Source organism: Scophthalmus maximus, chromosome 4 (assembly GCF_022379125.1).
Source record: "Scophthalmus maximus strain ysfricsl-2021 chromosome 4, ASM2237912v1, whole genome shotgun sequence".
Lineage (NCBI taxonomy): Eukaryota > Metazoa > Chordata > Actinopteri > Pleuronectiformes > Scophthalmidae > Scophthalmus > Scophthalmus maximus.
The window spans coordinates 9,725,524-10,013,881 of record NC_061518.1 but is presented as its reverse complement, the minus strand read 5'-3'; the positions used below and the strand labels follow the sequence as shown (position 1 = coordinate 10,013,881).

General features: G+C 43.1%; 15 protein-coding genes and 2 long non-coding RNA genes across 35 annotated transcripts in view; 9 read left to right on the top strand and 8 right to left on the bottom strand.

The window, feature by feature from the left end:
• ankrd11 (ankyrin repeat domain 11) overlaps positions 1-2,930 on the bottom strand; it is a 92,335-nt gene extending 89,405 nt beyond the window's left edge. Inside the window, exon 1 of one of the 3 annotated variants that reach the window (XM_035628390.2) lies at positions 1,507-2,930. The gene's annotated coding sequence lies outside the window, so the exon portion shown is untranslated. Of the gene's footprint in view, positions 1-430; positions 1,486-1,506 lie in introns of those variants that run through there. The other 2 variants (XM_035628391.2, XM_035628389.2) reach the window with 2 other exon arrangements.
• Positions 2,931-3,525: 595 nt separating this feature from the next.
• Positions 3,526-11,017, top strand: spg7 (SPG7 matrix AAA peptidase subunit, paraplegin). Its single transcript, XM_035628392.2, has 17 exons — positions 3,526-4,143; positions 4,571-4,673; positions 4,771-4,860; positions 4,971-5,215; positions 5,333-5,472; positions 5,612-5,714; positions 5,796-5,921; positions 6,108-6,270; positions 7,014-7,187; positions 7,266-7,390; positions 7,613-7,715; positions 7,929-8,039; positions 8,153-8,268; positions 8,846-9,002; positions 9,255-9,418; positions 9,646-9,723; positions 9,821-11,017. The coding sequence occupies exons 1-17, from the start codon at positions 3,925-3,927 to the stop codon at positions 10,025-10,027; spliced, it is 2,424 nt and encodes an 807-aa protein (XP_035484285.1). The 5' UTR covers positions 3,526-3,924; the 3' UTR covers positions 10,028-11,017.
• A 239-nt stretch (positions 11,018-11,256) lies between these two features.
• On the bottom strand, positions 11,257-25,789 carry cdh15 (cadherin 15, type 1, M-cadherin (myotubule)). The gene is made up of 14 exons (XM_035628393.2): positions 25,309-25,789; positions 18,888-19,055; positions 17,442-17,597; positions 16,677-16,821; positions 15,790-15,971; positions 15,572-15,700; positions 15,239-15,421; positions 14,591-14,835; positions 14,360-14,496; positions 13,684-13,914; positions 13,297-13,536; positions 12,430-12,578; positions 12,094-12,285; positions 11,257-11,962 (listed from the first exon to the last, which is right to left on the bottom strand). The coding sequence occupies exons 1-14, from the start codon at positions 25,357-25,359 to the stop codon at positions 11,762-11,764; spliced, it is 2,409 nt and encodes an 802-aa protein (XP_035484286.1). The 5' UTR covers positions 25,360-25,789; the 3' UTR covers positions 11,257-11,761.
• Positions 25,702-34,462, top strand: LOC118302340. 2 transcript variants are annotated; one of them, XR_004790512.2, is made up of 3 exons: positions 25,702-25,799; positions 32,078-32,211; positions 34,002-34,462. It is a non-coding gene; the product is annotated as an uncharacterized LOC118302340 (long non-coding RNA). The 2 variants fall into 2 exon arrangements; XR_004790513.2 differs by lacking the exon at positions 34,002-34,462 and adding an exon at positions 33,065-33,975.
• Positions 29,364-70,633, bottom strand: acsf3 (acyl-CoA synthetase family member 3). Of its 3 annotated transcripts, XR_004790511.2 has the most exons (13): positions 70,547-70,633; positions 68,650-69,441; positions 67,788-67,943; positions 63,946-64,100; positions 63,018-63,163; positions 59,099-59,196; positions 58,748-58,874; positions 48,583-48,717; positions 47,620-47,731; positions 45,222-45,369; positions 43,582-43,793; positions 42,390-42,527; positions 29,364-29,444 (listed from the first exon to the last, which is right to left on the bottom strand). XR_004790511.2 is itself a non-coding variant. In XM_035628396.2 (10 exons), exons 2-10 carry the CDS (start codon positions 69,349-69,351, stop codon positions 45,255-45,257), a joined length of 1,746 nt encoding a protein of 581 aa, XP_035484289.1. In that variant the 5' UTR covers positions 69,352-69,441; positions 70,547-70,633; the 3' UTR covers positions 44,026-45,254. The 3 variants fall into 3 exon arrangements, 2 of the variants coding, with proteins under 2 accessions (XP_035484289.1, XP_035484290.1); XM_035628396.2 differs by lacking the exons at positions 29,364-29,444; positions 42,390-42,527; positions 43,582-43,793 and having other exon boundaries at positions 44,026-45,369; XM_035628397.2 differs by lacking the exons at positions 29,364-29,444; positions 42,390-42,527; positions 43,582-43,793 and having other exon boundaries at positions 44,026-45,369; positions 68,650-68,993; positions 70,547-70,608.
• A 60,339-nt stretch (positions 70,634-130,972) lies between these two features.
• Positions 130,973-133,531, bottom strand: LOC118302056. Of its 3 annotated transcripts, none has more exons than XR_007030559.1 (3): positions 132,937-133,531; positions 132,258-132,393; positions 130,973-132,177 (listed from the first exon to the last, which is right to left on the bottom strand). It is a non-coding gene; the product is annotated as an uncharacterized LOC118302056 (long non-coding RNA). The 3 variants fall into 3 exon arrangements; XR_007030558.1 differs by having other exon boundaries at positions 132,933-133,529; XR_007030557.1 differs by having other exon boundaries at positions 132,258-133,531.
• cbfa2t3 (CBFA2/RUNX1 partner transcriptional co-repressor 3) lies at positions 131,398-172,967 on the top strand. Of its 8 annotated transcripts, XM_035627861.2 has the most exons (13): positions 131,398-131,539; positions 131,919-132,194; positions 154,527-154,682; positions 156,954-157,195; positions 157,285-157,374; positions 158,147-158,328; positions 160,970-161,253; positions 161,951-162,036; positions 163,276-163,558; positions 163,990-164,058; positions 164,774-164,827; positions 166,401-166,591; positions 167,048-172,967. In XM_035627861.2, exons 2-13 carry the CDS (start codon positions 131,993-131,995, stop codon positions 167,417-167,419), a joined length of 2,211 nt encoding a protein of 736 aa, XP_035483754.1. In that variant the 5' UTR covers positions 131,398-131,539; positions 131,919-131,992; the 3' UTR covers positions 167,420-172,967. The 8 variants fall into 8 exon arrangements, with proteins under 8 accessions (XP_035483754.1, XP_035483762.1, XP_035483755.1 ...); XM_035627869.2 differs by lacking the exon at positions 131,398-131,539 and having other exon boundaries at positions 131,986-132,194; positions 161,954-162,036; positions 167,057-172,967; XM_035627862.2 differs by lacking the exon at positions 131,398-131,539 and having other exon boundaries at positions 131,986-132,194; positions 161,954-162,036.
• A 1,151-nt stretch (positions 172,968-174,118) lies between these two features.
• On the top strand, positions 174,119-177,949 carry pabpn1l (PABPN1 like, cytoplasmic). Its single transcript, XM_035628433.2, has 6 exons — positions 174,119-174,452; positions 175,595-175,715; positions 176,267-176,334; positions 176,424-176,530; positions 176,625-176,712; positions 177,276-177,949. Exons 1-6 carry the CDS (start codon positions 174,372-174,374, stop codon positions 177,618-177,620), a joined length of 810 nt encoding a protein of 269 aa, XP_035484326.1. The 5' UTR covers positions 174,119-174,371; the 3' UTR covers positions 177,621-177,949.
• A 37-nt stretch (positions 177,950-177,986) lies between these two features.
• Positions 177,987-180,349, bottom strand: trappc2l (trafficking protein particle complex subunit 2L). Its single transcript, XM_035628437.2, has 6 exons — positions 180,331-180,349; positions 179,804-179,894; positions 179,326-179,498; positions 178,886-178,973; positions 178,248-178,327; positions 177,987-178,140 (listed from the first exon to the last, which is right to left on the bottom strand). Exons 2-6 carry the CDS (start codon positions 179,834-179,836, stop codon positions 178,095-178,097), a joined length of 420 nt encoding a protein of 139 aa, XP_035484330.1. The 5' UTR covers positions 179,837-179,894; positions 180,331-180,349; the 3' UTR covers positions 177,987-178,094.
• galns (galactosamine (N-acetyl)-6-sulfatase) lies at positions 180,336-199,595 on the top strand. Its single transcript, XM_035628432.1, has 14 exons — positions 180,336-180,488; positions 180,802-180,925; positions 181,594-181,668; positions 181,773-181,875; positions 182,577-182,720; positions 183,419-183,485; positions 184,792-184,919; positions 185,045-185,184; positions 185,590-185,693; positions 188,958-189,100; positions 190,059-190,161; positions 193,618-193,739; positions 197,746-197,863; positions 199,149-199,595. The coding sequence occupies exons 1-14, from the start codon at positions 180,381-180,383 to the stop codon at positions 199,233-199,235; spliced, it is 1,566 nt and encodes a 521-aa protein (XP_035484325.1). The 5' UTR covers positions 180,336-180,380; the 3' UTR covers positions 199,236-199,595.
• Positions 199,596-199,736: 141 nt separating this feature from the next.
• On the top strand, positions 199,737-202,190 carry LOC118302366 (proteolipid protein 2). 2 transcript variants are annotated; one of them, XM_035628435.2, is made up of 4 exons: positions 199,737-200,130; positions 200,645-200,763; positions 200,902-200,997; positions 201,416-202,190. In XM_035628435.2, exons 1-4 carry the CDS (start codon positions 200,025-200,027, stop codon positions 201,554-201,556), a joined length of 462 nt encoding a protein of 153 aa, XP_035484328.1. In that variant the 5' UTR covers positions 199,737-200,024; the 3' UTR covers positions 201,557-202,190. The 2 variants fall into 2 exon arrangements, with proteins under 2 accessions (XP_035484328.1, XP_035484327.1); XM_035628434.2 differs by having other exon boundaries at positions 199,917-200,130; positions 200,608-200,763.
• A 117-nt stretch (positions 202,191-202,307) lies between these two features.
• cmtm3 (CKLF-like MARVEL transmembrane domain containing 3) lies at positions 202,308-208,589 on the top strand. The gene is made up of 5 exons (XM_035628431.2): positions 202,308-202,609; positions 205,716-205,871; positions 205,960-206,055; positions 206,149-206,266; positions 207,098-208,589. The coding sequence occupies exons 1-5, from the start codon at positions 202,496-202,498 to the stop codon at positions 207,124-207,126; spliced, it is 513 nt and encodes a 170-aa protein (XP_035484324.1). The 5' UTR covers positions 202,308-202,495; the 3' UTR covers positions 207,127-208,589.
• A 746-nt stretch (positions 208,590-209,335) lies between these two features.
• Positions 209,336-226,511, bottom strand: cmtm4 (CKLF-like MARVEL transmembrane domain containing 4). Its single transcript, XM_035628430.2, has 4 exons — positions 225,702-226,511; positions 220,043-220,219; positions 213,089-213,187; positions 209,336-212,396 (listed from the first exon to the last, which is right to left on the bottom strand). Exons 1-4 carry the CDS (start codon positions 225,885-225,887, stop codon positions 212,232-212,234), a joined length of 627 nt encoding a protein of 208 aa, XP_035484323.1. The 5' UTR covers positions 225,888-226,511; the 3' UTR covers positions 209,336-212,231.
• A 1,321-nt stretch (positions 226,512-227,832) lies between these two features.
• dync1li2 (dynein, cytoplasmic 1, light intermediate chain 2) lies at positions 227,833-243,359 on the bottom strand. Of its 3 annotated transcripts, none has more exons than XM_035628428.2 (13): positions 243,182-243,358; positions 242,352-242,425; positions 241,974-242,090; positions 241,649-241,879; positions 237,898-238,061; positions 235,288-235,381; positions 234,998-235,133; positions 234,663-234,774; positions 234,472-234,531; positions 233,801-233,845; positions 233,542-233,659; positions 232,609-232,737; positions 227,833-231,758 (listed from the first exon to the last, which is right to left on the bottom strand). In XM_035628428.2, the coding sequence occupies exons 1-13, from the start codon at positions 243,265-243,267 to the stop codon at positions 231,742-231,744; spliced, it is 1,383 nt and encodes a 460-aa protein (XP_035484321.1). In that variant the 5' UTR covers positions 243,268-243,358; the 3' UTR covers positions 227,833-231,741. The 3 variants fall into 3 exon arrangements, with proteins under 3 accessions (XP_035484321.1, XP_035484320.1, XP_035484322.1); XM_035628427.2 differs by having other exon boundaries at positions 227,833-231,763; positions 243,182-243,357; XM_035628429.2 differs by having other exon boundaries at positions 231,685-232,525; positions 243,182-243,359.
• A 4,907-nt stretch (positions 243,360-248,266) lies between these two features.
• Positions 248,267-253,299, top strand: si:dkey-56m19.5 (calphotin). Its single transcript, XM_035628767.2, has 2 exons — positions 248,267-248,447; positions 250,832-253,299. Exon 2 carries the CDS (start codon positions 250,840-250,842, stop codon positions 252,709-252,711), a length of 1,872 nt encoding a protein of 623 aa, XP_035484660.2. The 5' UTR covers positions 248,267-248,447; positions 250,832-250,839; the 3' UTR covers positions 252,712-253,299.
• A 17,674-nt stretch (positions 253,300-270,973) lies between these two features.
• On the bottom strand, positions 270,974-278,838 carry nae1 (nedd8 activating enzyme E1 subunit 1). 2 transcript variants are annotated; one of them, XR_004790627.2, is made up of 21 exons: positions 278,721-278,785; positions 278,180-278,283; positions 278,021-278,081; positions 277,906-277,936; positions 277,635-277,706; positions 277,275-277,354; positions 276,871-276,980; positions 276,482-276,591; positions 276,331-276,393; positions 276,149-276,212; positions 275,957-276,048; positions 275,768-275,827; positions 274,928-275,061; positions 274,563-274,638; positions 274,261-274,300; positions 273,564-273,650; positions 273,341-273,433; positions 273,146-273,207; positions 272,850-272,964; positions 272,699-272,748; positions 272,488-272,580 (listed from the first exon to the last, which is right to left on the bottom strand). XR_004790627.2 is itself a non-coding variant. In XM_035629162.2 (20 exons), exons 1-20 carry the CDS (start codon positions 278,768-278,770, stop codon positions 272,471-272,473), a joined length of 1,602 nt encoding a protein of 533 aa, XP_035485055.1. In that variant the 5' UTR covers positions 278,771-278,838; the 3' UTR covers positions 270,974-272,470. The 2 variants fall into 2 exon arrangements, 1 of the variants encoding a protein (XP_035485055.1); XM_035629162.2 differs by lacking the exon at positions 273,146-273,207 and having other exon boundaries at positions 270,974-272,580; positions 278,721-278,838.
• Positions 278,839-279,689: 851 nt separating this feature from the next.
• ca7 (carbonic anhydrase VII) lies at positions 279,690-288,105 on the top strand. The gene is made up of 7 exons (XM_035629256.2): positions 279,690-279,849; positions 280,623-280,820; positions 283,415-283,533; positions 283,982-284,077; positions 284,840-284,902; positions 285,019-285,174; positions 286,746-288,105. The coding sequence occupies exons 1-7, from the start codon at positions 279,813-279,815 to the stop codon at positions 286,863-286,865; spliced, it is 789 nt and encodes a 262-aa protein (XP_035485149.2). The 5' UTR covers positions 279,690-279,812; the 3' UTR covers positions 286,866-288,105.
• The last annotated feature ends 253 nt before the right edge of the window (positions 288,106-288,358 follow it).

Sequence of the window (288,358 nt, the reverse complement as noted above, 5' to 3'; positions counted from 1 at the left end):
AGGTACACAGAACTAGATTCTCACTCGAAGTGAACACCGACACGCTGTAAAGTGTCAGTCCCATCACGCACGAGCAACAGCTAAATTAAAATCGACCAAAACAACATCAGGTGGGCTTACCTCACCACAATGTGCAACACTCTTAATAGATAGAACTATATTCTCCATCTGATCCTCAGCATGTATTAGGAGGGGGGGGGCTCAGCAGAACCACTGACGGGCTGTTACATAAACAGAGCAGCGTGGCAAACTATGTGCGTATCTCCAAGGGAAAACTAAGGAAACGTAATGAAAGTAGCACGTGCTCGAACGTCGTGAGAAAATGACGATATTCAAGTTGACCTTTGTCGCGACACACAACACCCCGGGTCGCCGACCGGCGGCAATAGTCCCGTTTGTTGTTGTTGACGCTTTGCTAATTGCGACTTACCTGGGTTTCGGGATTTCCACTAATTCAGACAGTTAAACGAAATCGTGCGTTAGTCGACGCCGCGGTGCGTTCGGCCGATGCTGGACGGTCCCATTTGTCGCCGTCGGTTCAGTAGATACTGGCCCGGAGACATCCGCATACACTCGCGACGACCATCGCAGCTCCGCGGAGCCGAGGCTAGCGCTAGCTTGTTCGACCCGCACAGACCCGCGAACACACGTCCAAAGAAAAGAAGACCAAAAGATCCACGACGACTCGTTTACAGCGCAGCTATTTCATCTCCAACACAAACTAGGAACCCTCGACGGTCCATTTGCACAGCGGTACGCTTGCCTTGGGTGGACGTATACCATCAAAAATATCGTATTTTGTTTCGGTTTAATCCTCTCCGCCAGCCCATTCGAGTGCTTTTCGAGCGGCCTTTGACTTCGCTGTGTGGACGTACGGGACGGAAATGCCTTCGGGATGAAACGACCGCGCCGATTGGCGCTGGTGTTGTAGGCGGAGACCGTTTCCGCGTACTGTGAAACTGACGCCATTTTGGATCTAAAACAGAATTCCGTGGCCGCTCCAGGACAAACGCCAGCTTGGGTCCAACATGGCTGACCGCGATTCGCAGTTTCAAACGCAATAGACCACACTCCATTATATAGTTGGAGACCGAGAAAAGGAAATGGAGTACCAGCGTTGGCTGCGCTTGTTTTCTACATCCTCAGAAAACGTAAACTGTCTTTACGAACGTGTATTGCCAATATTTTTTACTTTATAATTTATATCTAGTTCGCTGTTTATACATATACATTTTTCATACGCCAATTAAACCGTGCAATTTACAGCTAAATCAAGATAAGATAAGATAAACCTTTATTCGTCCCACAATGGGGAAATTTGGGAATTACAGCAGAAAGTGGACACAAAAAAGCAATAGTATGTACAAAATAAAATAAAACAAAACATTAAATAAAAATATATACAGACCAGTATCAATAGTTGCCGTATATGTATGAATATATGCAAAGCTGCGATTTAAAAAAAATATGCAATGATGTATTAACCCATTTTAATGGGTCACTCACTTTCTCATAAATGTATGATCACCAGTCGTGGCTCTTCAGTTGAGGCCAGGGAGGCAGCGCCTGCTCAGGAATTTGAGTGGAGAAATAAAAAAGAAGTTATATGTGATGACAATAAAACGCCATTCAGTTTGAGATTCTGTATGAAAAGTGAATATAATGCAATCTTGTTCAGGTTATTGCCAGGGGGGCGACTACTGTTGTGTAACTGTGTGAGATCAATCAGCTATCAAAGGCACATGGATCTGTGTTAATCAAAGGAGTTGGAAACGGCCTTGTCTCCCTTGATGAAGAAAAACAAAACAAAAACAATCAGAATTGAGTTTATTGCTGTTTTCAGCAGAATTCTACATCTCTACCACAGTAATCTTTTTATTGTTTTAAAGGGAGTCTCGCAGAGTGAGTCTGAATTTTTTGACCAATCACATATTGGTAATATTGCACATATTGGTAATATTGTTTAATATTAAAGGTATTTAAGAGAAACGCCTACAATGGAGGGCCAGGAGGGAATATACTGCAATATGTACAATTTTCATTCCAATTTTCATTCCAACACCAGCTACAAATAAAAAATAATAATCAAAGATAAACTCTGAAACTAAACTTAATTCAGAAGACAGCAGGTGGTTCACCCATCTTCAAAATTGATACCTACTCGCGATTTGAATATTATAAGTCTCTGCAGCTAGATTGTAGTGGGATGCACATTTACAAAAACTAGAATGTGTTTGTTCTCGCGCTCAGTGAAATTACCCACCAACCGCCACTGGTCCCCAGAAAGGGTCAGACCTCACATACGTCATACGGGCAATGTGAGTGAGCGAGAAAGCGGAGCGTGCCGGTGCAAACAACAGACGAACCCATGGTGAGACGCGAATGGATGAAACGAAGGCTCCCATTGGCTCAAATAAAAACTCCTGCTCTCTCATTCGGCGGCTTAAAACGTCACTCAAACCGACCTGTACACGTCTCTGTTCCCTACGTTATTATTCCCTTCATTATCTCAAACTGTGATGGAGGTACGAGGACCAGTGAGCTGCTTTTGTTCTGCATACGAGTTGCTAAAGACCCAGTTAAAGTTCACGGATTTGTGCTCCTTTAAAGAAAAGAAGTGGGACGTCATTATTAAAATGTACCTGCTGTGTTGATGTGATTATCTGCAAATAAAACCGGAAGACTGTGAACGACACAGCTCCACGACACTCCATCTGAAAATATGTCAGAGGGTTTTTACTAGTTGGATCGAACAACTGTCAACAGAATGTGGATATGGACCATCGGACTCCATAGCTCTGTTCCCTCGACCTAACTACTAGCGCTCTCTGCTGGTGGACTGCCACAGTGTCAACAACACATATGGAATACATATTTAATACATTTATCAGAGTTCACTTCATACATTGTATATGAAAAATCTGCAGTGTGTTATGCTTTTGTGATTTTTTTGAATTTGTACTGATCTATTAATATGTATGTCTTGATTGTGCTGTTTTTATTTTTTCACAGAACTTTATTTACCTTCTTATAAATAGGTCAAACATAAACTCAGAACAGGATTGAGTTGAACACTGAAGATGATGATAAAGGGTACCTACAAATAAGGCTAAACGTATTTCTACTTAAAACACATTGCAGATATCTAAAAGAGGGGGAAAACACATGGGTACAATTGTATGCTCAGCTGTTTTCACATTGTCAGAGAAAACAAAGATTGGATATGAGGATAACAAAGATTCAAACAAACTGTAAGGCAGTTTAATCTTACTAAATGCTACTTCTATGAATATGAAACTCGGCCTTGAACGTAAGTTTATCAACAAAAAAAAAATAGGCGGAATCGAAAAATAAAACGAATCGATAAACGAGTAAATGCAATCACAGTTTCACAGTAAAGGTGATCGAAGGTGAGACTGGAGATTGCGGCGCTACATTTTTAATTGCGTAATCACTGCGCAAATGACTGCGCAGCCGGGAGTTCCTCGAAGAACCGCGGGTTCAAAGTTCGACACAAAGATGTTGCGAAGCCTACGAGGTTTGTTAAACGGCCGCCTGCGACGCAAACGCTAACACAGATTAAAGACAGTCTTTGAGGTTATTAAAATTAGGCAATGGCGACAACGTCAGATTTAGAGTAAATCCGTTTTGTTTATGACAGACTGTTTGGTTCGTGCGCCTTTTTGCGTACGTAGAAAGTCTGGGAGTGGGTAGTTGTGGTGTCGGTTTCCAGCTGACATCTTTGCTCGCTAGCACGGTTGAATAACATAGCATGCTAGCTCCGCACGGGGGTGGAGGTAAACAAACCGATTGAAACAGACACGTCGGGCTCAATGGGACATTGATAACTGTTGACATGACAACCGTCCAGTTGACATGACAACCGTCCAGTTGACACACCGCAGTTAGTGACCCCCGGCAGACATGTCAGCGATGTTGCTGCAGCGCCGCGCCGACCTCTGCAGGAGGCACGGTGCTCGTGTGTTGTGGACACTGACGAGGCGAAGCGCCCACGTTCGAGCCAACAAGCCGCTGTTCGGCGACAACGTTCCAAATGTGCTGCTCCGATGCGCCAGTGTCCGGAAGACGCTTCTCTGCAGACCCCAGAGGACAATCACGGGTCAGCCCCAGGAAGTCATCCAGGTACAAACGGACGGAACAGACCAGAGATTCACTGAACACGCGCGAGCTAACGAGTCCATTTCTGTGGGAATCTAGTAAAGTCTAGACAACCAAAAAGAAGTCGTTACCATAGGAACATGTTAGTCAATGACGTGTGATCTGATCAGCCTTTTAATCCGACTTGTTACATGAACACACACACACACAGACACACACACACACACACACACACACACACACACACACACACACACACACATCAACACGCAGACACACACACACACCAACACACACTATTAAATTCTGCTGTAGATGAATAATCCAGTCAGAGTCAAATCCATTGTTTTGTCAGAAAGTTTTAGTGCAACCCTCAGTACTGGTTTTTATTTCCCCCTTGTGATGGTGTTGTATTGTTATTGTTATTGTTATTACTCTTCCTCCCTATTAGAGTCTTCTCCACAGACCCTTGAGTCCTGGCATGCTGGGAATGAGATACGAGTTAATCCGGAGCAACCTCCTGAGGAACCCTGTTGGTTTGGTAAATCTATTAGGTAAACAGTCGGTTATATCAACCTCGGCGTGATTGTGAAATTATGCATTGATGATTGTATTTTACTTTCTCATGACGAAAAACTACTTTGACCTCAGGGGCGACCAACTTCTTCAGTACATCTCAATCTAAACAAGAGAAAAAAGAAAGTAATGAACCTAAGGGGAAAACTCCGGAGGAAGATGAAGGTCAGTGATGAATTGCTTTGGCATGCGGCAGCTCAATAACTCGACAACATCCGCCTGTGAGCTCTGACATGTGTTGTCCCTCTTCCTCCACGACCCGCCTCACCTTTCAGAGGAGAAGAAACGCCGTGAGCAAGAGGAAAAGATGTACCGGGATCGCCTGGTTACCCTCGTCATCATCTCGCTCATCTTTACCCTGCTGAACTCCATCAGCAGCAGCATTGGTGGCAACATCTCCTGGAATGACTTTGTCAACGAGATGTTGGCCAAGGGAGAGGTGTCACGTGTACAAGTTGTCCCAGAGAGTGACATCGTGGAGATCTACCTTCACCCGGGCGCGGTTATCTTCGGGAGGCCTGTATGTTGTGCAGGTTTTAATGCAAAACATGCAACTTTCATAACTTTCATAACTTTCACAGCAGATATGCACACTCGAGCTCTCATTTCCTGCCATATTTGTTTTCTTGCTTTGCAGAGGCTGGCACTCACGTACAGAATGCAGGTTGCCAACATCGACAAATTTGAGGAGAAGCTCAGAGCTGCTCAAGAGGAGCTGAATATTGACACCAAGGACAGGATACCGGTGTTGTACAGACGCACTGGATTCTTTGGGAAGTAAGAACATGCCATTTCTCAATGCATACCATTTAAGAGGGGGGGCTGTATTTTTTAACATCTTGAAATGCATACATTGAAACAAAAAAAGAATAGGGTGGAAATATACAATGTTTTTTTTCATCTTTTCTCTTTGCAGTGCAGTTTACGCTCTGGGGATGGCTGCTATCGGCGTGGCCATTCTCTGGTATGTCTTCCGACTGGCAGGCATGGCTGGCAAAGAAGGCGGCTTCAGTGCTTTTGTGAGTGACACCACGACATGAGCATATTGGCATTTACTATTGTTGTCGTGTAATAATTGCGTATCAAATCGTGCCCAACAGAATCAGCTGAAGATGGCCAAGTTCACCATTGTGGACGGCAAGTCGGGCAAAGGTGTGAGCTTCAAAGATGTAGCTGGGATGCACGAGGCTAAAACTGAAGTAAAGGAATTTGTCGACTACCTCAAGGTAAGAAACCAGACTCGACTAAAATGTCTGTCTCGTTTAATACATTACCCGTGCTTTTTATGTAAATGACTGACTATTCAATCCAAATTAAGTAATCTAAGGATGAAGTGAGCAAACTTTTAACACTTCAATTAACAATAGCAGTCCAATAATTCGCTTCACTGACGTTTTCCTCTCTGTTGTCAGAGTCCAGAGCGGTACCTCCAGCTGGGAGCCAAGGTTCCCAAGGGTGCGCTGCTGCTTGGGCCTCCGGGCTGCGGGAAGACGCTGCTGGCAAAGGCCGTGGCCACTGAGGCCCAGGTGCCTTTTCTAGCAATGGCTGGCTCTGAGTTTGTGGAGGTCATTGGAGGTGTGTAAAAAAAAAAATTTGATAAACCAATGTCATATACCTAGGCCGATAAATACTTTTTGTTGCACAATATATCCTCCCAGAAATTATTGTAATTTTGAGGCCATTTTTTGATACTGAATCATGTGTGTTTGCAGTTTAGTCCTATCGGTCGTTGCGCGTGCAAGTCGTCCACCGTTTGTGTCGCTGCTGAGAGAAATGTGTCCAAAGTTTAGACTTGTGTTTAGGCCTCAGACACAACAAGCATTCAGAAGACATGGTGCCTTTGGAAAAATACTAAGAAATCCATATTTTCTGACATTTTATAGACCAATAAGAGTAGCTGATTACGACGAGAACAGATGTTACGTCAACAAACATGTAGACACTGGATTATTATTGAGGTCCATAAAAATGTTTGAGTTATTCATGTATCGTACAATAATACAATAACGTAATTATTGTGACAGGCCTCCATATACCACAGTATTTATTTATAGCCCAACCTGTGAGACTATATGTCTGACCCTGTTTTAAAGGGCAGTGATATACTGTAATTTATTAAAAGATGTAAACGAAGAAAACCCATACTTAGCCAGCACATACACATTGCTGATGATTATTTTTCAATATTTTGTTGTGTGTAATTTTTATTTCCAAAATTCTGAAACTCCCGAGTAAATAAAGAGGATTTATTGGTCAAATCATTTAGATTAGACAATGAATGTTCCAGTTGTGATCGGACGCACTGTTTTGGTTTTCAGGCCTGGGAGCTGCCCGGGTAAGGAGTTTGTTCAAGGAGGCTCGTACCCGAGCACCTTGCATCGTCTACATCGATGAGATCGATGCCGTGGGGAAGAAGCGCTCCACCAACATGTCGGGTTTCTCTAATACCGAAGAGGAGCAGACCCTCAACCAGCTGCTGGTAGAGATGGACGGTGAGTGAAGCTCTCCGAGCAGGTTGTTGTCATCGGGGACCGAATGATGACGCCCTGATTATCTTCCTCTCGTCACAGGAATGGGCACGACGGACCACGTCATTGTCCTCGCTTCCACCAACAGGGCAGATATCTTGGACAACGCTCTCATGAGACCCGGCCGACTGGACCGGCACATCTTCATAGATCTGCCCACACTGCAGGTTTCACCTTTTTCTTTCATAGTCTGTTGAAGTTGTAAGTTATGTATCATGTGTTGCAACTACTCCTTTCCTGCAAATTAGTATCCTACTGAGTTGTTCCATTGGACATTCTCCAACAAACATAAACAAACTATACCAGGGCAAGTGAACCGTGTTGATTGTGTCGGAGATAAATGGAGAGTTTGTCAGTTAAAATCTAGTTTGTTTTTTGTTTAATTGCAGGAGAGGAAGGAGATCTATGAGCAGCATCTGAAGATCCTGAAGCTGACCCAACCTGCAGATTTCTACTCTTTGCGTCTGGCTGAGCTCACCCCGGGCTTCAGTGGTAATCACATTTATACTGTTTTGTCCTCATGTTAATCTATGAGCATCTGTGGCCATAACAAAGTAATGGCCCTGCACCCATGAATAAACATAAACTCTCGATCAGCAAATACGAAAACATCTTCTGCACGTTGTACAACACAACGCGGATTCTTCGATCACCCCATATGGTGATCGAAGAATCATCTGTCACCAACTCACTTTGTCTCTGCAGGTGCGGACATTGCTAACATTTGTAACGAAGCGGCGCTGCATGCTGCCAGAGAAGGACACAAGTCCATTGACACCTTTAACTTCGAGTATGCAGTGGAGAGAGTAATAGCAGGTACAATGATACGAACCCTGTGTCATGAGAAAAAAAATACATTTCATGTGTCTGCGTTGCTACCCTGAAAATATCTGACAAATGTGTGTGTGTGTGTGTGCGTGTGTCTGCAGGAAGCGTAAAGAAGAGTAAGATCCTGTGTAAAGAGGAGCAGAGAGTGGTCGCCTTCCATGAGTCAGGACACGCCCTTGTGGGATGGTTACTTGAGCACACAGAGGCAGTCCTGAAGGTAACATAGTGCTGTATCGCTGCTTTCAGACATGAACTGAAGTCCGTACACTTCTTTGGAGTCGGTTCCTGGAGACCTCTATAGGAACCGACTCATTTTTGCAACCAGTGAAGTCGCCTTCTGCTGGTCATTCCAGAGAATACAGGCTTCAGGCACGTTCGCATAGGCTTCACGTTCCGGACCCGGCGTCCCTTTTTATTTACAGTCTATGGTATGATTTGTATAATACAAATGTTGCTCCCCGGACATTTTCCGGAACTATTCCTGCCAGCCCCCATTAAAAAATTCCGGAGAATGTCCGAGTGAGCCCATAGGAGAATACAGCGAGGAACACAGAGAGCAAGTGGGCACAGTTGTGACAGTTGTGACAGTTGTGACCACAGTGACAAGAAGTCCTCTATACAGACAGACAGACAAGGCAAGGCAAGGTGAAAACAATACCGGCAACGCTTTCGCAGCTGGTAAGACAGTAATTTGAAAAACAGAAGCAAGGCCATATCTTTAATTCTGCTACAGTCATTTTTTTTTTTTTACCATTTGTGGTTAAATAACTGATGGATCACTTGGTGTGTTTCAGGTGTCCATTGCCCCTCGGACTAACGCAGCCCTGGGATTTGCCCAGATCCTGCCCCGTGAACAGTTCCTGTTCACCAAGGAGCAGCTGTTTGAGCGCATGTGCATGGCTCTGGGTGGAAGAGCCGCAGAAGCTATCACCTTCAACAAAGTGACGACAGGTATCGACCGCAATCACAGCCCTGCTCACATGCATCTTCGGAAAAAAACAAAACACTTCTCACTTACCCTGCCGCTTATTGCCTTTAAGTAATGTCTTCATAGCTTCCCACTTTTCAAATTCCTTGCACCTCATTATTACTCCTAAATTAAATCTGATTGTTTTACTTATTTCAAGAGTGTAAATGATGAATTGCAGAACATCCAAATATCGAGTCGACTGTGATTGAAATATCCTCACTCTGTGTCCCAAGGAGCTCAGGATGATTTGCGCAAGGTGACACGTGTGGCCTACTCCATGGTGAAGCAGTACGGCATGTGTGACAGCGTCGGACAGGTCTCATTCCCAGAGACAGAGGAGCAAGGTGCCGTCGGGCGTCGTCCTTTCAGCCATGGCCTGCAGCAACAGATGGACCTGGTGGGTTCCTCAAATTAAGCACACTGATGTTGTCATAATGAGTTTTGGTTAGCCCCTTTATATCCTTGAATTAAAGAAAAATAACGTTATCATTCAAAATGACAACAGCGTTTTTTTCTGAAGTAAGATTAGTTCCTTTATCGTGTCCCTCTTTATCTCATCTAGTTCACACTGGTGGTCGTTTCATGTTATCAGAAAGATTTAACAGCTTTTATTTCTTCTTTCAGGAGGCCAAGCTGTTGATAGCCAGCGCCTACAGGCGCACAGAGAAGCTGCTGCTGGACAACAGAAACAAGCTGATAATGGTCAGTTGGTCCTTCTTCGATCATACATTTTGGCTACATCCACACTACTTCCGTTTTTGGTTTCAAATTACATCTCTGCTGCTACTTTTTTTCCCAGTTGGCCAATGCCCTGTTGGAGCGCGAGGTGGTGAACTACGATGATATCGAAGCGTTGCTCGGCCCCCCGCCTCATGGGCCCAAGAAGATGATCCTCCCTCAAAGCTGGGTGGAGGCCGAGAGGGACAAACAAGACACGGGAGATGACGAACCTCAACCGCCTTCTCGCAAACGCGAAGAGGATGAGATGAATCCGCAGATGCTCTGATCTCAAAGTGTATGTTGTGGAAAAATGATTTTCAAACTGCTGCATTCTGAAGCTTTATTTGCCTAAACGTGAACTCATCAGAGTTTCTCAGATTCTACAACCCATGCAGACTTTTGTGAAAATGAACATCTGCACTTATTTCTGATGCGTGTAGATACTGTGTAGGAAAAAAAGAAACCTGCATAAGCGAGTGCAAAATTATTATTTTTGGGTCAATTCCATTATTTTTTTCACTTGTGAGCTGCAGAGCCATATTATTATTATTATTATAATACCCTGGAAGCAATAGCAACAAGTCTATTTAATCACAATGTCTCTAACTAGCATTACGTTACAGACAGAAAAACCTTCTAATCAGTGTTTCTGTTGTGTGTAATCAACAATTAAAAGCTTTTTCTTTGGATTCCACAACCTGAGCTAGATGTGGAATCATTTCATGCACACGTACTGTCGCACTGTACACGAAAAACAAATGTTGACTGTAAAGGTGAATTTTCTACTTTGTAAGAGATGCCTATACGCAACAAAAGAAAATCTTTGCATTCATTCAGGTGACTCGCATCTACACAAACACATTAAGGTCTGAAATATGTTGGAATATGTAGGAAAGAATTATGACACTTTGTAGAAAATTACTTTGGAAAATTATGCATAATAGAGTGAACCTTTTTGTTTTGGAACAGGCTGAAGCAGTGGTGGCAAATTAAACTGCTCTCCATCATTTAGGAACTTTTCCATATTCTACATTTCAAATACCCCTCGTGAGTTGAACTTTAAAAAGCTTCTGTCGTGTTGGCGAATAAGCAGCAGATATTAGTTCCACACAGCTTTGCCTTCTGTCATCGAGAAACGCGTTGAATTAATAGATGGAATATGAAGAGGTAGAGACGTCATTAAAGAAAAGAACATCCTTGTCTGAGGGGCCATGTGTAGGTTTGTGAATATGACGTCCCAACAGATGGTATTAAAATAAATATTTAAATAAATGAATATTGTGTGTTCTTTATGTAGCATTAAATTACTGTGTGTGCGTGCGTGTACATTGAACATTATAGACCCTCAATAAAATATTTACATTTATTCTGCAGACACCAGTAAAACCCAAATTCAATAAACATATATTTTTTTTTTAAATTAAAGTTTTAACCTCCAAACTATTTGATTACAGAATATTGTGTGATACTGTAGGTTTTAATATTTGTGCTGAGAAATACACATTAAACAGATGCTGGAATGGAGGATTTGTAATCAAAACAGAAAAACAAAATCATCTTACAAAATAATCACTTATATAAAAAAGAAATACATTTAAAATATTTTTTTGTTATTTTTCAGGCTTGATGTTCATCGCCACTGAGCAATCAAAGTCTGAGGATAAACAGAACCAGACATGGACACATTTCAACACACATTCTGTTTGCCCTGTAACATGCACAGCTCCTTTTTCTTGTGGATCATCATTGTCAACACGTGATTTTACATTCGCATTCACTTTTCCTGAACTGGCCTCAAAACATCGCAACAAGCCATTTTGACACGTGTCCAAATTATCGTCAGTAAACCCCCAAGGCATGCTGAAATAAAGCCTCATGGTTTTGCATAGCATTTATTTTCCCTTTGTGCATTTCAAAAAAACCCAACCCTCTTCAAATGTGTCCAGAAAAAACACCCGCTGCATGATTTGTGTGTCCCTTGACTGGTTGTGACACTTGTTTCTGTGGGGTTCTGTCCGCCTTAGCGCGGGTCGAACATGTTGGCCAGTTTCTGAAAGCGTGGTCCCCAGTCGTTGAGGTAGTCGTAGTCCTGGTCTCCATCAGAGCTGCCTGAAGCGATGGAGCTGAGGCTGCCGGCCAGCGAGCCCTCACCCTCGTAGTCATAGATCAGAGCCGTGTCATACGGAGGCACGTTGGGGTCGTGGTCTGCTGCCTCGAGGCCCTGGGGAAAGAAGAATTACTTATTATTTTTGACATGTGTAAAGAAAAGTTACCTGGTAATGTTAAAGATCTTTCTGTTTTTCTGTTTTGTATAACTTAGGACGATTATTTTGTATTGTAGAAGCCTCTCACGTCGTTGATGTAGTCCTCGATGTCAGTGGGATCTGCCGGAGGCCTCCGGGGGTAGGTAGGGGAGGGCAGGTTGTGCGGGGCATCCTTCCTGAGGGGCTGCTTGCCTCGAGGAACTCGAGGCCCCGGGCAGTAGGACCCCGGGGTTGAAGGTGTATCGTGGGGATTCCACAGCATGTCGATATTAAAGGCGTTCTGCAGGGTGACGGGAAGAGATTGAGACACAATTCCTGCAACCACACTGTACAAACGGCATCCATTTTGAAATGACCACGGATCGTTCAGACCCCTTGACTTTGGTAGAAAAAAAGATTCAGTACTTCAGCAGTGCAGCCTTACCTCGTCCTCCTCGCCCCCGCCTTGCTCATCGTAGTTGATGACGTTGTCTCGGATGTCGTCCTCTGATTCCCCGACGAGCAGACCTTCTCCTTTCTTCATGTGGTGACGTCTACCACAGGTGGTCACCGCCACGGCCAGGAGGAGCAGCACTGAGATCCAACACAGGCAAATCATCCAGGATTTATTCAAACTGAGTTTCTCTGCTTGTGGAGCTGCAACCAACTCCTTTTCTTTTTTATTTCTTTTTTATTGGCAATGAATCTGAATATTATGAAATGTCAGAAAATAGTAAAAAAAAAAAACAACAACAGTCAAATAACCATAAAGTTTAAATTTACTTGACATACATAAAGAAAAATTCCTTGTTTTTATTGTTATTATTTGAGTGATAATCCAAATAGCTCCATATTATTTTTCAGTCAATTAACTTATTGATTAGTCAACTAATTCATGCTTTCTTTCTTTTTTGTCGATGCACAAAATGATCAATTTGAGGTTTTTGAGTCCTGCAGTGACTTCTGGCATACATTTGTATAGGCCAATAAGCCCTGGGACATGTTAGACTGATTGTGGCATTAGAAGTGTGTGTGTGTGTGTGTGTGTGTGTGTGACACACACTGTGTTTGTGTGTGTGTGATCATCTGAATGTCTTAACTCCAAAAAGAGCACGTCTTCATGACATATTTATTTCAGGCAGTTTAAGATGACGTGACACCTGTTTTAAAGAAAGAATATCTTCTGTGATGGATCGCTCCACTCGGAATTTAAGATTTATATTTATTTGGAACAAAAAGAAAATATCTGAAACTAGGGTGATTATTGTTGTGAAAAAACCCCCACTATAGTGACTTGTTGAATATGACTTACACAGTAGGAGTGCAATACTGGCCATGATGATAATGAGCGCGATGAAGCTGATTCCCACACTGGAGCCTAGGACGGCCCCGGCCTCAGACTTACAGTCTCCGAACGAGTCGCAGAGACACACAGTGACGTTGACCTGAGCGTAAGCACTCAGAGTCGGGCTGCCGGAGTCTGACACCCGCACCGTGACCGCGTACTCCCCTGCCTCCAGCTCCACGAGGGGCTGGAGCACAGCGTGAGTATCTGAAGCGGGGAAGGAACATGGACAAGGTGAGAAAAGGAGAAAAGTTTGACATTAGGAGAGAAACATCTTTAATACAAATCCACGCCACCCCCTCCATCCATCCATCCATCCATCCATCCCTCCTCACGCTTGATGCCCCTCCTCACCGTTGACTTGAACAACAGTCCAGTTGACCGACAGATAATCAGACATTTCAAAGTGGAAGGGTGAAGCGTGCGGAGGGAGGTCCTCATCCACCGCGGTCACGACCAGGCCGGAACGCGTCCGCTCTGCTCCCCTGCACACGGAGCCGCTCAGAGGGAAGAGCTGAGGGGCGAAGTCGTTGGTCTCCTTCAGCGTGATGACAACCGTGGCCGTGGTTGACACACCACCACCGTCTACGGGGGTGAACGTAAATACACAGCAAATACCATCATAAGTCCACAACATCTCATTCATTATTAAACAAAAATACACCACGACAATCATCTGTTAATCTCCCTTAAAATGCAAACTTACTTAGTTTACAATATATTAATGTGATTTAAGTTTTAGGGCCCTCACAGCCTTTCAGTCACGTAGGTTGCAACTTGGGTTTGCCTTGATTCCTTGTATAAACATATTTTACCTATAATTTATATTTTTTAATCCTTTTTTCATATTGTTTTCTTAGTATAACAGATTTTACTGTTAATTCCTATATCTTCTATTGTCTTACAGTGTGTTACCTAAGCATCTACAGGCTTGCGCTTAAACTCGTTCAAACCGTTGAAACTCTTAAATTCTATATTGTTAAATATTGAGAATATTTTTATAAGAGTCAGATTAAGTAGATGAGCTGACCTGTAACCTTCACCACAGCAGTGTAGATGTGTTTTTTAACGTGAGGCGATCGCATGTTGAAGGTTCTCTTGGCCCTAATGTCCCCTGTATCTCTGTCGATGTCCAGCCATCTCTCAGGATCTCTGCCGATCTCATATCTACCACACAGAAGAGCAGAGGATTTTTTATTTTTTCATTGACTAACATTTCATAAAAAAGGAAAATACTCTGTGTCTTGCTGCCGTATCATACCTCAGGTCAGAATTATCAGGGTCAAAGGCAATGTTGCTCTTCAGCAGTGTCCCAGGCACCACCGACTCGGGGACCACGATCTGTATGGGGTCCTCCCGGAAATGTGGAGCCTCGTTCTCGTTCACAACGGTGACCGCCACCGTAGCAGTGCTCACCGGGAGGTTGGGAGCCTTGTGACTCAGAGCGTTGACATTTTCCACCGTTAGAGTCAGCACATACTCAAAATGCGCTTCGTAATCCAGGGGCTGCAATACAGCAAAGAACACACAGATTATGGAAGGAAATCACTCCACTGCGGTCAGATGGTAAAGCATTTATGATAAACATTTCGGTCATTTCTAAGCTTATTTATCATCCCACGTACAATGTATGAAAAGCCAAGTAAGAACATTTGTCTGAATAGCTTGTAGTACAAAACATGACCACTAGATGGTGGTGTTGAGTTGTGTCTGTGGACCTCAGTGTACATGGTTTAAAGGGCAACATCACCCATTTGGAAAATCCTTGTTATTCCCGGCTCCTTCGACAGATCATAAATGAGTCATTTGTCTTTGTCAGTGCGACTCTGGATACTGCACACTCAACACGTGATGGATACCTAACAATTATCACGAGCGCTCGCTCGCACACTCCTCCAGCCGACTGTACCTTGACCACGAACAGAACGCCCTGGTTGGTGGCAGGGTCTGTGGCGATGGCGAAGTTGCCACCAGGATCATTGGAGATCAAGTATTTGGCCTCCCAGTTTCCAGTTCCCCGGTCGTCCCTGTCTGTTACGTTCACACGGCCGATCTCGTAGTCCTTCCTGTTCTCCACCGCTGTCATACTGTACTACATGCGCACACACACAAAACACAGATCAAGGGATTCCAATCATTACGATGCAACAAATGTTTTAATATATAATCAACGGAATTAACATTTTACTTTGATTTCAAAATAGAAAAAAGCACCTTTCCTATATTAATGTGTGAGACTCACCAAGGCCGGGCTGAACAGTGGGGCGTGGTTGTTGATGTCAGATATATTTATGATTGCCAGACCTTCCCTTGTTAGTCCCATGCCGCCCATATCAGCGACCTGTAGCTTTAACCGGAAACTTTTCACCACCTGAAACAGAATTCAGTGCATTTTAATGATGTGAACCATGCGATGACGATCTGCAGAAATCAGCGACTTAACCTCGACCTGTGCGTTACCTCTCTGTCCAGGCCCACGTCTCGCGTGTAGATGGCTCCCGTCTCGTTGTTGATGCCAAACATAGTCTTGGTGACAGCGTTGGCAGGAATACTCTCCTGGCCGATGATGGAGTAGCTCAGAGCAGCGTTTTCTGTCATTGGGTCGTCTGCGTCCGTGGCTGAAACTGACATCACTGATGTGCCTATCAAAGATGATCAGAGGCTTCGGTCAGCTGCTAAGATCGGTCGGGATGAGTCACTGATATGTGGTGTGTGTGTGGAGGCCGCAGGACTTCACTGAAAAAACGTCTCAAACCATATTATTTTTTTTAAAATACAAAGACAATATTGTAATTTGCTGTTGTTATATCAGTGAGAATACTTTGGTAAGAGCAGAATCACTGAGATCAAAACTGCAATCTGATAAACGTCATCTACAATTTCAACGTTTTACTTAGACCTCCACTAATTGATTTTTTTTGGGCCACTTGGAGGCAGCAGAAACAAGCTGTAAACACAATACTGACATATGAGTTTATTTTGTGAATTTATTTGCAAATAGACACTAACTTTGCCTGTCTGCCATGTAAGTGCTGGACAGGCAGTTTACAGTCTGATTTTAGGACTTTCATGCTGCCTGCTGCTTCTGAAAATGATGCTGATAAAAAGGGTAAATCGTAAAAGTTGACTCCTTTCAAATATATAGTCAGGTTAATATTGAAAATATTGATCACAGCAGTGTTAATAAACACAAAAGGGTCAGTTGTCGGACAATATGGAAAAAGTGTTAAACATCACTTGAGGGAAAGAGATCAGGAGGGAAATACAAGATACATTTTTTTGGGGACAGAGTGTGGAAAGTGAGAAAGTTAAAAGTCACTAATGTAAAATGTAAGACATGGACGTACCTGGGACTGAGAACTCAGGGACAGCGCCAACGAACTGGCTCTGGGTGAAGGCCGGTCTGTTGTCGTTCTGATCCAGCACCCGTATCTCTATGGTGGTGGGATTCTCTAGTCTCTCTCCGCTGGGCGACAGCGCAAAAGCTTTCAGCTGCGCGCGCACACACACACACACACACACACACACACACACACACACACACACACACACACACACACACACACACACACACACACACACACACACACACACACACACACACACACACACACACACACACACACACACACACACACACACACACACACACACACACACACACACACACACACACACACACACACCAGACAAAGGTTTCTGAGTAAAAACTACACAAATATAAATGTTGTTTCTTAACTATTCATTTCAACATCTCATGCATTCCACAAAGGAAACATTCAACAGGCTATTCAAGGTGACTGTGGGTAACACATGCTGGAAACGGCAGAGAGACATGTGCAGGATGTTTGGTTCAACATCACGGGTATACATCACGAGTCATCTGGTGTGAACCATCCTGAGCTCTCTCCCTAGATGCCCATTAAGGCCCTTGGGAACTGACCTCTGGCTGTTTGCACTAGTGTCTGAGACAGATCTGTGCCTTAAGACGAAAACAAGGGCCCTCACTTTGAAACACATGGCCAGTGTTTCATTGAGATCTTTGTGGCTCGTGTTAAGTGCTTCAGTTTGACTGTGCTGTAAAAATGTCACACCAATAAATGCCCCCTTACTGTGAAACTGTTGTGTTTCTCTCTGTCCAGTGGCCGCTTGCTCCTGATGACTCCCGTTTTATCGTCGATCTCAAAGAGATTCTTGGGCTCCTGGTCCACCCCGGGCCCCTCCAACATGTAGATCACCTCACCTGTGAAGATTTTGTCCGATTTGATCTGGACAGAGGAAGGAGATATGATTGTTACAACCTCATGGGGAAGGTGGGGGGGGGGGGGGGATTGTAAAGCACATGTCGTAACGCCAGATGTGAGCATGTAGACGGGGGACCTTGAGACAGGAGTGTTTAAACTCAGAAAGGCCTTTGACTTACAGCAGGAAATAAGATTCTGAGGTAATAATAGCAGGAGTCTTTATTTTATGCATTTTGCATTCACTGTTTTTGACATTTTGCCTCCATCACTTCATAAAAGTGCCTCAATATTTCCTCTTGGATTTATATATTACCGGCCATCCGTTACGGCATTAGCCGAACATTTATATTTCACATGTCTTTTAAAAACTGGTCTGCGCTGTGCGTGATCATCCCAATTAAAATCAAAAGTGCAGGCTGTACATGGTATTGTGTCTGACTGGAATCGGTATTTAGCTTTATACAGATTGAGAGTCAGTCGTTCGCTCATTAAAGTATTTGCCTAATTTAGTATTATGCCTTTAGATGAAAAAAAAAGGTCCTTTTTTTAAGCGCAGTGTAATTTTTTATCTTCATCTAATCATTACTCTTTCTAAAACTAAAGTAAGAGAGACAAATTGTAAATATTTGGATTCATTTTATTCTATATTGTATTAAGGGGCTACAGCTGTACATTTAAAAAAAATGAATTTGGGAAAATTTGCATTTCAGAAAGCTTAGGTAACATCCCCAGAGGTAGTCTTATGTTCTCGTAATGTTATGAGTGAATGAAAATGTGAGTGATTTAAAAAAAAAGTAACTGGGCCGAGTATGCGAGCGAGGCAGCCAAACACTGTTATGCTAGAATAAAAATCACAGCCTGACTTGACATCTTTACTCCTCATACTTGACAATACTACAACTACAGCTCTAAGATTGTAATACAAGAATGATGTATTACAGGAATCGTCAACTGTTAATGTGAAGGATGTCGGCTTTTCGCCTGGTAAATGTACCCGGAGTCTTTTGGGGTGTGATGATACCAAATTGAAGAAACCTTACAGAGTTTGAACTGATAACTGAGCTATCCAGCTTGAAAGATTGAAAGTCAGTCTCGACGATCACTGGCTAGTCTGGGATACGTTGTCATGAAGATTTCAAAAATCATTTGGGTGGAAAATGAAGCTGTTGTCACTGAAAACTGTATGTGAGCCGTGTGAAGAGGCTCTGATTCTTGTTCTTTGAGAGTGTTTCCCTGGACCGATACTTTACAGTACAAATGACACCACGACTGACTCAGCAGTTATTTTCTAATGTTATATCTAAAAACCTTTACCTGGACAAGGTCTTCGGGAACCTGCTTGCTATTCTCCAGCACTCTGATTGGAGGGATGATCCAGTCCCTCTTCACCCTGACCAGCCCCGTGCCTTGACTTCTCCAGGGGCGAAGGGCCCGCGGACGAAGCTCTTCCTTGTCGTGATGACGTTCTGCAGAGCTCCACACCTGAAGGAGACAACTACGGCATGAGAATCACAAAAGAAAGTCGCAGGAATATGTTGTTAATTAGACATTAACATACGTTGCATTCAACTAATCATATATATACACATATACATATATATATATATACACACACATACACATATACATATATATATATATATATATATACACACATACACATATACATATATATATATATGTGTGTGTGTGTGTGTGTGAATAAGTCTAATGAAGTGTATTCCATTCCACTCGTTTTCCTCCCTGGAAAGAAACAATCTATGTCATTATAGATATTCGCAGCTGTTTAAATCCGTGTCCCTCAGTGCTGTAACACTCCCAGTGGCCCGATCGAATGGCTGTGTTTGAGCTGTAGCAGAGAGGGGATTGTCCAGGGCAGAAGGGACGAGGGGCCACAGCTTCAAGTTTCACTCACTAATACGTGTCTTCGACAGCTTCCTTTGATCTGGGTGCAAATTCAACTCGGGACGAGGAAACACAAACACTGAAATGCTCATTTCACAAGCCGCCCTCCTCCTCCTCCTCCTCCTCCTCCACCACATTGCTGCCTTGACCACGTTCACACACACACACACCCACACACACAACACACATGAGAAACACACTCATCCAGCAGCTGTCGACAATGGATTTAGATCCTGTGCTTTCCCACCCGCATTCCCGCTCACTCACAAATTCCCCTTTATGCCTATAGCCCTGCACCTGACTGGGAGTTTGGGCTCGCCTTACGTCTCTGCTCCGCTGTAGGAATTCCACACACACGCAGGCACGCACGCACGCACGCACACACGCACACACGCGCACACACACACACACACACACACACAGACAAACTCTGATTTACAGTACATGCACACGCATCAACAAAACACCAACCCACGCGCTCGTCCAACTTACACTTCCGTAAGTTGTTTCCTCCACTGTGGGAATTCACTGGACTCAGCGCTGCTTCCCATATGTTTAACAACTCAAAGGCACAATCCATTGAAAACAGTTTTCACCATGAATGTCAGTTTTCACTCAGATACGACATAACTAAAATATTGATGAATGATCTCTTTCAATATATTTCTATAGGTGACCTCAAAGTCAATAAGGCAAAAGAATGAATCAGTGGATAAGTTTTTATGAATATTTTGTGAATGGCCCGTGACCCTCTCCTCCCCATCTCTGGGGTGGGTGCGCTGATATTCTGATCCTCTGGCACGCTGCAGGACAGTACAGGGAGGAATGGCAACCATGGCGGGCATCCGCAGGCCGAGTCAGAGGCCGGGCTAATCTTAGACTGGTCTATATTCTTGACCCCCACCTATTTAACTTTTCAAAGCCATCATCATTGACACATCCACAGAGATGTTTACAGTCACATTCCAGCAGTGGCTGTCAGCCGCACGAATTCACGCTGATAGCTCCCCACTTCCATATTCAAGACTTCTGCATGTACGAGCTCTCAACGCACGTTGTGTATCGTCACTTAACCTCAAAATCAATAACAGCTGCATCACAGTTGTGTTTTTTTTCCGAATATAGCGCGTTCTAAGTCTGACTGGTTTGTGAACTCCTGGGTCAACACAACCACCTCTTCTGACTTTGAGAATGCACACACGGCAAAGTGCAGACCAGCTTCAATGGAAATGTTATCAAACTTAAAGACACATCACACCCACTCTTCTGTAGTACAACAGGCTTCACTGTACAAACAATGTATGGGACATGAATGTGTTAAGGTTAAAGCCGCTGATTGACTTTGAAATGAGTTAGGCAAATCAATCAATAAAGAGATCAATGAGACATACTATACAAAAAAGTATTAAACATAAATAGTGGTTGAGGATGATGGTTGACAGGTGGATGACGTAGTAAGATTATCCAATTCGATTAAAAGATTTTATGAGCATCTTAAGGTTTCACAGCGCTGCTCACTGAGAGAGTTATTTGCTCCCTGAGTGAATAGTTTTCAGGAGAATGTTGTTTTTCATGAAACCATCTGAGGTCAGACATTTTTCATCGAGCTGAAAAGGTTAAGCGAGCGTTTTATCATCTAGACTTGATAATGATATTGGACGTGAGCTCTTTATCTGTATCTGTTATCTTGAGTGAAAGTAACGTGGGAATAATCAAACATGGGTCATCAAAAGATCAAAAGATGCTCGATATACTGTACGTGCCAAAGCAGAGAAGATAGAATGTCCTTAAACACTTCTGCATTAAAACCACCAGATCCTTGAGATTTATATTAGAAAGTGAGTTAATGACTGTTTTTATTTCATGTATAATAATTGTCTGTTCTTATTCATTTTTTCTTCCTCTGACTAATAGTATTAAATAATTCCTGCCTTGATTAATGTTTATTATCACTTTCATGCTTTTAAAGTATGAATATAGTCACTTACTGTATTTGCCTTTTATTTCCTTGATCACTGACCGGCTAACCGACAGACCAACATGCCACATGCTACTTTATATTTACTATCATTTGCATTTTGCTTGTAAATTTCTACATCCACTTGGCGTAAATATTGCAGTTTATAAAGTATTTGCGTTTTAATCAAATGATGATATAGTTGTTTTGTGCATTTGGAATCATGGTGATCTATCCATTACACAACTGATCAAAGGACTTTATACAGAATAAGGAAACTTGATCAGAGGAATGCAAGAAATCTGAGAGAAAGATTTGTCTTTAGAAATAAGCTCTGCACCTTCTTTTAGTTTTTCTAGTTTGATGACGACATAGAGTAGTAATGCTGACACAATCCACCACAACAAAAGGTTTTCCAGACTTTCCAGAATATAAAACATAGAGAGTATCAGTAAAGTTTTCAACCGTCAGATAACAAACAGTGGGTCCAGCGTGTATCGGCCCCTGTCATAATGTTTTTACCAGACCAAGATGCGGAAACACGCATTGGAAGTGTCACGTTACCAATTAGACCAAGAAGTACCTTTTCTGACAGCCTGAGTGATGACACCACACACAGATCAACAGTTTTAGAGGCTTTTCCCAGGTACTATTACAGCCTGACCTTTCACCCCGAGCCCCCACAGAAGCACGGACAGCTTGTTCGGGGATGATATGCCGTCACAGCAAGAACCACTAAGCACTCTGCTGCTGAGGAGTGTTTACCGAGCCCGAGAAAGTTTGATCCTAGACCTCCTTGATGTTGTCTTTGGTGAACTAAAGTGTGATCAGAGTACACAAATGACGACACGTCCCTTTGTGCACATACTCAAAGAAGTAAAGTGTGGGGTGTGGGGATTGTTTACACCGTGCCACAAATGTGGAGAAATGGAACTGTGATGTGTTTTTCAAAATGCTGTTCGACATCTTGTAACATTTAAATGTATCGGAAAAGCACCCACATCCAGAGAGCTGTAGCTACGTAGAGGAGTACGAATCTCTGTTTGTACCAAATCTCTCTAAGTGTCTCCTCAGTGGAACAGTCATGCAAACAACTCAACAGGAAAACTATGCAAGTCAAGAGGTAGTGTCTCGCACGTCGGACAGTTCCTACAGCCGCAGGGCAAAGAGGTCGCACAGGTGTCTCCCTGGTCACTTCTGTTACTGCTCCTCAGGCACAGACATTCACCAACAGTTCTGGTCCCACACCCCTTACTCTTTGCTAAGTCATGACTGCCATGCATTGGCATGGACACCCTATTTATGGGGCCACTACTAAGTGTGTGTCCTCCTCTGAGCAGATGTCTGGTCTTTAGGAATGCTGAGTAAAGAGTCAAGGGACTAAAGGGGTAAGACTCAACAGAGCCATAAATATGTAGGTACTGGGAAAAAGATTGAAGATAATCGACAAGATGATTCATTTCTTAGAGCATAGGGAAGAATGACATAAAGGAGGAACATCGGTTCCAATCAATAGATACGATGAGCTGATGAAGTGTCCCTCCTCCACTTTCCCAGGACAAAGAAACCCAATCTGACATGCACCTCCACCGAAGCCAAACAGTTCTAAATATGTTTTTTACATTGAGGTCCATACAATATTTTCCAGAGAAGTTTACGAGGATGTTGAAAATTGCCCTGACAAATCATGAAATGTTAAGGAGAGTGATGAAAAATTCCTGGATGCGACTCTTTACACTGCATCTGCACCAACATTTGATGGGTTATTCCTTGACCTTTGCCCCGTCCCTCCAACTTTGGTGTAAATCTCTTCTGCACAAATCTCCCTGCCAAAAAAACCCAACACAAACTGGCACACCAGTAAACATTACATACTGTATTTGGTGGAGGTGACTGGGTAATTAAAGAATGTCTATTTGAACATTCATGTTGATTTCCCTGTTCAGTCTCCATCCTTCGCTCCCTCCGAAACCCCAGTCAGTGTAAAACAGCTCGCAGGTATCCACGGCCAGCAGGACGCACGATTCAGACACTAAATCCTCTGACTGATTGTTTCCGATGAGTGAGACCTCAGCGCCAGCTGGCCGCTGCTCTTGATTTGTGCCCAATTTCATGGTCCAGACGTGGCCCACTCCTCTTTCCGCAAGGGGGGATTACGGAGCGGGACAAATGGCATCACGTATGCATCTGGGAACAGCTGTGGCTGCAGCCCACCCCTCACCACAACACACACCCACCACTGCAGGCGCCCAACGCGGTTCCGTTCAAAACAAAACCAGCCCCTCTGAAAAATGAATAGCGCACAACTGACGCACAAGTGGAAGCTATCAGGTGACACTGATGGCTTCCACTTGGATTGGATTGACAGCGGCTGATGGTGAAATTAATTTGATTCAGATTATTCATTGATATGAATTCCTGACAGACTTGGCTTTGTTCTACGTATGAAACAGCCACCTGCAACCTTTGGGAAAACACGCTGATTCAGCATAATCAATGGTTTGATTACATAAATAATACCACAAATAATTCATTTTGTTTGTGTATTTTCAATATGTGAACCTTGAGCACCTAGACATTTGTCCTCTTGCAACATGGAGGAAAATATATGGACTTGGAAGTTGGAAGTTTTCAGCCACTTTAAAGTCTTGAAAAACATCTTTCCCAGTGGAGAACGGTAACAGACACCTTTCAAGCCTCCGTTGGATTAGTTTTCGGTGGAGCAAATGCTTTCTAATGAATCAGATTTGCAACACAGTATGCAGAGTGAATAAGAATAACCTTTTCTGATATTTGGTTCTAATCACTCCTTTTGGACTTCTGGCATCATTACATTTGCCACATAAAAATGTAACCAGTTCCGCATCAAGGATTATTTACTTCTGTTCATATGAATGAAATTATTTCTAGGGTCCTGAGGATTTGAGCAAAATACCTTTTGTTTTTTATGTCACAGGGCTCAAGGCCTCACCGTGAGTAATTGGTTTTCCCCGTGGCTGTGTCGGTGATCCATCACTCCCATGTTGAAGAGAGACCAAATACATTTTCACTGACTTTCTCCACAGTCAGTTAGCCAATAGAAATGAATCACAGAAGCAGCACAGGCTTCCCAATAAGACTGTAAACAGATCCTCAACCTCTGCAAACAGACTGTTCACTGGCAAAGTACATCTAAATTATTAATTTCCACAGCAATTTTTCAACATTTACAATGACTTAAAATATTTACTATGAGCACATCATTGCAAGAGCTTCCTGGAGAATCACCACCCTCCCGACCTGGGCTGCATTACAACTCCAAACAACCGAGAAAGACTGATGGTGGTTGGAAGTGCTGTTGGTAATAAGTCAGTTTACATTGCCATCCATTTTGGATCTCATAATGGCGTCTGCTGACAGGGGGGCGACTGATGATGCCCGGAGCCCTCCGTGCACATCTGGAGTCTGGTCCTTCCTCAGTACACTTCATCATCCTCTTCACGAACACCGTGAAATGTTTACATCAGCCACAAGCTCTGATTGCGGAGCCGGCGAAGTGCCTCATACATTGCTGAAAATGAGTTGGTGGTTTGGTTGAAGACATCACTCAAGTAAAAACATAAATTGTATATCGGAGGAGCAGGCCGGCTAAAGGTCGTCCTCCAGAGAAGATCACACGGTGCAGCTTGGTGCAAATGGAGGAGCAGATATAGCTTGAATTATTTGATAAAGACATTTTTACAGCAGCTACATCAGTAGCACCCCACCTCATACTAGCTCCACTGGTCAGTTCTCTCAAAGTCAACAGTGTCACTACACTGTCAAGTGAACGGAAAACAAAAGTTCAAAACTGCTAAATAAACCCGCAGAAGAGGCAAAGACTTTTTTTCTTACCTGACAAAGCAGCGCACCCAGCAGACACGCCGTCAACATCTTCGCCGCCATCCTCGGTACCTGCTCTCAGAAACTCAGCATCAACGGGCCGCTGGCGGATAAAAAGATCTGAGGCTCCTCCACTGAGAACCCGGCTCCACCGGGCAACAAGGCCAAACTCGCCAGACTCTGAACTCTGCCCCTTCTCTTTCCTTCCCTCTGTCCTCCGGCTCTGGAGTCTCTCTTTTTTCCCCCTCTCTGTGTCCGTCTCCCTCCTTCCCTCTCCCAGCGTCTGTCTCTCACAGCTCCTCCCTGTCCATAGCTGGGGTATGTCTCACACAGTCGTGGGGTAGAGGGGTTAGAATTTCAGCAGCGTCCCTCCCAAGTGCCCCAGCACATGTGCTGTCACTCACATCCCCAATGGAAGAGGGAGAGAGAGATGAAGAGAGGCAGGGGGCAGCTGTTGGTGGTGTAGACAGAAACAGCAACTTGCACCAGTCGACAGTACACGAGTGAGTAAACTTCAACACTTTTCCAAACAATTCATGTACGTTGAAGGAGAGACAAGACGGAGAGGACAGAAGACAATGTGTGAAACTTGAACGGATACAAAGCAGACAATTCTTAATTTCTATCTGGGTAAACTGCCAATAAGACGAGTGTGTTAAAATTACCTTTTAAAGAAAAGAAAATGATATTAGATATTGGATATTTGGAATAAAGCTATTCCAAACAGAGCTATGGCATTGACAGTAAAATGATGAAGTCAGATCTGTTCCACGCCTCATTTAAAACATTGTTCATGGTGTTTTGGGGCAGTGAAACTTAACTTTAACTGTACAATGGCTGAATCAAACTTAGAGGGACTGAAAAAGAAAAGCTCATATTCCAGATTGTTTCAATAAATTGTCTGCCGTTGGTGATGACGTCAGTGTCAACTAAACTGCCACAAAAACAATATAGTTTTGATAATCGTTGATCTCTTTTTAGGTCATTTAACGTCAGTTGCTACCACAATGAGAGGAAAATAGAAATAAAAACATATTTCCAGTATGTTATAGACCCCACTTGACAGCACAACGCACCCTTCTGTCAACGTCTTACAGGGTTCGGATCTAGTTTTCTTCTTAAATCCATCTTGTCCAGATCAGTCGTAAGGTCGGATGCGTGACCTCCCCGGGCAGTGCGGAGTGTGTTGTGCCCCTCACACATTCAGAACATTCAGACAGAACCCTCTGATCTCCTGCTATTTTGAGCACTCTGTCAAAGCAGAAGATGAAGATCTATGGCGCTCCATGAGCGATGTCAAAGCAGAGGCTTCCACGTCGGTGATGCTTGAAATGCGACTGCAACGCCTCCGTGGCCCGACGGGTACAAGTGAGGAATCTCTGTGTTTTAGGCGGCAGGTTTAGGGAAAAGATTGAAGGAGTTGGTTTGCCTTGGAGGTTAGATTTTTCCAACACAACCAGCAGAGAAATATGTGTTTGGCATTATGGGATGAGGAGACAGGCAGAGAACAGAGTCCAGATCTCCTCCACGCTACTTTGAACACTCATCAGCAACCTCTCGGCGAGTCTGCTCACAGGTCAACGGTCGACACGGATCTTTGGAAAGTCAACAGCGTCGGACCACGCTGGCTTCTCGTTTTGGCACAGACACTCCTCCACTTGCAGGTCAGACAGCAGTTTTCTGTTGAAAACAATAATGCGAAGACTCACTTTGACGCTAAAACGGCCGCCACGCAAACGAAACTCACACACGAGTTTTATGAATGCGAAGTGAGGGAAGAGACGGAGATACTGTTGACGTCACAGTTTGGGAGACTCTGCTGTTAGAAAGTAGAGCAGTGGGAATAACTGAGTGTCTGCATGCTTCCATGTGTGTTCACGAATGTGTGTGTATGTGTGTGTGTGTGTGTGTGTGTGTGTGTGTGTGTGTGTGAGAGAGAGAGACTTCTGGTATAAAGGGGTGATTTGACAGCACCTGTCTCTGTCATTTTAGGCAGTTGGCAGGAGCCACACTGATGTTTCTCTTCCTTTAACCCCTCCAACCAGGGCACGCACGCACACACACACACGCACGCACGCACACGCGCACACGCGCGCACACGCGCGCACACTGCTCTGGCAAGGGCTCTAATACCAGACTGCAGTCTGTTCATGTGGTCCTGGAATAATACTGCTCCACTTGGTCGTCTAGATTAATGTTTTGTGTTAAAGGCGTATGAGGTGTATTTCTCATAAATACGACCGGGTTCAGAGTTAATAATGAAGCTAAAAAGTTATTGAGTTTTTGAAAATCTTTCTCAAAACCCCCTCCCACAGTCAGAGACAGAGCTCTGCTGTCCCCTGTTGGCAGAGAGAACAGTTGAGCCATATGATGGAAATAATGAGAAATGTGGACAAGCTGCAGCGTGAACATTTTTACGTTACAGAATCTACTTAAAATACAAAAATAAGAGTGTAGCCTTAATTGAAAATATATCCAGAAATTGGGAGTTGGGGATTTATTTGCTTCCTTGTTAACGGAGTTGCTGTTTAATTTGCTATTTCGAGTAATCAAGAAAGAAGGAACAAATTAAGCTATATATATATATATATATATATCAGTTAACAGATCAAATAAATTGCAATAGCCTATAATGGATATTACAAACAACACGTTAATGAACATGAAGGTGGTTGTATACCGCAGGAGAGAAGCGGCACGTGGAAGCAGAGTTTGTGCACTCACTGCAACCGATGTCGACCTTGAGTTACTGAAAACCAAAAGGCGCGGCAGAACAGGACAGAGTGAGAATGGCCCGTTTCAAAGGCTTGTTCCTCTCAGGTCCCAGCGAGGCGATAATAGCGAAGCGGGCTTGTAGTGATCTCGAAGCTGTAGTCAGGTCACTGCACATTACTCTGAACACACAGGGGTAAAAAAAATGAAATAAGGCTCCAAACCTGGGAGCTGTCTGGCTCACCAGGCAGACGGTCACATTATTAATGATGGATACTGATGGGGGAGCAGAGGAGACCTGCACTTGGTTTTCACACAATATCTCTGTCGTTGGTGAGAGCTGGAGTGGTGAGTTCTCTGGAAATCTAGGAGTTTTTGCTTCTTTATTAAGTCTAAATTTACTGCGGTTATAAAGCATACTTTAATAAAGGTGGGTAATAATAAAACACATGAAGGATATTATCATGGTTTATTCCACGGCCCTTAATGTGGAAAATAAAATGAAACTTTTCTTGTCTTATGAGAAGAAGATTCATGTTTGATGTTTGACTTGACTTCAACAAATTTAACGCTGAAATCTCCATTTGGTCCCATATTTGGTTAACAAGGCATCTTCATAGTAATTAATCAATATATACTCATAATAATTTATCATATGCATACTTTCATTTATCTATATGCCCCATTTGCTTCACCTTGTAGCTGCTTCGGCTTGTCTCTCTTGACATTAGTTGGGGAACAGGTGAGTAATCCCATGGCCATCGTCTGAATGACTGCAAAACATTTGATACATTTTGGAAAAAGTCTTCTTTTTTTCCCCCATTTTGGTACATTGATTCTTTCGAAATACACTCATGTCATATCTAGAGCCTGACTGATAAACCGGTTTGCTGATAATATGGGCCGATATTATCCTTTCACAGACATATTGGTATCGGGCTGATATGTTTAGGGCCTGATGGATATATTGGTCCGGCTCTAAAATGTGCATCTACGTAAAATAAATGATTTTTTAAGTTTTTATATTAAAGTTCTATATATTTGGTTGTATTTGTGTTTAATTATTTATAGCTATTTATAAGAAAGTTTATGGTTAAACTAAAATTTCAAGTCTCAATTACATTTCTTTGTATCATAGGAATCATTGACAGATTAAAATATACATATATCGGCCGATAATGTTGTATGACAATCGTTTAGGAGGGAAATAACCAAACAAATCAATGAATTTTAAAAAGTAGTTGAAAATATTAACAACTAATTTGTGCATCAGTGCTTCATTGAGACTGTGATCGTTGACTTCTGTGTTTTTGTGTTTTTTCCCTCCTCCCATAGACAATTGTACTCTGACTCACCAAAAGCAGGTCTTATTGTGTTTTGAAGGCAGTAGTTTCTTCTTCCTTTTTTTCTTCAGCAAAGGCAGTGACGCTGTGCACCTGCAGGGGGCAGTGTTAATCCATTCAAACATGAAGCTGGAGACAGAATAGATAGGAAACTTGTGAGACTCGAGGGTTTGTCTAATAAGAGATCTGTCTGAAGAATAGAACAAATAATGACCCTGAAGATGGAGAGAAAAATATGGAGCAGAAAACAACAGAGAGCGAACTCATACTGCAACAGTGAAGTGCATTCTGCTAATCAAAATAACACAATCACAAAAAGCCTTGTAGAACATATGACTATAAAAACACACACACACACACAGAACAATACAATGCACTGAAATATTCGCTGCGTTCGAGTCGCTTTGCTCACACTAATGTCTCGGAACATGTACTTGCATTCAGCTCATTTACAAATCCGTCTATGTGTAGAAAAACAGCGACTCAAGAGCCTCGAGCAGCATAATGTAACATTACCAGAGGCAACAGAACCGTGAGGGGAGGTGAGTGAGGGTGTGTGTGTGTTTGTGTGTGAGTTGGCTGCGTTACTTCAGCTCTGCCTTCACCCCAGTCAGCCTCCACCAGGGTGGGTTGCCAATTAGAGTCAACACATATGACACACTTGACTCCCCCGCTTGAACCATAGCTGGAGATAATAGGCCTCTTCCTGCAGCTCAATCGATGACATACTGTCCCAGGGTGGACGTCTGCCTCACTACACACGCACGCACGCACGCACGCACGCACGCACGCACGCACGCACGCACGCACGCACGCACGCACACGCACACGCACACGCACACACACAGACACACACACACACACACACACACGTTCTCTTCCTTTCTCCCTTCTCTCTCCTCAACCTCTTCTCTGTCAGAGAGTAAAATGTCAGCTTTTTGTTTCTTGCACAGAAATACAGTATACTAGCAACACAAACACACACACACGCACACACACACACACACCTCCCCCTGTGTCAAAACAACAATGCCTTCCAACCAGAAAAAAAAAATACATCCAACGGGAGATAGGACACAAGAAGCCCCGTGCACAGTGAAGTTATGTGAACCTATATAACTAATGCATCAGTTGAGTGTGTTCATAACTCCAGCTCACCCCACAGGAGGTGCATCTGGGCTGTGTGAGGGCACCTGAGTCATGGGGCTTACAGACATTATGGTAATGGATATCTGCTGTGTACTGTAATAGGCAGACGGCTCTCAGTTACAGGTCTCGACATTGCGGTTTGCCGGCGTGCATCTTGATTCGGTTGTTAGACCTTGACTGTCAATATGGCTGGGTCATAGCCGGCTAAACAGAAAGCATAAACATTGTGTCAGAACATGTTCACAAAGCTCTGCGTGATGCAAAACCCCATCTGTGCAACATCCTCCCCTCAGTGCTGAGCCGGTAATGGACACTTTCTCTGTGCGAAAGTGCATGTTGGTGTATTTTTTTGTTATGTACACTGAAAGGAGTACGCAGGGAGGAGCGTTTTGGAAACAGCGCTGCTGGAAGGAGGAGGAGGAGCAGCTGAGGGATGGAGAAGAGGGGAGAAGAAAGGCCTTTTTTTGGGTGGGGGGTTGATTTGAGGCGAGGATTGGATGGGAATGGGTGTGGAGTCGGAGGTGGGTGACAGTTATGCGCATCCGTGAGCCTAATCTGCCTCCATCAGCTGTCAGAGTCGGGGATGTCAGGGCTACCGAGGCTCCTGGTCCTCCCTCACTCTCTCTCTGTCTGTCCCCTCCCTCTCTTCACTGGCAATGTCATGTTGTCAGCCCACATATGCTCGTCTGCAGTGGAGGGGGTGGGTAATGGGGGGGGGGGGGGGCACATGGGCAGCCTCCGTCTTTTTCCTGTCGCTGTCGACACTTGTCTTATTGCCTGTGTGCCGCTGACGTTGTTCCCTTTTAACCCCTCCAGCTCCCCTTGTTGTTTTCTCCCTGCTGCTCTCCCCCTTCTGTCTCTGTACTCGGAAAACATCAGAGGCGTCAATTGGATGAAAATTATACTCGCAGGTTTTTACTTCTGGCAGGATTTTGCCTTTTTCTGTTCACTTGACATTCATAGATTTTGTAGCCCCCTTAATTTTCGGCAGCAGGGTGATGTATTGAGTACATGCACTGTCCTTCAGAGGTTTGGTACCCAGCAGTGACGCTGGTCTGCACAGAACCTGAGCTCTGACCTCCGTGTGTGTGTGTGTGTGTGTGTGTGCACACGTGTGTTTGTGTGTATGTGTGTGTGCGTGTGTGTGTGTGTGTGTGTGCGTGTGCGTGTACGTGTGCGTGTCGGGGGGTTGGCAACATGTCTTTCCACTGTTCTTTGAAAAACCGATGAGGTTGTTGACCAACATTGTCTCTGTTCTGAAGGGAATTTCAAATATATCTTCTCACCATCTGGATGAATATATATATACATAAAATATTTTAATTCATTTTTTTCTAATACAAAAAAAGATAGCTGCTGAATTTGTAATTTGCAAATTTCTATTTTAATTTTATGAAAGTAGAATTTTTTTTTTTTCCTTTTCATGAACAGTCCAGATGGTTAGAAGAATCTTTGAGGATCCTGGAAATAACTCTAAAAAAACTGCAGAAAGGCTCATTCAAGTTTTATCCTTTTTCTTTTTTTTCTGACAAACAGCTGCTCTGTGACTTGAATACATTTTTTCTCTTTGTGCTTAGACCCTGCAAACAGATTTCCACTCACTTTTCCACAAAAATCTCGGAGAAAAACAATTTTGAAAGCCGTGACAAATGAACACAAAATGATCTGCTTGGAAAAAAAAAAAAAAAAAAAGATGTCAAACATCGTCAAGGTAAGCATTCTGTGCATGCCCAGTTTTACTGTATCCATCTCAATGTCATAGCCCTAAATAATAAAATCAGCCCGAGGAGCCTGCATGAATAACCATTAGAGATATTCCACAGATAAAAATGGTTAAAAATGAATAACTCACCCATTCATGATGTGACAACATTATGGTAAATGTTTGTTTTTGCTCAAGGCACAAAAAACAATTTATGTTAATTCAAATTGTGGTTTGGGTAAATTAGGATGTTGTGGTCATGATAATAAAGGTTAAAATAAAAACCAAACTGAGTGTCGGTATGAAACAGGAAATGAAAAGCAACTTCGCTCTATAAGACAACCTGACTTCTTCCTCTGTCCTGTCATAGTTAGTGCGGCCTTAGGACATTGTCGCTTGAATGTAAACATGCTTTCGGGCATTTGCTGAAGTGACTGTTGCCGTCTGACAGGACTAATAGATGTCACAGTAAAACATAACTACGGGTCATAATCAGCTGCTTGCACAAATGACCTACGGGCCTTTTTTTTATGGGAGGACAGTCGAGCCCTTCAACATCTGATCAGGGACAACAGATGGAAAAACTCAACTTTCTTTCAACTTTAAATGTCAATTTTCAAAGTCAACTTTCTAGAATCAACTAATAAACGAGCACCACTCACTTCTCTTTATCTGGAGAAACCATTGCACTCCGAAACGAGAGGCCTATTGCAAAGACAGCAGTCAAGCACTCAAGCGTTTCTATCTATATGGGTAACAGTGCTCTTGCCCCAGTGACCTGCCCCTGGCACCGGCCACAGGGGTCTTGGACACTACCTGTCAATCAAACTCACATTAACCCCCTCCCTTTCTTTTTTCATAGGACTCGCACTGGGACTCTTTGTCTGACTCATTACACGCCATACACCCATCTCCGACTCCCAGTTTTCGGCACAAAAAACCAATATCTCTACACATGTCCACCGCCTCCCAGTCTCAGCATGCATAAACCCCCACGTACACAAATTTTTGTTCCGTAGCTACAGTCAGCTACAGGCTGCAGATGGGATTCCTGACCGAAGCTGAGTTACCACCATGTCTGAAGATTTTTTTGGGGGTCTGCAGGATATTAATCCAGAGCAGCTTTAGGCAGGAACAGGTCAAGTCTCACATTCAAACCTCTGCAGAGGGCATGAGAAAAAGAATTAAAGTGCTGCGTTGAGCTCAGAAACTAGGAAAATGTCTGGGTCAGGCCCGATGGGGTACTTCTAATTAATGTTAATATTTTTGCCTCAGCAATAATATGTATGATTCATGAAATGTGATCAATGGCATGAAGCTTTGATGAGGAGCTCGGGTGCATTTTACATTCAATTTTCAAACACAAATGTGAACAAAACTCTCTTTGTCACACACACACACACACACACACACACACACTCCTCCTGGCTATGAGTACCCTTGCCCCGAGTGCTCCCTTGCTGCAGTCTCCATAGCAGGCAGGGAGACTGTCTGAGTGCTTTATGTTTGCTGTAACACAGAGTCATCACTGTCAGAGCCATTGATTTGTCAAACAACATTGTGATACACTATGGATGGATAATGGCCCATCTTGTGTACAGTTGTTGCATTTTTCTGGACAGCCAAGGAGCATCTGTTAGGTTTTTTTCCTTCCTCCTCCTCCTCTTAAACCTCCCCCCCCCCCCCCCCCCCCCCCCCCCACTTCTGCACACACACATCCTTGCAGTTTGAAGACAATAAAAGAAAAGCAATGTGTCTTGTTCAGCTACTAAATAGCTGTCTGGTTTGTGTCTCCTGAGGTGGTTGCACATCAGTGGCTAACCCATCTATCAGGCCAATGCACAGCCCTCAAACCTCCAGGTGTAAAGATGATAAATACCCCACCTCCTGAAAAGGGCAGGGAAGAAGATGGATGGATATGGAAAGAGAGAGACAGTCACAGATATCGAAAATGAACTGGTTGTGGGAGGAGGAGGAAAAAAGCGGTGGGATTGAAGGAGAAAAATGAGACAAGTTCAAGATGAAAGGAACTGAAGAACAAGAACAGAGGGGACAGAGGAAGAAGACCCAGGACGTCCATGTCCAAAGTGTGGTAGGCCCACGCCACCAACTGACCATCTCATGTAAGATGACAGTGAAAACGAAATGAACAAATTAAACAGCTGACGGTAAAATTATATGTGAAAATCATTTCCCAAGCTCAAAATAAGCTGGAGCAGAGTCCAGGAATCCCACACAATTTCTTCTGAAATCTACACGACGTAACACTTGATAAATAAAGGCCACTGTTTAATAACTGTGTAAAGTGGGAAGAATTTAATTTTCATTTTACAAAAAAAGCATAAAAAGCTCCAAATTTACATTTAACATTGGTTAGGTTAGCATAAATAGATATTTCTAAACCTCATAATGAAACACATATTAACTCAATATATAAGTGAAACAAAATCATTAACAAATCACTGGCAGTTTAATATAGTTAAAGCAGTTTTGACATGTTTACTTAGTTGACTGCTATTTGAAAGCTACATATTTTTTCCGAGTAACCTATTAACACTTGAGCCAAATCCCAATTTTGTAAAACACTACTTTGAGACTAGTGTCACTTAAAAAACCTATGAAAGGACTTTACACACCAACTTGGTGATGGATTATATAAAGAGATGATCGGACCCAGTCCACGCTGCCCGTGCTCGTATTCCATTCCCTCCACTATTTGATTAAACAGTACTTTCTCCTCTTATCGGGACTGTCGCTGCATGAAGGAGCAATCTGTCGTGTGATTGGCAGACGACTGCCTGCTGCCTCTGATAGCATTCCACTTTGGTTAGGTAAATAGGAACTTAACTGAACTGAGACAATTTAAACAGTCTAAATGTATGAGGAGATTAAAACTGCCCAAACAGCGGCTAAGCACAGGGATGCATCGCTGCTAGTTGTGCACTGCTGCTGCAAGAGAGAGAGAGAGAGAGAGAAACGCACATGTACTGAGAGGTGAGCACATCACCACGCACGTGTATTTCACAAAGTCAAACAGAAAGACAAGAGCATCTGAGACCCTCAGAAAAAAAAAGACGCACAGAGCGGGAGGACATGTAGAAGTAGCCTTTAGTTATTTTTGATGCCTTGGTGATCTCTGACCTACAAAATCATTGTCTGCACTCGCAAAAGCTCTCTCTCTCTCTCTCCCTTGCACACACACGAACACAAACAGATACAAATTGCATGAGGCAGGCAAAGCAGGATGGACCTGGGGACAAGTTTCCGCCTGGACGCCCTCATTTTTTGAGCCGGTCGCGCACTGCTCTGCCCACAGGCCTTTCCAAACTGGCCAGTCGAGTGAGTGACCTACCCTGACTCTAACACTGTGTGGCAGGGGGACCTAGAGACAGATGTTCCCTGCCACTGGCATGATGCCGTAGAGGAGATGGCGTCCCGCGTGCGCACACAGTATATATGTGTGTCTACGAAGACAGAGGGAGAGGGAGACAGAGAGGGAAACTCAATGCTTGAATGGCAACATTGGAAAGAAGGAGGGGGGGGGGGGCAGTGGGTGGTGGAGGTGGCATGTGTTGGGGTGGGGGGGTCGTAAAAGAAGAAATAAATCTAGTCAAAGCAATTTGTGGCAATGGCTGCTGCAGTGTCATTAGGAATCCTGTCACGCAGCGTCTTCTCTTAGCAGTCAGCAGACATAGGTTGACAGCAGGCCAAAGAGGAATTTTAATTCCCCCCCCTCCATGTCTCACATCTCCCACCTCAGATACATTCCCGAACTACTACTAGGTCAACCTGCCAGTAGAAAGCCTTCAAACTCATCCTCAACACTACTGGCCCAGTTAAAAGCAAATTTCTATATCACAATAATACATGATTGCAAAAAATGCAAACACACGATTCAAAGGACTGCATTTAAGTTTCACTCAGACACGGCAAATAAGATGGAGATGATTCACCTTGTTTGTTTGCAGCACAGCTGCTGAGCCAATATAGTTCCTCACATATTGAAAAACACAGATCATGTCATGTCATTCAACATGATGTAATTAAGAGGATTTTAAAACCAGAATAATTTAAGACAGTTTTTGAAGTTAAATTCTAGATTGATTATTTACTTAATTGACTAGTGTTTAACAACAACATATTTGCCTTTATACAGACATGTTACTGTATCGCAGTAAAACTAGTGACAAACAGGATTTCTAGAAAATGGGGTGAAAACAAGGCACAGAGATGGTGACAGTTTTTCTGCCTCCTCCAAATCTGCAGTCTCTGACGTGTTGAGTCACAATTTTCAGATGTGAAGCGTAAAAAGATAATGTGACGGTATAATTTATCCATGTCACAGAGATATGGCGGAGGAAGCAATTGAAGAAAGAAATTATTTTGCATTCAATGAATGATATTCACATTCACAGTGAGCGGAAAAGAATAAACTGTCATTTTAAACAAAAGTAATCACACAAACAAATAAAAGGAACGGCATGATATGACTGACGTGAAATATTTCAATCAATTACATCAGACACTATATTACATGATGCATTCAACTTAAGATAAAAATGTTTTCCGGTAAACATACCGGAGACAACATCACTTAGAGGAGCCGGCACACCAGATACGGTGAAAGAGATATATGACGGATCTCCAATCACAACAGATCCAGATCAGTTTGATGAGAGGACGAGCGGCACAAACACATTCAGACATGTTGTGTCTGGGCGTTGTGAGAGGGGGAGAGTGTGGTGATAATGCTGCTGCCCGAGCAGAGCAGGGCAGAGTAATGCTGCACATTTCTCCTCACAGCTGCCACTTTAATGAGCAGACAAAATGGCCACCGTTGAATAATTAATATGCGGGTCCATTAACAAGGCATTAGAATGCATTCAATGTCTTATTGATTTTCTTCCTGACTTTTTTTTTTTTCTTTTTTTTTTCTAGTTGAAAACTTTTACTCCATCCGTAGACCACTCTGCGTCCAGCGCTGGCGCGAGTGAAATATGGCTGCTGCTGTTTAAATGTCAGCTTTGTAATTACACGTGGAGCCACGAGATGGGCAATCCCGCGGCCCGAGGGCCTCTGATTTATGGTCGGGCACTGATTGTAACAGCACAGACACATACAGACAAAACGCATTCACACATAAAACATCCGTTCCACTCCACGCTTACACAAACACACACAAACGGAAACAAAGATTACACACCTTTTTATTTACTGTATAGATGTTATCCATTAGGTTTACACCTTCACGTATTAATAGTCAACAAAATAGGGATTACAGTTAATCTGGTGCCTATTTCAAAGGGACAAAATTAATAAATTATTATGTTTTTTCCCTTAAACTTTAATTCAAACATCGGGACTATATTTTACCCTATATATCTTAAATTATTAATTTACATGAATTATTGTTGTTCTTTTAAAAGTTTAGTGTTTGGTGTGTGCCAGTCACAGAGCAGTTACAGTAGCATAAGTATTACACTGTGTAATATGTATTAAAACATAACATAAAGATAGATAAAACGAACAAAACCTGGAAGGGTAAAACATATTTTTTGGGGGGAAATTCATTATTGTCTGTATAACGTTTGAAATGGGTTTAACTCAATGTTATTTTTTATTTGCAGCTAAATCATTGCATCCTAAATATCAGGTCACTAAAGAACTGTACTGAAGGAATGTTGTCACTTATTCAAATGCTGTTCACACATCTATAGTGCTGAAACCATTCAACAATTTTTGACAAATCATTAACAACAAGTTTATCATTCATCATCTATCATTCATAGATCAAGCAAATCACTTATTGAGCAATAAAATATCAAATATCAACTGGTTCTAGCTTGTCAAATGTGCGGATTTGTAACGTAAATTAAACATCCTCTCATTTTCGACTGCTGGTTGGACAAAACAAGCAATGTAAAAAAAAGTCAGCCTGGAATTTGATGAGCATCTCTCACTACTTTGCGTCATTTCATAGACTAAATAATCAATAAATCTAAAAGTAATCAAAGGCTTAATCAATAATGAAAACGATCTTAGGCCTTTGCATGGACTCAGCGTCACTCCTCTACCCAGTATCGGCTACGCTCGTTTGAAGTATCACCTTTCTTCCCCTCTCCTCCTCCCAGAGCCCTTTTTTGCTCAGCGGCCTAACACACTCTAGTGGCATGTGGGACACCCTGGTTCGATACACCCTCCCTTACATGCACTCCGCCCATCACTCAGATTCGAGGCGCAGATACCTGCTGGGAAAACCAATCCATATCTGGACGAATGGAGGAGAGGCGCGGCCAGATCAATGTACAGATATTGATACACGCAGCCATGCGAGGAGACTACACTCCCCCTGAACTCATTCTCCCTTTTACTGAAAAGATTAGGAATTGAGATGAACTGCTGAGTAAGGTGTGCGTGTGTGTGTGTGTGTGTGTGTAGATGACAAAAGAGACACTGTAACACACTGGCAGATACCACAGATAGAGCAGGGAGAGAGAGGAGATAGGAGGAGGGAGTGGAGACACGTTGTAGAGACACAGATTACCACCACAGAGCTCAGTAATGGTGTGAGGGGAGCGCGTCAATAATAAATACCTCCCATTACACCACAGTGGACTGCTGCAGCAGCCGCCCCGCACCGCACGATCACCTGCCGGCTCCCTGATCTACCCTCAAATTACATTGATGCTCTCACACTGAGCTTCTGTGGACTACAACACACACACCGCATCAAAAACAGACAGATTTACAGCGCGGCCATGCACAGACACGTGCATAAAATCACACCTGCGGCCACGGCGCTGAATCCGTTTTTTCCAGCACAGTGCACAGAGGTTGAGCGTCAGGGTTTGATCCCCTCCGACGACTTGCTGTTGGGGTCTGGATTTTCTCTCTTTTTTCTTTTCTAAGGCTCCCTCTCCTCCCTCCCTCTCCTCAAAGAGACGAGGCTTGACATCCAGGTGTTTTATAGTATTTGTGGCTCTGATCATCCATCAAGCCGATCGATCACTCTCCCAGCAGCTTTTATTAATGATCTTGTCAGCCAGCCCGCTCTTGGGTGCAGCCGCTTGTCCAGAATGATAGATCATTAGCTAGTCTGCCTGCTATTTATTCTCTCATGACCTTGTCTCTCTCCATTGTAGAGTGGGCCGAGTTATGAGAGCTAGAACATGATAATTCGGTATTGATTTTTTTTTGTTTTTTTCCTTTCAATTTTTTTCTTTCTCCAAAAAATGTATTTTAGCTGTGTTCAACTTCAAAGACACGGGTCGGTGGAAAAAGTAATCCAAACATTTATTAAATGAAAAGCCTCAATTCTATGAAACACACAGTAAAATGTTCCGATACAAGTAAAAACTAGGGATGTCCTGATCCGATATTCCATATCGGTATCGGCGTAATATTGGCCAAACTGACTGGATCGGATATCGGAATAAATAGGAAGTAAAACGTGATCCGATACATTACAGTAAACATACCAAATAAATGCCTATTTACATGTGTACTATTGTTTAATTAACAGTTTACAGTTCAATTAGTTTTTCGCTTGTTTGAACGGTGATGACATAAATCATTCTGCCAAAAGTTCTGTGAGAAATAAAACAGCAGTATTACATAACTCAGTCAGGGGAGTTGATTATTTGTTTCACAGTTGAGTATGAGGTTTTAGATGGCTTGGTAAGTGCATCCTGAACAATGCATTATTCATATTTTAATTTACGAGTGGGGAAAAGATTGTATCAGATTAGAATCGGATCGGTATTTGCAGATACTCAAGATTACAGGATCAGTATCTGATTGGATCGGACACAAAAAAGTGGTATCGTCCCATCCCTAGTAAAAACATACTATGTTATATTTCCCTCTGAAGTGTGGTGGTGTCAAGTATACCCTTCATTTAAAAAACACATGGTAACAGACAGTGAGACATAAATAATATTCAAAGAAAAAAAAGAGAGTGATAGAAAGAGTGAAAGAGGGAAAAAAGGTCAAAGGAGAAAAAAGGCAAAAGAAAAACAGAGAGCAAGTCAGCAGGAGTTTCACAGGAGCGAAGCCCGAGGCCGAGGCAGTGAGGTGTAAGTAGCTTTAGAATAAACATGAGCTCCATGTAAACAACAACCTGCCACTACAAGCGTCGGTTATGTTCCCACACGGACCTGCTGGGGTTCTGGATTCACTGATGTGCATTTGAATGTGTGTGCGCGCGCTGCGTGTGCTCAGGGTGTCCCCGGGGCTGAAAAGCCTTGCCTGTCATCTTACGATCACTCCTCCCCTCTACCCACTTACATGCATAAAGCCTGTCATGTTGATCAAGTAGCTGCAGGCCCGAAGCCTTTTGTCAAACGTGAGCACAGATGAATGTTTGACTGTATTACTGTCCGAAATGTAGCGTACGACAGAGCAGCAGCAGCGTATGAGTGCTCTGCCGTGAACCGAGATGCCACTGTGCGTCCGTGACTTATTACTTTAGTCTGACCTGTTAATTATGTAGTCAGCGGTCACGTTCACAGCAGAACGACACGTCGATGGAGACTTCTGACGAGTCAGAGGATGCTGCAAGCAGTGACTAGCTCCTTTATTCTATTCTTTAATAATATAAAGAAAAAAGGAATTAAACTGAAGCCGATTGTGTCACCTAAGATTATGACTGCCATGCAGGAACGAAAACTTCTGACTTAGGTTTTAAAGGAGAAGGAAACTTTATGGATTATAATGTACCAGTATTGTTTACTTTGCAAAGTGTAGCATCCAACCAAGCTCTATAAAGTACAGTGACGGGATGAGTTAGTGATATACCTCAGGTGCTGAGTGATACAAGTAGACACATTTTGGAATAGTTCACTATTGATTATAAGATCATCACATTCAAGTGACATAAAAAAACAAAACAAAGAAACTTAACTGGAGTTTTTGATCTTTTGCTTAAAGTAATAGCTTAATATTTTGGGAAATATGCTCATTCATAACTTTTTTAGAGTTGGATGAGAAGAGTGACACCACACTCACGTCTGTGCAGGGACTATGAAGCTCCCCCCCCATGTTCTCTTGTGTTTCCCTTTCCTCTTGTGTGTTGTCCGTTGGTCAGTCCTATCTGCGTGTGTGTGTGTGTGTGTGAGTGTGCGAGTGAGTGTGTCTTTGTGCATGCGGCTGCTCCCTCCAACTCTCCATCACACCCGAGACTCATCTGCAAGTCAGCTGCTCATCAGACGCAGCAGAATCTTTCCCTCCAGTGTTCAGTCACCACCCGTAGTACTGCTTCAAACGTTGCAGCCACAACAACAGTACAACCACGCTTTGATGTTTTGCCCGTCAGTCTGCTTGCTCCTATTTAACATCCTCCGGTTGACCACCACCCCACCTCTACCTGTCACCTGCCATGTCCAGCCTCGTCTTTGTCTGCCTGTCCAGTTCACAGTCTCAGCCAGCCTCACCACCCGCCTGTCAATTGAGTCCAGTCTTTCTAAAAACCCTTAAAACCAAGACTGGAAATGGGTGAAAGATCTCGCCTGGTTCTGTTCGAAGGTCACAAAATGACCCTCACCACCACCACCACCACCACACATTCCTTACCTGAAAACAAGTTTGGTGGCAGAGAAAATGTGCAAATAGCCCCTTTAATTTGTACATAAAAACAAAATTCAAAACGGCAAGCTCTGGCTTTAGAGGGAGATTTGGTGCTGGACTATTTCTGGGCCTTGAGCAGCAACTTTCAGACTCGCTGTTTCAACTGTTTCCAGTCTGTCTACTGAGATAACTGGCTCCTAGTTTTATATATATTGAACACGATGAAATGAGAGCGGAAAAGATCTCCTCGCCTAATTCTAGTCCGTCTCTGAATATGACAAAATATTTCTTAAGCATTCCTTCAGTTTTAATAATTGTTGTTGTGCCTCATGGCATCCTGCCTGTGTTATAAGTTTTAAGACCGACATAATTCCAGTGGGTGTGGTCAGAAGGACGATGTAGGACATGCGACCACACTGAACTATGATGTCATGGTTTACTGAAGCATCCTTAGGCTCACATCTACATCACTGTAGCAAGGCGAGAGGTAAAACCCCTGTAAAAGTCAGCTGGTGTCAAGGTGCTCTTTAATTGTTTGTATTCTGAGGAACTTTTATTTAGAAAAATTCTATATAGATAACTTGCTTCAATGCGATCACATTATGGTTTGTTTTTGTTCATACCTGCGCTTGTGTCCTTTTTCCCCCTTCCGTTTGTTAAGGCTGGACTGGCTGGTCATCGGCCTCTGTCCGACCTGCGAGTTGCAAACCGTCAAAGCATTTCTCTCTGCCTTCAGTCAGGTGCTTGCTGGGATTACATTTCTGAAAAGCGGGTAGAGGAAATGAATCAGTGATTGAATGAAATGGCATCCAATCAGTGCGCTTGATGTAAAGAAAAAAAAATACAATTTCAATTCTTTGTTAGCCTCTGATGCCACTTGAATCTTGTTCTAACTGAATGTATCATATGAACAGGAAGCTAAATTAGTAAAAAAAATAAATATCATCTTGCAATACCAACATAAAAATATCGACTTTTCCTTCAACTCTTCGTTACACATACACAACATTTCTGGTGTCCCCCATAACCCGCCCTCCAGGACCCTGGGGCCCAATAAGCAGCCATCTGCAGAAAGCTTCTTCAGCCATGCTCCAGCAAACTCTGGCAGGGAGTGTTTGAATGTGTATGTGTATGTGTGTGTGCGTTAGAGAGGGTAAGAGAAAGGGCAGGTGAAGGTAGTTCAAGGGCACGAGTGCTCCATCAAGCTTGAGTCCAGGGAATATCCACCAGTTTTCCCATTCCTCCTGAGCACAAGAGCCCATCCTGATCGACCCCCCGAAACACAGTACCGTGCAATCGTAACTGCACACCAGCTCTACACTGTTCTGTTTAGATTTGTTGACCCTCTGCTGCTGACTGCAGCCTCGGTGTGGCCGCCCTGGCCTTCCTGCCCGTGGCCATGGCCTCCTCTCAGCTCTGGCGTGGGTGGTGGGGTGGGGCGACGGGGGAATTTGGGGGCACTGAAGCTGTCCTCTGGTGCTCCTACAGCCCTGCCTGCTCATCCATCGTAGCCTGCCAGCCCGCAGATCGATAGCTCTGCTCTCTTAATCAGGTCTCTGGTGACTGTGGGCGGATGAGTGTGTGTTTGTGTCTGTGTCTGTGTGTGTGTGTGGTTGTTGTGGACAGGAGGTTGTATTGGCTGGAGGTTGCACTTGTGTTTCTTTAAATCTTCAGTTCTCTGGCTGTTCATCACATCCATTTATCTCAACCGTATTTAAGTTGTCCTCTCTTTCCCCTTCTTCATATCTTTTTGCATATCACTTATTCAAAACCCGACTTTCTTCATTTCTTTCATCCCCTCCTCTATTAACTTACTTTAGCCAGCTCTTGTTAAGGCTCCAATCTCCCTGACGGTCCTGCTTTATATTTTAACTCCTCTGTGGCTTTTCTTTCATCTTTTCATGCGCTCTCGGGCCTATTCTGGCTGCACGCCAGGGCTCATTCAGAAGGTTTCTCACAGTCAAGTTGGTCCTGTTTGCCATTGCAATCTATTTTGACTTGTGATGAAGAAAGAGGAGGTGAAGTATCTGGAGGAATGGAGATGAAAGAGGAGGAGAGGTGAGAAGAGCGAGCGGAGCGATGGGGTTTAGTCAGATGGAGTGCGGGGCATCCAGCTGCGGTGTTGTGCCTTGCTGGAGAATCTGCCTCCAGGCTCACACCTGTGTAACCACAGCTGCACACACACACACACACACACACGCACAGAGAAAACAAGTGTAACAAGTCTGGCTCGTGAAAAAAGTAGCAAACCAAAATAACTCCAAAGCACTTAATTAAATTTTTATTGAAAAACAAATCTGATAAACATTTTAAGTGCATCTGTGTGAGTACAGTGCAAAGGAACGAACATCATGTTTCCTCACTTATCATATTCCAATGTCTCCTTTTCTACCCACTCATTGTACCAACCCTTTTTCTTTTTGTTTGTTGCAGGTGTAATAATCCATGAGTCTTGATTCCGGTCACAACGCTCTTTCCAACCACATTGTCATACAATATTCTGCGATCACACCACTTCCACCAATAAAACATCTGAATAAACCAGTAAGAGCACTCACAGAGGTACCGCTGTGTTTGAGTATTTTTATTGGAACAGTTGAGCGTCCTGTTCAGGGAGAGGGGATTTATTAATCAGGAGCCAACGCGGACTACACTGGCTGTTCCCTTCTCATTAAGGCAGACGGAGCAGCGGATCCCACCATTCTGGTGGGTGCACACACCTCATAAACAAGGACTATGAAGAAAATATATCAAAACGTTTTGTCCCAGTTCTGTACAACATACTAAGTTTGTACAGTATTCACCCTATTTCGCAAATAGTAGACAAAAAAAATCCCACAAAAAGTGCAGCAGTCAAATCAAGTTCAAAAAGGGAAAAGGAAAAAGATTTTATACTTTTTATTTTATTTTCTAAGAGCTGCCTATCTACCACCCGCAATTTATGGTAATTATATATTTTTTGTGGTTGTGAGCGTGTCTTCCATTCCCATTTGCATATTACATCATTGGACAATAGTTGAGCACACTCTTATAAATCATGTGTCTTCAGTCTGTTTCACTTTGTCTGGAGTTTACTCACTTGTGTGAAAAAAGTAGCAAACTTTTGTTTCCAGTGAATCCTGCTTAAATTGCAAACCCAAAAAAGGGGGTCATGTTAGGTTGCATTCCATTTAACTGCACTTGCATATTGTATGTCTGTCACATCCATGTCACTTAGTTTGAATTTGTATTGCTATTTTTGATGCCACTTCAGATAAATGCAGTTGTACATTTGGCCCCTCATAATTTAGCTCTGTTTCTAATTGATGATTGGCATAACTGGCATTCAAAATAATAGAACTACCTTTGTGGCAATGTTTGTAAGTAACATCAGAGGACAAGTTGTCTCTTTAATGTTATCATTAATGTCATCTCAGGATGTAGAAGATCTGAGCAGCCAAAAAGTGACCAGGAACCTGTATGTTGTCATGAACATCACCATGGTCCGTTCATGGGAAGAAGCGTTGCAGGAGGTCCTTCTTGTTGACCTTGCCCATCTGATTCCGGGGCATCTCTTCCACCAACACCAGGGCTGTGGGGATGGTGTCGGGTGTCATGAGTTCCCTGCAACAAACACTGGTGTTAATGAACTGAAGCACACGGACTAAAATTAATACAAGCATGCAGGGGGACACGCATAGCACTGACTAGTGCATAACATGTGCACGCGCACACATATGCAACGACAAAAAGGGAAAAACAAAAACAGAAAACAACTGATCAAAACAAAGGCGAGCCCTGTGGCAGAGTCGTCGAGATAGGGAGAGAAATGTCCTTCGTACGCTCCGCAGCTCTCTTCCCTAATATCCCCAATTCGCCTTCCAGACACAGACAATTCCCTTTGTACAAAACAATATAATCACTGTGAGATGAAATAAGAAAAAAAGAAAAACAAATAATAAAAGGAGAAACAGAAGGTTCAGATAATTAAAAGTGTTTTATTTTTTCCGTTTTGAGTGCACGGTTGTTACGTCAAGTCTTGAGGCCTGGAGCTTTTTTATTATCTTCTAACCTAGTTTGTTTGTGCGCGAGTGTGCACGTGTGTGTGTGTGTGTGTGTGTGTGTGTGCGACTCGCGAGTGAGCATAATGACTCATTCTGCTGCCATCAAACACACTACTTTTAGCAGATGTCTCTGTCCGTCCGTCTCTCTGACTCAGTGAGTGAAGTGTGAGTAAGTGTTTGTACATATACACATCTCTGGAACGGGGCTCGCTCGTGTCACCGGTTTCTCCAGGGCAGTGTGGTCCGTGTGTGCGTGTTCGAGGCGGTGTGGGGCCGCGGTGAGCGTGATCGAGATTCAGACTGACGGCTGAAGCCAGGGCACTGAAGAGTGAGCATCCATCTACTTGTTTATGTCTCATTTTATCTCCCACTCTCTCCTCCATGCACTGGCCTCAGCACTGGGCTGTGGGCTGGCACTGCCTGTCAGCTGGCAGCACAAGTTGCTGGAAACACTGTGTGTGTGCTGGTAAGTGAGTGAGTTACACACTTACACACACACACACACACACACACACACACACACACACACACACACACACACACACACACACACACACACACACACACACACACACACACACACACACACACACACACACACACACACACACACACACACACACACACACACACACACACACACACACACACACACACACAGGTACTGGTGACTAGTAGAAAGGAAAGTATAGAGGAAAGAGAAGAAAAGAAGAGGTGAAAATAATAATGAAACCAAATTTTAAGAAAAGGGGTAAGGTCAAAATTGGGGATAAGAGAGAGGGGAGTTTGTCATTGCAAAGTGGAGGGTGTCATGTCACCAGTCACTATTCACAAATAGAAAAAATAAACTCTACTGACATGTAGAAAGAGAGGAGGGGGGGGGGGGGGGGTTGAGAGAAACTTCATAATTTGTTCGCTTCTCACACATATTCCCCTTTTTCATCTCCTGTCTTTCCTTCAGCTCCCCTCATTAGTCCATCTCTGGCCTCTCTTTCGCTCACATCCCTTCCTATTGATCTGAGGACTTCAGGGCGAGTCACTGGGGATGTGTGTGCTGAACTGCTGGGGGCAGCATTAGGAGCCTTCACTTGTTTACCACGGGACGGGGGGGGGGGGGCACGCTGTGGAAATTGTCTTCTCGAATCACTGTCATAAGACAAGAGTCAGCACTCCTTTGCAGTGACGAGAGATGGTTCTTTTTTTGGGTTCTGTTTTTGCGAATTCAGGATGATGGATTGGCTGCAAGATATTCAGGTCACAGTCTCCACTGGTGGTAATGGTCGGAGTCCACCTGCCGCCTCTAAGCACTTTTAAAGGTGTCGGGTGGTCCACTGGCTAGTGGCTTCATCCGTACTGGTCATTCAGACCAAAAACAGCATTGTCTTCAGAAAACAAAACGAAAACAAAGGGAAAGCACTGTTTTTATGTACTAGTCGCACAAAATATAAGTAGGAAGGCCAGTGACAGTTATATATATTTTAAAACCCTGAAAACTTTATCAGTCTCCATTATCAGGATAACCCTGCGTTTTGTTCTATTTTTTCTTCTTCCGATTCTTCTTAGTTTGACAGTTGAAGGGAAGCCGGTTTGTTCCACTCATCTTCCCAAATTTAGTGCATGAAAACCAGAGAATTGAACTTGTTGGCAAGGCCAATCTGTCGCTTACCCTGTAGTAACACGCCCACAAAGGTCAGACAATTATCTACTGTAGCATGACGTTTATGAAAGCAAGTAAAGGCACAATAATGCACAAATGTACTGGAGAGCAAACCAACAGGTAATGACTACAAAGGAAACATTAATACGGTACCTTGCCCAGGTCTTCAACTCTGGCAGGGTCATTCTCTGCCCCTTCTCTAGCTGCACCACTGCAGTAACCTTCTGGCCCCAAATGGCATCTGGGGCCCCGATGACCGCCACATCTGTGGAGTCAAATCAACACAAAGCAAACACTGCTGAAATGCTTTCATCTTGAAGTGCAATACTAAAGAATTAGGACACTGCCGTGTTTTGTTGCATCTGCTCTGTGCTAAAACACACTGGTTTTAAATCAGCGCAACGGCAACGGTTTGAAGTGCTAACTCTTATTTCTAATATATGTAATTAGAGGTTGTTAACATGCTGATTACATGTAGATATTAAAGTCCTTTTTGTGAGATCCTGCAGTTTAGTCATTAAAATCTCCTCAGTCATCTTTGTTTTTTGAATAAAATCATTGTATTATTGCATTGTCTTCAACTGGTGCAACAAATAATGTAAAAAACAGCAACGCAACGTGTAGTGGTTATCAGATTACCCTCAAACTCCTAGACACTATAATCTCATTGTGATTTAACTTCACATACTGTGTCCTGCAGACCAGTGCCATTCTACAAGTACCTAGAATGGCACTTGTAGATTGCATACCTCCGCCGAGACCCAACAGTCTCCTTAAAATCAGTCAAGCTGCATCAAATTGCACATTCACGGGTATCAGTCTCCTAAATGTGCCTTCCTTTTTTTTTTTCTTTCAATATCCAAGAAAAATTCCCCCTTAGAAAATGTTCTATTGCGTTATCTTAAAAAGAAAGAAAACATTCTGCCAAATTTCTTGGCCCATCCCTCCAGCGAGTTTCGTGGAATCTATGCAGGATATTTTGCGTAAGCCTGCTGACAAACAAACAAAACAACCAACGGACTGGGGTTTAAACAAAACCTCCTTGGCGGAGGTAAAAATAAGAAAAGTACATTACTGTCTAAACGCTTCCAAACTAAACCTGCGCAGCACTCTTACCTACAACGGCTGGATGAGCCAGTAGGTGCCGCTCCACCTCGAGGGCACTGATCTTGTAGCCTCCACTCTTGATGATGTCAATACTGGTGCGGCCCATGATCCAATATGCACCTTGTTTATAGACCGCTGTGTCTCCTAAAATACAAAGGGAGGGAGAGAGCAGGGTGACCAATGAAGGAAGAAGAAAAATCTGTCCTTTTTATGGCTCATTATTGCTTTATTAATTAGGATGTTGGAAAACGGATGGACTGATGGAAAAAGTTACGGGAATTAACTTGTTTTTATTCTGGAAAAATACAATTTGCAGCATAGACACTTTGTAGTTTCACAAATTATAGTTGTTAAATTATATTGATCAGTGGCTTATTAGCATGTTCTCCAGAAGTATGCGCTAACTTTCTATAACGTGAGGATTTTCTAAGCCGTGCTTGCCACAGGACAACCTGATTTACTGTAAATGGCCATAAATAGCTTCTTGAATCAAAAACCATGGCAACTTCTGGGTTTCTGGTAAAAAAAACAATCTGGGTAACAATTAATTTAAAAGAGCAAAAAAACACAGGTATACACTAAAATCATCAACAAGACTACAGACAAGGAACATACTAAGTAAACTTAGTTGAGTATAATGGGCGTGTCTCTGCATGAGCCTTCGTGTGTGCTCGAGACAGAGGAAGACAGAGAGCAGTAGGCACGCACGCACGCACGCACGCATGCACACACACAGAGAGAGAGAGAGAGGTGTCTGGGGGACAGGTGTGGGGGAGGATGAGTACAGTATATGGGATGAGGGACTCAGCTGGGCCTGGGGATGACAAGCAGAGGAAATGGGTCAGTATGGATGAGTGGAGAGAGACAGGGGGATAAAAAATGGACAGAGGAGGGACGGAGTGGAGGGAACAAGGAACAGGAAGGTGTCCTTTTGGATTATTACAGGTGGTGCGTCCACAGCTGCGGCCGAGGAGGGAATGAAAGTGCGTGCGACACAGTTGTGGTTAAGGTTGGAGCGTTGGACAAAGGTGGTGTGAGGAGAGGTCGGGAAAGGTCGACGGGTAATGGCTGCAGCTGTAGAGACATCGGCACAGTCTCTGGAAAATTTTGAGGGATAATTATCTGAGAAGGAATTTAAATTCCATTCTTACACTGAAATGTACACGGGGAGTTTCTAATTATGAATATTCTTAAATATGAGTTTTTACACTGAGTAATGAAAACACCCCCCACAAAAAACATAAAACTTAATTTTAAAAGAATGGCCACTGGACAATCAATATGACCAGTTTGGAGGGGGATCACATTTACAGAAATTATAATTTAATGGTTAAATATAACAAAAACAATAATTAAATACAAAATCATTTTTTCGGTTGGTATTCATTAAAGAAATAATTTGATGCTAATTAACTTTCTAAGTTGGGTGAGCATATTGATACCACTCTCTTATAGAGTCACCATGAGGTTTTAGCATTTCTAGTATCCTGGGAAAACATTTCCACCAAGTGATGCTGTGCATGTCTGCAGATATTACAGAAGGAAAAAAAGTCTTCATGTGAAATATGGAATCAATAAAAGGAAACAACTGGCCCTGCCTTACCTGGAATCAACATGATGAAGCACTATGGGAGAAGGATTATATTTTGATAGTGCTCTCTTTTTACCGCCATCTTCCGTCTGTCCTCTACTCCATCATTTAATCTCATTTGTTCCCTCTCAAACCCTGTATCCCTCCATCCATATTACATTTATGTCAACTTTTTTTTCTCCCTAGTTTCACCTTCTCCAATGTCACAGTGTCAGCCAGACATACACAACTGGTTTGTTTTTTTACTCCCATCCTTGCCCCCAATTTTTTTTTCTCAGTACGTCTGGAGCATCTCTCATCACAACTCCTCTCTTTCCCTCTCTCCACCTATCTTCCTGTCTCCTCCTTCCCTCCTTGCCTCTCTGCCTCTGCATCAATAGAGGGCCCATCTGTTCCCATACATCACGCACTTCATTTCAGTTTATTAGCTGGGATAAATCATAAATATTTCATTATACATCACGGGCGGCTGTCGCCTGCACACCGACAATTTATCACCGCTGCCCTCTCTGCTGGCTTGCCACGGCGGCTATAAGCTTTCCAGTCTATTAAACAAGATTGATACAGTGTGTAAATTTAGATATTGGGAATTTCTTCACAGACCACTGCTCCACACTGATAGGCTAGGGTAACAGAGGAAGAGAGGATGGGGGGGGATGGGGGGGGGGGGGGGGGGGGGAGCAAGAGCGGGGAGAAGAGGCGCTTGGTTGGTTGTTAACACCACTAACAGGGTAGTTCTCTTCCTCCTTTGGTTGAGGGGTAAAAGAAAAAAAGTGTCTCTCTATCTATCTCTCTATCTTAAGCAAAAAGATGAGGAAAGGAACAGTTTGCATGCACATCGATAAGCTGTTATTGTTTCCTGTGTGTGTGCATGAGCTGGAAAAAACCACACCATAAAATGTGTCCGTGTGGCTGAAGATGTTGGATAAAACGGGTTTGAAAGAAGCACTCATACACAACATACTTGAACTGAGTCTGAAGTATTTCTACAGGACTGTGACCTTGTCTCTTTGAGGAGAAGGAAATAACAAGGGATAGAACAGCATGTTTGGAGAGAGACACAAGTGGGAATGGTGATTGGAGAACACGGACTGATAAGAGGAAAGAAGGGCAGGAGAGAGATTGTTGGGAACTGTGTTACTAGGACACACACACACTTAAGCTTGTGCTTGTACACACACACACATATACAGAGTGCACGCACGTGCACACAAACACTACTTCAGGCATCAGAGACTCTCTGCCATTATGTGTTATGGCGTTGGAGCCAGATATGGCCGAATGGCTTTCTTAATTAAAACGATAAGAAGCCTAATTGCACTGGGCTTTCATCTCATTCTGAGGCATTAAAGAAAGTGAAGGCACAGTGTGGAGAGAAAAAAAGGAAATAAAAACAGATCAAGACTTTAACTGAGGATGGAGGGCAGAGAGAACTTCCCCAATGTCTTTTAGGAAACAATACAAATTCTATTAGTTGTGAACTGCAAAAAATCTGCACTGAATTATGTTCAAGCCATTTACAATCATTCTGATAACAGGAAAAAAAACATTGTGAGAGAATTGTAATATCAATACTTTTATTAATTCTAATTTCTAGTCTAACATAAAAAATGGAATCGTTGCCCTCTCTTGGCATGCTTAAAAATCTATTCTCTCAAATCTTTTCACAGAACAATATTACCGCTTTTAACTTGTGCTTTTTATTTTCCATTGACTCCCGTATGTTTCTGTGTCTGTTCTTTGCTATCTTATATGTGAAATTTTTTTTAGGACATTGCTGCCCATCTGGACCGGGACTCCGGGACTCGCAGAAGAAATATTATATCTCCTCTCAATTAGACCTTCATCATTAGAAATCCGCATTGATGGAATTATTGTGCAGCCATATTATATTTTACTAAACTGAAGCATAATCAGCAGCCTAAATCTGGGCATTGCTTAGCACAAAAACACATACATTCGAATGTTTTCCAATATTTACAAGTTTGGTCATGCAAATACTATTAAATATTTACCTAAGTCAGTTAAGTTCCTCCAGGTTGAATCAGACTGTTGGCTCTCAAACTAAGTGTGTACTCACTCCCTGAGAGATGACAGGGAAGCAGCACAGGGGGGCTCCGCAATTATTGTACCATTTGTGTTACCTCAGAAAATGTGAACTATTATTTGACAGATTCGAAAGACTCAAAATGTTTCAAAATTTCACAGGCACACAGATGCAGACGGAGTCTGAACATGTTGCTTTTCTGAAGTGTATGAAAGAAAAGGTCACTGTGCCATATGACAAAGGCCAACGCAACAAAAAACACTTCAGCCTGCTGCCACGAGCATCGCTGCTGGAGGTGTTGGGGAAGCAGAGAGGACACTAAAAAAAACAGTTTTTGTGGAAGGGAAAGAAGTCATCTGTTCCCTTGTCAGGGACTTCCATCCCCATAACAGATTTCTGCCGTCACTGAAATGGAAAGGAATACGTGTTATACGAGTGTTTGTTTACGAACATGATCTGAGTCTGGCCTTGGTCTAAGTACCCTGCACTTGTTTTTGCGTGTGCACGCCCCTACTCAGCCCTGGAGATGGGGCTGCCATGCATAGCTTCTCGTTAAGTGCGCACACTTTGAGTGATAAAATGCAAACAAACACAAACTTAAATTTTTTTTCTTTAAGTTTCAAGAATTTTCATCTTCAAAATTCAGAAGTGCCTTCCTTCCGAAACAATGACATTTCAGAGAAACTGACAGTCATGTTGCTTCTGCACTAGCATCAGTCAAGTGTTTAGAGTGAGCCGGATGAGGAGATACGAAGTGGAGTCGCCGACTTTCATCACATTCAGCTCAACTATCTCACCGCGGGTTAGAGCCGAGCACCCTCCATCACAGTGAAGAGGAGAGAACCTTATCTGAACAAAGATGACAGAGGTCTAAACGTAAGTCATGCCTCTTCTCAGAGCGACTGTAAACACTTAGCATATATGAATATTAATGTTCCACATTAAAGCACCAAAGCCCCGATGGAAGAGTTAATGAGGATAAATAACAGACAGCCGAGCAGTGAAATCTCAGCTCTGACATTATTTATCATCCTTAACTTTTGTCACAGCTCCTTTTTTAGTAATTAATATTGTACAATAAAGCACTTTGCACTTGGATGAGTGATCTAATTTGTTTAATATAATGCAATTAAAGGAGCGTGAATTGCTTTATGTTAATGCTACTGATTATATTTCTTGCGGGGTTGCCTCTCCGCCAGCAGATAACAAGCTCAACTCCAGGATTGATGTCTGTCTCAGATCTTTGATGTTCATCAAGCAAACTACTTAACTGTTGTTTATGTGCCTCTACTCGGCACTGATAGTCAGTCAAGACACATTGACTCCAGAGAACAGACCTCAATTATGAAGTCACAATACTATTTGTGTCTTTGCTTTTGACCAGGGGCCTAAGGAAGTTCAACATTTGCTTCACTGAACGTGACACTGGCCAACTTAGACAAGAGTCTCAGTTAACCCTCCTACCTACCTATAAAATAAAGTTCTTAATATTATGTGAGAAAAAATGCTGATACCTGCAGGTAAATTAAGATTATAACGATTATTATAAAACTAGGGTTTTTTTATTAGAGCTGCAACAGTTAATCGATTGCTCAATAAGAAATCGACTAATAAAGTAAAACGACAAAATTAATCTCCAACTATTTTGTTCGAGTTCAAGTAGGTTTTATGAAAAAAAAGTCTAAATTCTATGATTTCAGCTTCTGAAATGTGAATATTTGTGTATATGTTAATTTTTCCACCATTTGATGACATTTTATTGATCAAACAGCTAATGGATTAATCAAGAAAAATAATAGATAATGAAAATAATCATTAGTTGCGACCCCTGGTTTTGATCTGTTATTAAGAACTTATCCCACTCTGGAGCAGGTTGGAGATGCAGAGTGAGTTACCATGGTGATTTACTCTGGTAACAAGTGAATCAGCTTCGGAACACTGAAAACAGAGTTAACCCCGAAGTTACCTCGACAACCACAGATCCTGCTTCAGGGTACAGGCCCCTGAACTAATGGCCCCTGATTTCAACAGGAGAAAAGGAAGGAGAGAAAGTAATAAAAAAAGTTGCCTCTCACTGGTGTTTTAAAAAAACAGCACCGCCATGTGTTGCCACCTTAAATGTTGCAGAGATGGCTTTCTTTGAACTGAAGTGCTCGGAGGGTGGGGTGCTGGTGAACCCCGCAGGGAGCTCTGACATTGGAGTTAGGAGGACACAATGTGACCTGGGGTAAAATGTGACACTGGGAACATGGAGAGCGACAGAGGCAGGGAAGAGGAGAGCACAGCTGGGAGCGAAAGAACCATGCACAAATGAGTAGTGATGGCTCCACAGGATATGAGCAACACTGCTGCCTGTCTGCCTGTCTGTGGAGAAGTTACCCTGCAGTCCTGAAGCTCACCTTTACAGCAGGGGTCAGTCACAAACACAAACACACACACACACACACACACACACACACACACACACACACACACACACACACACACACACACACACACACACACACACACACACACACACACACACACACACACACACACACACACACACACACACACACTGAACCACATGCTCTTTAACACTCATGTTTTTTTCAAATGAGGGCCCTGTCTTGTTGTATTTCCGTGGACGTGATATCCAACAAGCGCACAAAAAGAGGGTTGCAAAGGGTGAGAGAGGGGACCGAAGTGCTCAGAGATCTTTGTGAAGACTTGTGATACGAGAGAACACGGAGGAGGAGAAAGTGACAGCTTTCCCATAGAGCTGCCAGTCATGCTACGCAGCACCCACTCGGACTAGAGAAGACACCTCTGGCCAGCTGAGAACTTATTGATCCAAACTCTCACACTCCCTTTCTGATTATTACGCTCCATTTTTCTCTGGCCATCTCTCCTTTGCCTCCTCAGTCTGTCAGTCGCCCTTGTTTAGCTTTATTTTCTTCTATTTTATGTCAGCCACAGAGTGTAAACAGAGTGTTTTTTACATATTTTTCAACTGCAATAGATTGTCAAACATTGTTTTCTTTCCAGCTCAATCCAGTTCTGCTGGCTAGTGCAGTTTTTTGTTTATGGATGCACTGTAGTGGCCTGAACCGCTTCATTTAATCTAGTTTTGGAAAACAGGGAGGAGCCTGACTTTCTGCAACAGTAAATTCATTTTCATCCACCTGCTTTTATGTACTTAAAAAAGAAGTAAATTCAAAAGAAAACGTGACTGGAAACAGGATAAGTCTAAAAAGTCAGGAGAAAATATTTGTGTGTGTAAAATAAGATCAATGGAAAAATACTCAGTAAACAAATCATGGCATATATAACGGCGGTAACTTTTTCTGAAGGTTAAGATCCACTGAAGAAACAATAGAATGAGAAGAATATAAGACCCTTCCTCAAACTAATACTTTTGTTTGTTTTATGTTTTGACTGGCACTACATCATTTTGATACAAATCTTCATCTGCAATGGTTTAATGGCACCTAACAGGTGAATCAGTGCCACTAATAATACTTACTTTGCATTTTTATTTTGAAATTCTGTTAAAACTTAACTTAAAACAAAATTTGAATGGAAACTTCAGTATTGAACAGATTTATCAAAGGTCTAAAAGGTAAAACTAAACTTGCTGAGAATACATCCAACAGACACAGTAAATGTCTGATTTTTTTCCTTCTTCCTTCGACAGTATGGACCAGGAAACAAAACTTCAAACTGTTAGCTATTTTGAGCAAAAAGTCAAAAAATAACACATGGAACCCATCACAGGATCCAAACAAGAGTTTTGATTGATTGATATATTTAAATAATGATGTTAAACAAATTCCTTAAACAATCTTTTTGATAAAATATATTTATAATTTAAACGGCAGATCTTACACTGTGTCTGAAGTTTAATGTGTAATGCTGGACACTTCTGACCTTCAGTGAACCACAAACCTGTTTTCAACCTACAGGGCCATCTTGTTTACTCATTCTCCATGTCTCAGCTGAAATGTTCGGTACTGCACTTAAGTCAGAAGCTACTTTGATAAATGGCAAATGGATTTTCTTGCCCTGATTCGAGTCTCTCAGGCTGCATACAAATCCTCCCCATTACACTACAACTGGAGACTGATTGAGGGTGTGCGGTCTGGATGTTGATGGTGCTTGGGGGGCACAGGTCAGGGCAGAGCCCTTGAACCTGTGGTTCAGTTAGTGGATGTGTGAGAGGTTGTGGATGTTTTTGAACATTTGAACATTTTTTTGAAAAGTTAACTTAAGCATCTCTAACACTACATCCACACTACTATGTTTTTATTGCACCTTGCAATGTTGCTACATTTGTTGTAGAATGGAAGGGCATGTGAAAGGTCACGTGATATGCGTTAAGTACTGATACGGGGCTAAAGCGGTCATGGACGGACACCTCTTGGTTTAGACCACTGATTTAAAACTAAATCTAATTGGTATATATGAAGCCTTAGTCAGGTCCCTGAAAAGTGCTGAACACCTTTTATTTTCCCTTCCTGACCTGGAGGTTAAATTGGGGAGGATTGTAAAAAAAACAAAAAACAAAAAAAAACCTCACACATGAAAAGCTCAGAGGGAAAGGTGACAAGAGATCAACCAGCAGCTAGAAGGTAAGCAATTGAGTGTGAGGATGAGACGTGTTAGAGAGAAAGGTGGAGTGTGAAACAAGGAGCAGGTGTGACGGGTAAAAAGGGTAAGAGTGTGAGAGTGGCGCTAGAAAGCTCAGGAGAGGGTTAAGTGCAAGAGCAACTTGTGTGGGAGTTTCATGTCCACATGAGCATGTGCTTCTGCAGAAATTAACTGTGTTAACTATTGTGAACTGGGATTAGATGCTGGTTAGTGTTTTCTTCTTCTCTGTAAATTCACATTTCAAAGGTTTCTTTTAGTGATATATTCTCAATGTTCCACAACAAAGAAACACTGGAAAATTGGCATTTGGCATTATTAGCTTACCTTAGTATAATGATTGAAAGGAAGGGGAAACAGTTAGACTGACTTATATTTGGAAAATGTGCAGATTCACAGTTTATCAGGAACACCTACGTAAAACTAATGCAGACTAAGATGAGGTTCCACAATTACTACAACCTCCACAAGGGCTCACACGTTCAGTTTCAGTTAAAACTGTGTTGAAGAAGTAAGTCTTAACTTGGTGTGTAGTAAATTGACAACTCAGTGTATGTGTGTGTGTGTGTGTGTAACTTCATCAGAGAACACAGGCAGGTAGGGCAAGGGACGTGTGATAGCTTCCTATTGAGGAGAGTGTGTGTGGGTATGTGTGAGAGCGTGTGTGTGTGTGTGTGTGTGTGTGTGTGTGTGTGTGTGTGTGTGTGTGTGTGTGTGTGTGTGTGTGTGTGTGTGCGTGTTGCTTGAGGTACCAGTCTGTGGGGAGCTGATTGCACTGGCTCTCATTATGTGGCCAGTGGCTGTAATGGAGTGTGACAGCAGCATGCTGTGCTCTGGATCTCTGTCCTTCCAGCCTGCAAAGCCAATTAAACACACTCTGCCCCGCTCTCCCAGTGCCTCGCCCTGCTTCGCTCTCCATCACTCGCTCCTTTCCTCACTGCTTTTCACCCCTCCTCTACTTCACCTCCATCACACTGCGCCCCTTCCTTGCCTCGTCGGTCCCCCAGACTCTCTGGGACCCTACGTGCCACCCTTTGCAGGTGACTCTTTCTAACCCCTCCACCACCACAGCTCCAAGCTCAATACCTGCAGCTCTTCTGCCTCTTATTTCCTGTCTTGTTCATTACAATTCAAAGCTCCAATTGCTTTTGCCCTTCGTCGTGCAACCCCCCTCACCCCCACCATGCCAACCTAACACCTGTCTATCAGTGGCTTTGCAGAACAGCAGTGCTCCTTTGGGGGGGCAGAGAGAAGAGAAGGCTGCAGGGGGAGAAAGCCTCTGATGACAGCTTCCCTCTGTGCTAACACACAAGCACGCATGCACGCGGGCACACACACATTAACACAAAAAAAAAAACAGGGAGTGGGGAAGCGCGAGAGAGCAATACTTGGTTCCTCAAGACCCAGAGCAGTCACAACCACTTAGAAGGAATAATGGCCTGCAGCATCAAAAACACACAAAGTGCATTCATAGTCCCCCGAAACACACACACACACGCACACACACACACACACACACACACACACACACACACACACACACACACACACACACACACACACACACACACACACACACACACACACACACACACACACACACACACACACACACACACACACACACACACACACACACACACACACACACACACACTTGTGCGCACACACAAACACTCACTCTGGACTCCTGGTTCAGTGTTTAAAATCAAGCTCTGAAAGTGCAGTTTGTATCAAAGACGGAAAAAATCTTTCCCTGTAAATCCTTCTGACAGCACCACTCATGTAGATGCAATTAATGGCAGAATTTTCTTCCTCCACGGAAGAAAATGTGTGAATGTGTGTGCACATTCACAGTGCTGAACTGGAGGAGGAGGAAGAGGAAGAGGAGGAGTAGAGCTCGGTACCTGTTTTGAACCAGCCGTCATCAGTGAAAGTCTCTCTGGTCTCCTGGGGTTTGTTCCAGTACTCCTTAAAGACGGACGGACCTCGAACCAGGAGCTCCCCTTCTTTCCCCTCGAGACCAGCACGTACCTGTCGAGTATCCACATAGAAAACAGAACAGACCAAGAAAGAAAAAAAAAATCGTTTCATATTTTGTGTTAGTTTCTGGAACAAATGCAGTAGCTATCTATATCATGACTTGTAGAGTTTGAAATTCAAAATCAATTATCCAACTTCTCGAAAAATATTTCAGTTTTTGGTCCTGTGTTTACAGATAATTTTTTCATGACATGACATATTCATTCACAGATTACCCAAGTCGCTCTGTGAGTGCCCTCCGCAATCGGGGTGTTCATTGTATTATTCATGACTATCCGAACTTCCACACTTGGAAGTGGTGAACCCACAGCCCCTGTCAACAAATCAAGCAGAAACACACACACAAGACACACATGAGTAAAAAGGGAAGATGGTCTACATCAAGCAACCTCAGCGCAGGATTTCTACCACAGTGAGAGTGCTCCGTTTCAAGATGGCTTTAACCTCTGTCTGCAGAGCATAACTGGTCACCAAATGGTTTTCTGAGCTAAAAACTTTAAACCAAAAGTCATTCGTCTCAGTAACCACAAAATAGCTCACATTGACAGTAATAGGGATTTCTTGGGAAAATGCCTTATACCGACATCAAGTAAACTGCAAGTAGACTCTTACAAACAGATACCAGTCTCAGATTTAGGCCAAGACATTGTGATCCATCACGTGTATTGACTTCTCAAAACTGCATTGAACTGCAGCATCCATGGTATGAAGTCTCCCTGATTTTCTTCTTCTTTCCCTTGTCCTGTGCACAAGTATGATCACCCCTGTTGCTGGGAAGGTTGTGTTGCTCCACCCAAGCCATTTTGTTTATTTCCCCGTTTTAAGAGCAAGGGCTGTGTAGGAACACCCATAAAAGTGTATAGTGTGAGAATCACTTACTATTATACAATTTCACAGACCACTGATCTGCCAATGAAGAGCAGGTCAGGTCCTAATTAAAGAGCCATTCTCTCACTTCATATTGATCTGATCCACTCCAGCCCTGATTGGCAATGTCTATCACATGCCCTCCTCCTTCACTTGCACTCAGCAGGAAAGATCAACTGACCACAGATGACTGTTACTCAGTGGACAAGTAAGATAACAAACAAGCGGGAGTCAGAAGCTAAGACAAGACGTATTTTTTAGAAAAGGCATAACCAGTGCTAGAAAACTACTCAACTACCATACTTCAGTAAAAAGTTTGGGTACTTGTATTTCCATTTTAATTCATACTTTCACAATGAAAGTGAGTGAAAGTTTTTTACACAATAAATCAAAGATTAGAGGAAACAGCTCAAAAAACTGCAACAAGAGTTGTGTTACGTAAATCGTCTCACAAGCCCCTCAGATTTATCTGGTATCCCTGTGTACAAAACTGAATATAAAATAGTGCAAACTGGATTTCGCGTCAAGCATCTTCACTAATAAAATGCCGCTCACACACTGATGCTTCAGCATTAATCATCAAATGATGTCATGTATAATAATGTATTAATCAGAGGGACCAAACCAGTACTTTTACTTTAATACTCTGATTACATTATGCTGTAAGTAGGATTTTTCATGCAGGACATTTAATTAAGTCTTTTACATTACTAGAGTAAAGGACCTGATCTTCCACCACTGGTTGTAATGATATCCTGGACAGTGTGAACAAGGTTAATTGAGACCTTAAGCACAACTTGGCTCCTGTATCTTATTTCCATTAGAGTGATAGTATGGAGGGTAGAGTGAGATCAGGAACAGCTACAGCTGGAGGATGATCAGTGTCTTGATCAAGGACACTTCAATCGGGTTAAGCTGCCAGTGTGCTTCATCAGAGCTGCTTGTCACACACTCGAATAGCTTCAGAAATCCCACACCTTTGTGACCTGGTTTGGGAGGAGGTTACAGTTACAGAAACTACCAAACACTTCTGTCAAGCTGTGATTGGCCAGCTGAGAAAGGAGTCCTTGAAATTCTCACTCTGTCTTTTTTTTCATTTGCTTCATAACTATCTAATCGTCTGTCACTTTTTATGTGTACAGTTGAATGCATCACTGAACTTCTTCCAGGAGAGACAGTCTAAAAATATGTCCGTTAAAACCATATATGAAATCATATCTCACCTCTCTCTGTGAAGGCCAGTGTTTAGCTTGCCTTTGAGTTTTGCCTTTAAAAACAACAATGAACACATTTTCTGATATGGTTGGACAACATATCAGACAAACTAGTTCAAGTGAATCATAAACTGAAAAAATTCAAAGTTTGGGGGAATGATTCTACTATCCATCTTGATATTTCTTCTGACCTTAACGTGGTGGATGGGGTTTGTGTGTGTAAGTGATCCTGGAAGCCGTGTTGTCAGGGGCATCAGCTCCTGGTAGGGTCTCCGGAGGCATGTTGGTTCAAGGGTAAAGGCCAGACGAAGAGCGATTCACAATAAACTACGTCACCTTGCCCGGATAAGGAAAAACTAGGGAACAATCCTGGAGCCCGACCTGGAATAAGAGCTTGCCGGCAAACGCCTGGTGACCGGCCCTTGATCCATGAAGCCATGGAATTATGTAGAGCGACCACCCTGTGGCCCCACGACCTTCAGGGACAGGCATCAGGTTGGGGTGGGACGTAACCTCAGAAGAAGCTAGACAACATTGCCTGGGAGGGGGACATTTGGACTACTTTGCTTGACCTGATACCATGACAAGCTGTTTAGCTAAATTGCAAGGGAAAGAGTACCTGCACACTTGAATCAAAGCTCCGTTTTACTTTTACACATCCTGATAGCTTAGAAATGATCATCCATCCATTCATTATCTATACCGCTTTATCCTTTAAGGGTCGCGTTACGGGCAGTATCAATGATTCAACAAGATTGAGTACCATTTTGAAGATTGCAGGCAGGTTTAACTGTAAATGCTAGATTCTGGAAGGGAAAAGATCTGCATGTAGTGGAGCAAGAATGACAGAGGTCAAGAAAGGTTTACTCTACAGTTATTCTTCCACAAAGTTAAGGAAAGACTACATAATTTCCAGGTTTAAATGACATAAATCCAAATCTGATGGAAGATAGCTTCAGGGCTTGGTTCTCTGTCAATAAAACGGCCTAAAAAGAGGCTGAAATGTAGGAAGAAAAATAATCAACAAGATGAAAGGAGCTAAAGAGTGAGATAATAATGAGATGGAAAGAAGTAGGGTGAACTAATCTCACATATTTATATCTCAACAAGGACTTTATGACCTAGAAAGCCACACTGCTGTTTATCTGGAACGCTCCAAAACTGTAAGCTACACGCAACAAAATCAGGCCTGTGAGATGCTGCGTTTACAGTAGAAACTTATCAATAAAATAGCTGTCAATAAGGTGCATTAAAAGCTGAGTTGTGTGCTACTTAGTTGTTGGAGGACAGAAAGAAAAAAGAAAGTGAGAGTGTGTAAGAGAAGGAGAGAGAGGGTGACTCCACTCCACTACTCACCTGAGAGTGTTTCCTACGGTATCTATTGATCCATTTTAACCTACTTAAAGACAAGACAGGAACACACTGACTCAAACAGCCACAAGCTCACGACTGCACACACCCACACCTACATAAAAAAACACAGAAGCACGCAGACGTGCACACATCTTCCGCAAGTCTCCATGCTGCGATGGAAACATCAATAGACCTCTTGAAGCCATTCTTAATAATCACCCGAGAGGAATCAAACGCAGCCTGTTCAGTTTATGCCAAACATTACCTGACAAACAAACAAAACAATGCCCCAACAAAACAGCAGACAGAGGATTACCCAATGCACTTGCAAGCTAATTAGCTCTACCTGTAAAAGGAAGAGTTGGCTGGGGAACAGGAAGGGAAGGAGAAGATGGGAAGAGAGAAGAAGGGAGGGGGGGCCAGGAAAAGACAGGAGAAGAAAGCAACCACCACTCGTCTGACCTCATTTCCAGTCCCTGTCTTTGTTTCTGCGCGTGTGAGGGAGGCGTCATTGGGATCATGGGGTTCTACCTGACATCACACCAGGGAGAACGGCGTACCATCAAAGCACAACCCAGGAAGCTAAATCTCTGAATCTAACTGGTAAGTGGGGTAGAATGTGTTTTTCCATGTTGTGTAAAAATATATATCATTGTTTGTATGTTTGCATGTGCTTATCCAGTCAGTCAAACTTGTGTACCTGGGATGCGTGGGCCCTTGAGTGGGTTGGACAGCGCCATGCCAATCTCCGTCATGCCGTAGCGTTCCAGCAGTGTGTGTCCTGTAATCGTCTTCCAGCGCAGCAGAGTGGGAAGAGGGAGAGCAGCCGAGCCCGAAACCATTAACCTGGTGGAAGAGGGTCAAACGTGAGCAAAACACTCCAGGCTCCAAATAACAAATTTCTAGATTACTATGCTATAAAAAAAACTGTGAAACATTTATATTCTGTTAGGACTGCAACCTAAGAGGGGATCGGGTAGTGATGGACTTGAGAGTGAAATACCAATGAAAATTTTGAAGAAAGAAAAAAGTTTTAGATAATTAGTAAGACGATTTTTGAACATCCAGAGTGCACATTATTTTAGTTATTTATTTCTATGAATTAAAACATTTCAATAACATCCCCGGTGTTTCCCATTAATTACCAAGTTCCCCACAGTATAGGCAGTGTGCCACACTTCCGCCAAAAATATTTTGACACTTCTCTGTGTTTCCCATACATTGATTTATTTGTGGTGGCCCGCCACAATATCAACAATGACTGCCGAATATGGATTTTCCTTTTTCATTTTATTATTTCAAATGGCTACATTTTTATTTCATCTTACAGCTTTGTTCAGGGTATTGATTTATTCAGACTCACTCATAAATACATTTATCTTGTGTGCGTGAAGAAATCAAAAGTCACCAGAAAATGTGAATGCTTTTATTCATATTTAGACTGGGATGGCGGTTTCCGTACCGACCTGACCTGAGTCGAAGAGGGTTATTATTTGTCTGACACACCCCTCCGAGGCAAACCTCGTGTTACCTAGCACCAAAAAATAGAATCGCACCCTGCATACAAGTATTACACTAAATACGTCTACCCAAGCGTAGCTGTCTGCGATTGATCCCACAACCAGTACCTGATCCTTTCCTTGCAGATCGCTTTGACAAAGTCCTTGACATGAGGCTGTGTCAAGTGCTGATCATAGTACTGGATCAGCTTAGAGTAGATAGTTGGCACGGCCATGAACACATTAACCATGGGAGGCTTGGAGCTCAACAGCAACTCCCACACCTGCAACACAGCAGAGAGAGAGAAAGAGAGAGAGAGAGAAAAGGAAGAGATAAGAATACCATGTAATTGAAGAGGGGGGAGAAGGAAGGACAGAGATAAGGAGAGGTAAAAAAGGAAAGCAGTGTATATAATGGATGGGGCCAAATAAACAACATTATTACATCCAGATTCATTCCATAAATGTATGTGATAGAAAAGTGTGACATTTTTCTTCCCCCCTTTACTTGATGTAAATGGCAGAGTATCCTCCAGACGGCAGCCTTATATTAAACCTGTCAACAAAATGCCAAAAAAAGACAAGGAAAAAAAAGTCCTGATTCGAAAAGGTCAGGGAGAGGAAAACAACAGTGGACCGCTGTGGGCCAGTTAAAGGGCCTTCTGTCCAGCTTCTTTTGACAAATGTGCTTTTTGACCATTACAGAGGCTTTAAACACACTGGCATACGTTGATGGACATAAACTCACCTCATATAAAAAAAAATAGTGTTCGAATACCACATAAACTCACTTGTTCAAGGACAATGCCATTTAACACACCCCGCCCCACCCGCTCTACTTCATCCCGCGCACAAGCATTAGTCTGCGTACGCCGCAGTAGACGACGGGAGGATGGGACAACAGCATGAATTAAGTGAAGGTGAACGACAGCTTCCCTAACTCTGGTCCCCCCCTGGGAGACAAACGCTCCTCCCCAGCTGTCTCCCTTCCCCTCCACTCTTACGTCTACTTATCCTCACTTCTTCTTCTTCTTTCATTCTACCTTCATTTCCAAAGTGCATCTTTGTCAATCTCTACTTTCATCCCTGACCGTGCATCTTCCCCTCACCTTTCTTTCTTCACTCTTCCTTCTGCACCCTATCTCACATTCATTCACTTACCTTCTTTCTCAATTTCATAATTTCCTGCTTCATTGCCCTCACTTTCTCACACACACACACACACACACACACACACACACACACACACACACACACACACACACACACACACACACACACACACACACACACACACACACACACACACACACACACACACACACACACACACACACACACAGTAGGTTGCTGTCTCTCCCATCATCCTTCTCACCTACAGGACCATCACATCCTTGTCAATGTGACAGAAATGTCTAAACTCATCCTTTCCACTTTTCCTTTGAGTCACCTCAGCTTAGATGCCCTCTTAATTTTTCAGCCATTTACTCAACTTACACTCGCCTCCTCTCCGTCTAATAAACAAACACTACTGAAATATATAGATAAATAAAACCAAGATGATTAAGACTTGTCTACAGTCTAATATAATCACAATGCCATTTCTCACAATATCATTAGGGAAGTTGATGTAAAATGCTTTGATGCTTTGACAGCTCACCTGTACAAATACAGAATAAATGTTTGTGCAGAGAGCAGGATTATTAACCGTGTGCCCTGACCATTCTGGGTGGTGTCTATCAAGTGCAGTGGAGCGCTTCCACCAAGTCCAGTCTAGAGGAGAGAGGAAGGCAATTTATGTCTGTCAAAGAGCTGGCCTCCACCTAGGGGACATGATGTGGTGAGAACCCAGAGCCATGGCCTGCATCCTAAACAACTCTATGAGCTGCTCAGCCCTGTGTTCAACATGTGAGTCCAATATGACTGCTAATTTTCTTTAAAGGGGATTAGCTGCTGCACACAAATTTTTCCACAGCGCTGGGTTTTGGGAGTCAAAAGCTGGCATTGACGCTTGGCAATATTAACATTAGCAGGTATACTACTTACCAAAGTTCACCATCTAAGTTTTGCATGCTACAATTTCAGCACAATGTATTGAGGCGGCTGGACTGTCATTGGTTTAGATGGAATTTAGGTATAAACCAAAGTACTGGACGAACTGGAAATTGAAAGTCAGGTGTGATAACAGTTACAACATTTCTGAAGGGAGCATTAATGCCTGAAACAAAATTTCATGGCAATCCTTTCAATGATTCATTGGTAATTTTTTAAAGACATTTCATTCAAAACCACAAATGTTCACAGCACATTGGTGCAAGAGGAAAAGTCTGGGCATCATCCAAGTCAATATCCTCTGGGGAACATGAATGTCTTAACTTTTCATCCAAAATTGTTTTCCAATATATCTACTAGATTTTTAACTATTTCACACGATAAATGAAAAGTGTGACCTGCTGGTGGCATCCGAGGAAAAGGAAGGAGCTCACCAGAGCCAGTGGGCTTCATGGTCTGAAGACCAAGAGTGTCTGTACAACTTTTCATTGAAATTCATCAAAGAGTTGCTGAGATATTTCAGTCTGGAAAAAGTGGTGGACGACCGACAGCCTGCTATATGGATTCGAATTGCCGTCCCTGGAGCCAAAACACTGTCAAATGCTTTGTGCCCCAAAGTCTTGTTCAACGTCAACCATTAGCGTATGAAAATAGGACTATAGAGTTTGGACTTGCAAATTATAGTGGAGGCCGATGTGAGTGTGTAAATAACACAACCATCAATCAGTCTACCTTACAAAATGCCTTTACCTGTTACAACTCAATAATTCATGCATTATCCTTCCCTTTTAATAGATGTCTGAACAATGTATGTGCCGTGAGTTTTCACTAAGTTGAATGAATAATTCCATCATGCGTAATCGAAACATTATTTGCTGTGGTGAAGTGGGAATTCAAGTACACAAAATATGACCGTGCTGCGTGAACACCAGGAGGAGTAACTGCTCATGTCAGCCTGCAACATTACAGCTGAAATAGACCTATCTGCGATTCACTGGATCAAAATTCCTGGATTGAAAATTTCAGCCACTATCTCTAGGCAAAATCAGAAAAATCAATGCCGGCCTCTGCTGCCCAGGCTCCCCTTCAGAGATCTTTGGGGAGAGAAGAGACAGACTATCGATCACTTCATCAATGCACTGTAACTTCAGGAGAAGGAGAATAAAGGCTTTTTTCTGAGCTTGAGAGAAGAGGTTTTGTGGTTTGGTAGGCAAGGTCAGGGATAACAGCTGAATACTGATAGCGATGATACTGTAGCAATGCATATCTTGACAGATAGATATGTCCTTTGAAGTCCTTCCCTTTCCATCTACCTGTGCTGCCATTGAAGCTGTAGAAATCCTGATATACAAACAAAAACACACATACTGGGGAAACACGTGCATCTAAACTTCTATACACACACTTAGCACCCCATCTCCCCCTCCCCTCTTGGGGGCCAAACAAGCACTATCATCCTTCAATGTCAGCTCATCGATTGATCTGCTGCTTAAGCCCCTGCTGTGAGTCGGCATTGGTCAGATACAAAGCCACACAGGGCAATTCATCACTGAGCCCCAAACACTTAGTTTGACAGGCGGGGGGGCAGGGGTGGGGGCGGATGGGGGGGGGGGGGGGGGTTGATAGAGGGAGATAGAGGGAGAGACAGACAGGAGATGAAGCGAGAAGAAAAGAGGGAAGAAGAGAAGTAAAAGGGGAAATATATAGTGAGAGCGACTGATGTGGAAGGTCTTTTTTTCCCCAAGCATTTTTCAACCCTGCAGCACTTTGTCTATACAGAGCTACTTCTTGGTTCTCACATTTTCCTCCTGAGCCTCAGTGATGTAAACCTACCTCTTATATTCAGGGGTGTTGATGAAAGTTACACTGAACCAGGAGAAAGGGTTGGATCAAGAAAGAGACAGAGATAGAGTCTAGACCTTCTGAGGCTGGAATTCCGGCAGCATGATGCAGGTGGCGCCCACCCAAAGTGGGCACAGCAGCTTGTTTACGATGCCATGCACGTGGTGGAGAGGCAAGCTGTGGAGGATGACATCTTCTCTGGTCCACGCCCACTCTGAAACCAGACAATGGACCTGACCGCGTGGGGGAGGGAGGACAACAGAGAATAGGAGAGTCAGCATCTCTTATCATCTTCCAAATTAATAATACCCAACCAGCTCCCGCTGTTGCTGACATGATCCTCTCCCTCATGCTCTCAGTTGGTACGCTTCAAGATTTCAGAATAGATTTTTTTGTTAAATTCTTCACCACCATACAACAACACTCTGGTAGTGTGTATCTTGTTGTTTGTAATGGGAGCAATGTATTCTCCATGTTGTTATTGATGAATGAAATACATTTACCTACGTAAAGGATGAATATTTTAGAAGAAACTCCAAGGATCATGTGTGATTTTGTGGTCTTCGCTTTCTGTATCTCATTTCCTCCCAAATTCCATCTATTGCAAGTATGACTTTTGAAAAGCCCAGTGACCCCAAAGAACAACGAATATGGTTGCAGATGGACAGATGGGTAGTTGAATAATAATAACTCAAAATCGATTAGTTATTAAATCCTACTAGACTATGGTCTACTACCACTCCTGTAGATGCAGACATGTGTTTACGTCTGTACAGAAAAATAAACCAACTAAAATTTGCTGTTTAATTTTCATGTTTTCAAAAGGAGCTGGTGATGACAGCATCATGTTTATAGTAATTAACAAGAATAAAAGAAAAATGACAAACAAATAATAAAAAAGCCTGAAATCTATTTATGCTTTGAAAAGACAACATTTACCATGGCTTGGATGCTGCTGTGCGTATGTAGAACTCCCTTGGGTTTCCCTGTAGTACCGCTGGTGTAGATGATCATAGCTGGTCGCTCAGCCCAGTCTGTGATGGCTGTCTCCTTCTCTTGTGTGTCTCCCTCTTCTGAAGTGCTCATGTTAGAAGTAGGCGGCAGTGTCAGGCACGGCAGCCCCAACTTCAGTGCCAGTGGCTCGAGGGTCTCAGCGAAGGGATGTCCCGCCACGAGCAATGAACTCTGGGAGTCAGAGATCACGTACTCCATTTCCGACTCAGGGTGTTTTCGGTAGAGTGGCACCGCTGTTCCGCCGCTCATCCAGGCGGCCCACTGTGCAACTGTATAGGACGCGTCATTAGCACAGAGGAAGGAGATTCGTTTGCCTTCCAGACCCCCTAAGTCAGCGTTGAGAGCAGTGCTGATTCTACTTGCAAGATCTAAGCTGCTGCGATACAACTGCTTGTAGCTGTGGCTGCCACTGCTGTCTATGATAGCAAGCTTGTCTCCAAATGCAGGAGCTCTGACGAACACTGGCTTGTGGTTTAGCGACAATGGGGCTGTAGTCCAACTGTGAGGCCGTCTTTGGACCACAGTTCCGAGAAGACATTGCCCTTGCTCTGATGGAAACCAAGTTCTGTGAAGAGCGGCTTTCCAGTAAGACCACTTCAGAGCAGCAGCAACAAGTCTGGACAGCATGTTTGAGACTTAGCTGTTCATACCATCCAGAGACTGAACCTCAGGACAGCTTCTTCTCAGTCTTTTGCATTTGCTCATATCAGATAATATCTGTGAGTTGACAGGGGAAAAAAAGCTCATGAGATTATTCTAATCAAACAGCACAGCAAAGATCAACATCTTCTCCCAAAGGAAAATACTCTACGAATACAACTATTCTCACTATGTAATATTTAATTTTACCAACTGGCCATCACTTTTTCATCATCATTGGATTATTTGACAGCAACTCACTACATGTGCCCCAAATGTATTGTTTCTCATGGAATTTCACGGTGAGCATACAAGTGAGAAGATGGCAATGATTAGTTGATTGACAGATATTTTGTGTCGCTCTCCCATAAAGCTGGGGGACTGAGAACAGATCCATCTGACGCAGCAGGAGAGGCGGAGATCCTGACTCTTCGGTCTCAAGTGTGTGTAAAACTCTCACAACTACTGACAAACCACACCTCCAGTTTGCAAGGCAGGCTCTTTTTTTTAAGTTTAAGACTTTGTCCCAGTCCCCCCCACCTCCCTGAGCCACAGAGCAACACAGCAACAGTTCACACAGCCAACTGTGCGACTGCAACAATTGTCTATGATGTTTTCATATTAATGTCTTAATTTAAAAAAGTGTTTCATATCATATCAGTCATATCATGTTAAACACTTGCACTTTGCTTTCTGTACATAGGATTACACCATATGTTTTTATATCTTCTTCTCAGACTGTTCTAAATGCTTGTGTTGCGGTCGACTACTTTCTTCAATCATTTTTTTTTTTTTTAAATTGTCTCTTACTTTGTGGCTGCTATGACAAACTATCTTGTCTCCACATGTCTGTTAAAACAAGGCCCATCTCTCAGTCACTTCTGTAAACATGTGATAATTGACATTTATAACGTTATTCAGTTCAGCCAGTCTCAGACTCTCAGCGACACAACATCCAGTTGGAACAAGGTTTTATAATCATGATGGTTGTCGACAGGAAGTTCAGGTAGTGACATGATATTTGACTTTGTTTATGTAACTAACAGTGAAGACAGCGACACAGACCGGACCTCACTCAAAACACGGACGATTAAAATGCCTTTTTTCTTCATGGGACTAAGATATGTTTTAAACACAGGTCGTGTTCTGCTGGTCACACATTTACATTATCTTATTTACTCACCTTATCTAAAAAAATTTAAAAAGCCGGTGCGTCTTGGGCTTGTGGTGAAGGACGGTGCACCGGCATCAATCCTCCGGCATGAAACAAATCGATGTCAATGGTTCCCGCCTCGTGAGTACACACAAATAAATACATTTAAAAAACGAGTTATTAAAATTACTTAAATGACTAAACTATTTAAGATATTTTACTAAATTGATAAATTGCACTTCCTTTTTAAATTTGAATCCTTCAATTTAACACATTGTCTTAATGAGATTGGTTTACTTGTGAACAAGAACAAACAATTTTAAACATGGACAGACAGGAAATGTATGTACACCTAACATTCCTTTCACACCGAGGAAATACTGCAACCACTGGACTACAGTCTTTAAAATTAAAAAGGCCTGAAAACTGTTCATCCAAGTTTGTGTTTGAAGATGTGGTACCTGGTACTATTCTGTGACATGGTTGTCTTTATGTGAGACCAGAGGTAATGAGGCAGTGTTTGTAGTACAGCTTTGTTGATAAATAATATACAAATGCAATTCCCCTCCGTTGGTTAAGCAGACATTTTCTACATTTTCCTTTAGGAATTAATGGTGAGTGAGGAATTCATCAGCGCAGTGCCCCGTGACGCTCAGATACAAGAGACTTTAAAACCTGAAGATCCAATAACGAGGGCATGGGGACGAGAGTATATAGCCTATGCAGCTGCCCCACACAGAGCTGTGTTTGGCTTTAGATCACATGCCAGCCCTACCACACAGTGTGCCAACTACCTTGGCTGGCTTCATAATCACAGTGCAAGTAGGCACATTCAGCCGCCAGCTGGCAGTCGCGGGCCTCAGATAAGAGAATGGTACAGACATGGCACACGTTCAAAAAGTTTTCACTTCCCTTCCCCAAACCCCCTACACTGCAAACGAGGATGGCATGTTCCTGACGAAATTGGAGCCTTTGTTTCGAGAACTCCCCTCCACTCTCACGAATAGTATCGTCAAAGACCACTCGCTCCCATTCTTGGGGAAAATGCTATTCGGGGGGAGGCTATGCTATTTCAGCAGCTATGTTATTTTCAGAGAATCCTTTATTTATAAGGCATTTCTTCAGCCTTCAGTCTTTTTTGATGCAAATGTCTGTGTGGCATATTCTTAAGATTCAACCAAAAAATGACCTAATCTCCGATGAAACGGAATAAGACACAGACGACTCATGTTTTTGGATTTATTTCCTGGAAGATGGCCATATTTGTGATCCGCGTTGTATCGGGACTGGAATTCGAGCCACTGAGATACCTACTTACAGCTACTGAAGACACCCAGTGCTGGATAAGGAGTGGACGATAATCTGGGACATCACGTATGTGTCTGTTTGTCAGGGATGAGGACTAGACATGGCTAACATAAGGAGTTATATTCATAGTTGCGGCGAAAACATGATGAGACAGAATATCTTGTAGGCAGAAGCTGGCATTCTGCTGCAATGGCCTGCTGCCAGCACACCATTCAGCAAAGACCACCTGAAAGGATCTTGCCACTGATGGGCAGGATGGCCGCAAGCAGGCGCCAACTCCCATCTTGGCAAAGGACTGCATCTGAGGAAAAGTGGGAACAGGGGACCCCCCACAGATCTGTGAGAGAGGCAGAGATGGTAACACAAACCATGGGGAGTGCCCAAGCATGTGTCAGGTTGGCATCAACGTGCGAATGTCTTGGCAAGTGCTCCGTTCTCTCCCCTCCCACCCCAGCTCACACACAAACACACTGTTGCCCTGCTTGGAACACATGGTACATCAGCAGCGGCATCTGGCTGCACTGACTCCTGGCAGCTGCGCTTCGTCTTCGCCAGTTGGGAGTCTTGGCACTGCCACTTCATCAACTACCTGTGGCTCCTCCTGGGTAGAAAGGCAAGCAATGAATTATTCCGCGGCTGCAGCTGCAAACTTGACTCTCATCCAAGAGATTCACTGTAAACATATGACTGCCTCACAGAGCACATGCCACCCACATACTAATGCTTGGTTGGCAACATGGCTTCCAGTTTGCGCAAAGGGATTTGTCCGTCCTCATGTGATGGCACGGTTCATTTGAGGGGAAAGATGAAAGACGTTCTGTGATGACTCTCATCTGACATACAGACGCAAATGCTTTTAAAGACGCCCAGGGAAAACTGGAGGCTCTTTGCTTTTTTTTTTAAAGAATTCAAATCAACAAAAGCCCATTCAGCAAAAGACCTAAAGAAGTCGCAGAAACACGATATTCAGAAAGGCAATGCATTTTGAACTCTGCTCTCTTCATCAGGCAACATCGGTCCATCCCTTTGTTGGGAAATGGTGTTGAAAGATCAAATCAAAAGGCAACCAAGGATTACACTAAAAGGAATTTCCCTCTCATTTATATATAATGAACAAATGGATGGGTGACCTTTCAACTCTACAATTATTGCCTCACATTCCATTTCTAATAGAGGTTTTGACAACCAAGGACATTTGCCTGAAGCACTCTGAATACATTTCAGCTGACACCATGGATTGGTGAGAAATAGTAGGACAGCTTTGTGTGAAGATTACCTTCCATCTCAGAGGAGACCTTCAACTGACATCTTTGTGAGCTGTGTTTTTACAAAGATTTAATTTGGACTTTGACAGTATAAAGTTATGTTGCTTTGTTTAATGCTTGATTATATCAGTGGCCTTTTAACGTTTTGTGATGGAATGTAAAATCTACTGGTCTGGATGAGTCCATTTCATCACAGTGGTGCATGTAATACTCGCTCCTCTCCAACAGCCCAGAAATATATTTGCATTCTCCTGCAGTGGATTTTTCTGGCAAGGAATCCCTCACATGGAACATTACGTGGGGAAAAACCCCAAATCTTTCAATCCGGCCCCAATTTCAGCTGTTAAGCTATTTAAGATAGAGACCAGATAATCACAGACAAAAGCATTGGATAACGAAAGTGAGTAGTGACTCAAGTTATTGATCATATTTTTTTGGCTCTGTTCATACATGAGGTAAAAGTTCAAGGGCAGCAGTGAAGGGAGGATAAAATAGCAGGAAACCAAATTTGTCTGAAATTATTGACATCCACTGTCTTTCTTTATGGCACTTGGCTCTTCAGGGACTGTTCGAACCAATTTGAATTCAAAACTTGTTGTAGTAGGTCTAGTGTTATTTCTGGCCATGTTTCCAGAGAAATGTAGCTGGCAAAATGTTAAAGTCTGTCAAAATTACATGTCTCCCTTACACACACACACACACACACGTACATATCACATCACTTTTTTCGTGTGAGTGTTAGTCATCTGACAGTGACCCAGTGGGAGTTTTTTCCTCCATCTGTGTCGGTCTGACCCATTTTAGCCCTCGGCCACGTCCAACTGTTCCATGTCCCAAACATATGTGCCGTGGCAGGGGGATAAGCGAACCGTCGCCACGCGGGACCCGCAGACACACACTGCAGATATGAAACTGGACCCTCCTCTCCTGTCTGTCTGTTTCCCACAGCATATGTCATCATCAATATTGGCCGCGAGGATTCACACCTTAGTGATTTGACAAAACACCATTTTTACAACTGCCTCTCCTCCTGCTCTGAGCCAAATGTGTCTGTCTGGTTTGTAGATTTGACAAAGTGAATTTGTACAGATTTGGGATTGTGTGTGTCGTGTCAGGACGCTAGACCTGGCTGACGGACTGGCTTCACTCTCTGTGCAGATCATAACACTAGCCAGTGAGGGCAGAATAGGCCAACCAGAAGAGCAACTGGGGTTTTTTCCAAGTGGTCCATGTTGGCAGATGAGATGATATCAGTGCACAGAGCCAGGGCCCACTGGGGACCTTGGGGTGTGAGGCACATATGGACAGGCAGGCTGCTGATGAGCTGCTTTATATGAGCCTCTCATCGTGGCCTTAGAGAGAGAGAGATGTCTCCACCAGAGGATTTGAAGTATTTGCTGTGCATTATTTGGGTTGGAACAGGATCTCAAATACAAGCTTCTTAGCGAGCAGATATGTTTGTCTACAGAGATGTTCTCCCTTTAGGTTTTGTTTAAAAGCGTCATCCAAACCCCTCAGGGACAAACGCCGTATAACTTGCTACTGTAATTTACACGTTCTCTGAATGACTGAGGCAGACGGCGTGAACAAATGGATGGAATAAAGCTGATTTAACTGTAGTCTTAAGGTAACTCACCCTAAATAAATAATAGCCAACTTCCTGACCTACTGGCTGTAATAAGCTTTAGATCGTTGTGGATTCTTTTTTTCTTTTCTGATGGCTTTCCACTAATGCCTTATTGATTCTCTTCTTTCCCTTTTAACTCCCACATCATATGGAAGTGGAAACTATTGTGTTAGACAGAAGATCATCACCCCCCCCCCAGTCTAACTCAGCTCACTAACTCTGTCCTGCATCCTCATCAATATGCTGCCTCATTGAATGTTGAAATGCTGATTGAATCTCAATCAAACAAGCAAGCAAATGGTTGCACTATATTGCAGACAGATTAAAGTGCAGTATTTAGTTCTTCCATATCTCATCACTTTTAACAAGTGTGTTCCCCGTACAGCTTGAATTAAAATAGTTTGTCTTCAAAAGCTTTTCAACTGTTTGTCATGTTTGATGTCTGTTTAGACGATGTGACCATGGAAACAAAGAGTAACTTTCACCATGTATCTCCTTTGTACATATCCTTTGAGTTATTTCTCCACATAAGCAAAAACATTTGGCAACCATCTCTCTTGCTCCATCTACTGCAAACATGCACATGCCATAGACAACCACACACCCACAGTCACCCTTAGACACACACACACACACACACACACACACACACAGGCTCACTCTGAGGCTGCCAGGCTGCTCCGGTGGTGTGTTGTTCTCTGGGAGATGGTGCCATATGCTGTCTAGCCTCCGAGGGAGGGCAGAGCCGACCGCTGCACTGATGTCCTTCCTGACGATAAGGGAACCCCACGGCATTACAAAATTCTCAAGTAACTACAACTCAATCTATTTAGGTACATTCCTGACTATTTATCTCTCACATCTATATATCTAATTATAGGTATAAAGCTGATTTGAATCAGAATGGATGTGTGGATGTTCCATGATCTATTCAAACATTATTCCCACTTGGAAAGATATGCTGAGAAAAACAAGAGCCCTCTTTTACCAGTGTGCAATGTTTTCACTTTAAAATTATTTAATATTGATGTAATTTGTTGTCAGGCCCATTGCCCCTTTGTGTGTGCTTGTGTATGTTTTCTGTTTAAGGAATACTTACATATAATGCCAAACGTGGGCACTCCCAGCATTCCTGGCTTGTTGGGTGACAGACAGTGTTACCAGTAGTGTGAACACTTTTAGCAAACTGTAAACAAGCGAAGAGCCGTTGAGATGGATTCAAGAATGGCTAACCTTGCAGTGAGAGGACCTGTCAATGCCTTGGCACATGCGCGGATAAGAACTCTTGAAAAATTCATTATAACCAAGGAGAGTGGAAATAAAACAGCTTGTATTCACCAGTGCCATGTTGGGTCTTGTAGAGCCCCTGGATTTCTGCTCTCTTCTTCCCTTTTTTAAGAGAAAAAGAGACAGAAAGGAAAAGTAGAGTGCCGAGTGATGAAACTAGTGCATGTGTTTACCTTTGGCCAGGAGTGCGAGGAGATGATTGGGTGTGTTCGTTGAAAAGGGGATGAAGGAAAGAGTGGGTGCAAGAGTGTGTATGTGCACTGACTTGAGGGGTACACCATGCGTGTTCAGAATTTATGTTATCTGTGTGTTCATTACTACTTTGCATTTCAGGCAGAGAGGTTGGGTGCTCCACTAAATCGCAGGAAGGATTGTTAGACACGCGTGTTATTAATTTTTTCAGGGTCCCTGTGGCGTCTGTATGAATCTTAATGCTGCTGACTGGGCTGCAGCTCTATCGACTTTCTTTAAAATATGAAGAAGCTTTGCTGGAAGCGCCTGGGGTCATTAGCTGAAGAGTAGGCGCAAATCCCTCACCGAGCCTGCTCCGGCTTCGCCATGTTAAATGTGCTCTTAAAATATTCATAATCATACTCTTGCCTGCACACATGCACTCACACAAATACGCAGACACACACGCACGCACGCACACATACACACACAGACACTCCCACATATGCACACAGACAATGCACCAGGGACATAAGGGGATCAATATTAAAATGTATTCCTGTTTTGGCGTGTGGTTAATTAGCTGCGGTTCTTTTAAACCATGAAGTTTGAGAACAGATTAACAGTTTCTTTTCACACACAAGATAATATTTACTTCTGCTCCATCTGTGCAGACATGGATGCAATACACATCAGAGTTTGTTGACAAATGGAGACAATGATTCTTATCTGTACCACTGCTCCGTTAATATATTACAAAAAGCATTTAAGTATCATTTTATGAAGAAAAGTCTTGTGGCTTATGTTTCACAGACACACCTTTTCTAGACTGCTAAAATTTGTATATTTCTATGTTTCTTTCATCCAGTGTGGATCTGCATTAAATATCTGCTTTTTCAGTAAGAAGTTGTGTTTATTATCCAAAGATTATTTATTAAAATAATGTTTGAAATTACCACACTCAGGTATTGTTTAATTACTACAGTGACTAAAATACAAATATCCCAATAAAGTCATGATGTGGACATCATTACAGCTTAAAACTGTATTTTTAGGTATTGAGTCTTTTATCTGTGACCATTAATCCATTCATGGAGTGACTGGTTACTCTATGAAGTGAATATAAGGGTCCTTATTGAAGCTTTGTAGGGAGGATCGTGACCCTTCGTGTCAGCGAAGGATCAATAACAGTACTACAGGTCAGAGACTGGTGTAATACAACCATGAATCAGCTGTTCTGTTCTGAATGTTTCATGTGAACATATGAGTTGTACATATTTGTTATGAGTTCTGTATGTCTAGTTACTCTTCCGGAACACTGGCTCTTTAAAGCCCCCAGCTCTAGCTTAAATTGTCCATTCATTTCCTCTCCGCCAAATATCCAATAGTGAGGTGAACCCAAATATCAATCACATTATGGTTTTTATTCACAATATTGTTACACATTATTTTCTACAGGCTTTAGTAAAAAAAGAAAACATCTGTAAAGCTTGAATCTTAATGCTGCATACATTTTCAGAGACACAGAGATATTCATATGTGAGACAGCTTCTTAAGCTGTGGTAGTTTCATCAGGAAATGCAAAAAGTGCAATGGGTACATTTGAACTGATTTGTGTTTTTGGAGGCCGTCACTGACATTTGTGCCAATATTCAGCCTCTTTAGTTAGATCTTTGCTTTGTCGACAAACACAAAACAAGATGTCAGCAGCATTATTAGCCCTGGTAGAGCAGAAAAGCGTCTGAAACAGCATTCAAACAGAATCCCCAATATCACAATATTATTTTGCAAAGACAAAACTTGAGTTGATTACAGGATTATCGACAAGCAAATGAAACCTGTAAACAAGGCTCGGTTAAAGCCGTCAAAGAACTGGGTTTACTCTAGTGCCCCAGTGGGTTTAAGGCACTCACCATGAACTCCATGTTTTCCCAGGTCTGAGTCTGGTTGTAGCGTGTCATTCCTGATCTTTCTGTCCCGTCATTTCCTGTCATCTCATTGACTCTCTGATGAAGGAATAAAAAGCCAGTAAATTAGTGAGACTCAGAGTATAAATTCTACTGAAGAGAACATTGTTACATGTCATCCACACATTCAGAGTTGAAATTAGATTGTTGTAATAAAATTGACTTGAACAAATAAAGAGGATTTTTTTTTTGTTGCTGTCTGACTATGCATATTGTCCAGTTGCTAAAATCATTGGCTTTAAAAAATATTTGAAGACTCTGAAGTGCAGACAAACACAAACCTCTCAATCACAGCAATGGGAATAAAGTAAAGGAAATTAGTTTCATGCAACCTTGCTTTAAGGTGAATTGAGATCCAAATCTGAAGTCATAATGAATATTGCTTCAACACTTCCTTAATAAATTTATGAGGTGGTGAAGTGTAAAAATTAGGGGGAGAAAGGGTCTTACGGAATCTATTTTTTAAGAAGGGGCCAAGTATATCTGAAATGTGCCCGATATATTTGCAAATATCACAGCATTCAGCACTGCCACCATCTTCCTGTACATCCACACCGTCAATTCAAGATAGTTGCACTACGACTGACCTTGCTATTTTAAAAAGCCCTTGACAGACAAACAGACTGTGTGATCATCAGGCGTAAATTAAATATGAAGAGAATTTAATATTGTTACTCTTATAAGTACAAATAATGATGATAAATTATTAAAAACACAAAAAAGTGATGAAAAATAGCTTATCATACCCACTGCCCTATGGTCTATGGTTGATTCTAAAAAATTGTATAGGAAAGAGTTCTTGACTTATCTTAATCATTAGCTGAACATGACCTGTGTGGCACATGCTATTTTTACCCCCCCAATAATTTGAACAGGGGTTAAGTTACGACCCATGAAAGGACTCCGACATGTTTCAAACAGGTGCTGCGATGGAGACCAGGCCCAAACAATCACGTTGCTACAGAAAGGGACAGCCTGCCTAATTGATGGCTGTTTGTGTGGCACGCTGCTGGACAATGGATCAGGGCTGGCAGATGTATCAGGGGGGTGAATGATACACACCGAGCCGCTGAGAACAATAGCACAGGAACAATGGGTGCAGGCTGCTGCACGTGTGTGTGTGTGTGTGTGTGTGTGTGTCCTAAAAGAGCCCAAAAAAGGAGAGTATGGAAGTGAGACAGTGAGAGGATTCATGAGTCCATAAGTTACTCATGCTTAATACGCTTCACTTTATAATTACTTGTAACAAGAAAAACAAGAAAATGGAGCTCATGCTATGTTTAATATTTTGATATCATAGATATTTTTATGAAATACATCAATCCAAACTCATCATGTTTTATTGGTTGTATAAATAAGTGAAGGTAACAGTTCTTAAAGATGTTGAATAAAAACCCTGCACTGTTGTTGGATGTCAGGAAGCCAATACGTCATTGCAGAGGGCCTTCCCAAGGATAGTAACATTAAAGCTCAGTGGTTGAAGTTTATTCGTTTTGAAATACAAAGCATTTTAGTCCAGATTTGACCGTATGTTTGACTCATTTCAACGCCGACTGATTATTGTCATTTGCATTTACCAAGTGTGAGTTTTACCAAGCGACAGAAGGCTAGTGGTCTACAATCAGTTACCTGTTTGGTTTGGCCGTGCATCATATACTGTACACGTAAAATAAAAGACTGGAAAAGTGTGAAATATTGTACTTTTAATAGATTCTTTGTATATTTATTTGGAAAAAAAGTTTAACTCTCTCAAAGGAAAGGCTTCCTCATGCTCTCACTAAAGACACCACCCACCCCCACCAACCCCCAAAACCCCCTCCCAGTGGTCCGTATTGATCTGTGTGTAGCTTAATGTTGGTCTTTATGGCTAAGCTGTGGTTAGACAAGCCAGTAGGAAAACTACTTACTCCTGCCCACTGTTACAGCTGAATCAATCCATTAGGTGAGTATTGAAACTGTGGTCACTCTCAACAATGTGTGGTGATTATATATGGCTGCAAATTTAATTATTCAATATGCAATTCAGTTATGAGCAGCATGTAAAAACCCAGATAGAGATGGATGTTTTCCATGGGCCACAATGCATTACATCTATACATAAAATTGAAAATGGGAGCCATGACACTAGGCCATGAGACGTAATTACAGGTCGCTCAAAAACAGTGGGGGATGAAAATAACATTGCATGTGTGTGCATTTGAGAGAGAGAGAGGGAGAGACCGAGAGAAAGATACAGAGAGACAGAAAAAGAGAGAGAGTGTGTGTGTGTGTGCGTGTGTGTGTGTGCGTCCCTGGGAAAATGACTGCTGTTTGGCTTGGCCCCCTGTCTCCTCTTTCAAAAGACTGTGAAATCAGAAATTAAACGCTGCACCATCGTGAAGCAATTCAGCCTGATACGTCCTCCACTCTTGTAATTGTTTGTTTATTGGACCCCGTTCAAAAGCAATATTGTGAAGGTCTCTGCAGGCTCTGGGAGCCGAGCTTGTAACCTGGACGAAGGTCACGCCATGTCAGTTACTATAAGGGAAAAGATAGAAGAGACATAAAGAAGAAAAGAAATGCAGAAGTTATAAGAAGACACAAGAAAACACAGTTTCTTGCATTGAAATACACTGAAACATATATTTATGAATGTATTGTCCATGTATTGATGATAATTTGTAAGCTTGCTTTGTGAGCCCTAATGAGGGGGCAGTTAGAGGTGACCCGACCAGCAATAACAAGCTGTTGAGGTGGTGGCAGCCCAGACCACATTGATACTAACTGACCATAGGGGTCATGACTGAAGTGACCTTTTAACCTTTTACTTCTGCGGTCCATTGTCCACTTTCAAGTGAGTCCATTTGCTCTTCCTTGCCCCTCTTTTGTTTTGAGTTTTGCACAATATTGGAAAGCGGGGAACAAGGCTAAGCTTGTATCTGATGAGATGACAGACAGAAGAAACATTAAAGGACGAAGCAAAGAGATAAAGCAATTTAACAATTCAAGGCATAAGGGAGTAAAAAACAACTAAGGACAGAAGCAGCAAGAAGCAGTGGACTGCTGTTTAGAGTAACAACAAAATAAAGATTTGGTATTTTAATACAGTAAGAAAAAGACAGTGATCCGAGATGAGGAGGCTGCATTTAATTCAAGACATCAATTATTAAAAATAAGTTGGAAGAAACATTAAAAATAGATTTTTATTTATTGATAAATATTGTTCAAAATTATCAATATAAAATATAGACATTTTATCATTGTTCATTGTGACCATAAAGAACTAAGATTTTAAAAAAATATTTTAAACTGATAACAGACACTTGTAAATCATTTTACAAAATTGTTTAGTATGTTTGTTTTTTTAAGTTTAAATATGATGTTGAATCCTGTTGCCCACATATTTCACCCTCACACATAATGATAGTTGTACTATGGTAACAATAGTTGTTTCTCCTACTAAGTTGTAGTGCCCAATTTAAAAAAATAAATATTAGTGTAAAAAGTAAAGTTCATTAAGTAAAAACATTTTTAAATGTTGTTATTGATGTATTAACATATAAGGAGCATGTTGATGTTGGTTCTGGTTAAAGTGGAGCTAATTTTAAGTATTTCATTTAGTGTTTAATTGCAATCTATAACAGTAATTGTATAAGATTTAGAAGTCTTTTTGTACGAAGAAACTACTAACAAAAGCTGTCAAATAAATTTGATGGAATTAAAAACTACAATATTTATTCGTAAATGCACTGGTGTAGATATACAAAGTAGTTGCAGCAGTAATAGTTGACAGTATTAATTCAGCTTGTTAAATCTGGCAGAGGAATAGTTTTGCTTAAGTTGGATTATTAAATTTAAAAATAAGGTTTTTTTTTCATGCCAATTATTGTTGAATCCTGCAATTTTGTTAATTATCTAAGAAGAAACATTGCACTGAATTAGCATAATTTGTAGCTGATGCAATGGCTTGGCAAATTAAAAGACAAAAGGGCAGACAGATAGATATATAGATATATAGATAGACAGACGTGAGCTTAGTGACAGCTGCAGGGTCTGCGAGCAGGTGTGACGGAGGGATAGAGGAGACTAATTTAGCCATACACTTGGTGCTAACGAGACCTCTACCACACACACACACACACACAAAACGTAGTACAAATCATCTGTTCTCAACCCCGAGCACCTCCCACCCTTCCTGGTTTAGTGTGTGCATGCATCCAGGTACACATGCCATATGGACTCAGAGGCACCTGTCTGAAAATAATGACAATGACATCCGATGAATAATTCAACTTCCGCTGCAAGTTCTCCTGAACTCTTCACACTGAGATGACTGCATCTTACGTCTTCTGTCATTCCATTCTTGGACACATAGCACATATTTGTTCTGATTTCAGACATAACTAGTTTCCTGCAGATCTGTTGTCATCGATGGTTCCCTTTTTGACAGACATCACTTTTCTATTCAAGCAGTGGATCTACAACTCCGACTACACACGAAAGTAACCTAAATGTTAATTGGGAAGTATCGCGTGATTCAAAAAAATGAGTACAAATAATTAATTCTGTAAAGGCAATTATTTCATCAACTAATTTTTAGTTGATGAAATAACACTTTGTGTTCCCAAGCATTTTGATACAGCTAAGCAGTGATTGTTAAATTAGTCTTATACAGTACAAGGTGTTCAGTCATATTCATTATATTCAGCTTCGCAAAAACAAACAATTTTAGGTTCTGTCATTTGATTATGTTTCCAAGTGATTACCTTTTGTTTGTCAGAGTGAACAAAGAATTTTAGAAATAATCCTGTTCCCAGATTAAATGGTAAAACAAGTCTAAGCCACTGTGAATGCACAGATAATAAAATAAATCCTAATATTTGACCCATAAATGTCTTACTATTCCTCTGACACATTTCTTTTTGAGGTGAGATTTCATATCTGTAATAATTATTTTCGAAATAAAGTTGAAAGGCCTTAAATCCTGCTTGTCATAGTGATTTTTTTTCTTTTCTTTGCCAGTCAGTTATGGAAAATATAAATATATAAGCAATTAAACAAACAAACTAACAAGCTACAACAAACGAAGATTATGAGCAAACGAAGATAAAATAAAACAAAAGGCCTGTGCAAAGAATCTATATTCACTCTTTGCCAACAATCCAAGGCCATACAATACATGCTAATGAGCTGTCATTGTTTGAAGCGTGAGCCATGGAAATAAGCGCACACTGAGCTGCAAGTGTGAAATCTGATAGAGGAAACAGATAGAAAATAGGAGACGGAGCCCCAGGGCCCCGAGATCTCACTACAGAATATATGTAGAACAGGGAGGAAAAGGTGTTGCTACAAACTATCCTGTGCGACTGTATGTGTGTATGTGTGTGTGTGTGTGTGTGTGTGTGTGTGTGTGTGTGTGTGTGTGTATGAGGGGTTAGCTGTGGATGGCAGATGTCAGACCTCTCAGCTCCGCCCCCACTATGGGACCACCTGTTGGACCAAGGCCATCTGGTGGGTGGGCTATATCTCCATGAACTGATACTGCAAGGGTCCGACCCAGCATGCTGACCAGTGATACATGATCACACCACATGACAGGAAACGTCCCGTGTGTCTAGAGCTTGTCCTTCTGTCTGTCTGTCTGTCTGTCTTTTTGTTCTCACCATATATGTCTTTAAGTTCTCTATCTCCGTTTCGCTCTTCCTAACTGCCTTCCTGTCAACTGTAGATCCAGTATCATAACACTGCCGATGCATAATTCTATACTGTACCAAGTGAATGGAAAGCTAAATCGGCATGGCAACAGTAGCAAACGGTTTCATTTCAGAATCAAGGTCGTGAGGACTCACTGTAACACTCTCATGGCTTACTGGAGCACCTGCATAGAACCTAGGAATTGTTAAGATTATTATCGGTTTTGTGTGTTTGGCGCAGCCCAGGCTCCATTAATCAAAAAGAAAAAAATTGTGCGGACCACACCGCACAACACTGCGAGGGCAAACATCACTCGTCGACACCTTAAGAGATGTGCTGGTGGGTGGCACTGCAACACCTCGGTTTTGGCCTAGTGGTCAATGTGTCGGATTCCTATACCGGAGGGGTTTGCGGCCTGGCAAGAGCAGTCAATTCACAACAACAACAAAGAGAGAAGCAAGCTTTCTCCAGAATCTCTTACTGCCCCTTTAAACTAAAAATAACTATTAAACCATTACAGTTTTTACCTTGATCTCTAAAGGGAGGAAGGAGACTTTCCTATTAAGCTGAATAGCACTGATATTGTCCTTTATGGTACGTTTTAACCTGCCTTTGTGGGAATCCTTTTCTGGCACTAAACCTTCATGCTCTAGACTGAAGAGATGAAATATTTACAGGTTGTGGAGATTACAGAGACATCACACAGATAGAGGCAGTAAGCCATTTTGGAAAAAGCTTGTCTCTTTTTTTGATGATTTTACTGCATTGATTGGGCCGCAAACCCGCAGCCTTATGTTTGGGAGACCAATGCGCTAACCACTAGGCCAAAACCCCTGAGTAGTAGCGCCACTCACTAGCACGTCTCTTAACGTGGGTGTCAGGGAGTGATGTTTACCAACTTCACACACCGTGTTGTGTGATGTGGGCCGCACCATTTTTTGTGGGTTTTAAATTTACAGAGCCGGGACACACAGAGAGTGAAAGAGTCAACATGGTTGATGTTTTGGGAGTGTAAGCCAAAACTAACACTGGCTTAAAAAATGTAATTGTGTAAAATCCATAGCACACAAAATCTGGTTATTTAGAAATAAATAAAATTAAACTGAAGTTAATTAAACAGATGTTATCACAGTACAGAGCTAAGGACAATTGTCTCATATTTGTTAATGTATTAAACCTATTTTATTTGTTATTTCAAATAAACAAAAATAAATACATTTTCTTTTGTAACTTATTTAAATAATTGTTCTGAGTAATAGCAGAGTTATAAATGGACTAATTCTTGAATATAAGATTGATACCACTCCCATGTCTGTACACTAAATATGACGGAAGGAGACAGTTAGCCAGGGGCTAGCTTGGAGTTGCTATAGCAACACCAAGATTTGACCTATTAACTTCTCAACAACACCAAGGATTTTGTTATGAAAACTAAATACATATATATTTATATATAGAAAACACACCTTGAAATCATTTGGATCATTTAATGTTGGTTTGGGAAAAATAATTATTTTCATTGGCTTTTAGCAGCTATAAAGTGGTAGTCTCGCGAGAGCGCGTCAGTGGTCCTTCCGTACAGAAATGGCCTTGGTTGTGAACAAGCTAGCATTTCACACAATTAGCTCTCAGTTCAGCTCGTGCACAGTGAAACACTGAGGCAACAGCTCGAAAACGGAGAAGTTTCTTCGAATATCAGCGTAAACGAGAGACTATACATGCGGACAGTAACTGCGACACCCCGGTGCTGCCCTACCTCCAAAACGCCCGGCGTGTCGGGCCACTTGGGCACATTCGGGCGCGGACCGACTCTGTGCCCTCATCAAACCACTCCTCGGTGTCTTTGTAAAACCACTCCCCGGTGTCTTTGTAAAACCGCTCCCCGGTGTCTTCTCTACCAGCCCGCCTCTTTGCTCTCCGCGGTGGCCACGGCCCGGGAGACCGCAGCCTCGTAGCCCGCTAAACAGCTCTGCAAACGGGTGCACGCACCCAGTGCCTCAGCGGGTCGCACCACAGACCGCATGCGGCCTACTTGAGCCCGGACATGGGTGGAACGTGGCCGGCGTCCCCCTTCGATGGCCCGGTCCTCCACGGTCTCCACACCTGTTTTACTCCAGGCACAACGCGGCCTCCAAACATTGGTGAGCAACAGTGAAACCAAGTAGGCTCCTTTAAAAAAAAATAAAAAATTATTCAAAAGTGAGACATGCTGCATATATCCTGTTTTTCCCCGCAAACATTGTGATATAAAGCCAGATAGCTTGGCTCTGTCCGTATTAATAGTCTTCCCCCTTGGAGTACTTCCTCATTGAAATCTATAATACTGCCCCAGACTGTTGGGAAGTCTGTTGAGTTGAAACTTCCTTGATCAACAGGGCTTTTAATGTGGCGTCCCTGTTGGGTATGTGCGAATACTACACATCATTGTCAAAAATGAAGCCAGATGTTTGGGTTCAGGAATATACCTTGTTGTGAATCATGCCCAACACTTTAGAATGAATGGTCTCCTTTTAAAGGGATAGTTCAGTGATTCTTAAATGGGGTTGTATGAGTTACTTATGCATAGTTAATATGTTACCTTATCGAGATGGTGATCAGCGATGTCATTTGACGGAGTTTGGAGGGGAAATGGAAGCAGCGTAAGTCCGAATCGCACTGTTGCAGAGGGGACCACACTACTACGCTACTTCCACTTTTCCTCCGAACTCTGTTAAATGACATTGCTGATCACCATCTCCATAAGGTAGCATATTAACTATGCATAAGTAACTCCACTTCAAAATCATTGAACTATCCCTTTAAAGTGGCAAAAGTAGACTTCAAGTGAAGTGGGGCCGATGAGTCGACTATTGCAGTAAGCATATGTAAATAAGGGATTTGTTATATGATATGCTTGCAATTATTGTAACATGCACATCTTGATGTTATGTTATGATGTTGCATGTTTGTAGTGTGCACCGTTTCCCCGAACAGTCAATCAAGCCCACACCAGAAACATGATAGTAGGATTATAATGTGTCAAGCTACAACTACAATAAATGATACTGATCAGTGGGAAATAGCTTGATGATATAGACATGAACATTGTTTTCTACTTGCTGTTTTACACAGTGCTATCATGGACTACACCTCCACTAAATTTAAGCTGGAGCGTTAATACGGTTTGCTTTAATAGCACTGCTGCGTTTTTGTCATGACCTAGAGGTTTATTGCAGTACCTGCTGTTTGCTTATGAAGCAGTCTGTGTGTCATGATATTCACTCACACATACACTTAATTGTTAGTGTACAAGCATATGTCTGTGTGTTCACTGGGCCTGCAAATGCGCTATACATATTTGATGTGTGTGAGTGTGTGTGCACGTGCATGCATGTGTGTGTGCGCCTGAGTCCAACTCTGCCTGTGTGTGTGTGTGTGTGTGTGTGTGTGTGTGTGCGCGTGTGTGTGTGTGTGTGTGTGTGTGTGTGTGTGTGTGTGTGTACATTATCACTTGTCTATTTTGGGGTCATATTTGATAAGCCCTTGAGTGATGTCGCAAGATGAAGTGACAGTTTGTCAGAAAGCGGGTCATGGGGCAGTCACTGTGTAGGCAGCCCTCTGCGCCCCTGTACCGGGTATAATTAGGCACTCATTACCATATCAGCCAATTACCAACAACCATTCTGGCTGCTTTCTCTCAGGAATCTGCCCTTCTGGACACCAGCTCTGAAGAAGGACAGAATTTTTTTTTCTGGCCACAGAAGTAATTATTTTTCCTGTCCTTCTCTCTCCTTCCCCTTATTATGATTGCTACTGGTAAAACAATGGCTTAGGTTTTGTTGTGTTGTGTGGCTGCGGGCACCATCTGTGGTGGTGAGGGGGAGGCACAACAATACCATATGGTCAGGGCATCAGCAGCGGTCTATATCTGCTCATCAAGTCCTGTCATTGTCATCAGCCACTCTGCTATACACTAGTCCATGTTCATCTGTCACACGCGCACACACACGCACACACACACACTCAGAACTGACACAGCAAGATATGGTCATATACTTCTTTATGAGGGAGAGATGAGGTTGGATGAGCAGCTGTCTCGTTGAAATGTTGCTCAGATTTTCTTACTTGATTCCAATCTTTTGGCTGATTATGAGCCATGTTGCTTTTCAATGGGACACTGTAATTTCTCAAAAATGTTTCTCTTGTTTGAAACATATACTGTGGCATGGTTTTGATATCTTGTAATCAGTTTTCATCTGTGCTAATGAAATAATTTGGCACCTCAACATCAATCTCAACCCGCAATCGTTGATTGGTGTTGGGAGCTTGGGGCTTTTTTAGACATACCCATCTGCTGTCTCGCACCTCCTAATCTGCAACGCAGTGCGCGCACACGCGCGCGCACACACACACACACACACACACACACACACAAACACACACACACACACACACACACACACACACACACACACACACACACACACACAAGAAGCCATTACTGGTGCCACCATACTGTCCTATGTGCTTTTTTGCCATAACTTTTATTCAAATCAATGATTGCAGACAGTGAAGATCTATGTAAATGTAATCTATTCTCCTTTTTATTAATTCATGTGAAGGATCTGCCTCACTGCAATAGACCCGAATAATTCTTCTAGGTAAGAGTCAGGGTGCTGGCTGTGCTGTGAAAGACAATGAGACGTAGAAGGAAGGCTAAGAGGAAGACAAGAGGAGAGGAATAAAAGTAAGGAGGTGTGAGGAGATGGTGAGATATGACTATGAGTATTAAATAAAACATACCAAAATAAGCATGTTATATTGGACGAGGACACAAGGGGGGCTTCAGGAAAAACAGATTACTTGTGAGAGATCTAAAAGTGATAGAAAGCGATAGAGAGAGTGTGAAGGAGGGTAAGGGAAGGACAAAGCGGAAGGCATGTGAAAGCTGAGATAACCGGTTATCCCCGCATCATCTCAGTCTACGTTTATCTTTGTCTGCCTCTCGCCGTATCCTTCCCATCTCTGAGTCTCACCAAATAATAGAAACCGTAAAACAAAGCCCAGCGTGACTGTGGCTTTTAATTGGTCTTCGGAATCCATAATTAACAGAGCGCCTCAACATGCACACAACACACTTCCTGACATCACTTGCCGATTGTGCGTGCTTCTTTGCATTTAACACTTTGCAGTGCAGAAAATTGTAGATGTTGCATTAGTTCCACTCTTCACTGGATCTAAGCATGAGTCATTCGGTGCCTTGTCTGATTAGATGACTAGTTTTGAAACAATTTTCCACAAAGAAAATAAACAAATCATAGTAAAAGAACTGTAAAACCAAATGCAGGAGGCATCAGGAAATTAAGGGGACTTAAAAAGATGGTAGAACGGTTTCTATGCTCAATATTAATAATGACCCTAATGAAGAGGGGCTGTATTTGGCTGGTTTGCCTTGCTGGTAAACAGAGAGGCCTGTATAAACAGACTAATACTCAGCAGATCACAGGGATTGGGATGTTTATAGGATCAGCTGGACAATAGGCAGGGGATCTCTCTATCCACTCTCTATCCCTGTTTTGCCTCAGGCACAATAGAAGATGCCCAACCCTTTTCTCTCTACCTCTATTCCTTCCATCCAAGGCTTCTCCTCATCTCGACCTCTCCCTTCCTGTTTTACACCCTCTTCTCCCGTCCTCTCGCTCTCCCTCCAACTTGCCCCTGTGTCCTCTACAGTCGGGTGCATTTTCCATGGGCTGCTTCTCCCGATTGTTGTTGTAGACCAATCATCCTCCAGTGCTGTTTGCCCCCTGGTCGCCCGGCCCCACACCACGGCCGAGGGAATTTTCGGGCTGACAGTTGCCCCTGGCAAAGAGAAAAACTGGACTGAGGGACAAAGTGGGTGATGGGATAGAAACGAAGAGGTGGGGGGTCGGGGTGAGGCGTTGCATGGCTGCCCCAGTCAGTTTCAGCCCTGGGAGACAGCTGGAGTCCCTCTCACCTCCTGGCTTGTGGAGGTCAGCCCTGTTACCACAGCCATAAGGTCCGAATCCATGGCCTGGAACACAACCCACGTCTGTGGGATTTGTCCAGGACAGAGAACTACTACCACAACCCAATTAATATAGATCAGAAAGCAACCCGGGACTACAGCTCTCGAGGTCACAAGTTTATCTACTACGATTAGCATATTGGTGTTTACAATGGCAATAATTGATTTGTAACTGCTCCAACACTAAATGAAGAAGAATTAATGAAAATGAAAAGGATGCCCCCCCCCCTCCCTCCCCCCATGTCATTATCTAGACAAAATGATAAATGTCCAGAGATATTGTTGGAGAGAGGACAAAAGACTTTCAAGGGAGGAAAGTAAAAGGGAACACAATGGGGGGAACACCGATACAACTTCTGTTTCTGATCGTATGTAACTTTCCAAGAGTGTGGCGCAAGCTTGGCAGCTGTGTTTTGGCATCTCTGATTGTCTTTCATATATTTCCTTTTTATCAAATTTCCTGAAAGGTGTAATTATGTCGGCCCCCTTGAAATATCCCCGGCGTGTTCGCTCGTGTTCGTGTGGTGCTCAGCACATATAATTTAATTTGAATTCATTACTCCCCCTCCTGTCAGTTAATATATTCATGACTTCCAATTCCCTCAGAGCTGTCCCACCACCTGGAATGTCCTCCCTCATCTGTGTCACTCCTCCCCCTTCCACCTCCCCCATGCTTCTTCCTCCTCACCCCTCCTGGTCCTGTGGGATCCCTGGGGGCCCATGAAGGGGTGTTAGGGCCAGGGTCACAGCGGCTGGGGGGCCCGCTGTCATTAGGGTGCAGTGGAATGTGTTAGCAGGGACCAGCTGGGACCAGCCAGCTCCATCCCGGCCCTTTCTCTGCTAGTGCTGCTGGTGTTGCTGCGTGTACTGTATGAGTGCGGGTCTGCTCCGTGTGTGTCAATGGTGTCAGTGGTGGCACTGGGGAGATGGTGACACCTGCAAATAACAGTGATGAAAAGGCAAAGATGGGTTTTCACACTGCTGAACTCAACGTTATTCTGCAACATCTTGTGTTTTCCAAAAGGTTCAAGTGAGAATAGCAAATTCATTAGCTGTGATAATATTTCTATTTTTGAGTCACAGCTTTGACAGATCCAGTCTCCAGATTAATATCAACTATTTATGTGTTTGATGCTTTAATTTACAAACTGAAGAAGCTCACGGCATCAAAAAGAATATATCAGTCCGGTGGACTGAGACTGTTGCTATTTGTCATATTACGTTCATCCGTACCTATATTTTGAGTGTATAAGTGCATTCACACCATCTTGGCTATGACCGTATTAAGAGGCACCACCAACATATTTTCAAGCAGGAAACTTTGTTGACTTTGATATCACCATTATTTCCTTGACACCTGACATAGGGGTCACACACAAGAAGATGAAACGTAAATGTTTACGTCAAGTGAGCAGTCAGCAGATATTTTGGCAGGTGACATCATCGTGGTCACGTGTTTTCATTGTGGCTGTGTTTTATGATTTGGGAATCCTGGCAGGATTCACACATTATGCCCTTGAGTGTAGTGTGTACACAGTGTACTACATGCGAATGTTCTTAATGTAGAAGTATCTCTGACTTAAAACACAGCATATGAGTTTTGTTTGGACGACAGGGAGAATGCTTTCACATTTCATCTGTGTGATTTCTTCCTCCTCCTCTTTGGGTAAAAAGATGCATTATTTATCATGCGCCGAAATATTACATCACTCAATGAAATGCTAACTGAGTTTTCATGTTCCCTTGCAGTTCCGTGGTAGAAATGACCAAGCCTCAGCTTCAAAATGCTCCTCTCTTGCTTTCATATTCTCTCTATCTTTCATCCTGCACCTTTGCACCAGCCTCTCGACCGACACTGACTGAATATGTCCCTTCTGTGTGGTAAATATTTCATGGTGGGGAGCAGCTCAAAGTTTGATCATCGCAGGGTGCCGGTGTAGGAGTTCAAAGGAGACTGTAGGCCCTCTGACAGCCAGCCAGAGCAGAGTAGAGGAGGAGGAGATGAGACTGGGGTAAGACAGGAGGTGGGGGAGAGAGGAGAAGGCAAGTTGGGGAGGGGGGCCTAAAGGAGAGAGGCACTGCTGTGCGCTCAGTTTAAATTCAGCACCACTAATTTCCGGGACAGCTCCCTCTGTCTTCAACAAGAAGTTCAGCTGTTTTTTTTTCTTCATATTTTTTGAATCAATGTCTTTATTGAGATAACATGCATTTCTATTCATACTGTTCTTATGAATAATTACCTAATTGCGGGATTGAGGGCAACAGACAGATTCGTCATGCCAGTCATTAGCATGTGCACATGCATGCGCGCGTTACCCGTACATGTGCATACTCATCTTGCAGTGTTTGTCTTTGCATGTGTGTTCGTGTATCTGTGTGCATGTGTATTAGAGGGGGGGGGGGGCTTCATTATTAATCAGGACCCTTCCCTTAGTGTCAGAGCTGCTCACATTCCATGGCTTAATGACTGAAAATGAGGCGTAATTATGGGCTGTCAGTCCAGCCCCTGGCACCCCCTCTGCTCCTCCATCTCATGGGTCCATGTCCTCCCGCTCTGCTGCACCACACCCAGACTGCTATCACTTACCATCATCACTTATTTTACATATATTTGAGTTCCTCACTATACCACTACGTCACCCCTTTTCCATCATCAAACCAACCTAAAATCTTGAAACTAATGCCGGGGCGAGTCGAGGAATGAATAAAGGATATCTGATAGGATTCCTTTGTTTTAATAGTGAATGATTGTCATCGCCCCATCCACACCTCACACCTGATATCATAATACCTAACAGATTGCTGACTAGCATTTGTGTTTTCACAATTCAAAGCTAAATACATGATCTGAAAATAGATAGATAAAAAGATGCGCATGACAACATAACTGAACTCTATTCTTTTTTTTTAGCATCTGAGTTTCAATGATAATAACAAATTAATTATGGTTTTATAATGGTTACCACCACTCTGTCTATAAGTGTAAATACTACTGCAATTCATCTCATGTCTCTTTCTCTCTTTCACCCACCCTGCCTCTTGCTCTGTGCACTTAAGCTCATCGTTATGCAGTATGTGGTTTATCAGAGCTAATGATGAATTTGTTTATGAGTGGAGAGAGCTGATTTCCCCCGAGTGGTCTTTCTGTCTTTCTCTTTCTCTTACTCCTTTTCTTCTGCTCCTCTTCTCTGCAACAGTCCATCCGATCAAAGAGAACATCTTTCCCCTCACTTTCCCCTCCAGCCCTTTCCAGCCCTGCAGGGTGCCTCACCAGTCTTACATCAGGATTTCATTCCCGCCAATCGTGAACTGGAGGGGTCACTAACCATTGGACTACACAAAGGCACATGCAAGAAATGACTGAGATACTGATTAAGTCATAGCAATATTTACAATGTGGCTAATTGTTTGCACAATCGTGCCAGCCGAATCCCTTTAATCATGCTCTGCAGTTGTGTTAATGTCATCTTTTCCCTCCTGCAGCAGCGGCTGTGAGGGAAAACACCAGGTTGTACAATGAATGGATTGCAGGCTACACACAGACACAAACATGGACAGACGTAGTCAAAGAAACCCACATGTAACAATGGAATCAAACTGTGCCCTGAAAGCTCTCATACATGAGTAATGTGTTGCTTGTTTAAGTCTTCAGCATCTCTTGCAAGATGGCAAGTCTAAAAATGTAGCTATGTTGATGCTACAGACAATACAAACCATCTTGTCTGACAGGTCCCCCTCCTGGGCCTTTCAGTATAGGCATGCTGTTTGAAATCTGCCTGCATACACACATGTACTGCACGCATTTACAGGGGCGCCTTCACACAGACGCACACATGCGCTTTTGTCCCTGTTGGAGGTGGTGGAAGTGCCAGCTATTATCAATTAATCTTTGCTGGTTTTTTTTCTCTTGCAGAGAGTGGTACCATATGGTTCTCTGTCAGTCACTGCTTTTAATTTACTCCTTGCGTCTGCTGTGAAAACATCCTAACGAAATTGCAGATTTAATAGAGGGAGTATAGGGAGACACAGCGAAGAGCACTGCACTGTACACACAATACACAGTATGTATGTAATGCTGTCATATATGTATGTCATATAAAGTATGAGTTTGCACAGATTAGATTCTTATACACTGCACTTCACAACTATCTGCAGATATTCATACGGTAGACACAAACTCACCTTCCACTGTTTTTGTTTGTGAATTGTATTTTTGGGTTAGGGTTAGGGTTTTTTTTATTGACATATATGGATTTTGAACTGAACTTCTTCATAAGAGTCTAGGGCTACTTTGCTGGAAAGACAAAAATGCAACAACACTATCGACAGAATCTGCATGTGAGCATTAGTAAATGAATGAACATAATTTTCATTTTTTTCTCAGATTCTACTAAACATTTGTGTCTGAAATCAATTGCGTCTTTACAAATGGACGTGATGATCTTTCTTAATAAAGGATTAAGTCTACTAAATAGTATATGGATAAGACTGTAATGCATGCTATTGGTAAATGCACCAATACAAATATCATTTCAAGGCCAACTGCTGTTCTGTAGAGCTGTTTGTGGAGATCCCCCAATACATGTTTACAGTACATACTGCTAATTCACATACATATTCTAAACTGTGTGCAGAAATAATTTGATCAACCAATATGTTTGCATGATTTTAGCTTCTATGGAAATAAACATTTCTTACGAATGTTCCTACCCAATTCAATTTGGCTTGGTGGCCTTTCTGTTAAAATTCTCTTGTCACTACTTCAGCTTGTAATAATTATGTACAGCTAGATGTGAAAAGCCCAAGGTTACATAGTTCACGCTGCACTGTAGTGCGATACACTGCTTGGATGTTTTCTGAAGAGCTGGCAAACCCATGGGGGCCGGGGAGCAGAGCTATTTTCTCTGCCCTGTTATGTGTGGGTGTAAAAGGGGTAGAGGTGAAGATGGAAAGGTCCTCTCTGTTGTGGGGGAGGGGTTAAGGACAGATGTGTGCGGGCTGTTTTTTTGGGGATCTGTATCAGGTGGAACAAGGAATATGTGGGTTGGAGTGACGGTAAGGTGAATTTCAGTGTGTGTGTGTGTGTGTGTGTGTGTGTGTGAGAGTGCGTGCGTGCGTGCGTGAGAGAGAGAGAGAGAGAGAGAGGTGTGGCATGTCTGTGTGTGATGGATGAGGTGAGCTCATGTGGTCTCTCACCACAGATATTATGGTCAAACAGACGATCCATCAGCGCATATTGGACCAGAGGATACCTCCGCTCCCACCAGTCCTCGTGTGCACAGCAAAGTAGACATGCTGTGTGCTCTTTATACACTCTCGCAGAACGATGCTTTTTTCAATAGACAAATAACATCTACATGCAAATATTCAGACCACCAACATGGCAGTGAGCCAATAGTAAGAATTACCACACTCAGCCACAATACCTCAACAAAAGGTGCAATGGATTATTGTTGTGGCTTTTTAGTAATCATTTGTTAGGGAGAGATGAAAGAGAGGTATTTCACAGAATTTTGTAAACCACCAAATTGTACAGCTAAAACTGCAATAGCAATTGTTTTTAGCTTCTTTTTAAACATATTTTGCAGGGAGCAAATATACTGAATATATCAGTAATATCTTCCCAGATAATTGTTTTCCACCAAAGTATGAAATATTCACTTAAAGTTAAAGTTAGGGAAAGATAATGGTCTGAAAAAGTTCACAATGACTTCAGAAATATTGTGTTTACAAACGGGACTTGGTAGAATATCTAGTTGTGCAATATGCTAAAAACATGGTGACATACAGCTAGCCCCTTATGCTAACCTGAAGATCCTTCGACGTATACAAGAAAGAACCAAACTGCTATTTAATAAAAAACATGAATGTTTGATTCATTTGTGTAAGAACTAGCAAATACAGAGAGATTTAAATAAACAAATTATGTAATCTCAAAGAAAGCACAGTGCCTGACACAATGATGAACTTACTTGAGATCATTTAAAAAGATATGTCCACTTTAAGATATTTTTTCATAAAGAACAGGTGTGTTTAACATGTTTTTAATATGTCTTAATTTTCTCTTAATGATATTATTAATGTTTAATATAATGTCACATTTTCTATTTGTCAGTCTTGTATCTCAGGAAACAAAAAATAAAATCTAATCCACATTGAAATCAAAATAATAGATTAAAAAATGACTGAATAAATGTTCCACATGAATATTTTTTTAAATTACCCATGATATTTTGATTTTGTTTGCTGAGATATTGAGTAAAGGCTTGAAGGTCACTCTGCAGTAACTACCCATAACATTCTTTATTACAGACCATAATTTTCATAGATGTGGAGCTCTCTGAACTATATATTTCTCTTGGTTTCAGAGCATAATAGCCTGCTCACAAAAAAAGGAGCATGGGAGCCCTGTACTGTCATGATAATGAATCTTTCTGAGAGACAGCATGGCAGGCAGCAGCAGCAGTGTTGTCAGGAGTGAGCCTGGCTGCTGAGTAGTGCTCAGGTGCTCAGTGGTGAAGGCCAATCATCACAGGGTTGGCTCTGCCTAATGAGGGGATCTCCATGATCCAGTGTCCAGGACAGGGTACCCTGACCCTCATCCACCAGTCCTCCCAACTCTGGGCACCAGCTGCAGCCATGCCATAAACGTACAGGATGAAAACTAAGGACACATGCTCAAGTTTCATCACGTCCAGCTTACCTATCAAATCATGTCTTGATAGTGATTTTGGGTGTTTTGACTTAAAGCATCTGCAATGTGGCTTTTTAGCTGTAGAAAAAGACATTTCCTCCCCATTATTATAACGCTAAAAACAACATCATCATGCATCACATTAGTTTTTTGTTTTCCTACTTTCTTCAATGTTGCCTGACACCACAAGAAAACAAAATACCAACAAAAAATAAAAACATACCAGTCTTTAAAAAAAATAAAAAAAATAAGACTGCAGGTGACAAAATTTATGAATTGCCTGCATACAGCATTTGGCACAATATGATTGTGGAACGTAGATCAAGATGCAAACTACATCATATACCTCAATGACAGCGCACAGAACAGCAGGTTCAATGTGTACAATAATGTGCTCCCTCCTTTACATCCAGCCCCCAGATATCTGTAAACTAAAGTAACAAAAGAGTGATTGAAAAAACATTCACATAGATAAACACTGATTTACAAGACCTGAAAACAAACAAACATGTTTTGTTTTTTTCTTCTTTCATTGAAAGTCACAGGAGGAAACACAAATTAATTAATTTCAGCCGGCTATCTTGTGCTACACAGCTGCTCTCAGCACAGAGGAATTCTGTGCAAGGTTTTATAACTCACCTTGCATCTACTGCATTGCAAAAAAGGGTTGGTGTTTTTTTGTTCTGAAATATGAATGTCAGATGCTTTTTAAAGCGGAAAACCTTGATGTGTTTCTGTGTTGGTGACTTCATTATATCGACCAGAGGATTCTGTTCTAATCATAAAGTTAAGATACGTTAACCACTGACTATGTTCCCCTTGAAAGGGTTCATATGAAACATTCAGAATATCCTTGTTATTAATGACACCAGTGGCTGCAGTCACCATCCTGTCGCTCATCGTGCGAGTGAGCCTCCTGTGACACAAAATACACAGGACTGAACTGGATTGAAAGGCATCATGTTGACAGATGAGGTCACCAATGCTATACGATTAATATAGTTTGACTGTACTCTCCAGTGGCACAAGGTAGATTTGGCTTTACAAGACTACAGTTTGTCAGACGTGGTGTCTGTGGTTGTGCAAGGAGCCAGCAGTTTGTTGATGTTAGTGGACTCCATTTCTAAGCTGATGTTAGCTGGTGTTGCCCACTGTTTGTGTTGTAGAGGAGCAGAGGAGAGGTATTGAGGCAAGACACTCAGGAGCAAGCATGAATGCCACAAAGGTCCTCTGGACTTTTCCCACAGTCCCACTGAAAGATGATCTCTAGTATAACTTATTTTATTGTGCGCTCACATTGAACACGAGCTTACATTAAAATATTGATGTAAGCTACTTCTGTATCTGAAGTGGAGGACATTTAAATGTCCCATCATAGCTCTGAGCCCTGTCAGGTCATAGTCAGGGTAAAAGGAAAAACACATAAAATCGTTTCATCACTGACAAGCCTGATAGCAAATGTCTCGAAAAGAAAAGTCGATGAAGAAAGTTGTGCTTTCAAAGAGAAATTAACAATATTTATTATTTTGATAAAGGCAAAGACAAGCCAGTGTGCGTGGTTCGTGGGGACACGGCTGTAGTGATGAAAAGGGCCAATCCAGAGCGTTAATACAGCTGGAAACATGCCGCTGATCTGAATGGATTGCAACGGCAAATGTGCCTGCATAAAGTCAACGGTCTATAGCAGAGTTACGGTGCCCAACAAGCTGCTTTCACTAGACTGTATCCTGACAGAGACAATGTCATGATTTTGAATAAAAACTATGAAGTACACTGCAAGAAATGTCCACCATTTCTCTCTCACCGGCAATTAAATAACAGACATACCGAATACCACCTAACCAGCCATTTTTGTGCATGTGGGGTTAGTGAGGACTTGAGCATATGCGAGAGGAATTACTGTCTTTGACACTAGCAGAACTGAGGGTTAGTTGTTTTGGCTAGAACCACCTCACATGGCATTAGAAGTGAGACACCTCACCAAAGAGAAGCAGTTTCAGTGACCCCATTAGAGAGGCTGGTGTTTTATGTGTTCAGTAATTTAATATGGTCCGTGAACATTGTTATGAAGATTTAAATGGCGCTTGAGAAAAAGGTTCCCCACCCCTGGCACTGGCGTCTCTGTGTACTGGGTTATTGCATGTTTTGTTTTGTTTTTTTTTTGGGTAGAAAGAAGACTTTGAAATCATCATCAATGTAAATCTGTGGGATAAAACCCAGCTATAAACCTATAATTACCTAGCTTTGGCTAATTTACAACTCCACTGTCACCCAGCTGGTAGCCAACCGCCTCAAACAAAGGAGTGTGTTCATTTTAATTCATGCCATTGCCCACAATTAAATACCTAAAGAACCTTTTAATGCTACGATATAAATGGCCTAAAGAGCCATACTCTAAATAAAGAGGTTCTTTAACAGGCGATGATTCTGGACTCACAAACCCTTTTGTAGAATGTTGGCATTAGACATTAGGTGTTAGTGTTGATCTTTCCGGTGAGGACAGTGTTTCTCATTAATCATCAAGCCAAAGGACCCCTCCATCAATACAGTTGCAACTACAAGGCCACAGTCATTGTGCCACTGCTCTTCTGCATTCTGCCACAGGCATTATGCTCATGACAGTCCCTCTTTGCCTTGCTTGGCTCTTTGTCATCTTCACATTTCCATCCTAACATACTACTGAATCACATACTAATACTAGGAATAATATTGTGAAGTAAGTGAAGCAACATAATCACAAATGCAATGTACTTAATCAAAGTGGTTTTGGAGTCAATGCTGCACAGAACTCAACAACTCTTTCATGATGGGCTCACAACTATACTGAGCCTTGTCAGTTTAAAATGCTTATTGATCAGCGAGCAAACAAGTGCTTCATACACCAATTCAATGCGAGATACATATTTGATAAAACACCAAACTAGATTTGAAAAAAAGAAGATGACCCTGATGATGTGGTGTAGGATTCATCTTGCCTGCTGAATTCTTTCATTCAGTTTGTTTTGTACTCGCTGTGGCTGCCGGTCCTAAAATCAAATTAGCAAAACAAATCAACCATATAATGCGCAGACTTGCTGATTGCTGCTGTTTTTCCCCTTCTTTTTATTGGCATTTCTTTTCTCTCCCTCCTTCCGTCTTTTCCTCCTGAAGTTGCAGCTTTCTCACCACGAGTGTCCCCGTGGACCGGACCAGATGTTCCAGGCAGCACACTTCCCCACTCTTTGCCTCATGGAATATTCATGGGCAACCAGGCACCGCAGCACAGCACCGCGCCGCACAGACCAGAGACCACTTATTTATTTATTTCATCACCCTACTGCCTGGCTGTCTAATGCACAACAACAGTTCAACGTTCGACATCATCTTTTCACCTTTATGTTTCTCTGTGTTGTTTTTTTTCTTGATAGTTTTTTCCCCTTTCATTCATGTATATAAACAGACCTTACTCCATATCGATGGGTTTTTCCGATGGACCCCTTCAATCTACCTTCCTTTAACCCTGCTCTTGACTTCTCTCTCTCTCCTTCTCTTGCACTCCTTCTTTCTCTCCCTCTGCTTCACTTTTATTAGGCAGATGGGTGGGGAGTGAATGGAGTGTTGAATAACTGATGTTTGCCTGCGAAGCCTAATGGTAGTGCTTAAATACAATGCCATTATTTACAACCCTGCCTAATGCATTGGGACACTTAAATTCTTTGTTTGGTGGTGATAATTGGCTAAATGCTCTACAGTAATGCATCCTGTTCGGCTGTTAGTGGCATGTTTTCCATGATAGATCGGCTTCTTGTTTGGACAGAGGTTTTGGAGGCCATTATTTGTGAGCAGATGCCCAAGTCACATTTAGGGGCTATGATTTGCCTCATTGGCCAAATATTAGCAGGAGGAACCTGGAGACACCAAACCAAAGTGAATGGCCAGGCCCCCTAAAAAGATACCTCAATCTTAGGAAGTCAGGGTCAAGAGCAGAGAATGACAGAAGGTCGGAAGGAAGGAGAGAGAGCTCCTTTTCGAAGCAGCAGAAGTCAAACCAGTTTTGTGGGTGCAAAAGTAGACAGGGAGGCAGGGAGCCAGGCGGTACCTCTGCTCCACTTGACTACGGTCCAAGATGACAGCTGACTGCTGCGGAGCAGACATCATGGATGAGAAGATGTGGCGGCAGCTTTCCAAGAGCAACAACACTTCATCCCTCCACTTTCCTCTTCTTCTTCTTCTTCTTCTTGTTGTGTTTTCTTTCAGTTCCATATATCTGTAAAAAAAAAAAAGAAGTTGTGTTTTAATATTCGTACGATGCCAAGCAGTTGTTCAGCGTCAGAGGCTGATCTTCCTGCAGTCTCCCAGCATGCACCTGTGGTAGAGGAATAATTCAGCTCCTCCCAGCTGAGACACAGCTGACTACCTCTCTGTCCCATATCCGCCACTATTTCCGCTCCAGATAATCAAATTGCATTTACATCATCTGCTAATTAGCATCTGATAGAAGTTATTATCTTTAGTTATTACATACTCTAAACATTTCATTTTTAACATTTTGTCATGCATGTCCTTCTCTGTCGTACATTTCTTACTTTAATTTTCTCGCTGCCTCTGTGTTTGTACCTTTATCTACCATCTCTTTCTAGGTAAACTTGATTCTGATCACTCAATGTTTATGGTCTCCCCTGGTCCTGGAGATAGTAATCCCCACACAGCAGCAGGGAAAGAAAAGCCGGGATCCTCAGCGGGATGAGTTTATCAGCAGTGTAGGTCAACTAGGCCAGTTAATAACGCCGTTATCTTGGAGGCAAGGAGGGGAGGAAGGAGGGAGGGAGAGGGGCAGGGAGAGTGGAGATCTGGGGTAAGAAAGAGAGGGGGGGAAAGGTGCAGAGAGAAAATAAAAGGAAAATAGAGGAGGATAGAGGAAGGTTGAGAGGGATGGATGTACAGCAGAGGGAGGACAACAAGTGCAAGAGGGAATTAGCCCATGGTTCAAAAGGAGATGTGCCCACGGAGAAAGAGCCCTGCTGGGTCTAGTCTGGCAGTCTGGGGAAGGGTGTGTGTTTGTGTATCCGTGTTTCTTTGTGTGCAGTATGCAAAAGCAAGTCTGCCATATTCAATATTCCTGTCAGTCTGGACTTAGAATACCAAAACAACCTGTCTGGGAGTATACAGATGCTCCTGCCTCTCCACACCTTCCCCCTCTGCTCTGTCTTCTCCCTCCGCTCTTGTCCCCCATATGGTCCACAGTTTTGAGTGCTATTCCTCTGACAAAACTGGTATTTGTGTCTAATGGGGGTTTAAGTTTTTTTGTTTTTTCCAAGAGACTATTGATGTGTGCTAATAGATAAATTATGCTCCTGCTTTTTGTCTAAGGCAACATAGATCTCAGCAGTTGCACAGATGCCGGCTGTTGTAACAGAGACAATTTGCACATTTGGATCTCAGGCAGTGATGGTGAGTTGAGGCAAATACTGTCTGTTGCTGAAGGCACAACTTGGCAGAGATAAGAAAGTAACAAGGTTTGCAAATCTCTAGTGTAACAACTAAAAAAATCACTCTGAGATGTTTTGTGCTTGTATCAGCTGTGGATTTGAATAGGGGGAAAAACAACATAACCATTCTGTGGATTTCTCTTCTCTGCTCCCTCTCACATTTAGACAAACCTCATAAGATATGCTTGTAGTGTTGAGAAGAAGGCATGCTCTGCAGAACAAATGGTGTTAATTTGCCGCGCCTCTATGAAGCTGCACATTAGAGAGAAGCCTTCAGGGAGGGAGGGAGGGAGGGAGGGAGGGGGGAGGAGGAGACGTGAGGTTGAGGGGGTGGCTGGGGGTGGTGGAGGTGGGGAGAGGATGGAGGGGAGGAGGAGGAGGAGGCAGCAGCTGTGCTGGAATTAATGTCTGCATGCCAAATTAGAAACACCATGCATCTCCGTCAGAGATTCACAGGGAAAAAAAAATTAGGGAAGGCATGGAGGGAGGGAGAGAGAAACAGAATGCGAGTGACAGATAGATAGATAGATGGATAGATAGATCAGAATATCCATCATGCCACAGTGTTGTCAATGTGTTGTTTAGGTATGCGTATCACTACACTGGTTGGTTGGAAAACCAGCAACTGTGTGCATGTACGTGCACGTGTATACCGATGTGTCGCTGATGGAACACCCTTCCTGCAGCGGTGCAGGGCTGGTGGGGGCCAACTGTCCCAGTGGTGGCCCCTAGGGATGGAGCATGCATAGCATTATCAGACAGGGGATCAATAATGAGAGTACAGGCTCTCTCTAATGATAGCTGCAGGCCACAGGGCCAGGGGCCTCGGGGTACGGAGCTGGCAGGACAGCCCTCATGAATACAGTATAAGATTGGATGAAAATCTGTGTGCATGTGTGTGTGTGTGTGTGTGTGCGCGCGCGTGTGTTGGGCCAGTATAGGGTGAGAAGTATGTCAGATGAAGGACACAGAGAGCAGATGGCTGGTTGGAGCTGTATGAACACCTCACCTCATCTCTCCCTGCCTCTGTGCATCATCCAGCCTTTTCAGGACTTTAACCTCATGATTCATGTGTCAGTGTATCTCCTCGCTTGCACATTTCAGCACCACACTATCCCCAAATCCGCCTGTAGACACACACCCAGAGCATATTCTATGTTAAACACAGCAGTTTTGGTATCCTGAGGTTGAATATTTAGACCTTTTAATTTGGTGTTATTGGTGATATGATATTGCCCTGCAAAATATGCAAAGATTAATTCCAGATTAAAAACTTTCTGTACTGTTTGGGTGCAGATGTATTGTTAGAGCCCTGTTAGTCGGAATTAGCGTCATTATCATCCTCTTCATGACACGAGCTGCAGCAGGTCACATAGCAGAGCGACCATATAGAGCGACAACAAGAACAACAACATGCTCATTAGCTCATTTCAGGTTTTTTTTCTTTCTCTGCTGAGCTAAATTAACCATCCCATTTCTCTTCTTTGTGTGTCCTCTGTAGAAACAAAGCCAAGCCCCCCCCCAGCACACCCCTCCTCCATATCACCCCTTCCTCCCTCCCTGCCTCGCTTCCCCTCCCTACTCCCCACCCATCCTGTCATTGTAAAGTGTGCGTCTCCTGTCTGACCATACTCCCCCCTCTCCTTACCCCCACATCACACCTCCCTGTGTATAGCCCCCCCCTCCAACCATTGCCATCCTACCTTACCCCAACCCCCTACGTCCCCAAGCACACACCCACACTCTCGCTTCCACCCTGCCTTCCAATCACCCCCCGGGAGGTGACATCTGCCGGGATGCGCTCGGCTGGTTCCAGATGCACCACCGCCTCTTCCACCACCGCCGCAGCCGCCGCCACCCGAGTGAGTGAGGCAGCGAACGACACCCCAGCACTCATTTCAATTCCATCACCCTCTTCCAATCATCTTGCCTCTCCCCAGTGTAACATTAACGAGCCTCTTTCATTTGAATACATAATTAGCCGCCCGAGCACTCTGCTTCACTAATTTTGAGACAAAAGGATGGAGGAGTAGAGGGGGGGGGGGGGGGGGGGGGGGGGGGGGGGGGGGGTGGGTGGAGGGCGAAAGGGTGGGGGTGGCATGTGGGATGAAGAGGATGAGGCAAATAATGATAACAAAAAAAAAAGAAAAAAAACATTTGCATTTTAATTTGGAAGTGGAGGGGGGAGTGTTTTTATTTCAATCTGGGGTTTTTCTTTGTCTTTGTCTCCCTTCTCTTGCCCTTGCTCTCTCCATCATATCTGTGTTTGGGATATTACAACTCACCCTTTTCTGTAAACTGTATAATTTAGAAAATATTTTAACCTGACTACTGCCCTTAAGTTGATCTTTGTGCGCGTGTGTTTCTCTAAATGACAATGCATGCATTTGTCTGCGAGTCCCTCACCAGCCCTCAGGGCACGTTGTGCTCCCAAGCCAAAATAAACCCCACTTACTCTGGCACAATAAATCATTCTTCTCAATGAGCTGAAGCCAGCTGAGACACTCTTTAGTGCGTTACAATATCATCTACATTCAATAAACATTGCCGCTCTTGCCCTCACTGTGGGAGATTTCAGTTTGCCAGCATAAAAGGCCTTGGGGCCTTTTCTGGTGGACTGACGGCACATTCAAACATAAATGAACACGCACCGGGCCTTTATCACATTCCTTACTTATGTCTCCACATAATGAACTGGAGTTGCATTACAGTAGTTCTTTTCTATGTTTGTGTGAGAATATACAGCATCTCTCGTTCACAAAAAAGGAGGGGAGGACTGAGGGACGAGGAAGAAAAGGAAGAATGGAGATCAAAAGCAACGAAGTGGTGCGAGAGAGCAAGGGCAAGGAAACATAGGAAATAGAAAAGAGGCAGGTGTTTGACTATGTGTACTAACGTAGCCTGGGAAAGTGATGTCGTCTCCCTTCCTTCTTGGTGGTGTGCCAGGCCTGGCCTCCTGTCAGCCATCGGGGGAGCCAAATGACAGCTTTGATCCTATTAGGATCCGCGCCAAATCAACACTTTGCTCATTAAGGGCTGCGCATGCCAGCTAACAATGCGCCCGCCCTCCATGCCGCTCCGTAGTCGACCCTCCGTGCCAACCAGCCATGCCCTGCGCGTGTCACACTCACCTGTCGTCACTGGGCGAGCGCGGCGGCGTGGAGGAGACACTTTGCTGAGTCATCGCTGACTCGGCGGACTGTAAGTCATGCCATCTTCACTTGTCTGTGTGGCAAATGAGATATAAGGGAAAAGACTGATGTTACTGAACATTATACTTACAGACCATTTACTAATGTATGATTATCAGTGACAATAATACTGTATCAACATTTATTTCTAACAAGTCAGCAGGAAATTATTACAAAGTGTTACAAAACATTTTCTTGGGCAAAAATGAGAAAAAAAATTATTAAACAGGAAATATGATTAAATAAAAATTAAAAAGTCACTCTTCCAGACTGTTAAAAAGAAGGCTAGCAATATCCACGAAGATTAGAGAATAATATAATTACAGATATCAGCAGAGGGGTCAGCCTACAGGACTATATTATAAGACAAAATCTTAAAGGTCTATAATGAGTGAGACAAATGCTGACATTGACTGTATTACAAAGAAAACAGGATGGAAATCACGTAAGACATCCTCCAATCCTCCTTTCTCTTGTTCCCCACATCAAATCCATTTACCACCCACTGACAAACGCCCATGCGTTGCCTCCCACCAGCTCACCCCATTGCTGCTCACCCAGACTTAAACTGCACCAACGGAACTTCACCACTGTCTTCAGACAACCAAAACCCCACCCATCCCGAATCTTCCCCTACCTCCTCTATCATTCCTCATCTGTCTGCAGCCATGCACACTTTCCTTCACACTCTCCAATAATACATATGGGAGAATGACATTCTCTTATTCTTCGTCTTATTTTTCATTTTTAAATGACAATACTGAGCATCGTAACAAGTGTCGCAGTCTTAAAACAAGTAATCGTAGAAAGACAGTTTAACATGACCCATTAATGTCTCAGCAGGCCTATGTGATTCTTGATTCTGTGTTTCCCCGTTCACACTGAGACATGAGTTGGTGCTTACAGATTTTCTCTGATTTCCAAAGGCTCAGTGGTTGAGCAGACAAAAAAAAACACAACAGTAATAAGAATAATTCATTCCACATTTAGCTGACACTACGTGGAAAATAATCTGTTGTGCGAAAAGATACTTGCAGATACTTGCACCCCACTTTGACCTGTCCAGCAATCCAGCTCGTCTAATGGAACGCTCGCATGTGACCGAGTCATTTTATTGACACGTTATTGGCAATTGACAAGCTGGGGGCTGAGGCGAGAAGGTCAGAGTGCAGGGTTCAGGTTGAGCTAACACACTCTTGGGAGATACACACACACGCACACACACACACACACTGAGGGGATGTACGCTCATTCCATCTTATTTACTCCTCGACCCCAATCTTTGTCTCTCACCTCTGACCTCTACCTTGGGAATATACTTATGGATCCTCACAGCTTCTCTGACTTATTGAGCTGTAAACACACGCATGTAAACCCCCATACACCGGCATGTGCGTAATAATACACACACACACACACACACACACACACACACAAGTCTATGACATAGATCTGTACTTTGATACAGATGTGGAGCAGCAGCTGAGGCTCGGGAAAAGCCAGTAGATTAACACTTGGAGAAATGTGATGCTGTCTGTAACATTGCTGATAATGGAATTTTATGATGTGCTTACATTTCTAGATTTTTTAATATTTATTTTTATCCAGCAATCACATAATACACAACAGATTGGAGATCTCATCTGCGTGTATTACTGTGTCAGTGTGACTAATGCAATCACAGTTACACTGTTTTCATGTGCTCTGACAAACAACACACACATTACCACTATGGTACATCGTGATGGGAGTTTCTGGTTTGGACTTTTCGTTGTCTATAATTTTAATACGAGGATTCCCCGCATTGTGACGAAAGGGTTAAGTCCATTTTCAGTGTGTTGTCTGCTCCGCATCGGTGTACATTATGTACTCCTAATTTGCATACTGCAGCGCGAGCTCAATTAAAATGAACTTTTAATTTCTTACAAGTAAATTAGTTTTGCATGCGATGCGTGCAAATGTCGGGATAATGGGTACTTTTTAATGAGCTCACAAGCTGAGTGCACCCGATCAACTCCCGGGGTAGAGGAGAGTGACGCAAGGGACACAGCACCCGACCACCTCACCTCGCAGTCACCAGCCATCTTTTAAATGTCCCCCCCAACCTTTTGTTTTTCTTTACCACCCCCCACTCTGACTCTGTTCAATCTCTTCACCATCTCTGACTTATTCTCAACTCCTTCTCTTACCAATCGCATGCACTTTCCCTCTCTCCTGTCTGCTCCTCCCAGAGCCCCAATCCCCCCCCGCTGCTCCCCTCTGGGGTGCAGAGGTGGTCTTTGTGTGCTGAGTGCTGCTGATGTCAGGGCTGCTGAACAGGTGTCCAGGCAGAAAGAGCCCCGTTGTTGTAGTCACGATGGTTGGGTAAACAAACGCACCGGAGGTCCATGCTGGACATGCACACAAAGATTCTCCAATCAGATGCACACGCACAGATCTCTAACATCTCAGTTCAGAGGAGTGGGAGTGCAGAGTGGATTTTATGATGGCGGAGGGGGACACACAAAGTGGCATAACAATGATGATGCGACACACACACACACACACGCACACACACACACACACACACACACTTGTAAGCACACGCGATATTAAAGCAGACAGTGTGTCACCACGGTGTGACCCTTGCTGTGCTGCAGGTGCTCGCTGTATGAACCGCTGCAGGCCAAGAAGCCACTGAGGGATTATTTGAGAGCTACTGCCCTCAGCGGGTGTGCGCGCGCGCACACACACCCACGTGCGCACGCACACACATAAACACATGCACACACACACACACAAACACCGTGCCCTCAGTGAGGTTTTAGTCTCCCACAACTAGTTCACTCTTTCATTCATTTTTTCCTATTTTCCACATCCTCTCCCCACCTCCCCTCCACGTCTCCTATCTGCATCTGTTTCTCTCCAATCGTCTCTTTGTCTCACTAGCATCCTGTCTCCAGGCCGCCCTCTGGCTCTCCCTCTCACCATCCTCCCCTCCATCTCTCCTCACCACCGCTTTCTTCGCACCTCCAAGCCCCTCACCGTCTTTCCATTCTGCCCTTGCTCTCTTGCCTTTTTTTTCTTCTTCCTCTCCTCCCCCCTGCCACCATGCTGCACAGCTGTGCAGAGGCAGATTAGTGTGTTAGTACCTGTGAGGCAGAGGCACGGCAAGCTGCATGCTAAAACCCAATCAGCTAATGTTGATAAAGGAGGTTGGGTACGGACATCTGTTCACACAAAACACCAAACTCATTTGAATCACAAGATGAAATGACTCACATCTGCTGAATTGGAAAATATATTTTTGCCTTCCTTGTTTTAATTTGGGTGGAGGTGGGTATACTCCAGATGCCAGGGTGATGTGCTGAGTGACAGGCCTCCAGGAAAGCAGAAGAATATCTGTGTGCATTTGTCTTTCCATGAGTGTGTTTTTTGAATATTCTCTTTTTCTATTTTCTAAATGAAAAAATTGATGTGACTACACAATTTATCGGGATGAACATGCTTACATATTGGATAGTGTGTGTGTGTGTGTGTGTGTGTGTGTGTGTGTGTGTGTGTGTGTGTGTGTGTTCGTGTGTACATGAAGTGGACTGGGACAGGATTGAAAAGGTACTCCAGTGATATTGCATTGTTACATTATCATCATGTATCTGGGTCCACAAAATGTTATTTATAAAACTTGTTTCACGTTTACAGTTGAACTACCCTCATCCTGCAGTCTATGATTGTGCCCCTTCAAGTGAAGTAAGTCAAAACCTATGTTCTCTCACCATCACTTTTTTTGACTCTTGCCATTTACCACTTGACATGATCAACACTTAAGCGAACAGTGGAAAAGGAGAAGCTCTTATCGGGAGTCTGGATGTAGCTGGAGGACGGGGTACTTGCTATATATGCATTGGCACCCAGATTTTTCTCAGAAGTCTCACTTTTTACATGACCCCTGTGTTCATTCAGTAATAATGATTATACCTCACCGAGAAGTATATTTCTAATATTTCAAGGGATGTTGTTTTACATTCTGGCATGTAATTAAACACTTTGTGTAATCTGACTACAACATACCATAGGTCTGTCAGTTATATGAAATTTGAGAGCATTTTGTGATTTTATTTTACAAACAGAAAATGTTGAACAGTTGTCACAACAGTTGCGATTAATGCTTTTTAATATAATCTAAATAGGATGATGTTGTTTGATGTGTGCAATGAGTCAGACCTGCTCAAGAAGGCAGAATCTGTGGGTTGGTGGGTGTTTGCTGTTGTAGCAGATGTTAACATAAATGTGTCTGCAGATGTTTTGAAAAAAAATTCAAAGACATTTGTTCCTAAGATGCTTTTATTTACTCTGAATAGAACTGGATATATTTTTGATGCAATTTTGTCAACTGAACACATAGTCAGAAACTTCAGCAGTTGACTTGTGTAATTAAACTTTTAGCTCTTGAGTTATTCATGAGTGCCCTTCAGTTAATGAATTAAAAAATCCACTCATACATCAAAAAATACTATTGCTGTAAATAACTGCAATAAAACAAAATAGCTATCACATTCAAATACTCCACTTTTACCATTACTAAGCAGTTTAATCAAAGCATTAGATACATCATAGTTAACAATATTTTTTGAAATTATTATTAATTTATTTTCCAACAAATGTAATTCCTTTTGCATAAAAAAACATTTTGCGAGACATGTCTATAGAATGCAGTTTAGTCCCACGTGTCATGTGAAGTTGTTTTCCTTAGGTTAAAGGGAGAGTTGGATCTGTCAACGGAGAACTGGTGCGGCCTTAAATGAAAGGAAAAGCGATAAAACACAGAAGCAAAATAATAAAACACTAAATGACCTCAGAAAATTGTTGTGTTATCCAAATGCCTTTTGATGATGCCAGCTGTAATGAGATGAAAGAGATGAGATGATGTGTCTTCATTAGAGATATTACAATCGATGAAAATGGTGTACGTCAAAACAATTAAAATGTCCTTATATCTGGCATCCAATTACATTAAAATGTGTTGGTAAAAACAAATTTACCAACTTTGATAATATAATGTTTTATATGATAAACAGTGTTAGCCAGTTTAAATACAACGGGAGTGTGAAGAAAATCTGAAATGAAAATACAAATGTCTGAATCTAATATAGTTTGTGCTGGAACTGGATCTAGTCTTTCTTTGCTTTATTGTAGAACTGAAACATGTGCTGTTCCAAAAATACTGCTGGCATTTAAAATATATGAATATTCAAGACGTTGTCCTGCATTGTAAAAATGAATGGCAAATGAAATGTGAAAATGAATATGCCAAAACCGGGGCCACATGAAACGCCTCAAGTTAAGATAATACGAAAATACCACAATGGAATTGATGTTATTTTACACTATTATTTTTAGGTTCATCAGTGCTACGGTGTGTTGTATGTAGCTGCACTTTTTTCTGCTGCTCAAGGATGTGTGTTGGCTCATGCATTTTACATTCATCTTTGTGCACGTCTGTGTCTGTCCATTTTCTGAGGGTCTGTTTATCGGAGCTACTCCCCATGCACTCGCACAAGCTCGAGGCATGCATATTTTCTTTGTACATGAATGGCGATTAGAGCAGCTCTGCCAATCACTATAATTTACATTAAATTTGAAATTAATTTCACACTTTTTTCCCCCTCTCTGTAATTATGTCAACAGCTGCTGTGAAACCAAGCTGCACGCATGAATTTTAATATCGGTTTCTTTTAAATCCCTCTGAACTTTGGGGGAGAAAAACACAACACTATGGCAATGTTTCAGATATAAGCTGACAAGGATTTAATGTTTGAAAGGGGAAAAGAAATAGATCTTTAGGTTTCCCCTGCTTCAGTCTTACAAAACCACACCTGTCCCTCTATCAGTCTGCCCATCCATCTGTCTGTCAACCACTCAACACTGAAACGTAATCTTTAGTACGTTATTGTTTTTGATGAGATTAAATCTTTAATGACAAAGACATGAATTTAGTTTAAGTCATGATATTATATGTCTTCACTTGCATTGTTGTTTTCCTAGTTGTAGCACTTTAAGATGATAGTACAGTAAATATATTTTTTCATACAGCGAACATATAACATTATTGTAAGAAATCCTTCAAATGGAACTACACAGTTTTGCCACTACAACAAAAAAAATTACCTTTTTGGATGTAACTTACTTACTGTTATTTACTACTTATGCCTCTTTAAGCAGGACAACATTCTGTGCCTTCCAAAACCATAACAAGGTGAAAAGTAAATCAACGCTACCAAATAATTCTTAATGATTGAAATTCAAAGTACACAATGCAATGTGAAGACTGATAACAATTCAGTGTGTCCTTTGAGCAGTTTTACAGGCGTCTCTTTTTTAATCAATAAAAGTCCTTGAGGAAAAAAGCTCTCTGTGCTGCAGGGGATTATTTTGTTACAGAGCTGCAGTTGGTCACTGGTACAATGTGGCATCAAGGCTGACTCACGCAAACACACACACACAAACATATATACATATATATAAACAAAAAGTTAATTGAAAAGAGCATAGAATGAAAAATGGATCAAGTTTGGCATCTAAATCTCTGAAAACAAGTATTTTTGTAAATACTTGACTTAACCCACCTCGTCATCGGCCCAAGAGAAGCTTAACTTTCACCGTTGTTGTTTCTCGGTCGTAGTATGTTCTGTAACTAAGTAACCAGCTGCTGTGGTATAGACAATCTGCTTCCTCACTATACTGGTACAAGTTTAATGACCATGAATTTGACAATGTGTGAATGTGTTTATATGGACAGTGATTAAGACTGATGTGGAGCTAAAAACGCCTATGTGACTGGAGATTGTTTCAGTTTTAAAAGCGCCTCACTCAACCCCTGTGCATGTGTGTGTGAGTGCAAAGGCAGAGGAGGAGGGATAAGCCAACGTGAGGTCAATTGATGAAACGACCAGGTCATCAACATCTTCACAGCGGCCCTGCTCCTCTTGAAGACTCAATCGCAACCAGTCAGAAAAAGGATCTATTGATCAGCGGGCTTAGAAAAGGAGGCGCTGGTGGTGGTGAGTGGCGTGCAGAGGATTGTCTTACAAGAGCAAAGCCCAGGTGAGAATGACCGCGGCCGCCTTCCCCCCGCCCTCCTTGTTTCGCTTCATCACAGTCACACTGGCCTCAAACATCTTCTCTGGGCCTCCTGCAGCTTTCTCACTCGTTCTGTCTCATTGTCTCAGACAATCACACACACATGCAAACACCCTCTGCACGTCTCTCAGAATTATTCACACTCATTCTCACAGAAATAAAGCGCCGAGAACAATTGGACCCTCCTCTTCTGTAATTGCAATGCTGCACATCACGTCATGATACCGACCAGAAAGTGAGTGATTAAAGTAAAGGTACAATTTAACAGTTACAGACCAAATGATACACAGGAGAACGACCCACAAAGTTGATTTCACGTTTCAAATGTAACACAAGTACATTCATCGACATTCAGAGATGTTAGTATTAACAATTAACTTTTACCATTGTTCTCTACATGAGACATCACCTGCACTTCCCTTCTCGTGGGAGGAGAAAGCTTTTTCTTGTATCTGTCGCTGCAGTGCAGACAAGTTTGCGTGAAATGAAAACCCACAAGAGTGTGGAACCAATGTGTTCTTCTTTGTGCTCACTCTCTATCTCTCTTTCTCTGCGGACCCCCCTCCGTCTTTTAAATTTGTATTAAAATATTTAAATCTGGATCCTCTTCAGCCTGATGAAGACATAAAAACCCATGTCATCCAAATGAATGATTTAATGAAATTCACAACATGGAAGAGGAGAATGAGAGAATTCAGTTCAGGTAGATCATTTGGTATAAAATGTCACAAGATGTGGGGGGGGAGTAAATATTACAAAATCTGCAATAATATAGGAGAAAGGCAGACCCATAGTACACGGGGAAGCCACATCATTTTTTGGGGTCTGAAAATGTTCAGGATCCCACAAGAGAAGCTAGAGAATGTCGATAGGTGTCAGGACAACTGAAAAAAATATTTTTTTAATTCATTGTCATCGCCATATGCATTAGACGCATTGTATTCAATTACCAACCTTTCTCATTGACACACAATACTGACCATACCTCCCCAAGTGTTCATGAACACACAGTCCTGGAAACAAGCCCTTTGTGCTACACTGTGTGTGCGCACGTGTGCGTGTGTGTGTGTGCGTGTTCTATTATGGTCTCCCAAATGATGCTCAGCACAACAATGGTTCCTAAAGGAGACAGCTCTTTGTTACAGACAATTAAACTCGGCTCTTTTCTGTCCCCCCTGCGCGACAAACACACACATACACACACACACACACACCCTTGCACTGATGTACACGGCCCACCTCCGCCAACACATACACACAAATAGGACGGTGAATAGACATTGTAACCACAGAAGTGAGGTTCAAATACCACTCAACCTCACAGGGGAGGCTGGTGACCTTTACCACAGCACCACAGACTGTCCCTTTGCTCCCATCACCTCGGCTCTTCCTCCTCCCTTTTTACTTTTCCCTCCATCACTCCACTATTAGACATACACCTTATCAGAAATCCTCATCCCTGCCTCCCCAGGGAGCTCTGCTCCTCCCTCTGTTCTGCCAAACCCACGCCTTCCCCTTCACATCTCCGCTTTATACCTTGAACCTGTCTGACAGCAAGGGCAAGTTTTCTTCTATCCATCCGTCATATCTGTCACCATCACTTTACACCCACCATCCCCCATGTTGAGAAAAAGGACAAGCTGAACAACAAACAACCGTTGTGCATGTTACATACTGTAATATATTCTAACCACTACCTCTGCAACAAAGACGACATGGAACAAGACTTCAGTTTGAAAACTGCACAAATGTGGCAGGATACGTCAAAGTAATTTTAACAATTTTGGCAGATGAAACAGTCATTCCGGATTTATTTCCACCCTTATTACATGGCAGATGACCTCTCACCCCCTCTCGAACACCTCCATCATCCCAAAGAGTGTGTGATATCCTGGGTTTCAGGTGCACAAGAACGCACCACAATTCAGTGTGCACCCTCTTTGGACCAGAAACAACAAACAACAAATGTCAAAGTAACTGTCTTGTCTGGTTCAAGGAGGTTTCACGTCTGTGCAAGTTGATTTTCTTACAGAAATACATGTAAATCATTGTCAAATGGGTAAGTAAACATAGCTTTAATTTATCTTAATATGCTACTGAATCTCATTGAACATGTGCATGAACAATTTTCTGATTGATGAATATCATATACAGAGTTTTATTAATACAATTTCTAGCATAAAATGAAATTTAGCAAGATATGTCATTGAAAATATTATCTAATTTATTTGGTATACATTTACTAAATCATCAACAGAAAAAGCACAATAGATAAAATAGACTTAGTCGTATGCTTTTCTTTATTCCTCAAAGATATGGCATGGAGTTATCATGTATCAGGCAGAGGTGTGACAATGTCAAAAAGCTACTATTTGAAATATTGACAGTGAACACAATGCACGAAGCAGCTGCCAAGGTGCTACTGTACTACTTACAAACACTGACGCTGAGCAATGAACTTCTCCATCTTCAACCTTCAAAGTTATCTGAAAACATATTTGCATGAGTCAGTTGGGACAATGCACACTCATGGGATGACGTGAGACAGGAGGTACGGGGGCTTCATTGTGGCAGGCATATCCCCACTTTTCTACACACTATCTTCCTGGTGTGCTTTCCTCCTCGCTTCTCAGTGTACAGACCTGTAAATCCCCCGACTCACTGTGAACTGAAGAGAGGTGAGGCCAGTGAAAGAGAGAGGGAAGAGGCAAAAAGAAACCAGACTGAGAGGATGAGGAGGACTGAGACGGAGAGAAAGAGCAAGGGACAGGGTGCACGGAGGAGGGAATGGGAGGGAGGAAGGAGGAGATAGTTTTGAGGGGTTGAGCACCACCTGGTATTCCTTTACAACCAAGGAAAATGCCTAGAGAAATGATAATAAAATAGAGTCGCAGTGCCTTCTGTTGTTGACAGGAGCTGTGTATGTGCCCTGCGAGAGACGTGTGTGTGCGTTTGTGCAAGTGTGCACGATGAATAATTCATGGCTGTTCATTAAGGAGAGAAAGTGTGAGTGAGTGAGTGATTGTGTGTGTGTGTGTGTGTGTGTGTGTGTGTGTGTGTGTAAACCCTTCGTAGCTCTGCGCCACGTCGCCTGCCTTGTGGCTGCCATCTGGCTTCACGCCATCAGAGTGCCACCCTCCAAAGCCCTTGCTCTTGCAAGCATGGCAGGAGAGGAGAGGAGAGGGGTGGTGCTGGTGGTGGTGTAGTGGGGTGGGGGTGGAGACATGGGGGTTGGAGGGGGCAGCATATAAATAGAGAGGAGGGAAGGGGACAGAGCCTCAAGTTAACTTCTCCAGTCCACTGATATCATGTGACGTCCACAGTCTGGTAAAGAGTGTTGTGCAGTTGGATGTGAGGCGCAATGACAGTCCGTCACGTATGATGCAAAGTGATGCGCCGCAATGTCAGTTAACGCAGACCTCTGTCTTTGCTGCGTTCCTCCTCTCCTTCTATTAATTTGCACCAAGGCTTTGCCCCTTTTTTAAACTGCTGAAAACTCTGAAAAACATGAATTTAGAGTCACACGTTTCTTGCGAAGCATGGCTTGTTGAGTAGCTTGTTGAGTCGCATAACCTTGACATAAGGAATGTAGACCTTGTGTTCATGCATCAGTTGGCTTGTTGTTGTCATGCTGATGAAAACACCTGTTTGCATTGTCTCACCTGTATTAATTTGCTCAATATATATATAGAGAGAGAGATTTCATTTGATTTTTGAAAACAACTATTTTCAAATGCACTTAAAAAGAAAACTAAAAAAATCAAAGAATGCATTAAATAAAAAAAAGTCATCAAAACACAGAGTGAAAGATGAGCTCAATGTCCGGAAAAAGGGCCGCCCGCAATCGGGGGTTCCGGTCCCATGAAGATAGTCCCGCAGCATCCCTTTTTCTCCACTGTCCAGTCTTTTGTTTCACCCGTTCAGAATGGTCCTGGTGTAGCGGGCCGACCTCAGGCCCAGCAGAGAGGCTACTGCCTCCGTGTTCTGGAGACCAGGACCAGCAGCCTCCACGATCCCCTCAGTTTTGTCACGGGTCTGCTGCCATATAGAGAGAGTGAGAGAGAGAGAGAGAGAGTTACAAAGCTTCTGATGTGTCATAAACTGATGAATGAAGTAAATCATTTTAGTTCAAAAGGAAATGAAACTGGTGATTGAATTCAAATTTCAGCTTCTTTTGTAGACTCACCACATTAATTGATATATTACATTTCAAAGTAGGAAAATCACTGGTGAATATAACAGTTTTTAACAATTGCTGAATTCCATTTAGTTCCTTCAGTATCAGGGTAAACTGGTGTACTGCATGCTGGCTCACTGCTGTGGCTGAAAGGGAAACATTAATAAAACGGAGCAATTCTTAATGATATTAGTAAAAAAAATGGATTTCCCTCTATGACAAGTCCAAACATCTGCTGTGAAAATGGCCGTTGCAGCATTTTCAAACAAGGGGAAGTCGTGGCAAGAGAGACGAGCAGTCAGAGGAAGCCCCCCGAGTCAGCTGAACTTGCTTGGAGGAGAAAAAGAATGCGAAGGTTAAAATAAACAACCAAAATGACAACTGTAAATATCTTAGAAAATTTGTAGATGGTCTTAGTTTAACTTTGACCAACTGTACATGTTCAATAGTTTCACTGTGACGTGAGGGGTAGACCGGCAAAATACAGAGGCAAAACACTGACCTTGTGGATTTTGTGCTCACCAGTTACCTCGATGAACACCAAATCATAACTGACTGAAATAATACCTGGAATTGTCCTTGAGGATGCAGCAACACATGCTCTTGCATGTTTACATGCTGTAACAGACACATTTATACTGTGTGTTTTTCTACCAGAAAACTTCTCCCCTATGCGCGCGCGCGCACACACACACAAACACACACACACACACACACACACACACACACACACAAACACATCTTTAATTCATCATTACCTTTACCTTGTGCAGGTCCCACCAGCATTAGTTCCTGGTGGGCCCCCTTCCCACTGCCAACACATTTCCCTCTGCTCATGCACATGGCAAGAGGCCAGGGCAAATGATTGAGTGTTTGTAAGTATGCACTGTGTGCTATGCAGTATGGGTGTAATCATCACAAGCAGCTATGGTCACAAGATAGTGTCCCAAAATGAGATGCCAGGTGCGTGCGTGCGTGTGCGTGTGTGTGTGTGTGTCCATCTGGAGGGGTCCTCGGGGTCACAGTAATCTGGCACAGCAATCTCGCACTGTAATCATCTCAGTGCTCAGCAGGTGGTCCGGCAGAAGGCTGGGGAGAGAAGTTTCTGCACATTTTCCTCAACCAGCTAACCCTGTTCTGCTTTACACAACTGGGGGAGATATACACTGACCATTACACGTGTAAGTGAGCATTGCACGGCTCCTTGTGAAACTGAACTGAACATAAACTTTGTGTGAGAGATGATACAAATCAAACTCTCAGATTAAGGATCAGAGATTAGAGAATCATGCATATCTTATGATGGATGAGCAATGTTCATGTCACGTCACTGTCTGCAGCAGGGAGACAGTCGTGTTGACAGTGGTGCACTTGACACATTCCCCACAGCGTCTCCCCGTGTGGAAAGTGCCAACAGTGGAGGAGGGACAGCTCAACCGGCTCAGGGAATTCACCGCGAGGTGCATGCGAGCAGGGACAACGGCATCATTACGACACGCGGTACAACGGTGCGTCCTCACTACATCACAAGACATATTTCCTGATAGCTGTTTACCTCTGGGATGAAAGCACCCTATTCTTCTGTAATGGAAAGTGACAGATAACCGCAGCAGAAGGGATAATGCTATATATTCTACCCTGGACTCTTTTTTTTTTACTTAACAGGAGAAGGTCTTAACTCAATAGTGTAGCTATTTCAGGCGATCCAGGCCTTATCAAGCCACCACACACAGGGATAATGAACTTGTCCCAATCCTGGCACATTATACACGTGCGTGTGCGTGTGCAGACTGTGTTGTTACGTAGTGATGAAGGGCGCTTGGTTATCTCTACGATGGCGTCCTTATCGCATCTGCACGTGAAACCTTTCTGTAACCCTCAGTCCAAACCTTTCTCTTCCTTTAGAGACTATGTGTGTCTGTGCGTGTGTGCGTGTGTGTGTGTGTGTGTGTGTGCGTGTGTGCGCGCGTGTGTGTGTGTGTGTGTGTGTGTGTGTGTGTGTGTGTGTGTGTGTGTGTGTGTGAACATATGTTTATGTGCTCATGTGAGATGGTTAGTGGGAGAGAATAAAAAAAAGTGTGTCTGAAAGAGAGAAGAGGGGAGGGAGAGTGATCGGATGACAAGTAGAGACTCTCTGAGACTTATGTATATCGAATGCATGGTGTATACTTCAGCCTTGTGAAGAAAAACATGTACATGGGAATCTCTGCACATCAGCTGGACAGAGCAATGAGTCAAAGCATTGAAAAAACTTGCAGCAGCAACAGTTTATTTAAGACCCTGACTTCAGAGGCAGGCGTTTAGTCGATGCCACGCTACAGGTACACTTGTACAATCTAATGCAGTCCAACACAACATCCCTACCATTAGTTCTTCAATTAATGGGAAAATTCAATTATATTATTGAAATGTTTTTATTTATGTTCTTACATACATGAGGGGGGCAGACCATTACAACAAAACCAATTATGACAACAATGCTAAAACACATCATTCCATGAACATCACATATATCAATATCAAAAGAGAGAGAGAGAGAGGAAGAGGAAGAGACGGCGGAAAGTAAGAGCGGGAAGTCAGAGAGCTCACAGGAGTGTGAATGGGCAGAGCGTGGAGCAGGGAGCCAGGCCTGCTGGCCAGTTTCCAGTGGGGATAGTGGGTGTCCCTGTGCCAGCTGGCGGCCTGTCTCTCCCATCTGTGGAGCCTAGGAGAGTGTGCAGTAATCTCCTGGAGACAGCGGCTCAGCTCGGGCCAGATTTAAAGGGATATGGCCAGCTGGCCAGGCATGGACGGGTCTGTACCGGCGAGAGAAAGGAGGTGCAGGCGAAGGCCACGGAGAGGGGAGGGGATGAGTGAGTGAGCTGTGATGGAGCGGGTCAGGTGTAATGGCGAGGATGATAGGGGAGCTGAGGATTGGTGGTCAGGGAGCAATAAAGAGCACTGGTAAGGATGATTATAGTCCAGCTGCCAGCAAATAATGGAACAGGCCGACTATAATGTCCCCGCCTTTAACTGTGAAAACTGGCTACGGCGATGTGACTAACACTCACCTGTGTCAAAACCTGGCTCGTGACGGGCTCACGGCTCTGTCGCCTCTTCTCACCATGATGTGTCACGAAACTAATGAAGATAACCGAAGTGAGTCCGCTGTGCTTACTCCAGCACAAGAAACAAAACAAGCTGCAGGCCAAGTAGCTCCATGCTCAGCTCTTGGTGTACGCCTCTCTGTGATTGTTGCAGATGGTGATCAGAGCCCAGCTGGTTTGTCGGATGCAGCTTAAGGCCCAACATTGCAAAATAATATCAATCTTAGCAAGTCATTTAATCCAGCATTATTTTCAGTGGGAACATTTCCAATGAGATAAGGTAATTTCACTAATCCCACCCACAAAAAAAAAAGGAGACCCGACCCCGGATAAGCGGTTGAAGTTGAGATGAGATATTTCTGCTACTCACCTGTTTGAAACAAATATAGATTCGGTGACTGAATACAGATGTGGATGACTGGTTGGAATGTGTTGCATGATGTGTGCCAGGTGAGAGAAGGGTAATGTTATGAGGGAGACAGAGAGGGATTCACGTTTACAGCTGCGGCCTGGCTCCATATGTCGACATGCAAGTGTAACAACGCTGCACGTGAACAAGATGCTTGAACGCACAGAGACAGACAAAACACACGCGTATTGCAGCGATCAAAGAAAAGAAAGCCATACAGAACGCTCATATCTGAAAAGCTATCTGGGAACAATATCACGCACACACGCGTACACGTGTTTCACACACAACTCGCACACAAACGCAGAGAGACACATGCCTGCGGCGATCGCAGAACAATACGCAAAGCCATGCAAATCCCCAGATGTGCAGGAAGACGGGGAAGACGAGGAGGAGAGGATGGGGAGGAGGAGTGGAGTGCCTAGAAGGAGGGGAGGGGGGTTGTCTGATGGAGGGAGGGGACGTAATGGGGAGGGCTGGGTGTTTACTACTCTTTAAAAGGCAGTGGGTGCTGTGTGCAGATTAATAAACAGGAGGTAATAGCAGAAGGACTCTATATTTATTTTTTATCTTAAATGTTGCTTGTTTGTCGGGCTGAATGAATATTGACTGTGAAATTGGGATCAGGGTCGACACATGCCAGTGCTCGGCCTTATCTCTGGGATGCAGGCAGGCCTGGGGCTGTTATCGCCGTGCCACAGTGGCGTGCCGGCACTCCAGCGCTCTCAAAGCCGCCACATTCCCTTTGTATCTGCCTGGAGAAGCCTGTTTACCTTTCACTGGCTTGATATTCCTATTAGAGCCGCTGACTATTTACTCACTGCCTCCTCCTCTCCCTCCACTGGGCACCGCGTTGTCTCTCATCTCTTCCTCTTTCTGTTTCTTTTTCCCTCTCTCTGTTTGGCGGTTTGTCTCTTTACAATATGACTGTTTCTGTTGCCTTCTGCGTCTGACCTTCACCGCGACATAAAGTTCTGGACATGGCTTTGCCCACCAAGAAGCAAATAGCTGTGAACTAAAAGGGTTACTTTTATACCAATATCACACACATAATGAAGCAGATTGCCTGACATCATGCACAGTAGGAGACTGCCCACACCAGAACACTGGCCATGTGTTCAGTCGCTTTAAATAGTGAAAACTGTTTAACATCAAAGTCCTTACTTCATGTCCTGTCTCATCCCAACAGGGAACACTTTTCTTTTAACCAACACAGTCATGTTATCCTAACCTGAACCAAGTAGTTTTGGTTCCCTAAACATTACCAAACCTCAACTTGGATGTGACGGACTAGAATACACTGATTATTTTTGGAAGAACCTAGTAAGACACTTTGTGATTTAGGTATTAGAGCTGATTGGAGACATTTGATAGTTGTCATCCAGCCTCTACCTGTTGGATAGGTAGAGTCAATTCAAAGTGAGAGGACATACCTGAAATGAATAGAGTTTATCTCTGCAACTAAAAAGTCTATATGAATAATCTTTGTATCTTTATAGATGTAAAAGTCTTTCAGATTTCTGATATACAAAAACGTGACCACCTGATATGGTGCAAGCTTCAAAGTGGTAGTTCCCCGAAACAAGTCTCTCTCTCTCTACAGCTATCCCAAGTTATAACTGCCAGGTATCCTTGTACAGCAGCTTCCCACTGCATCAAAACCTCCCAAGCAAATACTAGTGAAGCGGATAAAGAACTGGGTCTGGCAGCCATTGAGTCAGTTAAAGCTTTTGCTACAATTAACTGGCACGACTATGACGAGGCAATCAGCGAGACAGCCAAACGCAACAACCTCTCCTCTCCTCCTCTCCTGAGGGAAGGACACTTGGATTCCTCCAGCGGTGATGGCCTCTTCTCTCACCGCCATCTTCACGGCAGTTTTTTTGGTTTGTTTTATCTCTCTGCTCCATGCAGGGTACGCTAAGGGGCTCGGGACACACTGTGCCGCATGCCATGCCACGAGGTGGGATAAGGTGCAAACAAACACACGAGCAGCGGCCCAGAAACCCCCAATCAGAGAGTCTGCCCGGGTCCTGATAAGCTGACAGGCAGGAGAGGGCAACGAGAGGTGGAAGGAGGGGATTGCGGTTGCGGGGACGTGAGGCTGTTGACATTGCGGGGCGCCTCCCCTCTCAGGACGCTAATGGCCGTGAATATCACGAAAGCGCCCGAGAATTATTTCTCTAAAGTCCTGTTTCACAACCGGAGGAAGAAGAGCCCAGTTGCACAGTCATGTTTTCTTCCTGACATGTTGTCTCAGGGGAAAGTGATCAAACAACAGATGTTCTCACTTTATTTCAATGACACACAGTACGACCATGGGAATATTTATTTCAGTCTGTCCTATTCCCCATACATATTCTACATTAGCTGTTTGTAGCCCACAACATGCACGGGTGGTCTGTGTATGTGCAGTGCACTTGTCATCCTCCTCAAATTCGTAAGAGATAAATGGCTTCAGGATTTGCACCAGCCGCATCTCACTTCTTTTCACTCACTCTGTATGCAATCACGCCGTCATGAACAAACCTCCGCACATAATCATAGAGCCTGAGGAGGGGGAATCCCAACCCTCCATCAAACTCCTAGTGACACAGCGAGCGAGCAGTAATTAACCTCACAATAAGGTGTTGCTGGGATTTGTAACTGCTGTATTGAATTTCAAATAGATAATGCTTCTAATAAAAAAAATCTACTTACAGTCAAGTCTTATCTAACACCCGAGTTCAGTAGCTGAGTTTCACCAAATTAAAACTATCACTTACTGCTGACAATACTGAGTCTGGGCCAGTTTCAGATGTGTATTCTGAAACACAAACTTTATACTTTTTGTGCATTTTTGAGAGATAAAACTTTCTGAGCTCAGGTGACCTCATCGCTTCCCTTCATTTCCTGAATTAAATCTAAATGAAGTGCAGTACATCCCCCCTACAGCCCGAATGTGATAAATGTCATGTAGTGTATCCCCCTTGGGACTTTACAGGAAATGTAAATCGTTTTTATTATTTTTGGATCCTGCTCAACCTAAAAGTGTAATTTCATTTCATCTAACTACGTGGACATCTGGCTTGCTTTTGATGGTTGGTCAGTCCATCTGTGTGCTGATTAGTTCACATCTGTCTGTCTGTCTGCCAGCTTCTGGGGCCACCGTGTGTGGGACATGGGCAACGTTACCATCCTGTTGTAAAGCATCGGAGAGAGAAGACGGAGCATGATGAAGAGAGAGAGACAGAGACAGTAAATAAAAAGAATCCCGCACGTAAATACACACACATCTACACACACACACACACACACACACACACACACACACACAAAAAGTCATTTCACACGGCCCTGATGTTTTATTTTGCTGTTACATGAAGAATGAGGATTCAGGATGGCACCAGTTACACATTATTGGCAAATGATACGGGAGGCTGTGGCTCAGGAGGTATGAGCCGATTGTTCACCAATCGGAAGGTTGGTGGTTTGATCCCCGGCTCCTCCAGTCCACATGTTGAAGTGTCCCTGGGCAAGACGATTCACCCATGGCAACGGACGGCTTCGCTATCAGTGTGAGAATGGCCGATTGATGGAGAAGTTCTATTCATAGAAGCTCTGTGTGAATGAGTGTGTGAATGGGTGAATGTGACCTATAGTGGACAGCGCTTTGAGGGCCCATTTACTATTTCCTTTCTCTGAAACATCTTTTGTAATTATTTGAAACGTCATGCATAACACACTTTCTGGTAATATGAGTGCGTCATTGTTTCCAAAGGAACATTAGTATGTTTTCATTTTAATTCTGAAATATAATCAGTATTATATTTGCAAAGATTAAAACTAAATGTGGGCCTTCTTGTCTTGAAGCAGGCCGGTGCGAATAATTATTGTAGCCGTTAAACTCCATTCCCTCCAATTCCCTCTGGCTTGCCTGAAGGTGAACTGCAGCCAATTTACAGGAAGTGGCTTGGCTCTCCATTGACGGGCTCTGACCATCACCATCAGAGTGACTCCTGTGTTAAGTCTACTGGGTTGCAGTATTATGTGAATACCACATTCATTCACAGTGTTACCTGCAATAGTAAGAAATCCAAAGTATTTAAAATACATTCCACACTTTCAGAAATCAAAGTTTTACCTTCAAATTTATATTTAGAGACATGTATTGAGAGACTGTAGGGAACCTTAGCAACCTTTGCAAACACTGTTCGCCCAACATCACGGATGAGCTTCACAAAAGTGAATAAAAAGCACTGAGGTGTCTGAACAGTGTTTAGTCCTGCCAAGCAAACCACATGCTTCCCAAGACGGATAAACAAAGCACAGAAAGTATTTGCAAATATTATTTGACCCTGGTCTGTTTACAGATCAGTGAACTTTAATTGATGCTGTCAGCCATTGCACACTGCCACCCTATATCTTTTTCAATACAGAGACAATAACAACATTATGAAGCTCAATAGCTCATATTCCGATGTGGCATTAATATCTGAATCCTTCCTCCTCTCAGTGCAAATCGATGACGTGAGATGGCCTTTGGCTTCATTTTTTTATCTTTAATATTGATTGCTGTTCTACTTTGGAGTACACTGTCAGTCCAATTACGGAGAATTTGATTGATTTTTCTTCACAAGCTGGGGTTGGATTGGATTGGTTTATGCAAAGCAGATCAAACAGAAGTACTCCCTGGACTCCCTTCTATGTGTAAAATACAGCTCTAATGAGCAGGAGCACCCTGACACTTTCTACATCTCAACCCATTTTCCCTCTGTTTCCTTCTTTCAGCACAAAGTGACGCACACGCACATGCGCACACACACACACACACACACACACACACACACATACACGCACACTAGTTCAATATAACTGAAGCGGCAGTTGTTATTGTGAGACGCCGTTTCGATGATTTCAACAATGTTACGCAAATAATCATCTTCGGTACACTGATGTAATTGCAAAGAATTATGGCGTTCAATAGAGCGGGCGGCGCCACTTGTATTTTCTCCAGAGAGAGTTGAAAACTTTGGGGCAAAGTGTTGATAATTCATACAATTGTATGTGAGGAATAAAGCAGGTGTCTCTTCATTTGAAAATTCCACAATGACCTTTACAAGAAGCCTCGACTAATGAAATATACATGACCCTGCACACAATATGTCAGACAGCGAGACGAGGCTAATTAGCTGCAGGTAAATTCTGAAGGCCCCGCTCGCTCTCTGTCCGTCTGTCTCTCTCTCTCTCTCTCTCTCTCTCTCTCTCTCACACACACACACACACAAACACACACACACACACACGCCATGGTCAAAGCTGAACCAAGTGACACTGTCCCACATTAATATTTAAATTCAGCCATGAGGACATACTTTATTTAGCCCATAGTTTTATCTTTAATTTTAAGCTTGTTTTTTTTTTTATCATGGAAACAAACCGACTGGTGATAAAACATGATTTGGATCATTAATAGACCCTCCTGCCCATGAAACTCTCATAAAACACTTTTTGTGTGCTAATGAGTGAGCTTTAGAGGTGATGGTAGCTGGATCTTGTTACGACTGGACAGTGTCATGAGCCATTTCCAAGTTCTTCTAGTCATTATGTTACTGTAAGCTAAGCCACTTGACTACTGGCTACAGTTTCATATCTAAAAGAAAGGTGAAAGAGTGGTGTCTCATCTAACCATCATCAAGAAATTATATTTAGAAAAATAATTTATGCAGCACTGTACCCTGAAAATAATTGTAGAAAACTATATTGATAGTAAATATTACTGATATAAGTGCTGTATAGTCACAATGGGAGACTCCCATTCAGCACTGTAATCCTAACTCCATTCCCCATTTAATTATCATGTGCTGGAGGGCAGTGGCCCTAATGTTTAATGGATAACTCTTTAGGCGCGTGTTAGCCCGCCTGTCTGTTCGGTTGCCATAGAGTTGTGGAAATGTGTTGTGTTGTAGCAGTCTATCGCTTGTCTCCTCACTTGAATCTCTACTTTCACATTCCTGGAGGCTTGTATTGGAGCTAACACCCCTCCTCTTTGCACCTTTACATAGCCCGTGTGCGCGTGTTCGTGTTTGTGCGAGTGTGTGTGTGTGTGTGTGTGTGTGTGTGTGTGTGTGTGTGAATGTGTGAGAGAGGGAGTGAGAGGGAGATGGTGCTGTCTTCCATGTCTCTGGGTGCCCCCTTGCTGAGCTGTCATCACTCCCTGGCACCGGGCACACATCACAGCTGCAGGGGAACCACTCTGCAGGGAACCTTCGTTTCCATCTGTCTCCAATTCACAGTGGCACCTATTTAGAGCAGCTGAGTGGCGGTGCATGCCACAAGCCACAGGAGAAGGGAGAGGCTGAGTTTGGGGGGGGGGGGGGGGGGGGGGGGGGGGGGGGGGGGTCAGGAGAGGTTTGGGCGTCAATGGATGACATGTTCGAGTTTAGGGCAGAATTTGACAGACATATAATAAATCTGTCTTCTAAGACGTGACCATATTGATACATTAGGGTCCGGTGTTAACACATTCCTGCAGTCGAGTGACTAGTTAAAAACCCATACAGTATTATTTTTAAACATTATTTTCTATTTAAACATTATTTAAACATTCATATCATGAATGACAAAGTGTATGTATATATATATATAAAAATATATATATAAAAGACGACTAAGCCTACCAGTCTCTATTTATTATTGTGAGCACTTATCAGTTCCTGTGTGTGTCCGTGGGTGGTTATGTGTGTCCATTTATGCAGGTGTGTATACATTGTATATTGCTGAACTTGTGTGAGTGTGTGGCTATGCGAGTATGAGAACAGGCTTAATTTAGCAGGTGTGCTTTGACAGTTCTTGAACGAGTGCCAAGTCTGCTGCACAAAGGATAAGAGAGAGCATGCGCTCAACGTGCATCTGTGTGGAGCTCGACGGTGACAGATGGGGACGGTTTAACTTATAGAGTTCTGTTAGGATCTGGAGGTTTTTCACTGACGCTGTCTGTGCCAAACAGGTGTGTATCCTGAAAACACCACAGAAAGAGAAGGTGAACAAGTCTCGGCTGACTCATTTGTCTGGTGTTTCCACTGATATGGGGAATATGCCATGTGCATACTGTGTTTTGTTGTGTTCTCCTTTATGTGGGTCCAAATTTCTTGCAGTTACTCCCTTTTGAAGAGACATTACCCTTGTGTGTTCTCATTTATCCTGTGGGCAACAAATACAGACTCTAGTCGCATCAATATTCTCTGGTGAAGTCGTCCGTGAGTTGTTGTTCAAGCTTGCGAGGAAGGCAGTTAATTGAGGCTGCAGAATAAAAAGCTGTAAGAAATGTTTAGTTTCCAAAGCTGCTTTCAGACACGCACTGGAGTCCGGACGTCGTCCCGAACTTCTCCGGAGGAGCTCTGCACATTCTCCGGAACCTCTCCCGCCAGCCCCCTAGTCAAATCTCCGGAGAATATCCGAGTGAGCCCATGTGACAATACGGCAGGAGAATCTCAGTGAGCGAGTGGTCATGTTGATGACTGTAGACAAAAACACAGCAAACTCCTGAGAATGATGGGGTGCAATTCTGCGGACATTGGCTGGAGTTCCTTTTCTAAAAAACAGCCTAATTCCTCACTGAACCTGTCAGTTCTGGGCATTGCAATATCGTTTTATTTTGCACCATCCAAACATGACATTACATTTACATATTGGACGGATGCTTTTATCCAAAGCAACTTACAACCAGGGGGAAAACACCAAAGCGTCAGTACAGTAGTTACAGTATGCCTAGTTATAGGCATGTTAGGGTGTCAGAGCTCTGAGGAGAGGAGGCGTGCTCGGAAAAGATCAGTTTCAAGCTGTAAGAACGTCTAGTTTTCAAGATGCTCTTGAAGGCAGAGAGGGACGCTGCTGCTCTCATGGCATTTGGTGGCTCCTTCTACCGTCAGGGAACCACAGATGAGAACAGTCTGGACTGTGGTGGCCAAGTGTGCATGGATGGCAATGCCAGACAACGTTCCTTGGAGGAACGCGGTGGCCACGAAAAGGAGCATTAGCCTGTTTGCTTCAAGTAGATGAGTGCAAGTAGATGAGTGCAGACCCAGGAGTCCCCTCTGTAGGCAACCGTGACGTGACTTTAATTTAATTCGGACGGCCGTGGGTCGCCGGTGGAGGTCAACGAGTAGTGGAGTGACACGTGCCCTTTTAAGGTCGATCGTAGGACGAACGCGCTGCCACATTCTGGAACAAACAGAAACATGCCTGGAGACTCCCACAACAATGTCCTTTCTTCATATAGTCTTGCTGAAGGATACAAGAAAGTAATTCCAAACATTACTGGGATAACTCCTGTAATATGGAAGTGGATTTGTTTTTAAATACGTCATATAGGGAAAACCTTTGTTTTGAATGTTACAAAGAGTAAATCTCATCAGTCACAGGAGGCACGTGAAGTATATTCAACTCTTCCACAGTTATTCAACACTTCCTGTGCACGTGTGCATTCAATGAAAAACATGCAGTGGTGATCGCTTAAACTTAAATTACAAGCAGCTCCCTGAACTGTTAACCGATGTGCAGCTTTGCAGCATGTGTGTGGCTCAAAGTGCTTTGAGGACGAGGGAGTTGAATAGTTCAGCCGGTTGGCGGTGACCAGGTGTCTCGCAGGCGGACAAGACGCTTCGCCATATGGCCGCTTCTCGCCAGCAGACGATAGCCGTCCCAACCACTGACTTTCACGTACTTTATTGTTGCTATACAAGGTGAAAAGTTTCATGTGGTGTGCTTACACTAATAAAGGAGAGAAGCTTGTTACGTCCTTGAAAGGAAACTGTCCTTGTACGACCTTAAGACAATAACCTGGTGAGAAAGACAGATTTCTCTGCATTCCCTCTGGATTTCTGATGTACCAACAAAGTTGCAGATTATTTTTGCTGCTCTCCTGCGAGCTGATTGGAGTTTTAAAGGTGTAATGAAGTCCTACTCTGTCCTCCTGCTGGGCTTCGTGTTTGGCGAGGAGCTGCCTGTGTGTCGCTGATAGAGGGATCTCTGTGACACGGCTGCTCCGGCCTGCCGCATCTGGGAGCCAGTTGCCGCAGCCGCCGGGGGGAGATAAGGCGAGGCTCGCGGCTCGCCTGCAACGCACATCCCCCCCCCCCCCCCCTGCCCTGCTCTCCTCTCCTCTCCTCCCCTGCTCCTCCCACCCTCCACCCCTCCTCCCTCCCATCATCCCCATGACCTTATCTCTGGGGAGAAGGCACCACTGGGTCGCTACTGTGATAGCACCTGCCAGAACCAGAGCTGGCCTCTGGTGATTATGGGGGAATCATTATCTCTCTCTCCCCCAAAAACTCATTTTATACCTGCCAGCATCTGAGGGGAGAGGGGCAAAGGAGCAAAGGCTTCTATAACAGGTAACACAGAGAAAAATCCTGTGTGTGTTCGCATGTGCACGCAGAGAGCAGGTTGGAGTACATAGACAAAAACAGGCGCACAAAGACCTCCTGGCTTTTTGCCATGTGGGAATTGAATTTGATGTAAATGTGATAAGATCAAGTTTATATATGATGATTGCTGATCATCCGTTTTTAGCCTGTTACTGGTTTATACCTATGCATATAACCTCTCATTACATCATCATAATCATCATCATCATCAACTACATTACCATGTCAATTTACCAAGGGTTTATTAACTCTCATAAGATCGTCGGCTTCATGTCATGTGATGTGGGGTTCAAGAGAACAAATATTTTTTTAAATCTTAGCATGTGTTCAGTCTCGTCACTTTTGCAAGAACTCTTTGCTCTTTCTGTTCCTTTTTTTTAATCTTTCTTCCCACAATTATTGAATAATTTTAAAACTGCAGACAAATTCCTGTCAGTTTACACCATCCCATCATGTGAGGTTAAAACTTTCCGTCCTTCCTGCCCTCCCACCTGATATGTTCTCATGACGTTCAAAAGTTTTCAGTTTCAGTGTGCTGATTACTGTATATAGTTACAAGACTCTTCCACTGAAATCAAGAAGACTCCATGCCTATATCTGGGAATGCAAATCTTTCATGAAATAAATTCCGCTCATATTGTGTGCACTGTGTGCTTGTAGAAATATCTCTCTCTCTCTCTCTCTCTCTCTCTCTCTCTCTCTCTCTCTCTCTCTCTCCCTCCCGCGACCAAAGACAGAGAAAGCAACATGAGTTTCTCTCACTTCCCCTCTGCTGATGACCATCTGTGTGTTGGTTTCAGCCAGCCACTTGGCACATCTGTGTGCTCACATCCCCTCTCACTTCTGTCATCAGCACACCACTTGCACCAACAAAAATGTGTGTGCGCGTGCGTGCGTGCGTGTTTGTGTGGCAGTCAGGAGTGTCACACCCACACACACAGGCCCTTCCGTCTGATTTAGGGGTTAATGAGTCCTGGGGGGGTCAGAGGTCAAGGAGCTGGTGGTTACAATGTAGCTAGAGTTTCACATGAGAGCCACTCTCAGCTGTCCGGACTTTGTAAAGTTTATTTTGAATCTTTGATGCCAATGTGTGACAACAATGTTTCAGCATATGTTCCCCCCCCCCCCCCATTCATTGGCGATTGCTTCCCGTCACCAACACGGTGAGGCGAATGAACGTCTGTGCAGTGATATGCAGCTTGTGAACTCTTCTACAAAGCAGTTTTGAGTTTCTATCTTTTGATCGAGCAGCTCTCACCTCCCATCATTCCCGCCATATTAAACCCATAGGTTGTTTGGATTAAACAAGGTTTCACAAAGCTACCTGTCCAACACAAAATGGCTGAGAGCCAAGGCAGCTGGTGACGGAAGTCGGTCATTTATCAAGCTAACAAGCTGTTCGTTTACATTAAACCATGATACCCATGGCTCAGGTGAACAATCGTGCATCCCAAAAAATTGGATTGAATTCAAAGTAAAAAAACAAAATGCATGCCAATGAAGAAGATCTGATTAAAAAAAAAAGTTTAACAGTTGGAAAGACAATTGGAAAGACAAAGTATGCACACAAACCCTGATGAACAAATGAGGAGGATTGTTTTATTTTGGTATGAATCAAAGAAAAAGTGTGTTATTATGCCCACTGGGCAAGGTGCACAGAAGCAACGTATCCTGGGAAAGAGAGAAGTGGGGGTTCACTCAGGATGGAGGATGCAGGCGGGGAAGGAGTGGCTGCTGGCCGCAGACACAGCTGGTTCCTGACAGAAGAGGCCCGGGTCCCGCTGCCTGCTGCTATCACCACGGCCAACGCTGCTGCCGGGCCTCCCCAGGGGCTGCAGCCCTGCAACACGCTGAAACGCACACAAACTGTGACACACAAACACACACTTCTCTTTTGGTGCTGCGGTGGCAGGCAGGGCAGGAGGAGGGTTCAGACGAGAGCGCAGCGCCTCAGCCAGAGCCACGAGGCGAAGCTGACCTGCCACAGAGACACACTTATGCACACATGGTCGCCTCACACACACTCTACTAGAAAGGAGAGAGGAGCTGCCGAGGGAGGAAGAAAAGGACAAAAAGAAAAGGCAGCAGAGTTCACCTAAAGGAGACCTCAAAACCTACTTCTAACTGAAGACAAAGATGATCAGTTGTGGGTATTGACATATACAACTATCATGCATTTTACTAATGCACGGTTGCATGCAGACAAACAACCAGAGACAAACAACCAGAGGATTCCAGGAATAATGGAGCAATCAATGTCTTTGATGAGGACATGAAAGGAAGAAGAGGAATCAAGCGATTGGCTGTTTCTCCTCTTTCGCTACTTGGAGCGTCCTTGTCCTTGCTTGGCAGCTCAGTGGGTCATACAGTGTCTCAAAGGCTAAGTTGCTGAAAGATATTAGGAAAACATGGGAAACCTTAAACACGCTTCATGACAGAGAATATTGAGCCGAACACTTCTCTAAATATTTGAGCAGTTTCTGGCACTCACTGTCTTGTGTGTCTGTATTTTTGCCGCACCACAGTTCTTCACACGGAGTGAAGGCCAAGGAAAAAGGGAAAGTTGAGATCTTGGCAGTGGCGATTTGAAAGTTGGAACATGTCTGCGGAGATCCACTTGGAGCGTCGGAAGAATGTTGACCTGAGAGGTGAGACTCCTGCCTCAGCGTTTGCCCCGCGCGTGCCCACGGTCACACTGATCAACCACCGCGAGCTGAGGGACAAACACACTGGCCACCGACTCCAGCGTGGAAGCCTCGATCCCAAACTGGCACCCAGCAGCCGCTACAGATGTGGGGAAGGTAAGAGCTTGCTGTCCTAAAGGACCCGATCTACGAAAAAAAAATCTTCTGGCAGTGTGTTACCTTGACGAGTGATGGAGGGTCCCGCAGCTGTCGGGTCTGCTCATTAAGTTGGAGTGATTGACGGATAATCAGTTTGTGTTGACTTGCGCCGCATGCTGTAAGGGCAACGTGGGGTCCTTTCATCTCGCTAGTAGACCTGTTGTATATCCAGAATTATTACATACATGGACAGAACTTTCTTTTACATTAAACAGGCAGAATCACTACATTGGGATCAAATTGGCCACCAAGTAAAATCTTTACAGTGGCACTGTAAAGGGTATCTTCCTCTGGGCTTCCCCATTCAGCTGTGGGGCACAGAACTATAGTTTCACTGTTCTGCTCCAGTAGCCTCATGGTACACATGCAGGCCATGCGGGTGCATCACAGCGAATAACTGGGAAAACTACTTAAAAGGAAAAAAAAGACGCTTTTTGCAGATGGATGAGGGATATTTGAAAGACATCCAGGAAAACAGAAAGCAAAGGAACAAAAAAAGGTAATTGATTCTTAAAGCGCTGAAAACACTGAAGTATTGCCTTTAGGTGAAAATGAAAACCTTCACTTAAATCAGCAGCAGTGTTCGAGGAGAGAGATGCATTAAGAAGCAGACATTAAAGGCCCTAATTTTATAGACTTTAAATATGTAGAAACTGTAAGCCAGAGCGAGGACTAATACCCAACGTAGTGAATTACCTACAGCGCCCGCCGTCTCTCGGCTGTAATGAGCTTTGTGAACGTTGAAGTGATAAGGCCTCTATAATTAGGCTTAGTCATAAGCATCCTCCCTGTAATTCTCTGATAAAAACCCAGTAGAACTCTGGTGTCGGTGCTCCAGACCGTTCGTCTCACACACACACACACACACACACACACACACACACACACACACACCCACACACACACACACACACACACACACACACACAGCTGCATAAACTAAAGAAATCAAAATGTGTCATTGTGAAATGTAAACACTGCACTTTGTCTTAAGTAGTTCACCTGATGTAGATGTAGTTGTGTGTGTGTGTGTGTGTGTGTGTGTGTGAGAGAGAGAGAGAGAGAGAGAGAGAGAGAGAGAGAGAGAGAGAGAGAGAGAGGGGCATGTATAGTCCAGAAATATGTTTACACTGTATTAAGGAGCAGTAGTTGTGTGAATGTGTCTGTGCACGTGCGTGCGTGTGTTTGTGTGTGTGTGTGTGTGTGTGTGTGTGTGTGTGTGCGAGGTGTTGTGAGCTGCAGCATAGGCTTCCTGTGAGGGAGCAGATGTCGCAGAGCTCAGGCACAGCTGCGACTGGCGATAACCACGGTGGCAAGAATATGTCGGCACGCTGGCTCTTCTCCCTGGGTCTTATCAGCCGCACACAGCACACACACACACACACACACACACACACACACACACACACACACACACATAGACACACAGAGACACTCTACAATAAGGAAATAAGTAACAGCCACCCAGCGCTGGCATATCCTCACAGCAGGCCCAGATAGAGGAAGGAAGGCAATGAGAAAGATGGAGAGAGGAAAGAAAAAGGAGCAAGGACTAAATCAAGGGACTTTGATGGAAAAGGTGCAGTGAATCCCGAACAAAGCCTCGGCTCATGTCTGCTCTATCATACACTTCATAATTTTTTGCCAATCCTAATCCTCTATAGCTATGAATAGGCTATGCTTTACAGCCCTCTCCCACAAAAAGAGGCATGACACCAGCAATAACTTTAATATAACTACATGAGTCCTTTACTTTGTGGCGTTACCGATCTCGATTGTGCTTTTGACACTTTGGTAAGGTTTCGCAATCATGCAAATCTGTTGTGAATGAGAGGTTTAAGTAATTCCCATACTTACTGTAGTTTATTGCACACACAGCAGTTTCAGAGTTAGCACATGAGTTCACCTTTTTTTATCTCCTTCCTCAAAAATGATTTATCTTGCAATTTTCTGCCATGTCACCACATCTCAGCTGTTAAGATGCTGAACAATGTCATCGCCGACGTTACAAAAGTTCGACTTGTTTAGCAATTATATTTTAAAACCTTTCTGTAATTTCGAAATGGTCTCTTCTATTTATTTTTTTTAAAGATGCATTGCTTAATGATTACGTCACTGCATCTTTTGGCACAGATACAAGATGATGATGATGATAATGCAAGAAGAGAGAGAGAGAAGTACAGAGTAAATAGTAAATGGAAAAAAAAATGTGAAGGGCATGTGTGGGAGGACAGGCAAGGTGGTGATGATAGGTGTGTGTGTGTGTGTGTGTGTGTGTGTGTGTGTGTGTGTGTGTGTGTGTGTGAGAGAGAGAGAGAGAGAGAGAGAGAGGGAGAGAGAGCAGTTATCCTCTGTATTTCCTCAGCACCAGCTTTGTGGTTTCTATGAGGAACAGATGTTCACAACTTGATACAGTGCCTCATCTCCCCCTACTCACTATCTCCAATGCCAGCACCACCAACTGTCTCACAGTGCACACACAAACACACACGCACGCACACACACAAAGAGCAGTGACTTTCTCATGTGGATGCGTGGCGACGTATTCACCTGTGTACTGCGGACTTTTTACTGTCCATTTCCCTCCGTGCTCTGGCTGCATATCCTGTTCTTGTGTCAACACTTGATGTAATCAGGTGCAACTTCCTCCTCTGTTCAGCTTGCTCTTCTCTCGCTCAGCTGTGTGACTCTGTTTTCACTGCTCTTACTCACACTGGACAAAGGAGAGGAATAATCTGTAACTACATGAATGCAAACACTCGTCATTGTCTACATTCAGCGGGCACTTTATTACAAACACCCTTCTAACGCCCGGTTGTTCTTCTCTTTGCTCTTGATGTTGGAGAATGCTCCTTAAAAATTCTGCTCCACGTTGACATGATTTTTTTCCCAGCTTCAGGCTGTGAATTTCCTGTTTTTTTTTTATTGGATTCCGATCTGATGACTCGGGAGGCCACACTGACAGGTCGTTGTGTTCACTGAATCAGTTTGAGATGACTTTTGCTTTGTGCTGTGCTGCATTATCACTGTGGAAGAAGCCATTAGAAGATGGAGAACCGAGGCCACAAAGGGATGCACACGGTCAGCAATGATGCTCAGATAGGCTGTGGCATTCAAACGATGATTGATCGGTATTAAAGGGCCCAAAGTGTGTGATGAAAACATTCACCACACCATCATCACCACCATCACAGACCTAACAGTTTGGGTCCATGGACTCATGCTGTTGATACCAATTTGTTCTTGTTGTTTCTGAAGTTCAAACCCTTAAGCATATGTAAAAAAAAAAAAGTTAAATTGTGTTAAGGCATTGCAATGGCTCGTACTTTGAAAAGTGCATGGAATGAAACATAGCCAGACATACTATAGCAATGCATTGTGTAGTGCTTTTATTACAGCAGCTCGGTGGCAGTCAAGTATTTCAAGGGACGTTGTTCTTTCCAAAGAAACATGAATTGAATTTTGAATTCCCATCATGTCTGGATGATTCGAACAACTTGCACTTTGCTGCTCAATTGCAAACAAAATGTCAGCGGGTCTATGGGTGCAATTTGTAAAAAGCAGCATTCCGACGTGCGTGCTTGAGTGGGTGGGTCAATGATCCGTTACACCACGCCACATAAGAGAAAGTCTCTCTCTCTCTCTCTGTCTCTGTCTCATCCTCTTTCATAACATAATGGCCCAGCTTGAGGACTTACAGTACACACATTAAAGATGTTAACGTAAACTGGGAGAACAAAAGCCTATTGAGCACGAACACAGAACAAAACAGTGTTTAAATATCAAATCCCCGCACTCAGGGAGGATGCACTCGAAGAAAAAGGGAAATTTCTCAACATTTCGATCAGCGCTTCAATCAGCATCAACACACAACTCAGTTTCTATTTTTTTTAATGTTTTGACTGAGTGGGATGTTCTCTTTGCCCTTTCTTAACTATACTGGCGTATTTAATGGCAAGTCCGCGAGAGTGCTGTCTGTTCAATGTGCAGGAGCGGGAGGAGAGAAGAGGATAGGAGAATTGAGAAGAGCGCATGAACACAATGGGTCTAGCATTCCTTTCACTCGGCTCACGGCCTTATCTCCTTTCAACACACGAGCCTGTGACTGCCACTATAGGAAAGGATTTACATTATGTGTGTGTGTGTGTGTGTGTGTGTGTGTGTGTGTGTGTGTGTGTGTCTGTGGAGGAAATGCTGCAAACTTTCTCTCTGGCTTTGACTCTGACATGCACACACACAGAAATATTCATTTCCATACCAGCACAATGACCAAACGCAGTTCTCGTACCTCAGAGAGTGCTCAACCGTCCAGGAGATGCTGTCAACATAATAGAGTCCGGTGCAGGGTGGGGGGTGTGTGTGTTGGTGAGCTGACCATGGGAGCCGACAGAGAGATAGAGGAGTGAAAGAAAGAGGAGACAAAGCTGTTTTCGTCATTAATGCCATCAAAGGGACTTCCAGTCGCAGTATTATGGCACAGAGAGTTCATCGAGGCGCGCTCCCACCTTGTGTGTGTGCGTTTCATTGTGCAGTTTATCAGGCCGGCCACATGGAGTGTCAGCGCTAACCCAGTGACCGCTCAACAAAAGGCCAAATTAAGAGGAGTGAGAGGCTGTCGTACAGGGAGGCTGACAGGTTGACTGACGCTATTCCCGAGGAGAATAGCATCCTGTCAATCTTGGAGCTGTCACCTTGACAGGAGTCCTTTCTTTGGATGCAACCCCCTTCGCCAACCTCTCTGTCACTCAAGGCCACACACACACACACACACACACACACACACACACACACACACAGACACACAGACACACACATACTCGCACACCTCTTCCCTTTTCAGTATTCTGCAAGTGAGCAACTTACAGTAAGATCCTTAGGAGACACACACACACACACACACACACACACACACACACACACACACACCTATTCCCTTGTCAGTATTCTGCAAGTGAGCCACCTACAGTAAGATCCTAAGGAGACACACACACACACACACACATACACATGGACCCACCTAGGGCAATAACTCTGAAAGAGAGAAAAAGAAATATAGAGAGTGAATTTCATTAACACTCCATCCATCTCCTTGACAACTGTACTTCCACCATGCTACACTACACACCCTGCTTCTGATAGACCCAGTCTGTAATGGCCTGTGCAGCTGTTTATGTATGTAAAGTTGGTGTATTTCACTGTGCGTCTGTGCGCCTGTGTTTGTGTGTGTGACCATGTTTACAGCACCAGCAGCTTTATATTCAATTGACATATTGAGCTTTCAGCAAAAGCTCTGGCTCGGGACCCTAAGTTACGCGAAGTCATTCCCTCCCATGGGCCATGATGCAGGAATCTCTTACGTTCCAACGAAAGCGAACCGGGGGTTTCCCCCGTTTGATCGACTGTTCACATTATTTAATCAGTGCAGGAGCATTTAAAAAAAAAATCTTTTAAAGGTCCTCGCAGCTCCATAAGAAGGCCGCGCTTGTGTTCGAGGCTGGCGAGGCTGTGGGGACTGGAGTCGGGGCGGAGCAGCTGTCTGTGTGTACTTTACAAGCTGGTTCTGTTTGTTCTGTAGACACAGGAGGGGTCAGGACGGTGTCAGCTTTGTCTTCTGTCCCCCTCCATGGTTATGTGTGCGTGCGTGTGTGCATGTGTGTGTGTGTGTGTGTGTGTGTGTGTGTGTGTGTGTGTCCGCCAGAGGGAGAAAGAGGGCAGGTGGGTGGGGCAGGGGGACCAACAGACCAGTGTGGACAGGTGGAGCATTCTCACTATAGATGAAGCAGATGTACCTGTCTCTCTCTCTCTCTCTCTCTCTCTCTCTCTCTCTCTCTCTGTGTGTGTGTGTGTGTGTGTGTGTGTGTTTGTGTCTGTGTATTTAAATCTGCCTCTTGTATACCTTACTGTTTGGTAGTGATGGACATTAATAAACATCACTGGACTGCACCAAAGTCAGCCAAAAGTCTATATTTCCTCTGTGATGGAGCAGAAATCCCCAAATACATGAATTCACTAATTGATTGACCCAAATTTAACCTACAACAATTCTTAAAAGCAACTCATTGTTTCAAAAACAATCACTTTATTTCCCGTCTTCTGCTTTCATAACATTGTTAATTTTAACACCTTTCGCGTCTGGATGACTGCTCCCTCTCGCCTCTATCCTGGCATTTTATAGATTAAAATATTCATTAATTAGACAAAAAAATATTGACGGATTAATTGTTGAAGAAATCATTGTAAATATAATGTGCACAGAGGGAAAACACTGGGCTTCAGTATAATCAAAACATCCATAACCATCATATAAAACGTACAGGGCGATTAAAAAAATTGTAATAATTATTGTGATGACAGCACTACTAATTTACAGGACAAATGCTGTCTTTCATCTATTCATATCTATCTCCACATCGCTCCACATGAGACAAAGACAACTTCATACATTTTACAAGCTATTTACTGGTGAGCGTTCACATTGAGACATTATTTTCCATTAATTATTGCCGTTGTATTGTTTTTTCGTTGTTGTTGTTTTGTTCACGTGTTAAATAAAGTAAATAGAGCCTGCAGTCTAATGGTGCTTCCATTGTGCCCTCCCCCTGTTGTCCTCGTCGCCCTGATATGAGGAAACAGCGCCCCCCGTGGGCAGACGACGGGACTGACTGTAAGACTGTTACATTTCAGGGAGATCTTTGCTTTTTGATTCGACTGGTTTCGGTATCTGAACTTAGTGGACGGGGTAAAATTAGACACATTGCAAAAACGTACATTTGCAGAGTTTATATCATGAACATGGGACGTTTTTGAAATGCATTTCATAGGAGAATTTTTTTTTTTTTGCCAAGTGTAACCAAATATAACAAATTATTAGTTCTCAGGCAGGTATCTTTCTCTGATATAGAGAATAAGTGCGTTTAGCCTCAAATGGCTTCATAATAATAATATAGTATATGATGATAATGATATATAATAATAGTGTGTATGAATGTGGGGATTTGTGCCTTTTTGAATTGGGATCTTCATCAATTTGGTAAGGATGACTGCCAGCTCCTGCCTCTGATGGTACCCGAGAGAGAGAGAGAGAGGGGGAGGGAGAGGGAGAGAGAGAGAGAGAGGGAGATAGAGAGAGAGAGGGGGGGAGGGAGAGGGAGAGAGAGAGAGAGAGGGGGAGGGAGAGAGAGAGAGGGAGAGAGGGAGAGGGAGCTCCAGATGGTGTTTAAACGCAGACAGAAGGCTACAGCGAGGACAGAGAGAGAGGAGGAGGAGGAGAGAGCCGTGGTTACTGCGCACGGTGGGACCGCCAGCTCCACTCACTCATCAGTGAAAACAAAACTAGTCCGAAAAAACCCCCAAGAATCGTGAATCCACTTCCACTTCTCCTTCTTTTCCCCCCGTCTCAGCTGATTGTGATTTCCTTTTTTGAAAGAAAGTGAGTGGTTGTTGATTTTTCCTTTTTTTTAAAAAACACCATCTGAAGTGTGAAGACGAGGATCGGCGGAGGATCGGCGGAGGATCGGCGCGTCGTCGTCGTCGTCGGAGGAGGATAAGGACCAGAAGCGTGGTGGCAAGAGAAGACCTGTCCACAGACCTGTGGGGGTTTATTCATTGATAAAGGAGACTCATTTCGATCTCGTCGGATGTGTTCGGACTCGTCCCCGACACACGGACTGTGGCCGAGCTGTGAACTAACGGAGACGGGTGTTAAAGTTGCCACGGGCGGAATAAAGACGCACGAGCGCTCCGCGTCCTGATCCGTCTGCGCGGTGTCGTACACGGGACCTGGCAGGATTTGTGGACGAATCATAAACCGGTTAATAGTTTCGTCTGCGTTCAAAAAAAACGAACAATTTATTTTCCAGCTGACACTGCTTTTTTGTATTTTTTTTTTAAATTCTGCTTTCCTCTTATTTCGTCTGTACCCAGGATGGTTAAAATGAGCAAGAGAGCGGATTTACACGACTGGGACAAGTTGTGATTCTATTTTTTTTTTTTTATTTCACATCTCCGTCATCACAACAACAATCCAAAACACGAGACTGCAAAACCAAAGACACCAATGTTTTGAAGGAGCCCCGAGCCCGAACTGGCTTTGATTTCGCTCTTTTTTCTGCCTCTTTCGATATAACCGAGAAGAGAAATACCTCATCAGTTATTAAAACCTGGAGAGTCCAGAGCCCTTTTGAACTTCCAAAGGAAAGATAAACAATTTTCTTCTGTGTCAGCTGTGGCTTCTGCCTCTCCAGCATATCAATATATAAAAAAAGGGAATAACACTTGAATAGTTTTCCCCATAACTTAGCAAAGGCTTTATCCCCCCTTTCCCCCCAAACAATGAGGATTGAGACGATATAAAGGCTGTTCCAGAGACTGGCTGCTGTGGATTATCACCTACAGTTACCTCAGCTTGACCTCGACCTTCACAAAGTGAGTAGAACTGGACCAAAGTCATTTGATCTGTCGGTGTGAATGGTTTTTTAAATGCATTGAGGGCTTTTAACAAGGGCAATAGTCCTTCCTCGTAATATTTTTGACAATGGATTCGTTTTTTTCATATCGAAGGGGTTAAACTGCTGAAATAATCTCAAGCTGAAACTCACATTTTGACCAAACATTGTGCTTGGAGCTCTGAGGGCAGAGGGTTAATGGGAAGGTGAAGACAGACCTGGCTACTGTTGCATCTGCTCCTTCTTTCTTCTTCTTCTTCTTTTTCTGTGCATAACTTCATCCACTTTAATTTCACCCTTTAGATGATGAGTGTTCAGTTTGTGTTTCCTCTTAAGTAATAGAGCAATTTTTTTTTTTTTACTCTTTAATTGATGCTTCTAACTTAGATGTAGAAAATGGAGGCATGTGGACAAATACTGGAAACTGTGGCAGCAGCATTGTTGTCGTCGTCTTCGTTAATATTCGCACTTAATCTACTTTTTTCTGTTACTTTACTTTAATGGAGTTGAGTTGTGGTGGACTGGGGAGAGAGAGAGAGAGAGAGAGAGAGACTTGGGGGGTGTGAGTTGCCCATCGGCCTGAGCCGCACATCAAAGTGATGCTGAGACAAAGTGATGACACAAAATCTTTGGTCCCTGTGAACTTGGTGTCCACCTGGACTGGACGGAGGTTATGGGGGTGTGAGGGGGGATAAACGTAGACGTTTACCTCGAGCTGAACTCGTGGCGCCTCAGAACGGACTCCACACACTATGATACAGCAGCAGTGTGGACGCTCCAACGTCCACGTTTGTGAAACAAAGCAACGAGAAACCCTGGAGGCCGATCCCTGGTGGGTGCAGGGTGCATGTTGTATTCCTTCCGTCTGCGAAGACGCTTCTTCACAGACATACTGCGGTTGAAATGAACACAACTCAAAAGTGATGAGGAAAAAAAACATCTGATATCACAATGTTTGATTTACATCAACCACTGTGACTGTGCACGGGGGACACTCCCTCTGAGAAGAAGCGCGTCCATCCAAGGGCTTCAACCTCCACTTGAACAGCCTCAGCAGCGCACTCTTCCGCCTGTGAGTGCAACAGTAAAACACTCAGGCCATTTTCTCTGCAGGACGCGGCCCCGTATAATTGGCCCTGGTAAATATCACCTGAATAATTGAACAGCTGATAATAGTCTTGAACAATGGATGAGGGGGGTTGCAGAGGTGAAACCGCAGTGCAGACACCCAGCCTCACCGCACATTAGACCTCCATCACCACCAAGCGGGCACCAAAGGCCACCCCTTTGCTCGGCCCGGCCGGGCCCGGCTCTGTCCCCCCCACCTCATCATTAAGTAGCTCTCCTAAAAGGCAGGGCCATTCATTATGACCCCCAGGCTGCCACGTGTTTATTCTCTTCCCATCTACCGCAAGTGCATAGGTTGGGTGTCTTTTTCTGTTTGTACAGAAGAGAAGAACATACCACCCGACATCATAATAATCTAGATAAACCGTCTGAAGTATCAGAATCATCTTGCAAAGCCGCAGGGCAGCGGAGATTCAAATCTGTTTTTCTTGTTTTATTATTTCCGGAATCTTTGCTGCTAGTTAAGTCAAGGCATCAGACGCACAATGTTTTTTTTTTGTACTCTTGCATGTTCCAACATTAACCAGATACGTTATCAGTTGGTTGCATATCAGATGTGGGACATCAGGTGAACAGAGTCATTATACTGTGACTCCATGTTAAAGGATCAGCTCATGTGTTTACTGTTTGAGTGTGTGTGTGTGTGTGTGTGTGTGTGTGTGTGTGTGTGTGTGTGTGTGTGTGTGTGTGTGTGTTTGTGGTGATTATCGTGGACTCAATGTGGGCTGTGCAGGTGAAACTGGCTGCCTCTTCATTAATGAGCGGAGCAGATGGCCTCAGGTGGGCGGGAGCTGCGGGCGCACAGCGAGTCAGTCAGGTGGTCAGCACAACACAGACACCTGGGCCATCACAAACAAGACAAGCCAAGCGGTTGTCACAAGCCAAATCACATCAGGCCTGTGTGTGTGTGTGTGTGTGTGTGTGTGTGTGCCTGGCATTGCTCTAAGTCAACAGACAGATATTTGGTGTTATAAATGATATCATGTGATCCCTTGAAAAGGAGCAATAGTTACTCGCAAACATCTCATCCTGTGTTGCACATGTACTTGTTGCGAAGAAATAGACCAAATTAATTAAAAACAAGGTTCATTTGTGCGAAGGTCTGACATGTAAATATTGCATTGGGTTGTTTTACGTTCATGTAATCCAAATAATTTATTTGCGACCCAGGTTGTCACTCAAGAAGGGGGCTCTGTGCTCCTCAGATAAGCCGCGTTGCGTTCACACAGCCTTGCCTCCAGGGTGAGAACATTAGCTTCCAATTGATAAAGGCTGTTTCAAAATAAGAGGGGAAAGCCCCCCCCCCCCGTTTAATGTGTTTAGCAGGAAAGAAACAGTGGGAGAAAAACTGCAGAAGCGAGTGGAAGCCCACAATTCTTGGTAACTTTGGTGAAAGTAAATGGAGAAGAACTAAACTGTGATGGTTTTTAATGAGCAAACGGGGAAGTGTTACCGAGAGTTATGGCGGTTGTCTGACTTTCGTTAGTTCTTCGGTATTTACAGAAGGCAAAGTTTTCAGCCTGACAAATTAACAGCAGTTTGTCTTGTGCAGCATCGTCGCTGACAGCTGAGACACAGTCAGCTTATTGTTGGGTTACAGTGACTTTAATGAGATCCGTGTGTTTTTGTGAAAATATATAAAAGCAAGTGATGAAGTGACTTGAACGGCGCTGAAAAAAAATAAATTATATATATATATATATATAGTGTGAGTTTTGACTGCCTCTTGCTCTGTCCCCCATCCTGTGTGTGTGTGTGTGTGTGTGTGTGTGTTGTGCTGCTCTGCCCTGGTCTGTTCCACATGTGTTTGACATTACTGCGACAAGGCTGGCCAGCCTCTCTGGGGAGATGGAGAATGTCAGAGACTAGAGCAGAGGAGCGAACTGCTTCCCAACATCTGATGGAATGAGAAACACACTCGCTGGATGGCTGGCCCTGCTGACGCCACAGCGTGGGAGCAGAGCAGAGCAGAGCAGAGGGTGGAGGCCAACTAAAACCCCAAATGTGTGTGTGTGAAATATCACCCTATCCCTCTTTTCCTAATTCTCTTCCCTACATGTGCACATATCCACAAAGATTCCCAAGAATAACATGCGGTACACGCACGCGCACACACACACACACACACACACACACACACACACACACACATTTACCATTTTATTCAGCATGACTCACAACACTGTTTTGCGTCCACTAGGTTTATCAGCCGTCTTTTCTGCAGATTTCCATGCATGTGACACAGCTGATATCTTCCAGTTACCTTATCTGTGACAGTCAGAGATGAAAACACACCATTATGGTTGAGAATTTCCAAAAAAACCAAAAACGATTTCCCCATTTGACTCTTCACTCTCCTTAAATTGCTTCAACATACAGCGCTGACAAATTGCACCCTCAATTACACATTTCAAAAGGGAGACGCATTTACAGCGCACCCACGGGTACAATGGAATGAATACAAATGTCACAACATCAGAGAATTCACACGTGCACTATATTCTAATCTTTGACAGCTCGAACCAGGGGAAAAAAAAAAACCCTTCCTCCTCCTCCCTTCCTTGTCTTGTGCCTATTTCACCTCCTGCTCTCCTTCCCTCACCGCCCTCGCCCCCGGACCTCTGACCTCTTTTCGACCCTCTCCTCCTCCACGTCCCATTCTCCCCGTGGCACCTTCTCAACCTCTCACCCGCTCTTGTTCATGGTAGGAAGTGTGCTCACATCAGCGTCAGACACAGGAAACAGCTGGACTAATCTACAGTAGCGCTGAGCTCTGGTTTAATCAAGTCAAACGGACGGGCCAGCAGAGTTCATATTGCCGCGGCTACCTGATATAATGAATCCCTCCCTTTCCTTCTGCCCTACGCCGAGGCCCTTATCACAGGCGGGGAGTAAACACGCACAGAGGAACACAGACCGAAGTTATTAAGGCCTCCACTCCAAAAGCAGTCCTCTCTGGATGTCTGGGGAAGTTCTGCAGGAGAAGAGCATTAGGCCGAGATTTGGGAAGGAAGGCGCGTTGCTCACATTCACAACTCTGCCTCTCTCTCTCTCTCTCTCTCTCTCTCTCTCTCTCTCTCTGTCTCGCTCTCTCTGTACAGTATTTGTGAAATAAAAAAAAAACCGTTATCTCCTGGAAACAGATCCTGTGCCACACAGATGGTTCCGTCTCTTTTTCAAATGGGAGACTGAGCCAGTGAGTGCGGTCGTGTTACCAGTTAGTTGTGCAGACCTTAATCTTGGCTCCAGCCTTCCTTCCTCTGCCTCTGTGTCTCTCTCTGCTCAGACACACCCACGCACACACACACACACACACACACACACACACACACACACACACACACACACGCAGACCAACTTTACCTTAGCTTCTCGGGACAGGGTGTTTGAAATGCAGAGAGAGAGGACGGTCAGACATGTTGTGGATGAGCACAGGTCATCGAGAGGAGGGACTCGTAACCTGGTATTTAAAGTCACCAGGTTGCCTTAGCAGGGTGTGGGGGCTGCTTTTGATGTCTGTCTTTCAAGTGTGTCCTCATATATATATTTATATATATATATATATAGAGAGAGAGAGAGAGAGAGAGAGAGAGATCAATCATCACATTAGTATGTAATATGCCCTGCCCTCTTAGTTATCATTTAAGCTCTTTCCGATAGAAAAGGAGACTGATTATGTTGGGGTCCATTTATTCTTGTAAATACATTGGACAGATACAACCTTTTAATATGGATCTCAGGTTTGTGATGTATCCATTTGAATCTTCCGATCGCAGTGTGTGAGGACTGTAGTTTTGAGTGCTGCAGTCACCAGCAGAATTTATTAAAGCAATTGGAGCATTGATTGCGGTGGAGACCAAAAAAAAGAAGTGCATTTAATTTATTTCGTCCCTGCCACTACAGAATGTCAGAGCATAGCCTCACTGACACATCACACAAGTAAACTGTCGAAGACGGTCTGACCATGATTGTGTGCAATGTTATCAAAGTTATGTCCTTTCGGTCTTTGTTCATTATGAATTATAGAAATGTAGTTGAATTTTAATTTAGTGGCAACGTTCTCAAAAACTTTGTCTTTGCGCTGAAAGAAAATTCTCATTACTAAAACCATGAACATTAAGTGTAGGTTTTCTTTTTAAAGACATTAAATAAACTAACATATTCAGTGGAAATTTACTACGTTTTCCCTAACACTTCACGATAACATTATAAACAAATCACTTTATTTCATCGCTTCTTGTTGTCCTGTGACTCTGACCATGACATGCCAGCGGGTTGGCTTAATTTGCCAATTAGCTGCAAGTAATCAGCGCGTTATCGGCCCCGCGGTCACTCTCTTTCTCCTCCCGGTCGCTCTTGTTGTCGTGGCGGCGTCCCACAGTCCGCTCGCGTCCCAGAGGAGTAGCAGGTATTTATTTCGTCGGCTTCCAGCACGAGCTGGCTGAAGGCTAAATGGAGAAACTGTCAAAGCTTCACTCTGACCTGTCACATGAATCCCCCCCCCCCCCCCCCCCTTCCCTTCCCCTCTTCTCACCAGTGGTTTGTGTGCTCACATGTCAATGTGTGCGTATGTGTGAAACCTACGGGGTCCTGCAGGATAATGCTGAACACCCCTACCCATGTCTGTCTAATGTCGAGCTGTTGTTACTGTGCCTGCGGGCCAAACGAAGAGGTACGAGGAGTGCTGGCAGGCTGCGGAGCAGTTCAGGCTACAGACAGTTTTGTCAGCACTGACAGCTCCATAGTGACAGAGCAGACGTTTAACACTGAAGGAAATGAAATACATGACATCAAGTAGGAGAGTGACTAATCTGCTGTTTGTTTTCCCTATCTTTGCAGTAAGTGACAGATCAGTGTCGGGTTTTTTTTACGGCGCACAAAGTACAAAAGAAGAAAAATAGACGGCGACAATTCACACGTTCTGCTTAACACAAAGACACATGCAAAGATTTGGGTTTCATGGGGAGGAAGGACTGAGACGGTGCAGTTGCCTTGGTGTGTGTGCGTGCGTGTGTGTGTGTGTGTGTGTGTTGCCAGGGTCAAATCTAAGTCTTTTGTGCTCCATAAATCAGCAGGCAGCAGCGGTGACGTAAGAACAAACAGAGCTGCTCTCTGCTGCAGCTGGCTGGAAAGAGGAAGAAACAGGAGAGAGGGATACAGAGAGGGGAAAGAGAGAGAGAGCAGGACAGCAGCTGTCAGGCCTCCATCGCACACCTGTCACACAGGAAGTGAGCGCCGGCCACTGTTTCCTGGATACACCTCCTCAAACACTGCTCCTGGAAGAAACGAAGGGAGGACATCTGCCACGATGGGGTGAGCCAGACAGGCGGCCAGATTGATACACCGAAGGATCAATAGACGGAGACGTTCGCCAGACGCCGAATAACAATCGGGAGAGAGCGAGTTCAGAGTTCCTCGCGTCTCGCTGCCTCGCGGCCCTGTTTGCACGCGTGTGCGTCCAGACTGTGCACGGTCAAGAGGATGTTTGTGTTATCGCAGAGCTCTACGACAGACAGGTCACACTGCGGAGACTCCGGCCCAACTCTCCCACAAGCACAATGAGCCGCACACACATGCGCCAAAACCCAACAGTGGGACATTCCCACGCTTGTTCCTCTCACCAGCCCCCTCCACCCCCACCCCATCCCGACCCACCCCCCCGCCCTCCTGTGACCAATATCGGCTAATCCAGATGTAGTGTAGCTGCGCACCGATGTGCACGTGAGTCTTTCTTCTGTGTTTTTCTATGACTCTGTGACTTTCCCCCGGCCTCGCTCGCCACTCAGTCCACGGTCTCGGCCCTCGTGGCCAACTGATCACAACAGGAAGTGATATCACTTGGTGCCGATGAGGCACTTGGACGTTTTGTCTCCTGCTTAGCGTCTCCTCCCATCCTCCAGAGCCTCTCTGTTGTGGCCCTCTTTGTTTGTCAGGCAGGGGTCCTCTGGAGGGCCCCCCCCCATGCCCTATTCCCGGGCTGCCCTTCATGCTGCCTGTATGCAATTAACAGAGTAATTAAAAGCCTGATGAGCTAATTGGTGCTGGGTGAGGCTGCAGGTGTTTGGATCGGGGAGCCTGTTTATGTAAGTGCACTGTGAACATCCTGTGGCAATAAAAAATATATAACGTAGTGAAGGTCAGAAAGTAGGAACTGCATGTGACCCAGTATAATTTCTTGATGAGATTCACTCATGTCCTGCTATACCAGACCCCAAACCAGATCTTTTTGATGGGATCTGTCATGCTTTACTTATCTCACAGCAAAACTCTGAATTTCACATGTAATTCATTTTGAGATTCATCTTACTCGTTCTCTCTGTTATCTGCAGCCATGCATGCCATGTGTTGCAGGAACATACACAGTGCTCAGTTTGAAGCGGGAGGGAGACCGAGCGCATAGCCTGTGCGATGCATTACCTACCTTTAAGTTAGTAAATGAAATAAAACAAAAATTACATTTTCATGTCTCAGGTCAAGCTCGGGGCTCAAGTTTGGCAATAGGTTTGTGCAGCCATGCCAGTGTATCAGGAGGAGTGTACTGGATGTTAAGATGAATTATGTCATGACAGAGCTCATCTGAGAGAAGGTCTGACTGATGTAGGACCGAGGCGGCCCGAGGCTGAGCTCTCAGCTGGCAAAATTAGGCACACAGCTGACAGGATGAGGGGAAGACGTTGTCGATGAGTGGGAACAAAGTAGAGTTATCAAGCCGAGCAGAAGCTACATGTAAATCCTTCTCTCTGCTCGGGTCTCGTCTGCGTTTCGGTCTCGCGTTGGCCCGCTCCCAGATGTACATGCACAGTCACTTCCTCGTATGTGTGTCTCTTTCTTGTCTCCTACTTCCTCCCGCCATCTCTGCCCCCCTCCTCCACTCGGTGGCAGCTGTGCTGGTGATGGCTGTGTGCCCATGGTGCAAGCTGGCTGTGGGGTCCCAGGTGGCCCACATGACAGTTATTGATGTTCAGGTGTTCAACTCCTCTCACACAGAGACCCTGGAGCCACACACACACACACACACACAAGGATTCACGCAGAAGGACCGTACACATGCATTTACTCAATTGTGGTCCACATGCATACACATGCGCAATTGCGCATTGCAAACTATGCATATTCTATCGAATTCTGAGCAGAGATGTAAACCATACAGTTAGAAGTGCATCGGAGACTTTGTGCCCACAGCTGCTGGGCTGTCTGGTGGGCGCCAGTAAATACGAGATGAAAACAATCAAGCTTTGTGAAACTGTATGCAGTTCAGCTTGTAGGTGAGTCCTAATGGTCTAGTATGTGTGACCATTTTCTGTGTGCGTGCATGTGTGGTGGGATAGCCAGTGTTGGTACCAGTGCCCAATGCAGCCCTAACACACTCCAGATGTCTCTGGCCAGCCAGGGAGTTGTTCTTGGCACGGCCCGCCTCAGCAGAATGTCACAAATACTTTCCTTTATTTAGGAATGGCTCTGGGTTGGTAGCTGGAGCGAGAGAGGCAGCAGCGGGTGGATGGCGGAGGAGGGAGGAAGCGAAGGGATGAGATGGTAGATGAAAAGACCAGAATGAATGATTAGCAACGTGGAAGGACGGGGGGGGGGGAGACGAGGCACTAAGAGAAGAGAGGTGGCTGGGCAGAAGATGGAGAGGGAGGAGAGAAAGAGAGGGGAGTGTGAAGGAGCCAGGCAAAGTCGGCTCCAGTCTAGCATCTGGATTTTATTAGCAGCCGTTGGGAAAAGCTGAAAAGGAAGTTTTTTCTCTGTGAGCACGTCGGCAGCAGTGATATGCTGCACATAACCACTTCACTGCCGACGAGAGGAGCCAGGCCCTCCCAAAGGAGAACAGATGGTCGCTGGAACTTCAATACAATTACATCAATAACAGCTTTCACAGATATAAGCACTGTATGACAGGATCCCTGCAGCTCAGAGAGGCAGAAATACAACTCCTCTACCCTTAGCACCTCTGGCCCCGGATAAATTGTCCAATCCATCCTCACCCCCTGCTTGTCCTCAAGTTATCTTTGCTTTTCTTGCCAGGTTGACCGTTTAAAAGAAAACCTTGAATCATTTGACTTAGAAAGTGGTGATTTATGGGTAATCTGATCAAAGACATAATGCCCCCCCCCCCCCCACTCGTTTGTTTTTTGTTCGACATGTTTGTTCAGCCGGCGCTGCATGTGTACTATCACAGAGATTCTCAAGTAATGCAGGGAAAAATAAAATATGTTTGTGTCCGCAACGTATGCATTCTGCAAAGTTGCGGTCATGTGTGCATGCATCAGTGTTTCTAAATATGTGTGTGTGTGTGTGTGTGTGTGTGTGTGTGTTTGTGTGCATGCACTGCACAGGCCTGTCTCCCACCCTGTCATTAGTGAAGGCTTTAAAGCCTCTGAGCTCTAAATCAGTTTAAGATGAAGTGGAGTCTGGGATCTGTCTGCAGAAGCAGGCAGTGTGCTGACACACACATACACACATACACACACACACACACACATCCCCATCTTACCTGTGACACAGTTCAGCCCTCAAACTGATAACAAGGCATTTGTCAAAAATATAGAGCAAGTTGACAAACAGAATTTTTTTTTTTTTTTGCAGAACTAGGTCACAGGAAGGCGATATATTGGTCTAATGCTACAGATGTTATCTGTCTTTTTCTATTGAATGGGATTTGGGCTTGGTAGATTGGAGGGTGCTGTCGGTGCTGTATCCCTAAAGTCTTTGGTCCGAGGCACAGGCCTGCAATCCCCATGTTTTGTTATGAAGGCCTGGTGCGGGGCTGGGGGGAGGGGGGTGGGGGTGGTGGGGGGGGGGGCAGAGGCTGAGTCTCTGTTTGTGTGGACTCCTCAGCGGCCTGATAGGGAACAGATGTGGGAAGGCAGGAGGCTGGGCAGCCAGCCAGAGCAGCTGGGAGAAATTAAAAACAACAGCATTCCTGGAGACTGGGGGAATTACAGTGAGAGGGAGGGAGGGAGCGCGGGAGGGATGTGAGGAGCGAGAGACAGAGGGAGAGTTTTAGGGCTATGTGGTCACTGAGAAGAGTCTCTGTGGAGTACGCAAGATTGAATAGACAGGGGGGGATTTAAGGGGACTGCTCTTCGGTGGTTAGCTGAGGCTAATAAGTTGCAGCTGTATTTCCAGGGGAAGCGCAAACCACACGTTCACATGTACACACACACACACACACACATCTGCAACGCACGGACATATGTCTCTGTGTGAACTGAGACCAACACGTGCGACCAGCATCTGAAATGTCTTCCAATGGCTCGTCCATATATGAGGATATATCTTTGTGGGTGTGTATCTTTGTGTCTTTGAATAGGTTTCAAAGAAGGCATATATATATTTAAATCTATAATGTGACCCCAAGATGGTTGTGGAAAGTTAGACAAACCACGAGTGTGTGCAGGCGTACAGTACAGGGTCTATGGTTTTGTGCGTCTCACAGTGAATTGTTTTGCATGTTGTTTCATCATTGCACAAGGGGAGTGTGTAAGACGGAGAACATTTTTAGAACTCAGACGGCAGACTGTTTCTCTTGGTGAGCAATCCTTTAGCCCCGATTACGTCAAACGTGCCGACATACAGCTGTTCAGAGAGCCAGAGAAACAGGGACAGTCAGCGGCAGAGAGGTAGGTGACGATTGTATCCTATTGTTCTATTTTCAGCCAAATATTCTATAGCGAGTGTTTGGGACCGGCAGCAACATCTCTGTATCCTGAGCAGCTCCACTCTCAGCTGTATCGATCGCAAAGTGCCTCCTTTCAGACACTCAGATAAAAAACCTGTTGGGGGTGAAATAGAGCAGCTTGGTCCAGAGCCGAACCTTAACCACATAGGTCGACTTTCACCGGTGCACCAGTCTGCCTTTTTCTTTTTTTTTGATCCTTCTTTTGGCGTGTGTGTGTGTGTGTGTGTGTGTGTGTTGTCCTTCGGCACAAAACACAATCGGAGGACAGATGGCCACAGATGGGGTTGCAGACCATGTATTAAAAGTGAAAATCAGAGCGTGGTGTGTGCCCTGTCCCTGTAGCCGGTCAGATTAAACAGCTGTCTATAATCCCACAGTGGGAGCAGGCAGGCAGACAGGGCAGACAGACAGACAGACAGACAGACAGACAGACAGACTGACAGACAGGGCAGACAGACAGACAGACAGGCAGACAGACAGGGCAGACAGACAGACAGACAGGGCAGGCAGACAGACAGACAGACAGACAGGGCAGGCAGACAGACAGACAGACAGACAGACAGGGCAGACAGACAGACAGACAGGGCAGGCAGACAGACAGACAGACAGACAGACAGGGCAGGCAGACAGACAGACAGACAGACAGACAGACAGACAGGCAGGGCAGACAGACAGACAGACAGACAGACAGACAGACACAGGCAGGCAGGCAGACAGACAGACAGACAGACAGACACAGGCAGGCAGGCAGGCAGACAGACAGACAGACAGGGCGATCCCACTCATCTCCTCTCAAAGAAGTGACAAAAATAGTTAGTTATAGTGAGAGAAAGTCACGAAAGCATTTTAACTGGATGTCACCCTCCTGATCTTTTGATCACAAGTGGGTCCAGCTCTAGTTCATTTGAGTAAAGCTTGTAGCTTCAGGGGACAAACGGACTAAGCCACATTCTGGAGATGTACTCGCTTGTCAGGATTATTTGTTCAGATGTCCACGGTATGGACATCCTACAGGACACACTTTCACACAGTCAATTTCGAACCAAAGAGGAGGTCTACGTGAAACGTGTGACTGCCTCCAGTCCCCGCAGGAAGCAGCCGATCAACTCAGTCACATGTGGAGCTTGCATGTGTGTTAAAAGTTCTTCAGAAGAGAAACGGCTGCATCTATTTATACCAGCCAGCACCGTCTGCCTCTATCTTACAACCTTGTGTGTTTGTGTTCAGAGCGTCTGGCTCGGGGCAAGCGGCTGAGTGCCCCTCGTGTTCTGAGGATCACTGTGTCAATGGCCCTCGTACAGCACACTCCAGAGTGGCACTCTTTAAATACAGACACCAGCTGTTGAACGCTCCGACGCGAGCTCCAAGAAATCGGCTAAATATGCTGCGGAAGAAAACACTGGATTTATAGTCGGCTTGCGGGAGACGTGAAATGAAAAAAACGCGTCACGTGGCAGTGATTTCATGCTGTACGTTAGGTACTACAATGTGAAAACGCTGCAGCTGTAAACGAGATTTCAACCCAGGGTAAAAGCTAAAGTGGGAATTCAAGAGCGGTGTCGGTAGTTTGTCTACTTTTTAAGTATAAGAGATTATCACGCGGCTACTAAGTGGAATTTCATGTTCTGCATGTGTGAGGCGTTTGAAATTTTCTTTCCTCTCGTGATGCATTAAGAGATAACGGAAAGGAGTGAGAGGATGCTTCAAAATTATTATCAATGAATGCCACATAAATTCTACAGTGTGGTTTATATCTGCCCTGCTAGACTTTAAAAGAGGGGCCTCTGCTCTTCTCCTTTCATTATGTTTGTTCGCTACATACAGTGATAGAGGTGCGACGTGCTCGACAGAAACGGTTCTGCTCTGTTCTGACATATGAACCGGGCTGCATATTGATTTCATTGTTTTTCATTGCACAGTGCACACTCATGGCGCTCCGTGCTCTCCCTGCTACACATGTACAGATGCGTAAACGCTTTCTTCTCACAGGCTGCGAAAGTCATCACACCTCTCTCGGCTCAGGTTGACATTGCAGAGGGATATAATTCCGGCAGCTGCAACGGCAGTCGGACTCATAGACAGAGAGAGAGTCAACACTCCGCAGATACATCACCAAATAACGTACCTGCTGCTCATGTGTTGTATGTACAGTATTTAGATTGTGTCTTAAGTGAATGCGGTTTGTGCAAGACGCACCATGTGCAGAGCGCATGAGGCCCTCTGCCACAAAAAAAAAAGGTTGTAAGGCAATGGTCATTACACATGCTCGTGGCTCTGGCACATCCACCCTGTGTCGTGTTTTCTTCTCGTGTCCCTCGCTGTACCATCCGTTCCCTTCGCGACACGGAGCCCGGCCTTGCCTTGTTTGGTCCTGGCAGGGTGTCTGGCAGAGGACAGGAGGCCTCTCGTAGCAGGACGGAGCTCTGCCGAAAGCCAGTCCACAGTGACAGACAGCAGCAGATCCAGCTGCACTTGTCACTGGCTGTCAAGCCGGCTGTCTGAACTCGGGGGACGAGAGGGGACAGGCGGGGAGGAGTGTGTGTGCGTGTGTGTGAGCGTGTGAGTATGTGTGTGTGTGTGTGTGTTTGGGGGTTGGAAGTTATAGGGAAGGCTGCACTGATTGGGATGTCAGAGCTACATGGAGTGTGTGTGTGTGTGTGTGTGTGTGTGTGTGTGAAGTAGTGAGAGAGAGAGAGAGAGAGAGAGAGAGAGGCAAGAGAAGGAGGGGATTTCAGTCAGCAGCAGCTGAACGAGTGAGCAGGTGTTACTGTATGTCTCCCAGGCCCATGAATCTCCAACACAATACAAGTTTGGATTCATTTCCACTCCCTGCATTGATTTGTTTTGGTTCTTTTTTATGGGGCTGCTTTTGGTTTAGGGGGAAACAATCGATGGTTCCCAGGTGAAAATGTCAGTGCTCTGCTCCTTAACCAGCTGTTTCCACTTTGAAAGTATGATTTTTTTTTTCTTCTTTTGTTCACGCTGGAGCTCCATCTTCATGGTTTTCTCTTTCTTTTCCCTCTCTTCATATCTCAGGTAGCAGAGTGCAGAAGGTTGGAACAATGCCAGATTCACCTGCGGATGTGAAAACCCAGCCCAGGTCCACCCCACCCACCATGCCTCCACCACCCCCGGCTGTCAGCCAAGCAACCAATCGCAGCGCTTCATTCACCCCCACCACCAGTAAATCAAGTAAGGATCCTTCCTACCTTTGACTATAAACAACGGGTTTAAACAGTGAAATGTGGGTGTATTTAATATCAGTATCATCTGCGGTAAAGTCAAAGTTCTTCACCATAAACTATTATGATTTTTCAGTTATTTACCTTACGTGGTGTGAAATCTGTTTTCTTTGACCTGAAGATGATCCTTCTGTGTTGATACCTCATGTCGGCAGGTAGTCATCCTAGGTGTTAATGCGCATATGATATACTGTTTTCGCAATGTCTGCTGTTTGATTCAGAATGCAACTTTTTTGCATGCCATTCCCTGTCCCTCTGTCACTCTGACTCCAAAACTGTTAAATCTGTTCTGAATTTTGTCTGAAAGTTGAATTCTACGTCACATTTGATCTAATCCTCGTAATTCACTGCTTTTAAAACATGCTTACATATTAGAATACATCCATCCACCCATCAATCTGAAATAATTTGCAACACCTCGGAGGCCGTCTACAGTGGATTACACCGCCATTTGTCCCACTGAGGTCAACTGTCACGACGCTTTATATGAAGGGAAATTCCAAATATGTGTTTCTTCCCTGTTCTGGTGCACAAGTGTTGAAGTCACTTGTGTGTCAGGTGTGTGTCACTGCAGGCAACTGCACGCACACGCGCACGCACACACACACACACACACACACACACACACACACACACACACACTCACACACACACACACACACACACACACACGCACACACACACACATACATACACACACACACACACACACACACACACACATACACACACACGCACACACACACACACACACACACAGACATACATACACTGACACACTACATGGGCTAGTGTTGCATTTATTTGCCCTTGATCCCAAGGATGATAAAGAGTGATTTCCATCCGAATGCTTGGCCATTGCCGTCCAGCTAAACAGATTAATATCAACACTCCCATTGCGTGTGTGTGTGTGTGTGTGTGTGTGTGTGTGTCTTTCTGTGTTCAGAATGCCCTTGCTGGTGGGACAAGTGTCTTTGAGTGCATGTGTGAGTGTGTGTGTGTGTGTTGTTTACCAGCTGGTCAGGCGGCCGTACAGGGGACTAGCCGGGGTGGTGCTGCCGTGTGTAGACTACTTTCTTCCCTATATAGCAATGACAGGCCATGTTGTTTCACCTGTTGTGGCGAGCGGTCAGCAGTGTAGCTCTCTGCCTGCACCTCTCCCTCCCTCTAAAGCCAGAACACAAGCGCTGCCTGTCGGGATCACATGGGTTAGTCCATATGTGTTGAGGCCCTCGACCCACAGATTAGAGCAACAAGCATGCCTGAGAGGGACGGCAACAACTCGACTGTTGACCAACTCAACTGTATATGGTCTTGTTTTCAAGTATGAGTTCAAGTTGTAGCGTTACTGTCTTTTGTGGCTCACTGTAGAGGCCTGTGACTATATTTTGAAAACATGAAGTTGTGGCTATCCAGATATGATTGGTGCCAATGCATATTTTAAAAATCAAGACAATCCAGATTGGGAAAGAGCATTCCAGCTTCTTCTTTGACTCATAAATCATATCTTAGACTGACAATCTATTTTGCATTCATTTCTTTTTGTGGCTGGCTCGGAAATGAAAATATGAAAGCAGGGCAAAGGTCAAATGTGTGTGAGAGAGCGCTGCTGTGTATTTGTGAGTTTGCTTGTGGCCTGAATTGAGACGGATGTGTGAGTGATTATATACGTGTATGAGTGCTGTGTCTATTCTGAATCTTCGAGCTGCAAAGCTACTTTCAGCTGGTGGACAGGTGCGGGTCCAAATTTGGCTACACACCTGCTGCTGGAATAAAAGTAACGTGGGCCACAGGACTATTTTTGGCGCCTCTTTAACAAGTTCCTCTTATAGTTGTGTCCTACTGAGTGAGTGAGGGGGAAGAGGGTGAGGAGCAGGGTGGAATAGACTTCTACGGGGGGGTGGAGGTGGAGGTGTGGAAGGGGTCAAATGTACCACTGTGCCACTTGTGAGACAGCTGAAGTTACTGCGAACACACACACACACACACACACACACACACACACACACACACACACACATGCTCAGAGTGCTCAGTCAAAGTGGCGGAAATATGCACCACACTTTGTGCATCATATACTGTTGGCACAGTGTCAAACTTGAATATATGTGTACTTACCTTATATTTACTGAACCACAAACTCCTCTATCAGCAGCATATGAGTGCTTCCCCTCTGTCCCACCGTACTGACCCCACGTTCACATTGTCTGTTTATCTGCAGTGCTGAATGGAAGCAGCCACTCTCCGACGTCGCTGAATGGTGCTCCGTCCACTCCGAACGGCTTCAGTAACGGCCCGGCCATGTCCTCGACGGCCTCGCTGTCCAACCAGCAGCTCCCACCAGCGTGTGGCGCCCGGCAGCTCTGCAAGCTGAAGCGCTTCCTGACCACGCTGCAGCAGTTTGGCAACGACATTTCGCCGGAGATCGGAGAGAGGGTGCGCAGCCTTGTGCTGGGGCTGGTGGTAAGTTCGGACTGTGCTCACGAGGAATTATTTCGATGGCTCTGTGAGAAAGTGTTAATTTTTGTTCCGTGTCCTATTGTCTTGGACAGAACTCCACCCTTACTATCGAAGAGTTTCACTCCAAACTTCACGAGGCCACCAATTTCCCACTGAGGCCATTCGTCATTCCCTTCCTGAAGGTAAATGTCTGCATACAGCTTTTATGAAAGATTAGTCAAGCCTGATGCATTCAGTTGACAGGCACATAGTTTACCGCTCTGGTCCATATGGCCAGTGTTCAGGACTGTGTGGTTTATGCAGATATGTACGCCTTGGCTCTGTGAATCCTCCGACTCTGCCCCTTAAAGGTGTGTAAAAAGAGGAGGGGGAGACCTTGTCTTGATCCGAAACCTCCAGCCATACATTGTCTACCCTGTATCTGTATTATGAAAATAGGTGTATGGGCTTATGAAAGTCCATTAAAAGTGTTGTGTATATGTGTGTCAGACCTCCTGGCATGCAATGATCCCCCACATCTGGGACATTGTAGCAATGGCTGTGTAATATCAACCAGACAGGTCTGAGAGAGCTATTTGACAGCAATGTTACACACACACACACACACACACACATATAATCACACACACACACACCAGCAAACCCCGTACAGAGAGACACATGGCAGAGGAATGTGTCAGGCGACCTGTCTTATCTCATCCTGTCTCTTCATCTATCACATTCTATTTTTTTTTCTCGCCCTAATCTGGCGTTATTTCACTCTCACCCCATCTATCTATTGTTCCACCGCGAGCTTCAAGCTCATCTCTTGTCCACTCAACACTCCACTCTACATTTACATACGCTCAATAAATCCACAGTATACCCTTCCTACAACAATATCTTTTCATGCCTAATCCAGAAATGTCTGTCTTCCCTCTTTCTTTCTTTTATTTTTTTTTGTTCCCACTGTAGGCAAACCTGCCTCTGCTGCAGAGAGAGTTGCTCCACTGTGCCAGGTTAGCCAAGCAGACTCCAGCTCAGTATCTGGCTCAACACGAGCAGCTCCTCCTGGACGCCAATGCCAGCTCGCCCCTCGACTCCTCCGAGATCATGCTGGAGATGAATGAACACGGCAAGAGGAGGACCCCTGACAGGTACAACACGCCTCTCCATTAAACACCAGACAACACATCGACATGGACGTACACTGGCAGACTCTCACACAGACAGCGTTGTAAATGAATTATTTCAGGGTATTTCAGAATGCCAAGCGACTAGGGGAGGCTATAAATCCTCCGTGCGGGAGGCGGAAGTCTGGACAGCCCTGATGCCAGGCGGGCTCTGCCAGCTGTCTGGGAGGGAGGGGGAGATAAATGTACAAATGTAGGAAAATAAAGAGAGAGGTTGAGAGTCAATCGCGAGAGAGAGAGACAGAGAAGAAACAAGGGAGGGAAATACACTACATGTCCTCAGCACAACCAAAGAAAGACAGAAAGAGCAACAGGGAGCTGTGGTTTACAATTGTCCCAGATTTCTCCCCAGTGCTCTCCATTGTTCACCCAGCTAAGAAGAAGACACGTGAGAATTAACAGGCATTTCCTTCCCTTCCTTTTTCTTCGTTATTCTCTTACTGCCGTTGTCTTCCTCAACTTCCTCACCTATTTCTCTGCCTCTCGCTCTCTCCAACTGCCCGACCTGCGGGCTCCCAGCAGCTGTCCATATGTCAGGGATGTGTCCAGATGGTGATGTGCTGACCGTGACACTTTATAAGCAGGGATGGGGGAGGCTTGTGGACGTGGGTGGCGGTGGTGGCGGTGGTGGTTTGGATGGGACTATGGAGTAGAACGTGCAATCCCACTGTAATCCGCACACCTCCGCCTGCTGACCTCTGGTTTATATATATATACGGGTGGGCCTTGGGGGGGGCTACGTTGTGCCAGCTGTTCCTCCGATTTGTCGGATACTGTAGCTGACATGCACAAATATACACATGTATAGCTGTGAATGAGTGCACACGCACTCACACACACACACACACACACACACACACACACACACACACACACACACTATGTGGGCTAGTGTTGCATTTATTTGCCTTTGATCCCCAGGATGATAAAGAGTGATTCCCAACCAAATGCTTGGCTATTGCCATCCAGCTAAACAGATTAATATCAACACTCCCATTTAAACTGTCCAGATGGCTCACAAACTCCACCTCTCTCTCTCTCTCTCCCTCCCTCTCTCTCTCTCTCTCTCACACACACACACACACACACTTAAAGTACACAGACACAAATGAGTGTCACCAAACATCTGCCAAACACACAGCATCCAGCCCATATTGCCCTTTAAGCCTGAGAGCAGGGAGGGAGGGAGGGGGAGAGGGAGAAATACTTGCAATCTAAGCGCAGGCTGAGGGAAAATTCAGATTAAGACTCTGCTACCCAGCGTGTACAGTTGGTCTCGGCTTAGTTTGATACATATGGCGTACAGCTGTGTGAAGGCTTCGGAGGGGCACTGTCTTACTGTAACTGAACAACAAGCAGCTCACAGCAGGAGTACATAGACACGCGTGTTCTGTGTGTGTTTGTGTGTGTGTTTGCAAACGCCACGTGGGAGTTGCTGAACTTGGGAAAACAAGTGTGTGTTCCTAACGAGAGCCTCCTCTAACTGACACAATCCACAGCACTCGATGTTGTAATGTTTGAAAAATAAATTATTATGACAAGTTTGCGGTGAACTGCGATTTCTCATTTGGACAGATAATCTGTTCATTGTGTTCATTTTTCTCAGAACTGATAGTTACATCATAGTTGCGTCACTACATCATATCGCAGTGTTACAGAGCTCTTTTTGCAACTAGAGTTGCAGTAAAGGACTTTTTCAAATTTGCTGCTCAGTTTTCTTCATGTATCATAATTTGGCACAACTAGTTTCTTAGGAGGTTTTCCACATTTCCAGATACTGTACTAGTAATATTTGCAGTATTACTGTAGCTCATTGCAAACAGAGATAAACAAAAAATTAATTAAATTTATTATATATGTCCATTGTATGTGTTTGCCTCTGGATCTGATGTTACGGCCATTATCATCCATGCTGGGTAATGTTTTCTTGAACTATGAAGTAATAAACTAGCAATGCACATTCAGCCTGGCAAAGCCATCCAGTTTTCATATGACTCAGTGTGGTCTGGCGAAGCCATGGGTGAATTGGCGGGAGACAGATGAAGTAAGTTGTACAAAATGACAATTTTTTTTCCTTCAGACCTGTAGTGGATAAAACTGAGGTGAGAAATGAGCCAAGTAGTTGCAGACTTTTTTCGTCACGTTAACTTCAGGTCTTCAAACTGGTTTAGCATTTATCTGAAGCAACTGAATGGATTCTTAAGTGGACATTTGTGGAGTAATCGCAAATGTGGGTGTGTAACCAGAGCTTTAAGAGATGCAGTCTGGCTGTGCAAAGACGTTACATCTAGGTAAATAAACACAGGAGTGTACAGTTCAACTTCTGTTCCACATCTTTAACACAGTTCTTTGCATGGTGTTTGCTTTTTCATACTTTATATTCTTAACTGAAATGTTCTACTCTACTTTTAGTTTGAAAAATACCCTTTTGTATAATTTCTAATGCTTAGGCTCCAACAAAATAGCGCCGCGTTAACTTCTGTCATAGTAAGCAATGGCACTATTCATTTCTTCACTCTGGTCTCAGTGGAAGAATACTCAGAAGTAAGTTGAGTATTTTAAAATTCAGTCATGTTTTAATCCACTCCCCTGTCCTCCTCCACAGGACCAAAGACAGCTCAGAGAGAGATGGCTTGCACCCAGAGCACCTGGCTAAGAGGCCCTGCACCATCAGCCCGAGCCAACGCTTCAGCCCCAGCACGGGTCTTCCTGCTCACCCACCTCCCAATGGCCTCCCCACGCACCCTCCCAACGGCCTATCCCACCCACCCAACCCCCAAATGGGACCCCAGCACTATCGCTTAGAAGACATGGCCCTCGCGCACCAGTACAGAGATGCTTACAGACACAACGAACACCGTGACGCCCGGGACAGGCACCGGCAGACAGGTAGAACCGCTGCACGGCGTTCACATGGTTAGATAACTCCGCAGATCTACAGTCACATGGGTTACACTTATATTGTCAAGACTGAGTGGGCTTGTGTACATGTCAGCGGGGTGTATGTGATGAACAAAGGCCAGTTGTCAGTTCACTGTGATAATCCTTGTGGCGGTGCATCTATATAAAGCCCACAGCCGTACATGCCAATGTGCTACAACTGTGGCAACCATATATGCCTTCCTTCTGCTTTCCCGAACGAAAGACGGAGAGAGATGGATTGTTTGCCAAACGTTCTCGCTGATTAGACATGTGGCTATTGTGTATAGGAACCTGAGGGCCTGCCACCAGTTATGTTGGCAAAAATGTTTGATCTTTAAGTCTCATCATGTATAACATGAAGTCGTTTTGGTCATACTTAATTTGGATAGTGTGCGTATTACAAGGTATAACAAACGACAAGGCAATCTTATTCATATACTTTATGTAACTTCAATGTGCTTCATATTAAAATGCTTGCAGCATGTGCAGAAGAATATACAACGTACAATCCACCCGTGCCACAGACAAAGTTGTTATGTGGATACAATTATGACAAACCTCAGGTCATTAAATATCCACTGTGGACCATCAAAAAGACAGTATGATTCAAACTGTTCTGTGCATAAGTCTAACAAGAGATCTGCCCTGTGTGATTTTGTTGCAGCAGTGCATGGAGCTCGCCAAGAGGAGGTGATCGACCACCGTCTCACAGACCGAGAGTGGGCAGAGGAATGGAAGCACCTCGATAATGTACGTATCAAAATGGTAGCCGTGTTTAATGTAAACCACCTATTTGTTTCAGTCATAAACATCATAACGCAGTGGGGGGCTAGAAGTTTACGTTAGTTTAAGTATCGAAGATGGGACAGGGAATACTGACGGACAGAAAATTCCCCGTCCCATCCGAGTTAACAGTTGATGGACAGCTGACCTTATCAGGTCCATGTCAGTGTGATGAATTAACAAGAGACAGACACCTATCTAGCGTCCTGGCACCCAACTCCATGAAGACAAAATCTTATGTACTAGACACGCACACATAAAGACACACACACACACACACACACACACACACACACACGAACACACGCAGACACGCACACGCACACACACACACACACACACACACACACAGAAACAGGGCCCCAGATGGAGCTGGGACCCAGCAGAGAGCAGCTCCAGCTGGGGAGAGCAGCTGAGACAAGAGCTGCAGTCACGGAGAGAACCGGCCCGGCCTGGACCCCTGCCAAATTAGAAACACTTCACTGAAATAAATATAGCTAACTCAGAGGGGAGTGAGGGAGGGAGGGAGGGGGGTGGGAAGACAGAGGGAAAGAGGCAGAGAGGAGGAAAGACGAATCACAATAATGATATGGATTGAATGTTAACCGTGCTAAACCCATTAAGCAGATCGGGCGAGGAGGTCTGTGGAAAAAAAGAAAATTGACATTGTTTACATCTGTGGTGCAATGAGAGGAAGGACAGGAAATCTGCTGAGTTGGCAGAGAGCAGAGCAGAAGGGTGGAAGGAATTGGCTCAACTATTTCATCAGCAGTCCAGCTGTTAATTTATCGTTGCTGTAATACTCTTAAGACATTTTTAAAAATCACTGACAAACACAATTCATGGACAGATTGGCACAGACAGTGACACAGTCACACACAAACGCATGTCTGCTTGGTGGTTTGTGTTCTGGGACAGATTAAAATAGTGTGTAGATTTACACACTAGCAAAGTGGCTCCAAAATGAACTCTTTCCTTTTGAATGGGCTTTGTTCAACTGAGGGAGGTATTTATTGATTTACCAAGTTTGGTTCCTTTCAAAAAGTGTGCGACTGTGTAGATGATAGTTTTAGTTAGATTTTCAGCAACCTGGGAATGTTGGGCATGTGTCTGGGTGGTAGGGGTTTACATTTCCAACTTCTCCCTCTGTTCATGTATCACTGTGGCTAAATGCTTAACCTCATCCTCAATCTGGTCCCATTGCAGCTCCTGAACTGCATCATGGATATGGTGGAGAAGACGCGGCGCTCCCTGACGGTGCTGCGCCGCTGCCAGGAGGCCGACCGCGAGGAGATGAATCACTGGATTCGGCGCTACAGTGACGTGGAGGAGATGAAAAAAGGTGGGAGCAACGGACAGCACTGCCTTCCTCCTCCTCTTCCTCCTCCTACTCATCACCACAACTCCTCCTCCAACACAGCTAGCAGCAGCGAGTCACTGCCCATAGGAACTCCCTCGGCTGCCGAAAGGCAGACAGGCAGACAGACAGGTAGACAAACACGGCAAAGCAAAACACTCACAGTGAGGTAGGGCTTATTTGACATGCTGAATATCACTTTTTAAATATGAATTTAAACATTTTTTAAAAAGTCAGTTAAATGATTATATTTTTTTCAAAATTTTAGCTCATACTGTTAGGCAACACAAATCTAGTTGCTACATCCTGGATCTGTACACGACTGATCACACCCTAAGGTTACCAGCATGCTCATTCATAATTAAGATTTGTGTTCCTTCCCAGCCATGGTTGAAAAATTTGATGGCGGCTTATGTACTGACATTGCCAATCACAGTTTTTTATAGATTCCAAATATAAACCCCGAATACTACAGGGGCGAGTTGTGATTGTGTGTTTGTGCAGATCAGGAGTCTGTCACTGTGTTGGTGTAACTGAGTGTGTGCCCCGCATGTGTGTTTCAGAGATCCACCGGGACTTCTTACACAGGCCTCCCTCAGGATACCTGCCAGAAGAAATCTGGAGGAAAGCTGGTAAGAGCCAAACATCCCCTTTTCTTCCCATTGTCCTGATGATTGACCTCACACAGAGGCCAACAAAACACACGCACAATCACCATCATCAGTCTTGGCCCCTCGCCGTGACTGCCGAGACACGCACAGAAAAGAGCTCGCCGTAGCCGCAGGCCCGTCAGACCAGAGGATTGGAGACACCGTGTCATTAGGGCAAGATGCCCCCCATCAGTCACCACTATGAAAGGCCACTGCAGTTAAAGCTGCAGTGAAAATCACCTGGCCCAAGGCTTGCCGCAGCAGCGCATCACAGGTTGGAGCTCAACTTGTCTCCGTCGTCCTGAGAAAAGCACAGTCAATACTTAGCCACATGCAGAGTTCATTAATATAGTGCTGAAGTACATAAAATACAGACATATAGATATACAGAACCATGGTTATTATATTTGACTCAGTTTGAAGAGAAATGGAAAGCAGGTATGTGTGTGTGTGTGTGTGTGTGTGTGTGTGTGTGTGTTGCACTCCTTGGGCCTTCTTGTATACTACACGTTAGTTATAGAGCCCATCCCAGGAGTCATCTGGCCGGGCCCTTGTTCCGCCCCAGTCCCAGCACTATTATGTTGCAGTCATACTCCAATACCCTGCGGAGCGAAGATGCTGCTGCTGTTGGCAAAACACTGTGCTTCATTTTCACCAGCAGAAAAAGCTCTTTTAATTGCAGTTGTTTTTCATACAGGTACCACAAGCATCCCGCTCTCCCCGGCACTAAAGCACCTCCAAAGCAAGCAGGGTGAGTAATGCATCTCACTCCCAGCATCTCAACTCTAGAGTGTTTGTGTGTGTGTTTATGTTTATGTGTCACCTCTACTCCAGCAGCCAGGTAGTCTGCTGCCTGAGGTAGCTGCCGCACCTCTCGCTTTTAATTAAAAGCAGACGTGTATCCTCTGGTCTGGTTCAGGTTGAGAGACTGCGGTGCTTTTGAAAGAAGAAGATCTGAAGTGTGAAAAGGCAGACAGAAATAACACGTTTCAGGGACTTGCCAAATCCCAGTGGAATTAAAACGTTAATATTGCTGCCCCCGTGTTTTCCATTAAGTGCTAATTGCCCCGGCATCTGCTGCGCAGTCTCCTTGATAAGAATTAATTAGATTTGCAAACTAATCTTAGTGGTGCATGCATTAGGCCAGATAATTGAGAAGCTTGGGATAATGCAGATATTGTTTGCAAGGGAGAGTTGAAAGAGAAGGAGGAGGAGGAGGGGTAGCAGAAAAAGAGAGAGAGCAAATGAAATGAAGGATAAAGTTAGAGGCAGGGTGAGGGCAAGTATTGAGACGTGTGTCGTGTTTGAGTGTATGTTGACAGGATTGACAGAATACTAACTTTTTAGCAAATGAATCAAGCTCTGACATCCACACGTGCACAAACAGCCATGCACACGTACACAGCCAAGAACATCTGTCTATCTTTTTGCAGAGTAGTTTGAAACAACTAGAGTGAAGCAGCAAGGGTACCTGGTTGGGCTAACCATCACTCGTATGTGTTGGTGCGTGTGTGTGTCTGCTCGGCACATCTGGAGGAGGTGGAGCCGAAGGGAGACAAATCATTTAATCTTTAAAAGTGTTACTGGCATAGACGGCAAAAGGAAATTATATTGCAGGGGAATTGTGATCAAGACATACCCCATTAGCATTTGATAAATAAAGCGTGTACATTCGTCAACCTATTTCTCAGGTATATATACGAGAAATCGCCTGGTGTTGTGCACAGTGAGGCCAAGAATGAAAGATGGCAAAATGTAATCACTCCGGCCTCTGTGGGAAGTTTCTATTTTAGACTGCCATCTGGAAAGGAGTCTACCCACCTGCCTGTTGTAAAAACACAGCCTCCTCACTCATACAGTTTGTGCTTGTGCTGGATGAACAGAAGGCCCCATGATAAAATCTACGATGCAGGAAGCCCTGCAGTGGAGATATGCATATGGATATGATTCACTCATCGCTGTAAACTGTGTCTCGCGATTTCTCTTGAAAACGCTCACATGACAAGGCGACGATCATGCAAACAGGGAATCACAGGATGTTGGATGAACAGCCAAGTTGGCGACAAAACTCTGGAGACATCTGCTGTTGTCAACACTGAGAATGATGGTGGCCAGACGTGTTTGAATTAATTATTGAAGTCTGGCTGTTTCCTTTTTCTGGCAGAAAGTTTTAAATCTTGGATGATGTACATCTGTTCGCTGCGATACAACAAGATGGCAGCTTAAAGGGCCTTAATAAAGGATGACGGAGCAGGCTGGATGGGACGACGGTCATGAGCGCTAACGCCTCTCTCGCTCTCTTTCTCTCTCTTCCCTTCTCTCAGAGGAGGCTGTGAATGAGGTGAAGCGACAGGCGATGTCAGAGCTGCAGAAGGCCGTGTCGGACGCAGAGAGGAAGGCTCATGAGATGATTTCAGCCGAACGCTCCAAAATGGAGCGGGCGCTGGCCGAGGCCAAGAGGCAAGCCTCGGAGGACGCACTAACAGTCATCAACCAACAGGAGGACTCCAGTGAAGTGAGTATCACAGACGTCCTGCTCCTCTTGTTTCTAAGTCAGTCACCGGCATATGTACACCTCTCACTTTGTTCCGCCTGTCGTCAGAGCTGTCTCGCATTATGTAAACCGTGCAGCTGGCTGCTCTTGGACTGGTGCTGCAGCAGGTTGTCATCATTATGGCAGAAGCCATCCAGTTGTCTGCGCAAATAAAAGCAGACAGACCCAGATGGCCGGAGCAGGAGCGCCAGGCTGAGGCCATTGCAGAGCGGTTGACCACCACCTGCTGGCAACACAAACCAGTGGTGCTGGTGCAGCTTTAAGATAAAATCCCTCTGCGAAAGAATAACTGAATTTTGAATGACATTTTAGGATTCAACATTCACATGTGCAGTGTATGTAAGACAGAGAAATACTCTGTGCCATCCTGGGTCAAAAAAAGAGACTTATTTTTATCAACCCACTCTCTCCCCACTGTCTCAACAGAGCTGCTGGAACTGCGGGAGGAAGGCCAGTGAGACGTGCAGCGGCTGCAACACGGCTCGCTATTGCGGTTCCTTCTGCCAACACAAAGACTGGGAAAAGCACCACCACGTCTGTGGTCAGGGCCTGCAGGGGCTGCCAGGGGGCAGCAGTGTCCCTCTGGGCACCCCCTCCTCAGCGCCCCCCACCCACACGGAGAGCGCTCCTCCAGGACCCCTGTCCCTGGCAGGACAGAGCAGTATTGTGGCAGGGGCCGGCAGCGGCAGCGGAAGTGTCTCTGCGAGCCCCAAGGAGAGCAGTTCCAGCAGTGCCTCTCGCTCCACGACTCCGGCCACCCCCGCCCTCCTGGAGGCCACCTCTCGCTGACGCCCGACCCTTGTCCCTTGTCCCTTGTCCCTTCCCGGCACACTGATGCGACAGTGCCCTCACTCCAACACAAAAACCAAACTGAGGAATCTTCATTGCACATTGATCCCTTTCCTCCTCCCCTAATTTAGCCCTTATTTCCCTTATATCCTAAGCTCTTCTGAAAAAATCTTCTCACTACTGATGATACACTCGGCTTGTAACCCCCCCCCCCCCAAAAAAAAAAATCATTTTTTTTCTTTTTCACAACCACATACAAAGATTCCAGCCTGGGGTTCAGTGTAGTTTAAGGCATGAATAGTGTAGTTTCTCCTATCTCTGCAACAGAAACATATCAGATGTAATTAATGAGAACATGAACTTTGATGTAATGTAAGCATGGAAAATAACGTCCATGTAAGGACACAAGACAAGGGCTGTAGTAAGGCAACATCAACGGGGGGATGACTAAGCCGATTAGCACTTGGGTAGGATTTCCCTTTAATTAAGAACCAATGAGAGAACAGTTCCCAGCCCTGAGATGTGCACTACTAGTCCCAACAGTTCACTGATGTGGCACTTTTTTTCCCACAGTGTCCTGATGGAAACAGGCGAGGAACACAATACCTTTATTTCAAATGGGATGACGGGAAGGGAAAAACCTCTGATGCGATAAATTCCTCAGAAACACACGCTTAGTATTTATTAAATGTTTCTTTCTGGCTTTAAGGGAAAATAGAGAAAAGTCCAAATAATCCAAATAAAGAGATGCTGATGGTAACAATAATGACGATATGAAAATAAATTAATTTTAAACTGCTAACTACCTTGCTAGCGAGCCAAGAAAATCTACACCGGACTCACCTCTCTGCACCATTGTGAACCCAAATGAATTTCAAAGATGAAAAAAACAACGTGATCCAAACCTTTGTATTACACTGCCAAAGTGAGTAAGTAAGCGATAAGGAGAAGCACTCATCTTATAACCAAACGCAAAGCAACATCACCTCCTCAGCAGATAAGCCAGCCCTGAGAGGACCGGGCTGCAGAGACGCTGCAGGGCAGAGATAGTCAAGCAAACAAACAAACAAACAAACAAACAAACAAAACAAACTGTGACTTGCTTTGATCTGCAGCCGCCTCCTGCAGTCTCGACAGACAACTACAGTGATTCCTCAGCGATGGCCCAGACTAGTGAATATGGACAGCGCTGTGAACTTGACTTTATAACGAAATGGATCGAGAACCATGCCACAGTGGGATTTTTTTTGTGAAAGGTAACAGAGAGGACGGGAAACCGCCGCACGGCCTTCGAGGAGATGAAGATACGTCCATGGCAACGGAGCTGCCAAAAAACACCTCAACACAAGCTTGAAAACATTTTTCCAAGAAGGCATTGCATACTTCAGAGAGACGTACGGGAAGATAGTTTCTTAGTCGTTTTTTTTTTTTTTAAAAGCTCCACAACGAGGAGATATTTCAAAAGGAATTGCTGTTACCTTTACATTCACTCCCTCCTTTTTCCAAAGCATGATGAACAGATGAAAGAGCCTCGTGAAGGGTGGTGTAGACTCGGTTATCCTCTCTCTTTCTACCTCCCCTCACCCCACGCCTCCCTTCTATGCTCTTCCCCGACTACTTGACTCGAGTTTTTGCCCCCAACCCACAGCCTGCTCTGGACAGAGCCTCGGAGCAGTCGCATGGGGAGGGTTCAAACCTGCTTGTAGATATCGTTCCTTTTCATCTTTTCAATAATGTCTCCCGTCGCTGATGTCCACATTGTGCTGCCCTTGTGTGTACCCGGAAAGACGGACTTTGTTTTTTGTTCTGTTACCTTCTCCTTTTTTTCCTCCTTTGAGTTTGGGCTGAGCAGTGAAGTGAGAGCAAGGACACTCCTTTTGTGAGAGGACGTCCCACATTGTACTTATTGTTTGATTTCTTGTATCTATATCAATGAGATGAAACCCCCTCTTGTAGAATATTTTGTATTGCTCGCATTGTAAGACAGTGAGAGGACGGAGGTGCAATATGAAAAGAATTCAGCTACTGAATGGAACCTCAGCAACTGCCCATAGGGTGTCATATAATATAGATACATATAAATATATTTAAAGTAACATCAGTAACTTAATGTGAATGTACATAGTATTTAATGAGGTCCAAAAATGTGTTTGCCAAATAACAGAAACCTTTAAAGTTTAATGTCCAGAATATGATTTTTCTCACAGTACATTTTGTTTCTCGAATTTAGAACTTCTTTTTTTTTTCTCTCTCTCTCTCTCAAGCCACACAATTTAAATTTTTCACCCAAAACAAAACGTATCATGACCCAAACGGAGGAGACTGTCAATAGGTGAAGGGTAAAGTGGTTCCATAAAATACCACGATGCATGTAGCTGAGAATGGATGAAAACAGATGAAGGGTGGATGGACACCACAAGACAAGACTGGCTGCACATTTTTTTAATTAATTAGGCCTCATTTACAATTTTAGAGGGGGAAAAATAATCATCCAGCATTGCATTACATCAAGAGAATCTCTGACACAAATTAAATTTTGTATTAACTTGATTGGTATGGTGCTGTCGGGGCTAAATAGCGGTCGTCATGTGCGTCATCCACCACAGGTCAGTTTACATCCTGCAGGAGGGGACTCAACAGTGTGTGTTTTTAGCCTGCTGTTGATTACAAAGTTAAGAGAAAAGGCTTAAGGGTGGAGTGTTTTTCAAATGTATAGTTAATTCACACCAAATTTAGGAACTGTCAAACTTGATGTGTCATATCAAGTGTTCTCTTTCTTGCCATCATTTCAGCTCAATTCCCACTGAAGTTACCCTCTCTTTTGGTCCTCATTAACCAGTGTGTGTGTGTGTGTGTGTGTGTGTGTGTGTGTGTGTGTGTGTGTGTGTGTGTGTTTGTGGTTGGGAGTGTTTGTTTCCCCCAAGGTGCAGGACAAACCATTACTATAGGATTAAGAGATATGCCAGTGTTAAGCTTCAGTAAATTTCAAAGCTAATGTTTGAAACCCAATCATTGAATTTTTTTTTTTAAATATGCAATGTGAGCAGAGGCTTACACCTGGTCGATCTAGGTCCAGGCCAAGAGAGACGCATCAACTCCTTAAATTTGTGTTATTTTGTAGGCCCTTCCCACCTGCTCCCGCAATATGATCGCCTCTAAAAAGGCCTTGAAAAACAATCGTGTGAGCATTGGCCACAAAAATACAAATTTAATACTGATCATAGCAAATCCTCACTCGGGTTGGCCTCATACACACCTGGACCAAACTTTAAAAATTTTAATTTAAAATAGCAGTGAGTTGCATAGGAAAACGAAAAGACTGCTTTTTTTGTTTTTCAACCTGGATAAAAATTTTAATTTTTAGGACTATTTAAAACATTCAAAAAGAATAAGCTGCAAGGTACTCCTGCATCTGTGTGTAGCATGTGTGTACTGTGCGTGTGTGCGTGTGCGTGTGTCATAATAACCGTGATTTGCTGTCGACCTCAGCCTTTTTTTTGTGTCATTCCCCCCCTCTGTCAAATGTCCGACTCTTCCACTTCCACCACAGGCGACTCTTCACGACCCCTCCTCACACTAGCTACCTCCTGTGACCATACAGCTAACCACCAGGAGAGGTTGACCTGGACTTTGAAAAGCTGGGCCGAGAGCAGACAAGGAAATGCATATTCAAAAGCGATCGTGAATTTATCCGTCTGATAATGATAAAAAAACCAAAGAGTTGAAAGGAATTGTCATTACCCAAAAAATATTTATTACCACCAGACCATTTTTTGATCACATCCCGTAAACCAAACTGATACTGCTGGAATTTGGTAATACTTACACTGTCAAAACCCGCAGATTACCAAACTGACACATAGAAATCAACCATGACATGCCATTTGTTGTCCAAAACCAATAAAAGCACAGACCAAAGTACTCCTGCATTGCCATAGTAGGCTTTCGAAACAGTGTGCGTTGAAAGACCAGAAAGAATAAGGTTAGACCTCCGCTGCAGCCGTTAACCAAAGTGTTTGAAATACACGCACTCGGAGCACAAGAGTTGAAGAGCATGCTCAATGAACCGGTTGAGTTTGAAATGTTTACAACTCCTATTCAAGCAACCAAAGCGCTTGTTGTCTTCGTATTGAATAGTGCTTGAGTTAAAAAAAACAAAAACAATAGAGGTCTCTCCTTTGGAAAAAGCCTACTGGTTGCACGTTCTTAGAGTTACAAAGCCTTGCAGAGATCAAAATGAATGCATGGTGGGTGGTTGTGTTGTGTGTTGTGTGTGTGTGTGTGTTTGTATTTGAAAAAAAAAAAAACTTTTCCTGTGTCTCTGTACAAACTACTTGAAACCTTCAGAGCTTTAATGAAACATCGCAGACAGACGGTCGTGGCCGATTGATACACAATATGTAGCAACAGCTTTGTTCCGTAAAACGCCATGTTTGTTTATAATATCCACGTCAAACGACATTTTAATGACACTTCCATTCAACTCAACTAAGTACTTTGCATGTGCCTCCTTGTCTGCGAGTAAGCCCTCAGAATAAACTAAACAAAACCAAACCCAACATACCACTTCTAAATGACCAAAATACAACCAAAAGCTACAACTTTCGTCCTTTAGATTTCACTTTGGTTAAAGGTTTTTGTCTCATGTCCCAGCATTAGAGGACGTCATGCCCCGCAAATGTGTGGGAGGAAAGAGAAAAACTGTCCTTTCATTGGACAGGATACGAAGGAGCCGTCCAAAGTTCTGTTCTGTGCAGCTGGGTGTGAGATTCATTAAGTCATGAAACAAATGAGAATTGTGCCGAGGTATCATATACTTTTCTCAGTGAAGATATTTTAGATGGCAAACTCATAAGGGCTCTGCTGTTGTTAGTACCATCCAACGTTCTCCAAACACTTAACATCAACCACGTTGTCTGTTTGTTTAACTATGTACATGATATGGGCAAAAAAACGCATGTTAAGAAAAGATGAATATTAGCAGGTTGGCATCTGTCCCTCCCTACCCGAACCTCCAACTCTACCAATGAAGTTTCAAGGCTCATCTGATGTGATGCTGGCGTGTCCTTCCTGTGAAACAGGCACTGATGAACAGCTACAGTAGAAAGAGGCAAACAGTGGATTCAGCACTGGTTTTCCCAAAAGCTATGGCTCAGGATGGTCTTGTTTTTACCTTTACATGAACAGAAGAAAAAGGTTTATGGTTTTATATGTGTAGGGGAAGCATTCTATACTGTATTGTGCAATACGTTATTACAGAAAAAAAATCTGTTTCTGTAGGAAAGGTTGGCGCTTTGAAGATCTTTCTCCTTTTGTTTTGTTTTCCTCTGCAGAAAGTCCTGTTGCCGTTTTTAGATGAAGTAAACTGTGCCAGAAGAATTAAATTCTGATTTGTATTTATTTCTTGCATGCTTTCCTCCCTGTTGCTAATACCGCTCTTTAACTGTTCGCTCTGTTGGATGTGTGAAGCTGTAAAACATTCTAATTCAGGTTATTGTCTGTGTTGAACAATGTAACAGTGTAATTAAAACATGAAATTAAGTATTCATCACCATTGTTGCTCTTCTTTCTTCAATAAGGCGACTTTTGAGACGACACACCCAGAAAAGTGAGGAGTTATCTGTTATTTCTGAATAATTACTGACATAAAGTTATTATGTCATATTATTGACCTTTGACATTTCTACAAAAAGCAACATTTATACTGAAAAACGAATAACATTATAAATCCCATACACTTGAATCATATGTACCACACAAAGAAATCACATACAACTTCACGTTGAGTTGACAGATGCTTAAAAACATATACAGTATTGTGACAGGCAGTGTATCAGAAACGCACCTGCTCAACCAGTTAAAATGTTTTATTTGATTTAATTACATCTGTTGAATGTCAGGCTCTTAATCCTTGTAAAGCCCATGACCTTTCAGTGGGTCAGTTATTCAAAACTCTATGCAGAAAGACTTGTACTCAAATGGCTGTTTGGCTGTGATTGGCTGGATGTCTGTTATATCTTAACTTGACCAATAGATTTTCGTGAAGGTTTCATCAACAACCTCTTCAGTAAAGTGTGTGTATTTTTATTTCAACTTCTTGATATTACAACTCCCAATCATCAAAAATAAACAGAAATTAGCCTACAATCAAATATATGTATTTACATAAATTATAAATAAATGCGTACTTTAAAAAAATAGACAACATATTGGGACAGAATAAGTTAACCAATCAATCAAACTTTATTTGTATAGCACCTATCAGACTGTTGGTGCAGTTCAAAGTGCTTCACAATTGACTGATGAGCCAACAAAACGGACAAAAAGGGTTGATAATAAAATACAGTGGAACTGATTTTAAAAGACAATTAAAAAAACAATAAGATAAAATTGAAAGAAGATTTTTTTATGGATAAAATGAATGTTGATAGTAAAATACAAACAAACATATTTCAAAATACAGTAAAAAAAACAACAACAATAAGGTAACATTTTAAAGAAGATTTTCAAACAATAGAATAAGGCTGATAATGAAATACTGTAAAAACAGATTTAAAGACAACAATAAGACAGAATTTAAAACTAAAACATTTTTTTAAATATTAACATTACTAGACATGTATTTCCCAGCTCCATCAGGCTGGTAGGGCAGGGTGGGCTTACTAGGAACAAAAAGTGGGCAGCTCGGAACCTTTGTTCCGTGGCTGCGGCACTGGAAGAAAGACACCCTCCCTCGGCCAGCGTCGCTCACGTGCACTCCGCTGTCAATCACAGCAGCGCGTCATGACACGCGCGCACACACACAGGTGATATCTATTAGCTGCGTGTCATTAGGTGTCGCGTCGGCGGCCCGTCGAACCGTTTCCCCCTTCGCGGTTAAAGAGATTATCTGTGGCGGCGGGTTCGAGGCGAGCAGCGGTCCGGTCGGCGTCGCAGATGCCATGTTTGAGCAATGAGCATGGCGGACAATCATCTGGAGTACGGCTACCTGGAGGAGGGCGAGTCCATCGGCGAGCATTTCACCGAGGACCCTGTGAGTATCGTCTCTGAAGCTGTGCTTGTTTGTACGCGTGTCGGGGGGAAGGGGGGACAAAGCGATCGCGAGCATCATTAAAATGTGCTGTCGTCGCATCACGGACAGACAATGAGAGCGAGAGACCGCGACATCGGTGAGCCCACGTCCCGCAGAGCATGTGTGCCATTGTTCGGCCAATCAGGAGTCCGGGATGTCCGCATTTCCTGGCAGAGATATTGAAGTCGTAGTGTGAAAATCCACACTCATTTTATTGTGGTGGTGGTGAAAGTCAGGCCACTAACACGTCGAACCAAGTCACCCCTACATGATGAGAGGCATTATGACAAGTTATAAAATACGTTTTTTTTTTTTTGAATAACACTATTTGATTTTCTTTCTAAGCTTCTAGTGAGTATTTACATTAACATGTTCAATCTTGACAAAACGTGGCCAGTTATGTCCAAGCATCCATTCAAGTATTTCATTCAGATAACATGTTTATATATATATTTTTTCCAATGCAGCCAAAACTTGAAGATTACTATATTATAATAGTCAAATTGGATTCCATCTATAGGACGTCCTGATTAATCCAAGTGGCTGCCGTCCCGAGATCAACTTTTGATTTACGGTTAAGGTTTGGGGGTTAAGGTTAAGGGGTTGCTCTCTGTGATGACATCACAAGCGTTGATTGGCTGAGGCTGTAACCAGGAACCTCATACAAACAGCCCCTTGGCAAAATCAGGATGTGCAAATCTATAGTAATCATAATCACAATCATTTTACAGATGGGTGACAAATTATAGTAAAAAAAACAAAAACATGAAGTGCCTCAGAGAGATGATGTACCACCATAGATCCCCAGAACAACTTCATTGCACCCAGGCATGGATTCTTCAAGCCTCTGAGCATTGGTGGAACACCATTCTCCAAAAGACATTCCCTCATTTAGTGTTTCGGTGCTGATGGTCAAAAACCTTGCACCATAGCAAATGAATCACATAATTTCTCATACTCTGAAACCCATCCAGTGACCCCCCACTCCCTCTACGCCTCCCATTGCCAATTCCTTGTTGCGGTATGGAAGTGTGTGTTTGTGAGTGTATCACTTAAGTGTAGTACACAGTGGCTTCAAGTGCTTGTTTCCCTTTGTGTCTCAGGAGCTGGCGGCCATCAAGGCCAGGGTTCAGGAGATGGAGATGGAAGAAGAGACGGAGAGACTGAAGGAGGAGCGGTGTGACGCAGCAGAGATGCACCTACTGACCAGTAGCTCTCGGCCTGGTGAGACAGCCCGCGGGTCTTATCCAACCTCATGGCTTGTTATTGTCGTCACTCCAGGGTACAGCAAAAATACTGGTTCTAAAATAGAGGAAGCCTCTATGGAGATTTTAATTTTTTTTTTGCCAGGTGTGTAGCAACGCAACCCTCCAGGCAGGTGAGGTAACGGTGTCCGTCACCATCTGGCTAACACCTGGGGCACTTTGCTGTGGTCCAAACAGTGTTCACATGTGCCTCATCACTGCCCAATGAGACGGAGCAGGGAGCCCCAGAGAAGCAGAAGGGTCCTCCTCGCTGCCTGTGGCTATTTTCTGCCTCCGTGCATCTCCTCACCCATTTCATCCTCCCCTTCCTCGCTTTTCGGTTCCTCCTCGGAACAGAAATACAATCAGAGGGGGAGATTCTCAGATGCATTGTCAAAAAATGAAATTGATATGCAGGTGAAAGTAATCACTGCTTATTTCACCTGGAGTGACCCCAGTGTAGATGCTTCAGTTCTATATATTGCATGGGCACAAGCGTTGTATACATTTCTGTTTCTGTCTCCTCCACAGGACCTTTCTACAACATGACTCCTGAGGAGAGGATAGATGCAGACAACAGATCAGTATATGTAGGAAATGTAAGACATGTTTGTCTTTTATTTTTTGTCATACTTCGCATGTTTTCTTCGCACACCAATGATCTGACACACTGTTGAACAAATCCCAGGTTGACTATGGAGCAACTGCAGATGAGCTAGAAATCCATTTCAATGGCTGTGGTCCTGTCAACCGAGTTACCATTCTGTGTGACCGATTCTCCGGCCATCCCAAGGGGTGGGTTTATACTTTTTGCTACCTATGACCATAGAATACATCTTTTAGTGTGTTGGCATCTAAGTTTATGTGTTGACTCTTCCCTCTTTCACAGCTTTGCTTACATCGAGTTTACTGATCGAGACTCTGTGCAGAGTGCCATTGGTTTGCATGAGACATTGTTCAGAGGAAGAGTCCTTAAGGTGAGGCCCGGTACACCAGGTGATCAAACTAGTTCACTAATTTAAAACTGTCAATCAAGTCTCAGTGACCCACATCACAATGAGTACTGCTCTCTCTACACAAGTGAATACATGGAGATGGTCAGGTATGGATACGTTTGATTTGGTCAGGGGAAGCCATGTGTTAGTAACTGAAAGTTTGACTGCTAAGGGTCAAGTGTTGTCCATACACAGTCTGCTATTTAATACTTGAATCATCAGTATTACACCTGTTCAATTGAGAAATACGATTTGTTCCTGTGTACTGCAGATTACCTGCTGTATTGATAATCTGCGCGAAATAGAAATGAGGAAAGGGTCATAGAATTTTACTTCATTTTCACTTTTGTAAAGGTAATTTTAAACTCAAACTAGTCAGTTGGTTTGTAATTGCTCTTAAATGTTAATATTGCCTTATCCTAATTGCATTTATCTTTCTGTGCATGAACATGTTTTTGTTCAATCGCTGTTGAATAGAATTTCTTTTAAACATTGATAAATCCTCCTCAACAGTACATAAACACAAGTTTCCTTTTGGCTTGCAGGTCATGCCTAAGAGGACCAATATGCCAGGCATCAGCACTACAGACAGGGGAGGACACAGAGGAGGAGGAGGCGGAGGCGGGCAAACCAGAGGAAGAGCTAGAGGTTTCCGTCCCCCCAGATATCACAACAGCTCACGAGGCCGGTTCCGGTACCAGTCTACCAGGCCACAGCATCAAACGCCCCACCCTTATTATGGAGGCCCTTCAGTGGGGAAGAGACAGTGGGGACACATGGACTACCACGAACAGATGCCTAAACGTTACCCATGTCTTCTCCTCATCACACCACCGTCCGAGGAGATGGGAGAAGGGTCGAGTGGACAGCACTACCCGCAGCAGCGCTAACGCTGCACACAGCCCCAAATGTTTCCAGGCATTACTGAGTTTGAGTATTACATGACAGGTACAGAGTGGACAGCAAGGAGGACTGTCCAAGTGGCACCCCAGCATCAGTCTTCAGTAAGGTCACACATGAAAAGTGAAGATAAACAATGTTGCATTATAAGCTTAAGTTGCTGTGAATGCATGGACAATCCTCAAATCGTTACGCAGTTGCATCTCTTAATGTTTTTACAAAAATTTGTTTTGTGTCACTGCCTGCAATGTGATGTATAAAGCCTCCCTATGTGTAATGTTTTTTTTTGCTATGTAAGTGAATAAATAAAACAATTATCTGGTGCTCCACTTGTAGTAAAATGACACACAGTGATGTGCAACAAAAATTAAGTTTTATAACAGTTACACATTTCAAAATTCAAGGTGACATGTAAACAAACAATAGGGGGACTATGTACAGTGGCAGGTGAGCAGGAAGGGACATCAGCCAGATTGCACCATCATTCCTGAAACAATTCCATCAAAGGCCCTGAGGAACAATCGGTCAACAGTTAAACACTGCTCAAAAAAAAGTGATTACATTTTTTTTTTTTAAATCACCTTTCCGACAAACACATTTCACAAGACTAAACTCACTTGGACTGAATGGTGTCCCCAGGATTGTGGAACGGGTTGCACATTACATCGGTAAAGGTATTGTGTAATTTTCTGAACATCTGAAAAAGGAAAATTACAAGTTAAAAAACGGAATTACTCAAAACCAAGAAGAAACAGCCTAATTGTGTTTCATTGATGGGACATTTTCAGACGATTGCTTGACAATTCTCAATTTACTAGTGAGACGACAAAACTGTATTGTGGTCAAACATGATAACATATGCATGCTCATCAGAAAATAGTAATACTAGTAATAATTACGATATAGATATTGGGGAGTACAAAATTCGATTCATCGACGGATATATATTTTTGTCAATGATTTCTTAAATATCGTTATCAAACCTTTGACAAAGACATGTAATTGAGGCTTGATATTTTAGTTAAAACATGAACTACATCATAAATAACTGAATTGAAAATACAAATACTTAAAAGTTATCACAAACATTTTGTTTTACATAAAATGTAAACAAATAGCACATTTAAAGCACACATAATAGTAGCAGATATCATAATATCATTATAGCAGAAGAGTGGGATTATCAAACATTTTTAAAACATTTGGGGGAGGATTCTTATTTGACTTAGTTTAAACATGTTTAGATTCAACTTACACTCCTTATTTCATTGTCCCGCAATGATGTGTTTGAGGAGTCCACCACGATGACAAACTTCACCTTGGAGTTTGTGACATACCCATATCTATTGAGCCAGTCAAGGAAATCTTCTTGTTTTTTCTCTTCTATTTTTAAGTTAATTAACAATAGAATAGCCTCGCAACAGAGCTTGTGTTATTTATTTCTCTTCACCTGAAACAACAAAAACAAATACTGAATGTGTCAACTTGATACAACTGTATATGGATTTCAGCATCTTTCTCGAATAATAGAGATGTTTATAATCGTTATTGTTCCTCAATTGAATGAGAGTTATGTTAGGAAATCCTGTTAACTACCTTTGCATCCCAGTCTAACCTCACTAAAAGGAAGATGATCTAATTAGCAGATGAGCACTTGTAGCCTTTAACTAACTTTGACATAAGGACAAAGGATACACTTTGTAGTCTTCGGTGGGGTAGAGCAGACCCAGGTACAGCTCTCTCTGGTCCCCCAGGGACTTGCCCACAGCAGAGATCTTCTCCTCCACCACGTCCAGAGAGGTGTGCACCGTGTAGTGAAACTTCAGCTCATTCTGAGTGGGCACACTGCGGATGTACAGCGGGTAGTTCTGGAGACAGGACACGGGACAAAGTACAGGAACACAAACAAAATGCATTGTGAGCTCGTTAAACGCGACAGTTTATTAAAAAAACCCATCATAATAGCAGTAAAAAATGTAACAGCAGCTCCCCTCAAATAATGCTAATGTTGTTAGCTCTGGTGGTGCATCTCAACCTGCTGCAGTTTCCGGCCACTCAGTGGAAACTGACAATTTGACTTAGAAACGACTCTAAGAATACGGAGGACACCTTTAACGTTAACGAACAGAGTGTGGACAAAACCAAGGACACATAAAACATCGACAACCATCACCTCTTTAGCGATCACTGCTATGCACACCGCCATGTTGGTGTTCCTCCTCTGAGCTGTCAGGCGCTGTCACGTGAGGCGCGGTGTCCAAGAACTGTAGGGGAAGTGAGAATTGAGTTAAGTTTATGAAGTTTATGACCGATAAGAAGCGTTTTGGCGGTATCGTAGAAATATTTATGAGGTAATTTTACAACATCATTTTCCTTCGGCTTTGTTACATGGTCCATATTTTTAAAATTACCGAACAATTTTGAGTTTTTAGTTCGCGTGTACAAAAGTTACTAAACGTCCCTGAATGCACCAAATATCAAGGAATACTTTTACGGTTGTTCATAGTTTAACGATTTAATCCTGTTGTGTTACTACACCACATTAACGTGTGTACACAATGAAAACAAATCATACTAAAATTGATATAATTAAAAAAAACAACAACAAATGTATTCAAGTTGATATTTAAAAAAACATTAACAATGCGCTGTATGCGCAACCTATGCGCCGAGGACCCGCACGAAGACAAACAAACCCACTTCCTCGAAGCTGGAGCTCAGGTGACTGTAGCAGCGCAGCACTGCGGGTGATGTCTGCCCCAACTCTGACTCTGCTCAGTGCAATAATATGTTGTTCGTTGGCAGAGAAGCCGTCAAATGTTTCGTCTCCAAACATTATCATCATGCTCATGGATGACGTGAGTTATTTGCTTTCCCCCCCCGCTAGTTACTTTAGTCAATGACTTCATCAGCACAGTTCTGTGGCTCAGCAGCGACTGAAAGACAGAACTGTATATTTCTGTCATTTCCTTTTTTCCCCCTCTGCGATGTTACTTGTTTTCTCTCAATTTCTGGGGTGTGGGGATCTCTCTCTCTCTCTCTCTCTCTCTCTCTCTCTCTAACTCTCTCTCTCTCTCTCTCTCTTACTCTCTCTGCGCGTGCGCGTGTGTGTGTGCGCGTGCGTGTGTGCATGCCTAACTTGTTCATTAACTCGCCCCTGCTCTTCTCCAGATGGGATGGGGGGACCTGGGGGTGTTTGGGCAGCCCTCCAAAGAGACCCCCAACCTGGATGCCATGGCTGCTCAGGGGATGCTGCTTCCAAACTTCTACACCGCCAACCCCCTCTGTTCCCCGTGTGAGTCAGCTATTAAATTGGAGTAAAACAGCAGTTCCTCATTTACACATCTCTTCTATTCTCTACTTTGCTTTAATTGTCACATTATCAAAATGATGATGACACTTGATTAATGATTTAAATGCATAAATGCAACGCTAAGACATTAATCAACCTCGCGAAGAAATTACAGAATGAAAGAAGATGGTATTATAACATCACTGGTGTGCGAAAGGGTTTCAACTCCAGCTTTTTTTCATTATCATATTTTAGTGTCTGGTAATTCTAGCTGAGAAGCTAATTGTCTTATTTGTTGATATGTGGATGTACAGCAGTTTATATATAGTGTGTATATACTTATACTTGAATACTAATTGATAAATGATTGTTATTGGTCTTGGTAGTTATTGAAAACAAATGCTAAAAAAAGAAAAGAAAAGAGAGAGATGCATGTCAGACCAATCTTTATTTCTATGAACTTACACAACCAAGACTAAATAAATGTTGAATTTGTTTATTGCAAAACCAAATACAGTTGGAAAAGATATATCTGGAGCGTTTCTGTGCGGTTAAGGGCAAGAGCACGTTTGACCCTTTATGTTCGCCCAGTAACTGAGAGCATAGGAAACCAACACAGAAATCATAATCACTCTTTTTACAAAAACATTTTTGTTTCTTTTTAACCACAGCCAGAGCTGCACTTCTCACCGGCCGGCTGCCCGTCAGAAACGGTTTCTACACCACTAATGCCCATGCCAGAAACGGTACAGTCTCAGTGTATCTGCGCCATTTATCCAGCTGAAAATACATTTTTGGTTTTGAATTTCTCATCACTTTTAATGTGCTGTTAATTTGTGCCTTTTTATAGCCTACACCCCACAGGATATAGTGGGAGGAATCTCCAAGGATGAGATTTTGTTACCTCAGATGCTGAAGAAAAAGGGCTACGTCAGCAAGATAGTCGGCAAGTGGTGAGCTCCTCTTTGATACATGTCCATGTTAGAGGTTTCCGAAGGCTTAGAGTGGTGTAAGAACTATTGAGAAGCTCATATCCTTAAAAAGTAGCAGTGCCAGACTGTAAAAGCATTGTCCCATCTCAGTGTTATTATTGTGTTGTTGGTTCATCATTGTTGATGCGTTAAGATGCTCTTTAATGTTGTAGTTGCTGGAGGTGGAGTTCATTTTAATGTTGTCTTTATAAGGTGTTCATATTATTTTTGAGTATAACCTCGAATAATCAATGTGAAATAGTTTAGTGCCGTTGTTAACATTTGAAATGTAATTGAAATGTAGTGGATTAGGAGTATAACGTTGTACAAAATGAAAATGCTTAAGATAAGAAAAAGTTCTCCAAATCTCTAGATAAGTACAGCGCTTGAGCAAATGTACTTTCAACAACTAGTTGTAAAAATCTGACATCTGATATCACCATACTTACATTTGACATGATGATGAGGTGACCTACTAGTTTGGAACAAGATTCAAGCCTCTGTAAGTTGATTTACATAACATACTGAGGTGAATGGAAACCAAACCTGAAGGAAGTCACTGCAGCCAAAAGTCCAAATACGTATGTCGGTTTGCCGTAGCTCAAGTATACTTGATTTGTTGAATAGTCTCAATTTAAAATGTAGTTTGACTCGATTGAGTGCTCTTTATTTTGTCACTACAGGCATCTTGGCCACAGACCACAGTACCTTCCTCTGGAAAAAGGTTTTGATGAATGGTTTGGTGCACCAAACTGCCACTTTGGCCCCTACAACAGCAGCATCAGACCCAACATCCCTGTCTACAACAACTCTGAGATGCTTGGCAGGTAACGTCGCACAGGTGCACAACAGACACACGACAGCAGACACACAGAAGAAAATCTATAAAAATCGTCTTTCCCCGTGACTCAGTGGAATAGTTTGGCTGCCTGTTCCTCTGGATGAGTCGGCTGTCTCCCCTCCTCTTCCTTCCCTGTACCAGCTGTGCTTGTGTATTCCATTTTCCGCCCATTTGTTTTCCCCAAAACAGCCATATGTGTATTCAGGGTCATTGGAGCTGGCAGCCGGGCGTGTTTTTCGCTTAGCCATGGGTTTAATCAGCGCTGCATACCTGGGCCCTGGACAGACATACACACACGCATAGACATGCGTACACCCAGACACACGTACACCCTCAAGAGACGGCAGGTTGCGTTGGGCTGTGTGCGTGGACACCTGGAGGAAGTGAAGCATAAAAAAGAAGAGAGATGCCTGTCACCGCTTCTGTGTTCGCCGCGCCACGCTTCAGCAGCACCTCATAACGGCTCCCTCTGCTCAGCTCTGCTGAGACTTCCCAAATATGTCGTTCACCAACAACAACAAACACAATTCATGAGAGAGAAATTGGCTTAATGATGCCGTCTTCAGTGGTTGTGGTCGATTTCGTGGCAAACTGAGAGCCTTGACTGCATCAGGTCATTGTGAAAGAAGCATCAGAGGTTTATTTAATGAATCATGTCAGCCCACTTGTTTGTTTTTGTTTCAGATTCTATGAGGAGTTTAAGATTGACAGAGAGACTGGAGAGTCCAACCTCACACAGATCTACTTGCTGGTAAGATAATGCTCAACTGTCCTTTTCGCTTTAGTGGAGCTGAGTATATCAGGTACACCCCATTCTTTTTCACAATTCCCTCCGTAAAGCAATTCATGAAGTGGAATAATGTAAAATGGGATAAGACTTTATTTTCCACCATAGACAAAAATTAAAAAAAAACATTAATCAACAATAAATTATCAAATTATGCGAATGAACCATTATTTTGGCCTTTGATCACAACTGTGCTTTTCACGAGCAGAATTGGATCGTTCACTTTTTTGCGCACACTCGCCCTGATTATCTCTGCGGCTTTTGTCAGCCCCCCCCCCCCCCTCTGCTTAAAGAGATGAAAAGCAGCACGCTGAGACACACTGCATGCTCGAGAGGTGTAATGTGTCATCTCAAGAAGCGGATGGATCTGTGGAGTGCAGCTTTGTCAAGCTCGTTTCAGCATTTCTCATGAGACTCGGCGTGTTTCACTAGTGCAGTTATTCATGTGGCTGATTGTTTGGAAAATGACACAAAGGCAAAACTTTGGAAAAAATAGCTCATAGGTTGGATTGTTAAAAATTGCTGTGCCAGGGGCTGAATTACCTTGGACTGTTGACATCAGACATGTTTGTGTTTAAATTGCAAATGTGTCAGAGTTAAGCATAATATCATACATTATGTAATAATATTTGCTTAGCACTGATAGAATGCTATACCATTCTGTAACTGTAAGGTGTGTGTCAACTGGAAAATTATTTCCAAATATAAATTCTAAGTGGAAATTCGAAAACTTTACATGAAGTGATAAAGTGATTTTCCATTTATTAGTTAATGACCTTGTGTTGTTTTTTTCCCAGACAGACGTGAATTCAGTTGGCTCCTACGAAGGTCACCCAGCTCAGAGTGATGTCGTCTAGCAATTTATAATATTCCTCTTTTTTGTTGAAAGTGTTTTTCTGATTTTAGTCAGTGTGTGTATATATATATTGATATTAATTCATTTCCTCGCAGCGTTCCAATATAATTCAACAGCACCACAACTTGCAGCCTCTAAAATGATCATACGGTTGAATCAATACTTCACTAAAACCTTTCAAACAATAACTGAAAAGTTGTAATCTTCATGGAAGTTGTGTTTATTGCAGGGCTGTTGTGTGAGACATACTTTGGGCTTCTTTGATGAACGGTTTAGAATTATTATGAGGTGCAAGAGATCGTTTACTCTCTGCAGCAGGTTTTCAGCAGCACTATGAACAATTTGTCTGTAAGTCATTTGACATCTGTACTGAAAGTGTTGTAACAGCCTCTCTCACACCTCCCACCTCTGTAGGAAGGTCTTGACTTCATACACCGACAAACTGAGGCCCGGCGACCCTTCTTCCTCTACTGGGCCGCTGACGCCACTCACGCCCCCGTCTACGCCTCCAGACGCTTCCTCGGGAAGAGCCAGCGAGGACGGTACATCATGTCTTACCTCTCTTGACTCTTTTATTGACTCCCAGTTCAGCAAATGCATACGGTTCTAAATTAATGTATTTCTCACGGTAAATGATATGAGTTGTGATTTTTTTTGTGTGCTGTAGGTACGGAGACGCAGTGATGGAGCTGGACTACAGCGTCGGCCAGATGTTGTCATTGCTGCGGACTCTGGGCATTGACAACAATACCTTTGTCTTCTTCACTTCAGACAACGGAGCAGCTCTTATATCTGCCCCAAATGAAGGTAGGTACCAAATTCACACATGCACACACACACCCACACACACACACACACACACACACACACACACACACACACACATTCACACACATTCACACATTAAAGGCAAAAACGTTTTTTTGTGAAACTTCATTTTTGTCTTGTGTGTGTGTGTGTGTGTGTGTCTGTCCGTCCGTCCGTCCGTCCGTGTGTGTGTGTGTGTGTGTTTGTGTGTGTGTGTGTGTGTGTCTGTCCGTCCGTCCGTCCGTCCGTCCGTCCGTCCGTGTGTGTGTCTGTGTGTGTGTGTGTGTGTGTGTGTGTGTGTGTGTGTGTGTGTGTGTGTGTGCGTGTGTGTTTGTGTGTGTGTGTCCCCGTCCCTATGTGTGTGTGTGTGTCCATGTGCGTGTGTCCCTGCTGCTGATTCCTCAGGTGGCAGCAACGGGCCGTTCCTCTGCGGGAAGCAGACCACTTTCGAGGGGGGCATGAGGGAGCCCGCCATTGCCTGGTGGCCAGAACACATCAAAGAAGGAACTGTAAGAAAACCTCAGGGATTTGAAGCTAACACAGCTTAAAAAAAAAAAAGTCTGAGATGATCACTCACTAAATCTATAGTATCTTCTCTAGAGACCCTGGATCCAGAGCCAGTTTGATTTTTTACTCTCAGTATTGTTGTTTACCTAATGTTTAACCCATCAACAGGTACCAGGAGTTGAAATATTCTCTGTAGGGCGACATCATGTACAATACTGTGAAAGGAGTAATTATTTTACTAATCCTCCCTTTTGAATGATTGTTGCTTTTTATTTGATTTGTGTATCACTTCCCACTTTTCACGTGCACATTGTGTAGCTGCTGCAGTGACCAGTTCACTTGATTCAGTTTCTATCAAGTGAACTCTAGAAACAGTGAAGATTGGCTTTGTGATTTCGGCCTCAAAGCGTGCGGGCACTATTTTTCCCCACTGTTTCCTCAAATATTTTTTGCCTTGGATTAATGCCCCAACTCTCTCTCTCTCCCTTTTTTTTTTCTCCCCCTCCCAAATTTTAACCCCCCACCCACACCATGATCCCCTAAGCCTGTGCGTTCTGCAAATGACTTTTAATTGTATTAGGGGCAGCTGTGACACGGGGCTGTGACGCAGAGGGATTTGGTGGAGGAGCGAGCGGAGGCTGCAGTCTGCAGTAAGCCTTGCCCCTGGCTCATCTCACAGGGGTGTGCTGGGGCCTGATAGCACAGCAGAATAGCGCGGGAGAGGGGGATTGGGAGCGTCTTAAGCGGCTAATCTGTTTGTGTGTTTGCTTAGGTTGGATTGAGCTGTAATGAGGACTTCAGTATCTGAATATGCCAGGCGCTCAGGATAAAGGAACGGGAGGAGTGGAGAGGAGGAAGGGGGGTGCAGGGAAGGAAGCAAGGAAGAAGTAAAAGGGGCAGCTGGTGTAGAAAAGAGAAAAAAAAAAGGAGGGGGAGTGCTACAGATGCTGGCACTGCCACACTGCCAGGGACATTGTTGCGTTTGCATGGTTTTGCTGCACCTGTACCACATTGTGTGACTAGCCAGTGTGTCGACGTATTCATGTGCTGAAAGTGTCATTTTTAAAAATGCCTACATGCCTGCATATATATATGCTTTTGATTGTATTTGTGGGGGTCACTTGTATGTGTAACAGATAACTTCCTACACCGGTGGAAGAGACGACACATAATGCCAATTCAGGACATCACAGAAACTCCAGTGTGTGGCTTGGCTGCGAGGACGTGGGTCTTTAGATCCTCCCCGAAGCTCTCTGGGGTTGTGATGACAAAGCTGCTTTGTCGGAGCTACTGTACTCTGAAGCTTGGGGAGGGAGGACAGACCAGACACAGGGTTGCCCCCTCCCTTTATTTTCCTAGTCTTCTGAAATCTCTGTTGATCTGTGCATTGAAAAGTCCATAAGCTGTTGGAGCAAAAATAATGCAGACAACAAACAGCCATGCAAGCCTTTGTCAAGCAGGTTTATTGAGACCACTCTTTGTAGTATTAAGATAGTTTTTTTGGGGGGTGGAGGATTGGTGATAGAAAAATCACTTCAGTGTGTGTTTGAGAACATGTTAAACAGACAAAAAGCCCTTCATCTGCAGATGCACTGGTGTGGTGAAATGAACTCTGTAGGAAACCGTTGTCATGTAGTCAGCCAGTCGTATTAGGAGGGCGGTGATACGTGTGTGCTGGAATGAGGCAGCGCGGGTGGTCTGAGCACAGGTGAAGATTCAGCATTCTTCCAGTGCCCGTGGGGCGCGAGGGGGGCCGGGATGATGAGCGGCGGTGGCTGCGGGAACCAAGACGCGGAGGTGGGTGGGGTGTTGGCCCCGCAATGTTGTCGAGTGTCAAAATCCCTTTTGTTGCGTTTTATCAGGCAACAGACACACAGGCGGAGTGGCAGAGACGGGGATAGAAGCACTGCCTCCTCAGATAACCAACATCACCACTCTGAACACAGAACGAAATGAGAGAAAGAGAGGGAACGCGACCGTGACGTTAATAGAGAGTGATGAGTCAGACGAGAAAAAAAAGAAAAAGGAGAAGAACAAAGGGTGAAGAAACAATGAAGTTCAGTGATGGCTGCAAAACAGGGCAGAGCAAATGAAGGGAGGGAATGAAAGATGGCAACTCGTGAGATAGAGTTTGAAAGGTTTGGGTTTTCGGTCGTGAAACTAAATGTCAGTTTTGCTTTTTGTGTCCTTTTGTCCCGTCTCCCTTAATGGTCTGTGTGTGTCTGTCTGAGGGGGACTTAAAATTGATGTGAAGGACTAAATCTGTAAGTGTTTGTGTATGTGTGTGTATGTGTGTGTGTGTGTGTGTGTGTGTGTGTGTGTGTGTGTGTGTGTGTGTGTGTGTGTGTGTGAGAAAGAGTGTCTGGATGTGCAGATACATCATGGAATGCGTCGCAGAGCCTTTTCTGTGGCTAGTTCTGTGGATACAGAAGAAAAGGGAATTCATTTCAGTGCCGTGGAGCTCGTGTGCGAGTGTGTGCGCGCCTGTGTGTGTGTGTGTGTGTGTGTGTGCTGGCTGCCGATAGGAGCACAGCGGCACATGGCGGTGCAGCTGCAGAGGCCTGATAGCGCTATCTGATTGTGAGCGTGCCGTCGCCCTCTAAGGCTCGCTCAGGAGAGAATGGAAGGGAAGATCAAGGATGACAGCGAAAAAATGGCATTTTATCTGAAAATAGTTCAAAGTTTATAAATAAAATAAAGCTTTTCACTGGGACTGGGAGAAGGAGATAAAACACCAGCTTGCTCCGGCTCCAGCCGCCCGCTCGCCCGGGCCTCGTCCTTCCCCTTACTTCCTCGACTCCCCCCCCCCCTCGCCCCACTCCTCCTTTTTCCTTTTCCCCACCAAAAACCTCATTTAGAAAGAGAGGCATTTTTGGAGGTTCTATAATAAACCTGCAAGCAGAGATTAGCGAGGAGACTGGAGAAATGCAGCTCTTTCCTACATGGGTGCACACAAGCACATGCGAACTGTCCTATCATGACCCAATGCTTTTGTTACCTTGTTTGCATTCCAGAAGAAAATCCAGCATGAAAGAGCAAGCATGTGCTTTTCCTGGAGCATGTTACAGTTCAATCTTGATTTGTGAAACTAAAGGCAAAGTCATGGAGATGACCGAGAGACCAGGACCTCTTCCATTAAAATGTGTCTGATGACCACATTTTTATTCCTTGAGAGTTCTTCAGTCTCTCCAATTCTCACTCTCCGATTGTGCGAATTGTAATGTATGTGCTTCTCCTACCTCAGACAGTATTTTTCTTTTTTGCAGGTGAACTTCCAGTTGGCCAACGTGATGGACCTGTTCACCACCAGTCTGGCTCTGGCCGGCATCAGCCCTCCTGATGACAGAACCCTGGATGGACTGGACCTGACACCAGTCCTGCTCAGCGGCTCCCACACGCTCCTAAACAGGTGGGTACCTTCACTAACTGACTGATACAGGAGTTCACCAGAGAGTTGTGGTGTTTGTGGCCTTTACTTTGGGACCAATATCCCCCCTTTATATCTAAATGTTCATGATCACATTAGTGTTACAGTAGCTGTGTTAGTTTTATCATGCAAGACGTAAACAATGTAGAGTTTTTTATTACGTTACAGATAGACAAAATCACGATGGAAGTTTCTGCTGGTAAGAAATTAACAAGAATACATTTTGTGACTAGTTAGAAATTAATTGTAGATGTATTTGATTAGAATTGCTACTACAGTAGTCAATGTTAAATCATGGATGTATTGGCTTTGAATCTGTATCACATGTATCTTTATTAGGTTATGAAAATACAACATATGTCCATAAGAAAGTACTGTATATGTCATGTCACCCAGTTTTACAACATTATAAACTCACGAGAAGACAAACCAACCCCCCAACACAAGACACGTGCACACAGTGACAAGACAAAAACAAACAAACAGAAAACAAAAAGAAAGAACAAAAATGGTAAACTTCCAAAGAACTAACGAAGGAGAGAATAGGATCCCGAGTTTTGTTAAACCTACTGGAGCAACCTCTCATACTGTTACAGGAAGGACATTAGGGCTTTTTCAGGGGATGGAGGCTGGATGGAATTCTAACTAGTCAAAAGGCAGTTGTCAAAATCTGCATATAGTTGAAGGTGAGCTGGACCCCACTTTTGTTCAGACTGAGAGATTTAAAAAAACTATTTGAAATGAAGAACAACATGAAACTTTAAAAAAGACATCTGTGGTTCCCAGACAATGACAACGGCCTTTCATCCTTGTGAAGTTGTTGAGATGCTTTGAGTGTAACATCTTAACAACAGTGGGATGGATTTTAACAAAATGTTGCATAAGAGAAGAAAACGAATCTCAGCGTTTGTTTCCGCCTCCCTCCTCTTCTCTTCAACAGGCCCATCTTCTATTACCGTGGTAATGAGCTGATGGCTGTGAGGCTTGGACAACACAAGGTGCACTACTGGACCTGGAGCAACTCATGGGACCAGTTTAAAAAGGTTAGGTTCCCTTTTAATGCAGCAACTCTGTCCCATCTCTGTTTCCTTCAGTTCTCTATTTGCACCGCCGCGTCCTCCCTCTTTGTCCCCCGCCTAATCTTACTCAAACGCACAAACACATTCACTGTTGGTGTTATCTTGAAAATGGCTCATCAGTTGACTGCTGTGTACATCAGAGCGTAATGAATATTAATGAAGAGCCCCCACATCAGCGAACTCCCATCATTCATCAGCCAGTTGACTTGTTTGTTCAAACTCCAGTGGAGAATTTCTTCCTCCCCATTTACATACCATCATTCCCCGCTGTAGACTTGTGCTGTTTGGCTTCATGGAGCTTTAAAGAGGAGGAAGATGTCAGCAGTATCTCATGGCCAAAATTATACCAACTCAGTGCTGATTAAATGCATCAGGAGAAATGTGAAATCTGCCTCTTGAGGTTACTATTGTGCTTCTTTCTCTCCTATGTCCATAAAAATACATCTCCCGTCCTCGCTCCGTGGCTCTGCTTTTCCTGTGATCCAGTTTGTTTTATGCCCCATCGGTCGCTTAAATTGCTCTCTCCTTCAGGGCCGCTGAATCAATAGCAGCCTCCTTTATCAACTCATGTGAACTGAAGTGGAACTTCACAAATAATGGCATCTGATTGCCTGTGAGTTGCCCATCGATTTGGCGTGTGTACATGAGCGAGGGCAAGAGGAAACATGTACATGTGTGTTCGGTTCTCCATACAGATTTTGCGTGCGTGGGTGTGTGTGTGTTTTATGATGCAACATTGGTGTTAAATCTCCTGCGTGCTACTTGACACCACGGTTGAATCTTTGACAGTTTTTCTTGTAAAACACACAACACATTTCATAAATATGAACAATATTGAACAAACTGTCACAGTCAGACTCTGAATCAAATGTTTTGTAAATCATTCCTAAAAGAAATGAGGTCCATGTTTGGCCGTCTCTGATTGGTGTACACGGGAAGGATTAACGATCACTCCAACTCTTTTATCCCCTTATAACATTTCGTTGACCCTCCAACCCTCTTAAAGATTCAAGTTTAACCTGCATGGAAACAGGAATTTAAAATCAATGTTTTCCTACTTGCTCCTCAGTTTTGGTAATAATTCAAAACATAATGTGGCCCACGGTGAAAGATAAACAAGGGCAGATGTGTGTCCGCGAAGAGGAATGAAACAGCAGGTTAATAGGTGGGAGACGTATTGCTCCGTCCTGGCCGCGTTCAAGCGGCTCAGCCATGAGGAAAATGAGAAATTTCGCAGGCTTAAATGGCTCTTATCAAACTCTCTTCATGCAGCACTGTGATGTAATATTGCCAAATATAGTTTGTCACAACTGCGGAGCCTTTTGTGTCTGGATTGCTGAGTACCCTATGTTATAGTTGGAGCTCTGTGACGGCTGGGATACATTTTTTTTTTTTACCTTTTTTAATACTTCTCACGGTGATGATGAAAACTGAAAAAGGGACTTTTTTCCCCGACACCTCTTATTATTCCTCCACTGGATGATTTTTAGAAATACATTGTGCCATAGGTATTGTACTGCATTCATGATCTAGAGAAACGCATGACATTCACTCAACCCACTGAATCTATGGCAAAATGTACAGCGAGTACCTGGTCTGCAGTGTGATGTACATTTGAGATCTTATATAGTGCCAATAAGGATTTAGCAACTTTAGCAAGTGTCTCATGGTCGTGGAAGAAGTAGTCAGATCCTTTACTGAAGTGAAAGTACCAAATCAACAAAAACAAAATGTACTTGCAGTATCAAAACAGAACATCTTCTGCAGAAAAATGTGTGACTCTCTGTGACTGATATTACTATTATTACTGATATTATTATCATTACTAAAATATTACAATTCAGTGTGGTTTCTAAACATATCATATGTTTTATTTGGAAGTGCTCAGCCTGAAAAGTCATTCGTAACTGCGGCTGTTAATTAAATGAAGTAGAGTAAAATGTACAACCTTATAATGAAAGTCGCAGAAAATTTTAATACTAAAGTAGAAGTCATCCAAATTTCATGTAAGTTGGCTGGAGTGAATATTCTTGTTGTTTCCATGAAATAAAGAATATATTCAGATTCTGGCTGAACATTTCAGCCACAGTCTCCATGAAGTGATTGTTTTTTTCCCTGCAAATCATCAAAATGCCAAATATTGCCTTTTTCCAAAAATCCATCGCTCTATCCCCGGACACTCCTGCACCTTATCTTGTAGCAGTGACTGCTCTGCTCTGCTCCAGTTTTTGAAAGCAGCCTCGTCGTATCTATAGCGTTAATGTCAGAAGAGATATGACGTTCTCGCGGTTTCTGTCTTGGGCACTCGAGACGGAGTCGCTGAGATACAGCGCACACAGCGGGCCTTTCTTGCTGCTCCACTGGGATGGGGGTTTTTTGGGGTTTTTTTTCTTCATTCTTTTTCTGCATTTCTAAGATGTTGGCTTCAAAAGACAGGACAAGTCTGGATCAGAGGAGGCTCTGCGGGGTGCGGGGGTATCTCTCCTCCTCGCTCTCCCTATTTCTCTCTCCTCTATATGTATTTTGAGGTGCTCTGTTGAGCGATCTCAGAGGGGGGCTGCAGCAGAGCCTCACAGATGAATGCTTTCGCAATATTAGTCGTGCTCATCAAAAATGATTGTGCGTGTGTGCGTGTGTGTGTGTGTGTGCGTGTGCGTGTGTGTGTTGAAGGAGGGGGCAGAGCTGCGGGGGGCTCTGGAGGAGTGTGACTCAATCAGACTAAGATCACTGCAAGGCTCATGAGAATGGAGTTGGGGAGCAGGAGTGGGAGGCGTACAGAGATGAAGGGGGAGGCAGGAAAAGTCCTCTGTCTATGTTGTGAAGGACTTGGTGTAACAACAGCAGCTGCATAATAGTGAGCATATAAACAACACAACAAAGAGATTAAGCATTCAGCTTTGTGTAGTAGATTGCTACAAGCTTTAACCTAAACCTCCAGAACCTCCTTCATCTGACCTCAGTACATATTAATATCTAAAACTGATATCTTGTGAGTGCGAATGGTTGTTAATCTCCACATGTCAACCCTATGATGTGCTGGCGATCTGTCCAGGGTGTGTAGCCTGCCTCTCACCCCAATGTCAGCTGGGATTAAACCCCTCCACGACCCTCACAAGTTAAGTGTTAAGGATTAAAGACACAGAGGGAAATTCTTGTTTACATGTGTTTTAATAACTACAACTTTTACCAAAATGAGTATTGTGCAATCGAGGCAAATTCCTAATCTTGAAACCAATCTAAAATGAACGCCCCTCACTACTGTATAGTTGCTGGATCAGAAGTGCATCATTCGCGACAGAGGCCTGAACATGTCTGCAGCTTTTTGTTGTGCAGTGACATGATCATCATTCAAACTTGTGATTTTTGCGTCAAATTAAGGAAAGTATATTTACATTCATGTGGGGCTGTCTTCTCTCACAGGGTATCAACTTCTGTCCCGGTCAGGACGTTCCAGGTGTGACTACTCACGACCAGAAAGAGCACACGGAGGAGCCGATCGTTTTCCACCTGGGACGGGATCCTGGGGAAAAGTTCCCGATCAGGTCAGTTGTTCTGAAAATGTAAAAAACTGCTGATTTCCAGCAGAAACAGAATGGGAAGGAGTCTGAAGGGAGCACAAACAGGAACAAGAGAGGGAGATTTTAGAAAACGTAGAGGTGAGGTGGTGAGAACGGGAGGGTTGTTTACCTGTTGGAGGCACAGATTGTGTATGAGATCAATGCCGATTCAGTGGCATGAAAAAGGAGGCGGCGGATTGATCCGCTCAGCCAGAGCGCGCCTGATTACACCCTTCTCTTTGTGATTGCAAACAGCTTCTTAAAGATTACTATCTGGGCCCCCTAAGCCTCTCTGGTGCACCACTACAGGTTATAATTGCAAGATAAATTGTCCATGTCTAAATTGGGAGCGAGTGCTGTTTAATGGTAGTTTTTTTGTGTCTCTGCCTCAGCGCAGAGGAGAGTTAAGTAGCTGCGAGAGGACAAAGTGACGCCAGAGGATGCAGACTGCCAAAGCTGAGCGAACGCTATTTCCAAATAAGGGCCTAAAGATACTGACCATCACCTTTTACTTTCCCTACTGTCAATATATAATATTGATGTGCTATTTGATATATGAGCAGACACCATGACTAATACATAAAGATAATATCAAAATCGCTTTGATGAGATAATATTCCTTTCGTGCCCCGTGTTGGGCCTCGGCTTCCCTCCTGCCGTCAGAGCTCCTGAACCGACCTTTCTGCAGCTCGGGCCTCATCTCTTCTCCGCCTCCCGCTCCAAATGCTTTCAGTTCTGGAGTGAGATTGGATGATAAAACATTAATGTTGTTTTTCATTTGCCCACCTTTTAGCCCTGGTATTCACTTGGAAGAATAATAGATAAATTAAATAAAAAAACAATCAATATGCAGCCATGTATTGTGCTAGATGGATGGAATTTTTTGTACCCTTCCACGCAGAGAGGTCATGGAGTGTGTCAACAAGGTCATCGCACAGACAGCGAGCTCCATGACCTCTTCACTGTTCATATGCTGCCCTTCTTCACTCTGCTCTGATCTGCTCTATTCAACCCCCCTCCCTCTCCAAGCGTTTGTCTTACTTTTTCCCTCCTCTCTCCCCACTTACTGATATGCATCTCCGCTCATTCTCACCACTCTGCCACTGTCCCTCCGCATCCACTGGGACCGTTCTACTCCATCCTTGTTAAGCTTCTCTGTATGTGTAAACACACGCACGCGCACACACACACACACACACACACACACACACACACACACACACACACACACACACACACACACGTGTATGTGTGAATTTTGTCCGTGTGCTCCTCGGTCCCCCAGCTGGACTGGATGCCTGGCCATCATTAATCTCTGTCGACACCTAAAGAGCCACTTAAGATGATGTAGGGCCTGTCTGCACACATACCTTCACTACTGTCGCAGGCCGTGATATCACAAGGAGTGAACACACACACACACACACACACACACACACACACACACACACACACAAACACAATCTTCGGTCAAGAGAAGAAGTGTATATTTGTTTGATATAATTACATAATCTTGGAGAGAGTTTGGCAACGAACATACAGTCGTTTCAGTTGTTTGTCTTTTGTCCTCTAATTGATGACTGAACCAGCGGTCTAGCGCCGTCGTTTCAGACAAATGTGATTGGTACAGTGGAGTCGGAGGATGGTACGGCCCTGTGTTGGTGGTCCATCTGTCTCGGATGAAACACCGGTCTGCATCTGGACCTACCGCCAGCGCGTTTGGCTCCACACCACATTTGCCCTATAAGCCTCTTCTTGCCCTCCACCTCTGTGACCTAAGGCCTTGAGGTTAACACGTCCTACTATCCCACCACCCACCTCAGCTCACGTCCCCAGAGCCCGGATCAGCCGGAGCAGTGGTCTCAGCCCCAACACTGCAGGCAGCAGCCCCCTGCACCAGTCTGGCCTCATATGCCTCCTGCCATCACGCTCTTGTGTCCCCAATCAATAGTCCTCGCTGAAGTGCTCAATTTCCACCAGGGTGGAGAAGATGGTGGAGGGGAGCGGGGAGGCAGGACAGATGTATCTGATTGTCTCCTCAATTCCCCCACCTTCTGCCACTGTGTGGTTGTTGCTGTGCGCGTGGGGGGTGTGTGCGTGTTCCGGCAATTGTGTTATGAATCAGTAATCAGAGTGGTGACACACCTGAGCAATGCCCCCATCCCCCCTGGGTGCCATACATTATAAATCAAAAGACTCAATTTGCATACCGCCTGCTTATTATTCCAGATTTTGCCTCGGCACCAGTAAAGCTAAGGGTTATAATCATGATAATGAGGTGTGCTGACTGTGGGCTTTTCATTATTTGTTTGCAGAGGAGGCACAAACAAATGATATTATTAGTTTTTTGATTTAGAGGTTTGCACTGTGAGATTGTCCGCGCAAACACAAAACAATAGGAAACTTTGCGTCTCGTGCAAGTTTGGCGGCGCGGGTCATGCTTCGCTTGCAGACTTGTGTGTAAAATTTGAATACTTACAGCGGTCTGATAAATCTCCCTTACAATTGCTTCTTTTAAGTTGCTTCATCACTTATCAGAAAATGAATCGTAACAATCAGTAGTGGGCACAGATATGAAGGGGAGTGAAACATCCCGCTCGCTGATCTCGGATGGGGAGAAAGCAGATTTTGAGATTTTAGATAGCTGAAGCAATTTCATCTGAATGTCTTAACTTTTTGAACTGTGGGGAATATTAATCCAGGGTTTTTTTTCCACCACAATCATCAGCCAGAGTCACGACGCGAAGACAGTTAGCTCATGACGAATGCGCCAAACACAAGCAGAGGGACTAATTGCAGCCAGTTCACCAGCAGCCGAATAATAGTGGGGGGAAAGCAGAGACTGAGAGGGATCAAGGGAAGGAGCAGGTGCTGGCTGATGGAGGAAGCCCCGCTGCCCTGTGGGAGATCTAAGAGGGGAGGGGGAGGTGTGAGCCGGACAGAGCCCGGGGTTATTACTCTAATTGACACTTCACCTCACACACATGCACACGGTCCCCAGGGGCCAATCAGAGGGCCGGGTCTGCAGCGGAGGGAGGACGGAGCGCTGGCACAGGTGCTGCTGGCGAGTGTATCAAGGGTGTAATTGCACTGCTGATATTTGTCTATCTGTGTGTCACGCCACCAGACGCCCACTCCCCCAACACACACACACACACACACACACACACACACCGGCGTGGACACGCAGCCCATTAACCCTACAGGTCCTATTGAGAGCAGCGTTCCTTTGAAAGCCTTCAGGGCCCCTGTTTTACACACTGAATATAATAATGCACAGAGGTGCTCGGGCTCACTGGCGTCCAACGGCAGTAATTGAGAGACAGGGGATGGGATAGAGGTTACACAGCTCGCCCTGATGAGTGCACTTTCCCAGAGGGTGCGCGAGTGGACAGCCTGTTTTGTTTTTGTCGTTTGGTAAAGCCGCAGCGCGTCACCGCTACAATACGACGAGTTAAACATTTAGTCCGCTGGTTACATGTGATTTCAACTGATGGTAAAACAACGGAAACAAAGTAAATCAGAATAAACAAAGACTGTGCATGTTGCACCATCTACTAGCGTATAGTTAATATCAGAGGAATCTTTATAGTTGTTATATATAGATGTTTAAACCAATACTTTAATTCAGGTTGTACGGCATTTGATATGCTGAACATTCAAATTGAAAGCACTAACAATTAATCAATTGGATCGACAGAGGAAAAAATCTGCTATTTTGAAAATTGATTCATTATTTGCCTCAAGTTTCAAACAAAAATGCCAAAGGGCCGCTGGTTACAGCTGCTAAAATGTCTTTGTATCGTCGTAAAAGGAAATTCATCGAGGTTTGGACTTTGGATCAGGCAAAACAAGCTAAGGCCCTGAGAAATTGTCATGAACATGTTCTTTCCCACTATTTCTTTGACTTTTTATTTAAAAATAAATGGAAGATAATCAATAATCAATCTATGTTTGTTAATGACCATGTGTGTCGTATGTGTGTTCGCAGTGTTCTGACCCAGGAGTACGAGGATGTGCTGAGCAGGATCTCTCCAGTTGTGGAGCAGCATAAGAAGTCCCTGGTGCCCGGTGTCCCCCAGCTCAATATGTGTGACGTGGCAGTGATGGTGAGATTCACCTACTATGAATATAAAGTATATCTGTGACTTTCATGGTGCTTGATTTATAAAATGACCCCCCCGCCCGCCCCCCCAAAAATAATATTAATAATAATAATTGCAGGATGTAGTTAAAACAGGCTCCCTTTGTGAGTAGCTGCTAACTCTTTACCCCCTTTACACCATATCTGAGTGTAAAGGGATATTCATTGTGTATGTTTTTACACTTGTGCGTCAGATGAATTAATGTATTAGATAAATTGATGGAGCTCTGAATATAGAGGTTTTTTTAAATTGCATTCACTCATTCAATGAGATTTTTCTATTAGTTTATCACTTATCACGCTCTTGCTCCACAATGTGCATCACGTTTGATGGAGTCATTAATCATCACTCACATCGGAACCTTTTTCTCCTGGATTATTATATATCACTAAGCATCTGAATTTAAGGCGGCTTTGTCTCACCAAGCACCAAAGACAAGTGAACTCCACTGCTCTGGATTTATTTGTGTCATAGCACTGCCCCCTAGTGATGAAACAAACAGGGTTAGAAATTAGTCATGTTTGAGTGCTTACCAATGCAACATATGTCTCGTCCTGTGTCGCGCTAATGTGCGTCCCAAAACTAAATCTCTATAAAAAAAGTTCAGATCAGTTCACTCTTGGCGACATTAAGACTTTTATTAACGCTTATCATTGTGAAGGAGGCGGCTGTTTTATTTGTCGCATGGTTTGTCAGACCAAGGAACCATTTGAGGATCTGAGTTACATTGAAATTTGTCTTTTATATGAAACCGAAATTTGACCCCTTTAATATTTGGTATTTTTCAAAGGTTTTTTAAGACTTTGATATATACTGGAAAATATAGCAGTGAAGCCCAGTTTGTAATATCACCACCTAATAAGGAGATGCTCATTTTATTAGTAGATCCAGATTTTGCTATGCACTGCAAAAATGGTACTTATTTGAAGAAAAATATAATTAGACATAAATCATTCTGCTAATGAAATGTGTCACTTTCCCTGTGATATAACCTGAACCAAACGACATGACAGGTCAGTGTTAATTAAATTACACAGGACATATTTTTGCTAAGCCAGAGGAAAAGATTTGGAAACCAACCAGATGTAAAGGACACAGCATTTGGAACGGTGCCAACTTACAGCCCAAGATGATCCTGTGCTTTTCCCCCTACAGCTGCATTTTTATAAAACCGCGATACGTACTGTATATAGCGATTTTGATAAATTCATCTCCTTGTGCTTATTGCGATGGCTACTCTCTGTTGCAGAATTGGGCCCCGGCAGGCTGCGAGAAGTTAGGAAAGTGTCTCAGAGTGCCGAAGTCTGAGCCCTGGAAGTGCGACTGGCCTCACTGAGATCAATACTGTGGAGGCAGGACAACAAAACAACCTTGAATTTTTAATAAGAAATGTTTTTTGGTAAAAAAAAACAACCATTCAGGGATAATGTTGAATTTCAAAACCAAGAGAATCATGTTGGTGGAACAACATGACCTTGACCGTGCAAATAACTTTTACAGCTGTGATTTGAAAGATCCAAGGAGCCAAAGAGTCACGACTCCTTGTAGTGATGTAGAGCGCATAGAGAAATGTATTTTATTTAGATCAGACCTCAAGTTTTAAATTGTTGGATTAATGGAATAACTCCATTTTCTATATATACTGTATTACATGTGTTTTTTAATAAAAAGTGATTTGTATTTGTTTGTATCATAACTTTTCGGACATGTTTGATTCTGATGTAAGAAATGAATATGGCTTATGCAGAGTGTTTATAAATCACACTTTATGTCCAAAATCACATGGAAAAATGTAATGTTATTCACAAATGTGCTGCTCATGGGTGTCAAAAACTAACAATAGAAAGGTTAACATTATTTTAAAAAATATCTGTCTCAGATGTTACAAATAAAATGTAAACAAACTTTCCACACAGTTGTAACAGATCACTGGCGAGACGGGAACGGACGGGGATTATTCTGTGGTTTCCTCTGGTGTAAGAATCAGAGCACATGTTAACGGGTGAGCGTTGAGTAGCAGCAGCTGGTGTAAAAATACAGCATATTATTCTTGCTAACAGTCATTTCCTTTACCGCTCAAAGGAAACAGCTTGTTTCAGGAAACTGAGTGAGTCGTCTTTTGCAAATGAAATTGCAACATCATGTCAGCGGATCACGGCACAATAACATCCATGGACGTGGACGTAGCTTTCGTCAAATCCAAGAGGGGAATCCTGAAGGTGGCAGAGATGGTGAGATACTGTACATCATCATCATCATCATCATCATCATGACTTTGAACATTTTGCACTTTGCAGCAAATGAAACTGAAACAGCCCAAGATAAACTCTCAATGTCCCGAACACACATTACACAGGTGGAAAAGACAGAGTACGTGAGGCAATGACGAAGAAGAGTCGCAAGCTTGCTCTGTAGTTTTAGTCAAATGCTACTGGAACTAGTTTGTTGACGGCAGAAACTCACCGTTACATTGCAGGAGCTTTTGAGAGGCTAAAGGAGAAACTTTCTTTACTAAAAAAAAAGTAAAGAAAGTGTGATGTGGAAACACAGTTTATCAGACAGCGACACGACCAGTTCCTCTTTCTCTACAAAATCTGAAACATGCAGCAGCAACGCTTAAATGTATGAGCTTTTAGAATCTATGGCTTCTATTATTAAAGTAACTTTTTTTTTTTGGGTGTGTGTGTTGTGTCTCTTTGTCTCGTCAGGTGACTCTGTTCGTGGCCTTTGTGTGTTTCACTGTAGGATCCAGACCAGAGTACATTACAGCCTCAGTGATGGAGTTCCTCATCACTTCATTGCTGCTGTCGTTGTACCTGTTCAAACTCAACAAGAGGCTGACTTTCTTCTTTTGGCCGCTGGTGGTGAGTAATGCTTTACAGCAAAACATTATGAACATTAAAAGTATTTAGAGTCTTAGTGAGAAGAGGAAAAAGCTGCCATAGACTACATTTGTTTTTCCAAGTTCTTGTTCTGAAAGTCTGCTCTTTACCCTTCTTCAGGATATGGTCAATTCAGTCTTGGCAGCGGTCTTCTTCACTGTCCTGAGCCTGGTGGCTTTGATCACATACCACGTCACAGGCACACTGGTCGGAGGGGTGAGGCATCTTTCTTGACTATTTCTAATGGCAATATATGATTCATGTGAATTTTCATCATTAATAAACAAACATTTGGTTTAAGTCTCCAGGAAATTAATTTGAGTCAAATGTGATGTCCTCTGGAGTGTTTTTAATTGCTCTGACTCTAACCTCTGCTTCCTTTAACTGACTAACTAACTAACTCACTCACTCACTCACTCACTCACTCACTCACTCACTCACTGACTCACTGACTGACTGACTGACTGACTGACTGACTGACTGACCTTGACAAAACATAACCCTAACCTCACCTCTTATCCCTTGAAAAAGGTGACATATTATGCAAAAATCTCGTTTTCAGTGTTTGTGCATGTGTCACCTTTAATGATTCAGGGCTGATGCGTGTGTTTTGAAATCTGCTCTCTGTTTGCAGATAGTTACTTTCATGTCAGCTGCTCTTCTCTGTGTGGACAGCTACACGCTGTTCAGGAGCATCACATTCAACAAGCGGAGAGGTGAAAGCCAGAGTCAAGGGAGTGGCGCCGTCAATGGGGGCGCCGCGGACCACCCATGACATCACAGGCCCCCCAAGTGGCCCCCCCTGGAGAGTTGGCAGCTTGTATTCTGCTTTTATCTGTTATTTGGCATTGGATAAATCATATTTTACATTGGGTACATTATATTTTACATTAGGTACTATCAATTTAAATCAATAAAGTATACTTTTATAATAGTTAAATAGTATAACTGGGTTTAAGTGTCACAGGTTTGAAGGGGCATGACCCAAATGAAGGTATGAAGGAAAAAATAGTATTTAATAACTAAGGTAACAAAGAGCAGACTTTAATAAACAAAATCCAACTCTCCAAACCTCAAATCCAAAACTCCAAAATATACTACAACGGCATAATAGAATTCTTGAAATTCAGTTGTAGCTTTTGGTTTTGGTGACGAATGAATAAATCAATTACACAAATGAATACAGTGTGTGTTTAAAAAAAAGAAAAAACTCCCACCCACTTATTACGGCATGTTATGAATAGTTGTACTGTGATGCTGTTCTGTACATTATATTTCAAAGGATTCGCCCACTTTGTTTCATCATATTTAAGATTCTCGCTGTGGTTTTCGAACAAATATTCAGTGATTTATTTGGACGATGTTTTGATTTTCAACCTTGAATAAACAAGAAATATTAAAAAACAAAAGAGGATTTCTTTTTGCCTTGTGACAGAAGCACTGTGTGTGTGTGTGTGTGTGTGTATGTGTGTGTGTGTGGGGGGGGGGGGGGGGGGGAGCATCGCATTTCACATCTGGAGAAAGCAGATGTTGCGCTTTTCGGGAGCTCGCGAGCGCCGCGTTTCCGCGCTGTCGTTGTTTCCGTTTCCACCCACGAGAAGCCTCGCGCCTCCACACAGCAGCCTATCTTTTCTTTTCTCTCCTTTTCTCTTTTCAGTGCGCACTTGGTGCTCTGCAGTTTGAGGAGGGGCGAGAGTCGTGATCGTCTTCAACAATGGGGGACATCGAGGCTCCCGACTCTCGGCCGCGCCAGACTGTCCTGCTCTCCGTTCTCCCGAGCAGAGAGTTCGCCTCCTCCAGGAAAGGAATGCTCCTTATTGCTGAAGTGGTAAGAGAATGACCGGGGGGGGGGGGGGGGGGGTCTCCTCTCCTCTCCTATCCTCTCCTCTGAAACTAACCAAACTGTTGCTGTGCCATTGCCTCGTCCGTGCGCAATAGTAAGCGAAGGCGCGCGCTGCGTTTTTGTTTTTTTTGGATACTTAAAACCGAATGCTGAACTGTCATTTTGAATATAGGTCAGTCACTTTCCGTCACAAGGTTTCCATGAGTCAAGGGAGGAGCAGTCAAATGTTGTGGCAACATGAGGTAAACTTTCTTGAACTTGGAATAAACTTCGATGGACAGATATGGACATGGCATGAAGACTTCTCCAACCAGCCCTACTCATGCTATGGTCATCCGCACTGAAGTCTAAGCTTCTGCCATCTCTCAGTGTTGTGTCAGTGAGTGAGTGAGTGCACAATCCATTTAAACAGCAAATCTTAAAGCCTATGGAGGGAGTCACTTATACATTGATGGTCCAAATGGATTCCAACAAACCAGGAACCGAAAGAGTGTGAACGGCTGATGTGTGGTGGTGGTGTGAGTCCAGCATTACGCGCCGTGCTTACAGGGAGGGTCTCTCTGCAGCCGCAGGCTGTGTGAACCCTCACATCTGTGTCATGTGACACATCCAGCCCCATGTTGGGCTGCAGTGAGGGCGAGCAGTCATCTTACCCAGAGTCACATCCTTCAGCCTGTTGCTACAACATGTAGCCTGCAGCACAGTCCTCACCCACACACACACACACACACACACACACACACACACACACACAGTACAGCCTCTTTACAGCCTCTCCACCGTGTGACTGAGCTCATCAGCCCTTGGCCAAAAATCCCTCTGTCACTACCGACAGTGTAACGCTCAACCACATCCTTATATGTACGTTCAGATGAGGCTTGAACGCCCGGTCTAAACTTGTGCAGAGCAGTAAGAGACTCTGCGCTTTTGGAGATTTGTGATAGAGTGCAGGTTTTTTTCTAGTGGGAGGAACGCATGTCATGTCAGAACTCTAGAGAAAATGAAGACACGGGCAGAGGTGTTATTCCACACAACCAACCAAAGTGTTTGACAAGAGCCCAAGTGTTGTTTAGGTCACGACGTACGAGTGATTGTGAGACGTCTGCGTTTTTGAAGGGCAAAAAAAAACGTTTTTCTCGTTTCCCTCTGGTGGAATCTAGCGTTGGCTGAATTTCTTCCTGGTTTTGAGATAATCCATCTCTGAAGTGATCTCTTGTCCCCCCAAAAAACTCAGTATAATCCACAAATGTGTCTGTCATGTCATGGTGTTTGAAGTGTGACACGGTGTGTGTACGGAAAAAATAAAAGGAGAAACTTTTTAAAGATAGTTTTGGCCAATCACACTGATGAAAATGGCACTGCATCGCTCTATACTGCCAACTTTGAACTTTCATGGAAGAAATAGTCCTTTTGGGAACAGTGATGTGTGTGAATCTGTGTTTTTAAACCACGCGTACGTTCATTTCCGTTGTGCAAAAATCTCAGTTTAGTTTATTCAGATTTGAGCGTACATTAGTAGTGGTATTACTGTTCATATGATTATATTGCTGGGATTTACTGCATTTTGCCCTGAAGTTATTCTCATTGGAGTTACAGTTTAATTGTGGAGTACACAATGTTGTGCTAAATGTGCGAAAAGTGTGCTTCCTCCCCCCTAGGTGATGTAAACTGAAAAAACAAACAAACAAATAAAATTATCAGAAGTCTTAGCTCAGTGCGTGATGTGTTTCTGGTTTTAGGAATTATGATGTTTTTCAGTTTTAAAGCCTCTCGCGTGTAAGTTTTACTACTTTCAATTCCTGCTCGTTGGACTCGAAGCTCCTTTCCATCTGATCCCGATCCAAGAGGATCAGATGCCCTAATATCAAAGTTTACAATTGATAACACTGAGTAGTTTAAATGATCTGTTGATTATTAATTTAGCAATATGAAGGAGTATTAATCAAGTTGGACTTTAAATCGTATAAATCAAATATGGAGATATCAAGACTGAATGCCAAACATTCTGTGGTCTCTGGTATTTTCTGCTTTTCGTGGTTATTATATTATTGTACGCAGAAGATTTCTGGTTTGCGGGCTGTGGCTTAGACCAAATTATTAATAATTATTTTTATTATTGGGCTCAGGGATACTGTATCGTGATGGGCTTTTACAAGTGTGACTAAATGGTCACTTATTTGATGCTGTAATTTACCAAGTTAGTTAAAAAATAAAGGAATGGATGGAATCCACAATGTCACTAAACATTGTGTCACTCCAATGAACATAAGGTCCTTTGCTTCTCATCCACTGCTGTTGTACGATCCCATCATCCCGCAATTTATTCTTCCTGAGCAAACATTCCCAAGGATTTTCCCCAGAACCTCAGAGAGAAAATTCCTCAGGTTTACTTGTTTTGCGTTGTCTTAACATTTTTTAAATTTTTTTTTTTTTTCTTTGAAGAACAGCAGCTGCAGCAGTTTGTGTTGAGTCAGGGGGAGTTCCTGGCCTCAGGCCGCTGTGGGATGACTGACTGAGACAAAGACAAGATGGCCGGGGCCTGGTTGAGATCACAGTGTCTGGACTTGCTTTCATTCGCAATGATATGGTGGCGTCCATCTCCTCTAATGGGGGGGCTTCAAACACGAGGCAGGCCCTTTTAACTAAACACGTCTTTCATCATGGCAGCGTTGTGTCTGTGGGTGCCTGGGTGTTGGTGTGCAGTGGACGAGAGCAGGATTCAGTGTAACACTGTATAAGCCCCTTGTGTAAATAATCTTGGTCTCCATACAGGAAGTGGGCCTGGAGCTCACACTGCCCGACAGCTCTGGGGCAGCGGAACAGCTTGAAGGGAGAAGATTCTTTCTTTTTTTTTTCATTTTATCTATCGTTTGGTTTGTTAATTGCCTTCAAATCTTCAAATTCAAGCAGCTCACTTAGAAATAAAGAAAGATGAGGGAAAAATCCAAGACAAAAGCAACCGCTTGAAGCATCTCTCCTTCAGTAGTCTCTAATCACACAAGGAAAAAGCTTCTACCCTTTTCTCTTTTCGTTTGAAGTTTTTTTTGTCTTGAACTCTCTTTCTCTCTATCTCTTACATTTCTCTTTTCAGGCTCTTTCCTTCATTTCGTTTGTGTGTTTTGCGGCGTCCACGGCCGCGGCCTTCGTGACAGTCCCGCTGCTGGAGTTCCTGGCTGCGCTCTTCTTGTTGTTTGCTTACTCCACCAAATTCAACGAGAGGTTTAAAGGCTTCCTCTGGCCTCTCATGGTGAGAGACAATTTTATTTTTTTTACATTTTTAAATCATTTAAAAAATTCTCTGTATAATGTGTGTTCCTTCTTCCTTTCTCTGAAAGGATTTCATGAGATGTGTGACCGCCTCCGTTATCTTTTTCATCGTCTCCATCATTGCAGTGTCCAGATATGTGGACGGGTCCTCTAAGGCTGCCGGGGTGAGAGTCAATATCTGGTCTTCATTACATGGTTTGGTCAAATGGTAGTTTTAATTTTCACCGCACTCGTGTCAAATCTCTTTCTTTCCACAGGTGTTTGGTTTCATTGCCACCATCGTGTTCGCTCTAGACTTTTACCTCATTTTCAATGAGCTGGCTAACTTCCTGAAGCAGGGAGGGGAGTCCAATGAGGAGCCATCAAGACAGCAAGGTAAGAGCCCAGATTGAAATCTGATATGTGGCCGCAATATACGAGCATATAATATGCATATGTAATATATGGACAAATAGATCATTTTAATATAATGAAAACTAAATGTGTAGCAGAAATGGTTGTGTATTTTTGTTAATTCAGTATTTAAGACAACATACAAATATACATATTTGACATATGTGATATGTGAAAAAATATGGCTACACAGCACTTAACATATATGATCTAATTTGCAACCACGCAGCCCGGTTTGTTTTGCGAAATTGTTTCAAATTGTCTAAACATAATAGAAAAAAATTAAATGAATGACATTTCTTTGTTGTCATTGTGTTGGTGTATACAACAAAATTCAGGTTTCATGCATGACTAGAGCTATTATATATATATAAAAAATATTTACAAGGAGTGTGTAAATGTTAATTTAAAAACAATACACAAAAGTCATTTAATACAATCCCATATTTTGGAATATTTGTTTACTTGAACCTTGTGCTGGTTCAGCATATAGCACTGTCACCTCACAATCAACACTGTTCGATACCACCAGGGGCAGTGAATGTGCTTTTTGGGATATGGATGAAGCAGCAAAGTTTAAAATGTGTCAACGTTTGCACTTGTGTTGTTAAATGAAAGTGAAACCCAGAAATGTTTCCTGCAATATCATAACTCAATCTCAGCTTAATCGTGTCATCTCACTGTTTAAAATGCACCATATTTTCCGTTTCAATGTTTCACTTACTTTTGTAACCGGTCCGACAGGAAGCAAACATGGAGAACTAACACTTGTTCCTAAAACTACATGTGTTTTTTGTCACTTTTGTTTTCTAGATGAGTTTTCAGACTCTGATTCAGACTGAGACCAGGAAGGACCTCCACCAGCGGATAGACGATGTCATCGTACAGAAAATAAACCTTAGCAGAAGAAAATGGCTGCTGCTGAGCTTCCATCTGTCCCATCTTACCACGAGGTTCATTAATGATGTGTACGGTAAAAAAAATCACGTCCAGGTCGCACTGATTGCGTCTTAAGTACTTGCAGTTATCAGTTGCCGGGAAATTCTCCATTCAGGGCCGAACATGTTTCAAAAGGAGGAACTGGATCCTCTGTAGTTGTCGTCTTTGAGCAGGTTTCTTCTGCTGAGCATTAAAGGGTGGAAACACATTTCACACATGAATCATGTCAGAGCATTCAGGAAAAAAAAGTCTAAACTCATGTGTCAAATATGTTGGTCTTTTTTAGTTTGCAATCTACTGGTCAACACAAGTACCAAAAAAAACGCAATTTTCTTTAAGGCCCCAACTCATATTCAGTGTCTCAGACGATTCTGGTTTAAATGTAAATGCCATTATCGACTGGACACTTCAAATATCATAAAGCTGTGAATTTGTTTGGTGTCAATACATTGACTTTTTTAGAAGCTCTTTGTATCTACACGTGGGACCATTTCTCTAAATCTGATATCAGGACTAATATTGACTTTACGTGTGCATGTACTGGGACCTTAATTACAGGCATGTTAAACACTAAATCAATGTCCTTAGTGATCAAGTGTTTAGGAATACCAGAGCTGCCCAAGAGGCCTACGCTCACTTGGCAGTTTATTAGGTACACCTCGGTCAAACTAGGACAGGTATTTATCTTATTGTGTTACTGCATTTATATAAAAGTGGATAGGCTAAACTCTGTATAACGCAGTGCAGTTCTACAACAGCACAAATGACACCCTCCAAAATGACCTCGGCGTCGAGTCGACAAAACAGAAACAAAAACTGAAGATGAAAGCCTGAATGAAGTCGCAGGACGGTTGTGTAAGACTGCATTAGTTTCAGCTGGGTGTACCTAATAAATTGTACTTAAGTAGGGCGTACTCATCATTTATACCTTTGGTTGGCTGGTTACAACCTCTGTCCAGTTGTCTTCACCCTACAGGAGTCTGTTTTTGTTTTTTTTAATAATTTGAGTATACTGTTTGTTTATATTCAGATACAGACAGATACAGACAGATACAGAGTTCCTGTGCCGTGTTGTGCTGCATGAAAAACTATTCTTGGCTGTCGTTGTGTTTATTTGTCCCAAAAGTGTTTATGATGGAGAGTTTACTGAATTTAAGCAACAGCAATGATGATGCGTTTTTCAAATCAATTCAGTTAACACAAAGTTTCATAGCCTCCTCTCTGCTCTCATGTTTTAGCTTGTCTGCTGTACATGTGCGTGTGTGTGTGTGTGTGTGTGTGTATGCATGCACGTGTGAATAACAATGCATTGATGCCACTTCATGCGGTATTATTTTGTTGAATAACAAAATATCCAATATGTGAATCGTTGTGTTATTGTTTATGTCTTGGTTGGTCAGTTCCTGCGCGCGTGTCTGAGTCTTCGGTTCTTTCACTGAGAAATCAGACGCACTAGATCGCCACGGTGACTGTTGATGTAAAAAAACACACTGCACTACACGGCCGTTATGACAGCACTGTGAATCGAACATAGATGACCTGGTGCCCTGGTGTCGGTGGCCTCTGAAGTCCAAGTTGGATTCCAACTGATGTGAACAATTTGAACATTGTTTTTCAAGAAAATACAAAGCTAAATTTACGTCTAATAATTATTCACCATTGTGCCTTGTATGTTAGTTGAGATAAAAAAGATTCTTGTTAAATGATGTCCAGGCAGAAATTAACAAAGTTTGCTGTATGTATATATATCATCACACGCATTATACTAATAAGCGTGTGATGATATATATACATTTTTTCACAAGCTAAGAGAATTATCCATTTAAAATTCAATCGAAAGGGCTTTTAGATGATTTGTTTTTTAAAACAAAGTAGGACAAACTTCACACATTAAGGGACATTTCAACCTTTCACTCTATCTGGTCTCCACAACACAACTCAACTATACCCATTTTCGCAAATGATCCTAAAATGAACATTTTATGAATTTGGCACCTTGCTGAATGAACTATTGCTGGTGAAATATAGAGATTGATTTTTTTTCTTCTTTTTCACGGCGTTGCCCTTTTTGTCTTGTGTGAAAAAAATGTCTGAATAAAAAAAGAACTGAGCTAGTTTCAACAATGTCCAAATTACTTTATTTAAATTGTCGCTATAAACTGACGTGAAGCCACACTGAGAATGTTTTAAATACAAAAATACAGTTCCATGCTGTACAACACAGATTTTGCTGTATCCATTCACAAAGCACACTGGATCGAAAAGGAAAAAGACGAGCATCTCACCTCTACTTTCATTCAAACAGTCTTGACTGATCACGTGAACGGTTTACATCTCAAACCCGGAAAAACTACTGTGAAGCTTCTCCCTATTTCGTTCTCATAAATACAAAGTCTTCATAACATGCTGTAGCACAAAGTTGCACAGAGAGAAAAAGCTGTGGCTTGAAAGTTTTCAAAAAAATATGACGGCCAGGTTACACTTTCAAATAACATAATGCATTTGCCAGATTTCGTTGCTGTACAAGTGTTTAAGTGAAGATTGTTAAAGTATCACTCGAAAACAAACCCATCAATGTCAAGTGATGGATATAAATACAAATGTGATTGTCTTTACATACGATTATTTCAGTCTCTAAACCAAGAAAAAAGCAGTGGAACATGAGAAAAACATGAGATAAGACTGATTATTCAAACATACTGTACGGTGTGAAAACCTCTGAGGCTATTACAGTTTTTATTTTTCATTTTAACCCAAAGTCAAATACACTTCTGGTTCTTTACACACACACACACACACACACACACACACACACACACACACACACACACACACACACACACACACACACACACACACACACACACACACACACACACACACACACACACACACACACACACACACACACACACACACACACACACACACACACACACACACTGTTGTCGTTACCTGGGTGTGTGCAACTACACTTCAGTCCAAAAGAATGTATTTTGGATGAAGACCAGAAGATGGAGCCATACAGTCAGTTCAGACCCTTCACAAACTCACCCAACCTAATATACAAAAAGACATCAACTACAACAAAGACAACACTTGTAAGTGTAGTGTTGATTCAGTACATCAGTACGATGTCACACAACAAAAATTAAATGGACTTTTTCATTCCTCATCCGAAAAAAAGCAAAAATGATGTGATTATTTAGATAAAACATCTTTGCTTGTCGACTACACTGGAAAACAGGAAAAAATTAAAGGCGTCTGTTTTGTAATCTCTGTGTGTATGAGCGGCAATGTGGAATGATAAGACATTTAATAATACATGCAATGTGATAATATACTGTAGATGCACACACAGACATTAAATTAAACCAAAAGCAGAGTTTAATGTCGCTAAATGAACCATATTTCCATCCCAATGTCTCCACCTTCACTTGACTTTTGCTTTTTTTTCTAAAATAAATTTTCACTTTAAGTGTCAGAATTAAGAAGGCATCAGGAAAATAACAGTGTTCAGGTTGAGGCACCCTGTGATTTCATTTCAAATGTTTCGTAAGAATCAAAGAACGAAGGAGTCAATACATGAGGCACAGTATCGGCTCGGGGTTATTGACCTTGACCAGGGCACCTGCTGATGATCAATACACGAGTTACCTGAAGACTTTAATAAGTGCAGAAGTAACAAGATACCAATTAACTTTTCATTAGAGCCCGACCGATATATCCCTTGGCCGATAACATCAGCTGATAATTCTTATTCTTTTACAGAATGTTTACATTTTATGTAAAAAAAATATTCTTTATACAAGTTGTATATATTTTCATTTTATTAGAGTTTTCTTTTCATCTATAGTTATTTATAACAAAGTTTTTGGTTAAACTGTAATATATCAAGCCTCATTTTTATTTCTTTGTCATAAGGGTTTGATGACGACATATATATATATATATATTTCTTTTTTTTTGTATATCGGTCGATATATCGGTATTGAAATGTTATCGATCGGGCTCTACTCATCAGCGCTTGAAATAATCTACCCCTGGCTTACAGTGTTGAAGTCACACAGACCTCAAAATTGTTTCTTTTTTCTTTTTGGAATGCTCGGGAAGATATCTTTTGGATTAGTCACACAACCATGGATAAAAATCATGGCATTAAATATTATACATTTTTACTTTGGTCTCATTATAGTGTCAAACCCATAGTTTGCATGTTGCGAATAAGTAAATCTGTTAAACTCATTTCAGATATTTTGACCTTTAGTTGTACTTCCTGTCTTTATTGCAGTAAAAGAATGAGCCTGTACTGTTACTGTATATTTAATGATGGCAAAGATCTCAATTGTGGCTAAAGGTCACTGAAGGTCAGGTTAAAGGCATTTGCAAAGTCAGTCATGTTGTGTAATCTTTAGATTGAAATATCCAGTCAGCCTTGCTCACTGGTCAAAGCAAAAACATATCTAAGGAATAAATCGGTAAAGTCACGGTGCCTCTGTTTCCTGCCGGTTACTGTGTGTTCCTGGAACAGTGGCTTCCTGGATCCATGGTCACATTCATTACCACGGACTTTACAGACAGCAGCGTGATAAAAGCAAACTATACAAAGGTTGACCTTCTCTTACTTGACTTCATTCACAGTGAAACACAGAACTTTCTAAAAATGAAAAGTCAACGCCTTGGTCAGAGCAGGAGCTGATGCACAGCTGGAGTGGAGTCAACATTTCTTGGCTCTTTGTGGAAGTCGTCCTTCACACTGTTTTTTTTAAAGGTAAGTGGATAAAACGTTTTTACACAGATTACCTTCAACTCTCAAGAGTCTTGCTGTGTGACGGCAGCCGGGTCGCCTTGATAAACAAAGCCACCGAGATTCATCTGGAGCTACGAAAAAAAGCACGTGGTGGAGCTTGAGATGGCCGAGTTCTGAAGGCAGAGTAGTGTCCCGTCTCAGTTGCCCTCCGCTGGTGTGGCTTCTTCCCCTTAAGTCTTTCTGACCGTTAGTCAGCGCTCATGCAAGCTCGGGTCGCGCCTCCATTTCTCCACGAGATGCCGTGCGTGCTCGCATGTACTCGCTGGTCTGGGGCGCCCTCTGACACCCGTTGCCGAGGCGCCACCTCCGTACCGCCAGGAAGGTGTTTACTCCATACACACCTGTCACCAGGAAGCCAAAGATCTGCAGACAAGAGGCAGAAACACAACGTCTGAAATTGAATGTGAAACTGAAAAGAAAAAAAGGAAAACTAAAACGCGGCATACCTCATTAGAAATTGTGTGCAACAACCATATTCAACACGACGTAGCAAACATGCGACTCACACGGAGGTCGGAGGTCACTTCATGTAACTATATTTAACTCATTCAAAGTTGACGAAGAAACATTGGTTCTTTGTTGCAGGTGATTATACATATATGAACACAGTTATGGACAATATATTCAATTTCTGTGAATAAGTTCTTCCAAAATATTACACACTGTAGCTTTAAGGAGATAGATTGTGACACTTATAATTGGACTTAAAAAATATATTAATGTTTTATATATATTAGTGCATGAATAAACACATACAGATACCAGACTTTACTAATTTGTCAAAAAATTCGAGTATATTTTTGAGAGTAAATAAAAAATCGAGTCCAAAATAAAACCATGAGCAATTCATCTCAGTCACCTCTGCTCATGAAGACACGTGCGATAAAAGTCTGGTACCTGAATGAGACCTTTGATTAACTGTCACTCATCGGTAAATTTACAGTAATGCATCCTTCCTGACAGGATGTCTCTAAATGACTAACATGAGGAGAGATTTACAGAGGTCTGCTTCTTTTGCCGGTCAAAAGACCCCCAATAACATTTGACCTACTCACCACTGCTGCTATTTCAGCTCCAGAGTTATGGTTCATGCAGGCGAGCACGAGGGACGACAAGAAGAAGAAGAAGGTGCTGGCAGCCGTGTTCACCAGGTCCTGCAGGGACAGACACAGAACATACAGGATCACTTTACGTCCCAGATTATCATCAATCTATTTCTTTTTTCAAGAGACTGGATAATTGAATAATAACTAAGGGTATAGTGTCCCTTTTAATGTTGTCAATGATGCAGCTAGTGATAAATAAAAATGTGTGTCAAGAGTATTTGATCATTCTGCTTTCAGTGCCTTAGGGACAAATCCATAGCACCAATAATTACCAACTAATACCAATAACCAACTACCAACCAATCACGCTGCAGGGAATAGGGTTACAACGGCAATGAATAATGGAAAGGGTTTTTTCTTTTTTTGCAGAACAATATGATGTGACAGTGAAGTTGACCTTGTGGATATAAAATGTCATCACATTGTCATTTTATTTCAATATTTGCCTGAAAATGTGTCATAATTAGTGAATTAATTCCCAAGTTGGGGCCAAAGCCATGTTTAGTGAGGTCAAAATAACCTTGACCTTTGACCACCAATTGCTAATCTTAAAGAAGAAGTTGATTCTTGAGTCCGAGGAGAAGTTTTTGCCAGATTAAATTAATTTCCGCTCTGCATTCCTGGTCAATTGATTTCAGAGGAATGTGAGGTCACAATGACATTGACCTTTGACCACCAAAGTCTAATGAGTTCATCTTTGAGTCCAAGCTAGAAGAAATTCCTTCGAGGTGTTTCCTGAGAAATCACATTCACGAGAAGGAGACGTACGGATGGACAACCCCGAAACATAAAGCCTTCGACCACTAAAAGTATTAAAGCCTGTTACAGAGCCCCACATAAGGTATATATTATAAATGATAAAGATAATATACCCATTTTTATTTTTATTCATACACTATGCTAAACATGACACACTAAGAAAGCAAGCAATGTTTCGACAGTTGCCTCCTGGATTTTTTTACGTGTCCATTTTCAACACAAAAGAGGTTTTTCCTCACAACAGAGAAGAAAAGCACAGAGATTTTTGACACCCCAAAGTACATCAAGGAAAGTGTCAGAGTAATCATCAAATTTGATAATCATAATGAACCAACCAGACAAACAAAGAATAATTTGAAGCCTTTCTGACACTCGTTGAACTCGTATTAGCCTTAAGCAACAAGGCTGAGCAAAGCACCTTATATAAGACACACACATCTACACACACCCGTCTTTTACACATGAGAGAGAGAGGGAGAGAGAATGAAAGAGACACGTCCCTTTGATGATTTACTCTCCTGCAGTCACTAAAGGGTTAATAATAAAGTCCTCAGCCCGACTGGGGCACTGCCCTCGTGATCAGATGCGTGATTGTGATCACGGCAGACGTGATATCACATATGACACACGAGGCTCAAACAATGGCCATGTCTCTCTCTCTCTCTCTCTCTCTCTCTCTCTAAATCCCACCATGTCCTCCACATGTCCATTCTGTCCACACACGGAAACCATCATTCACTGTTATCTGGACTGTCACAGACTGAAACCTCGTTTTAACATTTTAAAGACGGTGTTTTTCGACTGCGGGGAGGTTTTTACGGAGACTGCTTTTATTTTGGTGCTGGCTACAGAAAACAAGATGCAGGAAGTGGCAGTTGTTGAATTTTGTTGTTGGTCAGGCCAAACTGTCAATTTATAAAAGCAGGAACAACAAGATAGAAAATGTCTCCGGATACGAGCTGACACAAATGTGTACACACACACACACACACACACACACACACACACACACACACACACACACACACACACACACACACACACACACACACACACACACACACACACACACACACACACACACACACACACACACACACACACACACACACACACACACACACACACACACACACACACACACGGAGGAGAAGCAGAAGCAGACTCAGCAGTGGGTAAACACTGTGATAATGTGTCACCGATCCTGCTGTTTAATCAGTAACACATTAATATGAAACCTTCACACGTTAACTGGCACAGTCAATGTGTACACCAGTGTTATAATCCTAACGCTCAACAGAAATCATAACCCCGTCCATCTCTCACACACACACACACACACACACACACACACACACACACACACACACACACACACACACACACACACACACACACACACACACACACACACACACACACACACACACACACCCCCCCCCCCCCTAACATACTCATTCGTCTCATGCACACACCGCAACACTGCACTCGCACACTGGTCCATCTCGCCCAACTGGTTGAGCGGGGAATACTGTATATTCACGCTCCAGCCTCAGTCTCTTTCGCTTTACATTCCGCGTTTTAACCAGAAATAACGCGAGTGCACACTCGACCAAACCACTGGCCCTCTGGCTTATTATTGGCTTGAATCACTGTTTTACAATCTTCTCTTATAGAACACCCCTAGCATGATTTTTGAAAAAATAAAAAAATATATATATAAATGATTCGCGAACGTGTATGTGCCTCTGCATGTGAACATGGTTCTGAATTACTTTTTTTTTTTTTAATAGTAACCTCCAGAGCTCTCTTAACGATCAGGACGGGAGTCAGCAGTGCTCTTGAACAGGAACCAGTTTATTAGGGTCCGATCACCAACTGATGCAAATATTTTTCAGGGCGTGGCAGAATGTCTCTCCTGCAACACTAGAAGCCGAAGTCCCTGCAGCACGTTTAACCTACATGTGTGGAATTTTAAAGGCTCATGTAACAAGCCAAGCCAAAAAAACAACAACAATCATTCTATTGGAGCCAAAACCCAACAGGACTGTTGAATTAAATGTGTTCAGGTTGTGTTGAACGGCCTGTACATGGCGGCATGGCGAATTTCAATGTTTCGCCAAGGAAAAGGAAAAGTTTGATAACTGGTGATGAACGTTTGATAAGAGTCACTGCCTGAAGACATCTACATGCCAATATCTGTTCACAGCACCTGCTGGAAACAGGAAGTAGGGCTCATGTAACAATATTCATTCTATTTAGATTCAACTCTGGTCTACATTGTGCTACACAGCAACAAAATGCATGTTTGGTGCATGCTCTCTAGCGCCAAATAGTGGACACAGAAAGTGATGAAAAAATAAAACAATGCATCATGTCGCCCACCATGGTTTGATGGTCGCAACAAAGCACAAAAGGGGATGCTTGTTCCGTAGTGCTTGTTAGTAGTATAGAATACACATAATGTTCCATGTTGTACTGTGTGTGGTTCAATATTTCAGCTGTGGCCACAAGACAGAAGCTAAAAGCTAACCACACTCCTAGGACTGAATCTATGGAGACCCTCGAGGATGCAGCAGAGCTCTAATTATGAAGTCTAGTCACACGGGGCCAGGACGCTTCATGCAAGAATAAAATCCCTCTCCAGATTTCACGTCCATGCCGGATTCCAGTTCAAAGCCAAATAAAAGATAGTAGGGACATTTTTCATTTCTTCTCTCTGCTTGGGTGGGCAGGTTTTCAGCTGTTTAAAACCAAAGAAGCTTTTATTGGATTCCACTTCAGGTTAAATAAATACAAGATGGGCAAAGTGGTTTCTGGTCTGAACCGATGATGGATTAATGACCATAGTTTACCACAACCCTCGGCTGTAGAGAGCGGATCTGAGGTAATTACCATCAGAATAACATGGGGGTCAAACAGAGAAACGAGGATGGATTCACATGCACGTGCACACGCACTGTGCATAAACAGAACGTTCGTATAAATTTTCTTGAAACCCATCAACAATCTTAATCCTTTGCATGCAATATTATCCATCAGCTAGCTAATATTTATGTTAGTGTGCACAGTGGACAAAAACAGATACTGTGACACTGATATCTGTGTGTAGTAGGAATGTTAACAATAAGCAAATACTGTGCGCTCCTTTAACAGATATGAACAGCATCTGCAGTTATATTTGCTGCCCACACCTCCCCCATGACCTTTCACCAGACATAATATTCCACAAACATCTCACCACTCCTCCTGAGAGTCATAGCAGCAAGTAAGGAAGTAATCCAGGTGACTGTTGTCTGTATAGTACAAACGGCGACTATGTGACTTTCTGATTTGATAAAAAAATGTTAACAAACAGACTATAAACAAGAGACGTAGAAATTTTCAACAATTTTACGTTCGGTTCATGTTTTATCATTTCATTAATCTAATAGAGGTGCATGGTTATCAGTTAAACTTATGGAAAGGATTTATGGAGTTGGAAAACACATAGCCAGATAGACTGAAGCTGATGCTTATAATGCAGTGGTCACCATCGGTCTGTCTGCTACCAGGACAAAACATCCAGAATATATTGGACACACTAGCAGGACATTCAAAGCATCGTTCTCCTTCAACACCAATATCTTTCCATCCTCCTTCAGCCAATGGATTTTCCTCCCTGTGTGGCCTAAAGGGTTGCCCCGTTTCTTTGCCCCAGAACCTGAAAGCGCGACCAGCAGTTATTTTGTCATGACAATCAGGAATGGTCTGCCTCCATCGGTCTTTTCAGAGCTCAAAATAAGCTCATTCATGCAAACTAAGCTCTAAAGTTCAACTAAATCACTGGAAGTCACAGAGCGGCTTTCACCACACGGTCCCAAGAACTGAATTAATTTCATTGTGGGAGCCGAGTCAGGACCTGTGTTTCCCCTTCGGCGCTGCCAAAGTCATCACAGTGGATGAAGTGGAGGAGATGGGATCATGTAGCATATGATTGTGCAATCGAAACCTCCTTCTGAGACACTCAACTGCTTTATAAAAAAACTCTCACTCCATTTGGAGTTAGGAGACAGAGGAAGGCAGCAAAGGGGTTAACGGTTGGCTAACACTCAGGAGTGCTGGCTCATTGTGACATTCCCAGGGGCCCAATTTGACCGGAGCAGCTTTGAACTTGGTAGACATAAACAGCATGGGGTAGAACCTACACTGTAGAGCGCAACCAAGCATCGTGAGCTGGGTAGCTTCTAGTACAATACAGCGCTACAAAATTAGTCAGGGCAGAGACGAGGGAATCTTGAAGGCAGCACCTACTGTAAGTCTTGCTATTCTTTATGAACCAAAAGTGCATAGCAGAGGGTTTAGTGTCTTAAACACATGATTTTTTTTCTCCTAAAAACACTGTCTATGTTCTTTTTCACTACAAATCTTCACATTAGCAACACCAACGAGCCAAACCACAGCCGACGAGAGTCAAATTCCTTTGACGAACGACCTCTGCTGCGAGCATAATGGAGCGCACGCACACACACACACACACACACCCCCAACACACACACACACACCCCCAACACACACACACACACACACACACACACACACACACACACACACACACACACACACACACACACACACACACACACACACACACACACACACACACACACACACACACACACACACACACACACACACACACACACACACACAAATTTCTATAGCAGTTAATCACCTAAGTGGAAGACTAGGCTTTAGTCAGGGCTGACATGAGAATGTCAAGTGAGCCTCGGGAGAAAAGGAAGAGAACGTCAAAGAAAAGAATGAACGGGAAGATTTTAGATCACATGGACTGTAGTGGTCACAGGTATTCCTAGTTCAGCACTCTTGAATTAGCTCTGGCCTCTCCGAGACTGTAAAAAGGCTTTCATTTGGTGTCACTCTGCCAAAAGTTAAAGTGAAATACCCCTTTAATGTTTGAAATGGAATACCGTACCAAAGATGCAATAAAGTAATCTGATAGCCATGCTGGTACTTGGACATATGGCTCAAAGTCCACTGCTCTACGGTAGGCAGTGTAAGCTGTGTGGCCCCTGGAAATACAGTTAAAGACGTTTTTTTTATTTCCACTCCTCTTTGTAAAAGAGCTGGCTGCAGCTCAGAACACACCAGAGTGTGTATATAGGCAAATACTGAAAGGGATCCAGTATCTGCTGGACAACACCCACCAGCTCATTTGCTAACAGCTGACAATGCATATTCTGGTGGCAATGCTGAAACTGTATGTTCTCAGTTCCACACTCACTGTAGTCTCACAGTTCTACCGCCTTGTATAATGAAATTGTGCTTTTTAACCCGATACTCCAACATAGTGTTCTTCAGCAGAGGTCCGCGTAGAGCTTGTGCAGTTCAGTTCAGTTCATAATAGGGACAGAACAATAGATTTAGGAATAGTTAGGCTTGAAGGAAATTACTGAAACGCTAAGAAAAGTGGGACAAATATGATTATGATGATGATTAAGGGAGAAAAATTAAGGCAAGAGCACAAACACGGAGACCATACACAATTTGGACTCTTTTCATGTGCCTTTTTCTTTGACAGTTTGTATAAAGACACACCGTCAATGTAACCCATAAATACAGAGTAAAAAAAACTGAAACTGCTTTATGCTGCTGTATATGAGAACGCAAATTTCCACAGATGTTGCCCAGGGCATTTTCCGGAACTTATCCTGCCAGCCCTCTAGTAAAATTTCCGGAAAATATCAGTGAGCCCATGTGAGAATATGTGAGAATGTGAGAAAGGCGCCACCACTCCCCTGATTGTTCTGGAAATGGTCCTGCTGTTGTGTACGCGTCGGACCCGAAACAATCTCCTTCTGCATTCTCCAAATGTGAATAGCAAACTCCAGAAGATCTCCAGACCCAATTCTCTGGACATTTTTTGGGGAGCTCATGTCTGAAATTGGCCCAAGTCTTCCATACAGCAGACGGAAAAATTGACGGTGCTTCCTATAATTCAGTTTTGCCGTGGCCTACCTTTTTGCTGTGTGGAATAAAGCCTACAAGTAAATTCACATTGGTCAACATAACACTTAACACCTAAAACCTGAATTCAGTATCTAATGAGTCCAGACCTACGACGCATTATCTCCCCGTACGTACCGTGAGGCTCCAGTTGACGTGCGGCACCTTGGTGTGCAGGTTGAGACTGAAGATCAGGAGGAGGACTCCCGTCACCACGAAGGCACTGCAGCTGACAAACTCAAAGAAGTAGACCCCTCCACAGGGAGAACACATCATGATAGTCTCTATGCAGATGAATCCAATGAGTGATAGGACCTGAAGGGAGAGGGGGACAAAGACAGGAAGAGACCAGAGTTACGTGGGAGAAGATGAACGGCATGCAGAAGCCAAGTTTTGCTTACTGGATGATGAAGTGATTGTCCTATGAGTCCCACTCCTGGCGGTCTGAGATGATGTCTGCCTCCAGCCAACCTCCATCAACAAACCACAGTATGAGAAGAATTCTGCTATTTAGGTGCCATCAAGACCCCGACGAAACCACACAAAGATTACCGATTGGCTCAGAGCTTTTTAAAAACCAAGAGACAAGAGCAGCACCATGGGAATGCCACGGCGACATATTACTGACCTGAAGCCGCTGAATTCAGAACCAGTTTGGACCAGATCTTCTTGGTCCATCAGCGCTGGAACAGTTTGACTTTTTTATATTCAATGTTGATATATTGTATAATGGTGGGGTTTGAGCTGAAGGATGATTTTCAGCTTGAGCTTTTTCAAGTGGCAAAACAACTTACAGCCAAAATTTCTAAGCTTTTTACGTATCAGACTCTATGTATTTGTCCTTTCTGTGTTCCTCGCTCCTCTAAACACTTTGTTCAATTGCATGGAATTTACTGCAGGGTGTCATGGAAAATTCTCTCTCCTCTCTGTGCGAGGTCATCTTATCTTTGGCAGGTCAGGTCACTGTCTCTAGAGGTCATGGTCTTAAATTGTAGTCTAAACATCCTGATTCTAAAGGAGCCATTCCATGTGTTTAATGACGAAATGAATCTGAGAGTTAAATACACCTCGATGACCGTGATAGGGAGGGTTTTTTGGGACATCATGCACTGACACTTTTTTGTACGAACCAGAAATCCCCTCAACATTGAGCTCCTGTAACAAATGCTTCTGCTTTAGACATCTACGGTCTCCGTCCTCCTGATTCAACTGCATCAATTTTTCCATTACACAGGGGACAGTTTTGTATGAGCAGATCACCTTTTACACAGGTGTAAAGTATGTGGTAGGCATTTTATTCTCTTTCAAGACATTCCTTGAAATCTCTGTTTATGTGATCTCATGCAAAGTAATGCTAATGTCTTATGACTGAATGAGCACAACAGATACAAGAACAACAAATGATATGTAATCACAGCCTGTGTTGTTAGATTGAAAGAGAAAAAAATATCTATTTAATAATAGAAACAGACAGTGGAAGGGTTCAAATAAGCTGCATAAACAGATGACTCAAGTGCAGCTTCATTAGCACCTTGGTCACCCTGAATGCCTCACCGATACAGTTTGTTTTTTCATAGTGCTGAAAGGACAGGATTACATCATGCATAACTACAGCCAACATGGACAGACTCAAGTTTGGATGAGAACCATTAACACTCCTTAAAGTCCACATTGTTAAACCAGGGCAACAACCTCTGCTCCCTGCGAGTCACTGGTCAATAAGTCCACAGATAATGATGAATTAACACAACAGACTGCAGCCACATTACCTGCGACACAATAGAGCAAAGACAGGAGAAGACTAATCCACTGAGTTGACCATCATCAAGACAAAAGCTGTATTTTTTTGTTGTTGGTGCAGCTGTTGCAGACTCATTAGAGCCATGAAGTGCAGCTGGATAACAATCCATCTGTGGCAGGAAATCAGCCAAAATGGCTTCACCCAAAACATGAGTGGAGGGCTGCTCAGGCTGATGGATGATGTCATGTCTCTTGTAGAAAGCATATTGCTTTCCCCAAGTCCCCTTGTAGCAGTTGTCATGGGAGGCCACATGGGAGGGGGGGGTTAATAATTAGTAATAATTTCATGTCAACCTTTACCCTACAACAATACGCAACCTGCTTATCACGAGAGCATACGCTCATGATCATGCACATCAAGTCTTTCCCCTTTTCTCTCCCACATGCACATTCTTATCTTTGAGATTGTGGTGACCTTAAAAGGCTCCTTGGATTCAGATCCCCTTCTTATACGCCATCTGTTGTGGACATTAATGGGGGGAGAAAAGAGGCCTCGCTGCAGAGACTATGCAACATTATACGCTGCACTTCTAGCGATATGGGACTTCATACACACAAAAAACAAATTCCAAAAATGCTCCAGCAGCAGCCCACAGTCATCTATGTGATGGAAAATGTGGCCTGAACGCAGGTTATGTTACACCCCAGAGGACACGGCAAACAGCAACGGCATCCATGTCTCCACACACACACACTCGTGTTGTATTTACGTCTCCATACAAGCTCCGAATAAGTAATGTTTCAACCAGAGCCGAATGGAGCACATGGTGTCCCTCTTAGAGCAGGAAGTGCTCGCTGACATTAAGGTGCACCTGGTAACTTAATTACAGAAAATTTGACAGGAAAGAAAAATCCACCTCACCATTACATTTAATGACAACTTGTTAGAGTGGTTAAAAAAAAACGTGGGGGGGGGGACACGTGGGTTCACAAAGTGTCAATGAGTGAACTCTTATTCACAATGAAGGAAACTCAAGACAGTTTGATCGGTGCACAGTCAGGCTTCGCAAGGTATCAAATTCCTGTCAGCGTAAAGAGGCATGAGGTGAATGGCAGTTGGACCTTGTTGACCCAGTCACAGCAAAAAGACAAAGAAAAACCTGCTGTCAGGATGGACACACCTGGGTCGGGTTACACACCCTACTGTGGGGGTTGTGTCTGATCCGAACAGGGTCAACAGCGACCTGTGGATCCATTAATCCAAGAAATTACTGTTTTGAATTTGACAGGCTCTGTGCAAAATGCATTTTAGTGCTCTGGTGTGAAACGACTACGCTGGTTCCATTAGCACATTGAGCCTTGGTCTCCACAGAGGAGAATAAAGCCACTCTCGCTAAAACAGGTGCCAATGCAAGTGTCAGGATCTAATGAAATTAATTACAACCTCGGAGCAAACAAGGTCTGGGCGTGGAGGTGATATTGAAAACAGTTCCTTGGCAGAGCCATGAGGAAGTGTGGACAAATGCCAGAGGGGGCAAGTGAGGCGTTAAAGCCCATAACGTTTGAGGGACAAGAGATGTTTGGAACTTTAAAGAAGCATGTGGTACAATGCAGCATGTGCATCAATGCCATCTCCATACAACTGCACAAAGTTGATTCATCAACAACACATGACGACTGCCCTTTCAGCCACAGGACAACTCTCCGCACTGCACCTCCTTGGCATTGAGTGTTGGCGGAATAAGCAGGAATCGTGCTACATTATGTCCTTGTGCGTTACTGTACATCACGTGCAGTCAGTTCTGCGTTGTCATCTCCATCTATCGCCTCTAAAGGGAACATCACCAAAGTCCCAGCTGGCACCGAGTTTAACGATTAAAGGACAGAGCAGTAAGTGAAAAAAATGGCAAGGCCAGTGAAGCTATTAAAGTTTGGCAGCAAGCCTCGCAGGCTTCCTGTGAGATACGGAATGTGAAACTGGACGACTTTCATTAGTCCCGTTCTCGTCGGAGAAAGAGATACGACTAGCTCCAACTGGAAAGTCAGTATAAGAGCTGAACAAACCATTCAAGTAAAAAAGTAAATATAAGAAGCCCTGAGATAAGGCTAATTACACATGTGCACAACGGTTGCTATATTTCTACGGCATAAAAGTGAAAATATTTCTAGACACAAAAATGAGAAATGATCTTTAAATTGTAATCTACATGTATGGGCGGTCACATGACTAATAACAATATGATTTTTTATTGTAGGGGTCTCTGTAGCTGAAAGATTGCCAAAGAAATAAAGAACCTAAATGATTGTTGTGCTGCCATTGAACAGCCAAGTGGAATGCAACGTTTGCAGCATTTGCTTTGAAACCCACAGGGACTGTGAATATGATTGTTCAGTGTTATTATTGCATGCTTCAAACTTCTCCCACGTCTGTGACAGGTTGCCTCGTATCCTAACTTCCCACGTACGCAGAGGTAAACATCACAGGTTTGTGTGCAACAGCACTGGCTGACGGTGCTCCTCTCACGTATACCGCTGGAAAACCACTCGTCCCACAAGATGATAACACGTCTCGACTCAAACTTCCTTGAGTTTTAAAGCAGAGAGGCCAGAACTGTGCAGTGCCATCACCCAACAGTTTGGACTTCTAGTTTTGCTTGTGCTGTACCCACAAATGTTGTTAGAGGTAATTGCTAGTTTCCTCAACTCCCTGGCTTTTCCTGTTGTGGACTCCGCACTCCTTTTCGTGTGCATGAGTGCGCAGGCCTGTGTCTGAGTTTTCTTGGCACAAGAAGAAGAGAAATGGCTGTGGCTTGATAGATATTTCCTCCTCTGGAGAATTGTCAGCGCTTTAGGAGCACTCATTTCGGCTTTTTATTGTTGTTGCCTCTTCTACCAGTTCAGACATCTGGTTTAGGTGTGTTGATTAAAAAAATAAAACAACAACGGGCTTTTCCCAATGACAAGAAGGGGAATTCAGGACCTCATCAGACAGTCCACAGTGGTATCATCGGACGAGCATGAAAGCAGTCACACATTGGCAATTAAAGTTTAACCTAACTGCAAACATGCAAAGGAAAAGTTATCAGGTCCCTCAAGAAATACTAGTTTATCACAAGAGGCCAGAAATATAATTCATCACACAGTACAAAGACACTAAAATCTACTACCAATGAAGCAAATGTGTATCCTTCAAAATAAAAGTCGACTGGAAAACACTGGAAAGTTGAGCAATGCATTGCTGAATTGAGAACCAGCACCCCGGCCCATTTAACTCCATATGTCATGAAGTAGATTTATAATAAACTTTATATACTTGTGGCTATTTCTGTTGGTTTTACCAGTTCAGGGACAGGGTTGGGTGTTAATGTGCAAAAAAAAGTACAGTGGGTTTTTAAAAAAACGTGCTGTTAGAGCTTATAATAGTTCTCATGATGGTTCTTATGGTAGTTCTCATAATAGTTCTCATGATAGTTCTTATAATAGTTCTTATGATAGTTCTTATAATAGACCTTATGATAGTTCTTATGATAGTTCTTATAATAGACCTTGTGATAGTTCTTATAATATCTCTTATAATAGTTCTTATAATAAACCTTACGATAGTTCTTATGATAGTTCTTATAATAAACCTTATGATAGTTCTTATAATAGACCCTATGATAGTTCTTATAATAAACCTTATGATAGTTCTTATGATAGTTCTTATAATAAACCTTATGATAGTTCTTATGATAGTTCTTATAATAAACCTTATGATAGTTCTTATGATAGTTCTTATAATAAACCTTATGATAGTTCTTATAATAGTTCTTATGATAGTTCTTATAATAGACCTTATGATAGTTCTTATGATAGTTCTTATAATAAACCTTATGATAGTTCTTATGATAGTTCTTATAATAAACCTTATGATAGTTCTTATGATACTTGTGTCAGTGGCTGCTTGGTGGATGTTTATCAACCAATGGTGCGTCATAATTAGCCTTGCTCACTCTTACGATGCTGTACTGTACGTGTGTGTGTGTGTGTGTGTGTGTGCGCGCGCGCTCAGACTCACCACCTCCACCGCCTTGAGGATCCCGAAGTAGGACCTGAGGTAGTCCACGTCGCACCGGATCCCCCCGAAGACGTTCCTCGCGAGCACGGGCTCGGTGGTGGGCTGGTACGGACTGCTGGCCCCGGAGATCATGGACGTGTTGGAGGCCTCGGCGTCAAAGCCCTCCGTCTCCTCGCTGGTCCTCATGATGGTCTGTTCGCGGGAGGAAGCTGGACTCTCGGCCGGACAACGTTACGACATGCAGCCCCCCCGCCCGGGTCTACCTCGCTGCGCAGGTCGTGTGACAGAGAGCTCACTTTGTTCCGCGCAGCCTGGACGCGGATGGAGAGAACAGACCGGTCGGTCCACTTCTCATCGCCGCCCCGCGGGGGAAACGGCCGCGGCGCTTGTTGCCCTCTTCGACGTCAGGCGCAGGGGGGGGGGAGAGAAGCCCCGCGTGGTGTCCGTGGTAACGCGCGTCTCTCTCCCAGGCTGCGTCTCTCTGGAACAGACGCACTTAGCGGCCGTGAGGCGGGTCACTTGTTCGAGTCCCCGAGTGTCACTCTGCCATTGGACGGTTGTGGTTAGTTCAGCTGCACCGGGGGGGAAAACAAACAAACACAAGAACAAAACCCAACCATGAAGCCCTACCGGGCTGCGTGGCCGGTCTCCGAAAAACACTCGGCCATTGTGGCGCAGAAGGACGGAGAGAGCGCGTCTCTGTTCCCTATTGTGAACTTAATGAGGGGTTTTCAGTCTCCGCGGCGACCTCCAGCCCGGGCTGCCTCCCCTCCGCTCCGCTCCGCCCGCCGTGGATGCGAGGCAGGCGTGTTGTCTCCGCCCCTCTGGAAAAAAAAAACCCTGCACATTCTTGTGTCGGCTCTGACTGCGCCAGGTTTCAAGTGTCCACAAAACAAGCGCGCAAAACAGCTCCGGCAGGAACCGACATCTGCCCCTCTGTCCGGCCACAGTGTCCCACCAGGCCTGGTGACATGACTCCTTCATCCTCCACAGAACTGTTATTTTTAGTTTTCCCCCCCTCAGAAATTCCTCCTGGGGGAAAGCATACTGTTTGGCTATTTTCCCCTCTAAAATAAAACCATATATATATACATATATATATATATATATATATATATATATATATATATATATATATATATATATAGATGCTATATATATAGCATCAAATGATCTGATCAAGTTCCTTAAGACTGTACAGTTTAGATATGCACTGATCAATGGAGAATTCATAACTGTGTTCTCCAAATAGTGACAGTTGTATCAGAGGTCATGTCAAGGAGACTCCAGGTATAAACACAGACTGTACAAGGGGATAAACCCTAATTTTCATTTAGGTGGAATGATTTAAATACACTTCCCTGTGGCTTACTGCCCTCCTATGGTTTTTAGTGGTAATAAAATATAAAAAGTGTTTGCTGGGAGGATGGAGATGCTGATCAGAATACCCGAATGTTGCATCAAAACATTATCGTGTTATATTATTATCCTTGAATGAAGTGGTGCAGTGGTCTCGTAATGATGCGAGTGGATTTTTAAAAATTGTTTTTAAAGTTCAGGAGAGATCAGTTGTTTTGGGGTGTCGAAGATTATTAAAATGTGCACAATCACTCATAAAAAAATTCACGAAGTCTTAGCAAAACGAAACATGCAGTGTTGCAAACTGGTATATGTTTTTGGTATGTGAGGACTGTAAAGTGGTAGAAGACCTGGTTGCAGATGACAGGATTTTACAGTAATTGAACGACTACATTAATAACAAAGACCTAAAAAAAGGTCCTTTTAAATACATTTAGATTTGATCAACTGAACTTGTATGTTCATGAGTTAAATCATAGACACAATGTATTAAGTTTTTACATAGATATTGTGATTGTGGAAAAAAATACACAAAATGTCAATACCTGCGAACCTTATGTAATATTTGCTGGATATAAATCAAGGGGTGGTCTTACATGTGCAAGTATGCTTGATGCAAAACTTTTTTTAGTGTAGGCAACATTTATATTTTCAGTTGAGCAATCAGCATCATCATTATCACTAATTAATGTGGTGAATCTTTGTTTTGTCATTACTTGAAAAACCAATAGACATTTGATAAACAGATGCAAAAAAAATTGTTTAGTCAACAAATGTTTGAATTCTTGGTTTTATTGAAGCCAGGGGTCTGACAGACATTTTCCTTATCTTTGTCGGCGTAAGAAGCTATAATCCACACGGCAGCTGTGAGGCTACACAATTGTGTTTAAGTCATACAATCAAACCTCTTAATTAGTTCAGGACGCACAAAAGAAAAGCAGCCAGCCATGTGTTTACAATATCATGATATCCTGAATACAAAAAGTACTGGAAGCAGAAGCTCATAGTCTCATATCGATGCGGTCCGTCGATAGTGGTCGAAGGCAATTCAGTTAGGATGCGAGGAGGCAGTTGCTTTCAACTGACGTCGGAGTACAAAAGTTACAACATCTGTTCATAATTCAATCTAGGAGGCAACATCCAATCTTCACAATGAGTAAGTGCAACTTTGAGACCGAGCAACATGAGAGCACTTCATTCCACTCAGCTAAATGCCAAAATCAACAGGTGTGGTGATGTTTCGTTTAGTTAAAATCAGCGTGGTTAATTACGTGAGGTTGACGTTTTCAAAATTCTTTGCAACAGAAAAGTGTCCATCAGCAAAACCATAATTAAAAACAGAAAGCAAGACATGCCTGTGTAGGATGTAACAAACAAACCAGGGGATGTTTCATGAAAGAAAAAAAAAAAGACAACCCTGAAAATGAATAGACATTTGGTTTATCTATTTAAAGATGTCACCCCCCGCCTCCCAAACAGGAATAACATCGCAAAAGTGTATTGACAAATGTTTTCTAAAGGATTGGTATTAAACTTACAGTATCGCCAGGGTAAGTTCCATTGTTAACGTCAAGGGGCTAGTAAACAATGCAGTTTTACTGTGCAGGTGTAACTTCTATGTTCATTGCGAAATGATCTAAGAAGGTAAGGCAAAAAGAAAGAAAAATATGCATTCTGTATCTTAACTGTAGCAACAGGGAATTGATACAAGTGTCCATAGAAAAAGTGCTTGATTAAACATGAGGTGGTGCTGCTGCTCCTGGCTGCTCTTAAATTGTGCTTTATCCACTTCAGCAACAGACCCTCAGGTGCATATTACACCCAGTCACCAAAAAAAAGAAAAGAAAAAAGGTTAAAGAGGAAAATTAAAAACAATAAGAGCTTCATTTTGATCAAAAGTAAACCATAGCGGTTGTGTACAGTTGCATCATTTTGACATCAAATCATGCATACAGTTGTGGTTAATCCCTTACAGAGCAAAGGTTTATTTTTCTTTCCAAAATGAAGTTAAACCTCATTGCATTGTATTTCTATACCAGTTTAGAAAATTTGACATGGTGTACCCCAACACGATGATGGCATTTTGTTTTTGACTTCTGATATCGCAGATATAGTTGACTAGAGTAAGGCATTTTATGGGGTGTAAATCACAACAGAGTTCACAGGCAGGGATGAAATGTGGAATGCAAGGACTCCATGCAAGAGTAGGACACAAACAAAAATGGCCACTGGTTAATCTTATGGATGAGTACCAACTATAAAAGCAGAAAAAAAAAAATAGATGTAATATGTATCTTTGGTTCCTTGTTACAATTCACTCCAGTTTTTCTTTTCTCGCCATTGTTATTTGAATAACCAACAGCTGCTCTCTTCACGCGTCCCCTTAATCTGTGAAGCGACTGGTATACATTATCCATAGGATTAAGTAGGGCCTTGCATACAGTCTCAAGATGAGGGTGTACACTTCAAAGTTTGATTAGATTATGGCACCATGAAACCATGAATATTATTACAGGTTATTTGATATGGTACAGTATCATGGTTTAACTTTAAAAATTGAAAAGAAATGACATAAGACAGTTAAGCAACCCCATAAGGACGCAAATTAATTAGGAGCATGTCCCGCGAAGGCAGGGCGCAAAGTGTGACAAACTGTAAAAAGCTGTACATCGAAGGCAAAGGTTGTCATTTTTAAAAAGGGCACAGAGAGAGGCGGAACAAAAAGATCTGTCGGGGACGAACGGTTTCCTACAGGGATGCGTTTCTACAGCCACTTGGAAACAGGGAATGTTTTTGACTGACGTGTGAAGTACAGTGTGAATAAAACACATGAAGAGTGAAAGAGGACATTGCTTCTCACAACACTGATCAATCCAATATTTAAGTTTGTTCAAACCACAGCAAATCATTATCTCCGCCAAGTTGTTTATGTTTTGGCCCAGTGTCATTTTTTTTTTTTTTTTTAAAGAAATTTGCAAAAACGACTGAATGGATTTCCACAAATCTTGGTGGAAGGAGGGGATATGGGCCAACAATGCATAATCAAATTTTGGGGGTGCGGATTCAGGATGTCTTTTTTTCTCCCAATTTCTTTAGCATGCCATTTTTTTAGGACATTTTCGCTGATTTGACACTGGATAAGGCATGGCTATTGATGAAAAAAATGAAAATAAATCAGGCATATTGGGGATTACTAATATCGACGAGTGTGTGCAATGTGGTGCTGTTGGGCTTTGGCGGAGGTATGTGCGCTCTACTGAGTGCCATTCTGGTTGTATGCGTTTTAGCTGCAAAGCAAGTGGTTTCAACCACAACAAGTGTTGGACCCAAAAGTTCCACTGTGTGGTTTCTTTTTGATATCAGCAGCCATTACAGTTTGGATGAAGGCATTCAAATCTATTGCTCTACTAAACACTAGAACACAGAAGTTTTGTCATGTTTTTTTTTTTTTTTTTTTTTAAATAGCAGTGACCACAGGCTTGTTGTACATTAGCAAAAATTTTGAATGAAATAAATTATTTGGATGACAAGAAATGGACAAAACCCCTTTTCATCGATTGTGCTAGTGGCTTTCCTCTCATGTAGACAAGCACCTCTACTACGACACGAACAGCTAATGGTGCGAGGCACTTAGGAGTTAAAGTAGGAAAGATGCTGCCCAACCCCCTCCCCAAATATACATAACTGCAGATAAAGAAGAGATTCTGTTGAATCCTCCAAGTCTGTCAAATCCCAACCAGTCTCATTTAGTCTAAGGAGCCATTTTTCAGAATTTGGACAGAATTGCATTTTATACAAAATCAAAATTAACCTGAATAGATTTCTTGTTGTTGTCGTCATTATTATTTACAGAATCCTTCAAGATGACTCGGGCAAATGATATGATATGCTGTCAGCTATATGGAACCTGTCATATTAGTGTCATGACGTCAGTGGCATTTTAACGTGTAATGAGATGCAGATCAATGATTCCTTAAACCATAAATGGTGCACAAAATAAAATAGGCAGAACTTTGTATAAATACATCAGAATCATATCTAACAGTTTTCTCTTTTTTTTCTCCATACTACATATGTTTGCAAGTATTTTTATTACCGTTTTCAGTGAATATATTTGTAGTTTAAATACCTTTCCAATCGCAACCAAATTCCTTCCGTTAGACAGGCTGAACCAGAGGCCACAGGATCAGTATGTTTCCACTCTTTAAACCCACGAGGAGAGTGTGTTCTACCCCGAACCGGGGAGCCTGCAGCCCAGCACATCAGGCGGGCAGCCAGGGAGTGTGCACACATTTCCATAAACTGACATCCCTCACAAAATAACATTTACACTGGAAGAGCGGACAGAAATAAAGCCAAGCCTTCAGCACTTATCTCATTACACTGCCATCTCTGTTATCTCTCTCATCCAATCTCTCCGGAACACCAAAATATCTCATAGCATCTCAAACTCATTTCGGTGAAACCACTGTGCGCTGACTGATATAGACATTGGGAATTTGGTCTTTTTTTTTTATGCTCACATGTACATGTATTTTTCCAGGGCATTAAAACGCAGTGGACGATGCAGTCGTCTTTTTTTTGTTGCCTTCACGCTTCGTTCTCTGTCGGCGGTGGTATGTTGTTAGCTGGAACCATGGAGTCCTGTTTGCGAGTCATCCTGTCCAACTCTGCCTGGACATCAGTCAAACCCGGCTTCTGCCCTTGGGAAAAACGGGAGACAAAGCCCAAAAGTAATCTCCTGTAGCTTCTGTGCGTGTTCATAAATAAGAGTTTTTTTACGGCCAGCAAGCAGATAGATGGGGGTTGGATGGCGATGCGGTCCCATGCTGGAGTGTGGTGGCTCACTGCCACAGTTAACACACATGCAAAACTAATCATCTGACAAAGGGATCATGTAACTCATGCATTATCCTTTCAGCTGGGTCACACAGAGATGTTAACACTGCTCAGCACTGGAGCAAAAAGTACATGTCGGTGGTCTCAGACTGAGAGATTATTTATGTAATGTTTCCCTCGACATTTCACTGGTACATTCAGCTATTTCACATACAGTATTTGACTTTGTTATATTTACCCAATATAACAGAGTAAAAAAAAAAAAGTGCTGGAGCTGAAAAAAAAGAAGAAAAAAAAAGACATGCAAAACTGCGGCGGTTACTGATAATTAAATAAATTAGTTGAGCAAGGAAGCTGTGGGATTGATGTAGAGTGAGTGACATTAGTTCCATGAGGGCAAGTATGGTTTGAGGTTTGGTGCATACAGGCCTGTCACAAGTTTCCTCGGAGGACAGAGGTTCAGTCAAAGAGAACAACTTTTCTTTTTCGCCTGTTTTAACCCTCTTTTTCAGGCTGCGGAGATAAAACTCCAGACAGAAAAAATAGTTTCTAACTAACTGTCCATGGTCTGAGATGGATCTAAATGCACAGGATGTTATAGTTTGGATTAAAGGATAACTGCTAACCTGTTAGGAAAGAAAATGTGAAAATCAAGGATTAAGGTTTTTGCAAAGATTAGCAGTGAGTGCACTGGAATCAAAGGTTTTACCTGTTTTCTTGGCAGACCCTTGCACTCCAGCTCCCACTGTTCCACTTCCTGGGCTCCCTGGGGAACCAGTCTTTTTACTCAACAGACTGTTGAAGAAGTTAGCCAGCACTCCCTCATTGGCAGCCCCCGCTGCAAGAGAAACGTTGGTATGAATTTAAACACCTCTTTTTGTGCAAAAGATTAAAAAAGTTTTCGTTCTGTAAGTTGCATATATTACTTTTTAATGAACGAACTCTGGTTCGACAATGGAGACTGGAATTACTAGTGCTGCATCAAGACGGGGGGGGGGGTCTACTACAGGTGGTCCACATGTGATTATTGAAAGTGTTGTGCAGGAATTCCTTAACATCACAGTAAATTGCCCGCAGTGTTCTAATCTGTCCAAATCCTGTCAAGCCTAATAACAACTAAAAAAAACATCAGTCAATTATGGAAAATATTTGGTTAACACGTCCCCTGACTGGTACATGCAACATCCTAAAATCACAAGTTTGTCTCGTATGGTTTTCCAACCTTTAGAGGCATATGACACCCTCAATCTTAAAGTCCTTGATTTGGATAAGGAAATATTCCACATAACCTTTTTTAATCAGGAAACAAATGTGTTAATAGTTATATAATATTTCTGCTCAGGGGTGGCCAGCTTGGGAGGTGTACCAGAATCTTTTGTTTTTTCTTTTTTAAGTTTTTACCGATGGGGGTAGTGTTGTATTACTCTGGGGGGAAAAAACCAAGACGGAAACGACTGTGATCAAAGCAGTTTTTTTGCAGGGGTCCAAACATTTCTTTCAATAACTGTTTGATGAGCGAGTGTCTTGGTATCAGTTGGACGGACTGAGTCAGGCCCTTGGACAAACTGGGAAGCACTGTATCATAAAGTATGATTCCTAGTAACTACATGTGAAAATAGATGAGCACTCATAGAGCTCCTACCTTTCATGTTGGGGTCAGGCTTTTTAACGGCAGCCATTGGTGAGCCGCTAGTCACGGTGGGTTGGCCAGATCGACCCGCAGGCCTGGGAGATGCTGACGCTGGCCGTCCTGGAGACTCCTGTAACACCGAAACCAGAGCAAAACTTTGACCACAAACAAAGGGCTCATTTAAAGGGTATCCAGAAGGAAAATGATACTAGTTCATAGAAAAAGGAATACATCTCATAACTCCACATTTGAGGTATGTTGATACACTTACTGTTGCTCCTCTTGTTGGCGTGGCTGGCTGCTTGGCTAACAAAGACTGGAGAGAGAAAAAGATATAAAGTAATTTGTTTAGCTCAGACCAAAAGTTTTCTGCGCACAGTCAAATGGAAAAATGGACAGTTGATGATCAGTTTTTTAATTTTCTGGAAATCCAGTTTTAGTCATACAGGAAGTTTTTTTATTAACGTCATCTTATTTAAAATCCACATGTAAGAAAGACGGGAACTATGAATGTCTGTACAACTACAGTACAAACTTTAATTTAGATAAGGTAGATAAAGGGGAAGTTGGTACATTTAAACATGGGAAGCTGAAAACTAGGTTTTGGTTTTTTTAACTTCCTGGTTTATTTGTCCACAAAATAGGAAGTGAAGGCAGCATCACTGGTCATGTGGAAGTTCCAGCTGTTAACCAGGACTTTTTTGACATTTTTTTCACAGCGAAAATACCAATTCAGGTTCACGATCTAACTGGCTGTTTACCAAATTTTTGCAGAAGGGTTGTAGCATTGTGACACATCTTACAAGTACCATATCCCTGCACCAGGAGAACACATTTTATTTTATTTCGAAAGCATGCCTTGAAATGAACACAGAAACATATCTGTCGTCCCATTACCTAGAGAAAGAAATCATGAAATATGCAGCAAAAACAGACACGTACCTGTTGCTTCATCAGGAAAACCTGCTCATCCTCTGCATTTATCTCTTTGTCATGAACCAACTACAAAGAGGAGCAAAGCAGAAAGAAGAAGAAAAAAAAGAGAGAATGTACGATGTCTATGGCAACAAGGTCTTTGAGTTTGGGTTTAAATGTCAATATATTTCGTATTTGTAGTATTTGCATTGTCATACCTTTCGTACTGGAGGCTTTGTGATAAAATCTTCGAATGGATCATCGGGTCTCACTGTTGTGAAGTTTTCATGCAAAATCCCAATTTTCTTCTCGTTATCCCATCCAGATGGACTGAAATAAGGAAGAAACAGTTCAATAACAGCGAGAACACACACATACCTTCTTTTGAAGATAATTTTGTATTATCGAAAAAATCGGTTTCTTGGATGTCACTGTTAACAATAACTGAAATAAAAATTACAAGTATTACCTCATATGCTCCAATTATGACAGTGATATTTGATGAAAAGCCAAAAAGAACACGATAAACGTGAGCATCTCAAGCTTCACTTACATGAAAACTGCATCCTTCTCCACCACTAAGGCAGGTGTGGTGAACTGGAAGTCATAAACCTTATGTACTATATATTTGTAAAGCAGATCCATATTCTTCTCTTCTTTGACTGAAGTATAGATCAGGCCAGCTCCATCTGTGAGGTTCAATTAAGGCAGCAACGTAGACTGGTTGAGTGATGATGATGATAAGAGTATATCTTTTAAAAAGGGATGCATGGCCCATTTATGTTTAAATGTTACACATTTATTGGCTATTTTGTCAGAATTAATAACAAATTGAAAGGATACATTGTAAGCAAAATCGCCTGATGTTGGACTGGATGAAATCAAAGTGCTCCTCTCTGTAGTCCTGCTCCTTCTCTAGTACGCTGACTGCGTCACACTGAAGAAGAAAACATTTAGAGACAGAAAGAGATTAATATTTATAATGACAGACAATAAAATGTCAGCATTCAAAAGTGAACAATGTGACACTGTTCTCTGCATCTTAAGACCATTCTACAATAATCCTGTTTTCTGCTGTATCTTGTCGGAACAAGAAACACTTTGACGTTTCGACCCATGAGTAGTGAGTACTGTTACTTTTTATTTGGTGTCATATACAAACTGTAATGACTGAATTCAAAATATACAGTCTAGAAGTGCATTTGCCTCATGATCCAGCAGAGGGCGATCACCATAAGGGCACTGCATGCCCTAATGACCTATCAGCAAAGTAAGCAAGCAATGTTATGCTTTTTTTGGCTTTGAAAATTGGGTACAAGTAGTAAAGGAAAGCCAACTGTCATGAAACCAAAGCATCTGAGAAGCGGTGTTTGGAAGAGCTTTGGGTTCTACACCGTAGATGCCAAAGTAACTAACAAAGTTAAGGCTATTTGTTCTCTAAATGCAAAGCAGCTGGCTCACTCATCAACAACAACAAATCTGCAGGCTCACCTGAGGTTTCCAGCCCAAGCGAGGCGGCACCACAGGTGAGCAGAGCAACGTCAAGTGTTCAACATCCTCTGACTGCCTACTATTGTGCAGTGCTATTTAATTCTTTTAACATCCTTTTTATTGAGAGCAAGGTACAGGTCTAAGTGACATACTTCTGTTTTTTAAAGCAGGTGGTTGTGGACTTTCAAATACACTCAAAAAAATTGCATACCATGTGAAATTTGTTAAAGCTGGATTTTTTGGAAAAAGGGAAACCCCTAGTGCACACTACTTATTACTGCAATATTACATGGGAACTCAGTACTCATGGGTCAGACCACACCCATCACCCAGCCTTCACTTTGATCTAAACTACACACCTAACCTGATTGTGCACAGAATCTTCCCACAGATAGAATTAAACGCCTGCCAACATAATCAAAACCACCTCTGTGGTTGTTAATCAGTACACATCAATGCGCTCACCTTCCAAAGCTCTTGTGTTGTAAAAGGTTGTTTTCTTTTCTTAACACATCATAAAACACCATTTTCATAAGAAGTCAGAAAACCCCAAAATGTTGACAGACCAATTGTTTAGCTGTGGTTTTTGCGAGGTGACGTATGGTTGGTACTGGTATGACCTGGCGCGAATTGGGAAGATGGGCAACTCTACAACACTGCGTCTCATCAGGACACTGGTGCTAAGACTGCCTCTACTTCTCTCTGGCGGATAATGGAGTGTGGTGTGGCAGAGACACCATATAATGAAGTAATCCCAGTCCCTCAGTTCCTAGTGCAGCGTCCATCATTAGTCATGGCAGAAGGGATGAGGTTAAAGACCGAAAACCTTTTTCCTTAATAAGTTTATATTGCTTAACCAGAGTTAAATATCAAATATTGCTCTTCAACAATCTGATGACAATAAAAGGCTTCTATTCTATTCTATTATAACACTGTTTTTCAGTTCTGGTCTTTGCTTCGAGGATTAACAAGCTCATATAATGGTCACTTTTTATTAAGAGGAAACTGCCTCATAATGCACAACATAAAGTAACATGTAACACAAATGTATCAGCAGGGCATGGACAGACCCTACCTAGGGTCGGAGTCCATATGGGCTCATCGTGGTGGCAATTCAAGACCCCATCAGAGGAACAGAGTATTGGTGATGGTCAATTTTCTAAACAAGACTTGTTTATCTCAGGGCAAGTATAAAGAGTTAAATACAAGCTGTGACTGCAGAAGTTAACTAGAATTACTGCCTTGCGGCTGTGCGCCTCTGACAACCAGTCATGTCCCAGAAAATGTGGTTACAATGTCCCCTTCTGTTCCTCAGCTATGATGTTAAATAATAGCCAGAAAATATTTTGTGCAGAACATTATGATGTCACACTGAAGCTGAACTTTGACCGTTTTGCTTGAAAATGTCAACATCTTTTTATCCTTATATTTAGCACATGAATTCTTGAGATTAGGTGTAAAAATGTGAGTTGTGAAGTCACGGTGACCTCGACTATTGACCTTTGACTAACAAATTCAAATGAGTTCATCTTCCGGTCCGAGAGGAAATTTGTGTAAGATGTTATGAAACACTCGAGGTGTTAGCGTTATATCGAAATCACAAAACAGAATTATGGGAAATTGTAATTGTAAAAATTTTAATATTTAATAAATGATACTAATGATTTAATCTTTTAATCTATTAATCCATTGCTTTATGACAACTACCACAATTACAAGAGTTGTGCTGCATCATTTTGTTTGTATTTAATCAAATTCTATTAGGCATCACCATTTTGGCACGTTTGGCGCAAATATGTAGTGTAATTCAGAAAAACTGTCCAACCTCAGACAAATTTACCTCTGAAAAGTTTTGATAGGTTTTTTAAAAACCTCTTACTTCAATACCAAAAAGTTTGTTTTCTGTAGATAGGACTTTTTGATTTGACACTTCAGGGTTTTGAAGCTGTGGGAATTATTTACCTTTGTGCAAACTATTAGCACTGGAATGCCCAGATTGTATGAGAGTGTGTTGTCCCCAAGCGGCAGCACAACGGCCTCATCTTCCCCTGCTGTTGGAGCCCGTCTCTGTGGGGAGGATGAGGTGGCGTCCTCTGGTTCTGTGTACTCTTGGAACGCCTTCACCACTGGTGGAAAAACAAAGTAGTAAAAAACAAAACAAAAAAAACAAATTCAGATGAGTGAATATAAAGTACAGCTCCAGATGAGCCCAATAAAAATAAAGATTGTTTCAGTTTCCAATGTCTTTTATCTGCCTGATCAAGAGTCTCACTTTCTCCTCATGGGAAAAAAGTAATAATAATAATGATAATAAACCCACAGACAAAGACTTTTTCCAATCGTTTCCCCTTAACCCATGCAGAATATTTAATAAAAGATTTATGTTTTTATGAGAAAATCCTTAATGTGTATATTGAAGATAGATCTCATGTACCAATGGGCATAAATAAGAACCTGAACCAATTGTGCGTATGCATACCCACTCCATGTAAATAAAAATTGCATCCATTTTCCCAGTTGGTTTGCACTTTTGAATGTTCTCTCCCTAGTCTTTACTCCAACATGCCTTCAATAGGGGTGTAGATAAGGTAACAAACAATTACATTCTCAGGATTCCCGCTGTTTCCTTAACAGACGTTGGGTGAAAGGCAGAAAAAGATAAATACATGGCATCCATCCTTCACTTTCCTGTTGTGCTGCCGCAGCTATCGAGCCATTTACAAAGCAGCGGATGGAGACGTGGTCGGGAGGGGGTTATATTATAGGCAGGAAGCTTTTGCCTACTTCCTCAGGAGCTTCGGGAATGCAGCTGGGGATAGCCCACAAAAGCCAGATAGACTTGCTGCTTCGAGCCAAGTCTTTTGCTTTCAGACGTGGGATTTAGTGTACAGGCCGAGATCTGGTGTTACAAGCAATCCAAAAGGGAGCCCTCCCCGGTTACAGGATTACACAAATCCAGTGCATATGCACAGACGTGTACATTTGAACACAGGCAGGAGTTGATTTGATGATTTTACACCATCCGAAAGGAATATTTGTTAACATCTCTGGCTGAAGTATATTATGAGGACATCGGAACCTAATTTGATAAAACATTTTTTTTTATCATTGTGTCCTGTCTCCGCTGGGTGGTGAGAAACTTAAAAGTGAAAAGTGAAAGAGACAGAGACAGACAGACTTTGCCCCATAAGACCTAGTTATATGTTCCACAAACAAAGGTGAGGTCAAAATGCATTGGTACACATAATAACCAAGGATGGGTCGGCCTTGTATAATTAAATATCCTTGACTTCAAGTGCTCAAACTGTACATAAAAAAGTATGTTCTTTAAATTCCAAAAGAATAGATTTGTATTAATCTGTGAGATTCTTACTATGCATGAATATCAATTTCTACAAAGACGCCAGTAAAACCAAAAGTTCACGTTTACCTACAAATAAGTGTTTCTGCTTTGCTTTTCTGACCAAAGAAATTTTAAATTAGCAAATTTGGTCTCACTGGCTTTTGTTAAAACATGTTAACAGCTGTCACATTACTTGCTTCCTCTTATTTAGGTGAAACAGACCTTGAATCAAAACAAAATACCAGAGATGTTTGCCTACACACTGTTCCTAAATCCCGCAGGCAGCTAAAAATCCCTCAAAGTCTTTTCACGGAAGACACAGATTAAAATATTCCTTCTTTCAACATGTGGTGCTGACAGCAGTAAACTCAATCTGTAATTTGACTTGCGACAACTCAGCAGCCAGCCTACTTCAGTTACAGCGTAGCAGGAGTCAGAGCGTCCGGCCCACTGACTGAATTCCGCCTCACTCAGTTTACGTCCCTTCCTCTCCCTGACGCTGCGGTCGGAGGGGAGGGAACCATGATGCAAGATGACTGCAAGACTGCCTGGACAAAAGTCTCTGGCACACACTTCCACATTGTCTGTCAGCCTGCCGCTCTCACTCACACACTCCAATCCACAAATATATAGTCTGACTAGGTCTCACCAATGTGCTACTGACATCACATGATCAGCACAGATATGCTGGAAGATGCTTTATCAGGATGACATGTCTCGGCTAAACTGGAAGTCTGACAGTGTCAGCGGTGGGGTCTGAAGTTAAGCCTCGCAAATTCACCAAAATGTGAAGACAGGAAAACAGAAAAACCTTTTACAGTACAGATAAACACTACAATTGTAATTTACTTGTAATAATGAATGCTCAAATTAACATCGAATTAAACACACTACTACGTGAACTCCAGGCAACATTTCCTTTCTACTGTTTTGTTTAAATTAATTTGAACTAATAAACAGAAACTTCAACCGAAATAAGTCAGTAAAGCAAAGTGTAAATGTGAACCCATGATAAGTCATTAAGTGCTGTACTTTAGTTGTCACTTGGTGACCAGCTTCCCTTTTCTTTTTAACAGTTGCCAGCACACAAGATTACTTGTTACCACTTGTCATTGTATCAGCATGCCACATTAAAAACACTTCAAGACCTGTCCTGTCATATTCATCTGCACTGATGCAAACAATTTAAAACTTTACGATAATCATTTCAGACTTGTGAGAGCAACAGCAGCAAGCAAACTTTAAAACGCAGACAAGGACTTTGTGTAAAAAACCCTGTGGGCTGACCTTACTTGTCTGAAGAGCAACGATCTTTCCAAACATAAAAGAACTGTTCATGAGTGAGAGATAACCAATTCTAAAATTAACAGGAGAACAACATCTGAGTGCATCACACGCATTGATTTGCAGATCTTGCCTCCAGGCAGAACACACAGCTGAGGATCATGGGCCTATCTGATGATGACCAAGAAACATCAATGACGATGTGTAATGTTTTACAGCGCTTTGCTTTAGCTAAGCAGTGATCAGTCTCTCCCTTTTCCCCCAGTCAGCAGGGATATGGTCTTTTATTATGTAATTAACAAACGAAACTAATGAAAAACTAAAGTAATGGGAAAGCTGTATATTTTGCAAAAAACAAAACATATTACATCTATTTAATTGTCATCTGACTACATGAGTCGGGTGATTATCTTAAAAAATAAGGCTTTTGTAATGTAGCTCAAGATAATAACCCTGAGACCGAGGGCGGCGTGGGAAGATTTTAGTTTTAAAAAAACAACAAAAACAACAACCAGATCTGAACCGAACTGAGGATTTGGAGAATCGTTACACCCCTACTGATATTTCTTCCACCCTAGACAACCTCCTACACTCTCCTCAAATATAAAATACAACAAAATTAATGGTTGGCTCTATTTCCATATATGTCGAGACATGAAGTGATACCATCATTACTGAATCACCACATGATATCAAGCTTAACCAACAATCTGCTGTAACTTAACAAAATGATCCAATTCAATTCAGCAATCAGTCTTATTTCCATGTGAATTGTTTATTCACCAAATGTTTGACGAGGAAACGGGCCAGAAACTATACACATTGTCAACAGGGGAAAGTGGGTCTTCTATTTGATGTGCAACAAAATCAGAAATTTTAGTCATAAACCAGTGACCAAATTATCCTACTAGGTCTAAATCAAAAAGCTAAAAGCGAAATGTTCAAAATAAAAGCCCTGCGCAGATCATCAGTGCACACATTGTTGAGGGGGAACTAAATTGGATGTTTTATTTCGATTCCATCCGCACTGCGAGACGCATGAGAAGATAGTCAATAGACGGGTAGACACCGTCAACTGTTACTTACTTTTCTGCTCCATTTCTCTCATGTTCTCAGGAGGGATCCTGAGCTTGTCTACATGGTCACGTAGCAAACTGGCCCACTTCTGCAGTGACTCCATAATGGTCCAGGGCCGCGACATGTCCGCGACGAACACAGCCAGACAGTCAGGTAGTGACTGCGCTGAAACGGCGAACTTGAGCAGGCTTTTGTGGTAAACATCCCCATCCAGGATCCACACATTGCAGCGAGTAAGGTCTGCGGAGGGCAAAAAAGCAAAAAAAAATACTTGTCACATACAACAAGCAAAACACAATAATCGCTTTTCAACTGCTTGTTTGTGAAAACTCACCATCGCGGTCCTCATCGTGGACACTTAAGTACAGATACTCCAGTCCCCTCCCTTTCTTGTTGTGATCGGCTCCTTGAAGTTTGGCCATGAGCGACGTTTTTCCTGATCCATCCTCGCCTGCAAGATAGTTTTTATTCATCGGCGTTGTCAGATTTTTGAAGGGGGGCATCTCAGAAGACCTGTTTTAAGTTTTATACATGTCTCTGTTCCAAAAATAGGGAACCTTGGGAAGCTTCAAGTGCGGACGGTTTAAAAAGTCTTAAAGGTTTTATGAAATGCGTGTTATTTCTCAGTTTGCAGGGCCTCCGCCTGCCTTGGGGTTGACTTATACAGGCCCACTGCACAGACTTTCCCGCGTGTGTCTTATGTCATACATACCAAACACCACGATATTTTTCCCCCATGGCAACTTTGAACTCGATCGTGTTGAAACTTCGCTCAGTATCGAGGACCTACGACAGGGAAGGAAAGAAAGACAGACACAACGGGCCACATCATGAGTAACTCGGGCGGACACAGGTGAGCTCAGATTCACACACTAGAGGCACGTTGACAGCTGCACAGCTCAGGACAGTGACTGATCACATAGATTCACTCTGTTACTTGTGATCTGAGAGAAGATTGCTCCACTGTCATGCTGCACCAGTGATCCGTCCACGACAGCGCGGAACAACCGGAAGTGATACGTCATCTCCACTGACCGGTGCGGTGGGAACACAACAAGTAGCTCAGGGTGTGAATGCGCGACACCTGAACAAGTTGGAGCCTCAGAACAGCGCGACTCGTTGCGATAAAGCGCGACCCTGCGGACAGTCAGATTCCATGTTAGCTTGTTAACATCTCCGTCGATGTCCCTGTTAGCTGGCGGAGCTGACTTGTGTTGACATTGTCACAGACCGCGATACAACTATGACCGGTTCTCTCCAACGTCCACACTCGACACTCACTGTTTTAACAAAACACGCGATTGGACTAATTGAACTACACAACAGAGCTAATATGCAGCTAACCAGCAGTTAGCCGGTTAGCTGACGTTCGCTAGCACAAGTAACCTTAGCACACTGGCCGCCAGTTAGCGCTAACGACGCCGCTAGCCGGGCCGGTGTTTGACTCGGCGCCGACCGGCGGTGACGAAGCAGAACCGCGGCGTGTTCTCGCGAAACACGTCGACGAGCACGACGTCGTTCAGAGAGAAGAGTGTCACTTGCCAAAGGCTTTGTCCTTCCTCGTCGTCGTTGTTGTTCTCGCCTGGCCCGGCTGCACCCGGGACTTGTTTCTCCAGAACGGGAGCCATCTTCTTCTCTCTACGACCACAAAGGCGAGGCCCTGCTGCTGCTGCTGCTGCTCCGCCGCCACTAAGCACCGCCCCTCACTCAAGTATCCAAGGGGTAGGCTGCATCCGTCCACCGCGACGCCGCGCCGGAGCCGGAGTGAACCACTGCACATTCGACTAGAAATTATGGTTGTTGTTGTTTATTGCTTCTAAGTTTAATACAATAAATAAAGAAATTGAGGGGTTTTTGTACTAGCCCATATTCTAAGAGCTACATTTATATTAAAAAAAGGAGTATTTAATAGGGGTCGTCTGTGTTTAACGTCTTCGTCAAAGAATCAAGCCACCCTTCTGGACACGTGCCAATAAATGATGTCATTTTTTCTTTAACAGCTGATGGAGAATAGAAATTGACTAGAAATTGTTGTTGTTATTATTTACTGCTTCGATGGTTAATACAATTAAATGAATATTGAGGGGTTTTGTACAAACCCATATTCTTAGAGCTACATTTATATTTAAAAAAGGAGTATTTGATAGGGGTATAGAATAGAATAGACAACTTTATTCATCCCGCTCGGGGAAATTCAATTGTCACAGTAGCACAGTATCACACAGGGTAGCAAAAATACAGGAACAAACTGTTCACAAGACTGTGGTTCAAGTCTGGGTTTAACATGATCGTCAAAGAATCAAGCAACCCTTCTGGACACATGCCAATAAATGATGTAATTTTCCCTTAACAGCTGATGGAGAGAATAGAGAATATCTTTCTGTCAGATAAGATTCTGTGTGGATTCAAAAACTTCAGCTCAACATGAGTCCATACAAGTCTGGTCAGCTTAAGCCAATTCATGCAGGTGCAGACATATAAGCTTTCTGAAAGCACATTTGTAATTCACTTCTTTAGTCTTCACCACCAAGAAAGGAAGTAAAGTGTGTGTGTGTGTGTGTGTGTGTGTGTGTGTGTGTGTGTCTGTGTGTGTGTCACGGTTGCCCAGCAGTCTAATAAACACATACCTTAAAGGTATCCATAGATACAGTGGAACACACACGTCACTGACTGAAAAACTACCTTCTGTCCAAGGATATCTGAAAAGGACATTTTGGGGAGAGGAATAGATAGAGAAGTATCATAGGCATTTTACACAAATTGTATCCTGGTCAATAAACAACTTTTTCCACTTTTTCTTTTAAATTGTCAACATTCAGCATCTCAAAAAGATGGTGTTGTTTTGTGATGATTCTTAAAAAAATAACAAACACGGTCATAACATGACAACACAAAAAAGAAGCAAAGTTTTACGTTTCACAAAAAATATTTTTTGCTCCTTCATCAAAATCAGTCTAACCAGCCCAACATAACACTTATGTTATGGGGGCACTTTTACTATTCCTTTTATTATTTAGGAGAATATTTTTATATAACAAGCCATGGAAGTAGGTTACAAAACAATGTGTTGTACGGTGGGATGAAACAAACATATATTCCAAATTTAACAATGTTAAAACATGGATACTGAAGTGAAAATTCATGCATATGAGACATTATCTAACTGGCCAGTGATTCAAAGTACAATGATGAGCTTATCTTTAGAAGTGAGGAATAGTTTTAACATTAATGAAATTTGTGATCATATCCACAATTTATTTGAAATCATTGGGATGTAATAAACCGGAACTGATTATATTAAAGTGAATATTAAATCAAATGAATATAACTTATATTATTTCTGCATGGGTAGAAATCACTGTCACTGATGTTGTAAGAAAAAAAAGTGTCCAGTAGATGGTGCTGTTCCTGTCTGAGAACTACTAGTTAAAACTTTAACTGGATGAAATCTGTCCTCACCCATTTCAACTCAACTTCTATTTGTGAAATCTGAAAGCAAAACTTTTGGCTAACTGTTAATTTTATATTACTTATGCAATTCTAACAGATCAACTTACAGGAATTACATTCAAAAATACTATTTTGTAGGGGGGGATAGGATAACAATAACCAAAACTGAAGCCTATGAAGGGCAGTTATGAAAATATTGTAGTTTTACCACCAGGTAATAAATTATTTGCACACCACAGCAGACATTGTGACATGTCATAGCAGGAAACCCACTGATAATGCCCCCGCATTCCATTTCGGTTTACTAATTCTCAGACCCTGATGTTATGCATACACTGAATGGACATTAAACTCTATCTAATCTAATAAACCACAGACGTTTTAAATATTACAAGAATGTGGTTGTACTGAAGTGAACTGTATTTTATCACATCACCTGTGCATTTGTGTTGGTGCAGGTGTCACTCTCATTGTTCTATGATAACATTGCTGACATTTTCTGGTGCTGAGAAGGTTAAAGTGTGCCTTCGAATGAATAAAGCACAAATTTGCCTAATAAATCACCAGGATAACCACCAGTATAACATACTTCACACAAACATCACATATTACATATGTGGGCCACACCCTCTTTCAGCTAAATCCTCAAAACCTTCCATTTCAGGACAGACTGTGCTTCAGGACATTTCACACGGACATGTCCATGGGTTAACCTCTTAAAATCATGAAGTGAATATGAAATGTCTTTTTTCCCCCATATGAAATCTAATTATTATCACTTTATTTATGTATTCATAAAATATAACAACCTGTCCAGGGTATACTCTTCCCCTCACTGGGAGTTTAACACAAGCCGAGCAGTGGGACCCATTCCCACACACATTTACTTTGGTGAGCTATAGGCCCGTAGGGGGCCGTAGCCCCAGCACCTGTTTCTGCGTTTCCCCATCCTCACGGCCATTGTGTCAGAGCCGCAGCCGAATGAGCCTTGGTCATCAACATGTTGAAATCTCTGGAGGGTTTTCCAAAGCCTCCCTTTATGTCTGTTGGTCCTCTGTCTATGTGGAGCAGGGTGGTTGGCTGGGACTGAGGTTATACTCCTGGGAATGCATTCCAGAGCAATCGCATCATGTGAAACTCAGCCTTTGCTGCCTATTTGTCACTATTTAGCTGCGCTGCCGGCAAGGGAAATAAACAACTATGATTGGTTTTATTTACTTTGTTTTATTTTACAGATATTGGAAACACAAAGTGTAGACAGAAGTATAGTAGTTAGATAGAGTCTTAAATAAAATGCAACATCTAGGTCTAACAAAAATAATTGCAAAACAGGAAGTTGTTTTTCCGTATTTGTTGAGTTTGTTGTTCTTTTTTGCCATAAAATATTGTCTGGATTCCTCTTTTTATACACTGAAAAAAAAATCATGAATATGTATTTGGTCATTGACAGAAATACACATTTGTAATGGATATATCACAAATAAACAACAACTCTAGATATTTGTGTAATAAATTGAAAAAAATGTGTAATGTAATGCCATTTTATGGTATCAGTGTTATCTTTTATCGGTATTAAATTATTAATGAACAAAGGTTTCTCCACTAGACACTGTGTTGTGCTACTAGCACTTGCAACAGGAGAGGGCGCTGTGTCCTCAATAATACTGTCTGTCAGGTAATAATCCATAAAACGTGAGTGATAAATGATGTTTAAAGATCCCTACATGGGAAAAACACAAGAGGGATAAAAGAAAAGATGAGTCATTGAAAAATCCTGAACTTCTAATACAAATTGGCTCTGACTTTGAGATGATATAATAGAAAGATGTATGTTATACTTTGTGCTCCTTGCGACAGGCCAAGGTTGTGCTTCGTTCATTCACACACTTTACTTTCTCACCAACAGCAAATGTCAGCGATGTTATCATAGCTGACGTGCTAAGGAAACACTACGAAATAGATTTGACATTGCATCAAGACACATCCCTTGCTTTAATGCCACCTGAGTGTATACATGTGCAAATTGGTCTACACCTGGAACCAGTTTGGCTGCTTCTCATGACCATTTGTGATGAAATACCAGGTTGGTTGGGTTTCAGTGATGTAATGAGATCGTCAGTCCATTTGTTGTGTGATTTTCTAATGTCTTTCCTCCAGTTTCGCCGAGAGAAACTGCAAAGAAGAACGCGTTAGTGAACATTCAGGGAAACACCCAATCTCACCTTTCTTTTCACATGACCCAACAAGTGAAAGCAAGATTGCTTATAGAAAATGTATGATGTGTTTCTAAGAAAACTTTACTCGAGCAGCTAAAAGGAGACTGCAGAAGTTGATTCAGTTCACCATCACTTTGCACTTCTTCATTAGATAGTTGGAGAATAGTAAAATGTCTTCATAGTTATGGCCCACCTTTATTTGTTGAATATTCACCACATATGATATAGTCATCATTATTTTTCAGATCCCTCAACCTAACAGAGTGTTAAACTGCCGGAGGAGACAATACGTTCACCTCAAAGGGTCAGTTGTTAAATTTAATTAAGTCTCACCCGGACCAACTTTGTCCCATTAACACGTGGATGACAAATAGCAAAGAAGTGCGATGCATCAAAATACCTGACAATGGTCTTTGGTCCCAAAACAAACAAACAGTAACATCATATTCATTTAAAGCAAGTTATAGAAAAAAACATTTCACACAGCCTGTTATTGTACATGTTTATGATGCCACATCATTGAGATACTGTATTCAGAAGCCCAGAGTCCCTATATCAACAGTGACCACAGCTCAGAAAATAATTTTGCATAACCATGCAGATTTAATCTTAATATCAATAAAATCGTGCTCTATATTGCCTTTTGATATATTGTATTCTGCTTCTTTCCATGATAACCATGCACAGTGTACAGTATGCCTGGTGTCACAGTCAGGCTACTATGAGGAGGAGCATGCGCATGTTACTGACAAGTAAAGAAAGGAAATCAAAACACACAAAGAATCCTTGTGATGTTCCACGGGGATTAAAATACATGTGTCTAGAATAGATCCCCAGATGTATTTATAGTGTACAACAGAGAAGTGTAGTGTGTGTGTGTGTGTGTGTGTGGGGGGGTGTGTGTGGGGGTGGGAGGGGTTAGAGGCGGGGAGGGGTATGGACCGCAGACGGAGCAGTGGTGGGGTAGGCTGGATTGTGATCGCGACAGATGTCTAGAAAACTGCGAGGGGCGCTGCTCAGTCGCAACGACCCGCGGAGCAGGGCGAGGAATCTGCAGCTGTCACTCCGAAGGTTCACCTCCTTTATCACATCCAGCCGGAGCCTGGAGAAGAAGTCCGACTGACCGCTCTCTGGACACACAGGTCAGTCCCGTTCATTCATTTGGTAATATATATAGAGATCTATATCTCTATATCTCGATATATAGAGATATATCGAGATATAAGTGTATTTCAGTTGAAAGGTGCATTGGAAAGGCTTTATCATCTGCTGGTGAAAGGACAGAAAGAAAGAACACGAGAGAAACAGAAGAGATGCCTTTGAGCTGCAGCTCACCTATTGTTCTCTCTGTCGTTCCCTTTTCTCCCATTATGCAAATGTGTTACATTTCAGGGCTCGTACAAAACAGACAGGAGTCTTTCTTTCTCTCAATCTCAGCGGTTGAATGTAATGAAGCCCAGTGCCCCCCCCCCCCCTCGCCCCCTTCCTTTTTTTCTGGAGGCAGCGCAGGTTTTTTTTTTCTTTCTCCTCTCTCTTTTTTTTCTCAGACCAGGCGATAGAAGCATTCTCAGATTATTATTATTATTTATTTTTGCAAAAGCGCAAAAGCAAAGCTCAGAAGTTGTGTCGCCATTGTGGGGAATTTCGTTTGTGGTGAGTTTTTTGTGGGGGGGGGGGGGGGGGGGGGGGGAGAGAAAGGGGCTCGAGAACAAAAAAAAAAAAAAAAAAAAAAAAGGGCAGAGCAGCTGAGGGAAGCAGCGGCGGGTGGGGGATGGAGGCGGCCGGTGAAGGACCGTGTAGGCCGGTGTGGTCACCATGTGTGGAAGCCCATAGTCCGCCGATGTGGCCCGACTCATTACTGCCCAGTCAGTGGGGAGCTGCTGCTGGGGACGACTCGCCATCCTTTGTTACCGGTCGCCACATGCTGCCGGTGCCATGCGTGTCTCCTTCATCTTCTTTTTCTTCTTCTTCATATGAGCATACATATTTTTGGTCTACTATACATTCGACTTCGTTAGCACACAAAAAAATGAAAAATCAAATGACATATATATATATATATGGGGCTTCCTCGGTAATTGTTGCTTTGTCTGGTTTGGAGGCCGGAGACGTCAAGTGGGCTTTGGCGACAGAAAAAAAAGAAAGAAAAGAGAACAAGATAAGAAAAGGGGCAACTAAGAAGTCAACCACATAAAAAAAAAAAACTAAATATGATTAGTTTAAAATATAGTAAATTAGACTGGTGTTGTTGTAAGAGAAAAGACACATTTTCATCGTTTTCATACAAACGAGCAGCTCATGATCCGAGTGTAAATCGGTGTCATGGCTGAGCAGCCAATCAGAGCGCGCTGTGTGGCGCATCCTGTCTTGATTGCTCCATTGCAGCACTACGGACAGTTCCCGGATTGATCGTTGCCATATACCTTTTTCACCCACATTCTGCCTTACGGGGGTAACTATCCTCCATGAGACAAAAAAAAGAACAAGCATGTAGCATATTATTTCTAGCTTTTGTTTTTTAAATAGCCTTAGGCAAAATCAAATAATCAAATGTATATGTAAGGTAAACCTTAATCCATTATGGGTGCAGAAAAACAGAGCTCTGTTTTACACAATCAACAAGATTAAGATGAACTTCCAGTTCTCGGTTCTGTCACTGAAGGGAAGTTGCAGTGTGTGTGACAATCACTGGATCTTCCTCTATACCGCTTGTGGCTTTAACCCAAGAACTACGAGTCTTTACACAGATTGTGTCGGTGTGATTCGTGTTGCACTACTCTGATTTGCGGTCTATACGATACAGTTTTGTTGCATAGCTATTATGTCTGTTTCGTGAGAATCATAGATGTTCAACTCACTTGTGGGTTCATTTGGCACCAATCTTTGCCAGATACTCCTGAGAGGTCAGAGAGGCTGTGGATTTGTTCTCACTCAGGTTCCCATGCATTTGCATCTGATTTCTAGCCAAACTGTTTGTGGCAGAGAACACTTTACTAATTGAACTTCTGGTTAGACAATAGACTTCACTCAATTCTCCTTTCTGACAAAAACCTCTTACATTTGGGGGATCTATGTCAACCCATACTGCATTTTAGAAAGCAAAACTTTTAACTCATTATTGTATTGCAAGACTCAAGGAAGTTAATTTCAATGATAATATATCATTTGTATAATTTGTCATTTGTGCCTTGTATTTTCTACCAGAAACATGTAAGATGAGACAGTATTAAGAGACAGCTGCCTATAAAGGTTCAGTGGTTGCCATTACTGTTCGGTTTGAAACCTGCCTCTTGGGGTCTTTCCATTAAGAGACTGCATGTTTTCTTGTGGCATGGGATTTGTACCACATTACAGAGACACACAGGGCAGGAATGAAAGGAATGAATGTGTTTGTCTGACTATGTCTTAAAGCGATATTGCCCTTTTTCTTGAAGAATGTATAAACGTTGATAATCAATGACAGGCCAAAATAAACAATGTCTTATTTCTCATATTAAATTACATTTTCATTCACTTGTTCTGATAGGAGACATCATGGGAGGCAAACTGAGCAAGAAGAGAAAGGGATATGACGTGAGCGACCCAAAAGACACAAAGGACGAGATTGCAGCAGTAGCTGCTCGTGCAGAGGGGTCTGCTAAAGTGAAAAATGGGGACCCACCCACAGGAGGAGAGGCTGAGGTGAAAGCCGTGGCAGCAGTAACGGAAGCTGTAGAACCTCCAGAGGAGCCCAAATCTGCACCTCCAGAAGAACCGACTGCTGCAGCCCCAGAGGAGGCTGCTCCGGTACAGGAATTAGTGGCAGCAGCAGAGGCAGCAGCTCCAGTTGCTAAAGAACCCACTGCAGCAGCAGAGGCAGCAGCTCCAGTTGCTAAAGAACCCACTGCAGCAGCAGAGGAAGCAGCTCCGGTATCAGAAGAACCAGTTGCAGCAGCAGTGGAAGCAGCTCCAGCAGTAGAAGAACCAGTTGCAGCAGCAGTGGAAGCAGCTCCAGCAGTAGAAGAACCAGTTGCAGCAGTGGAAGCAGCTCCAGCAGTAGAAGAACCAGTTGCAGCAGTGGGAACAGCTCCAGCAGTAGAAGAACCAGTTGCAGCAGCAGTGGAAGCAGCTCCAGCAGTAGAAGAACCAGTTGCAGCAGTGGAAGCAGCTCCAGCAGTAGAAGAACCAGTTATAGCTCCAGTGGAAGCAGCTCCAGTATCAGAAGAACGAGTTTCAGCTGCAGTGGAAGCAGCTCCAGTAGTAGAAGAACCAGTTGTAGTAGAAGAAGATTCTGCTCCATCAGCAGAGAAACCAGTTCTGGCAGCAGAGGAATCGGCCCCAGTAACACAGGAGCAAGCCCCAGCAGAGCTCCCAGAGGTCATTGCAGCTGCAGAGGAACCCCCTGCTCCAGCACTAGAGGAACCAGTGCAAGCTGAAGTTGAACCTGAGCCTGCAGCCGCACCTGAAGTGCTCCCAGCAGAAGAATCCGCTGCAGCTGTGGAATCTGTGCCAGAAACGGAGGTTGTTCCTGCCAGCACAGAGGAAGCACCTGAGGCCCAAGAGCCAGGGCCCATCCCAGAGACTGTTACTGAGCCTGAAGCAACTGTGGAGGAGACTACTGCTGTCCATGAACCTGAGCCAGTGGCTAAACCAGCTGTAGAGCCAGTGCTGGAGCGCACCCCAGAACCTGAGCAAACCATAGAACCGGAGCCAGAGCAAGCGCAAGAGGAAGAGTCAGTGGAAGCACCCGAGCCAGAACAAGCCTTAGATTCAGAGAAAGTACCAGAGCCCAAACAAGAGCAGGAACCAGAGCCCGAACTAGAACAATCACCAGAACCAGAGCCCGAGCAAGAGGCTCATGCAGTGGAACCAGCAGCAGAGGAAAAAGTGGAAGAAGTTGAGCCAGAATCAATCATAGCTCCATCTCACAACACTGCACCTCATGTGGAGGCAGAAGTCCCTGAGATCTTGGAGACTACAGCAGACGAGGTCCCCAGAGCCGAGCCACGCGCAGCAGAACCCGTCCCTGAGATTGTCATCTCTGAGTCTGTATCTGCCAACGAAATTACTGCTGAGTCTGAAAAGATAGCCGAAGCCACTGTGGATGAGGTGCCTTGCCCAGGGCCTGAGGCCGAACGCAAGATGGAAAATGGAGATTTGGAGAGCCCTACTGTTACGGAGGGCATGGCAGAAGTAGATGCACCTTCAGCTGTGAATGGGGAGTGCACAGATTCTTCCGCTACTACTGTCAAACAGACAGAGGAATGTGTTAACGGCGGTGAAAAGCCAGAGGAGATGCCTATTAAGGAGCAGAGTGACTTTGAACTGAAAAAGGACATGAACCTGAGCGGGGACGTCCAGGAAGTTCCCGATGCAGTGTCCGACATGGTGGAAGGTCTCAGCACTGAGGTCACCCAGGCAGTCTGAGAAGGAGCCATCTTTCAAACAAATGTGAATTCAGTTTAATCCTCTGATGGTGCGGAAGAGTTGTCAAGGTATCACAAACACAGCTAGGCTTTCTGAAATGCTGTAACCACCGCAATGTCTATAGTGGTAACTCGGGCGAAAGGATGTTTCCTTTGAGTAACCAAAAATGAAATGCAACCACTTAAGGATTGAAAGAGAGAGAAAGAGAAAGACAGACAGGCAGACAGAGAGGGAGAGATAGCAATTGAGATGGAAGTGCAGTGTAGACTTGAGTTTGGAATTTGAATGGTGAGTACAGACAGACAGTGAAACCTGGCCTGGATTCTGGACATTAACTATAATATTAATGAATGAAATGAATAAATCTGTCTTTGTGTGTAAGCCCAGTGAAGATTACCAGGTGGTTTATCGGAACAGCATTAATTATTAGAATATTATCTGACTTAGAATTTCATATATCCTTTCTATTACTACACGGAGAGACATGACATAACTGTTTTGGCCTTTTATAATACTGGTACATGTGAGATCTGTTAATTTCAAATTGATTGTTCAGAAAAGAGAATAAAGAGAGATTGTTATAGCCCACAGTGATCCTATTTTCTTCCCATGCATTCTCACAGCATCAAGTATGACACAGTTGTCTCAGGCATTGGGTTACTCTAAGATTTATTATTACTTTGGTCTATAAGCTTTGCATCAGACTTATTTTCAAATCCATAAAATCCAAATCATGGAAATGTGTTACTAGTTGCAAGAGAAGCAAAGAAAAGTTAAATATCTGTTAATTTCAAACCACTTGTTGACATCCACTGGCAGCGCTGCTCATATCAGCTGTGGTGGGTCAGAGTTTGGCTGATTATTTGTATTTATCTACTAAGGGCAACGTCCTTTCGGTCACTGGCCGCATTAGAAATATTTTGGTTGGAGGAACATGGCTGGCGAATGTATGCAGCCTGCCTGTCAAGATCGGGCAAAATAGAAGGATTTCACTGTACTTAGCGAAATCAATCCATTTTCTGGTGTAATCCTCCTCACCTCCTTTCCTCTCTCTCACATCACTATGCCTATTGCTGCGCCTCCATGCCATAGCAGCACCCCCTGCCAACATTTCACAGATCTATACCGGCAAAGGGAAGCTATAGGGGGGAGGGGCAGGAATGCTTCCATTAGCCAGAGAAAAGGAAGAGGGGGGTATAGGGGAGGGGTGGTCTGGGATGAAAGCAAAGGCTATGATGTTGCACAAATGAAAAGAGGAAGAAAATGGCGGAGATACTCTCTTCTCTTCTGGCAACAGGTGTCGTGAGATTATTTCACAAAATTGAAATTAGACACGCAGTGGGGCTGAGTAGTGCTGGACGGTGGTTGACAGGGATAAACATGTTTTGACAGCTACCTGATGCCTTCTTGTAGAATGCTGCCACGCCTCCCGCTCACACCAGTGTTAGAGACTGGAGGGTCATTGTCGTGCAGGTGCTAACGCACGTACATTAGCAGGGGGTAGCAAAGTGATATTAATGTTTCTGTGCATCTGTGTATGCACATATATGGATATGGGGAGATGTGTGTGTGTGTGTGTGTGTGTGTGAGAGAGAGAGAGTGTGTGTGACGGGGAACGAGAGAGAGAGAGAGGTGGAGGGGTTGGCATCAGAAGAGTCCACTCATCCAACCTTGAAATAACTACGGGACCATGGGTCAGATCATGAGAGGAGATCTGACAGAGATAACAGAAACCTCCCACAGAAGTAGCTCCATAATGGGCCCATCCACATACCAGCTCTCTCCGGTTTCTTAAAGAAAAATACTCCAGCACTGCACATTTATTAAAGGAATGTGGCGGAGAGGGTTTGGGGGGGGGGGGGGGCAGGACGATGAACTCGCTTGCAAGTTGTTCTTCTTTATTCCCACACATCATAATTCTGTGGGCCGCTGCCACAGGTTGTTGGTTTGTAAACAGTTTTTCAGTAAAATTGCAACACCAGTTTTACGGAGAAACGGTTTCAGGCATCTGAGGCAACACATAATGCTTCATGTAGTATCCGTCCATGCCAAGTAACCATTGTCATTTTATACTGTATGTCGTTCATTATATGAAAACAACAGTTGGCACATAACAGTTTAAAACTATGGGTCGTCATCATTTTCAGGACTTTATACTTGAAAAGTTAGTTTTCGAAGGAACATGAGTGAACCGCTGCCAACTTCACTGATTAAAAGATATAAGGGAGCACTGTCAAGAAATGGTCGACCTTCTAACAAAGCTGAATGGAAATTGCAGTCGCGTTTACAGTTGTAGTCGATTAATATTTTTAAACATTTAAGAATTTTTATTTAAAAAAAAAGGGGTTGTTTTTGTTAAAACTCTAGTTTGTTCTTGCCAAAATGATCATTTATATAGAAGATACATAGTAATATATTGAAGGCTCATCATTTCCACACTCCCCAGTCTCACTTTAGTTCACTTTCTTTCCCTGTCGTGTGTGTGTTGGTGTGGGAGAACAGGGTTCTTGTCTTTTGGGGTTTTGATTTAAACACTGCCTTAATGTTGCATAGTTGTGAAAAGCCAGCTGCACTGCCTGGTTACCCCAACACTATGTGCTCTATATGCAAGCTCTTGCACAAAGCTCAGACTGTGTTTCGGCTCCTTTTTCCCCGTGTGAAGACTTGCCCGCGGGCTTGAGCTGTCTGAAGAAAAGAAAACGTGAACTAAATCCAAAAGGCCATATAATGAGAAAATGTATGAGGAACTAAGCTACGAGATCAACTTTTTTAAGTTTAATTTTTTTCTGTTTGTGGCAGAGAATCAAAGACACGGGTCTAGAAATCATTGCGGTGTCCGTTTAACAAACTCATATACTCAGAAATGTTAACGGTTGAGTCATTGTTAATAAGTAAGTGTGTGCATGAATCAGAAGATGACGGGGAATAAGAGCAAGACAAGCATGAACAAACCAACATTCTGTGGAACACAGAGTGATTCTGTATAGTCCCTCACTGGCAAATGAAATCTAATCTGAAATCATCCTAACTGACATGAAGTGTGACGACAGGATTACAGATTTCTAGTGAGGATTGTGATTAAATCATGAATGGTATGTTGAAATGTTCTTCAATTATTTTGATCCAGCGTATTAGTATTTAAAGCCTCTGTGAAACTATTCCTCTGTTGCTGTGTCTGAAATAACTCACTATTTACTGTGGATTGCACAGTGGTGGAAAAGGTTTTTACATCCTCTACTTAATATAACGATACAATGATTCTCCATCCATCTGTTTTTGTGTGAAATATTGGACGATTTAGCCAAGGGGCAGATATTCAAATGGCACCATTCTGAGAACATTGGCGGGGAAACCACTAGATAGCAACTCAGAGACATGTGACCAGGGCCCCCAACAAGGAACTGCATGTTTGCAAAGGGTCACATAACTAAAAGGAGGGAACCGCTTTTTTTTTTTTACAATGTAATTTTGTTTAACGGAAAATCTGTAAAGAAGGTTGAAACTAAAGTGGTCAAATAAGCGCAATGCAGCGAGAATTGATCTCTGAAATGGGCTGGAGTAAATGTCTGGTAGCATCAAATAGAAAATACTCAACAGGCCTAGAACGTTAAAAATTCATGACCAAGTAACGAACGAGCAATTAAGAGTTTAAGACTCAGAACCTGCATCGTCAGGAAAAACTTTGTTCTTGTGGCTCGTAGAAAGAGAAAATGTGTTTTCAGCACCTTCAAAGCTGTATCACAGACAAAAGACCGAGGCATCTTACCCTGCACTGAACTGACTCTAGCGCTTGACAAACTGGCCTGACGCAATATTTATCATGAGTGTATTTACATTCCTTTTCCCTATTTAGAGTCCAGTTGTCTCGAACGACTTCCAAAGCCCCGTGCACTTCTGGGAAGGAGTCTTTTGCTTTCGTCTTGGTCGCTAAGGGGACAACATAGTGCGCAGGATTTGAATGTGTGCGGGGAGAAGACTGCTCGGGGCCTCTGAAATGCTCTCTGATAAAGGAAATGCTCTTACTGCCTTGCTCCGTCCATTCAGCTGACGGGGTGGATAATAAGAGTCAGGTGGGCAAATTACAGCAACAGCTGACCGCCACTTATTATTCGAGCAAGAGGGTGTCGGAGCAGAAGTGCAGACAGGAAAACGAAGAAGGAGTCAAAAAACAAACAGCCCACTTCCCCTTTTTCACGTTCTCCCATCCCACACAGGAAGAGTCCGACATCGCTCACTAATGTCCAGTGCTTTTATTGTGATTGCCGTCCAAAACGTCCCCTCCTTCCCTTTGCGTTCTCCAAAGTGCATGGTCGGTCAGGAGAAGCCGCACTGAGCAATCGACTAAGATGCATTAAGTAACAAGGAAGAGTGTGTTTTATGGATTCATCTCCCGGTTCAATCTCTGCGTGCATCAGCAAGCTCTGATTTCTCAACTTTTCTGTTTTGGGTCTCTCTCACCCCGTCCCTCTCACTCTTGGTGTCCATCTTGCACACATTACCAGCATTACTGTCTCCTCTCTTTTCTCCCCTGGACCTGTAAATCTTTTGAGCCTCTTTATCACACACTCTCGCTTTCATTCTTCTTACGTCTGTGGTGCACCCTCCCACCCCCGAACCCATCCATCTGCTAATGCTGTCATTGTATCAGGGCTGGCAGAAGCCTATTAGTCGGAGCTCGCCGGTAGTAAGGATCAATATTGATCCACACGGCTAGTCTAATGGACGCTGAGAGTTGCCCTGATTCCCCTTTGTCTGCTCAAAGATCCCATCACCCTTAACTCCTCACACGTGCACACGTGCAGACACACACGCACGCACGCACGCACACACACACACACACACACACACAAAGAAACTGCTTTCTATTCTTTCTCACTGCTGATGCAGCTGCTGCGCTGAGTGAGCACTTTACAGTTGCCCATCTTCTCTGTGTATTTGTGTATTTGTGTGTGTGTGTGTGTGTGTATGAGGGGTGAAACATGAACATTAGTGGGTTAGTAGTATTAGTTAGTATCAGTAGTATTGGTAGAACATTTGTATTAGTACAACATTAGTATGTAAACTGTATCTACATACATATACTATTAACATTACATTTTTGCCTGTGGATACCTTTATTTTTCTCTCAACCAAAAATTAACCAAGAACGCAGGCACTCACGCACGCACTCATGTATGACTTCATGGTAGATGACATTGACGTACATTCATTTACTGGAGACTTACTCTGACCTTAACCTTAACAAACCCTTACCCTCAACCTTACCTTAAACTAACACTGACCTTAAAACATGTCTTTCACTTAAATTGTAATGATTTCATCATGGGGACTTGACTTTTGTCCCCATAAGGATGTCAATCACAAGTCCCCTGTAAGGCTGCTGTGGATTCAGGTCCACACAACATCAAGTAATACTTCGACCAGAAACAAGTTGCTGTGGTAGCATTGGTGTGAACTAGAAGAGGCAGCAGGTAGCAGCGCTGATATAATCTCAGTTTTCATTTTGGCTCGACACACGCTGAGTTTTTTTCCGTGCCCTGACCGTTGTATCAGCAACTATTCAATGTCACAGTGTTTGCTGGCGAGCACCAAGATGAAAGTTGAGACAGTCGACACTAACCACAGCATCCAGCATTCTTTAAATGCGGACACAACAGGCCTTTTTTAAAAAGCACTTCTGACTGTTGTTGCACTGTAGCAGGGAAACTGCGGCGGTGAGAAAGCAAACTGGGATAACCTATTTCTCAAGCTCTCTTTTTTTTCCCATCCCGTAGCCTTCCCAACTAATTCTGTCACCTCTGATTTGAACAAATAAGTTCAGCACTGAGATTGTTTTCAAGGAGAGAAAAATGTTTGCTGTTATCGTCATAGCAGCGTATAGGCCTGTCACGTTTCATCACTCTCTGATCATCTGCTTTACACCCCTGTGGTCGCAGTGGCTAATGTAGCCTCAAGCTTGCTTCAAGCAGAGAGGAGGAGGAGCAACACAAGTCACACCTCCACATTTGTTCTGACTGTCCTAGTCGTAGTCTGGACAGTTACATCTGCAGTAAGTCCTCAAATCCATCCTCAAAAGAAGGAACAATTCCGCACACAGTTTGACGCTGAACAGCCGATCTTCTACCTGTTATCTCGGCCCGGTCAGTGAAAGAGTGGTGGCTCACAGGGAGCATACGTAATCACAGTGTGTATTTTAGATTACGGATGGAAACTCGTTCTGCGCGCAGTCACCTTGATCAAGCCCCCAGGCCCCGTAGGTTCCAAAGTAACACGTGGTGAGTTCATCCCTCTCTTTGACCACCTTAATCATCCCCCTGGTGTAAAGTACACTCCACCGTGTTGGAAATGATTGGTTTTTTTTCTAGACTCAGTACTTGTCATTTCATTTCGATGAACGACGGCACAATTTCGCATACAAATTCAGAAAAGAAACAACGATGTTTCTTCCTTTTTCCGCAGCAGCCAGCCCGACAAACACGAATGTGACCGACCGCTTGAATTACTGACTGACTCTTCTAATATGATTTGGTGCGAAAACAGGTACTATTGCGGCATTAGGGCGTGCAAAACGTTTCTGTTTGCTGTTCTGGCACTGGTGCCGAGAACTTTGTGCCCCTTGAGGGAATATGTGTAGCCAAAGTGGAAACTACCGATGTTATGCCAAATTGACACCAGCTGACAAAAGTTGTCAGCAGGGGAAACTGCGATCCAATAGGATTTCATAACTGAGCTTTGACCTAGACGCCAACTTTATGTCTATGTGAAAAAGAGGAACTGAACAGTCAAATATTCAGTTTTGCATGCTCATATACACAGTCGGGCCATTGACTAGGTTTTTACCAAGTTTTGTTACCTGAAGATCAATGGGGACCATTCAGAGAGTGTGATGACCCTGGTGTTGTTCTCTCTTCTCCATGCAACTCAGAAGAAGGTGACTTTGTGTCAGAATCCTCTACTGTCCTTCAACGCCGCTCAGGAAGTTGGCAAAACAATCTGGAAGAGTGTGATGTCTCCTGAATAACAAAATCAAGTAATCAAAAGACATGAAATTTAAAGATCCTGAAAAAAACAGACAAACGACCAGAATGATAGAGAAGAGATGGTTATATGATATACAGGGGTCCAGAGGTCGAACAGGATATCAGACATTTGGACCCCGCTGTGAGTGCTGTCTGCTTTGAGTCGCAGATAGAGCTATGGGGTGCATGTTACATAACCTACATTCCCATCTGTATATTGTAAAACCGGAGGCCCTTTTAGTTCTTCTATTTTCATTTTTTTTTTTTAAAAACACATCAAACTGTATTTGTGCTCTTGTAATTAAATTCCCGTTGTAAATTGTGCCAGGCCCAGACACCATGGCTGCAGAGGAGTGTCCATTGGGGTAGAGGTGACCTTCACTGTGCCTCTGGTGACAGAGCTAAATCAAAGCGGCTGCTTGTTTAAGACAGCCACTGTACACTGGCTGAACGGCCCCTGGTGAATTATTTATACATGAAATGAAATGACCTCTGGCACTCTGAAGACTGCATGGGCAGGGCAAGGACAAAACAGATGGGGTATAAGGTAGGGGGCATAGGCAGAGAGAAAGTTGCAGTAGGGAGGGAAACTGATAGCCCAGCTCTCAGGAGGAGCCTGAAGGGCCTCAGGTTGGAGGTTTTTCCCCAACCTGTTGGAGCAGCAGGTCGCTGTCTGGCTCTCTCTTCCCCCTTTGTATGTTTTTGGGATCTCAAATGTCTGTCTTTGTGAGGACTGAATGACTTTTCAAGCCTGGAAAGAAAGATGTTTATTGAAAGTCGGGACAGATTAGCCGCGCGTCACATCTGTCACGGGTATGCTCGAAGTTCAAGACTTAGTTTTAAATTTAAGCTTAAGATTAGTTTTAGGTTAAAGGTTAAAGTGAGGGATTAGGTAAAGGCTGTGTTATGTCGACGAGGCTCCTCACACAGTTATAGGAGTACAAACATGCGTGTGGCTGCTTATGAGAGGAAGAAGTCTGCTCGTGAGCAGGACTGTCAACTTTGATGACATCCACCTGAAAGCTATTCAAGCAAGACACACACACACACACGCACACACACACACACACACACACACACACACACTGTGCATTGCAAATACATCCCAGTCCTGCCTCCTGCAAATTCTCCTCATGCATTCGTGATTAACATTGAACGTCAGCGTTCAGTCGGTTCCAGGGCTGGAAGTTCATGGAACTTCCTGCATTGGGTGATGGTCAGGGGTAACACAGTGGATGTGTGAGCATTTTGCCTTTGGCTCCAGATTCTTTTGCTTGCGTCACCAGTACTCAGTATTGACATTGATCTTGATTTTCCTGTTAAACACACATGTTCCAGATGTTATACACTCTGCAATGTAGCCGGGTTTGAGGCACAGATCATAAACCACTAGTTTGCGGAGGCCATCTCTCTCTCTCTCTCTCTCTGATGTCATTTCCTGATACACTGTCACTATTCAATAAAGGCGTAAAAATGAATTAAGGACATATTTAGATATGGACAATGGGTTTGGTACAGGTTTCAGCATTGAACACCCTATTATTACTGCGGATAAAGTTAATGAAGCATGAAGGGTTTCAGTAGAATTATCTTTGTTTGCCCATCCATCATTTACGCCACCTGCAAACGCCCCGAAATGAAATGACAACTTAGCATATAGCGGCTGTTTGTTTACCGGGCTGAATGGCAGGCTGAATAGAAAGAGGGGTGTAGATCTTCTTTGGTTCGCCAGCTGACTAACTAAACCTGACACAGGAACGTGCCACTCCTGTTCACTACCAAAATGAAACCATCTTCAAAATACAGTCATCATGGGAATTCTACAGCCAAACGGTTCGGCGGGTGAAATGACGTTGAAGACAACAAGCACGCAAAACAGGAAGCCGATCATGAAAAGGAGATGAAGTGTAGGACAACATTATTATAGACCAGTTGACAGGGAGACTGACTGACAGGTATGACGGCCCTGAAATATCACATTCTTCTCCAACGCCCTCGGCCCCTCCGCTCCCCTCTCATGCACACAGTGTGTGGGCTATAATAAAGGTAAGAAACTCATATTCAGGATGTGGAACTAGCTTTTCTTTGCACACCAAACCCAATACCCTTCCCTCTGTGTTATGCTCCAAGTCTTGGGCGTTCTAGACACTGATGGTCGTTCTGCGGCAAGTAGATGTGAAAAAGTACCAATCTTAGCAGCCAACTGGAAATAGAAGCTTGAAGCATCTGTCACCTACTGCCCAGCTGCTACAGGCACATGGACGGCAGTCACATGGACATGCAACAAGGGTTAAATCGTGGATTGACGATTTGTCTCTTTTTTTTATCCTGTGGTTTAGTTTGAGTTTGAGTATGTGACTCGTTTTCTCCTCAAAGTCTCACAAAATGTTACCAAAGGCTCAACAGATTTCACGCTGTTGCAAAATGGTTGAGAAAGTGCCAGCTTTGAATTAAAGGCTCCGTCAATGAATTCCAAGTTTGAGATGAACTTGGGGAAAAAATGTTTTACATAATATCCCTCAAACGGAGTGTGTGCATATCCTAATGAACATTAATATTTTGTTTTACCTCATGGAGTGTTTTTTGTGTTCTTCTCGTCTTGGCCTGTCAACATTTGTTTAACTGCGGAAGACTTTAAAGTGCTATGGCAGATCCTCATCCCAGCTTTTCACGTCCAGTTACATCAACAGTGCAGGAGAGTGGGAGAGGCAGAGGGATTTTGTTTTTCTCTTCAAATGCATTTAAAACCCATCAACAATGTCTGCATTTTTTGAGAATTACATATTTTGGCACAATAACCACAAACTAGAACATTGCAGACATTCCTTTCTCTATAGGAAACAACAACCCTTTATATAAAAACACTTGTGCTCCTATCCAGCAAGGCTCCGTATGAATTATACCATGTGAAGGCAATGCCATTTCCCACCGACGACCATATAGCATCAATTTACCTCATCATTTGCAAAGATGGGCATTCTGTGTAAGGGACATTTTGTATACAAGACTAAATTCCAGCTGACGCTTTCAGAATGAGGCGGGGCTTATAAAATAGGAATCCTGGATACACAGCAGATACACATAAAAACACACCCAGCCCCCAGCCCCCAACACACACACACACACACCAAATTGAGACCACAGTCTTCTCGGGCTCACATCGCTTGGTGTAGTTATCACTCACCAGTTTTAGAAATTAAAATGGGGTGTACACTCGGTTAGAAAAGTATTTATCTGTCTGCATTTGTGCACATGTCCTCTAAAGAGAAAACTGAAGGGAAGGTGGTGGACAAAAGACCTGAGGTAGGAAGTGTGGGTTACATAAAGGGTGGGTGGAGGAAGAGGGGGGCCTTATTGTATTAGAATAACAAGGAGTTCAAACTGGCCCCTCCTTCAGATGCACTTATGGAGAATCACTGGGCAAGTGTCGGGACCTCCTTCTGTTGCTGACCTCCTGTACGCCTCATTAATTCCCTTAACTTTGTCACAGATTCCTCACAACACATACACACACACGCATATATAATGCACACTGTGCCCTGTGCCTCCACCCCCCATGGTGCCCTGGCCCACGGCATTGCCATATGTCCATCACACAGGCACTGGCAGCTCCTCCATGCTTTGTACTCAGCGCACGCACACACACGCACACTCACACACTCTCTCTCTCACACACACTCACTCACACACACACACACACACACACACTCTCTCACTCTCTCTCTCACACACACACACACACACACACACACACACACACACACACACACACACACACACACACACACACACACACACACACACACACACACACACACACACACACACACACACACACACACACACACACACACACACACACACACACACACACACACACACACACACACACACTTCAACCTAGTGCAAAATGTGAGTAGGACCCATCAGAATGACACACAGGCAAGGCGACTATAATACACTCCAGGCCTTTTTGCGATTCAGATGTTCCCACTGTTGCTTCACAGAAAGTCGTAAAAAATATAACCAGGCACAATGTGATGTAACACTGTCCAGTAGGAAAAACGTCCAACACAACAGAGAAAAATCTGTAGACTGACATGTGTGGAGTGTGAATGCTCGACAGCCTGTGGTGTTGCTGTATTGTGTAAACGCGTGCCCCTCACCCAGCCAGTTCTGCAGCCCTATAGTGTTACATGTTGCACCTCATGTGCAAGTTGCACTGGGCTGCACACAGAGGGAATCTCTGCCGGGTGACTGGGTGCAGCAGGTAATCATTTGAGTATTGATTTTCAATCATCTAGGTCACGGCAAACATTGACAAGTCCAGTAATGTATATTCTTAACTCCCAGGATCTTGTTTAAAAGTGGGATGAAGTAACTTTTTTTTGTTTTTCACTGCAACTTCATTCTACTCTAAAGCTCGTGATCGGTTCACGGTTAATGGTTAGCAGCCAGGAGGCTGTCGCAAGTGGTCGCAGTGTCATATTTCTACACACCACACTACACACACACAACTCTGAGAGAGTAACATTCCTATTTTATCATGCAATAGAGCGGGCGACTATGTTGGCTCTTTATGCTGGAGGAACTTTTGTGTTTTTCTCATCAGGTCTCTTTAGAGAATTTGCTTTGTGAAGTATGTTTTCACAAAGATGAGACGTGAGACGTTGTCTGTGAATTTGGCGTTGTCCACATGAGCACGTCAGACAGCAGCACTGTGACAGTGAAAGTGGGCAACGCAAAGGTTTTTTGAGGTACAAAGGATGGATGCGCACAAAGCGAGGTGGTAGGAAGAAGGATTCGGTGAACAATGAAAGTGGGACTTTGTCCTCTTCACCGGGCTGCCCGGGCTTCTGGCAAAGCAGCCTGGCGAGCCGCTGGAACAGGTAGAGCCGGCAGAGTGACTCAGCACTGACACGTGACCCAGATCCACCAGCGTCGTGCATTTCTGATGGAGACGTGTCAGGCAAAGCAGGTCAGGGCCGAGCATCACTCCAAACTATTGCTGACATTCAGAGGCAGGGAAAGGAACAGCTTCCCAAGAAAGCCAACTTTGCTGATGCTCATGGTAAAGCAGAGAAGGGAGGGAGGGAGGCGGGGGGAGAGCTGCACTGTGTGTGTGTGTGTGTGTGTGTGTGTCTGTGAAAGCTTGGAGCTCTAAAGAGGTAACCTCCCAGAAAGATTCCCAATAAAATTCTTTCAAAAAACAACAACAGCGAGTTATCCTTCCTAAATTTGTTTGTATGGCTACAAGGAGAAGCCGCTGACTTTCTCCTGACCCGCAACTGCATTGCTTATTGAACAAAGAGGCAAAAAGGAGAACGATAAGATTCTGGACAATGCAGTGGACACGCAGCATACATATAGTGTATGCACACTGTTTAAATTCCTGCTAATATGAGATTACAGCTAATGAACCCTCTTAACTGCTAATAGGATCTTATTGTATGAAACCCGGCAAACAATGTCCTATTGTTGTGAGCAGTGGACGCGGCCTGCTGCAGAACATGGAATGTAAAACACTCCTTTGAGATGAGAAGTCTGATGTTATTCTTCAAAGCGTGCCTGTTAGAAGGAAGGAAGGGTCTGGGAGAGGAGGGGGAGGCTTGCACCACAAGACTGAAGGCAGACAGTTATCTTAACCTAACCTCACCCTGACCCAAACCAGTTGCCTAACTTTAACCTAAGCCCCCGACAAGGATCAGCCTTAAAAGGAATAGTTTGACATTATAGGAAATAAATGTCTTGAACCTACGTATATTACGGTTAATAGGAAGGTAAAGCTCGCCCGACTGCGTCTCAGTGCAATAAACCCTGAACCTGAACATGTAAAGGTCACTGGTTGAGGTTTTATCTTGTTTGTTCCATACAAATACTTAAAGTGTCAAAAAAACAAAACAAGTTGCAGGGTTTATATTTTCTGGACCATTTCATTGCCTGCCTTTCCACAAAAAAAAAAAAATGCATTGATGTGAAAATGTGTAATTTTCAACCTTGAGATGGAAAGGTGAAAGAGGCGCACAGTCAGGGAGATGGACAGGCCGTGAAAAACACGGCAACCGTTGCATCAGCAGCTCAGATTCACTTGGAAGCGCACGCGCGTCTTGTGCGTTTGCATCGGCGAATCGGATGTTCTCTTGGGTGATGTATTCTGGATTTGAGTGCTTGTGCGTCTGCAGCAGATAACATTTTTACAGCCACAGACATCTTCCCTCTCACCCTGCCAGGCCTCTGTCTCCCCGACATGGCCGCGCAGCACACCACTTGAATCTGATTGCACCACCACGCACCCCCTGCTGTCTAATGAGAGGATTAGACTCCACATATTTGTTACAATCCCTTGTTGCGGTTACCCTTTCCTCTTCCCCCACTCTCTTCTCTCTCGTCTCTCTCTGTCTCTGTCTCCTCCTACACTCTGTCAGGCAGAGTGCTGCGTTTTATGGGTTTCTGTGTTTTTTTTACGTGCATCTACTGCCCTGCACATTCACGCACGCACAAACACAACCTCTATACGCCTACATACAGTCCGCCCACACACCCTCATTTGTACACACAAACACACACACACACACACACACACACACACACACACACACACACACACACACACACACACACACACACACACACACACACACACACACACACACACACACACACACACACACACACACACACACACACACACACACACACACACAAATCAAGGCTACACACACACACACACACACACACACACACACACACACACACACACACACACACAGCAGAGAAAATATTTATCCTCAAAGCTTTTTAAAAGGACCACGGGGCATTTGTCCTCTGTCATGCTCTCAAAACGTCGATTGTTGAGAGCATGATCCGAGGGTGATCGGCACCAGCTCCCCAGTTTTGTGGATAAATGATATAAAGCTGAATCAGACCTGTCAGTGTAATTACAGGCAGGAATCTAAAGAATGCTGTGATCTGAACTGAGTCTGACAAAATGTACTGTATAGGGCCCCATGCGGCTGATTTACCCACTGCCAGTGAGTGTGTGTGTGTGTGTGTGTGCGTATACGTCGTATTAATGACACATTTTCCACAGACTTTGACCTCTGTACTTCAACAAAGTGACAGCAGAACACCACAGTTGCTTATTAATATCATCAGGCTAAATATTGGTGACTTATCCTGCAATAGGGGAGCTAAAAAAACAACAACAACCACAACAACAACAACAACAACAAATAACCCACTTCTCCCAATGTGGACTCGGAGCTCACGAGTGTGCATACATGTGTTTCTGAGGCTTACCATGTACAGCCCTGGCGGTGCTGTGCTCTCCCTCCTCCAGAACAGAAAGAGGTCATGTCACTTATCTGAGGAATTCGCCCTGGACATCTCCTCTTCATAAACACTCCCCTGTGGAGCACATCTCTCTCTCTCTCTCTCCCTCCCTCGCTCACCGTCTTACACACACTCCGGATCTGCGCGGTGTGCACAGAGTTTGCTTTATGAAAAGCAGAGGACCAAAATGTACACAAGAGGTTGTGTAACTAAAACAGCATCCATCATGTAAATCCTACACGGTCCACAAACGCCACCTGGAACCTCCATTAACCGCTCACATCGCTCACAAAGTTCGCCGTCTTCGTGTTTTAAACGTTATGGCTTCATAGGACAGGTGGTCCTCATTAATGCTCGCCTTGAGAAAAAAAAAAAAGACAGGGCAACGCATGCAAGCGTCTCTCACAATGTGTTTATGTGGTTTATGTTGGTGGAGTTGTTGTTTTTTTGGCTGCACTTTCCGAGTCATGAGAACGACATCAGATCAGCAGAAATTCCTCACAGACCTGTTCAAACCTCCTCTCCTGCTGTGACACATCTCTCCCTTTCTTAGGACTCACAGGAAACTGACGATGGTCTGCTCACGGCAATACAGGGAAAAGGCTGTGTTTTACTCCAGAATGGAATTCCAGCCGCCTTGTTTCCGACAGTTCTCGGCGATGAGGAGAATGTCAGAGGGCGACGGCGGAGATAAGAATGGCACCTGCAGAATGTAGGAAATGACAACGCGAGAAATGAGCAAACATACGTTCACATACTGTTCTGTTACACACCTCTCTTTGTCGCCCAGATAGACGGACAGTTCGATAAATAGATGGTAAGTTAGATAGAAGTGAGTGTGTATTGTACGTGCAAATGTGCCTGTATTTTGTGCAAACACTGATGTGCATTTGAGGAGTGTAATGTGACACCCTGGTCTGGGGGCGAGGGGGGTGGGACTGAAGGTCTGTCCCATCTGGAGACGCAGACCTCCAGCCTCAGACTCTCTTAAGGGCCTGACTGCAAATGGAACATGAATCCACATGATGTGTGAAGACAATAAGCCGATTAGCCCCCCACAGCCCCCCAAAATATATTCCTCTATCAGTGTAAAGATTAGGACATAATGTGGAGGTTTTTTCAGGTGTGAGACTTCAAAAAATAGGATGATAATAAAATGAGAATTAAATACAGTGTACAGATTTAAAACTATTTCCCACTGTAAACTGTGAGTTTGCTGGGAAAGCAGCACAGACACAGCCCTCAGTCTTTCCTCCCTGTAGGCTTGCACGTGTGCATGTGTATATACAGAACTGTATATTTACTGAACGTAATCTGGTGATTGACACAATGGATTGGTCGTCAAACAGCTTCCAGTTTTGCCAGAGCACTTTCCTCTTCCAGCCGACGGGATGCCAACTATCTTGTGCGTCTGTGTGTTACATGAACTCATTAGTGATGCATCTGGAAGCCATATAGCCATTAAGGGCTGGCAGTCGGGACAGCTCCACCCTCACGTACTCTGGCTGGCTTAAACCAGGCTGAGTGTCAAAATCACAGATGCTATAAACAAGCTGTGAAACGCTTCGTTGTGTAATGAAACATATCTTGGTTTATCTATTACACATAAACAACTAATTTCATTGCATTTCCGTAAAAAACCCACTAAAGATTGTCCCTCGAGCTCGATCAAACAATTAGTTTTATCATGTGTACGGCTGTATAGTGGTGAGGACGGTCTTCGCTGGCGACTAAACTAGTGCTGTGGTTATTTTCCTCGGCTTCCACAAGGGTCCATGTATTGTACAAATGCATTCATCAGGCACGGCTCCATCTGTTTGTAGGAAGAATGGAGAGGCCCTCTGCGGACCCCTGAGAGGTTTAAAGTATGCCGGCCTCCCGCAGTCTCCCTGCAAACATGCTTGAAAACTCCACTCGACTCTGGCAGGCCGGCTTTAATTCAGCCTGGGCCTCATGTGGAGGTGAACTAGTTGGACCGCAGCCAGGCATACGGCTCAAGAACGAACAGCCATGAGCCATCAGAGCTCCTCGAGCCTCTGCCTCTCACAAGCCGACGTGTTTCGTAAAATGCAACCGAGACAGGGTGTGACGAGGGGACATGCAACCCTCGTCTTTGGGGTTGGGATATGAGCACCACTTCTACTTTGCAGTTTCCTTCATTTCCCAAAGCTGAGTCATCTAACCCACCCCCCACCACCCCTCCTTTCTCCTTTTATCCTTTATTGCTTGAGGCTTGCAGTGAGCATCATCGTTGGCAGTGTGGCCTGTCTGCAGGCCGTGCTTCTGATTTACTGATTGATTTTAGCATTAACGACCAGCCCATCCCCCCCCCCCCAAACTCCCCCGGACGAGCGAACACAAGCGCGCGCACACACTTTATCCATTGTCGGGCCTCTCCTGTGGCGTTAAGATAACACTCCTCCGAGGCTGGGTCTGAACTCTTGATAATGCAGGGATGCAACGGAGAAGGCAGAAGAACAGACGTGCGCATGGGAGTGTTTCCACCTTTTTTCTTTCAGCAGGATTTTCACTCCCACAGTAAAATAGATAAATCTAATCTGATGTTTAAAATAACATTGCAGTGGATTGTAGTATCTCTTCAGAATGAGTATTATTGATATTTTAGATCAGAATGTGACAATGAAAAAAAAAAAAAAAAAAAGGAACTCATGGGGATGATGAGAATTATCACCCACATGTGCAGCTCCCCTCCACATCATGGGGCTTTATATATCGAGTTTCAGTTCACAGTGTAGATGTCCGGCCTGCCGCTCCACTTGGCTCACTCTCACTGCTCTCGTAGCAGAGTTTTGGCCACAACAGGCAGCTGTTTTCAGCATTAAAGCTCTTAAAAAAAACCTCACTGTACACTACCTGCTCAGCACCAAACAGCAGACAGCAACAGTCTGTGACAATATGAAAGCAGTGGCGCATTCAGCAGCCAAACAGCCAGACATGAAGAAATATCGCAGCTGAAACAATGCAAAGTAAAGCTCCTCTGTTACAGATGGATGTGCAAATAAGTGCCTGTTGACCATATCAACATGAAAGGTGATATATCAGTGTTGTGATCACAACACAACTTGTTTCCACTGCCACCAGGTGGTGAAAGAAAACTTCATTCTCACTATCGATTTGAATCTTTGCATAAAGCCAAACCTTCCCTGATTGCCTCAGACTGTGTTGCCTGTTCAAGAGATCCTGAGACCTAAAGAGGAACTTGTGCTCGAAATGTTCTGTGAGGTTGACGTGTGCTTCATGAGCCACATCATGACCTGCATGACCTGTGAACAAAGCTGAGCAAAGATCAGTTTAGTCTATGTTCAACAGCAGATTAGGAGAAATAAAGAACCACGTTATCGCAGCATGAAGTAAAATTCATGTGAAGGAAAGTCACAGTCAAAAGATATAAAATGTATCAATGTGGAATGAATAAATCAGTTCAGTATGAAACGATCAAACTAAAAACGAGAGTAAAGAAGTTAAAGGGTTAAAAATGGTTTAAGGAACTGGGTTGTTTTTTTTCTTGGAAAAGCAAGACCTCTCTCTGCCCCCGTTTTAAATTCAAATGTGTGATTAAGCGTTTAATTTCCAAGCATTAGTTCTAAGTGGAAAATAGCAACCACATGTTGACAAATCACAAAGCCTCTGCCTATTGGAAACGCGACACAGGATTATTACATAATATAGACGTTTCTTGCAGTGGTATTTCTAGACACCATACACCCCTTTCACAGGGGCGTATTTTAAGCATGACTACTCCACCAAGAGGCATTTAAAAAATATTTGAGTTCTTTCCAAAACAAGCGAGGCACAAACACCACTGTTAATTTAAAAACTAAAGTCATTAATCAAAAGTACCATTGGGTGAGTGTTATTGTTCTTGGAAGACAAATGGCTGCACTCACTGGTAGGGATTGAACATCTTGATATTTTAATTAGATAGTTAAGAATAACAACAATAACGTGAGCCTGCATGAGCATGTTTTCATGTTAAACCAGCTTATATCTGCTAATAAAACCAGACGGGTAACGAGTAGAGAGGTAGGAATTTGAACAACCTCTGATGACCTTAGGGACAGAATTCAACTGAGCCTAAGCTTTTTTCCCCCCAGACCAACGTGTCTCTATCAAAAAAATAAAAAGAGAAAACTGTCTGGTCTGGACGAATAAACCTGGCACTGCAAATATGATAATCTTAAGAATTAGTGGGTGGATGGATGGAGACATGATAATCTCTAAGAGGCAGCGGTCAAAATCTTCATTTAGGAAATGGCCAGAGTACTTGTTGGCAGCCCGCTCTACCCCCTCTTCAGACAAGAGGGCGAGTGTGTGTTTGTGTGAGGATATGGGACAGATATCTGTGAGGGGAGCTGGCCGGGGAGGAGGGGGGGGGTCATAGACTGAGTCTTACAAGGAAAACATCTGCTGAGGGCATATTTCCCCCCATTCTGCCAAGTCTGGGAAGAGACAACAAATGAAAATCTTCACCCTGCCCAACACTTACATCACATTGACCCTCACAACATAATTCTCAAACAGGGGTCCTGTGCTCGTTTGTTACATCACACCCGCCTCGGACACCATGAGTCTCATACCGACATATTGGTTAATGATGAACACTGCGAGTATTTTGCTAACACCCTACAACTGAACACATCACAAATTCACGTCCGTGTCCAACTGCCAGCATTCAGGGAATAAGTCACTGGGCAAGTTTTAAAATATACTTCATATAACTACAGTTTGAGTTACAGTTAACCTATGAATGGCAAAACACGGAAGAGTGCCCTCTGGTGTTTGATAAAGTAAAAGTCCTCAACTCACCCCCCAAAAAACCTGAACCTGGTCGTACGGGTTACAGGCTTATCGAGAAGCTCACATTTGTCAGACAACATTTATTCTGTGTTATCTTTGTTTCATCTATTGAACAGTTAACAACTGACTGTATTTGAACAGTGGGGGAAAGTTCGATAGTTAGCATTTTATCTCAATGTAAATTGGATGTCACCTTTGATTTAAAAGCAAACAAATGGGGTTAAAAATTGTAATATTTTATAGCAATATACGAGTTAAAAATGATATATTCAGCAGCAGATGGACTTTGTTGTAGATTCTTAGTTTCTTGGTTTAAAGAATCTACAACAATGTCCACCTGATTCAACGCCCTAAAGATAACTATGACCTGGATGAATGACAATCTCCACAGACAAAATTATATATATGTTATGTTTTTATTTTGTTAAATAATTCTTAACCAAAAGTCCCGCAATTTATCATCCATAAACTTGTAGTTTGACAGACTAAAATACTACACAGGTTTTAAATTAACGTGTTCACTTTCTCATTTATTAATCATTCTCCTCCCAGTTTCCTCTGATATTTCTGTCAGAAAAAGTGTCAATAATTCACAAATGCAGGGTGGCAGAGGTCTGTGACATTGCGTTATAAATGAATGTGTTGCTGAAGGGCACAAACTGGTGGCTGATGATCTTGATGGCCTCTTGAGCAGCTGATCCTGAACAAACACATTGACAGATGTTAGTGGACATTTCTGATTAATCAGGACTGGGTTTGATATGCTGTTGATTAAAATCAGGGATGGATTGATTTACTGAAGAGTGTTAAAATGTTACCTCCCAAAAATGCTGCAACCGTGTGTGGCTCTGCTGCTCCATATCTGCAGCTGAAGGTGATGGGGGGGGGGGGGGGGGGGGGGAATTGATAATTATCTTGCACAGTTTTTCCACAATCTTAACAGTAAATTCAATAGTGGCCGTAACTTACAACTCATGGATGTAGTCGTCTTTGATGTTGACATTGAGGCTGTATTCCTGCAGGAGGCTGTTCACACAGAGTTTCAGTTTGCTGATGTCTTCCTCGACTTGGTAGTTGTAAACTCCTGGTAAGACGGGACATTGGACATTAGGAGGGAGGAGCTACATAATTCTTCAGAGGAAGAGAAAATTACAATCTAGACTATAATGTGGACAGTATCATGATAAATCCTGTGTGAGATTTTGCAAAGTATACCCCCAAGGGTAGGAAGCTCAACAAATATATATATGTATTGCAGCTACTACTTTGTTCTTTCGCTGTAGATGAAACAAGTCGTTGCGGTCTGTCACTGACTGAGCAGGGCCGCCTTGTAAAAAAATAAAAAATTCCAATTTACCAATCACACAAAAACATCTACATTTATTAAATTGTAAGATTATAAGTCAGTTCAATGTTGTTGGATTCTTTAAAGACAAAATATGTATGAACCTTGACCGTACCTGGGTAGCGGGAGTGCTGTTGATAGAAGCGATCAACAGCTCGGAGCATGAGGTAGAAGACCATCTCGCTATCTGGACTGTCCATGCACGAGGCTGAGGAGAAGACACAGCTACGGTTAATCTTTGAATTCATGCCTTATACTTAACCGAGAAAACTGTAATGAAGTTAGCTCAAACACAAGAAATGACAGTGAACAACACAGGAAATTAATTTCAAACTTACTGATTTCATCTTTATTTACTGAATCAACGCTGTATTCTTCAGCCAGAGATCGGCAGCGCACCACCCTCAGAAAGGATGCGTTCTTACCTGGATGCCAACACAAATGTCTACAGTTAGGGACAAACCTGTTGGAGGTGCAACACCAATATATAGCAGAATATGCTCCACTAGAACACAGAGTCCAGAAGCAGCAGTGACACCTTTAAAAGTCTCAACAGCAGCAGAGAAGTAAAGAAAACTTTTGACATGAGAAAATGTTGCACTGCTGCACGATGGAAACAAAAGACAGATATGGTGCATTCAAATGCTCCAAAATTATTAACAATTATATAATAACACATTATACTAATACCTGTACAGTACATGTACAGTATGTCCAAACAGACCGCGGTGGCTTTGTTTACATGGATAACACAGGAATTACCATGAATAATCAGATCAGGTAATGTAATCAAAGGCTCATTATTTCATTTAGAGACTTTTGAACCATTTTCATGTGTTACATAACCTATTAAGGAGGTTTGGTTCCTATTTGTTCAGTTTGTCTGTTTGTTAGCAGGATTACTCAAAAAGTAATGGATGGATTTGCATGAATTTTTGCATGAATCACAAGAAAAAGCCTTTGTCATGGAAAATAAACTTACAGAATATAAAAATGTGAGGGTAAAAAGTTGTTGATTAATCATGGGTTACTCACACAAAAGTTTGATGTCTTTTTCAGAGATGCTCTCTGGGGGCTGTGGGAAGTAAAAGTAAAAGTATTTTCAGCTTAAATCCTTTTTCAGACAAATGGATTTTGAGTAAAAACATTTTTTTTTCACTCATTTATTACTGTAAGTATGTCAGGGCAAAAACTATTCATGCTGTTAAAATGTAATCCTACCATGGACACATCCAAGAGTTATTCAAATGCATAGCGTTTAATCACTTCCTTGAGGGGCCTGTTACATTCACCCAAAAGTTTTTCTTCCTCAGTAAGTATGAAGTTTTACAACATACCTTTCCAACAGACTGCAATAGACGTTCAACGTGCTTAGAAACAGCTGCTGTGTCCTGCATGGCCTTTTCTCTGTAACTGAAATCAAACACACACACACACACAAAAAAAATCTAAATTATTGAAATGATCTGCCCCTCTGCCAACTAACTCAAATTGCAGGAAATATGGTCATAATCTCCCCTTCCTCAGTTATGATGTTGAAAAATGGGTAGAAAAGTGATACATTATGACGACGCAGTGAAGTCGACATTTTGGATATGAAATGTCTTCACTTTCGTCCCATTTAGACATTTGTGTGAAAAAGACAGGTGCCACCACACCCTTATCTTAACATTATCATCTTATTTTACAATTGCACACTTACATATTTTGAAGGCTGATGAACTTCTGAGAGTCTGCAATCATGTCTGGGATGGTTCCCCGCACAGGCAGGCTTCCACTGCCTTCATTGTGGACAAACTCTTTGACAGCTCGCAGCATCACCCAGAAGGCCGGGGTCTGGTAAACGCATACCAATAGAATACATACCACTGTTAATCCCAGTGACTACAGAAGAAATACCACAATAATCCCAACCACTACTTATTTGAAAGTATGAAGTAACTGCAGCTCTATATCAGCTCTAACTCCGTCAGTTCTCAATTGGCATCAGAATGAATATCAACATTTCACATCCCTGCTCTTTATGTAGATAAACATGTACATCATTGTTGTTTGCAAAGACCAAATGTGTTTGTTTTTGTTATTGTATAATGTATTTTTGTTTGAGAGAAATAGGGAAAAATAATCCATGTTGCTTTATAATTAAATAACAATTAAATGCTTTACAATTAAATAAGATTTTACCCATTTGAAATAGTAATTAATAAATATCCATATGTGGCGGCTAATGTTGATAATGTGCTTTTAATGTATGGGACAATGAGAAGTGTAAAATTTTGGGGGATTAATTATTAAACTATAGCGGCTCAGATGACATAGGCAGTCCTTCAGTGGCCCAGGACACATTTGCATTTAAACTGCTTAGAGAATGTGGCCAAGTGGGGCCCAGACCACCTCTGAATATTGTCCGAGTGTGTGCTCAATTCACACCTGTACTTAAAGCTGTCCACTTCTGGATCAGCAGAGATGGATACTAATGCCAGGTGTGAACTGGACCTGTGTGCTTTTAATAGAATAGTCTCAGGAAAAAAAAGGTCCCTACCTGTGATGTGATGTTGTTACACTGCTCACTATTGAAGAGGTCTTCAAGAGCAGTAGGAACCTGCAGCAACAAGAGACATTACAAGAGGAGTCTTACCTATTAACTGTGCCACAGTAGAAAACAGACTGATATGGGTTTAGACTAGAGGCAAGATATTTGGCATGGGACAAAAGAGAACTCTTCTGGCACCTTGGTTGGATTTAAAGCAGTATTGACGTTCTTAACAGCTTCTTCAAAGTTTTCCTCATCCTCTGGGACTCCATTCTCGTTCTTACGAACTCCTGAAGAAACACGCCATAAGAATCAATCGCAGATAAGATTGAGTTACACAGCCAGGTCATGGAACTTACAGGAAACTGAAATCTAGAGGTCCACAGATACCTTCCCGAATTATTTGTCTGAACGCCTCTTTCTCCTTGTAATTCTTCGGTGCCTGACAGTTGTGCTACGTGGACATAAAGCACAGAACTTTTATTGTACAGAAACATTAACAAAACACTCAGGAATAAATATAAGTGAGGGAGTCTTTGTCAGACAAATACCCCACAGAAAATGTACTGTACCTCACTGAGCCATTTCTCCAGATATTTAGCAACAATGATAATCCACGGTGTGTGACTGTGATCCTACAGATTAAATACAGAATGAAATATCATCAGTTGTGTTAAAATGGCAGGGTTTAAACATGCTAATGTGCATACATAAATAACACACCTTCTTGTCCATACTGTCAAGGTCGTACGACTGAATGTGGTTCTTGAATTCGCTAAAAGGCTGGTCTAACCTCAGGTCCTCCAAGGCATTGTCTGGATGAGATTCAATCACTGAGGAGAGAGGCAGTGATATCTAGCATATTATATCATGTCAAAACATTAAAACATTTCAAATTACAAGCACAAACTACAGTACTATGTACCAAAAATGGAGGATACAGACATGAGATAGCAATTATGTCACGTAAATGACTTACGAGGGAAATTCTATTCTATTTCATGGGTTCATCTTTTTTCAGTGAGCTGAAAGAATTAAATATGTACTAATACCAATCAAAAGCTAAAAATGAAAGTAATGTAATATAGTATACAATAAAGTAATGAACTAACCTGTATGCTCCTGCACGACTAGTCTCATGTAGCCGATGAGGCCATAGGTTTTACAGACGAGGAAAGGTACCGATGCACTCCACAGAACTGAGCCGAGCCTCATACACGTGCTGTTGAATTTCAGAGATAATTTGACAAATTAGTTGGAGAGAAAAGAAACAATAACGAATCAAACCAAAACAGCTTCTGCAAAAGATGTAAACAAATTTGTTGAATACAAACACCTCATAACAAAAAATTGTGTAATCTTTGGCTGGATCGGAACCAAGGTCCTTGCACTTGCATAATGTATATATGAATTTTACACAAACACAATCATATTTTCAGACTTAAAATCATGATGGAATTCCTCAGCTCTGCTGTTATGATAAAAAGTCAGAATAAAGATCAACTATATCTCACACCTTTCTGGCAAATGGACACCAATGACTATGGTGAACCTGTGGAAGAACTCTGGATCGTTGTCTAGAAGTTTGTCTGGACTCTGCAGGAGAAATAGAAAACACAAGAATGACATACTGATCAATACATTTGCATAACTGCAGAGCATGTTGTATGGATAGATTTTTATGTGACTTAGCATTTCTGATTCTTACAGTTGTATAGAGTTTCTTTGACTTAAAGCATTTTTCTCTGATTTAATGTGTTATGGTGGGATGTAAATATTGATATTGATATGATAATGTCTTGATAAGTATTTGTGTTTTCATTTTCCACTGAAACACAATACCCGTCTGTGGCACCAATGTCCAAACAAAACCCACCTCCTCAACAAAGTTTCCAGAGACGTCACTGTTCATTTCTTGTAGTAACTCCGTGGCAGCCTGTGCTCTGTTCTGCAACATAAAAGCTAAATTCACGCTCCATACAGACATGCAAAAGAAACACACCTTTTATTCCTAATAAGAATATTGAAAAGGATTTCATGAGAGGATTTCAAGAGATGCAGAGAGCATGTGGCGGGAGGAATTGTGCATCTGTGTTTGTCCTGTGGTAAATCATAAATGTATTTAACTTGGGCAAAGCATACTGTACCTTCCCAATGCTGTTGTTGCTGAGGAAAAAGCTGCAAGACAAGATCAAGAGGTGCATGAGTGAACCAGTAAAAGTACCACATATTATTTTGCTTTGAGAAACACCGTTGCCTTACTTGTTTCCAACATCTTCCCCAGACACCGTGTGTCCATCAACTATGGTGAACGCTCCAATACCTGACAAACAGATCGATCCACTCGGTCAGAGAAGACGCCTTCATTAGCACCTGCAGCATTCCTTCATTTATCACCAGCACAAAGCCACACATGTTTACCTGGAAGCACCAGGTTCTTCAGTATCTCTGTTCCAGTTGCTGTGGCGTTGACGAGACACACATGAGCGTTCTCCAGCGTCTCCTGGCCATGGTCCCCCCACAGTCTGAAAGCACACACACCAGACCGTGGACATGTGTTGCCATCTAGTGATACAACTCATCATCAACCGCTGTTAAAAAAGCAGAGTAAGCCACCGATTTAGCTAGTGGTCTGACGGCTGCAACATCACCCACTGCCCTGTTGCTACACTCGTTTAATCATCCCCTGCTGTTCATTTATATATAGTGAAGCAGGACCTCATCATAGACAACCTGGTACATTTTGAGGACAAGGACACGCAGAAGAGAACAGACAGCCGTTCACCTCACAGTGTGTGCTACATGTAAACATGCTAACGCTAGCTAACAATAACGTTAGCATTCCTGCCTCGCCGTTGTTTCTGCTGCGACCGCTCACAAAGAAAAACGGTGACGGCATTTAACTGAGGGAATAAAAAGAAGGATGTGAGAAAGTCGAGGTGTATTTTTTTTTTAACCGCACCTGAGCTGCCTGTCGTATTTCTGCTCTTTGGAGGCTTGGGTGGCTGCCATGGTTTCTTTACGACTGGTGTCTGTCTACGGGCTCGTTTTAACTTCCCCAACACCAGATTCGACACAAGCATGTCGGCGCGAAAATTCAGACTCGCACTTTCTACACAAATTCCCATCGCTATGCCTGCATTGATATGAAGCATTGATGCATTGATATCACAGCAGGACCTAATATATATGTATATATATATTAGTATATATATATATATTATTTTTTTTAAAGGCTCAAAAGCTGTGTACTTACCTCAGTCCTTGCTCGCTGTCCCGCTTTGCTTTATTTTTTGGTTTCTGTTTTTCAGTGTTTTTCATCACTACATTGTGAAATCAATTTGGATCATTCATGCTTTCTTGCTCTCAGTCTTGTTTTGTACATTTTGTATAGTAACATAAAAAAAAAAAAAAAATATATATATATATATATATATATATATATATATATATATATATATGTTCACAATACATTTTATCATCCTGTGGTCACCAAACAATGATTATTTAAAAAATATTTTTCAATTATATTTGACCCCACTGGTCCACTGTTGTTAGAACTAATTGAGTTGCGATATCCTGGTAGGCCTGTTGAAAGAATTCGTGATTTAAAAAGATAAAAATAAAACTTAATTTAAAGTATTAAAGCATTTGAACAAGTATTATTGTTTTCTCTTCAACAGTGACAGTCATCATGAAACACTGATCATGAAAGTCTTGAGAATCGTCAGAATCTTATCCTGTGATATATTTTATCATTTAATCCAAAAAATGACTGAACTAATGCGGTGACACTGGACGAGATTAGCCTTAAGGCCCCTAAACCCCCCTCGGCAGGTGGGCTGTGTGTGTGTGTGTGTGTGAGTGTGTGTGAGGGTGGAGGGGCGTGTCAAGAGAGGGCTAATTGCCCTTCCCCTTTGGCCACTACATAAACTTCATCAATAGCGACACCGGCCGATGCCCGAGTGTGTCAGTCCTGCAGGAGCACGAGTCAAGACGAGACGAGACGAGACGAGACGAGACGACCGGCGGCTCGGCCAGACGAACAGGGACAATGACGGGGAATCACTGGGGCTATGGCAAAGAGGACGGTAAGGACCTCACAGCATCCCGCAGCTCCAGTCGTCTCCGGGGCTTTTTCTGCAGCCACAGTGGAGGGAAGGAAGGCGGGACAGTTGCTGTTCGCTGTTACTCCTCTCCGCTGCCGGGGGGCCCATCGCGTGTTTTATCTAACCTACATGCTCAAGTGGCCGTTAATGCGAGATTAGCCTCCAGCTTAAAAGGGATGAATGCCTTCACCTCAACCTGACTTTTGCCTAGATGTGTCCCAGGCTCTTGAGTGCATCGGTGTCAAGAATAAACGTGCACTCGCATGCACCTGCACATCCAATCAGTTCATGTATCCAATCAGCCAATGGTGCGGCAGCAGTGCAGTGTTTTAAAGTCCTGCAGATGCAGGTCAGTGGAACTGTGTCCACAACTTGCGTAATTCATGCCACAAAGAATCAGGGCTGTTTTTGAGAGAAAGGGGAGGTTTCACCCAGTGTTCGGCTGTGCTTGGTGTGTTCAGACTTTTCACTCGTTTGGTTTTTGATCCTGGTTTAGATTTCATGCTGATTTGATTGATATTCTTTAGGTTGTTGCTTGGTATGAAAGACATTGATCAGTTAGTGGTGCGCTGTGGTTAGAAATAATGAAGTTGGTTTTCAAATTAAAAACTAATGCTTTATCTTTAAGAACTTTCTTTGCAGGAGATCATCATCACATTATCACCACGCCATAAGTTTGAGCCTGGTGCAGTAGTGGCTGTATTACAGTCTGTAAAGATGTTCTTTGAAAGGCTCACTGTCTTATATGATTATAGGTCCTTCTATATGGCACAAAAACTACCCTGTTGCCCAGGGGAATCAGCAGTCTCCCATCGACATCGTACCTCATCAGGCTTCACATGACCCCAACTTGGGCCCGATTGTCCTCAACTATGATCAGTGTACCTCCATCAACATCTCCAACAATGGGCACTCCGTAGTGGTAGAGTTTGATGACTTGGACGACCGTTCAGGTGAGACAAAGCTGATCTTAAATTTGTTTACTTGTGACTTCAACTGTGATTATTTCAGAACCAACCAGTTCAAATCTGTTCTGGTTTTTAAAATCAGGTCCACAATCCACATAGGCCAAACTAAAAGAAACACGTGACCAGTGAGTTATTTCTTGGCAGGGACTATATGTGCATTGATAAAGACATGACCTATGATTGTATTGGACTATATTTACTGCCATGAATTGATTGACAGAGGACACAGTTCATCGGTAATCTTAGCTCTGATATGCGGTGGACGTCTGTTCTGAAAGTTTAGTTTTGAGAAACATACACTAGAAAGGTGAGATTACCTTCATTTTCACAAATTGCAAACCTATGTACGTAACTGCCCATAATCAAAGGTTGCATAGAAACCTCTGATTATGCCGCAAAAAGGTGCATTCAGCAGTTAACTGTATGAGAGTCTGTCTGCTGGACAAGAGATAATAACCTTAGGTGATGTCTACGGTTATTATGACCCTATTTGTTTTTATCACTGGGTGGATCCGTGTTAACCACCCCATCATTACCATGAGCGATAAGATCAGAAATGTGGAGCTGGGTCTGAGGATACACGTAGATATATTACCAGATAAGAGTGTTCTGTGCCACTGTTGTTTTGGTAAGCAAATGAGGATGATTTAATACAAAGAGTAGATTCCTTTTAGGACCGATGTTGACCTATTCAAGTGATTTCAAACTGATAGCAGTATATTTTTAGATGATACATCAACCGTTTGGCTCTAAATGAATACATGAAACATAAGTTGAGCCCAGTCATAATGCAAAGTAATGTACTTCTTTCCTCAGGCATTAATTGGTGAATTTAATACATGATCACCTTAATTACCTGATTCAGCACATCAGTTGTATATAAGTGGCTTTCTACTAATCACCCCATAGATATGAAATAGTCATTCACACCAGTTGCTACCACATTTTCGTACAAGTGCTAAGATGGGAGCCATGCTCTGTGGCATTTGTGCCCACTTAATCTGACCCCGGTGTGGCCCGCTTGTCAGAAAGATGTCAGCGGCATCACAATGAATAACAATCAGATCAGCCAGGCGTTGAAGTCCAAACCCAGCAGTGCAGGTCACACACTCAGAAAACAGCCTGTGCTATCTGAAGAATAATAATAATGGGCTGGATTTCACTGAGTCGTGCATTAAAGATTCTGTGAATGGACCCGATTAGGAAGTTGACTAAATATAAGTCGCTTCAGCATAGCTACATGGCAGAGGATTTGCCTTTGGCATCTCAAACGCAAACTTGTCCATCACAGCTTCTGTGATAGATTATTTGATGAAGCAGGCGTCTGTCTTTTCATGCATGTGTCTTAGCGTTGAGGGAGTATTTTAAGTCTGCTGGGTATTACCAGGCGTGTGAGTGTGTCTGTCCATCAAATTTTTCCGAGCTGCTCGGCTTTAGACTTTTCCACAGAGCAGGCAAGTAGCTATCAGTGAAAAATAATTAATGAATGACGAGGCCTGTAGAGGGAAACTAATGTACTTCCTCAGCATTTTTTAACATAGTTCAAATTAAGTGCACAATTCCCCCTAAACCTGCTGTTAGTCAGTTTGTCGTGTGTGGTTGGGTCTGAGGATACACGTAGATATATTACCAGATAAGAGTGTTCTGTGCCACTGTTGTTTTGGTAAGCAAATGAGGATGGTTTAATACAAAGAGGAGATTCTTTTTAGGATCGATGTTGACCTATTCAAGTGATTTCAAACTGATAGCAGTATATTTTTAGATGATACATCAACCGTTTGGCTCTAAATGAATACATGAAACATAAGTTGAGCCCAGTCATAATGCAAAGTAATGTACTTCTTTCCTCAGGCATTAATTGTTGGATTTAATACATGATCACCTTAATTACCTGATTCAGCACATCAGTTGTATATAAGTGGTATCTACTAATCACCCCATAGATATGAAATAGTCTAGATATAGAATTATTCATTCACACCAGTTGCCACCACATTTTCGTAGTAAAACCGATTTTTCTTTTAAAAAAAAAAAAGATCACATTGTTCATGTGGTTGTCCTACATCTATATCGTAAGATGAACAAGTGCTAAGATGGGAGCCATGCTCTGTGGCATTTGTGCCCATTTAATCTGACCCCGGTGTGGCCCGCTTGTCAGAAAGATGTCAGCGGCATCACAATGAATAACAATCAGATCAGCCAGGCGTTGAAGTCCAAACCCAGCAGTGCAGGTCACACACTCAGAAAACAGCCTGTGCTATCTGAAGAATAATAATAATGGGCTGGATTTTACTGAGTCGTGCATTAAAGATTCTGTGAATGGACCCGATTAGGAAGTTGACTAAATATAAGTCGCTTCAGCATAGCTACATGGCAGAGGATTTGCCTTTGGCATCTCAAACGCAAACTTGTCCATCACAGCTTCTGTGATAGATTATTTGATGAAGCAGGCGTCTGTCTTTTCATGCATGTGTCTTAGCGTTTAGGGAGTATTTTTAAGTCTGCTGGGTATTACCAGGCATGTGAGTGTGTCTGTCCATCAAATTTTTTTTTTTTACATCTCCTCTTCTCATCTACAGTGATCCAGGGCGGCCCTCTCGACAACCCCTACAGACTGAAACAGTTTCACTTTCATTGGGGCGGAAAGGGCTGCCGTGGCTCTGAGCACACTGTCGAAGGATGTAGCTATGCATCTGAGGTCAGTGTTTTGGTTCTGAATACTTCGGTGTGTCATTTTCTGATAAACAAAACACAGACTAAACAGTGATATTTGCCTCAGGTGTGTTCTAAGGTGCATATGTATTTTGCTATGAAATAAAATCAAAATAGACCTCCGTTTGCCAAAAAAATCTCGGCATTTTCCATGGGTATGGATTTTCTTATCTGAATGTCAAAATAAGGAGTTTCTCAAAAACATTCCAATAGATATTTGAGCTCTTATAATCCCACTTTAAATGGATGAAATGCATTATATATGTCTGAGTAGATATGCACAGCTGGGAAATACTGACACAGGATTATGCCAACACACAGGGGTGACGATATAGCATGCATGACTTTTAATGTCTTAACTATAAAATCCAGTCATATTCCCATTTTTTTTCTCCCCCCCCCCGTCTTTCTTTCCTCCTGTTTCCACCCTCTAGCTTCATTTAGTTCACTGGAACGCTGTCAAGTACAAGACGTTTGGGGAGGCGGCATCAGCTCCCGACGGCCTCGCTGTCCTCGGCATCTTTCTAGATGTAAGATTCTTTTTAACCCAAGTGCGATCCTGTTTTCTGTCCCTGAGCCCCCCTTTCCTTTCCATCGTTTTTATCAGTGTCACGGTTTTCCAGTCTGCATTCAGTTATGTTGACTTGAACAGAAGCAAATGCTAAATGACTTGTTGTAGTCTTGCTATTCTCTTCTCATTCAGAATTGTTTTTCATATTCAATTTTTTTGGCCCCATTCACATTATTTCCGTGTGGCAAAGTTGTAAGCAGCTAGTCGGGAAAAGTTATTGTAGTCACAAAGCTGTATATGTAATTCTTCAAACTGTTGAACTGTAAACATACACTGTGTATTTACAAAAATATGAAGGGTGTAATATTTAAGGGTTATGTTTTAATTGCATAAAATGCTGCATCCATTTGGGATCACACAGACTTAACAAACTAATACACTTTGATGCATGTGTGGTCAAACATAAATGAAACTGAAATGTATGTAATGGTTCTTTTTAAAGTGCACAATAACCAGATTTATATATTTCTTAATCTAATCAGTTTCAAATTTGGAAGAACCAGGTTCATGTATTCAATATTAATAAGTCTTTCTGTTTGAAATCACATTAAGTTAATTAGTTTGTTACATCTGTGTTGTCAAAATGGAGGGAATGGATTTTATATGCAATTAAATGACATTAATCTTAAATTGGGCCTAGATATTTTTGTGAGTATACTTTTAAGTGGTCTTCCCCAAAAGTCACAGATCAAATTCCGAAACTGTCTGTCTGTTATGAAAGACAGGTGACGACCACAGATGGCTCCACATGATAACAGATGCTCTGTACATGGTCAAATTTAAAGTGAGTACTATTGTTATTGGATTATATTACATGTGATATATTTTTTGTGGTTTATGACCTACTCCTAGCTTTATTGCAGTGATATAAAAGCTGTTGTCGGCATGTTTCCATTACAGGGCAGCGTCACAGATTTCAAAGGTTTCAACCCCAAGTGCCTCCTGCCCAGCAGCCTCCACTACTGGACGTACCCAGGATCACTGACCACTCCCCCTCTACACGAGAGCGTCATCTGGATTGTCCTGAAGGAGCCGATCACGGTGTCTGATAAACAGGTGCACGTTGCAGACATGACCCCTTTGACCACGACACTTGCATCACGTATGACACTTAAACATATTGTTTGAAAGTGTGAGAATCGTGACGCTTTGAGGGTATTTGTATTTCTTAGTGCGTTATTCCTCTGAAAGCTGTGCAACATACAAAATAATATGAAATGCATTAATATCATAGTGATCGTCACCCTGCATTAGAAATGAGAAGGCCAGGCTCTTGATCTGTAATTTGAATGATGGCTACGTGAAACACTTTTTAAATGTCTTTTTTCATTGTATATACATTTTTGTGAGGAATCATTTACAACAATGTATTTATTTTTTGGTTACTTTTACACCTTAAATGTCAAGGTTATTTATTCTAAATATTGTGGAACAGCCAGTCATACACAGCACTAACCCAAGTCCAGCTATTTCAGGATATTACATGCATAATGAATACATACTGACTGGAGATAGTGGTAAAAGACCATAATTCGAAAAGATATTCTCATCTAAAATTACAACAGTCAAATTACTCAAATTAAATTGTGTTTTCTTGTGTCCAGCTGCACTAGCTGCTGGTTCCTTTCGCAGGTTTTCTGTAGCCCAAAATGTTTTAAACATAGGAGTGTCTGAAATTACTTTGCTGACTTAAATGCCACAGTTGCACCCAGTGATACTTGGAGTAAGTAATTGCATGTTTTATCAAAGGGAGTGGAGCTTAAGGTACTGATGCTGCAGTTGACCAGTTTCCAATTTCCTGGCCTGCATAACGTCAGTGGCTGTGCGCTCCACTAGGCTCTGAGGATCTGCTGCCTCGTCCTTTCAGATCAAAGTTCAGCATCACCGGATCAGTACGCCGCGGTCTAGTATATATAGTGGTGGATGTTTGGGTTTACCTCTGTGCTTTACCGAATTCCAGAAATGAAGTGTTTGGCCACAAGTGTGACACTACATTTAGAAGCCACAACAAAGAGCAGCACATCATTCACGGGGGATTCCCTGTAAGGTTTGACATGTTTTTATCCACCGCCTCTTAGCACTGAACGCAATCAGAAAGTGTAGGTCGGATAACCCCAGGTCGCTGACATGTTAAGCTGAGTAGCTGGAAGTGTGCTGCACATTCCTTTCTGGTCCCTCTGTGAGCTGGTCCTGTGGCGACTGCTGCCAGTCTTTGGATTATACTCTCACACTTTGTTGATCTTTTTGTGATCGGGGAAACCAGGGGTTTTAGTGATGGCGATGCCCCGGGTGTAGCCGCGAACGGTCCGTCTGTAGCGCGGCTGTGGGTGAGGCGTAAGCTCGGCAACTGGCCCCACAACTTATGACTCCAGGCCTCAAGCCTTTGATCCCCCCCAGCTGATTATCCTGATGGACGGATAGATAACTGCATGGGTGCAGGGCTTTAACTGAGAAATGCATGCATGGAGACCCAAGAGGGGGAAAGCCCTTTTGTAACGGGAGATTATTTTGTTTTTCATTCCTCACATAATAACAAAAAGAGGGTGCATTGTGTGGGTAGTTCAAAGTTCTGGATATGACACGAGCTATGTGATAATATTATTCTTTTTTTGTCTCTCTCAATGCAGGTGGGGAAGTTTAGAATGCTTCTGTTCAGCGGAGAGGAAGAGGATCAGAGGACACGCATGGAAAACAACTTCAGGCCTCCGCAGCCTCTCAAGGGAAGGAAAGTCCGTTCCTCTAATTAATGTGACCTCAACAGATCTTGAGTCAAAGATGACAAAAAAAACCTCTTTTAGAAAACAGTGAATGCATTAATTTGAGTGAATTTTTTTTTTCCACACCTCATGGTAGCTTGTCCTGAGGAGGATTTTTGATTTACTCTGTACAGAAAGTAAAAGTTCACGGAGGAATTCTCATCACTGCCAGCACAATGAGATGTTTCACTCTGATCAGAAAGCGTAAGAGTAAGAATCAGTTTATCGAAAAATAAAAGCACATGAAGCAATAAAATAGTCTCCTAATATTCTAAATACATATTATTGTATTATTAGGCCACTACTGTGTTATTCAGTGATATTAGCTTATTATTATAAGTGATACTTTCATGAAAATTCAAAGGTTGGATGTAACTTTTACCTCCATAAGCTGTTCAAGGACAGCGGGTGATGCTGAGACAACAAGGTGCTATACATCAACTAACACAAACTATCTTGTACGTCGCTGTTATATGTAACAGGTACGTTCGTATTCCAGTGCTTCATACCACTGTGTCGTCTGCAGAACCACAGCCTCTGCCTCCTTACTGATCCCGATTGATCCCTCGTTGATCCGGCCTGTTGCTGGTGGCTTCACAGTCCTTCAGGCCACCGAGCCCCTTCCAGTGCAACAATTCCAACTGGAGGTGGGATCGGATTAGAGCTGCATTTGCTCTAACTGGTCCGTTTTGTCATGGCGGAGGGCGTGAAAGGCTCAGATTCTTGTCGGAGCTCAAGAGCCAGCAGGGCAATTTTATTATTTTTAGATTGCTCTACAGATTTAACAAAGCCTGTTCACACACGATTTCTCATATAGGATTTATTCTACTCCAGCAGCCCCAACAAGCGCCCAATGAACAGATTTTGTTGTCTGTGGAAACTCTTCTCTCTGAGATGACAGCATCCCGCCTCAAGTGGCACATTTCCTGATCTAATGTTTTTACTATGCAGGATGTAATGCACACTGTTATTATCAGCTCACCTCTGAAGCTGCACATATCTGTACAGTCCAGTGTTGTCTGACAGAGGCCCTGATGAGTTATGGCAGCTTTGTGTAATGCTGGTCCTTATTTAGATGGACTTGGATTTTACTAATGCAAAGGTATGAAAGGGATGCACTTCTTTTTGCTCCCATACAACAAAACTCGCCTGTGGGGAAGAAGAATACACCTCTGTTGTGATTGTTTTGTTGTTGATGAGAAAAAATATATATAATAAAAATGTAATTTAAGGGTGGTTTGAATTTTTTTTATTATGCATTCAGAATCTTGCTATGTTTGCTGAATGAAATACAATTCTGAATAACTTAGTTTTACAGTCTACCCATTTGAAGTGATCTTCTAAGATAGGCAGACTAACATTTTTATATACAATAAGTCTTTCTGTCATTGATCATTTGGGATTGTAAGCTTTTGCTCTATACTCAACATTGCACATTTATGGTTTTGTTTCTGTGTGAAGTGTTAATGTTTCAAAACTGCCAT

Excerpts from the sequence above, each read along its gene's own strand:
- spg7 (XM_035628392.2), top strand. The coding sequence starts at position 3,925 with ATGTCAGCGATGTTGCTGCAGCGCCGCGCCGACCTCTGCAGGAGGCAC. Across the intron at positions 5,715-5,795 it reads AAGGCGGCTTCAGTGCTTTT|AATCAGCTGAAGATGGCCAA; the intron begins GTGAGTGACACC and ends CGTGCCCAACAG. Across the intron at positions 7,716-7,928 it reads GCTCACCCCGGGCTTCAGTG|GTGCGGACATTGCTAACATT; the intron begins GTAATCACATTT and ends TTGTCTCTGCAG.
- cdh15 (XM_035628393.2), bottom strand. The coding sequence starts at position 25,359 with ATGGCGGCGAAGATGTTGACGGCGTGTCTGCTGGGTGCGCTGCTTTGT. Across the intron at positions 14,497-14,590 it reads CCTGATAATTCTGACCTGAG|ATATGAGATCGGCAGAGATC; the intron begins GTATGATACGGC and ends TCTGTGTGGTAG. Across the intron at positions 12,579-13,296 it reads CAGTATTGCACTCCTACTGT|TGCTGCTCCTCCTGGCCGTG; the intron begins GTAAGTCATATT and ends GTTGGATCTCAG.
- acsf3 (XM_035628396.2), bottom strand. The coding sequence starts at position 69,351 with ATGCTGTCCAGACTTGTTGCTGCTGCTCTGAAGTGGTCTTACTGGAAA. Across the intron at positions 58,875-59,098 it reads GCACTCACAGAGCGACTTGG|GTACGTGCTGGTCTCGAGGG; the intron begins GTAATCTGTGAA and ends GATACTCGACAG. Across the intron at positions 45,370-47,619 it reads GAGTTGAAGACCTGGGCAAG|GGAACTCATGACACCCGACA; the intron begins GTACCGTATTAA and ends TGTTTGTTGCAG.
- cbfa2t3 (XM_035627861.2), top strand. The coding sequence starts at position 131,993 with ATGTCTGCGGAGATCCACTTGGAGCGTCGGAAGAATGTTGACCTGAGA. Across the intron at positions 162,037-163,275 it reads AATGGAAGCACCTCGATAAT|CTCCTGAACTGCATCATGGA; the intron begins GTACGTATCAAA and ends GTCCCATTGCAG. Across the intron at positions 164,059-164,773 it reads AGAAATCTGGAGGAAAGCTG|GTACCACAAGCATCCCGCTC; the intron begins GTAAGAGCCAAA and ends TTTTTCATACAG.
- pabpn1l (XM_035628433.2), top strand. The coding sequence starts at position 174,372 with ATGAGCATGGCGGACAATCATCTGGAGTACGGCTACCTGGAGGAGGGC. Across the intron at positions 175,716-176,266 it reads GACCAGTAGCTCTCGGCCTG|GACCTTTCTACAACATGACT; the intron begins GTGAGACAGCCC and ends TCTCCTCCACAG. Across the intron at positions 176,713-177,275 it reads TCAGAGGAAGAGTCCTTAAG|GTCATGCCTAAGAGGACCAA; the intron begins GTGAGGCCCGGT and ends TTTGGCTTGCAG.
- trappc2l (XM_035628437.2), bottom strand. The coding sequence starts at position 179,836 with ATGGCGGTGTGCATAGCAGTGATCGCTAAAGAG. Across the intron at positions 179,499-179,803 it reads TAGCAGTGATCGCTAAAGAG|AACTACCCGCTGTACATCCG; the intron begins GTGATGGTTGTC and ends TCCTGTCTCCAG. Across the intron at positions 178,974-179,325 it reads CCCACCGAAGACTACAAAGT|ATATGGGTATGTCACAAACT; the intron begins GTATCCTTTGTC and ends CTGGCTCAATAG.
- galns (XM_035628432.1), top strand. The coding sequence starts at position 180,381 with ATGTCTGCCCCAACTCTGACTCTGCTCAGTGCAATAATATGTTGTTCG. Across the intron at positions 180,489-180,801 it reads TCATCATGCTCATGGATGAC|ATGGGATGGGGGGACCTGGG; the intron begins GTGAGTTATTTG and ends GCTCTTCTCCAG. Across the intron at positions 185,694-188,957 it reads AACACATCAAAGAAGGAACT|GTGAACTTCCAGTTGGCCAA; the intron begins GTAAGAAAACCT and ends TCTTTTTTGCAG.
- LOC118302366 (XM_035628434.2), top strand. The coding sequence starts at position 200,041 with ATGTCAGCGGATCACGGCACAATAACATCCATGGACGTGGACGTAGCT. Across the intron at positions 200,131-200,607 it reads TCCTGAAGGTGGCAGAGATG|GTGACTCTGTTCGTGGCCTT; the intron begins GTGAGATACTGT and ends TTGTCTCGTCAG. Across the intron at positions 200,764-200,901 it reads TCTTCTTTTGGCCGCTGGTG|GATATGGTCAATTCAGTCTT; the intron begins GTGAGTAATGCT and ends ACCCTTCTTCAG.
- cmtm3 (XM_035628431.2), top strand. The coding sequence starts at position 202,496 with ATGGGGGACATCGAGGCTCCCGACTCTCGGCCGCGCCAGACTGTCCTG. Across the intron at positions 202,610-205,715 it reads TGCTCCTTATTGCTGAAGTG|GCTCTTTCCTTCATTTCGTT; the intron begins GTAAGAGAATGA and ends TTCTCTTTTCAG. Across the intron at positions 206,267-207,097 it reads GGAGCCATCAAGACAGCAAG|ATGAGTTTTCAGACTCTGAT; the intron begins GTAAGAGCCCAG and ends TTTGTTTTCTAG.
- cmtm4 (XM_035628430.2), bottom strand. The coding sequence starts at position 225,887 with ATGAGGACCAGCGAGGAGACGGAGGGCTTTGACGCCGAGGCCTCCAAC. Across the intron at positions 220,220-225,701 it reads TCCTCAAGGCGGTGGAGGTG|GTCCTATCACTCATTGGATT; the intron begins GTGAGTCTGAGC and ends CTCTCCCTTCAG. Across the intron at positions 212,397-213,088 it reads GAGCTGAAATAGCAGCAGTG|ATCTTTGGCTTCCTGGTGAC; the intron begins GTGAGTAGGTCA and ends TCTTGTCTGCAG.
- dync1li2 (XM_035628427.2), bottom strand. The coding sequence starts at position 243,267 with ATGGCTCCCGTTCTGGAGAAACAAGTCCCGGGTGCAGCCGGGCCAGGC. Across the intron at positions 235,134-235,287 it reads CAGGCGATTTTGCTTACAAT|ATGGAGCTGGCCTGATCTAT; the intron begins GTATCCTTTCAA and ends TGAACCTCACAG. Across the intron at positions 233,846-234,471 it reads TTTTCCTGATGAAGCAACAG|TCTTTGTTAGCCAAGCAGCC; the intron begins GTACGTGTCTGT and ends TTCTCTCTCCAG.
- si:dkey-56m19.5 (XM_035628767.2), top strand. The coding sequence starts at position 250,840 with ATGGGAGGCAAACTGAGCAAGAAGAGAAAGGGATATGACGTGAGCGAC.
- nae1 (XM_035629162.2), bottom strand. The coding sequence starts at position 278,770 with ATGGCAGCCACCCAAGCCTCCAAAGAGCAGAAATACGACAGGCAGCTC. Across the intron at positions 276,213-276,330 it reads TGGAGAAATGGCTCAGTGAG|CACAACTGTCAGGCACCGAA; the intron begins GTACAGTACATT and ends ATGTCCACGTAG. Across the intron at positions 275,828-275,956 it reads CTGCTTTAAATCCAACCAAG|GTTCCTACTGCTCTTGAAGA; the intron begins GTGCCAGAAGAG and ends TTGTTGCTGCAG.
- ca7 (XM_035629256.2), top strand. The coding sequence starts at position 279,813 with ATGACGGGGAATCACTGGGGCTATGGCAAAGAGGACG. Across the intron at positions 283,534-283,981 it reads GATGTAGCTATGCATCTGAG|CTTCATTTAGTTCACTGGAA; the intron begins GTCAGTGTTTTG and ends TCCACCCTCTAG. Across the intron at positions 284,903-285,018 it reads TGTACATGGTCAAATTTAAA|GGCAGCGTCACAGATTTCAA; the intron begins GTGAGTACTATT and ends TTTCCATTACAG.